The sequence below is a fragment of the Peromyscus californicus genome, unplaced genomic scaffold (assembly GCF_007827085.1).
Source record: "Peromyscus californicus insignis strain IS unplaced genomic scaffold, ASM782708v3 Scaffold_9__1_contigs__length_137607984, whole genome shotgun sequence".
Classification (NCBI taxonomy): Eukaryota; Metazoa; Chordata; class Mammalia; order Rodentia; family Cricetidae; genus Peromyscus; species Peromyscus californicus.
In genome coordinates this window covers 32,973,961-33,262,318 of record NW_026294617.1, presented here as the reverse complement: position 1 = coordinate 33,262,318, position 288,358 = coordinate 32,973,961, and the positions used below count along the sequence as shown (strand labels likewise).

General features: G+C 43.4%; 2 protein-coding genes across 2 annotated transcripts; one reads left to right on the top strand and one right to left on the bottom strand.

Annotated features, from left to right (window-relative positions):
• Positions 1 to 104,563: 104,563 nt before the first annotated feature.
• Frem2 (FRAS1 related extracellular matrix 2) lies at positions 104,564 to 248,840 on the top strand. Its single transcript, XM_052731675.1, has 24 exons — positions 104,564 to 111,079; positions 116,733 to 116,822; positions 166,056 to 166,202; positions 170,658 to 170,888; positions 181,136 to 181,261; positions 183,346 to 183,597; positions 208,953 to 209,102; positions 211,483 to 211,692; positions 214,404 to 214,601; positions 215,980 to 216,144; positions 217,144 to 217,326; positions 220,720 to 220,850; positions 223,285 to 223,443; positions 225,131 to 225,434; positions 227,300 to 227,431; positions 227,694 to 228,025; positions 237,544 to 237,736; positions 240,185 to 240,289; positions 241,622 to 241,749; positions 241,832 to 241,966; positions 242,690 to 242,816; positions 245,051 to 245,238; positions 245,442 to 245,588; positions 247,669 to 248,840. Exons 1-24 carry the CDS (start codon positions 105,946 to 105,948, stop codon positions 248,176 to 248,178), a joined length of 9,477 nt encoding a protein of 3,158 aa, XP_052587635.1. The 5' UTR covers positions 104,564 to 105,945; the 3' UTR covers positions 248,179 to 248,840.
• A 9,939-nt stretch (positions 248,841 to 258,779) lies between these two features.
• Stoml3 (stomatin like 3) lies at positions 258,780 to 277,537 on the bottom strand. Its single transcript, XM_052731827.1, has 7 exons — positions 277,498 to 277,537; positions 268,897 to 269,000; positions 268,744 to 268,816; positions 265,229 to 265,311; positions 263,669 to 263,872; positions 261,407 to 261,541; positions 258,780 to 259,783 (listed from the first exon to the last, which is right to left on the bottom strand). The coding sequence occupies exons 1-7, from the start codon at positions 277,535 to 277,537 to the stop codon at positions 259,559 to 259,561; spliced, it is 864 nt and encodes a 287-aa protein (XP_052587787.1). The 3' UTR covers positions 258,780 to 259,558.
• Between the last annotated feature and the right edge of the window lie 10,821 nt (positions 277,538 to 288,358).

Below are 288,358 nucleotides of genomic sequence, written 5' to 3'. Positions count from 1 at the left end.
ATGAATGTTTGTCTCTATATATCTATGTGCACCACATGCATGCAGTGATCAAAGAGGCCAGAAGAGGGCATCAGATCCCCCGGAACTAGAGTTACAGATGGTTGTGAGCAATAGTGGGTATTCCTAACAACTGAGCGCTCTCTCTTCCCCAAACACATTTTAAAGGCAAGGCCATTATTAAAATTCACCAAATTTAGAAAAAAAATCAACTTACTCAAGACTCTATCTTACTTTGGCATTTCAAAACAAAATGAGAGAGTTTCAAGATGCCAAACACTTGATAGCTCTCAACTGTCTTTTTAACGTGTGGTTTCTTTGTTTTTTAGTTCTTTATTCCCAGGCACTGGCAGTGTGAAGTGTCGTTCATTTCTTATCCTTTCTGCACTTGGCCTTGGCTAACCCTGGCATCCTTGCATTCAAGTCATGACACATATGTGACCTGGTCAAAATTGCCAACCCAGTTGTCCCCACTCATGTGCTCATCTGGGGATGGCCTGGTGGATGTAACCAATATCTCCTTAAGCAACTCACTTAAGCAAGCTTAATGACATCTGGGGTGGACAGCATTCCCTTCTGGGTCAGTGTCCCTTTGCACAGTGACTTGGTAGGTAGGTACAGCTGTCAAGATACAGAATGCAAGTCTCTCAGAAAACTAGAATCAAGGTTCCCACTGGCTTCATCTAACAGAATGCCAGGGAGGCAGCGTGGACACGTTTCAGCTCTTGTACTCAGCGGGCTCTGCTGGCATCCGCTCACTCTTACCAGAGGTGCACTCGGCACTGCTGTGAAGCCAAGCCCAGGCTAGCCTTCTGCAGTGAGGAAGAACGTGTGACGAGGAGCTACTGTTGCTGAACCCATCTCAGACCCGCCAAATCCAGGAAATCTACCAGCTGACTGCACAAACAAGAAAGGGCGAGCTTAGACATTAGGCCAGTCTGCCTCAGAACGGAGCAAGCCAGCAACTGAATCAGAGCCTCCCAAATATGAGCTTATGTGTTTTGATACAGAAAAAAAAAAAAACCCAACATAACATTGATCATAGCTTGTTAACTCCTCTGAGATACCTCCTTTGTTTCCTCATAGGAATGCGAACAGTCAAGGCTTTTGTAAGTGTAACTTTTCTCTCTTATTGTTGTAATATACAGGATATGTCTGTGGGCAAAGACAGAAAGATAAAACCGATCTAATAGTCTGGTATGAAAGATGGTGCTTACGCTAAAATTATTCGGTGTTTCCTAATGGTGCTATCTGTTTCGCAGACTGTGTCTCTCCTATTTACAGAATGCCACCCTGGCAAGGCCCCTTGTGTTCATATGGAGAACAGAATGAAGAGAGAGATTTGCCTACCTAGGTGTTTCATAGGATGATGGGCACCATGGCTAGGAATTTCAGTTACTTGAGTAATACCAAGGCACGGGGCCATTGGCATGGAACACAAACACTTCTCTGGAAATGAGCATAAGTTCTCGGGAAAGGGAAATAAGATTACAAACAGCTAAATGAATACTTACTTGGAAAACAGATTTAACTAGTAGAAATCAAATTTATTAATAAGATGAGGAATAAAAGGAAATGCTTTATTAAGGAGGTAACCAGTGGATAAAGAGCTTACTATATACGTGTGGGGACCCTAAATCTGTCCTCAGAACCCACATCCAAAGCCAGGCATGGAAGAGATGACCTGCAATCCAAGCACTGGGGAGATAGAGACAGGAGGATCCGGAGGCTCTGGCCATCAGTCTAGCCAATCAGTCACCTCCAGCTTCAGTGAGAGACTTTGATCCAAAAATACAGTGGAGGTGACAGAGGAAGACATCTGATATCAACCTCAACGTCTGGCCTCTGCACACACACATACACAAACACATGACCTTGAAAACCCATATATATATATGCACACATACACTGTACATACACATATCTACCACACACATAGATACAGATACAGATACAGAGTTCACACACATATGTTCACAAACACTGCCCACACATGGAGAGAGAGAGAGAGAGAGAGAGAGAGAGAGAGAGAGAGAGAGAGAGAGAGAGAGAGAGAGAGAACATCTGGGTGAGCCAGCCACAGCATTGAGCACACTCCTGCACCTCACACACACACACACACACACACAGTTCACTATGCAAGGAAATATACACTGTGGCTGAGCAGAAGGAATATCTCAGGAGCTTCTATACATCCTTGCTGAATCCAAAGAGGGCGAACGGTATTTACCTATTGTTTCTCTCTGAGAGAATAGACAATAAAAAACCTACGTGAACTAACAAGAACTATGCATCATTTACACTTAAATCCCAAAGCATCATATGCAACCACTGTGGGGTTTTGACATATGCTTTTAGATTTCCTCACCAAGAAAATGCTGTGTTTGTGTCTTTTCCTAGCTGAGTTAGTTCTGCTGAACATTCTGGGATGCTAATCTTGCTCCACATTGTCTTGACTATGCAGGGTCAGCCTCTAGCCTTTGTTCACGAACTTGCTTACAGCTCACATTGAGAGTCCCTGTCTAGGTGTGTGTCTTCTTGTTACTAGTAGCCTTGGCCACTAGTTTTAGCCATGGCATGATCTGGTTTGGCTCACTAATTAGTTGCCTGAGGTCTTTTCCCTTCTGACCAACCAGAATTCTTCAGGCTCTTCTCTTTTGATTTCTACAATCCATCAAAGTTCCATGTCCTGCAATAATGTAGAAAAAGGAACTATGAATTCCTCTTGCTGAAAAGAATAGCCTCAAAATGACAAGCATACTACTATTGTGTGATTGAATAGTAACGGATCTTGACTGTGATTTATTCGAGTTGAAAGAAATTAAGTGTTTTACAGAATCAACAGGAGGGCTGAGGAACCAGGCTTTTGTCTGTGTTGGGGAACAATGACCTAAATCATGTACAGGTGTGATCTGATGAGGAACTTACTTCCCCACCGGGCCTAAGAACTAACTGCAGCTTGTGCTGTGGGCCTCTCGGGTCTGACGACAGTTCAGGGCAAACGCTGGACTTCTTGCTCACTGGAACCAGTGGGTTCCCAGCCCCATCTCTGAGCCACTGTGGGTGGTCTGCAGAATGTCAGTGCCCAGATGGGAGTATAAATGTCTGGCATTTTCAATTTCTATAGTATGAGGTAGACTCTGCTCTGTACAAGAAACATAGGCCCCGTGATACTGTCCCAGATAGAGGCTGGGAATTAATATACTATAAATTCAAAGATGGAAAAATGTCCACTGTAGCATCTAAGGTCAAAATGGCTATCACACTGAGCAGAATCCTACGAGCAGAGATACTGCCAGACCACAAGCCTGGCAAACCTAAACATACATTCTTATTTATTCATGTTGAAAGCCTGTTGCCCATAGAAAGCACACATACATACATACACACACACACACACACACAGAGAGAGAGAGAGAGAGAGAGAGAGAGAGAGAGAGAGAGAGAGAGAGAGAGAGAGAGAGAGGCTAAAGACACTTTCCTAAACTGTAACTAAAGAGCTGACTTTTCTATTTGTGCCGAACTGTCCCATGAAAATAATCATAGGGAGTAGACATTATCTAGGAGGAATAGCTTTAGTGTGGTGTCTGTTCATCGTGTTTTTGGAACATCAGAGGCAGTTTATGTGTTATTTCAAGCCGACCAGGGAGAAATGGATCTGGCACCCCACGGCTGCTCCAGGCTGCTGTTCAATAACAGCTCACCAGCTTACTCCATTGCACATGTGAGATAGTAGATGTGGTCTCCAGAGTAACTGGATAATCTCATTGAGATTCTCTTCTTTATCTTAACAACCAGGTGTTATTCTAAAATTTACTTTGTAGAAGAAGTGAAATTGCATGATGTTCATTGAAAAACTCAGAAATCTGATACAGATGAAAAGAAAAAACCTAACCACTATAGCTGTTTTATGCATGCTTGCTACCTATGAGACAATGGAGTGTGGAACTGAGGTTTCTTATCACAGACAGACCAAACCTCAGAAGCTCCTTCTATCAACACCTTTTCCAGAGCCTCTGTCTGTACAGTGGGCCAACAACACAAATGCAATGATGACTGAGGCATGGGCCAAACACAGCACTCCAGACTCGGGGGCCTGCAAGGTTGAGAATGTGTGTCTTCTGCTTCACTGACGAGGGAGTGTGACCCAAAAAATACGACAAAATACAACCAGAAAAGCTGTTCTAAGGAGCAGCATTGGGGTTCAGACTCGAGATCCAGGGCTCTTTCTCCCGTCATGTACCCCAGGATAGCCTTGTGACAAATACACTTTGTCAGAAAGCTGGGAAGGCAGAAAATATTTCACAGCAGCGTTTGGACTTTTCAAACATTAGCAAGCAAGATAGAGGATGTTAGATTACCTGTGGATGAAGCCTGGTGACCTTCACCCTGATTCATTTGTCATCTGTGTGTGACTCGGAGCCATTAAGATGATACATTAGTAAGTGTCAGATGAGTGGTCCTATGATTAACCCTGGAGATGGTGTTCCCTGTGAAAATCATTACACTTCTCCTACCACAGCTAATCATGCATACAGCATAATTATAAGTGGATTCTCACTGCACACATCTTCAGTACTGATTCAAGAGAAACCAAAACATCTTTGAGAGAGAAGCCAGCACAGTGAGACAGAGGGAAGGGAAGAAAAGAGAGACAGAGACAGACAGAGAGAAAGAGACACAGAAAGTCAAAACTAGTGGAAACCCATGAACTATGAACCAATGGCTGAGGAGCCCCCCCCCCCCCCCATGGAACGGGACCAGGCCCTCTGGATAAGTGAGACAGTTGATTAGCTTGAACAGTTTGGGAGGCCCCCAGGCAGTGGGACCAGGACTTGTCCTTGGTGCACGAGCTGGCTTTTTGGAACCTAGGGCCTATGCTGAGACACTTTGCTCAGCCTTGGTATAGGGAGGCGGGAACTGGACCTGCCTCAACTGAATCTACCAGGCTGAGCTGACTCCCCAGGGGAGACCTTGCCTTGGAGGAGGTGGGAATCGGGGGTGGATTGGGAGGGAGGGCGGGGGGGGGGGGAGGACAGGGGAATTCATGGCTGATATGTAAAATTAAATTAATTATAAAATAAAAATATTTTTTTAAAAAAGAGATTTTAGTAATTACTGTAACAAGTCAAACAAATTCAGGAACAATATTAATAAATTCAGTCTAGTTCACGTACCTATTTATCCAGCTCTCATATTCATTTACATGCTTCAGCTCCACATCCTCCATGAGACTGCAAACATGTTGAGGGTTTGGCCTTTATTTCACAAATTAGTAACTGACATAAAACAATAGATGTACTTCGTATGGTGAAGGTCATTATTAACCTGAGGAAATCAATGGCTAAATAGATCCTTAGCTTAATAACAAATGTGTCCGTTTCAATGAGAACAAGTTGCTTTATTCTTATATCATTAAAATCAAAATGCTTATGACCTGACACAGGCAGAAAGGCAAAGTTATGCCTATTTGTATCATAGTGCATAGAAGAAATCTCAATAAATGTTTGATTTTTTAAAAACCAGTGTTACAAGGCTGGAGACGGCTTAGTAGTTAATCAGAACTCTTGCTGAGCCTGCAGAGACCCAGGTTCAGTTCCCAGTATCACATGGTGGCTCACAACCACCTGTAGCTTCAGTTCCAGGGGCTCGGACTCCCTCTTCTGGCCTCTGCAGGCATTGTACACAAGTGTGCATATAAATGCATGCAGGCAAACACTCATACACATAAAAACAGGTAAGTCTTTTAAAAAGTGTTACACTCCTTTAATTTGGCAACTAAGGAAGTACTAATAAGAGAAAAATGGAAAATGACAATCACATAACAGACATGTCATTTTTCCAGAAGATTAAGACTAACTAAATGGCAACAAAAAAATGGCACTTTTTTTGTCTTATGGTACCTTTCAACTGAATTGTTAAACTTACACTTGTATAATCATGCAGAAAATGATATTTCTTTCTTTAAATATAAAATGTGACAACATCCACTTAGGCCTTCAGTTCTTAAAAAAAGAAAACTGGTGAGCAAGCTTTGATGATGAAAAGCCTTAAGAACAAGCCCTCTTATTTACCATCACACCTACAGGCTCATTAAAAATGGTTTGTTAAAAATATCACAGAAAGTTAAGACAAAATGCAATCAAGGATTTAACGAATAAACAAAATCTACTTACTATCCACAGTACAGAGTGGCAACTGTTCAGACTAATTAGTAACTATTATTTGAAGAATCTTGAATCCAGGGGTGTTTAATGAGCCATCCTCCTTGGGGACAGCTCTTGGTAGCTCTATGGTGCCAGAACATTTCATGGGTATACCAAACTTGAGTCAGTCAATCACAAGTTCAATATGCAGAATAAAGGCCTAGCATGATTTCAACTATGGCATGCTGCAAATTATAAGCAATCTTTGTGACAATCCTTAAGGAGAAGAATATATCACACACACACACACACACAAAATGCAATTGACTGGATAACATGAAGTCAAGGAAGCAGCTATCCCGAGGATGCATCAAGAGGGGGAGCTGTGCATTAGAGATGGTCAGAAAGAGCCACTGAAGGAGGCACCATCAGCATTTGGGAACTATAACTGGTAATTGTAGGAACATAGGTGCCCATTTTATTGTAATTATATGACTTGTATGTGTGTGTTATGTGTCCTTTATTCTACACATGGCAAAGTTCACAATTTTAAAAATAAGGATTAAGATGATATTTTTAAATTTAAAAATAATTTTTAAATTAAATACCATTTTTAAATGAAATATTTTTAAATTAAATATCATTACATTTAATTTAAAATTAATTTAATTAAGTGAAATTAAAAATTATTTTTAAATTAAATATCATTTAACTTTTAAAAAATCATTCCACATATCTTTCTGTTAGCTCATCTTATGTTTGATTACTACAATGACAGATCATTTCATATTTTTCTTGGTAAAGAAAAATATAAGTGTACTCGCCTTTTAGTTCTTTTAAAATGTTTTTAAGATTTATTTTTTTTATCTCATGCTTATGAGTGTTTTGCCTAAATGTATGTGTACCATGTGCATGCAGTTCCAGAAAGGGCTAGAAGAGGGCATTGGATCCACCATGTGGGTGCTGGGAATCCAACCCTGGTCCTCTGGGAAAGCAGCCAGTGCTCTTTACTCTTGAGCCATCTCTCCAGCCCCTCCTTAATTTGTTTTAACTAAGGCTAGACACTGCTTTAAGTTAAAAAAAAAAAAAGGAAAAACGCGCACACTTACTTTATTATATTACATCAAAAATGTCTTGTAACAGAGATTATTGAACACGAATTATTGAAGTGAATTTAAATTGCTAAGTTGCAGAACAAGCATAACTATCCACAGACAGCTGAATGGATACAGAAAATGGGATGGGTATATGCAATGGGATTTTATACAACCATAAAGAAGAGCTGTTGGAGAGAGGAGGCACACTCACATGAGTGGGAAGGGGCCAACAGAGCAATGGGGAGTGGATATGAGCAGAGTGCATGACACACGTGTGTGCAAAGGTCATGATGAAACCCGCTCTTTTGCATAATGAATACAAGCTAATAATTTTTTTTTCTTACGAATGTCTTATGAGCAGGAAATCCAGGGGAAGATGTGTTAGCATTGCTGAAAAATTGTACTCAGGCTTCTTGGAGCGTTCTATACCAAAAACCCTAGGCAAAGTCCTGCTCACACTACAGGAGAGGATGCTCCAGCTCTCTTCCAGGTTCCATATGGCTGAGTCAAACAGAGCAAGAAGAAAGGGGAGGCCTGCACTGTATTTATGTGTACATCCTATTCTCCAGCTTCTATAAACACATGTTCCTGCAGGGGAGGTTGGGAAGGAAAGTTTTTCAGACAGCCACATGGCAGCAAAGCATCTTATTACTGCAGAATCGGAAGAAACATACTAAGCCTGGAGTAGTGGCACACTCCTGTAATCCTGGCGCTAATGAGACCAACGCAAGGGGACTGCCATGAGTTCAAAGCCAGCCTGGGCGCAGTTGGATGAGAAATGAGAGCACTGAGAGGGAGAAGGTCAGAAAGGTGGTTTGTGACAAGAATCTGTGATGAGACCCTGTCTCCAAAGTGAACAGAGAGACAAGGGGTAAGGTGGGGATATGGTGAATGAAAACTATTATTTTGTGTAATCAACGCATGATAATATAAAAGCTAAAAACCTCATAAAATTTTATATACATGTATGTGTGTGTATGCATATATAACGTGATTTGCACGCCAGTAAGCCCTATGCATAACTGGCAAGGCAGGAGACTGTGAATTTGAAACTAGTCTGGATTGCATACTAAATTTAAGCCCAGCCTGGGCTACTTGATAAGACCCTGTTTGGGGAGAAATTATATCAGTAAAATAGAAATTTTGACTATCAGAAATTATTGTATCTGCCTGTCAGGATCTACTACACTAATTTTTTCTTTGTCTGTGGTAATTTTAATTATCAGGTCTGAATGGTGACTTTGGGTCCGTATATAATGTTTTACTTTCCCAAGTGATAACATGCAGCTGAACTAGTCTGTTTGGCCTAATCACAGCATCTGCATCGGTGCTCAGTATCTTGTCACAAGCCACCTTTCTGACCTTCTCCCTCATCAATACTCTCCTTTCTCACCCAACCACGTGCTTCTCCCTGAACACGCCCCTTCTGTTCCCTGTCTACAAGTTCACACGAGTTGCCTTTTCTTCAGGCTGTTGTACCGTACTCTCGTATTCTTGCACCTGTTTCAATACCAGACTTGATCACTGTGTCCTTGCCGTGCTGACCATGGCCAGTGGCTCAGATCCCTAAGCTCCCCAGTCCTTCTGTCCATGTGGTCACTAGACTAGACCAGCTCTCCAATGGCAGCAGCTTTCCTCTTTCAGTCTCTCTGGTTCTGAACACACTGCCTACCTCACAGTGGGTGCCTATAATGGTTAACCTTCATGGTCAACTTGACAAAATTGTAAATCACCATGGAAGCACCACTGTGGCTGTATCTATGAAGACACTTCCAGAAGAGTTTAAATGATAAGGGAAACCCACCCTGAAATGTGGATGGCATCATTGCCTAGGCTGAGCTCCCAGATTGAGTATAAAGGAGGAGGCTGAGTGGGCTCAAGCTTCCATCTCATGATATGACAAACTGCCTCACATGCTCACCTCCATGCCTTCCTTCCCCACCATGATGGATGTACTCTCACACTGGGAGCTAAAATAAAACCCTTCCCCACTTAAGACTGTTGGGAACAGCAGCAAGAGAAGTGACTGATAGAGTACCTAAGGAATTGTTACAATGGGTGAGTAAACTCAAGCCCATGTAGTGATATGTATTGATAACTTTAGGACACGGGCTGTTCCCTGAGAATAAAATAGTAAGATGAAGCCTTACAGAAATGCAGAAGAAGAAGCAAATTCTATCCCATCTGCCTACCATGGCATGAGGAGTTTGATGTGTTCGACAGCTTTCATATACCACACAGAACTCGGAAGAACACAAAATGCACTTTGTAAATTGTGTTTCGTTTGCACTCACGCCGGTGACCATGAGAGGAGAGATACTTGATTGTGGGGTGAAGTGAAGAGGCTTACAGAAGCTTACGAGGTAGAGAAATCTCGCAAAACTGAGTTAGCATCTACAGAGATGACTTTCTCCAGGAGATGAGGCTGGGTTTTGAGAGTGAAGAAGACTGTGTTTACACCGAGCAAGGGGAAAACAGATGGTTCTCTAGAAGTGAGAAGTGGGGGCAGAGGGGAGGGAGGCTGCTGTGCTCGTGAACTGCTGAAGGCGAGCTGCTCGCACATTGGGGGGCAGTGGAAATAATGGGAGATCGGAAGGTCGAAGAGGATTAGAATGAAGCTTTTAAAGTTACTAACTGCCAAATAAGTTTAAGGGTTTTTTTTCTTATGGTAAGTGAAGCAAATGATTGATTGATGAAGTGGGGGGAAGTACAGATTCTGTTGATTAAATGTTGACCATTATAATTTTCAGGGTGACAGCTGTGCCTGAAATTGCAGTAATTCAGAATGAAAAATAGATACTGTTGTTCTAAAATAGCCTGGACCATTTGGAGCCCAGCAGCATGAGTCTGTGCTGTGTGGTTTTGCTGGGAACATGGTGGGGTGCATGTTCTTTCTCTTTCATTCCATCATAATGGCTTGTTCTATGGGTGGGGAGCTCAAACTGAGCAACAATTTCCCAGCGAGGGCTGGCGTGTGGGCTGTATGTATACGGGAGTAGAAGCACTAATCAAAGATGTGGAAACTCTTCCTGTCTACCTAGTTACAATTTTTATCTACGATATTTTAGTGGTGAAACATATTAACACTTTGTTTATCTATTAAAAGTCAATTATCGGCTTATTGGCCTCCATAGTCTGTTATTGCGTTATTTCCCTGAGAAATTAAGCCTGAAGATGGACACTGTTGCTGCCGTCATGTTTGCAGCATTAACCATGTTACACAAAAAGGTAGACATAATAAATAATAAATGTGATTTACAAGTGAACTCATGGTTACTGAGTGTTTATTTCTCTGCATAATTTCTTTCAAGATCATTGGTTTAGCCTCCATGGTTTAGTCCGATCTATATGGTTAAATCAATTGTTTCTGATAATTTTTAGTAACTCCTGTGCTAGCACCATGTTATCTCTTTTTATTTCTAATTTATTTCACCAGCTCTTATTATATCCGGAAATCTGAGGCATTACCCCGTCGTAGATGTTTAAAAATGAAGAAGAAGCTGGAACACTCTCACTCTGTTTGGGAAGGATAATACTGTTACCAGTAGGAAGCGAATTGGAAGATAAGGAAGGAGATTTGGAGGCAAAGGGACAAATTTTGAGATAGAGGGCCAGGGGTGCTGAGTCCATCTGGAGAGAGGAAACAGAACAAGAAGACATCTTTGGTGTTGATAGGAACTTGCTGTTGAGCAAGGAGAATGAACAGGCTCACAAACAGTGACCAGAAAATGGCCCCGTCTCAGCCAAGCTTAGTGAGACTGAAAATGGGCCTCTGCCTACTTTAGGAGAGGATGACACCTTTGCAAGGTAGCAGGTTTCCATAGCAACAGTATCCTACCAACTGCAAATACAGTCTATTGTCTCTGCCAGAGACGAATAGAGATTTTTCAAAAGGCCAGAAACATTAGCATTCTGGGCCAACTGGTCTTTTGTTATGGGAAAATGATCATCAAATGTGTATCATAAACAGAGTCAACACAAATTTGATATAATGATACATGCCTAGAGATTTCTAACAGTAGGAAAATGTATTAGTCAGGTTCGCTAGAGGAGCAGGGTAGAGAGAAGGAACATATAAGAAGAGGATTCTTAGACTGGCTTACAGGGTGTGGTCCAGGTAGTCCAATAATGCTGTCTCATGCCTGGAGATGCTCCGTCCACAAGGCGGGGTGTCAGCAGTCTCAAGCTGGTGCTGAAGGCCTGGAGGACTCCTGGAGAGCTATTGGTCTTCAGTCTATCTTGGCAGCCCAAAGAAGCTGGTTCTCATGTTGGCAAAAGAACGCTGAAGTAACAATATAGATAAACTTACCAGAAGGAGCGAAGGCAGGCAGGCACAAGGCAAAGTTTCCTTCTTTTGCGTCCATATTTACCTGGACTTGCCCCAGATGCTGCCCGAGTTAAGGATGGGCCTTCCCACTTCACATTATCCGATAGACAAAATCCCTCACAGGGGTGCCTGGTGGCTTGCGATCTGGTCGATTCAAGATCCAGTCAAGCTGACAAGCCAGATTAGCCATCCCGGAAAGCACAGCTGCCTAGTTCCCCATGGCTCACAGTTCTCAGCTGTAGATGGTACAATACCGTATCCTGTCTGTCCTGTAAATCTGTGATGCTCAGAAAGTACAGAGCACAGCCAGCTTTGGGGATGCCAGCCATTGTCAGCAGCAGCAGCAGCCGGGGAGCAGAATGATGCACCAGTGCAGATCATGGACTCTAATCAGAATGCCTGGACTTTTAGTACTATAACTTTTTAAAAGGCACTCTTGGTGGCCTGAGCTCAGGCAAGATATTTAATCTTTCTGTGTTTTCACTTCCTTGTGTGTAGAACATGGAGTCATGAATGACCTTAACTACTTCACAGAGCTGGCATGTGGATCAAATGAACTAGTATTTGTAAAGTACAGACACATAGTAAAGTAGTGTTAAATGAGTAAAAATGTCTTTATTAGGTTTCTCCTAGATTTATAGTCTCAAAATAGCTCCTTTTTCTTGGTAGTTTTTCAAATCCTTTTTCAAAAAGATTTACCTTTTTTTAAAAAAAATTTTTTAAGATTTACCTTTTATTTAGGTATATATTTTGTGTGTATGTGACTGAGTGTATATGTGTGTACCACAAGTATGCAAGTGACCTTGGAGGCCAGAAGAGGGTGTCAGATTCCCTGGAACTGGGATTATGTGCCGTTGTGAGTCCCCGTTGTGGGTATTGGTAGCCAGACTCAAATCCTCTACAACAGTGCATACTCCTAACCACTGAGCCATCACTCCAGCCCCTGCTTTTCAAACACGGGTTTACTTTTATACATTTTTGTGTTCAAAGAAATCAGAAGAGAAAGTTTTAAAAGCTTAAAATGTGCGTGTGGGTTTCTAGAGACAAGGAGACCCTGAGGGCTTGCTCGTCAGTCAGTCTAGACCGAATCAGAGAGCAGGAGGCCCCAGGAGAAACCCTGTCTCTAAAAACAAGATGGGGTGTGATAGAGGAAGACACTGATGTTGACCTCTGACCTCCACACAAGCACACACATTCACACCCCATATCCTCCCCCCCGACACACACACAAACTATATTGTTTTAAAAAATTAGATTTCTACTGTGTTTCGGGCCAGGCCCTGCCCTTGGTACCATCTCATGTAATCCTCACAAGAACCACACAGAGTAACTGAAAGCTGAAAAAAGAGACCCAGAAAATCAGAATGAACCATCCCATAGACAGTAAGGTTAAAGCCAGAATTGAAGTCCACATATCCTTGGTTCTGACACGAATAATTTTTAAACTATTATTACATGGTATTTCTCAGATAAATTCAAAGTAAATGATAACTATTGTCAGCTACTATCATTATTGACATGATCAACATTTCCTTCTTGTTTTATTCTCATAAAATGTTCTGGTTTGAGTAGTTACCCCCCTGGGGCATATTATCAAACAAATTATCAATCTGATACATTGCTCCAGGATGATTGCTATGTTATCTTCAAGTGACAAGCTAAATGGATTTTGGTGGGTTAACTGATTAAAGATGGATTTGGTGTAGACCTCATCCTAACCCACTGGAGCATTCATAACCTGCTGCATACTGAAACACAGTAATGTTCTATGATGACCATATGACATTCTTTTTCCAGACTACAGTAGCAGTTGGGTGTTGTGTGTGGGATGTATGTGTGATAGTGTGTGTGCATGAGTTTGAAGGTGTGTGCACCAATGTGCACAACTTCAGAGGCCAAAGAAGGCTGTTGAGTGTGTTCCTCTGTCACTCTCCACTATTCCCTCGGGACAGGGTCTTTCACTAACACACACACTCGCTGTTTAGGCTAGACTGACTATCCACCAAGCTGCCATGTTCTGTTTTCCTTCACCCTGCAACACCGAGATTATTGCCATGGGCAGCAATGCTAAGATTTTACGGGGCTTCTTGGGATTCAAACTCATGTCCTCCAGCTTGTACAATAAGCTCTTTACTCATTGGCTATTTCCCCAGGCTCCCACATGAACAATTTTTAATCTCATAAAAATATTTATAGCATTTTGTATATAATAATTTTATTGTGTCTTAAAATTGAAACAAGAGTCCTTTGTGTCCTTTAACAGAGTTGACACTTAATAAAATAGTTATAGAGAAATGAGGTATAATTCAAACCTATATATAATTTTAATTCATCACATATCAAGCTAAGAATTGGCCCCACTATGCACTGAAGAGTGACGTATTTGAGACACGCAGGCTCCATTACTGCATTTTTCCAGAATCACCAAATTTAGACTTGATAGAAATGACTTCATATGTTGTTTTCTAGATAATTTTCAGTTCAGCATTTTGTTAACTTATATTTATAGCTAGTATTCCCAACTGCGCAGCGTGGCTGTCTCCACAGCAGAGTTTAAAGAGGACAGACACGTTCTCAGATACCGAGAAGAGAGACAATCACCTCTCTTCCTCACTCCTGGAGGACTGGAGATAAAATAGAAATGATTTGAGATGCGGCTCTGAGGGTTAAATGAGGTTCTTCCCTCTCTACCGTGCACTGGTTACAAAGCAATCTCAGGGATTAGAGCAACATCCGACAGAATGTGCAGAAATGTCCTACTCTGTGGCCTCTCAAGTGAATCGTCACATCCATGACATTACTTTTACAGCATCCAACCCACATATTCTCTGCCTGAAAGTTCGTCAATGCGCAGTTAATTATTTTTATTCATTTGACTTGAGTATACCCTTAAGATGAAGGGAAAACAACCTGTGAGTTGTTTTCATCAAAACAAAGCAAACTCCCAAAAGTGACTAGCCTTTTAAACTCATCTGAACAAATGTGTCATTCCAGGTACATGTTTACATTTTACCCAGCATGCTAAAAACCAGAGCACTTCTCAGTACTCACAAAACAGCCCATGCTTCCATTCAATATATGTGCAAGCTAGTGAACAGTCTCTCAGCAAAAACAAAAGCAAGCTGGGTGGCGGTGACACACGCCTTTAATCCTAGCACTCGGGAGGCAGAGTCAAGTGGATCTCTGTGAGTTCGAGGCCAGCCTGGTCTACAGAGTGAGATCCAGGACAGCCAGGACTACACAGAGAAACCCTGTCTCGAAAAACAAACAAACAAACAAAACCAGAAAAACTTATTGATATCATGGTTAGCTGTAGTATCATTTTATACTATGAAATGTCAAGCTTTGTGGCATTTTTAATTGGGGCTAGAAAGGTGGCTCAGTAGTTGAGTGGTAAAAATAAAAGGGATTTATGTATGGTTTTGGACAAAACTGGGGAAAGAGAAATTCCTAATCTCTCTTTTCCTTGCCCACAATAGTGTTAAAATTTCTAGAAAAGATGATACAAAGTCCAGGACATGTTCACATGTACATTTTAGCTGGTTAGGACTGGGAATTGGGTCTCTCATCTAATGGGGCACAGTCCCTCCTCTGGCTCCAGGCCCTGTGGGTTGCTTCTCTGTAATCACCCTCTGCATGGTATTTCCAGGAGACATTCTAACCTCTAAGCTCTGTTAGACCATAACTTGCTTTATTTTTCACTCTGTCTCTTTCTCTCTCTGTCTCTGTCTCTCTCTCTTTCTCTCTCTCTCTCTCTCTCTCTCTCTCTCTCTCTCTCTCTCTCTCTCTCTCTCTCTCTCTGTGTGTGTGTGTGTGTGTACATGTTTGTGTGTGGGGTCCCAAGGCCAGCATCAGGTGTCTTTCAATCACTACCTTACACAGCTCTCTCACTGTACCTGGAGTTTAATGTTACAGCAAAACTAGCTGGCCAAGAAGCTCCACATCCCCAGTACGTTTCTTTCTTTCCTCCTTCCTTCCTTTCTTTCTTTCTTTTTTTCTTTTCTTTTTCTTTTTCTTTTTTTTTTTTTTTTTTTGGTTTTTCAAGACAGGGTTTCTCTGTGTAGCTTTGCGCCTTTCCTGGAACTTGCTTTGTAGACCAGACTTCCCTCGAACTCACAGACATCCTCCTGCCTCTCCCAATATGTTTCTTAAAGTAAAATAAACCTCAAGGCTGAGTTAAATTTGTTGTAAGCTGGACTATTTCAAACAGAATGAATACTGGGTGTGTATAAGATTTTCTATTTTCCCTCCATTTCCACACTCTGCTCTTTACCCCGATCCGGGCCCTGGCAGGATGAGCTTCAATTGTCCAGGCTCCCTCTGGATTACAGTTGGATTTGACCCCTCAAAATGATTATCAGGAATTTCATAAGGCGATAGAGAGGGATTCCAGCACACACCCAGGCTAACACTCACCGGGCTACAGCTCCTGAGTGTGTCTGTTACTCCACCCACTGCCACACAGGCTAGGCTCCCTCTCCTATGGCCATTTGAAAATAATAGTGGCATTTGCTTTGTTTCTCTGCCCAGTCGTCTGCATTGGTGAGAGCTTCCTGCTCTTGTTGGTTCCAAGAATCATTATCCCCTGTTGATAATGGATGTCCCAAATTCTGACATAAATTTTTTTGTCATTGTTGTTCTTGGAAGGAATTACTTCTTTTGGAAAAAGAAACCAAAGAATCATTCTTTCCTTAAGCCAACTTATAAAATGATACTAAGCTCCAAATTTTAACAAAGCAGAAAAGTAGAAATGTTTTCATAATACTAAGAGTTAAACCGAGTGGAATATTAACGAGACTGAGATGTGAATGCGATGTTTGAACATGTGTGGGCGCTTATTGATTCATTCTGCTGACATTTGTTGAACACCTCCCAGGTGCCAGGCACATGCCAGAGATAGCAGAGACAAAGGGAAGCCTCTGCAGCTGTCAGTCGGAGATGAGCTGTAGACTAGATCAAAGGCTGAGCTACCAGTGACACCAGGATTCCAGCTCAAATGTCCTTTAAACATGATCACAGCCATATTTATGAAAACCTCACACATCCTGCTGCTCTGATGCCCCCACATGGTATTCCTGATCAGAGAGAGTTGTGGTGCCAGTATCTCTTGTCCATTAATCCCATGGCCTGTTCAGTTGCTCCACCTAAACAATGGCTCCACATCCCACAGTTTCCTCAAACTCCTTCATGACATCTCCACAGATTACGTTGCCACTGCTCTTCTGTCTTGAGCCATGATAGGCCAAGGGAGTGTCCTTTTCCTTACTGACTCAGGCGGAGCAAACTTCATGGACCAGTATAGCCCCACAGCCCACAGCATCCTCTCCCAAAAGGGCCCTCGAACTCGAAGTTTAATGTACTGTAGTCACCATCATGGAATTCTTAACAGTTATTTCTGTGTCCCTGCACGCTGCCCTGCCTCCCTCGCCTTACCTCCTTGTCCCCACACTCTAATCTCTGTCCCTCTGCTCCAGGGCACTACACACATCCCATACAGGTAGAGGCCTGCATTCTCTTGCTGCCCTCTACCATATGGGCGCCTGGGCAGGGTCTGGGGAAGGGTACTAGGTTTTGCATGTTTCCTGCCGGGTGTAAAGGATGAACTCCTTCCCTGGGTGGGCAGTACCACGGCTCATTTAATGAGGACAAGTCTCTGGTCCAGTGCAGATCCAGGGGCCCAAGGTTTCTAGTTGTGAGGCTGCCATTCCTTGAAAGCGCATCCAGTCAACTGTGGGTCAGGATGATGATAGAGGGGAAATGGAGACCAGAATACAGCTTGGAACATGGCATCCGCTGCTCTAAAGGAAACTCCATGAACGGGTGGAAGCAGAGTATACCATCCATGCGGATAGAACAGTGTTTGTACACAGGCTTGACACACTAAGGGACGATGGTGATGGCTATGGGTGTATGATAGCTGGTCTTGGTTATCAACTTGACATACCTGAGAAAACGGAAACTCAGTTGAGGAACTACCTCCATCTGATTGGCCTGAGAGCATGACTGTGGGGCGGTTTTTTGATTGCTAACTGATTTAGACAGCCCCAGTCTGGGCAATACCATCCCTGCTCAGGAGGGCCTGGATCAGGGAAGAAAAGTAGCTGAGCAAGCCATGGAGAGAAAGGCAGTAAGCAGCATTCCTCTACGGCCTCTGCTTCAGCTCCGTTAGGTTTCTGTCTTGTATTCCCACCCTGGATTCCCTTGAGGATGTGCAAAGAATAAGCTGAAATTAACCCTTTGCTCTCCAAGCTGCTTTTAATCATGGTGTTTATCACGGCAAGAGAAAGAAACCTAAAACAGCAACTGTTCGTACAGTCATTGTGACAACCGATGACATTTGTACTGAGAGTTTTGTTTATTCCCAGAACATCATAATCACAACCATAGTTAATTAGTCTTTTCCGACCACCCTCTTTTACTTGGCAATGGAGGCTCCCCCATTCCTTTTCACTGTTTAATAGCTCGTGGTTTAGAACACTGAATAATGCTCCGTATCATATAATACCCATTCATTCTTTTGTTAAACGATGTCTCGATCGCTGGTGGGATTTGATGGTTAGTAATGAAGGTGCTTTAAACACAGAGATGCATGTCTTTGAGTGGGCATAAGATTTCAAGTCCACTGAGTAACATTTAAGACCATGGTCACTGGCTGGTCTGATAAGCATGAGTTTAATTTTGTATGGGACTGCCAAACAATCATCATACTCAGACCATACATGAGCAAGAGTTGCAGCAGTGTGTCCCTGCTCAGCTAGGTCAGTTCTCTGTTTCTGTTTGTTTGCTCTGTCTAATCGTAAGTGTATCCTGGTACCCAGCTGTTGCTGACATTTGCAACTCTAGCATAAATTGGTGGGCATCTTTTCAAAAGCTTGTGTGCATTCTGCGTGTCTTCTTCATGAAATGCAATCTTTTGCCTGTTTTTAAACTAGACGGTTTGTTTTCTTATTGCAGAGTTTCAGGCATTCTTTGTAAATCTGGGGTAACCATCCTTTATCAGTCGTATTTCATGGGGGTTTCATGGCTTTTGTTGTTTTTCTATTAACATTCTCTTTCACAGAGCAGGAAGTTTTAATTTTCACAAACTGTGGCGTCATTCTTTTCAAACACCTTATTTTTATTTATTTTTTTTAAATTCATGGAACTGGAGAGATGGTTCACCCGTTAAGAGCACTGGCTACTTTGCAGAGGACCTGGATTCAATTCCCACCCCCTACCACAGCTCCTCACAACTGCCTGTAGCTCCAGCTCCAGGGAATAGGACTCCCTCTTCTGGCCTCCATAGGCACAGACATACACACAGGAAAAACACTCACACACATGAAATAAATCTTTTTTTTTTTAATCCATCGAAGTACAAAGGTTATCTGTCAGAACTTTTCTAGTCTTGCATTTTGTATTTCGCTCTCTGATCCAGTTGTGAACAGTGCAAACCCCCTGGGGGCAGGGATCTAAGAAAAAAGTTCTGTTTCCTGTTTGTTCCCCTTTCTTCCTGCTGTGAGAGCCAGAGTGACAGCCTTGGAGCTCTTTATGCGTCACCCCCTTTTAGGGAACACAAACCCTGATCAGTCGGCTGCTGCCGAGCACTCCTGTGAATACCCTCTCCCCTGGCACAGTGACTGTCTGCCATTAGCGGAAAGATTGACATCATATGTTTGATTATATCAGGCACTGAGCAAAATAGCTGTAAAGCTGTCAAGCTGTACACCCCAAATGAAATTGTGATCAGACAGAAGGAAATCCAAACTGAGGTTGTTCTACAAGGAAACTAAAATACATGACATTCCCCACTCCCGTCACAGTCTGAGAGGGCTGCCCTGCCTTTCTGAAAGGGATGAGATGGAATGATACTGTGGCCAGACCAGGAAGAAAAGGAGGAAGGCTGACTTGACACAGAGTGTAGACGTAGGGTCTCCGTGCTGTTCTTCCTTATCCCTTTTTCATGAATTCTTCTTGGTTCTCCCTATGCTTTCGGCAGGGGCTCTTGCAACAAAGGAGTCCTTGGGTGTTTTAGGAACTCAGAGGATGGCTTCCTGGAGTTGCATCTCTCCTTCAACTGTGTGGGTGCTGAGGATGAAACCTGGGTCACCAGGCTTGCTGGCAAGTGCCTCTGCCCACTGAGCCACCTCATCAAATCCAGATTTCATTTGTGCATTTGTCTCCACGTGGTTTTCTGTGTGTAGTTCCTGCTCTTATGTGCTGTTTCATAGTAGATGCTCTTGAAAGCTTGACAACTCTGTGAATGAATTACTACTAAATAATAATGTTTAAGAACCACTAAGTATATACAAAAACCAATGTCGATGTACTTCTTAGAGAATCTGTCATGTTAACTGAAGCAAACTCAACTGCAAAGACAGACGGAAATCACAACATGTATGAATAATCTCGTGCATATCAAAGGGTTACTGAGGAAATCTGAAACAGGTCCTCATGTCTAGTCTCATATTCCACACCAAATAAAAGAAAGACAGAAAAAAAAAAACCTGCCCATCATACTCAGAAGTGGGATTAAAAAAATCCCTGTATAAACATATGAGCAGCCTTGCATTAAATTGCTCTCTGTCTATTATAAACAGTACCCAGCTTTCTGATGTTTTCTGTGAATAGTTTGACCCAGATTTTTATTGTTTCACTGTATTGCATATCCAAACATTCTTCTTGCTACTTTGCTGCTCTTTCTATACCACAGGACACGTGATATTGTCTTCTGTTCGTCCAATCACTGGGTCCTTTCTACGTCTTTGATAAAGTGGTTTTTTTGGACAAAGTGTTATAATTCACTTGCCCTGTTTGTTGGAAATTCGGCTGCAACATTCTTCCTTCACCAGAGAATAGAAGGTACAATGTGATTAGAGCGATTACATCTCGTGGTGAGCGTAAGCAGCTGCGTTCCTTCTGCTTGGTGGCAGAGAAGCTCTCAAGCATCCAGATTCAAAACATTTGGTTCCAAGGAGCCATGACGCTCTGCCACAGGGAACAGGATCAAATGTAAACTGCAGTTTATACCTGAAGCCTGTGCTAAGCCAGCTTGCAAGAGACTTTTCAGTGCAAGTACATTTACTTAAATGGAATTCTATTTATTTGGGGCAGGCTTTAGGGAGAAGGGTATGGGGAGAAGTCAGCATGCCAGGCAGCCTTGTTTACAGTCCCATCCAGAATTTCAGCAAGGCTGCAGGAAGTTAAACATTGCGAGCAACTCCCCCAGAAATCGACAGAGAGATGATTTCTTACAAGGCAAAGACCCAGACAATTGTTTCTGGATTCTAATTCCATCATGCAGATGCTCTGAGAGTTCTGTTACGGTGAACTGATTCTCCGTGAAAGGCCACGTACGCTGCTCTATCTTCTCATAGTGTTAACTTACACGAATCCAATGTGCAATAGAGTCTGCCTGTTTGCCTGAAATCAAAGATACACGTGGAATTTCAAATGCATACATAGGAATCCCAATTTACAGTGCTCTCTCGTATCTGACCCTGGAAGTCAAGCACTGTGGATTGGATGAGTATCCGGGAATGTGGGCATGTTAGTGAGTGTTTGATCGCTGTAACAACACACCTCAAGTGAGTAAGGTGTAAGAAGAAAGGCTTGTTTGGACTCAGGTCATGATCAATTGGTCCCATTCCTGGAGCCTATGATGAGGTGGCACACCACACAGCTGGTGAGGGCATCTGGCACAGCCAAAGTGCTCTTGTGGTCAATTCTCTTAAAGTATACCCTTCCTTGACCTCCAAGACCTCTGACCTCTCAGAGGGTTTTCACCTCCAGTCAGTAAAATGCTTTCCCCTCACAAGAATCAGTTGTAGCCCCAGAACCCATGTGAAAATGCTAGGCACAGTGGTACACACTCGTAACCCTAGCTTGGAGGAAGTAGAGACAGGAGGATTCCCTGGGTTAACAGGCTACTCTTCCAGAGGATCTGACTTAACTCCCAGCATCTGAATGGCAGCTCACAACTATCTTTAACTCCAGTTCCAGGGGATCTGATACCTTCACATAGACATATATGCAGGCAAAACACAAATGCACATAAAAATAAAGATAAATAATTTAAAAGATTGTGGGAGCCCACAGAGGCTTCCTAGAGAAAAATTACTCAGGGTCAGAGAATCTGAGTGTACTTTACCCAGCAGGGCTGCATAATGGGATGATTTGAACACAAGCGTGTTTACCAGGTGTTTGGAAGGGTCTACACTTGGCTGTGTGGTGTGCTTTGATCTTGCAAGGGGGAGGTCTTTTGCCCCGCCCCTGGCATTGTTATAAAAAGCCCTTTTCAATAAAAGACAAGGCTGTTGGGTATTGACCCAGGTCCTCCCGAAGCTATCCTGTGTTTCTTTCTTTCTTCTCGTTGGCTAGATCTCTTTCTATCTATCATTTCTTAATTTCTCTCTCCTTCTCCTAAGAACCCTTCAAAAGGCGGGGGCTGTATTCCCTCAAAAAATAAAAAAGAAAGAAAGGAAGGAAGGAAGGAAAAATGGAAGGGAGGAAGTTGACACCTTGCCATGCAGGTTCCATCATCCTCCAATCCCTCAGTCAGTCTCACACAAATCGTAAGTGAACAGTAGGCACATCCTTAACACTGACAGGAATAATGGGGAATTAACTACCCCCCAGGTCAGAGATGCATGGAGCAACAATGACTTCTCCCTCTCAGATGCGAGCAACCCTGAGTTCTGAGAGGAACCCTGACCCATCCCACTCCTCACTGCTTAATTATCACCCATTTTTCCCATGGCTTATACTTGTCTCTGTTTTCTTCTGTGACCTCTTACAATCCCTGGTACCGCTAATCAAATATATTCTTTTAAGCTCTAGTTTGCAAATTCTGGTCACATTTCTTACACCTGTGTTTCTTGGGCTTGAAGATAATCCCCAATTACAGCCTTGCTATTAACACAATTACTTGATGACTCCTACCCACCAGAGCACTGACTAATGGGCTGTGTCTGACTTTACACGTTTCTCTGCCTTCTAGAAAACTTTTTGCCCTGTAGCATATTGAGAATGGATTACAATTGTTTCTCGATGGTCTTCTTCCCCAACAAGTCCAGGAGCCTCCACAGGAGAGAGACGGATTTTCATCTCTATATTAAACCTATAGAACCAGAGTGTGGTGGTGTGTGATGGTAGTCTCAGCACATGGGAGGCAGAGGCAGGAGGGTCATTGTGACTTAAGCCTGGTCTAAACAGTGAGTTCCAGGACATCCAGAACTACACAGTAAGAGCCCATCTCGAAACACTAAAAATAAATAAAATTTAAAAGCTACAGAACAGAGTACAATCAAGACACAATGGACTTCAGAAGTCTCATAAATTACAGTTGCTTGAAAATTCCATTGCAGTTTTCGTATTTTGTATCCTGCCAGTAGCTGCCCTGCAAGACTTCATACTCTAGGATCATCTGTGCCACTGCTGAGGTCTTCCTGCTTGTGCCCTGCTGGGTCCCTGCTTGTTCTTATCCTGGCTGGCTGGATTGATACGAATAACCCATAATATCCTACATTGTCTTGTTCATGAGTCATATACACATAGGTCCCTGCATAGAAATTCAAACATTATTTTTGTATTTTTTTAAAAAACAAATATCTGTGCTAATTAGTTTTTTGTCAACTTGACACAAAATGGAGTCACCTGGGAAGAGGGACTCTTAATTGAGGAATTGCCTCCATTGGCCTGTCGTGTGTCTATGGGGTATTTTCTTCATTAACAATTGATGTGGGAGGGCCAACCCATTGTGGGTGGTGCCACCCCGGGCAGGTAGTCCTGGGCTGTGTTAGAAAGCAGGCTGAGCAGACTGTGGAGAGCAAACAAGTGAGCCTTTTCCTCCATGGCTTCTGCTTCCCTCAGTGACGGACAGTAACCTGTAACCCTTTGCTTTCCACAAGCTGCTTTTGATCAGAATATTTTTTACGGCAACAGAAACCAAACGCGAACAGCATCTAAAGAATTAGTAGTTGCCAACATTTCTGTGGATGCAGCAATACAGACCCCAGAAGAGCCTCAGGCACCTCGACGGGTTTAAAGACAACAGAGTTACTCCATAATCCGAGGACCTGAAGCGGATGCCCACAGCACAAGTTAGTCATGCACAACTGAGCCTGCTACTTGAAATATGGAAGAAGAAACGTTTCAGGAACAAAATGAGTGCTGGATTAGCACTCCCATGGGCTGGCATGACATGGTAGCAGTGGTGACAGTGGGGGAATGTGGACTTGCCCATGTTAAAGCCCGCCAAATAGAAAAGAGAACAAAAGAATAGGTCTCTTCTCCAGAAATTACCAGTGACTAAACGATGGTTTATAGCAATGCTTAAAAATGGGCTCATCTGTAGGGATTGTGTTTAATACTGTGAATTTACCCCTTTAAAGGGATGATGGAATGCTGTCTGGCTCCTATTTTGAGAGGATTTTGCACAATTATCAGATGAACAATGACAATGAGTTTTTAAAACAGACCCACAGTTGCACATTTTGCGATAGAAACAAACTGTGTCACGTCTACAAAATTCAAGACGATCTGAAATTACCGAATACGTCCACTCAGTTTCAATAAAAATTTACCATTTAGAAATACTGTTTTCTTGCCATTAGAATTTTCAGTAAGCAGTGAAAATGTTCTGAAAAGGCCTAGAGACCTTTAAATGTGTGTCAGCATCAGCCCAAGAACCAGTCTTCAGGGACTGAGTGAGAATTCGTTGTGCTTGAATGAGGGGCCCATGAGAAATCTCTTTTCCATCAATGTAGCTAATGTTTTTATACATCTATCAGTTACTTTGTTTCAGAATCACAACACTTAATTCACACTATATCTAATATCTTATAAATTCATCTAATCCAAGGTAAGCTGTATGTTTTTAATTAATTGAAGGGATAATTGCCAAGTAAGATCCCAAGAGGCTAACTTCTCTCTGCAAGTGAAAACCGTCATGCTGTCACTCACTACTGTATTCCAGTGCGGAGAGTCATGATGGCTGGCTCAGACTGGGTGCTCAAGCTTTATTAGAGACATACACACATTCACATGCACACATATACATATACATACATTTTTTCCCCTCTGTACACTGCTTTTATTATTTACATAATACAATATAGCATCAATGCTGAATAGCATGATTATGTGCAATACATAAATATGAACTATCTGTACTCATCTGCAAATCTAACTCAGAACTGAATATACATGTTTACACACACATATACACATATATACACACATACACATGCACACATATACATATACATACACACATATGCACATACACACACATATACACATACATACACATGCACACACATACACATGCACACATGCACGCACATACATACACATGCACACATACACACACATACAATGATAATTAAAGAAAAAGAGGTCATAAATTCAAAGAGAACAATGGCAGGTGTACATGGGAGGCCTTGAAGAGAGGAATGGGAAAAAAGGGATATGATGCAATTATAATCTCAAAAAATAAAAAAGTACTAAAAAATTATTATCATTTGTACATTATTGCTGTATAACAAAGAAATTCAAGAAAAATCAGCTAAAATGTGACGCAAACTCTTAAGTGAACTTGGGGAAAATGTCCAATTAGCAAATTCATACAAATTCAATAGTCTTCTAAATGCCCGTATTAATCACTCTGAAAAATCTAAGTGAGCATAGATTGCTCATAAAGTAGTAGATATCATACTTTGTAATACATTTATGAAGAAATGTGCAGAATCTAAGTAAACTATAGAAAACCTACTGACTGTCGCAGGCACAAATAAGCAGACGAGACAATGCTCTGCAATGTTAAACCCGAACACAAAAGCATCCTGTCTCTCCTATTACCGTTCAGTGATAATAAAAACACGGAAATGGCTTTTTTTAAGTACAAACAAATGAAGCTAATGGAAGTGAAAAACTAGGCTAACATGGTCCAAATAAGCCTGGGGGACTAGACTCTACTAATTATTAAAATCCATTAGAGCATTTCAATGATTAGCTAAAGTAACCCAGACAGGAAGAGATCCAAAACTCACAACAAGAAGGCAGCCCCACAGCAGGGCTGTAGTAGAATCCCCACACTTCTTACATATCCTGTGAAATAAATAAGGCAGGGGTGAGATGGGGGACAACAGGCAGTCGGTGGTGCCACCAAAAGCGAGGGTTTTAAGGCAAGTATCAGGTGTCTCCTCCATTCATAGGATGTGGGGAACAAAGGGCGGCATGGAAGCAAAGGGCTGGGAGAGATCACAGGAGCTTGTGTACAGGTGCCCGCCTGAAACCGTCTCAGTGAAATTCAGTACTTCTAGACAAGACCTGCGTCTTTCCACCCAGTGCTCTCCAGTCTGGGTTCCTCCTGCGAGCAGCACCAGCCTCAGGCTGAGATTGGGTCCAGTGTGATTGCTGGACCTGCTTCTGTGGTTCCCTTCTGTAGCTCAGAAAAAAATGAAAGACAAAGACAAACACGTGGCCCCTCTTGGACATGTAATGTCCCTTTTTTCAGTCTTCTGTGATGGTCTCTTTGATAATCTTGTCAACTTCCGATGAGTGTCAGGTAAGTTGACATATGACAGATTTTATATAGAGGAAAGAGAGATTTACACACACACACACACACACACACACACACACACACACACACACACACACAAATGGTGGTGTCAAACTGGTCAACTCTTCAGAAAAATACTGGTTTTAGTCTTTCTTAAGGTACACACAAAATTTCAAATTATTTGCTACATAAAGTTTTATGCTGGTATTGTTTTTCTGATTCCAAATAGAATGTGCCACTGAGAAAAATTTGGGAAATATGAAATATTAAATCAAGATCATTAGGACATTCTTATAGAATATCCCAATGATTAATATTTTGTGTTTTCGTATATATACAGTTATATGTTTATATAGAAGACTGTAGCAGGTATAAATTGATGTTTAACATAGATGAATGTGTATAATATATGTGCACATGTATCATGATGTGGCTATGTGTAGCACAGGCTCAATTCATAAAACAACTCAAATGTTTATATTAGGTGAATGCAGATGCAGATACTCTGAGCTCTGAGCTGCAGAAATGTGTCCTGAGAAAATCTGTGTGCTACACACTCTTATAGATGCTTAAATCATAGCTGGACCACTGATGGAATCTGTCTTTTCAAGGCTCAAAGACCTCACAGCTCATGGGGTCTCATCTTACATCTTTGATTTACAAGAACACCAGAAACACAAAGAGATGAATGTGTTTGGTTAACACGTTCGTTATAATTCTTCTAAAATTTTCCTTAGAAAGCACATCACAGCAGTATGTGTTCTGGGATCTACAGAAGCACGGGTCTCATAGTAGCAGGCAGGTAGTCAGGAAAAGTTACTGAGATTGGGAGCTAAATAGGATCTTGAGGATTTCACTGGGGTCATCAATGAAGGGCCCGAGGTCAGAGGCCAGACACAAAGGTGCTGTGTTTGGCTTATGTTCTACACAGTGTGTGCCAGGCCTTGTTGCTGAACCCTGGCTTAGCGTCTGCCATTTATATCTGTTTCTACTTCCCTTAACATCTAGTTGTGTGTCTGCTAATTGTTCCTAGTAGGACTCATTGCTATAAAATAAACTGATCATAGAGAAAGAGCAAGGGCTATGTATGTGTTAGACAATTAGTGCTGAAAAAAAAAGAGCCATGCCCACTGGCAAGATGCCATTAGCATAACTCAGAGAGGGAGAAATGGAAATTTTCGTTTATTTTAAAGATTTTTTTACTTATTATGTATACAGTGTTCTGCCTGCATATATGCCTGCAGGCTGGAAGATGGCCCCAGATCTCATTACAGATGGTTGTGAGCCACCATGTGGTTGCTGGGAATTGAACTCAGGACCTCAGGAAGAGCAGTCAGTGCTCTTAACCGCTGAACCATCTCCCCAGCCCTGGAAATTTTCAATTTTACACAATAGCTATGCACTAAATTTCAGGTGGATAATAGCTCATTTTAATTCACCCATGAAAAAATGTATTACTGATTTATTGATATTTCTTCGCTTTAAGATAATATAGGAATTTAGCAGTGCTGTAAAAAAATAACATGAGATGAATTTGAACATATAGTTAAGAGGAAACATTTACTGTCAAATATTTGATTCATATAAGATTTGTAAAGGGTTGATCTAAAAGTTTTATTAGTATATAAAAAAAGCAAACTGCAAGGTATTTCTCCAAGAAAGCTATTTACTAAAATTATATTAACACTGTTTAATATAGTCATGAGCAAGCAGGCCTGGGAAGAAGCTGACAGACAGGTCTGAGAAGAAGTCGGACTTGCCACCTAAGAGGCTGGACATCTGAGAATCACAGTAAAATGACATAGAACTTAGAAGTCCTGAGAGGCGCTGGTTTATGAGCGAACGAGCTAACGCTAAGTGAGGTATTTATAAATCTTCTCAAAGGTTTTCAGACTGTTGGCTGTGGAATACGTTGTGGAACTCAGAGCCTTCGTGACTACTCTGGAAGCATAATAAGCAGACTTGGGAAGTGCGTAGCCCACGCTGCTTACAATTCTGTGTCAGGTAAGATCATGCTAATTTCTGTGCCTGCATAAACCTGGAGCTGGAGCACAAAAGCCCATGGCCTCATGGAAGGGAAATCATCAGACTTCAGTGGACTCCGAGCTTCCTGAAATGTCCCGGGGGCCAGAGTGCTCCAGAATGTGGTTCACAAACCATTTCATCAAACCTGACTTTGCCTAGTTTGCCTGGTATCTGAGATCATGTAAATGATGCGGTGTGTAAATATACAGGAGTATGTAAATATGCATGCCATTTCCAACCTGATTCACTTACCATTCCTTTATCGCTTGCAGTTTTCAGTATGGGGAAGTGGTGACATTCTAACGCTAAGTTTTACTGACATCACTTTTCAGCTTTGGCTGTGGAAATCAATGACTTTATCACCTTTTGCTTTGAGTTTTATGCATATTTCATGAACTTTTATATAGCTGAGCCGCTGCCATTTTCAAAAAGCGATACCCATTATGTTAGCCTGGCATCGGTCTTCAAACCCATTTGTTAAGTGCAGGGGTTCAGTAGCAGGGAGAGCCAAGAAGGTTAATTTAAATATATACCTGTAGCTCCTAATATTGAAGGCAGAGTGCCATCTGGTGGGAGAAGAAAATTCAGGGGAAACCGCACTGGGAGAAAAAAACTGAGGTGGGATGCCAAGCAAAGATGAAACCATTTTCTAACCTCAAATTCCAGTTTGTGCCCGAGAACGGTGTGGGAAGAGCTGCTGTTGAACTTCTCTGAGCCCTGCTGTCGTGAAGTCACCCTGGAAAGCAAATCACTTCGTCTTCTTTATCTCTATACCTCATTTTATCCCTCCCACTCGCTTTTAATTCCCTCCCTCCTTCCTTCCTCCCTTCCTCCCTTCCTTCCCTCCTTCCTTCCTTCATTCATTTAACAACTACCTTCTGGATGCCATTCAGAGAGCTGAGATCACCAGTTTAAATATAACAGATGAAGAGGCTGGAGAGATGGCTCAGCAGTTAAGAGCATTTGCTACTCTTCTGGAAGACCCAAGTTCAGTTCCCAGAACCCAGGTTGGACGGCTCGCAGTCATCTGTAACTCTAGCTCCAGGGGATCCGATGTCATCACAGGAACCTTCTGGAATCATTGGATGTGTAATGTAAATATTTATTCCAAGCTTGTCATTTTAAGTCTTCTATTGTTGCTGTCTCTATTCCCTCTGCTCTAGCATGGTAATTCTTTTCACAAGTATCCAGTGATTCCCGAAAGTCCCGTGATGGACACAACGTCTTTCTTCAGATGGCAATCTATTTCAGAAAGCTTGCAAGAGTGCTCTTGGTTTCTCCTACCCACAAATGGCAGGGAGGAATCCAGAATTACCAATGACCCAGCGGTCCACGAATGTGATGGTAGTGACAACTGACAGAGCAAGTGCAGCTCAGACAAGGACACAGATGTCATCCACCACTAGACTGGGAGTCAAAAGTGCAACCACAAACATTGGTGCAAGTGTGACTCCAAAGACAGCCTCTGCAGATGCAAATAGCAAAGGCCAAGAAGGGGATACATCTCCGTAGTGTAAAATAAATGTTAACCTGAGAGTGCCTCAGTATGCTCAACCCTGGTTGGTGGACTTCAACCTAACTTAATGGATAAGCAACCACAACCTAACTTAGTTGGCTAGGTTTCCACCAATCAAGATCAGCTTTTGGTCAATAATTGTCACCAGTCTATCAACTCAGTTCAGGATAAGGCAAAGTCCTTGTCCCCGGAGCCCAAACAAGGCAGTCAGAGCAATGGCAATCAAACTAGCTCTCTGCTGTGCTCTGGGTCTAGGCTATAGAAACAGTGGTTCACTGGGCTGGACATGACTCTACCTCTGCCATTTGTGCTGATAGGAACTGGTGAGGATATTTAGCCTGCACCCCAGGGTGTCAATGTGTGCTGAAGTTGGTTTCCTGCCTACAGCCTTCTGTTGTGAGAAGCATGAAGCGATTGCTCTAGGGCATCCCGAGAAAGACCAGGGCTCTGAGCCTCAGATTCTGTTGTCTTGAGTTGAAAGAAATTTTATTCAGAAACAAGAAAGTTTGATTTCTTCATGTTGTCAAAGTTGAATCTAACTTCTTAAGCCACATTGACATTAACTGGAAAAAATGTACAATGGTCAAAACCCTGGAATGCAGAACAGGACTGTGTCCAGATCCTGGCTCCCTCGTTCTCTAACTGTGTGGATTTAGTCATGTTAAAATGGGTGTGTTGACCTCTGTGTGTTTCAGTGTCCTCATCTGTAAAACAGGAGCAATACCAATCCCTGTTTCTCATGGCTCTTAAGAGACTTAAGTACCTCAGACAGTACTTGGTATATAGCAAACAATATAGAAGCCAAAATTCTCATTAAAACAATTAACATGATGTCTGACTCTAGAAGTATTTTATTACAGAAATAGATGAAGGTCTTGAGTGACAAGTGTGTTACTCAACTTTCTGTCACTATAACAAAACACCAGAGATAATCAAGTTATAAAGAAAAAACACTTACTTTTCACTCAGAGTTCCGGAGGTTGTAGCTCTTGATAGATTGGCCCATTGGCTTTAGGTGTGTGGCAAAGGGGCACATTCTTACCGGAGCCTGTGGCAGAAGAAACCTGCTTTCTTCATGACCTGAAGCAAAAGGAAGACAGAGAAGAAGAGATCAGGGAGCCACTAACCTCTACAGACATTCACCCTCCTCCACAATGACCTAAAGATTCCCCACAAAGCCTCAACTCTAAACCACTTCTCAATACACCACCCTGGAGCTGAGCTTTTAACTCACAGGCTTGCTGGGAACATTCAAGATGGGAGCTGCAGCATCTGGCATCATCGCCAATGATCAACACTACCTGTTTAAATCGGCTTCCTAGAACAAGAACGCTATCGAGAGGTAGATAACTAATTTATGACGCACAAACTGTGATTTATGATTCCCTTTTATTCTTTATATTGCTGCCTTTCCTGCATCTGAAGTAGTGGAGAGGTCTTGCCTGCTTCTTTCTTCTGACATTTACAAGACAATCCCCACTATAAAGAATGTGCTAATAGATGGCCCAACTTTTAAATGTGTCATTTTTGTGGCTGATGTCTGCACTAATGATGCGCTCTAAAGATCTCATCTTACAAATCTTCTAAATAAAAAAACACAGCTCAAGAGTAATAAGAAACCAGTGAGGAAAAAAAAATCCTAATTAATCAAAATAATCCTGTGTAATTGCAGGATGCTGTCTCCTCCACAGACTTCCACTGGTAATTAAATCACACCAAGATGTCAGTCTAGCAGCCTGAGTGAGCAAGTGTGTCCTGCTGTAGGGCCCTTCTCCCAACCTGTCTTCACTGTAGCCTCGATGTTCCCTAAAGTGCAGATATTCTAGAATGTTCCTCTGCAGATCACTGCCCTCCCTTCACTGCACACCATCACACGCCTAATCCACGCAGCCGATCTCTTACACATCCTCAATGTTTTGCTTCAAATTTCATCCCAACCAAGCTGCCTTCTTTAAGACTTTATCACTTCAGAATATTTCTTTTGGGATTTAGGAGTCTGTCTTTCATGTCTCTATTTCCCCCACTAGATTATTCATTTTGCATATTATATATTTACCTCATTGTTTAAGTATAACAGATGTGTATTAAATATTTATAAAATACAAATTCCCCTGCACTCGGGAGGCAGAACTAAGTGGATCTCGGTGAGTTCGAGGCCAGACTGGTCTACAGAACGAGATCCAGGACAGGCTCCAAAACTGCACAGAGAAACCCTGTTTTGAAAAATCAAAATAAACGAAAATACAAATTCAAAAAAATATTTGTAGATGTTAGCTAGGACGCCCATTTCCCATTTCTGACTAAAGAATAATCCTTTAAAAAGATCAAGTGTAAAATCCAGAATGGAGAGGAGCTGAATCTATCAATAGTCAATCAATGTATCTATTTACATAATCTATGCAGATTCGTTTGTAAATTAACTATTCACCTCCTCATATTAGCACAGTTACATTTCCTCCCATATGCATTTTAATACTTATTTTCTAAAGACCAACTGGAGAAGTACATCAATGCTTAATTCTTTTTCCTTCCTATGAGAGTTTAATCATATACAGCTGGATTCTTTTCAAAATATAAAAGAAATATAACAATATAAAAGCATAAATGGTTTGCTGACACTTCGAAATTGGAAGTCAGGCTTTTTTGAATTTCACTCGGTGTATTGAAGCTTGCTATCATTAACTGGCACTCATTGTCACCTTCGAAGAAAGCCTCTTCTCTCCTGTCAGGAAAGAGTGCCACGAGACGACGTCAGCTCTCCAGTTATTGTGCACAGTCCTCAGACATCGTCCTCTTAGCGAGCCCCAGGTGGGGAGCGCCATCATCAAAGGACCCCGAAGCGCAGGGAGACTCGAGTGTCACTCATCAGAGAGATAATGATGCTTTGGAGACCTGGTGTCATTTGATCATTTCTTCTTCCCTAAGTGCCATTAAGTCCCTCTTTGGCCAAGCATCAGGCTTAGCAAACAATGCGTAATTCAAACTCCAACGAGATTGGGCAGGAATGCGCACTGGCTGATCAAGGTCGTGGCAGACCCAGAGAGCAGAACTCTTCGCCTGCCATTTGCCGCCCATCAGCAACACACCGTTGGGGCGGATCCTGCCAATGCTGCTTTATCTGAAAAGGCAGAGCAAGTGCTCTGGAGTTGCTAAACCCAATGTGACCATTATCAGTGGTCGCTCCTAGCAGAAAAGTGGTCGAGTTTAGCATAAATCAGGATGATGGCTTTAAGAGCAGCGTCCACCTAGTCGCCAGTGAAAGTTAAGTAGCTTCTAACAGCCTTAAGTGAACATCCCCAGACTAAAGAAACATCCCTGAGGCCCTGCAGGTGTCAGGCTCAGTGCTGGGCCCCTCATCTGACCCTTGCCTCACTTTTCACACACTTTCCATCACTTACCAAAATGTCTCTCACCAAGGAGTTTGGCTTTTATTGTTGTTGCTAAACTAATAGATTGCGGATGCTTTTTTTTTTTTTTTAATCTTCTTTCACTTTTATGAAAAATGTAATGCTTCCTCTCTGTGTGTCTTTCCCTGTGTATCTCTCTCTCCGTGTTTTCCTCTCCTCTCTCTCACTTTTGACTAAAAGAGATCTTAAAACCTCCTCGGTCTCTTTGTGGGTCTGTCCCTTGCCTTCAGGTTAATAACCAAATCCACTCCAATACAGTCCTTGATGGGCTCACCTTTGCCTGCCCTGGGCGCTTCTGGCCTCTTACTCCCCATTTCCTCTTCCCCTTTGCCTGAGGTTACCTACCCACCCACAGACACTGCTTCCTCATCCTGTCAAACACAGCTATAAACACACTGTGCTGAAATTTCCCATGTCACCACTGGGTGGCGATCTTCAGCACAAGAGCTGGACAATAAATGCCCAGGGATTTACTTTTATTCTTAAATTTACTCAGTTTATCAATTCTGGGCGTTTGTGTCTTTTCTCATTCACCTCATTTTAGCTTTCTACAGTTGTCATTCATAAGATTTTTCAAATACATGAGTTCCAAGTTTATTGTCAAGTCATTAATTTAATTGTTCCGTACACATGATATAGGAGTCTACAGTAACTGCCTGCACTGGAGTTCATCGTTGTCATAATAAATTTTAGTTTAATCTAAACATTCTCCTAAGATTAAAGAATTAGGGCATATTATACCATACCAAGTAAGCTTCCATTAAAATCATCGAAGTGTACGACAGAACAGTGGAGAAAAACAAAAATAGACACATAGACAGTTTGGGTTTTCAGTTGCTCCTAAAACAAATTTCCATAAGCCCAATGACCTAAGTCAACACAAACTGATTATTTTACAAGTCTATATCAGAAGTCCAGCAATGGCCCCACTGATTAATCAGGTCCTTACCTAAGTGACAGAATATTAAAAAGAAAAAAGAAAAACTTCAAATCCATAAATTTGACCTTGATATATAATGCTAAAGTTCAAATGACAAATTAAGAAAATACATTTGTAGTTTCCCCTAGCATGGGAAAAAAATGGCTAAATTCCATGAGGTAAAAATGACTATTAAAAATAGAAAAGAAAAATCTTAACCTAAAAACAGACAAAAATATTAATAGACAGTCCACAGAAGAATAAGAGTGAAAGGCTCTGGACATACAGAAGACAGTTCCCAGTCTCTCTCAGAGCTATCGATATCATTCAAGTCTAAAATGTTCCATAGGCCCAGGTACTAAAGTCTGGTCACCAGTCTCAATACTCGGTTGGAAAATGCTAGAACCTTTAAGAGGTGGGCTCTAGAGAGAGGAAGTTGGATCACGGAGGATGTGCCCTTGAACAGAATATTTCAAATTAATAGTGTTTGACCATGTAAATATTTATAAATAAATTATATAAGTAGTTTATATAGTTAAGAATTTTAAATTATATTGAAAGTTAACACAAATAGTTTTGCATTTTGTTTGTTTGTTTGTTTGTTTTTCTGGATCAGACTGTATAGTCCTGGCTGGCCTGGAACTCAATATATAGATCAGGAAGGCTTCAAATTCACTGAGCTCCACCTGCCCTGCATGCTAAGTTTCAGAGGGAAGTTTAAAGACTCTATCAGGGCCATTCGTTATTTTGAATTAAGAGCCTGTAGTTCTGGCTAACTGAGGCTGAAGAATAAGCTGTGATTATCAAGATACCAGAACAGCTGAAGTGAAACCCCTATGTTACTGACAATTGATGCTGATCAGCTAGAGCTAAGAAATTAGAAGTGATTAAGAAGAGAGCAGCATCACTGAGGTGAAATCTTCTGGGAAGTGTTTCCTGAGAGCACAGAGAAGCTGTGGTCCAGAGGCGGCCAAGGTTGTACCTCCTGCTGGCAACCAGACTTAGTAATGTGTGAACGTCACCTGGGTGGTACTGTTTTTTAAGGCATGAAGGGGTCATGTAGATCAGTTGAGGCTTGGCACTGTGAGAGGCCAGGAGAGGCTGATGGTGAAGGTGTAGCTTCAGTGGCATGCGAAGGCCCAGGATTGAAGGAGTCATGCAAAGAAGTTGGGGCTTGGCACCATGAAGAGAACCTATGAGAGGCTATTGGTGAAAGTGCAGCCCAGTTGCAGCAAGGGATCCCTGCATTTTGGAGATGCTAGTACTATGGGATGACCACCAAGGACAGCAGCAGCAGTGGAGTGGAGCCAGCCGGAGCCTAGAAGACAAGCTGTGTGTGCTGCAGAGGGCAGAGCTGGAGAAGTGACCCAGAAGATTGTGAGTGGATCTCAGATACTGGATGGTTAGAATTTTGTTTTGCTTTGGTTTTATTGTGACTGTGCCCTGATTCTTCCCTCTTGAAGTGAGAACATATTTTACTGGAGCCACAATTGAGAGACTTTGAATTTTGAAAGACTTTGGATTTTAAAAGCTTGGTTACTTAAATTTTAATGTGTTTGAATTTGTAAAAACTGTGGGACTTTTAAAGTTATTTATGTTCTTAATGTGAGATCTTGGGGATGAATAAGAAAGGTAGGGTTGTGACTTAACAGTGATGTGTTTGTGTGTCACGTTGACAAGGGGTCAGTTGTGCTGGCTGGTTTTGTGTCAACTGGACACAAGCTAGAGTCATCAGAGAGGGAGTAACCTCAGCTGAGGAAATGCCTCCATGAGATCCAGCTGTAAGGCACTTTCTCATTTAGTGATCATTGAGGGACAGCCCAGGCCATAGTGGGTGGTACCACCCCTGGACAAGTGGTCCTAGGTTCTATAAGAAAGTGGGCTGAGCAGATCAGGGGAAGCAAGTCAGTAAGCAGATCCCCTCCATGGCCTCTGCATCAGCTCCTGCTTCTGAGATTCTGCCCTGTTTTGAGTTCCTGGCTTGACTTCCTTCAGTAATGAACAGCAATGCTGAAGTGTAAGCCAAATAAGCCCTCTCCTCCCCAACTTGCTCTTTGGTCATGGTGTTTCATCGCAGCAACAGAAACCTTAACTAAGACAGCAGCTTTAAAGTTTTGTGCCACTTTAGAAAAGAAAAAAGACAGCATCCAGAAAAGAAAAGGGAGCATGTTCAAAGACAGGTTGTGTTTTTCAGGAGTTTTTTGTATGAATGTGAAAGGAAATGAGTATATAAGGAATCCATGGATAAGAAAAAGTAGGGGGAAAAGCTCTATAACTGGCCAGGGTGGTGCGTACCTTTAATCTCAGCACTATGGAGGCAGAGGCAGGTGGAGCTCAGTGAGTTTGAAGCCAACCTGGTCTATATATTGAGTTCCAGGCCAGTCAGGGCTACACAGTCAGATCCAGAGAAATAAAAAAAAACAAAAAAACTATTTGTGTTAACTTACAATATAATTTTAAATTCTTAACTATATAAATTATTTGCATGGTCAAACAATATTAATTTGAAATAAAACAGCCCTAAAATCAAATACAAAAATGGTAAGAAATGAACCTAGATGAATATATTGCTGAGCTCAACACAGAAAAAAAATTAATCTGATTTAAAAAATTATAACAGTATTCTATAGATCCCCAGGGAAATATATTCTGAGGATGCTAATAACTGCCAAACAACAAACAAACAAACAAAAACAAAAAACAACACAAAAAAATCCCGCCCGTACCACTGTGTGTTGAGTGGCAGTAGTGGTAATTTTAGTTGTATTACAAGATGAAGCAAATAATCTTATCAGGAGTTTTGGGTTTTCATATAAGACAACAGATATAAAGAAGTGAGAGAGAGCATGGTATATGGCACTGTTGTGTTAGACCCAAAAATAGTAAAATAAACTTCAAGTTCTAGTGATTGATTTTTATGTACATGTGTGCCTATGTGAGTTTATATGCACCACATGGCTGCAGGAGCATGCAAGGTCAGAAGAGGGCGTCAAATCTTCTAAAACAGGAAGTACAAGTGATTTCGAGCAGTCATGTGGGCACTGGATGGAACCGAGCCCAAGACCCCGACAAGCACAACTCCTGCTTTCAAGCACTGAGCCATCTTGAGCCCCAAACTCTTCCTTTTAGAAGCAGATTTCCCTACCATAGGAAGCATCTCAGGACACACTAGTAGCCTTGAGTCGCTCTCCCCTGAGGCTGTTTCTGGGGGCTATTTGCATTAGTTCACGTGTGCTAGGAAGCCCACTCCAAGGCTGGACCAGGTTGCAGAGATTTGTTAGGAGAAGGGGCTGACGTCTCAGCGAATAATCTGGGAAAGTGCCTCAGGCTAGAGCACCAGCTTCACATCTGTGGAAGGAGAAAGAGATGGAAAGACAGAGGCTCAGACCCTACACATTTCTGAGGAGGGCTTAGCCAGGCTGATTGAAAGTCCTCACACGAAAGTCCTACCAAAGCGAGACCATCCTCAATATACCTTTGTTGTGTTGATACAACTAATGTGTATCAAATGTACAGAACACGGGTTTGAACTGCGAAAGTCTATAAATTAGAAGAGCACTATGAAGCCAACTCAGGAAGAAACAAAACAGCTTCAAAGTGACATCATCTCACTCTGTGAAAATCACGTAATAGATGTGATCTCCAAATGAATGAGTCCTTTTGCCTTCAGGATTTGAACATGGTAGTTACTGGGACAGACTTCATCAGCCCACCAGATTTATAAACTAAGCATTCCTCATCCAGACAACTTCTTTCCTTGGACTAACGTTTCAGGCCAGCGGATGGGATTCAAGGCCTTTCTCAAACGCATCTTGTTAAACAGGATCCTGAGGTGTCGAGACAAAGTCAACAGCAAAAATTACCACAGAACATAAAGCTCGAACAAATCTGAGCTGTGTTTCAATTAGTCTCCTTTCGAGATCTTCTAAATAACAAACTGTTTTACACAAGGGGAAAAAAACCTACATTTTAAAGAAATGTCACAATGCAGGTTTGCTTAGAGATTTCAACAGGTCGTGTAGGCTGTTAATTCTGATTATGAAGAGCAATACTCAGCAGAGCCCGTCACTGATTGTACATATTTCAGCACACGTTAACAGTGAAGTATATAGCCGCTTGCTGAGTTAGTAAGGTCAAGCGTGAAGTACACCAAATAAATCAACCATTATTACAGCACAGCTAGGTTTGAGACACGTGTAGAGAAGCCGAAGACACGAAGCAGCCCTCGCTAAAAATCAAACTCTATCTTTCAACTGCGTTCTGGACATGTATTTATAATATTTATATGCCTATCATCATAAATCAGATGCAGACCTTGACCCCCAAGTGTTTGTGGTCGGGTAAGAGAGATAAGGCTAATTACCAGCTAGCTACTTGGCTGACATAATGAAGGCAGATGCCTGAGAAAAAAGTTCAAGTGCACTGTGGACGATTCAAGGCTGGGAACCCAGCTCGGCCTGTCCCAAACAGAACCTATCTTCCCTCCCTTCCCCATGCATTTCCTTACTGCTTTTGTCAAAGAAATAAAGCTGTGAGCACATGCCAGGGCTGGGCTGCATCGATGACAGAACAGTTAATAAAATGCAACCCTTGCATCTCCGGAACTTTCCCATCAGTCCCCCAAACCGTGGCCCCTGCAAATCAGGACACCTCTGTCTAAGACTTCCTCAGAGAGAGAACAGCAAAACTGTCTGATTCTTTCCCCTTTGCAATTGGTGGGACCCCGTGACCAGTCAGTTCTGTCTTATTTTTAGTCACATTCCAGGCTTATCTACTCGTTAGTATTTTGTTACATTAGTACCATCTCCAGACAGAATAAAAAGCCCTTGCTACTGCCAGCATCCACACTGCTGACAAGACATGGCACCCCCCTCATCTCAATGCCTCAGCTTAGAAACAGCCCTTCATTTGTTACAAAGGAGTGTCACACTCAGTAGTGTGCACCTCAAAACTCATATCAGATAATATGTCTAGTCTCACCTCTGCTTCCCTTGTTTCCCATAAACTATGACTCCATCATATCTGACTATTTTATTTTCTGGAGTATGACCTACAACTTAACGCCCATCTCTTTGCACATGGATTTCTTTTCTTCTACCCCACCCTCCTTCAAAGTTCCAATCAATCCTTTCAGGCCAACTTCTCATACTTTCCCCAGTGTCTCCCACAGTTATCATTCTTCACTTCTTTTGAATAGTCAAAGCCTGCTGATGATGCCCTTTCACTAGGATTTCTAATGCACACCATAGTTTGTTTGGTTTTTTTTCATACTGACATTATACAGTTTTCAGAGTGCCTTTAGAAAGGTCTAACCGTGTTGTGAGTGTGGGAAGCCTGGTGAGGAAACAGACTCAGAAAGACCACCAAGCCAGCTGAGAGCCTCCCCTCGGAACTTCTGCCCCAATCAGTACTGCTCTGACAGTTGTGTTTTCCACAAAGATGGGGAGCTCCAAACTGCTTCCTTCTGTCCGTGTGCCCTTAGTGAATGCATGAGGGCTTGCCTTGACTTCCTTCCCATGCCCACCTTGCTCTTTAGCTGTGTCTACTTCACCCCTTTAGATGATCTAAGGGGACAAGAGTCAACAATTAACACTAAACTAGGCTTGCTCCTCATACCCTGTGCTGCAAGAGAAGGACCCATGCATGCTTTTACTCCGTTTATGAGGTTGTCTATCAAAGGAATGACCCGGGTCTCATAACCAATCTTTCCTTTAGTAACCTGGACCAGAATCCTTTTTTTAAAAAAAGTCTTCCTGCCTTTAATCCCAGCACTCGGGAGGCAGAGGCAGGCGGATCTCTGTGAGTTCGAGGCCAGGCTGGTCTACAAAGCGAGTTCCAGGAAAGGTGCAAAGCTACACAGAGAAACCCTGTCTTGAAAAAAAAAAAAAAAGTCTTCCAACAGGCTAAAGAGACAGTTCAGTGGGTAAAAGCACTTGACACCACCCTGATGACCTCGGTTCTATCTCCAGAACCATATGGTGGAAAGAGAGAACCAGCTCTTGCAAGCTGTCCTCTGAGCTGCACACGCAGTGGCACATGCATGTCCCACCCCAACTCACACACAGAATAAATAAGTGAATGTTTAAAAACCTATTTCCCAGTTTGGGGATAGAGCGTGTTGAACTACCAAGAATGTTTTCCTTCTACCACAATAAAAGTCTGTAACCCCTGTACTAACATCTATGATCACTTATTGTATTTGGAAATTATGGTGATGAATTCAAAATATTAACTGCTATTTCTAAATACCATGTGAAACTTTGATTATAGTACATTTTCTATTAAATCCCTCAAAACAAATCACTGTTTTGTACTATGAGTTCTGAACACATATCTATAACTTACTGAGATGTGTAAGAAGAGCGGAAAGTGCCCTACCCAACCTTAATGTGACTTTCTGCGGGCATGGTGGCCTGCAGGGTCAGACATCAGGCCTAAAGCTTTTAAGCTCTTTGTTCCCATGGCATTGGCTCAGTCATTACCAGTGTTGTTTGACTCTTCACTTGAGAAGAGGTGATGTCTCAGCCTGTGCTAGAGAAGGCCATTCCACTAGAGTTCTCAATTCCCTCCTGGGAACCAGTTTCCCCACTCCCATCCTGCAGCCTATTGCGGAGTCCAGCCCTGATGTCTGAAGTCTCCCACTCTCATGATCTCTGTGGTGGTTTGAAAGAAAATGGCCCCCAAAGGGAGTTGGCACTATTAGGAGGTGTGGCTTTGTTGGAGTAGGTATGGCCTTGTTGGAGGAAGTGTGGCACTGTGGGTGTGGGCTTTGAGGTCTCAAACATCACTCAGTGTGATACTCAGACCACCTCCTGTTGCCTGCAAGATGTAGGACTCAGCTACTTCTCCAGCACCATGTCTGTCTGCATGTTGCCATGTCCCACCATGATGATAATGGACTGAACCTCTGAACAATAAGCAAGACAACCCAATTAAGTGTTTTCCTTTATAAGAGTTGCCATGGTTATGGTGTCTCTTCACAGCAATAGAAACCCTCACTAAGGCAATCTCCCTTCAGTGAGGTTAAAGAAACGCAGTTCTTTCTAACACTATTCACTTAAGGTTACCCCCTCACATTGCAGTATTTCTTCTAACATGAGAGAGTGATTGGTTCCTGTAAGCAGTGGGATTGTAAGCTGTAGATCCTTACCTCCAACTTCAGCTCAAGGCGACTGTCATATCTGCGTATTGGTTCTTTCCTGAATTATAAAGACTCTAGTATCACAAAGCCATGCCTGAAATAATGATGAAAGGGAGGTACTTACATAGCAGTGTGGTTAATCTAGATGCTAACTCACCACCCTAAGCTGTTCTGTAATGAATTACAAGTTTCCATTTGAGCACAGGAAGGACATGTTCCCTCGACTTGAAAATGTACAGAATTCATCTGAGCTATTATCTTCAATTCTAAACATGGTACTTTGGGAAGACCTGATCAAATAGGAATATAAACAGAGGAAGATAACCAGACTGCTGAAAGAGTATGAAACCATAAAATGTACAAAACAGCTCGAGAGAGTTTGCTTAGGAAAAAAAGATAGTCACAATGGGGATGACTATATTCAAATATCATTTGAAACAGAGAATTACATTTGTATCATAAAGCACCAAGATTGAATTAAACTCTGCATAGGCATTCTAGGCATAAAGCACCCAATAATAAAATTTATTTTAATATCCAAAACCAATTTTTAGATATTTCTAAAAAGTCAGAGTTGCCTCGGAAGATAATGCAGAATAAATTCTTTTCACTAATGAAGTCCTGGGAGGACAAGCAGAGACCACCTGGTGGTCATTCTGGGGAAGTTTGCATTCTCTTGTTCTGCCTATAAAGAGGGGCTCTTAGAGCATTGGGCAAAACACATCTAAATTATACACTTCAAGGACAGATATTTTAAAAGTTGTTAGTACTCCCACTATAAAGTGGCATTTGCTGGGCCTGGGAGATGGCTCAGGGGTTAAGAGTACTGGCTACTCTTGCAGAGGACAGGTTCAATTCCCTGCATCTATATGCATGGCTCCCAACCATCTGTAACTCCAATACCATGGGTCCAGTGCCCTCTTCTGGCTTCTTCAGGTACTGCACACATGTGATGTTCATACCCTGCTGCAAAACACCCATACACATAGTAAACCCCAAAACCTAAATGAATTTTTTCAAGTGGCCTTTGTCTTCCCACCCTCTTGAAAGCAGTTTCAATTGATTTCTATCTTCTTATAAGATTTAAGGAACATGTTAAGCAGACAAATTGTTTGGAATAAATTAATATTCTAGAGGTTTTTTCGTTACTATTATTATTTTTTTAGTTTACTCCCAGTTTTGTCAGTTTATTCTAAAATTAAACTTATTATTTTTGGAATGAAAATCTCATGTAATGAGATTTTATAGAACAAATGAAAAAGTATATTGACAAAGAATATGAAAATATTTGCTGAAGTACCTAGAAAGATGACCCAGTGGTTAAAAGCACTGGCTGTTCTTTTTTTTTTTTTTTTTTTTTTTTTTTTTTTTTGGTTTTTCGAGACAGGGTTTCTCTGTGTAGCTTTGCGCTTTTCCTGGAACTCGCTTTGGAGACCAGGCTGGCCTCGAACTCACAAAGATCCGCCCGGCTCTGCCTCCCGAGTGCTGGGATTAAAGGCGTGCGCCACCACCGCCCGGCGCACTGGCTGTTCTTACAGAAGCCCTGAGTTAAGTTTCCAGCACCCACATGATGGCTCACAACTGGTCATAACTCCAAGGATATGACTCTCTCTCTTCTGACTTCCATGGACACAGCACACACACATATATATATGCAAAACAGTGATATTCATAAAATAAGAATAATTAAATATTAAATTATATATTTAATATTTATATTATAAATAAATAATTTGTACATTTATTATATATGTTTGATTAAAATAGAAAATAAAAGAGAAGCCAAGCCCATGCTAGACCCCTAGATAATGAATAGTCTTGAAGAAGTTAGCAATTTTAACTTTTTCACTCATTCCTAATACTTGAAATTTGATCCAATAACTCTATACTACTTTGAAAAGTTACATTAAAAGTAATTCTTAAAAAAACAAGTTAACAGAGGGCTAACACTTCTCCAGTATTCAATAAATATGAATGAGTCTCACTCATATAGAAGTGCTCAGAATATATCCTTATCTGTTTGAGGAGCGCTCTGCCTAACTTATGAGTTAATTTGGATTGCACTCCGCATAAAATGTCTACTAAATTTAAATGTTCACAAAGAAACTAGAAAAGTGCTTTGGCCAACGCTGTGTCCATCTCCACGAAGTTTATAATAAAGACAAAGAGTGGGTGGTTTTGAAATGAGGGAGGGGAATAGTCTCCACGCAGATGTGAGCTCACTGGACAAAGAGCTCATGCCAGCCACCTGAGTACCCAAGAATCCTAAATGAAGGCAGGGTTAAAGCTAGGTAGGGTTGTGGAAATACTTTCTAGGTGAGGTAGGGATATGATGCAAGTCTAACAGAAGATGCCGGTCCACGAATCAAGTGAAATTTCTCATAATTGTATAATTGCACGGCTCCTTTTATCATTCTTCCAATTTTTAAATCCTTCCATGGGTATTTAAAAAGGAAAACACTCTTTCTGTCTTTGTTTCCAGGTCATTTGGCTTCCATTTGCTACATAACCATTAAGTCTGAGCTCCCTGTTATTTAGACTTACACACCCAGATAATGGGTGGATTTAGGGTTCTCCTTGGGAACACTGTGTTTAGAACATTCTATCAAAATAGCTTTGCTCAGACTTGCATTTGAAACAAGAAGCCACAAAGGACAGCTTGTATTGGCTTACCCTACTATGTTATCCCCACTCTCATCTGTTGAAATAACTTGTTAGTCACCTGATTGGCTGGCACACTAATACCAACTTATAATTTTCATTGTCTTTTTTCTGCTTTTTAATTAAAGATGACATTGGGCTTAATTTTCTTGCAAATATCCTTAGCTAGTTTAAGATTCTTGTTGTTCACATATGTGAAGCCTAAGATGGAAGCATTCACTAAATTATGTCCATGTAGACTTCATGATCACGTAATTGTCTAAAAGTCTATTTAACGGCCTGTATGTTGCTTTAAAAGTAACTGCAGTGAGGACTGTGCATATCTACCCATATCTACTGATGCTCTCCTCATTCACCCATAGAGACTTCCTCTTCTACCCATAGACCCTCTTCTTCATAAACTTCTGTACTCTGGTGTTCTAGGCTTGGTTTTCAAAATTAAAAACTACAAGTCAACTCCCCCCACCCATCACTGCCTAAGGCAGGTGGAAGAGCTGGACCTGTGGTCGGAAGAGTGGGAGAGTTGTCCCTGACCCCCTCTCTAGCTGCAATGCTCGGGAGAGCAGGCCCTGCACCTCACCAGAGTGGTAAAATAGAGCCAACCCTATTAGCAGAGGTGTGGGTGAGTCAGTTCCAAAATCATGAGCATGGGATAACTGTCCCCATTATCCATCTGTCTTGTAGTAGCATGGGCACAGAAGAGTTGCCCACCCATCACTGCCTGAGGCAGATGGGAGAGCTGGCCCTGTGGTCATAAGAGTGGGAGAGCCATCCCTGACCCCCACCAGCTGCAACACTCTCGAGAGCAGGCCCTGTACCTCACCAGGACAGCACAAAAGAGCCAACACTTTTAGCACAGGTATAGGTGAGCCAGTCCCAAAATTGTGACCATGGGAGAGTTGTCCCCATTTCCCATCTGGTGGACTAACCCTACAGCTGCCCACGCCCCAAACCAGGGTTATGACTTGGCCTGACATCCACCCCGTCTATGATCTGCTCAAGTATGTGAAGGAACCTGACTTGCAGACTCCAAGCTGCAGGATCTCCACAAAGCAGGGTGGCAGCAGGATGTCCAGGAAGAGTCCTAGTGGGGGCCCAGCATCAAACATGTAGTGGAGACCAAGGGCCTCGAACCAGATCAATGATTCTTTGCAATGAACACTTGCAAATAAAGATACATGGACAAAGTGGTATGTGGCATGACTTGCTGGGTCACCCTGCAGCTTCCATGACAAGATTTTTTAATTCCTTCTTTTTTTATTTTTCTCATTTTATTTTCTTCCTTTTTTATCTTGATTTTTGTTTTATTTGGGGAGAGGGGGTACAGGGTCAGAGGGCAATTGCAAAGGAACAGGAAATGAATGGGATCAAGATACATGATGTGAAAAAACATAGAATATTTTTTTAATTTTAAAAATCAAATCAAATTAAAAAAAACAAGTCAAGAATACACTTTCGCTAAGAACTCAGTATGCAGTACTTACTTTAAAACTTGAAGCAATTTCTCCTCTATCTAGGGTTTTCTGAAATGATAATGGTCATATTTTCTATGAGAAAATAGCTAGAATTAAAGTTATTAGTTGAATTTTCCCAAAAATTTTACCCAGATATCTTACATTTTTTTACTCACTTTCAAATGTACACTTTAAAATGTATAAAGTAAAATTCAAATTGACGAGAGATCATTTTCATGTTTTACTTGGTTTGGTTTAAAGAGTCAGGGGAAGTACAAAGTTACTGAAATAGCACCCATGATCCCATCTCGTGACCCCTGAGACGACATCTAGAAGAGATGAGCAGACACAACAGGGTTCAGGACCCTGAAGCCACCGTCAGCTGGAAAACACTTCAAACTAGGTCATCTGTAGCTTCGGGTGTCTCCTTCCTTCCTCACAATCTTTATTATTTAGAAACATCTATTAAACCCTAAATTGAAATTTTTAAGCCTCTAGCAACAATTACACAAACACATAATTTATTATGGCATGTTTTAGCTATATATTAGATTGTAGAACTATTAGAGTCCATATTTCAGTTGTTTTAAAAATCTGTTTTAAAGCTTTTACATAGCTCTAAAACTGAGCAGTGGTGGTTGTACATAGTCATGAATATACTGAAGTCTATTTAAGAACAGACTTTAATGGATGGATTATATGGCATTTGAATCACATACCTTGAGAAAGCTGTTTTTAAAAGATGTAGTGTGTCTGTCACTGTACCGAATATTAGGTTGTAAATTAATTTTTTTTAAGTCTAAAAGAAGTCTACTCTCCAAGATTTTAATTATAAGCTCTGGAATACTTTACACCAACTCTCTTTCCTGATACCACTTTGTGAATATTTGCCACATAACAGGCACTATTTAACTCAACTATTTATGGACATCCTCCATGTAAGTTTGAATGTGACTAGACCAGATAAAAATTCTTGACTAAATGGAAATTCTAATGTAGCAAAGAGTCATAATAAAGATTTAAACCAACAGTGGCAGATTAACCAGGAAATGAGGCTTCTGGCCATTGCATCATTAGACCTGAGCAACCGGGTGTGGCCTCCCAGGTCTAGAAGCACGGGTTCTGTCCATTCTCTGGGTCCACAACTCCTCTCTGAGAGTAGGTCCCGGGGAAGGTAGGTGTCTGTAGGAGTCCTGACGGCTGGGGTATGCGTCTGTCTGTTACTGAGGAGAGGGTCTGATGGGGTGAGGAAGGGCTGCCATCTCCCTCTGTTCTCTAGACATGGTTAAGGAGGCACATGCTTCTGCTGTCCAGGTACACTGTAGCTCTGTTATGGGTAGAAATTAGCTTATAGAAGCACAGAAGAGAAAATAGTTATCTCCTATTCCAATGCAAATGAGCTTTTGTCTGGTTTTTAATATTTATTTTTAATTAAAATAAAATTACATCATTTTCCCCTTCCCTTTTGTCCCTCCCATACCCCTTCCCACAATCCTCTGCCTGCCCACTTCTCTCAAATCCATGGCCTTTTTTTCTTTATTATTGTCATACAGCAATAATTGATACGCTTTTTATCTTTTACCCCTGTAGAAGGCACAAGCTCAGTAATTTTCCCTATAGAATATTTACGATTTTGCATTTATTGCTGACATTATCTCAGTACTTCTAACTGTACTGTGTGTATTATACATCTGCTAGCACCTTTCAGATCCTCTTTTTTTTTTTTTTTTTTTTTTTGAGGGAAGGGGATTTCAAGACAGGGTTTCCCTGTGTCTCCCTGGCTGTCCTGGAACTGAAAGGCATGCGCCACCACTGCTGGATTTTCAGATTCTCTTTTGATGTGAATTCCCTATTGCTTCCTAAGGCCATGGATTGCCTTCCCACGATCATTTAAATGTGATCGTTTTCAATAGAATGGTCAAGAAGACCTGGGTGATAAGTGGTGGAGATGACAGACAAGGACTGCCAACTTGAGATATTAATGTTCCAGGCAGAAAGAAAAGACAAAGATGGTAAGGGAAATCATACTAGATAAGAGAGGGGGTTGGGGATTTAGCTCAGTGGTAGAGCACTTGCCTAGCAAGCGCAAGGCCCTGGGTTCGGTCCTCAGCTTTTTTTTTTTCTTTTCTGGGGGAAAAGAAAAGAGAGAGAGGAGGGAGGGAGGGAGGGAGGGAGGAAGGAAGGAAGGAAGGAAGGAAGGAAGGAAGGAAGGAAGGAAGAAAGAAAGAAAGAAAGAAAGAAAGAAAGAAAGAAAGAGCAAGAAAGAAGAAAAGAAAGTTGATTCCCTTCCAGCTCTCACTACCAAAAACAGTCATCTCGAAAAAATAAAAACAAACAAACAAACAAAAAGAAACAAAAAACGCCAGGCACACCTTTAATCCCAGCACTGGGGAGGCAGAGCCAGGTGGATCTCTGTGAGTTCGAGGCCAGCCTGGTCTACAGAGTGAGATCCAGGATAGGCACCAAAACTACACAGAGAAACCCTGTCTCGGGAAAAAACAAAAAACAAAAAACAGTCAGTATACATTTTGGAATTCTGAAGGTGGGTTTGTAGGCAAACATGGTGTCGACCAATGACCTTCTTTATAGAACCAGATGGAATCTGAGGCAGTTGATTTTGGAGACCTTGAGTGTTGGAGGCTAGGGAGACAGGAGGGCTGCAGGGAGAAAGAACAGAGGATGAGGGCTCTGGGGCACAGCAGGAGGAACGGGGGCTGCTGTGCTGGTGATGGTGTGACTACAAACAGCAGCAATGTGCTATGTAGGAGGGTTTTCATTTTTTTAAGCCCAAACGAGTCTCAGATAATTCTGCCATAAAGAAGTTATAGTTGATGAGAAATACGCTTAGCCCCCCCACTTGAACAGGTACATGTACCAGACTATCACATGGTACTGCCCAAGTCTATTCAGTGTTGTGTGTATGTTAAAAATTGAGTTGAATGTATGCATTAAAGGGGGAGAGATCTTTTTAAGCCATGGGGACACTGCACAGGGCATAAAGGACCTTGCAGGAAGAAGCAAAAGGCTTCTCCAATGAGATAGCAGTGTCCTCGGGGTAAAGCTGGCAAGCAAGCTGCAGTTTGATCACGCCATGCTTTGGGTGTTCCTGCATGGTCACTTGAAATAAAAAGTAAGTATAATTTTCTTTTTTTAACAACAATACTAAAACAAGGAATCAGTGTCAACACGAGCCACCCACAGTGAAAGAGACACTATAGTTTTCTGCCTAATACAGCTTTGTGTTTAATTTCCTATTAAAATGATCTTGCATTGTAATTATAGAGATGACTCAAAACTGAGATAGCAATTTTACTCCCTAAATCACTGAAATTAGAATAGTTAGTTAAAGTGAATATGTTTTAAATCGCACAGAGACAGTTATAGATAAAGTTTGTGAATGAAAAACAGTGTCAAGGTTTTCCACACCAATATTAATTAATTAAAGTTGAAAAGTTACTACCTTGTTCTATAGCCTGCCACAGAGGTGAACATCGTTCAGAAAGAAAACTTTGATGGGCAGTATCAGGAAGGTGGTTTTTATTTCACATCGTTGTGGCAATATTTAAGAGCCTTGATAGGACACCAGACCACATGGAGGGAGACATTTTACCTACAAACAGAAAGCCATCTCACACACCTTTGAACTCATGAGGCAGGTTGTCTGACCAGTTCTCTCTCTCTCTCTTTTTCTTTCTTTCTTTTTTTTTCTTTTTTTTGGTTTTTTCGAGGCAGGGTTTCTCTGTGTAGTTTTGGTGCCTGTTCTGATCTCACTCTGTAGACCAGTCTGGCCTCGAACTCACAGAGATCCGCCTGGCTCTGCCTCCCAAGTGCCGGTATTAAAGGCGTGCACCGCCACCACCCGGCGCATCTGGCTAGTTCTTAGTCTTGTTTTCTGTTTCATATAAGAGATACTATTTAAAACACTAGCCTGTAGAATCAACATGTTTATGATTCACAGCTCTCACTTTGTCCATAGTTTGTTTCCCAATTTCTCACTTTTTTTTTTTTGTTTTTGTTTTTGTTTTTCAAGACAGGGTTTCTCTGTGTAGCTTTGCGCATTTCCTGGAACTCACTTGGTAGTCCAGGCCGGCCTCGAACTCACAGAGATCTGCCTGGCTCGGCCTCCCGAGTGCTGGGATTAAAGGTGTGTGCCACCAACCGCCCGGCCCAATTTCTCACTTTTAACAGTATTTTATTTTTTCTTCATCCACATTATTTTTATTTTTGCAATTTTTAAATACTAAAATATAATTACATTATTTCCTCCTCCCTTCAATCCCTTGTTCCCTCTCAAATTCATGGTTTCTTTTTCTCTAATTTTGTGGAGGCCCACAGAGGTTTCCTAGTGAGATCTGAGCTTGCTTTACCCAGCAGGGCTACATTAGAGGATGGCTTGACCGTGTGCATGGTTACCAGGTAACTGGAAGGGTCTGCACTTGGCTGAGCTAGGAAAAGGTCTTTTGCTCCACCCCTTGTCATTCCTATAAAAAGCCCTTTGAAGAGAGAAGGGGCCAGTGAATATTGATACAGGCCCTCCCAAGGCTATCCTGTGTTTTTGTTTCTCTCCCCTGTATCTTTCTATCTAAATACTTCTCACCCCTCCCTCCTTAAGAATATCCTGGGGAAAAAGTGGGAGTGGGCCTCCCACAGACAAATGGGTGGGTCCCCCACATAATATATATATTGCTGGTAGCTCTTGGTCTAGCCCTTGGTTGTCCTGTGAAATTTCCCTCTTCCACATTAACATACCTGTTGGTGTTGTCCTTACTCTGGTCTTATTTAGGCAGCCATTTTGCTGAGGTATCCTGGGTATACCTTCTAGCATGTATTTGTCACAGGCCATATAGTTAATTAACTAAACTAAGGGTTGCAAGACCATCTATTTCTCCTTTACAAGCAGAATCAGCGCAAGACCCCTCAGTCATTTTTCCTGATCAGCTCCCCACCTCCACTTTACAAAACAAGAAGGCCCCACCCTCTTCTAGCACACAGCACAGTTAGATACGCAAGGAACAGCCTGGTCTCCCAAGATGCTTTGGCATATTGCTTCAAATATTTTCATCACTATGACAGTAATAATTTGCACATACCCTTGCTTTAGCAGCACAGACATGAGAACAGGCCAGGAAGAGGCAGAAGATAACAAGCAGAAATGAGGAGGCAAAGGATCCTGAGGGCCCCACACATGGCTGCCTCTCTCTACTGTCATGAGTGCATCTTAGCAGCACTGAGAGCTGGAAGGCAGGATGCAGGAAAAGGCCACCAAATGGTACTCTGGGGGATCAAAGGCAGCGGCCAAGAGAAATAGGGTGAGAGGAAGCTCTGGGGCTTGAGAGATGGCTCGGCGGTTAAGGGCATTGGGTGCTCTTCCAAAGGACCCACAGGCAGTTCACAACTGTTTGCAACTCCAGTTCTAGGGGATCTGGCATTCACCCGCAGTCATACATGCAGCAAAACCCCAATGTACATTAAATTAAAAAAAAAATGGGACGCTCCAAGCCCTTTGCTCCCTTTAACTTGTGATGGGGTCTACAAGTGTGGATGCTGTTCGGAATGTAGACAAGAAACTAGCTAATCAACACTGCAGGGGCTGACTGGGGTGGGGGGAGGTCACTTTATATCAATCAACCAGTGAGAGTGGCCTCTACTATGAGGGATCCATGAAACGTGTCACTAGGCTTTAAAAGTTAAACCAAGGAGAAAAACTAAGGACACAATATGGCTGCCTAGCTTGCTGTAGTTAAACTTATTAACTAGCCCTGTGAAATTCCATGTATGGAAGTGTTCTTTTAAAACACCAAGAAGCAATGTCTATGATGTCAGGACTGTATAGGAATGTTCCCTGGGTTAGTATTCATTTCTCTGAATTATTTCAGTTTACACTGGCTGTCCCTAGAAGTGTTCCCCCCAAAGGTTTTTCACTCTGCAGAGCTGGGGGCCAAATTCAATACTTTTGTCTATTATAGGCAAGTGCTCTACCAATGAACCACACCCCAAACAAAATATATGTGTATTTTATTTCAATTATACTTATGTTTTGAAGAATGTTTTTAAGCAAGCAACTTTAAATTTTTATAATTCAATAATAAAGAAGAGAGAAGCAAATTGTATTATCATGTGACCATCAAAAATAACAACTATTTAAAAGAGGATTTGTAATTGGCTTAATCTTTCCCATCTACTGTACGTGATAAACTAAATACTCAAAGACATAGGTTGTAATTCAAACTGTTAGTAAGGAATTTACCCATTGCCACAAGGCCAAATACATTCCTGAATGAGGTAGATATTAAAATACACAAAGCTAAGCATCAGAATGCTGTTTTCTGACATTTTGCTGTAAACGAGTGTGGATTATAAGCTTTGCATATAAGTCAGTATAAAGCATATTTTACTTGTAAGAGGTAGTATAATCCATATGTCCCATGCTTCACACACTAAATTGTGCCTCACATCTACGCTTACAGTGGGAGGACATGATAACACTGGAAAGTAAGGGGAAATAAAACATTTTCTTTTCTAAAGCTTATAATTACCCAAATGTTTTTATGAAGATATATGGGCTTTGGAAACAATGGCTTGAAATGAAAAAAAAAAAAAAGAAGTTTACAATTAACTCCTTTTTCAAAACATTTAAGAGGCAGCTAACTCTGGGGAAAAACAGCACAGCTCACTGCCAGTTGGAGAATTAGTGCTTTATTTTCCCCAGGAAACACCTCACACCTGTTTCTAATATTTCTTCCTTTGGACTGAATCCATTCACTTGGCTCCCTGATTTTTCTTTTTCCTTTTTAGTCCTGCCCACGGTAGGAGCTGAGCATAACTACTGAGCCCAGGTGGTCTAGAAACTGTCATCCTTGTTGAGCTGTGGTAGACCTGGGCTGAGCTGCTGGTGGCGGCAGCGGATGTGTTGTTAACAGAAGATGCCACCCACCACCTTCTTTAAAGACGCAGACCACACAGTCCCACTTTTCCCATTCATGTAGCTGCCTAATGAGACGCACAAATGGAATCTAGCCTCTTCAAAGAAACTAATGTAGCAACTTTCAACATAAACATGAACCGTGAGGCTCCAAGAAAAGCAGGTGGTGGGACACAAACAGGTGGCAGGACATCTCTTCTTCCGCTTCTGGAACCCAGCTAAGGACCACCTGGCAGGGGACGGGCTAGACGCTTGAACGGACTCATTCCTACAGTGCTGCATAGCCTTTTCTATTTCCATTCTGTAATTCATTTTATACCATTGGATTGAAAACTACAGACGTGGTGGTAAACTGGGTCATTCGTGCATGTAGTCAAAAAACATTCACCCAGGCTTTATTCTGAGGTCAAAACTGTCCTTATGAAAGTCACAGCAGAGTGAGAAAGGCAGACAAACTGTCAGTGACACGTTAGAGTTAGAGTTTCCAGAGACCGGCTGTTACTGACTCTCACAGAGAAGACCTAGATTAGAACTTGGGAGAGGAAATGCTGTTAGAGACCCTGTTTCAGGCATTAGCTTCTTAGCTAAGCCTGGGGCCAGCAGACGTGAGTCAAGCAGAGCACTTACTCCATGGAAGATAAAAGCCAGGTCGGGGATTTCCATCCCTTCTAACAACCTGGTACGTGAGAGACATTCAGGGTGGGTGGCTGTGGTGGTGGTGGCCGGGTGACAGTAGGTGGGTAGGCAGGCACTGAATCTTAAGGTCATCATAACCATGTGTTTAGAGATGAGGCTATAGCAATGGAGAGTGTGTGGTCGATAACTAACAAGAAACTGGAGATCCCAGAGAGTTAGGAGTCACAGAAGGGTGGGAGCTGGTACCTGAAGAAAAGCAAGGAAGAACAGGGTCTCACCTCCCATTCTGGACTGTGAGCGAGCCAGGAGGAAGCCATTACCCGCTTAAAGTTTTTATTACTATTATATATATTGAGCACTTCCAAAAAGAAAATATAATAATAATAATAATGGTTTCAAAATAAAAACCCTAGATTCAATAAATATCCTTTACCTAAAAATGAATCAGTAATGTATATAGACATTAAGTTATCTAATGGATAAAATTCATAAAAATGTTAACCCTAAAATGATGCATAGATGGATGGAGAGATGGAGAGAGAGACAGGTTATAGATGATAGATAGATAGATAGATAGATAGATAGATAGATAGATAGATAGATAGATAGATGATAGATCAACCCAGTGCAAGAATTAAATTATACTTTGCTAACAACTTATAATTATGATTTTTGTTGACTAAAAAATTTCAGCTTAATACAAAAAATTCATAAAGACATCAGCCCTTTATCTGAACCTTTCAATACATCTACTAATGTGCACAAAACTGTAAGTAGGGCAAGAAAGAAAAATGTTTCCCTTCCCGCTGGAGATACATGACATAAGAAGTAGACAGATGAGCTAGGATTTCTTTCGGATCTAAGAGATCAAGAGATGACCCGGTCGGTGCATTAGCCATTAATCAGTCTTAGAGCTTTGCCGGTGTTTCAAATACAAGACAATCAAGCTTATGTCAGGTATCTCAGTGGCTGTGTACTTCTGTAGCATCCCAGGGTTCCACCACTTCTTACAGCTCAGCCAGCACAGAAAGCTGGCCCCTCATGTCTCTGTGTTTTCCCAGCAGTATTCGGAATCAGAGTCTGAGAGCAGGCCTTCTCGAACACTTCAGCTTCAAAACTCCTTCCTTCCCTTAAAAATCAGCTCTGTCGTTGCAACTTAATACACATTGCCTTGGAGTCTTAGCCACCTTGTTTCACAGTAACATCCAACCTAATGTAACAGAGAACAAGTGAAAATCTTCACCTTCCTGCCAACATCTGGACTCCCCCACCCTCATCCATGGCCACACAAGCTGTGTTCCAACTCTGATGTTTTCACGTAAGGTCTACATGATCACTGCTGTTTCCACAGGCCAGTCTGTAAGAGTGTCATCACCTCTGAGCTGGAGTCACAGAGGCACTGTGACAGACACTGAGTCTGGACACAGAGAGGATTGCCTGTAATCTGGCCAGGGCCAGCCATGAGCTGATTCTGGCTTACTGCCCATTCTGCAACTTGAAGCTCTGGTCACTCATCAATCCTACCTCCTTTCTCTTTGCTGAACAAATGCTTGGACCTGGCCCTCTCCTCTTTTCTTCTCCTTTTCCCTTTTCGCTTGGTTCAGTAGCTGTCTCTTATACAGCATCTGAGTCTTCAGTTTGGCATGAAATAAATTTGGGAGGTAGTAATTAAAGATAAATAGACAGATTTTTCTGTTTTCAATTCACAGTACTATTGTACCATGAAAGATCTCTTTTTTCCTTGCATTCGTATTATATTTGCTAATGAGATAGTTGAACAAATTACCCACAATACAGTGCTTTTACAGTATGCGTTTTGGTTTCAAACTCATGTAAATCGCTTCACTGTTATAAATTTCCATTTATGAATTTTTATGTTTTTTTTTCACCCTGATACAGAGACTAGGAGAAGAAAACACATTTTCTAAAATACCCTGGACTGCCTTTGCAATCCATTCGCACCTGACTTGCGACATTTGAAGCACTGCTCTCCCAAATGCATCCAGACATTTGATACTTGTGTGTGTTCCACGCATCTGTCAGTGCTCTGACCAGCTGCAGCTGACACTGACTGACAAGGACAGAGAAAAATGTTTGCTGTGTCTTAACGTGTGCCTGGTGGGGAAAACCTCTGCCCCATTCACTCATTAACGAATTCAGCAGACATTCATTGGGTACCCTTAATGCACACAACGCATTACCCTAAGCGCCATTGATAGAAATGTAGACAACAGAATAACTAGCCTTGGGATCTATCTATCCAAACAGAACTCACTCTGAGTTCAAATATACACATTAAATAAACATAAGGTTAAAACATTTCAGACACACACACTCTGCTCCAGTAACTATCAAACGGCTTGGTAACTCCTCCCGAACTTCCTCCTGAATAATTGTGATTCTCCTTATAAGAATCCATACAACTGGGATTTCTCATATTGCGTTTCAGCATCCAGAGGACTTTTTGTAAACTGCAGCGTAATGTCTACTGAATGTCAGGCCAAACAGCACAAAAGCAAAACAGTTCTGCAGCCCAGGCCCGAGCCCCAGTCAATATGAGACCTACAGAAGGGCAGATCCCAGCCTCGAGAGTGAAAGTGAACGGACTGGGAATGACAAGGAGTGGGGGTAAGTCCTGAGTCCCAGTCCTGGGATGAGAGGCTGACAGACACATCAAGATCTGCAGGCCCTGCCTAGGAGATGAGGACGCAGACCAGGCCTTCTTCCCGGCAGAGATGCTAAGAAGTGGCTGTTAAGTGGGTTCTGCCTCCCCCAAATGTCATCACAATAGTCTCTGTCCAAAAAAAGAAAGTATTCTTCTAGATAAAAAAAAGAAAACTAGTGTTCACAAAATAATACACAAATGTCACTAAAATACTTTTCATAATAACCAGAAAATAGAGGCTTGGTGAAATGAAAGGACATCCTGCTGGAGTCTGTGCTCACCTCCACCATGTGCACATCCAGCTGGAGTCTGTGCTTACCTCCACCATGTGGACATCCTGCTGGAGTCTGTGCTCACCTCCACCATGTGGATTCCAGGGATCAAACTCAGGTCTGCAGGCTTAGAAGCAAGCATCTTTACCCACTGAGCCTTCTCACGGGTCCAAGAGATAAAATCTTTAAAAGGTGGCTGGAGCTGGCTATGATGGTGCCACTTCCATAATCTCAGCATTTGGAGCTGAGACAGGAGGATCAGGAGTTCAAGACTAGCCTGAGCCACAGGAAACACCAATGTAAACTTTTGAATTGTTCCAGTGGAATAAATTTCTACTGCTGGGAACCAGATAATAAAGTAAATGCAGGATTAACATATTTAAAATTTTTTAAATAGTTTTTTTTTCCCAAGTACAGGAAATCCTGAGTCTTACACTTGCTAGGCAACTGCTCATCTACTAAGTTATGTCTCTGTCTCTTAAAATTAAAATTTGAGCTGAGAATATTATGGTCCTTGGAGTCTATTATTTCTGTGTCACACTCACGATGCCAATGGATTCTGAAAGCAGCAGCTTTATCTATGAAGACAGTCTTAAGTTTTTAAATTGGGCTAATTTGATTTTTCTTCATTGATTCCCTCTATAAACAAAAAGGGGCAAGCCAATGGTAATGACAAACTCCTATAATCCCAGCATTCAGGAGCTAAGGCAGGAGGATGACAAATTTGAGGCCAGACTGGAACATACAGCAACATCTTCTCTAAAAAAGAAATAAAAGAGCCTATTGTCATAGCTTAGTGGTTAAGAGCATTGGCTGCTCTTCCAGAGGACCCAAGTTCTATTCCCAGCACCCACATGGTTGCTCACATCCATCCATAATTCCAGTTCCAGGGGCTCTGATACTCTTTTCTGACTTCAATGGGTACTTCACCCACGTGGTATACAGACAGATGTAAGAAAACAAAACACTCATATACATAAATATAAAGAAAAAAGAAATAAATTTTTCTCTCTTGAGCTAATTATGTCTATGTCTTACAAAACTTAAAAAGCTAAAAGACTCCAAGGACCATAATATTCTCAGCTCAAATTTTAATTTTAAGAGACAGAGATATAACTTAGTAGATGAGCAGTTGCCTAGCAAGTGTAAGACTCAGGATTTCCTGTACTTGGGGAAAAAAAAAACTATTTAAAAAATTTTAAATATGTTAATCCTGCATTCACTTTTCACAATTTTATGTTCAGTCTGTGCAAATATAGTCAGAAAACTTAAATGACTTAAATTAAACAAGACATCAGAAGTTTTTAAGATGCTTTGAAAGGGGGTCAAATAAGGTTTCCTGATAGTGGTTTCCCAGAACTACCCCAAAATATCTAGAGATGCAGAAACAGGGGGCTATTTCTTTGAAAGGTGGCTTGAAGCAATGTGACTTGAAACAGAAGCACTGACCCCGTGGGTGTGTCAGAAAGAGGGTGTGTGTCTGTGTGCATTTTCACGCTTATGATACAAGGATAACATATGCATTTTGGAATGTTCTTGAAAGGCCTTTGTTCTCAGATGTGAGTAGAGACTACATGATCCTCATTGCTGACATATGAGTCCTAATTACAGAGACTTAGTGTCTCGGGGGGGATTTTTTCTTTAGACACTCCCATGGAAAAGAAAGACAGTTGCTCAAGTAAATGTTTAATTAGACTTGAAATCATCTACTAAAACATAAGGACAGAAAGGGGTGGTGTGGGGAGGCCTTGCCTCCAAATTCTTTCTTTTTATTGCAATGACTCCCTGTTGGTAGACCTTCAGGGCAATGTTTAAGAATGCTTTTTGTCTCAATTTCTAAGAATTAACACAAAAAATGCAACTTAATTGTCTACAAAACATTTTCTTCTATTCATTTGACTAATAGTGGTTTTTTTTTCAGTTAATTTTCTCATTTCTAAGACTACACTGGATAAGTACCTTTTTACAGGATGCCTCTGAGAGTCAGAGATTTCCACGTATTCTGGAATAAAGTCACGACTGTGCAAAACAAATATGTGGCCATTGTTCCTTTGTGACCCTGTTCCAAAATGAAGACTGATCACTACCTGACAGCCATGTGTTTAAGTCAAAATGACTCTTGAGTCATAGCAACATCAAAACAATATTTCTGAATGATCCTTAGTGTGGTTAACGCTGATTAATTTGGCTATTTCGACAATGGTTAATCGAGGAACAACTCATCCTTATTTATTAAGTGCAAGTCTGAATTATGCTTAGAATATGACCTAGCACTGCACAGCAGCCACCGAAACACTCACTTAGCATAACACAGCAGCAATCACGTGGCCAAACTGGACCGGGTCAACTGTGTGACACTTTGAAGATCAGCCTTGACTATATACAGTCAGAAGGCACAAAATTAAATCAAAGAAAGCTTGGACATGGTGCAAGATACACTTCCAACCTTTAGTTATTAAACAGAAGCTGAAGATCTATGCTTCTGACAGAAAACCAAAACAAGAGGGGGTTTGCTTCCAGTAGGTGCCACCCTAACTAACTGAAAAATGTTCTAAGAATACAAATTCACTTAGCACAAATATAATTTGCTCTGTGGGATATTTACTATTTGTGAAGTGTTGTCAATGTGCGTGGCTCTCTTCAAAGCTCACAGGGGAGTACCTTCAGGGTGACACATAGTTTTCCATCCCCACCCATGATAACCAACTCCTATTGGGTTTTTTTTCCTCTCAGTAGGTTTTCCCCCCATTTCGTCCCCAAGATCCATCCATATTATCTCACGATGGCACATTAAAACCTGTAAACACACATACTATGTTGTGTGACACTATTCATGGAGAGATGTGACCAAATGTCTACTTGTCCCAGATAGGAAACCAATGGTAGACCAGAGTAAGGATACAACAGAAGTCCAGTTTGGTGAAAGGATGAGTTCTGTTGAGGTTACTTACAGGAACATGGCTGAGGGGTTACTTAAAGGAGCAGAAATGACTCAAAGATGGCTACATCGCCAGAGCCCACTCCAGCACGGGTAATGGCTCACTGAAGCTGGACAGCAAAAATGAGCTACACAACTTCAGGCAGCTTACAGGTTGGAAGATATCCTTTCCAGGCAGGGCAGCTTGTCTGAGTGTCTCTCAGCAGTTCTTATAACTTATATGAGCTTGGGAGAGGAGGAACCTAGTGAGTCTGGTCAGTTTCAGATACTTCCTGATACCTTTGAATTGTTTTCTCCCAGAGCTTAGAAAGTTTCCCTGTGGGATGCAGTATTTAACCTCGTCTTAGAACATCCTGTGTCTTAAGCCAGCTTTCCTCTCAATATTCCTCTATCTTGGAGGAAACTGTCACATATCACTCCTTGACATACACTCAACCTCAACAGTACTTGATTTTGTTCTTTTAAAGTGCCTAAACCTAAAGGCTGAAGACAATAGACAACTGTGTTGACTAGTTTTTGTCAATTTGATACAAACTAGAGTCATTGGAGAACAGGGAGCCTCTATTAAGAAAATGCCTTCCTAAGATTGGGCTATAGCACTTTGGAAATCAGTATGGCGGTTTCTCAGAAAATTGGGAATCAATCTACCTCAAAACCCAATGATACCACTCGTGGGCACATATCCAAGGGATGCTTAATCATACCACAAGGACACATGCTCAACTATGCTCACAGCATTATTCATAATAGCCTGAACCTGGAAACAACCTAGATGCCCCTCAACCAAAGAATGGGTAAAGAAAATGTGGCACATATATACAATAGAATACTACTCAGCAGTAAAAAACAATGACATCATGAAATTTGCAGGCAATTGAGTAAAAGTAGAAAATATCATCCTGAGTGAGGTAACCCAGACACAGGAAGATAAACATGGTATGTACTCACTCATAAGTGGATACTAGATGTAAAGCAAAGGATAACTAGACTACAACCCACAGCTCCAGAGAAGCTAGCTAACAAGGAGGACCCTAAGAGGGACACATGGATCACCCTGGGAAGGGGAAATAGATGAGATCTCCTGAGCAAACTGGGTGGGTGGGGGGCAATAGAGGATAAGGGATGGAGGATGAGAACATAAGGGAACGGGATGGTCTAGCTAGAACAGGGATGGAGTGGGAGAGCAATGAAAGCAATGTCTTGATAGAGGGAGACATCATGGGGATAGGGAGAAACCTGGTGCTAGGGAAGTCCCCAGGAATCCACAAGGATGACTCCAGCTTAGACTACTAGCAAGAGTGGAGAAAGTGCCTGAGCTGGCTTACCCCAGCAATCAGATTGATGAATACCCTAATTGTCATCATAGAGCCTTCATCCAGTAACTGATGGAAACAGATGCAGAGATCCACAGCCAAGTACCAGGCCAACTTCCAGGAGTCAAGTCAAAGAGAGGGAAGAGGGATTCTATGAGCAAGGGGGGTCAAGATCGTGATGGGGAAAATCTACAGAGACAACCAAACCAAGCTAGTGGGAACTCATGAACTTTAGACCAACAGCTGTGGAGCCTCCATGGGACTGAACTAGGTCCTCTGTATAAGCGACACAATTGTGTAACTTGGTCTGTTTAAGGGGCCCCTGGCAGTGAGATCAGGATCTATCCCTGGTACATGAGCTGGCTTTTTGGAGCCCATTACCTGTGGTGGGACACTTTGCCCAGCCTTGGGCAGGGGCTTGAATGTACCAGGCTTTGCTGACTTCCCGATGGGAGGCCTTCCTTGCCTTTGGAGGAGGGGATGGGGGGTAGGCTGGGGGGTGTGGAAGGAGAGATGAGAGGGCGATCTGTGGTTGGTATGTAAAATGAATAAAAAATTTCTTAATAAAGAAAAAAATAAATGTAAATACAAAAGATCGGGCTATAGGCAAACCTATAGGGCATTTTCTTAATTAGTGATTGGTCTGGGAGAGTTCAGTTCACTATGGGTGGGGCCATCCTTGACCTAGTGGTCCTGGGTTCTAAAAGAAAGCAGGCTGAGTAATCTAGAGGAAGCAAGCCAGTAAGCAGTACCCCTCCATGCCCTCTCCATCAGCTCCTCCCTCCAGGTTCCTGCCCTGTGTGAGTTCCCGTCCTAACTTCCTTCGACGATAATAGCAATATGCAAGTGTAAGCCAAATAACCCCTTTCCTCCCCAAATCGTTTTTGGTCATGGTGTTTATCAAAGCAATAGAAATCCTAAGATAACTACTATGTGTAAGAAGGGAGTTTCAAAGACACCCACAAAGGAGGGAGCATGCTTGGGTGGACATTGTCATGTTCCTATCTATAATAAATTTTGCTCCTGAAGTAGATAGGGACAAATAGAGACCTACAACTGGACAATGTGTAGAAAAGTGAGAGACCTTGGAACATTCAGTCTAAAAGGGGTACCTCCATCAACACCACGCCCACCCCCAGCTCAGGGCTCAGGGAATTCTGTGGAAGAGGGGGTAGAGAAGACTGTAAGAGCCAGAGAGGATGAAGACAACAAGAAAATACTGCCTTCTAGACATAAGACTGACACATATGACAGAGACGGTGGCAGCATGCACAGGCCTAAACCAGATGGGGGTCCTAGTGCTGAGAGGCGGAATGGACACAAACACCCATACTTAGTCCGTAAGCTAACTCCAAAGGAAAAATTAGTTTTCTCCAACCGAGTCTCACTGGGTATCAAACCACACTTAAGGACAGGTCCAAACACAAAACACAAAACAAACCCAGTGGCATTTTTGGAGACTTTTGTTTTTGTTTTTGATCTCATAATGCTTTGTCTGAGTTTTTTTGTTTTTAAAGGTTTTTCCCTTACAGATCTTCTGCTTATATATTACGATTTCCAGTGTTGTTTTTATGGAATTTCTGTGTGTGTGACTGTGTGCGTCCCTGTGTCTATATGTTTTCTGCACTTTCTTTCTTTGGATCTTTCTCTGTTTGTTTGTTTTGTCCTATTCTGGTTTGTCTGATTTTATTTTTATTTTATCTTTTGTTTTGTTTTTGTTTTTCAAGATAGGGTTTCTCTGTGTACCCCTGGCTGTCTTGGGACTCTTTCTAGAGACCAGGCTGTCCTTAAACTCAGAGATCCATCTGCATCTACCTCCTGGGTGCTAGGATTAAAGGCATGTGCCACCACTGCCTGGTTTAAATTTTTATTTTTAGTTTTTCTAATGGTAAGAGAGCAAGAAAGGGTACAGGTTAGGGTGAGTGGGGATGTGGGAAGGACCTCAGTGGAGTTGGGGGAAGGGAATCTATAATCAGAATATATTTTATTTAAAAAGAGATTTCTTTTCAATTAAAAAAAAAATGTTGCTTAGCTCATTTTCTTTCTAATTCAGACTGTGATCCCAGCACACAGGATGGCGATGCTCACGGAGTGGATCCTCCCACCCCAAGTAACCCCTCTAACTCCTTCCCCGCCCACTCCAGGAGCTCCTTCCCAAACCACTCCAGGAGCCCCTTCCCCGCCCACTCCAGGAACCCCTTCCCCGCCCACTCCAGGAGCTCCTTCCCAAACCACTCCAGGAGCTCCTGCCCCGCCCACTCCAGGAGCTCCTTCCCCGCCCACCCCAGGAGCTCCTTCCCCGCCCACTCCAGGAACCCCTTCCCTGCCCACTCCAGGAGCCCCTTCACAGCCACACTCGGAGGTCTGTCGTCTAGATTGACTTGAGCTCCTGTCAAGTACACAATCAACACTAGCCACCACAGACTCTGTCTTCATCCCTTAGTCATCAGATGCCCCCAATCCTCCACCATGGCTAAAAGAACCCCACCTCACCCCCACCCTGCCAAAGCCATGGCCCTGAAAGCCAGCTCTCTGAGGATTGCTGAAGAAGCTGCTGCTGCCAGCCCCAGGCACACAGCGGCCTCAGGAGACAAGAGACCCTGCAGCCTCAAAACGCAGCTTGTCTTGGCACAGCAGCTAACTTCCTCTTCCGTTCCCTAATGAGCTCCCCTTCCCCCTGCTCTATCCTGAGCTACAGAAGCCCTAGCCTAACTAACGCCCATAGCCTGTGCTCTGCCCAAGTCTGTTCATCAAGTGGCTGGGTCCTGTCCCTGATTGGGACTAGAGATGTCACGTCTCTGACATTAAATGAATCTGCCTCAGCTCTTTGAGGTCATCCGAATTATCTTTTATTTCTTCCTACAAACCTAATTCTTACTTATCCTCACAGTGGTATGGATATCTACATTATAAGCCATTACCAAAATTCCTCCTGTCTTTAGGAGTAGACACTGTGGTAAATGCTGTGTGGAGCTTAGCTGAGCAAATGGAAAAAGTGTCTGTCCCAACATCCCTCTCATGTTTCCCCGTCGCTCACCATGGCTTATTTTTTTTTTCTTTTCTTCTTACTTTGGAGTCTCCTTTCCTGCAGAATGCATTTTGGATCAGATATAGCACTTAACTTATTTCACTTAATAGCATAAATCTCATTGGAACTTAATACCCACAGATGCCATGACTACAGGAAAGACTCAGGCTTGAAACTGTATCAAACGTGCTCTCAGCCGCGGGTGATTTTTTTTTTTTTTTAATTCATTATAATCATCTTTTTGTCTTTGATTTCAGGCAATGTTTGAACTCTTCCTTGCCAATGGATTTCATCTGAGAAGCTAACCTCTAGCAATGCTGCGTTGGGGGAAGGAAGATAGGAATGATGGGTGGAACTCAGATTTTAGGCAAAGTTCCCAAGCAGGCTGAGATAGCAACATTCTTGAAGACTTAGAACTTCATTCCTTTTTTTTTTTTTTTTTTTTTTTTTTTGTGAATGTTGACTTAACAGCCCAGGATTAAAGACTGTGCACATCTTATATTTTCTTTGAAAGTAATTTTTAAAATTGGGACAGGCCAAGCCACTAAAATAACTCTTCATTAGTAACATGTACTTACTAATCACGGGTTATGGACAGATGTTATGCTGATCAGTGATGGACCATGGTAGAAAAGAGTCAACTTCTATGCTTGAAGTCTTATTATCTATAATCAGAAGAAAATCAGAACCAATCACTTGACCCAGAAAAGAAAAGCCCATACTTTGTAGTTTGACCCACATAGAATTAGGAAGTTGCTAGCATTTAATTTCCATCTCTGCGTACCAATGGAAGTCATTTTACTTATTTAGGCATCCATAAGGCGGGGCTAGTTAGCAGCTCCCGGCTTGGACGGGATCCTATGCAGACAAAGTGAGATGGCCCGTGTTCCTGACACTGTTCCAGATAACAGTAAGACTGGAGAGATGCCATTACCTCATCATTTTAATTTTAGGGATGTTATTACCCTAATAACAATATTTGTCATTATTGCTAGGATGTGGTCCAGTTTTTACTGTTTAACTGGTTTTCTGTTTGGCTCAGCTCAATCCCCAAACTCATCACATTAATCTGTATCATCATACAAATATAATTAAAGGGGGTCTTAGCTCAGTTTCAGCTACGACAAAACTATCCTTTCTACTTGTAAGAAGTTTGATTTTGTTGTTGCTGCTGCTGTTTTTGAGACAGGGCCTTGCTACATAGCCCAGCTGACCCCAAACTCATGTTTATCTCCCTCCAACCTCTGAGTTGCTAGGATTATGGGCATGTGCCACCAGGCTGGGTTACCATGTTTAATGTTTGTAAGTATTTAGAATGTAGTCTAGTCTCTTTCCCCTGAGGACCTCACTATTAGAAGCTATTCTTGAGGTTTATGACATTGATTCTAATAAACATTTGCTCTTTAATACTGTAATTGCTTAATTTCAATTAAAAAAATACATATCATTAGTGATGGGCCTCTTAAATGAACTACAGGAAGATGCTTTTGACCATCTGAGTTTCTGTTCCTTTGTAGTGAGACTTATTGAAATAACTATACCTCAGATCTCCACCTCATCATTTGTCCTTTGTTCCTCAAATGGACTGGTTTGGCCTCCTACCCCACCACTCCAGTGAAGTGCTCTGTCTGAGAAGCAAGACCTCTATTACTAAAATATTGACAAATACTTGTCTCCCACTTTGTGTTTAGCCATTCAGCACCACCTGATTCAAGTGACCACGGGTTCCTTTTGAAAAGCTCTGATGGTGTTTTGAAGTCCTCAGGTGAAACAGTCTCAGTGGTGTGCTCACCAATATTTAACTGACTGCCCTGTGGATCCAGGTGAAAGTCTGCACCCTGTGGATCCAGGGGAAAGCCTGCACCCTGTGGATCCAGGAGAAAGGCTGCACCCTGTAGTGCTGATCAATTTTGATATCTCTGCTGTAACGAATCTCAGGTTCCATATAACATTGCTGAGCAGAGCACATACAAACATGAGCTTTCCAGCATTGTAAACTGTTCTTTAAGTACCTTTTATTTTGTGGACTTCTAATAAGATGTAATTAGATATTCCTCAGAGGAAAGTTGAAAACAAGTCACGGTGATTGGGGGACATGGCTCAGTTGGTAAAGTGCTTGAGTGGTGGTTTAGTTATTTTCTCACGACTGTGATAACACACCCCGACAAAAGCAACACAAGGGAGAAAGAGTTCTTTTGGCTTACAGTTCCAGCGATACAGTCCATCACAGGGGAAGAAGTGGGAAGCGTGGCAGCTGGCAGGAAGAGTACGGTAGCTGAAGCAGGAGGCTAGCTGGTCACCTTTTATCTATACCCAGGAAGCAGAGGACAGACAGGAAGTGGAGCTGGGTTATAAAACCTCAAGCCCCACCCCCAGTGGTACATTCCTATCAATGAGGCTCCACCTTCTGGAGGTTCATGAGTCCCCAAACAATGCCACAAGATGAGGACCAACTTTTCACATACAAAGCACGACACCCTGCATGCATGAAGCCCTGGTTTTGATCTCCAGGCCTCCAGAGGTAGAGAGAGGAGGATCAAAAGTTCAAGGTCATTCCACAGCTACCTAGCAAGTTCAAAACCAACCTTATTCTTTTCCAGATACTGATAATTATATATGATGCTACAGATATTAACACAAATCATTTTAATAGCATAATAGTTTGGACAGATATTACAAAGCAAAATGATGTTGAAGAGACTGTTTTCCAAAGCCATGAAGACACCTTGAATAAAGTAAGAATATTTAAGACTAAATGGAAGAGTCAGTTAGAGAAGAAGTGAATTGGAGAGTGGGAATGCAGTGGCTTTGGACAGCTTTTCCTGGGAGGCCAGAAAGCCAGCCTTGGGCTGAGAACAGATTGGTGAGTACAATACACCTATTTTTCTTTATCGTACATTCTATTTGCTTTGCACCTCCCACCCCAAAAATGTTACCCTCAGCCTCCAGTCTTACAGCTGCCTCATCTTGGCTGGTGTTTTAAGCTGTTAGTTTGTGCAGGGGAAAATCAGCATGTCCCAATAGAGCACTTTCATGGTTCATTCTCCCATCTAAAGTCCAACCACTCTACCACAGTGGGATGAAATGAGAGGATGTGGCTGACGGATAAGAAAGGGCCAGATGCACAGCAAAGGCCATGAACTCCATAAATACCACTGAGCTTAAATCAAGCATCCGCCACTGGGATGGATATTTTCCTTGCTCATAATACTATCTGGACTCTTCAAGGGGGTCAGTGGCCGCTGCAGATGGCAGCAAGTTATTTTAGTAACAATATTCAAGAGATTACTAACCCTCCTTTTATTTTTACTTTAGATGAAGTCACCACTTCGAATCTATTTAAGAATTTTCTTTTCATGTCACATTGAGGATCTGTATCAGAAACACTTTTTCTATTTGGTTTTCCAGGAAGATACTGTCCTTCATCGGTGCATCAGAGGCAAGTTCCTGGTGACCCAGAACCAGATCAGAGCTTACAGTAATCACCACTGATTTATTCCATGCATAGCCAAATCTAGCCCACTAGATGAAGTCTCATCACCAAAGGCACCAGGTTACTGAAACACCAACTCTCCCCAGCACCCCATACAGCTTTCAGTGAGCATTTCTTGTTCAAAATGATTTTAGAGTAAGTTCTCCTTTTCTCCCTTACAAAGACCATCCAGTACCATTTCTATGCTCTCAATCTTGTCATTTTTAAAGACTGAGTAGACAGAAAGGGGTGACAGTAGCATGATGGAGACCTAAGGGTCACCATTCTTCACCGTTTCCAGATAGATGGTCAATCGCACAGTGATGAAATGGCTTGAAGAAGTTGAAAGTGATTCTATTTTGGACAGTAAAGAGTATTGAACGCCACAAGATGGGCCTGAATTTTGAAAGATTAATAACAGAATAGAGGTGTCAAGGCCTCTTTAGTTCTACTGTTTTAAGAACTTAAGTGATTCAGAAGCCATCGATCTTGTTCAGACTGCTCTCCAAAGCAAGCTACAGTTTTCATCAGTGAGGACATGAAGACATGTGTTTCAAGTTAAGTCTCAGACTTTGTATTGTGGCAGCTTCTCTAAGGACAATTAACACCCCTGGGAAGGGATTAGGGATTTTATCCTCATGGAGACCTGAGCTACGAAATGATCGCTTCCTGCTGGGAGAGCTCCAGTCTTCAGTCCCTCTTTGTTCCTGTGGGACCTGCACTTGGGGTTATGGACAATGAACTTTATTTTAGCTCAACACAAATATAGAAAGTTAAATGGAGCCCGCAAACCATCCAATTCCCACATTTAATATGGGTTTCATGGCATGGTCTAGGGCAGTGTCTGGCACACAGCAGACACCCAAGTAATATTTGCTGAATAAAAAACTTCACAGAGTCAGGTGGCAGTGGCGCACGCCTTTAATCCCAGCATTTGAGAGACAGAGCCAGGCAGATCTCTGTGAGTTTGAGGCCAGCCTGGTCTACAGAGTGAGATCCAGGACAGGCACCAAAACTACACAGAGAAACCCTGTCTCAAAAAACAAAACAAAACAAACAAACAAACCAACAAACAAAAACTGCACAGAAGTATCACTTCTGGCTTTCATCCTTTCTCTATACACTCACATTCACTGTTAGTCACACAGCAGATTGAAAATTCAAAACCTGTGCACCCTGCTCATGATCAAGGAGATAGCAGCATGAATATAAAAATACATTTGTGAAAGTCCACTAAGGACTTAGAGAAGGCCCTCTACACATACTCCTCAAACAGGAAATCAGGCCCAGCCAAAAGCCAACTAGTGCACAGTAAACTTACCACTCTTCAATGCAGTTGTCAGAGATCTATGGGGAATTTGGGATGAATAATGTAAGTGGAATTGAGATAGGATGATTCCAAGACACTCGGACAAGAAAGCATAGTATCACCTTGGGAGCGATGTTTTAGAAAACACAGAAGAGGTATATATGCACCCTGGGTACACTGACAAGAAGTTCCTGCCTTCCTCAGAACACACAATGCAAGTCTTGAGTCCCCTGAAGGTTATTACATGTCTCCTGTAACAACCTCTGGTGGATTCCAGAGACTACACTTCATAAGTCACAGGACCTTCCCACCCCTGGACTTCAACATCAACCTGAGAAGGCTTGGACACCTGTGGTGGAGAACTTAGAAATACTAAGCAAATGGTTCTTTATTGGTTCCTCTGGAAATACACCAAAAACAAATGTCTGTAGCCGAGGTTAATCATAAGTAACTAAGGTGGGGCTCAAGTTGGCAGAGACTAGCATCTATGAGGCTTGGTATTAGGGGAAGCACCCTAAAGACTCCTGGGCTTTCCATACCCCATTACTCAATCAGCTCCAAGCAGTGATTTATTAGAGTGAGGCATGTCATAAGAGTAAATCAAGCATGCCTTGCCTTTTCCTCTGCCAGCAAATCTACAAGCAAGATATAAAGCATGATACACCCCGTAGTTGAGGGTAGACTTAATCCTTCTTGATCCCCATCTCTTCTTGTGGAGAACCTTGGAGAGGAAGCAGCCTTTTCTCGGTTTCCTTTGGAGACCACCACCACTTGCCACACCATGGGGATCTGTGCGTCTATTTGTTTTGTTCATTTGTTGATGTGCCCATGGTCAGACACGAAGCAAATCTCAGCATTATCATGGAATCGTTGTGGGGAGTATGGTGGTTCGAGTGAGAATGGCCCCACGGGCTCATATTGGAGTATTTGTTCCCCAGACAGGGGAACTAACTGGGAACAATTAGGTGGTGTGGCCTTGTTGGAGGTGTGATGGGAGGCCACTTGAGCTAGCAAGAGATGTCATTTTGAACTACTTCTGTGTCCTGCTTGCAATCTGAGACGTGAGATCTCAGCTGCTCCTGCCACCATGCCTTCCCTCCAACCATCATGATATCATGGACCAAGCATCTAGTCCTCATGGTCCCAATCCTTGGGAACGCTAAGTCCAATCAAAGGCTTTCTTCCATGAACTGCCTTGGTCATGGTGTTTTACCACCACAATAGAAAACTAACCCATACAAGGAGCAAGCTTGGATTTAAGTGTCTAGGAAATTAAAATTATATGTATGCCGTGAATTATTTTTTAGAATTGCAAATGTGATACTGTGTAAAAACTGTTAATAAGAATAGTCATCAGTAGCTCTTTCTTTAGACACTTTCAATGAATTCACTCAGTATTAGTTTATGGCAAACAAGGACCAAGATATTTAAACTCTTTGGGCAGGGGTGCGTGCTGGCGGGGGGGGGGGGGGGGGGGGGGGGGGGGACACATGTGTGTTGTAATAGATCTTTCCATTTTGGTTGTCTTGCTGTCACTATTTTCTCAAGATTCATTGTCAGGATTTTTCCTCTTGACAAGGCTGCTAATAGTCACACACAATTTTTCTGTCGTCTATAATTGCTCAAATAAAACTCTCAAAAATCCCATAAAATCTAAAAGTCCATAGTCAGGCATGATCCTACACCTGGGAGGCTGAGACAGGAGGATTACTGTGAGTTCCAGGCCAGTCTAGCTACTGCCCCCGTACCCAAAAAACTTAAAAAGAAAAAAGAAAAGAAAAAGGGAAGAAAGAAATACATTAAAAATAAGGAAAATATGTGGATTATTTTATGAGTGTGAAAATTATGATAAACTTAAACTTCACAGGTGTCAACATATAATTTAATAGGTCGATTTAGAAGGTCTCTGAATGGTGTCCTCAAAAGCAAGGTGACTAAACACTAGGAACAGGAGAATACCCTGGCACTCTGGGAGAATAGTGGAGTCTGGCTGGCCCGACCCTTCTGAACTGCATAGCACTAAGAACAGGTTGAACAGGTCAGTCCACTCTCCATCCTGGGCTTATCAACAAGGCCTGATTAAACTTTAACTCCACATTCTAAGACTGCTCAGATGGCTGGGACTGAGCACGTTAAGGGCATGCGCCACACAGGAAATGCTTTTTCAGAAGAGTTGCTTCAGGTATTCGGTAAATAATGTTCCTGTCTATTGTAGCAAGACTGGATGTGATACAGTTGATGTTTTAGAAAAATTTGGAGCATAGTTTCTTATGGAGGAAAGTCCTCAAACTATTAAGAAAAAGCTGCTTTTCTTAAAATACACATTGCTATTCTGAAATTACTAGAAATTATTATAAAAATGACTTGAGTAAATCAGGCTTGAAGGTAGAAACATCTTTAAATCATGATGTTATTAAATTATCCTCACAACTACAGGAAACTCTCTTTTATATGAGTTTATCAAATTCAAAATATACAATATATTATAAAATATATAAATTCAACTGTATTTCATTCAGTTAATATCTTTTTAATATTCATTTTAAATCTTTTTGTAGTACAGGCATTTCACCTCCATGTATTTATTTATATGTGTGCAGTGGCAGCGGAGGCCAGGAGAGGGCACCAGATCCCCTGGAACTGGAGTTACAGATGTTTGTGAGCTATTATGCGGGTGCTGGGAATTGAACCTGTGTCCCCTGAAAGAGCAAGTGCTTCCCACCAGTGTGCCATATCTCCAGCCCCAAATTAATATCTTTTCATGCAAACAACCACTAATAAGTGGGTTTTGTTTCTATCCCACACAGAAAAATTATCAGTGGAAATTATATGCCCTGATTTCTGCAAAGCTAAGTAAGCTGATTAATTACATGATCTAGATTTGGCCATCTGTGTGGTAGACAACGTAAACGGAAGGATGACGGAAGCTCTTCTATTGCACGTGAGCACTGATACCATGTGCCGTAGACAATGGCGTGGAAAGTACGGCTATGGCCACCATCTTTGTGTTCCCCCAGGACGTTGAGACACATGTCCTCAATATTGGTTATTTTACGACAATTAGCCAAAGAAGGTGAGGGAGACGGATTCATGCAGCTTGAGCTGATTAGGTAGAATTTTGTTATCTAAATTACCGGGAGCCCCTGGAGACACCCTAAAAGGAGCAGCGTATTCCATAGAACACCCAAGAAAGCCCCGTGTAAAAGAAAAAACAGATGGTGTGTGATTGTAGACAGAGCTGAGAGTTTATTGACAGAAATCCAGATTTACTGAGGCTAGAGCCCAGATAGGAGTCCTGGTGAGATAAAGACGGGGTAAGAAAATGACTATGGAAAATACGGGAGAGAAACACGGTAGGGTGAACCAGTGTGTTTTCTCCTGAAACTGTACTAACTCGGTGGGAAAGGGAGTTTTCAAAGCACAAATGGCAAAGACCAAGGAGAAGAGAAGAGGTGTCAGCTATCAAATTTTGGAAGCTGGAGACTGGATGAGGGAGGGATGCCTGGGCAGGCTGGAAGAAGGCAACATCAGGGCTGGAGCAGACAAAGCCAGCGGCAAGGTCATCCTCCGAGTGGCAGAGTCTCTAAAAGGCACAGAACTGGAAGGACTCTGCACCTTGAAGGGCGAGGCCACACTCAGGAGGGAGCTGTGGGTGAAATCAGGCCACCCAAGTATCAAACGCTCCCAAGTCCTGCCTCTTACCCCACTCAGCTGGACAGCTGTCCCTCTCCCACATGGCAAAAGACTCACATTTTCTGCTCGAGATCTTACGCCTGGAGTCTGCAGCCAGCACAGCACCTTTGGCTGGCAGCTGGGTTAGGTTGCTGAAATCCAGAGAAGCTGTGCAAAGCTTTTATGAAGAAAAGGGAAGCCAACACCTTTCCCCACCAGCTCTGAGGACACACTAGCCCTCTCATTCTCCGTTCCTTTTTGTGCAGAACAAAGGATCCCCTTTGGGGGACACCAACCAGACCAAGTGAGAGAGAATGCACAGTTGCAGAATGTTGAGGTGTTCTACAACAAAGTCATCCAGTCAGGTCATACCACCATGACACCTGCCCCTGAGAAATTCCTGCAGTTAGTACACACACACTCATGGGGACTGTTTCCAATAGCCAAAGCAATCCAAGAAAGAGCAGAGAATATGCCAGAAACAGAACATTATTCCAAACTCTAAATGGCATTTCAAAGAGAGAAACAAAAACATCATGTCCTTCATCTGAAAATGGGATGACATTTTCTTTGAAGTTTGGACAAATTTCCTGAAACACTCTGGGTGTTAGCAAAGGAAGCATTACATTGCCCTTGAATCTTGATACTACTTTGATTATACTTTCCTCAAAAATGATAAATATGCATTTAATAACTTTGGCAAAAAAAATATCATTTACTATGTTTAGTAGAGACTAATAAGATGTGTCTTTGAACATCAAAAGCTTGAGTTGTTAAATTCCACCACAGCCAGCCTGATAATCTAGAACAGCAGTGAGTGGTGAAGGAAGGCCATCAGTGGAGAGCTGGTCATTGAGAAAGTCAAAGAAGATGGAGGACAGCCTGAGGGAGGTGGCTGCAGCCAGCCTGAGGGAGGTGGCTGCAGGGGCTTCTGGGCTGGTCTGACAGGAGGCCTGGGCTGATCCTGTGAGCACATCCCAGAGACTAAGGGCAACAGAGAAGAGTTGGCAGGCCCTGAGGCAGATGGATGGCGCCATTAACTCCTCCTTTGGTCTGCCCCATATTCTGTGGCATTAGGAGGCTCCTGAAGCCACCCTGCCAGCTGCACGGTGGATATTCTTCCTGAGGGACTCCAAGGAGGTAGATAAGGGACCCCCAGAAGCTCCCTTCATTGTAGCAGGTGACGTGAGAGTGGGAAGTCAGATCAAGCTGGGACTGGGCATGTGAGTCTATTGGTTGCTTGTCTACAAAATTGTGTGTCTTCACCTCAGAAACTGGCTGCACACTGCTTGTGTCTCCTCTTGAGGGCCCTTCTGATAAAATAAAAGAATCCAAAGAATTTGACAAGATTGTAGCAAGGGCAGGAAACTTAAAAAAAAAAATGAAAAACAAAGCTGAAGAAATTTCTTAGAAAGTAGAAGCAAAATTAAAAAGCAAGTACAAATTACGGGAAAAGTCAAGGGCCAATACCTACACAACATGGAGGACAGGGAATCCCTGGACCTGGCTCTGAATTTCTAGATCCCCAAGAACAGACTTTTATGAAAACACAGCACAGGGAAAATTCCAGGACTCTGTGCTAAAGAGGTAATTACAAAACATATTCAGAGTTAAAAAACAAAATCAAAATCAAAGGAACCAAGGATCAAAGAACCATCAGTTTTTGGAGCAACTCAGAGCTAGAGGACAATGGAGTGATATCTTTAAGAGGCAAAGAGAAATCATTTTCAATCATTAAAATGATCTCATCAGTAGGGAAGGATGATAAAGGTCTTTGTAGATAAGAATGGTTTAAAAATAAATATCTGAAACTAAAAACTCAAAACTATCAGAGGCAACATGACATTTGGATACACAGAGGTGAGTAGAAGGAAAGCATCAAGAAAGGGGAGAGTCTTCTGCAGTAAAAATCAGGAACAGGGGAGGAGAGGCCACTTTCAGTGATATGCCTTACACAACACATTGAATTTTAAGGCTATGCTTACATTTTGCTTAAAATGAAAATTAATTCCAACTAGCTTGTTTTAATTTTAATTTCTTTAGGCAATTGGTTTTATTTGTTTGTTTTAAGGGCTGGAGGCCTTGGCAACAAGAAAAGAATGTATCTAGAAGCCAGAAAACAAAATGCATACATACATTTGAAAGCAAGGAATGAGCTACCTGTGGGCCTTTGCCATTCTTAATCACAACAGATAAAGAGGGTAACATCTTAATTTGAAAATATCCCAGCTAACAAGAATGAAGGATTCAAGGGTGAGATTTAATGAACAAATGGATAAAGAGAATAAAGAGAAATGATAGCTGAAGTGTTCCCATTCAACCATTTTTATATTAGAAAAAGATCCTGCACCATTGCAAGTGTCAGGAGGCAGGGGATGTTACTACTACTGCTCTGCTACCTTGTGCTCTCTGCTTGCTTAGATTCTCCTATCTCAAGAGCCTATGAGGGAGGCACTACCACCACCCCCTTTTACAAATTAAGGAAATGGGGTTGTTTGCCAAGGTTGGGTAAAAGTTTTAATTAGGGGCTGCCAAGGACCCATAAGGACCAACCTGTGCTACCTGATCCTGATCTAACCTGTGTTCCCAAAGTTTTCCTTAACACACGTGCTCCTGTGGACACCATAACAGAGAACTAGAGGCAGGATATCACAAAAGGTGTCCAAGCACCATGAGATAATAAAGGGATATGCACACCACAGCCTCAGAGAAGACTAGCGAGCATTTACAAAAAGAGATAAATCCAAGCTTAACAAGTAGAAAACTGTTTCCTAAGTAGACAAGAGAAAAATGGAAGACTTCTGAACTCAGCATTAGTTAAAACCAGAATGGCAGGGAGGCAAGATGATGTATTTTTAAGAGGTTATATTTACACTATGAGAAATGAAAGTGCTGGAACAGAGTTATCAATCAGTAGCTCTCTTTTCATCTGAGCCAAGAGGCAAATATCCACTCCTTCCATTTATATAAAGCTAGATCACAAAAATCTATCATTTTTAGAGATGCAATTTCAGTCAGAGCTGGCCGAAGAAAAATATATTAAAACCATTTTATATGTTATCTTCTACTCAATTATTCATTTATTCAACAAATATTTAAAATCATACATTCTGTGTTAAGCATAATGGACAATCTGACCTATAGCAATACCAAGAGGTTAATGGAATGCATCCACCTTGGGAATATGCTGTCTCACTGGGGTGGTAAAGGTGACAGAGATAATTATAATCATAAATTGACAGATGCTCTGCTATGGGCAGGAGCCAACTAGATGTGGTCACATCAAGGAAAATCCAGAGTATTTACAGGAAAAGTAGAATTTTATGTCTCAAGGAACTGCAGCTCTTCCAGAAAGCTTTGTAGACTGCAGACAGGGCCTGCTGACTGTGTTCCTGGCAGACACTGGTCTGCCTTAGCTTCGCAAATCAACGCCAACAGCTTCGAACTTTAGAATGTTCATTTTTCTTTCTTTTTTTTTTTTTTTTTTTTTGGTTTTTAGAGACAGGGTTTCTCTGTAGTTTTGCACCTTTCCTGGAACTCACTTTGTAGACCAGGCTGGCCTCGAACTCACAGAGATCCTCCTGCCTCTGCCTCCCAAGTGCTGGGATTAAAGGCGTGCGCCACCACCGCCCGGCAGAATGTTCATTTTTCAAAGGTGCTTGTTAATTATGTTGTCTGCTTTCTACCAGATTTTACACTCTGTCAACTAGCTAGCTCACACTTCACTCCAAATAAGTATTTTTTAATATATATTACATATATATTCTTCATTTATTTACTTTACACGTGACCACTGTTTCACCTCCTTCCTCTCCTCCCAGTCCCTCTCCCTCACCCCCAATCCACTCCTCTGTTTCTATTTAGAGGAGGCCAGACCTGCCATGGGTATCAATGAGATAGAGCATATCAAGTTGAAGGCTGCACAAGGCAACCCAGTATGAGGAAAAGGGTCCCAAAAGCTGGCAAAAAAGTCAGAAACAGACTCTGCTCCCACTGTTAGGAGTCCCAGAAGAAGACCAACCTATACAACTGTAGCATATATGCAGAGAGGGTCCTTAATCTCCTCTTAGTAATGGTTTGACATTTATAGATTATTTATGCACCATGAGCATTCTTCATTCCATATGAGCTGAAGCATCTGTTTCTGAACTTGAAATGGAATCCCAGTGTATCAGTGTACTCAAGGACCTCCCACTCGGAACTTCTTTTTTACATCAACAAACAACTCTGTCCAATTCAAACATTTGTTTAAGCCACTTTTAACATTTGTTGAAAGAGTGTAAATACATCATGACTATGTCTTATTTACTTACTAAACTCTCAAATATGAGATGAGTATCAGCATTCAAATGCACACACTATTGAAAATGCTAGATCATGAGAAAGATTTTAGGAGAAAGAACTTTTGTTCCATTGACTTTCAAATGTAACTACTATTTTCCCAAACTTAAAACATGTCTTTCTCAGGGCTGGAGAAACAGCTTGGTGGCTAAGAGTATTGATTGCTCTTCTAGATGACCAGGTTTGGTTCCCATCACGTATGTGGCTGCTCATAACCCTCTGTGATTCCAATTCCAGAGATCTGATGCCCTCTGCCCATCATTGCAGGCACTGTGCCCACATGGTACACAGACTCAGGCAAACACTCATACAAATACAACAAAAATAAATAAATCTTAAAACATGTATTTCCCATTCTTCACTTAGACGAAAAAATAATTAAGCTACATTCATAGTGCTTTTTTAAAAACCAAAACTAGTGACTATCAAATATTTTCTTTATACATAGATTTTAGAAGAGAAAGAAGCTCTTAGCTATCAGGTAAGGTAGAGACCTACAGATGGTGAAGTCACAGAACTACAAATCAATGCACAGGAAGGGAAATAAACAAGCAAACGAAAGACATAGGAAACAAAAACAAGGAAAACCAAGTAGATGGAACATGGATTAAACTATGGAAGGAAAAGTAAGGGGTAGAGTTCAAATAAAAAGAATTAAAATCCATGCTGTGTAGAATAACCAATCAACAATAACCTTAGAAACTCTAAATAAATTATGTAATTTAAATCTCATTTTTCTACTAACTAGTTAATAGGATGTTCAATTAAAGTGTCATTGAACATAGGCAAGGTTGCTAATTCTCAAGATGAAATATAATTTTTAAACAACAATTTTACTAATTCTTTGAGAATTCCATACAGTTTATTGTGGTCACATTCACCCTTTTCCCAACTTCTTCCATAACCACCCTCTCTACCCTCCAATCCATTCCCACCCAGCCTTAAGAACTTGGTCCTTTTAATCCCAGCACTCGGGAGGCAGAGGCAGGTGGATCTCTGTGAGTTCGAGGCCAGCCTGGTCTCCAAAGCGAGTACCAGGAAAGGCGCAAAGCTACACAGAGAAACCCTGTCTTGAAAAAACAAATAAATAAATAAAAATAAATAAAATAAAAAAAGAACTTGGTCCTTGGTTGCTCCCACATAATACTGGACAAAGTAATTCTTGAATGTTTTGACCTTGTGGCCCCTTTGGGCTCTGGAAAAACAGTATTCTAAGAATCTCAAAGGTTCTTTATTTGTATGGGGTTTATTTTTTTAATATTTACCATATTTGAAATTGAACATTTTAAAAGATGTATTTTTTAACTTGTATAAAATAATCTCACCCAATACCTATTTTTACAAATTTAGGGAGAAAGTTGATACAGTTTTATATTTTTGGCAAATCTTCTCATTTCTAACACAAAAGAAGGCAAAAGAACGTCATGTTTGCTTCTGTATTTGGTCTGTAGTAATGCTTCCTTTGGTTGAAATACATAAAGACAACCTGGCCTCACACAGACACAAACTGGAAAGGGTTGGAATATTGTAATAGCCTTTCCCAATAATTGTGGACAACCTTTTTAATATGACACCAAATCTTACTGGTGTTCAGCCTCACAGAGATTAGTTCTAAGGAGAAGTACTACGGTATTAGGAAAAGGGTTTACGCACTGTTGTGGTACAATCCTTTCCCTATCTTAAAGAAATGTTTTTTTTTAATTCATAAATGATTTTGTAATATCATTCATTGATCATTAGTAAAATGGGGGTTCCCTGAATCATCCAAATGTCGACACATTTCATTATCTATTATCAAACTATGATATATGTTAGTGACATGTTTTTCCAAATTCTAATTTATTGTCAAGGGCTAGAGAGATTGCTCAGTGATTAAGAGCACTGGCTGTTTTTTGCCAAGAACCTGAGTTCAGTTCCTAGCATCCACATTGTAGTTCACAACCAACCGTAACTCTAGCTCCAGGGAATCCAACCCCCTCTTCTGACCTCCCCAGGTATCAGACACACACTTGGTGCACATACAATACGGCAAAACACACATCCAGATAAAGCACATCAACCTAATTTGTTTTGTAAATAGTGTCTCATAAGGGGAGAGAGTGGCTCATCCAGGCTGTAGCTGCAACAATTGCATGCACATATACTTCCCCTCAAGACACCAACACATTTTGCTATGGAGCAGAAGTGTCTGTACATGCTTCCCGTTGTCCAAGAATGCAAGGATTGAAAATTTAATAAGTGGAGATTTTCTCATGCTTCACCAGTGGTATTCTTAGCGGGGAGTCTGGCAGTGATAAACGTTACAGTGACTCATCATTATAGTTTGATGAACTGGGGTAATATATGCTAAGAAACCAAGAGCTTTGCCCATGACTACTTTCATGAGCTCAGTATAAATGACCACATGTTACAATACAAGAGGCAAATGGCATCTTAGTATTATATCCTGAGAGTCTAGACTTTCAGATTTCATAGAAGGGGTAAAAAAGGTTTGATAGAGTTCAGATTGAGAACCAGAAGAAAGAATATTTTTAATTCGTCCCGAGTTATCAATGGGCCTCCCCAAACTCACTGAAGTGGCTGCCCTGCACTGATACAGTTCATTAGAAGAAACCCAGTTAAAGTATCACTTCAAACAAACAAATCCAAAGAATCCCTAAATGTAATATTTTTTGTTAAATGTCTACCAGTAGATAAATTTAAAAGGCAGTAGAAAAATTATTTCACTTTAATCTAACAAAAAAAAGTTGCTGGACTGAAAAGAAAATGGACCCCTTGATCTGCTGCCATGGAGTCAGGTTCCCTTGTTGGGCATCAGCTAGCTTCTTGTAGCCAAGAAATATGTTTCACTTTCTAGAACAATTGTGAAGCCTAAGTAATGACCTCAGGTGCTTAAAAAAATTAACATAGCTGTATTTTTATTTGGTCTGGGGGAAGTTAATCCCTCCATAATAAAAAAGAAAAAAGAAAGAGAATAAAATGAAGCTCTGTCGGTGGGATTTGTTTGATGTACACTGAAAACATGGTCTGGCGAGCAATTTTATGATGCTAGATCTCCTCTTTGATATATACTACATAAAACTCTGAAAGATACTGATGTTCCACTACAGAGCCTGATGAGTGACTTCATGATCTAAACAGCCCAGCCTGAGATTGAGGATAAGACTGTAACTGTTTATCGGCTCTTCTCCAGCGGCAATAACCCCTTAACTGGGTACCAAACTTTAAGCAACACTTTGTTCAAGCAATATGGTTACAAGATGCTGTGTACTTAGCCACGTACATCCTGGAGAAACAAACCATCTTGCAGGAATCACATGGGGGCATAAAACTAAGTTTTCTACCTGTCCTTCGTCGGAGGCATCCATCAACACAAGTCAAATAAAATATGACTTGATTCAGAATGTTTGTGATAACAGTCACCAATGGAAAGTATAATTGTACATCCCTCAAAGATCTTCTAGAAACTTCCTTAGGACTTGTGATTTGTTCTTGGCTTTGCCAACCCCCAGATGGAGACAAGGATCAGGGTTAAATTTATTATTCTGGGCCAGGTTTAATTTTTGCCCATCCAAACTTTCATCTGAAGTAACTTCACAGGCTTTATTTAGGGTTGCCCTTCTGCTGTAACATGTACTTAAAGAAGCATCTCCCTCTGGTGACTGATTGTGTGACTGGGAGTTTCTCATTTTAGTGCTGCTATGATGGCACTGACTGGGATGCTTAAGGTCTCAACCTTCCACGTGGGTTTGCAGGGTCAAAGCTAGGAGCCATGTACCTCTGCACCCCAGCTCTGCACAGGGCTGCCATGCAAGAAGAGCAATAGGGGGCCCCACTATATCCCAGGACACACATTGCATGTGTGGAACAGCAGCTGGCAACCAGTAGAGTCTGTTCCCTGCAGCCCAGTTTTGATTAGCGATCCACATATTATCCACCACAAATGCACACAGCAAGATCTAAGAACTATTATCTGTTAACTTTTTAAATCACATATTTCATTGTCAAGATATGTACATTGTTTTTTGTTTGTTTGTTTTTGATACAAGGTTTCACTGTGTAACAGCCCTGGCTGTCCTGGTACTCACTTTATAGACCAAGCTGGCCTCAAAATCATAGAGATCTGCTTGCCTCTGCCTCCCCAGGGCTGGGATTAAAGGCGTGCACCACCACTGCCCAGCACGTACATTATTTTTTGAGATAGGATCTTGTGGGCTGGAGAGATAGTCCAGCTGTTAAAGGATAGGCTCACAATCAAAATATTAAGAGAGGGTTTCATGGATCCTAGGCTGGTTTCAAACTCCATATATAGCCAAGGACAACCTACAATTCATGATCCTCCTGTTTTTTTACATCTCACTTAGTGGGATAGCAGACGTGCTCTGCCATGCCTGGTTTATGAGGTCTGAGGAATGACCATGCTATCAGCTGAGCTACATCTCCAGCCCACAACACGGACTTATGACTCCTGTGCATGTTAATGTGTATTAACAAGCTCTCAGGAGGCCCTAAGGTGCTAAAAGTTTCCATGTGCCAGGCAAGACGATGCTATCCAAACTTAAACTCAGTGTTCACTTCTCCCTTCATCACAGTAGGCTTTAATGAAATCAGAATTAGATGTGCAGTAGAATACGACAATATGAAGGAAGTCTAGTTGATGGCCCCACTCCATTCTTCAGAGTGTGATGAACTCTGACATAGTGATACTGATGCAGGTTTTCTAACAGTAACATCTCAAAGTGATAGCAACTCAACACATACAATTGTATATAAAAATATATGCATATGTACATATATAAACACATGTGTGTGGATATATATATATATATATATATATAATATATTATATAACTAAAACATTAACTATGGAACCAAACATGAGAATGTTTCATGAAAAGATGTATAAAATAAACTGAAGTTAACAGAATCACTTACTGAGTCATATAATTGCTATAGATGGTACTGAGCTAAGGTCCCTGATTAGCTGAACAAAAACAGACCAAGAATAATCTTCTGCCAGTTAGTTTTCATTGTCAGTTTGACACAACCTAGAATCAACCTGGAAGAGCATCTAAAGGGGAACTGTCCAGATCAGGGTGGCGTTAGAGCATGTCTACTGGAGATGATCTTAGAGGTTAACTGATACAGGAACATGCATTCCACCTTGGGCAGCACAAATGCCCTAGGCAAGGAGGTCTTGAACTGTGTAGAAGTGTAGAGAAAGCAAGCAGGCAAGGACCCATGCGTTTGTTCTCGCGCTGTTCTTGACGGTGGATGTGATGTTTTAACTTCCTGCCTTGACTTCCCCACAATAGTGGACTGGGACCTGGAACTGTGAGCCAAATAAGCTTTCTTCCCTAAGTTGCTGTTTGTCAAGGTATTTTCCCCACAGCCCCAGAAGTGAAACTAGAACAGATCTCCTTCCAGGTGGCAGACACATCTGCCAGCTCCTGTCAGTTTATCCCCACACCTCATACACCACCCTGGCAGTGCCCTGCCATGCAAAAACACCACCAGAGGCCCCAACCCGGAGGTGAGTGCTTCAGGTTGGCAGCTGAACCAGGGACAGGAATTCACAAGAACACAATCAACACCAAGATGGCAAACATGACTCTCATTCTTAATTGCAGATGAAAACACCTTTAAAACAGTTCCACTTATATTCTGCGTGCCCTAAGGTAAAGGGTGAGTGCTAGGGAGAAGTAGGAACTTGCACAAAACCAAGCCTTTCACCTTCGGAGAAGGAAGTCAGGGAAGACAATGGAATTTACAATTAGTCAAGTGTGAACTAATTGCTGTTCCTTTCTCACAAAGAAAGTTACCTAGACAAAACCAGAACAAGGATGAACTAGTTTTTAACTGTCAATTTGACACAACCTATAATTACCTCAGAAGAGTCTTAATTACGGGATATTGTGTTAATGCTTAACTGAAAGAGGAAGACACATCCCACCATGGGCAACACCAATTCCCTAGGCAGGGGATACTGAACTGTATAAAAGTTTATACAACCACAACCAATCCACATACTCCTGTTTTCCAAACATTCTTGCTTCTCTATTCCACTCTTGAACTGGTCTCTTCAAAGACCATGAAGCATCTTATCATTGAGTCCACTGAGTGGTATCCACTAGGCTTCCTGTGTGGGTCTACTGAATTAGTCTGTTTCATCTTCTGTTTCAGACTACCCATACCACATGCTGCTCACTTTAAAGATACATCATTCAACTTATTGTTTTCTTATGCTCTCCTCCCTTCCTCAAAAATCCTATTATTCTGACCTCTACCGGCTTCTTCCTGTAAGGTGAACTTTCACCCTTACTTTGTCATCCTTGGCTTTGACCTGAGTATGGTGATATTGTGTTCCCCAAAATATTGTGCACCCTAATAAACTTATCTGGAGTCAGAGAACAGAACAGCCATTAGATATAGAGACCAGAAAATGGTGGCACACACACCTTTAATCCTAGCATTCCAAAGGCAGAGATCTGTCTGGATCTCTGTGAGTTCAAAGCCACACTGGAAACATCCAGGCATGGTGACTCACGCCTTTAATCCCAGGAAGTGATGGTAGGAAGCAGAAAGGTATTTAAGGCGTGAGGACCAGTAACTAGGCTGGTTAAGCTTTTAGGCTTTCAAGCAACAGTTCAGCTGAGTTTCATTCCATCTGAGGACTCAGAGGCTTCCAGTCTGAGAATTAATGCTACACCTGTGCTCCCATTATACATTTTCATCCACCAGTGGACATTTCCACTCACGCTTCTAATATAATGTACTTAGAAGTTTTTAAGTTAAAGGGCTTTTAAGTTAACTTCAAATGATGACACTTGACAATACTTTTTCTAATTTCTAGATGTGACAGCATCATTTTACAAGTCAGCTATCTATCTACCTGTCTACCTGTCTGCCTGACTATCTATCTATCTATCATCATCTATCTCTATCCGTACGTATATCTAGTTCCACTATAAAACATTGCTGATGTCTGCGACAGACGAGGGAGCGAACTCTCCCCCTTACCACCAGCAGCACTCAGGAAAGCGGGCCCCGCTCTCCCCTGGGTAGCACAGTAGAGCTGATCCTGATGGTGTAAGTGTGAGAGAGCTGACCCTGAGGACATGAGAATGGGATAGCTGACCACACAACCCTCATCTGCCATGTGGTGGTGAGGGAGAGGGAAAGATGCCCCCTCTTGCCCCAGCCACTTGTGATAGGCAAGGGTGCTGACCCTCCCACTTACCCACTGCAGTACCAGGGAAAGCAGGCCCTGCACCTTGCCTGGGCAGCACAGCAGAGTTGATCCTATTGACAGGGTACAGATGAACCATCCCCAAGAACGTGAGTGTGGGAGAACTGGCCCCGCACCTCATCTGCCATAGGATGATGTAGGTGGAGAGAGATGCCTCCCCGCAACCCTTTATCTGTAGCAGGTAGGAGAGCTGGCCTTGGTCATCACCATTTGCACCAGGGTAGCCCCTGCACCTCACCTGGACAACACAGTAGAGCTGGCCCTGATGGTGTAGGTGTGGGAGAGTGGACCCTGAGCAGGAGGGTTAAAGCAGAACTGACTCCGCCCTTTGCTTATGGTTGCAAGCGGTGAACTAGCCAGGTGGCAATGCTGGAGAACTCACCCTGGTGGTGAGGTTAGGGGAGACCTCACCGGTTGACCAACCCTGCGACTACCCTCGCCCAGAACCAGGGTTATGAGTTGGTCCACCCCAACATCCACCCTATCCATGATCTGCGGGAGCTGTTCCTGCAGACCCAAAGCTGCAGGATCTCCACAACACAGGGTAACAGAATATCCAAGAGGAGACCCTGTGAAGGCCCAGCGTAGATCTTTTTTCCTTTTCTTTTTCTTCTTTTTCTCTTAAATTTTAACTTTGTGAGGGAGGGGATTGCAAGGGCAAAGGATGGATATGAAGGGATGGGAGATGAATGGGATTGAGAAGCATGATGTGAAAGACAAAAAGAATAAATACAAAGAAAGTTAAAACAAAGAATAAATATAAAGAAAGTTAAAAAACATTGCTGACTGTTCAAATATAAAATATTGCTGTTTCTTTGTGTTACTAGATGGAAGCATATGAAAAGTCTCTCTATAGGTTAAAGTTGGTCAAATACCTGCAGTTAATGTGATTCTCTTCATAGACATTAGTCTAATAGGCTCCTTTACACCGTGCAGCCATTTCTATGGTTCACTTTGATAATCGCCCCTTATTAATCCCTCTGAAAACCTCTGCAGTGAAAAGACTAAAGTCCTTCAAGTTCCTCACATCCACCTGATATAAATGAACCCCAAATCTGCCTTTGCAATTTCCTGTTTCATCGCCGTCAGAGTCTCTTGCTGCAAATCACCCGGGCTTAGCAGCGTCTCTGTCCTCTCCCTGAGAGCACAGACTTAATGAAGTATCACCTAATCACGGGCCACTTCCTGGAACTCAAATCTTAGTCACATCCCACTGTACTTTACTTTTAATTACTTCTCCCATGAATAGCCTTCCGTGTTTAAATACCTCTGAATGCTTTTTACAATATCTTGTTTTTCATTAAGGAAAGTATAGAGACTTCTTTATCACAAATGGTCAAAAGATAACTGCTGCTACTTTCTCCAGATTTTTTAGTGTTCTTAATCCTGACTCTGATAGCATCATTTAATCCACCATCCTGTAACTAGCTCTCCTGCACAGATGTGGGACATCCTTTCAGACTCCCTTTTCAGTCAATACCACTTTAGCACCACTGCCCAGGCTACCATGCACGGTGGCCCCATCTACGACATCCTGAGATGACTCAATTTCATCAGAATAGAAACTGATGAAAGACACAGAGACTTTCCAAAGATGTTTTAATTCCTGGACTAGACTTGAATTTCTTTACATCTCTAGCAATGACATCTTGGAGATGTGTATCAACATATCTCGTATCCACCAACCCCCAACAGCTTATTGGCTACACTTAAACTGGGAAGCTTTGATACGTGAATTCTGTGCTCACGGGACAGCACAATCTAAACATCTGGGCAAGAAAACGCCTCTTGTCCTTGGGTCACAATCAATGCTCTTGCAGCTGGCTGGATTTGCTTTAAAATGCCCCTGAACTTTTGTCTTCTGTGGATAGAAATAAAATCATTCTTGAAAGCTCACTGGCCCCCAAATGTCCTCTATCCATGTCACATCTGCTTTGCTAACCTATTGCTAAGAGTCAATCCAAGACGTTTTACAAATAAACCACCTTTCAGATAATGCCCTCTGTGCCTTAGTGCCTTTAGGAAATGCCCTCAAAAGCATCCTAAAAACGTCAAGTTTTTGTATTTGTTGATAGATTTCTAGCACACTGGATTTTCTTCTATTATATAATGAAATAAAAGCAAAGAACATGTTGTTCTTAAACTTAAAAGATCCTGTTATTCATATGCAGGGGCAAAGATGGAAGACAAAGGCCATACTCCTGTCTGGCCCTTTGAAGACTATTTACAAAAGAAAGTGGCTAGACTTTTAAAAATGGTTTATGCAACTAAAATCTAGTGAGGGAAAAAAATCATAGTTCAGAGAACAACAAATAAAATATTGTGGGTGAGGGATAAAATGAGTTAAATCTGCCTATTCATCTTCAAGCAGGACACACTTAAGCTTTCTAAGTATGTGATATGAAGTCATTTGGTTTAAATTCATGATTTAAAAACCTAAGATGACATTGATTTATATGTACCAAAGCCAATAATGATTGAAACACATGACTGAAATTCTTACTTTACCTTTGCTTAAAGATTAAGTCTGGGGGTCTTAGACCTCTCTTAGTCTTGTTACACTGTAGTTTAAAAGATTGTACTGAATTTTAATTCCTCTGTCAAATTAGAAAGGAAGAACACTTTTATTTCATTAAGCAGGAAAAAATTCTCTTTATCTTGACTGGAAAAGAAAACGATGAAAGAAAGGAGTCTAAGTTTTTCTTAATATTTTATTTTGTTTCTGCTTAGGGTTTGTTTCTCTTCCCTTTATCTTGAGACAGGTGACAAGGACTTCTTACTAAACATTGATTTTCCTAACTTGTATTCCCTGTGATATTACCCAAAGGAACTACTCAACCTGTAGGAACTCAAGTCCATCAGTTCTTTCTTAAATACTAACATCTGTAAGTTTTAATAGAATTATGACCATTTTTAACTACATGTCATTTCTCCAAATGAAAAATATATACAGTTTAATTTGCTGCTATTTCACTATAGGACAGAATGCTTACTGGTGAGAAATATGGGTGGACTGTATGCCAGTATGAAGTGTCACAGATACCTCTGCAGTGGCTCCAGCTGAGCCTGGCCTCTATTCATTTCTACCCGGGGTAATCTACTCCTACAATGTAGTGGAACTGCTCTCTGTAAAAACAGAGACTAATATTTTGTAATAAGCCCCTGGGAGGATTTCTGCTGGGACAAAGTGGTACAAGCAACCTGCCACCATTACTTAAAAGCAAACCTGGGCCTCAGTTGCCCTCCAGTTTTACCGAGGATCGAGGGAAGATGCAGCATTGCAGGAGCTAGCAGGAGCAAGCCCAGCATGGGACACCCATTAGTGGGTACATGTACTCACTGACAGCATCCCCAGCAGAGCCTTGGCTTGAGCTAAGGGATGTTTTATATACTGAGAACGTTTATGTCATTTGGCTTTCCAGGATCATATATGACGTACAAAGGGCTGAGGTATTTAATCCCCACAGTTTCATTCATCTTCATCTGTTTTGCTATTGAAGTACAGTCTCTGTGACACACGGTTGGTTCAGACTCTCACAAATGACAATGCCTAGAGATGACACTAGAATGTGGAAGGAGGCCATGCTTTTCAATCCTAGACTACCTTACCATGTGGTCCAGCTATACTGCTCCTTAATATTGACCCCAAAGACTCCATGTCAACATGCCAAAGAGACATTTACACATCAGTGTTTACTGCAGCACTATTTACAACAACTAAATTATGGAACCAAACTAGGTGTTCCAGACATAGGCATGGATAAAGGAAATACGGTTTATATACACAATGGAATTTTCTCAACTATTAAGAATGAAGTAAGCTGGGGGTGGTGGGGGTGGTACTCACCTTTAATACCAGCAATCAGGAGGCAGAGGCAGGCAGACCTCGGTGAGTTCAAGGCCAGCCTGGTCTACAGAGTGAGTTTCAGGATGGCCAAGGCTGTTACAAAGTGAAACCCTATCTTGAAAAACCAAAAACAAACGAACAAACAAAAAGAATGAAGTTATGTGGTCTGAAGGCAAAAGGACATAACTAGAGATAATTGTATTAAGTAAATTAAATTTCAGAAATATAAATCACATGCTTTCCCACATGTTGGGGACCTTAACATTATGGATACTATAAAGTCACATGTTTATCAAGGACAAGAGGAGCACCCTGACAAAAGATGCACACAGATATGCTGTTAGGGCGGTGTGTCTTGAGGACATAGATGCTTTTCTAGATCTTGATCTATATGGCATAACAGACATTAACCACCTTCTTTATTTCTTATTTGTCCATAATTTCCTAATCTTCAAACACAGTGCAATAGCCCAAGCTCTGCTTTTAATCAACATACACATGAGGTAAGTAATTCTTTTGCTCAATAGTAAAGTAGGGGATTGAGATCTCGTAGAGAGATCTCAAGTTCCGTTCCCAGCACCCACATGAATGCTCACTGCTGTCTGCAACTCTAGTTCCAGAGGATCCAGCGCCCTCTTGTGGCTTCCACAGGCACCAGGCAAACATGTGGTACACATATATGCCTACAAGCAAACATTCATACACCTAAAATAAAACAAATGTGTCTTTATAAAATAACAAATGGGTGAGGGGCTGGAGAGATGAGTCTGAGGTTAAGAATGTTGGTTGTTCTTCCAGTTTCTGAGTTTGGTTCTTAGCATCCAGGTCAGGCAGCTCACCGTAGCCTGTAACTTCAGCCCTCTTTTGGTCCCCTCAGCCACACACATGGCAGACACACACACACACACACACACACACACACACACACACACACACACACAAGCAACAACAGCAACAACAAAAATAAAACAGTCTCTAGTGTTCTGACCTCTTTTGTAAGGGACTTTTAAAAACAGGCATGTGATTTTTTTTTTTTCTGTTCTCCCTGGAAGAGCTATCAGGGGGCAGAAGTTTCCATCATCTTTTTTTTTCTAAATGCTCTATTTTATCTGCCGACTGCGCATACTGAAGAAAGGAGGCAGATTACAGAGTCAGCTGGGAGACCCCTAGGTGGGACCTCAGCTACTTAGAAGCAGCCACTCCCACAGTGAGATAAAAAGAAAGCTAACACGGAAAGGTCCAGACAGAAGCAAGTTTAACTGCTTCCTCTCCAGAGGTGGTTATTAAACCAGTTTTGTCTTCGTGTTGAAGTTGGTCAGGAATTGTTGATTTGCTTTTTCCAAAGGAAACACATAGAAAATCCTTTTTAAAAATTATTGTGGACATAATATGAGGTTTAAAATTCTAATGTATACCAGTGTGGTGGTTTTTTGGTTTTTTGTTTTTTGATTTTTTGGTGTTTTGTTTTGTGTGTGTGTGTGTGTGTGTGTGTGTGTGTGTGTGTGTGTGTGTGTGTGTGTGTGTGTGTGTGTGTTTGCCCTCTCAGCTTATCTAGCTGGCCAGGGAGTTCCCAGGATCCTTCCCTCTCTCCCTGCCAATTCTGGGATTGCAGAGCCGAGTAGCTATGCCCAGCTTTTTTATGTGGGTGCTAGAGATTTGAACTCGGGTCCTCATGCTCGCAGAGCCCACTAGCCATCTCTCCAGTCTTGCATTTGGAGGGCTGCATTTCCAGCACATGATATAGGTGGCCCGAGTCTTTAGCCACAGATTTCAGCCAATTATAGATCAAAAATATTTGGGTTTAAAGTGTTTTAGTTTTAAAGTGTCTATACTGAATTTATAATGGGATTTTTCTGTAAATAGTATTTATACTGTTTTATGTAAAGTAGAAAAGCGCAGTGTCCAAGGGCAGAGAATACCATGAGATGGAGAAGCCAAGGAAAGCTTCCTCCGTCCTACCACACCTGAACAAAGGGCAATAGTTTCTCAGAAAATTGCTCTCCTTAAGGGATTGGAATAGGTTGGCAATTCTTTTTTTTTTTTTTTTTAACGAGGCAGGGTTTCTCTGTTTAGCTTTGCACCTTTCCTAGAACTCGCTCTGTAGCCCAGGCTGGCCTCAAACTCACAGAGATCTGCCTGCCTCTGCCTCCCGAGTGCTGGGATTAAAGGTGTGTTCCATAACCGCCTGGTGGTTGGCAATCTTTTAAGAGCTAGGAGCCCAGCTACCTCACCTAACCCCTGCAATGACTCTCCACACACCTGTTCCCAACACTGCGAAGGCAGAGAAGGGGACCCAAGGGAATCAGTGCAGACACCCCAGTTGAATCGTCAAACTCCGCATTCAGTGACACACTGTTTTGAAATAGCAAGGTGGAAAGTGGTTGAAGAAGACACGTGATGGCAGTCTCTGGCCTCAACACTCATATGCATGTGAGTATATGTGTACCCCACACATGTGAACATGCTCGTACACACGTACACACACACACACACGCACACACACTCATACAGAGACCCAGATCCGGACACGGGCCCACACACAAGGACAGCTGTTATTCCACACTCTGAAGTTCATGTCAGCCATTCATTAGTTCATTTAATATTTTGCAACCATGGAAAAAAAATCAACACCATGAAGAAACTGGAAATCAAACAGACTGCAAAGATGTGATGGAATAGCACACACCTTAACACCTCCTTTGCAGACTCAGGCCTTAAAATGAGCGAATTGGCCTTTGACATACATACATCTATAGTAGCAAAGGGAACATTGAATGAAAAATAAGCAGTCCTGAACAGCTGTGGACACCTCCCTTTCCACCACCCTCTCTTCAAGCCCCTATCTTCCCACAAGTACTGCATTATCCCCAAAGCCCAGAGTGAGAAATTCAAAGCAATCACAGACTTTTCTCGGGGGGGTTAAAGCAACACCATGGTTTAGTTGCCCAGTTTCTCTCAAATTGTTTCCATCGCGTTGCTTTTATTTGACTCCTTCAGTTTCTCGGCTGAAGTATTGAAGTGTCTAGCCTGCTCCAACTGCGGCTGCTCCCTGTCCTGGCCGCTGATACAGGAATCACTTTGCTCTGACTATGGGGTCTCCACTGTCTCCATAACTTTCATCTCCCAGATATTGTTGTCTTTATGGACCACATGAAGAAATCTAAGTGAAAAAACCCATTTCGTGGTTATGTTTACATTATAGAACATGTCCTTAAATTGCCACATGCCGTTACGTTTCTTCACTGTAGGGGACGGGAGGTTTATTGACATTTTTTAATTGTGAACAGAGGCTACTGAAGGCATCTTGATTGTCTTTAGTAACACTGCTCAAAGTCACTGTCTGCTTGACTAGCATTTGTCCTGGCCTGGATTTCAAGGCCTCCAAAGATAGACATCATTTGCTAGGTTCGGTGTGGTTGACTTGAATGTGGTTTGCTTTTATTCTGATGAATCAATATAAACTCAAAGCTGAGCACACGAGAGGGAATGAGTGGCACACGCCATGAATGACTGATGCCTGCCACCGAGGACCAGATTGAACTCAGAGCCAGCTGGCTGCAAACCCACCGTTGGTCCCCAGGAAATTTCTGTGATCTACACAGTGTGTGGCACCTCTGTTCTGAGTCTACTCCTAGAAACACGTATCTGAGTTTTCAAACTGTCAGCGCACTTTCCAAAGACTAAGATGAACAGAGGCATGCAGCACGGATCAACGATAATGCCCCATGCATGTTCAAACTTGACAGTGTGTCGTATCAGTGCTCACATAAGAAAAGCTGCCGGAGTGAATTACGGCACGAGTATACGAATGGTATTTTGCCTGCAGTTATACCAGAAAGGGCCTGGGCCTCCAAATCCTTGAGAACCAGAGACAGTCTCACAAAGTCATCCAGCAAGTGACACAAAGGAAGGTACTGACATCTGGGGAGAAAGGCAACAGACGTGAGGCGCAGTGTTGTGTCCAATCCCTGAAGTAAGATGCAAACATCAACTAATACAGCAGAGCAAATGAGAGGCAATTCCTGTACCAAAGCCTGTATCACTGACACATGTGTTCTGTACCTTTAGTTCCCATTTAATCCCCACCCTCTGCAGTGAAGCTGAGTGGCAGGGCAAATGAATATGCTTGTATACCTGAAGGCTTCAGAACAATGTTACGGGGTTGATCAGCCCTGGTTAAAGATCTTTCAAATCCAGAATCCAGGAGGGCAAAGAAGAGGGCCAGAGAACACTGAGACAAAGCAAGGTAGGTTCTGTGCTTTGGCAGAAGAACCAGTTCTGAAAGACCCACCTCTTCTTGCCTTCTCTCTGCCTCCAGACCTCATTCCATTTGAATTTCTGTATTGAAAGCTAAGCCTTTGGCATCTGCTTTTGCTCACATAGTGTGTAAAGAGCCAGTGTTCTGACTCTCAGCTCTGAGCTCCTGGCTGGCTCCCTGCGACAGATGCAAAGTTCATAGACATGAACCCCTGAAAAAAATTCCTGTGGAAGAACCAAAATCCTAATAAAATTGTCAATGGAGCTAAGAACACAGAAAATCAAGTTCATTATTGCTGGCCTAAAATAAATCACCAGGCCTTCATGTCTTAGTCAGTGTTCTACAGCGGTGAAGAGACACCATGACCACAGCAACTCTTATAAAGGAAAACACTGGGGCTGGCTTACAGTTCAGAGGCTTATTCCATTATCGTCACGGTGGGAAGCATGGCAGCAAGCAGGCAGATATGGTGCTGGGGAGGTAGCTGAGAGTTCTACATCCAGATTTGAAGGCAGCAGGAAGAGACTTGGAGCCAATAGGCCTGGCTTGAGCTTCTGAGACCTCAAAGCCTGCCCACTAGTGACATGCCTACTCCAACAAGGCCACACACACTAATAGTGCCACTCCCTATGACCAAGCATTCAAACATGAGTCTGTAGGAGCCCTTTCTACTCAAACCACCATACTTCACAATACGGCTTATTAGATTTTTTATAAGTATTTTTTTGTTGTTGTTTAGAAATACAATGAAAGCATTAGCTTAAAAAGCTTTGGTTTGTATGGAGCCAAAAACACAGAACTGTGAACAGTGATGGTGCCAGGCTAACCCTTGAAAGTCAAGCACAATTATTGTAATGCCTGCTTCTCCCGAAGTCCCACCTCCACTTTTTTCTAGAACCTTACTTTGACAACACCCCTGCTTGCCGCACTCAGTGAGGTCCTCCCAATTGATGGGGCCACCAACTCTTTTAATCATGTCTTGGTGGTACCTCATTACGGATTGGTGACAGCCTCCAGTAGCCTTCCTCCACCCCTAAATCTGATGAGCTCTGGATTTGAGTAGGATTTGTTCCGCCGATCCGAAAGTGACAGAAAGAGAAGCCCTGCCGCCATCAGCACCATGAAGGATGCAGACAAACAGGCAAGGGTTGGGTGTGTGGACAATGTAGTTGTGTATCCCTCTAGCCACAATCACAAAGGGCATGACAGCTTAGGTCTTCTGAGGGACGGATGTACAGACAGCGTAGATAACCAGAGACACACCAAAGCATGAGAGGGGTCAAGGGACTGGGAAGAAGAGGGTGTTTCAGACCTAGCTGTAGGCCCACCAGATGTGAAAGGGGACAGAGAAAGGTCAGGTAGGATGAACTTCAGATCGAGGAGCAGTTTGGGGAACGTTTTAGCCAGGACAAAATTACCTGTGGAACCTACTGCTTTGCTCAACCTTGACACTCGTCCCTAGTTATAGTAGAAGAGGCTGTCCTTCCCAGAAAGAGATGGACACATTTCCTTAAGAATGGTCATTCTGCCAGGTGGTGGTGGTGCATACCTTTAATCCCAGCACTCGGGAGGCAGAGCCAGGCGGACTCTGTGAGTTCGAGGCCAGCCTGGTCTACAGAGCGAGATCCAGGACAGGCACCAAAACTATACAGAGAAATTCTGTCTCAAAAAACAAAACAACAACAACAACAAAAAGAATGAGTCATTCCTCTATGCATCTGTGATGGACTCCAGTAACCCTGTTCCCTCCCAGGGAAAGCTGCTCCCTGGTAGGTTCAGTCAGGTCAAGTCCTCATGTTCTAAGCTCTGCTCCTGTAGGCTAGCCCAAGGAAGGCCACCAACACATCTCTGAATCCCCACACCTCGCTGATCAGCATTAAACATGTGTTGTAGAACCTATGTGTTACTTACACGAAATATATTTTTAAAAAATAGAGTTCTGCTGGATTGTTTAATCTTATTGGTAGTTAATAGAATTTATGAAACCATCCCACCATGCCTGGTAACATGGTTGAAAACAGTATCCTTTTGATATTAGTAAAAAACCAGTGTATCATTTCAGTACCATTGAAGGAGGAAATGCTTGTGTTATGCTGGGGTCAAAGGAGTTCTAATAGAGTCTAATAGTGGCTTTTCTTTATTCGTGTCCCAGTACAAGAAATATGCAGCAGATTCTAAGAAAGAAGCCATATTTAGAACACTCTGTCATTGGTTCTTTTAATAACCTGATTTTCCCCTATCTGATATCACCTAGAATGCTTATGAAATAAGTTGATGTTTATTTATAGTTGTGGCAAGCCAACTATTTTCACCCACGTGAATTCAGAGATGAAATCAGAATAATACTACATTAAAATAAGAAATGTTTTATGAGCTGTTTGATTGTTGCTATTACCTATGATAGATACCCAGCTATTATATGTATTCATTATTCATATATATTCATTATTCATATATGTAGTTACTTCTTTAATAGCTTTCCTACAGGAGCCAGCATAGCACACCTTGTATCCAAGGCATCGTTCTGTTGTGCATATAGAAGCACATCTGGGGGCGTGGCACCATGCAAGGTTGATATCCTGAGAAACAGACTTCCCGTCACAAAAGTCAAATAGTCCACCACAGCTGAAGGGGAAAAGGTATACTTTCTCTACTATCATAGCCTATATTAACAAAAAAGCAGTGTGCTTCCAAATTAAAAACAGAGAAGCCCTGAATATATTCTTCCTAAGACTAATCTTACTTAATTGTGTCTTTGTACAAATGCCAACTGCCCACACTGGAAAGCTGTTCTCAAAACCAGAGCCAGACAGACACCAACATGCATGAATCTTGAGGAATTTGGAAGAATATGTACAAATGTGACCAAAAAATATTTGTTGGACTACATAATTGAAAGAAAAAAAAGCTACTAACTTCTAGAATGTGAGAGGCAAAGTAGTTGCATTACTCCAAAGTCAAAAACAATACTACAAAGACCTGGAGGAAAAGTTGCCCCTGAAGTTTGAGACATTTTGACTACTCTCTGTAACCCCAGTAGAAACATCTTTGTACTTCATAGTTTCATATTAAGAATAAATCAAAGAAAACTTAACAGTCTTGTGTCTAATCAAATTACAGTTTTCTTTCCTTTGATCCAGCATGTTAGACATGGGTGTGGATGCACTTACATTAGCACAAGCTCTTTGGGAAAATTTGGGGGAAGTCTCTGGCTTGCATCACCTTGAGTTTTGTTCTCTGGACCATGGCTGGCACATCTTAGAGACTGGCATTCCACTTCTGGTGCAGATGAGTTTTCCACTGTTTTTCCTAGATGCTAGAAAGCTGCTTTTGAGTCTCTCTTGGCTCACTGAGCTGCTGCCTATTCTTACATAGTCCTTTGCAGGTGGTAAGAATTCAACAATCAATTATTCAACTGACTTGCTTTGGATTCATTTCTACCTCCAAACACCCTAGCCTCCCCTAGTCTCCTTGCTTCTGTAGCCCGCCCCCATCCACCCAGTGATCCTACCCATTCCATCACAATGGCTTCCTAGGCATCATGTTTACCCTGTTGTTCTAGCTGCCCTAGCAGTCCTCCTGAAACATTCCTATTACTTTAAAAACCTCTATTGACCACTGGTTTTGTTTTCAACTCTTTAAATGTTTTTTTAACAAGACTCTGAACATATCAGTCTACTTATCAATATTTTCCTTTATACCACAAAATCCCCTCTTCTTACATGGCCGGTGCTAACCCCCAGATTTAACCACAGCTCTGAGGTGGCTCTCACATGCTCCTTCAGCCTTTAAGCTCTCCTGTTTTTCTTCAGTTCTCCAAATTAATCTTTCTATTTCAAGACTTCCATTTCCTCATTCTTCCTTCCTCCTTCAATTATCTTCTCCTTCGCGATCATTTCTGAAAACTCACAGCTTTCACCTAGCAACATCTATTACTTAATTACAGGCTGTTCTTACTTCTCTCTCACTATTCAGCATAATGTCTTGTTGGGATGATATATCCAATTTTATAGGTAAATCCTCCAGTACAGGGGTAAAGTTTTAATCATCACGTCGAAGGCTAAAATCATGAATCATGGGCGTGGAGGAAATAATCACCAGTCTTATCAATGCTACACATTGACCTTCATCTGCCCAGGCAGAAAACAATGAAAGGGGAATAAAAAGTGATATTTTCCTTCTTAAAAAAAAAAAATCAATGTAAATGATTGACATCTTGTAAATCTTACAGAAAATGGTGATTTTTGTCAACTCCAAACTCACACAAATTTGAACGTTTTAAGGAATTGTTAAAAGGGCGTGCTTCCGTGTGATTTACTCTTGTTGTTAGTCACCAAGCAGTCCAGTGAGTCTTTGTAAGTTTTACAGGAAAGAAGGCGAGAAACTTAAATGTTCTCATAAATACTGTGAAGTAAGGGGCTGGAGAGACGGCTCAGCCAGGGGTTAAGAGCACTTGCTGGAAGGACCGGGGTTCAGTCCCCAGCAGCCACATGGCAGTTTATGACCATCTGTAACACCAGTTCCTGGGCATCCAATGCCCTCTTCTAGCCTCCATGGGCACTGTACACATTGTGCACATACATACATACATACATACATACATACATACATACATACAATCACACACACATATGCATAAAACAAAAATGACTAACTCAAACAATTAAAAAATATTGTAAAATAAAATGATTATATTTAATAGAAGAATAAACCAATAATTGGGAAAAATTAAGACTTACAGTAAATTATGTTTTCTATTTATTTTTGAAAAATATTTAAAACAATTTTTAAATTTAAATATATTATAGGGAAGTACTCTGCTCGCTCTCAAAAGAGAAACATAAACACCAATCCAGCCACAATCCCTTTATCTAGAATGGTGTATTACCTATAAGATATGCTAGTGTATGGTGGCACAAAACTTGTGCAAGTAACCAATGTCTGATTTGACTTAAAGACCATTCCATGAGTGGTCTCCATCCAACACTGCTTGGACTGACCAAGAACCTAAACAGGGACCTGGGGCAAAATCAAATAATATTTGTCTAAAAGCAGAAAAAAGTAGTAATAAAATGACTCCTGATGGTATTCTGCTATAGTCATCGATCAGTGCCCTGTTCAACCAAAATCAGGGAAGCTTCCTCCTGCAGCAGACGGTAACAAATGCAGAGACCCACAGCCAGACATCATGCAGAGAGTGAGACACCTCAGAACACTCAGCCCTAAATGGGATGTTTCCATCAAATCCCTCCCCTCAGAGCTCAGGGAACCCCATGGAAGAGGAGGCAGAAAGAGTGTCAAAGTCAGAGGGGATAGAGGACACCAAGAAAACAAGGCCCTTTAAATCAACTGAGCAAAGCTGATATGAACTCACAGACTGAAGCAGCATGCACAGGACCTGCTCCGGGCTGCACCAGGTCCTCTGCACTTACGGCTTCCAATTTAGTGTTTTTATGGGATTCCCAAACAATGGAACAAGGGGGTCTCTGACTCTGGTGCCCTCTCTTGGGCTCTTTTCCTTCTGATGGTCTGTCTTGTCTGACTTCAAAAGTGATAGTTTTTGCTTTATCTTATCATATATTACTTTGTTATCTTTAAAATGAATGAAAGAAGGAAAGAATGAATGTAAACCTAGCTACTAGGGTAAAGGTTAACAGCAGAACTGTCATTTACACCTGCTGGGAGAGGAAAAAAATCAGTTTTCTCCAATGGAATGACACTAGGCTATCAACCACTCCATGTTCAGGAATAATGGTTATTTTCTTAAGCACTTTATTTAGAAGTATGATGAGACATCTAGTCATTTAAAGTCAAGTGAACACATTTTACTTATTTATTTATTTATTTACTTTTAACGTATTTTTAAATTATAAAATTGATATTTTCACCGGACGGTGGGGCACACGCCTTTAATTCCAGCACTTGGGAGGCAGAGTCCGGTGAAACTCTGTGAGTTCAAGGCCAGCCTGGTCTACAGAGCGAGATCCAGGGCAGGCACCAAAGCTACACAGAGAAACCCTGTCTCGAAAAACAAAACAAAAACATTTTTTTGATATTTTCATTTAAGAAAGCACAAGGAAGTTCCATGAGGAAGGGACGGATATGTGGTCCCCACTCTTGGTGCGCTGCTTTCTCTCAGACAGCGAAGTCATTCTCCCGGGTAGTTGTCTAGAACTGGTTGATAAGGGAAGGGGAGGCTCTGGTTTGGCTTACAGACGACAGTTCAGTGTGTGTTGTGCAAGCTCCACATCTCCTTCACAGCCCCTCGCCCTCTCTGTACACTGTGCTTTTGTCAAAACCAGCACCTGGGGACTTTGGAGGATCTTGGCCCTTATCATGGCAGTCTATATTGCTTCCAGTCAAACAACTCACTCTGTAGAAAAAGACTGTGTCAACAGGCCTAGACTCATAGGATTGACTGGTCTTGCCACATTCCCTATTCATTTCAAGCAGATGACAGAAGAATAGACGGGCCTTTATTTACATATTAAATATACTCATTAAGCAAATAAACATGCAAATTGGCATTATTTTAAGAGCAAATGCCTGACATGTTGTTAACACCTCAGTGATGCTAATTTACTCTTGTAATGATGCAAAGGCTCACAGATGTAGCGCACGCACACCTGATCACTCCATAGAAACACGAAAATGGGTCGGCTTCTACTTAAACAGTTTGAATTACTGTGCACATTCAACTCAAACATGGGCCTCAGTTCATCCTTCAAATTATTTTGATAATGTTTTTGAGGCAAATCTAAATCAACCTCACAATTTTAAAAGGTTTTTAATATAAATTAAAAGTAGGGGCGGCAACTGCAGAGGTGGAAGTACCTCTTCTCTTGTTCTGAATGGGTCCCCCAAAGTCTGTGTGTCTCACTTGATCTTCAGCCTGTTGAGCCATGGTGGGGGTACTCGGGAGTGGGGCCTTGCTTGGTGGGCTACTCAGGTGCAGGGCCTTGTGTCTGTTTGCTGCTCCCTGAGGCTGTGCTCCTGAAGGAATATTGGGGATGAATTTCATCCCTTCTTCAATTCCACTTCCCAGTCATAATGTGACAGGCTTGGTTCCACAGAACATCCATACCATGACACTCTTCATTACCACAGACAGACTCAAAAGCAACGTAGCCAATCTGTTTTGGACTGATACTTTCCTGAGCAAAAATAAATATCATTCTCCAGTTATTTCATCTATTTAACACCAAGAATGGGTAGTTAAATTCAGAAACATATCAATATACTCCAATAATAATTATTCTTTTTGCACAGTCCTCAACTTTCTGTTTGTTTGTTGGTTGGTTTGGTTTTGGTTCTTTTCGAGACAGGGTTTCTTTGTGCAGCCCTGGCTGCCCTAGAACTAGCTTTATAGATCAGGCTGGCATTGACCCACAGAGATCTGCCGGCCTCTGCCTCTCAAGTGTGGGATTAAAGGTGTGCACCACCACTGCCTGATGCCCTCCACTTCTTACCCATGTGTTTATCTTTCACATTGCAATCACCATTCACATACTAAATAGAAATTTTCTGTACTGCTTCTTGAGATATTTATCATCTTATGTATACACCAATGAGTCCATATAATTGAATTTCATGTATTTCCATTATTCAGACAAATTTTCTTTGTGCTTTTTTCTTTCATCCATAATACTGTCATAAAATCATTATTTATATAGCAGTTGTTGTAACTTGCATTAGTTACTAGGATAGAATTTTGAAATTGAAACAGTTATTTCAAAAGAAGAAAAATATTCTCTCCCAGGGCACCTAACCAAAAGGCTTATAATAATCTATCACGTATTCAACCAATCTGGTAATAGTTTGTGCTGTCCATAGTTTAGACTCTTTTTGCTTTAAAAAAACTGGTGGCTGTTCTGTTGGCCACTAATAATTTAAGAGGGGAGTGTGGAGACGGCACTCTTTCTGCCATCAACTCCCTTCTGCCACTCTGAGTACGTTAACCAGAAACTGGAAGTTGTTTCCCCTGATTTGTCTTTGAACCACAAAGGATGGAGGCGTGGTGAGGAAGGGAACAAGTACCTTGTGGAGAAGAACCCCGTCATTGTGCATATACCACCCTGTTTCAAATACTCGTGGACTCTCAAGATAGAGAACGCAGCGGCAAGGGTTCCAACATGGGTCTTAGGGGCACTTGGGAGAAGCAGCAATATTTAGTCCGGAGGAAAGGTAACAGGATAGGGAAGTGACTGCTGACAGAAATACCTGACAGGCTGTCATGTGGAAGAGGGAGTGGAGAGAATCTGTTTCAGGCTAGAGATGGAAATCGCAAGGAGGTAGAAGGGGCTTTCCAGAAGCATGGGAATTGTCACCATTTGAAAAACCAAAGGAGAATATTTTGGAGAAAGTGTTAACTGACCTGCCAATGAAATCATTCTCAAAGCTGATTCATTTGAACAATGACTTCTAAGATTAAATCTGCATTTGTAACCTATGCTGTGGTTTCATAGCTCAGTTTTGAAACTATTAAGTTTTTCCCTCAATAGAAATAAAGCTATTTTACTCTCATATTCAGATTATGTTTTAACAGACTTCCCTCAATCCCTTAGATCATTTTTATAGAACCAAATTATTTTTAAGAGAAGAAAAAACACAGAGAGACCTTTGCTAAATATTTGTTTCTCCCATGGGCACTGTGGATATTTCTATGGACACCTATAACAAACATCAGAAAATAAAATTACAGTAAGAAGTATGCAAAAGTATTCATGTGCAGTATTTTTAAAAGTTTTCAATAACAATCCCCATAAGAGAAGAGCTTTGCCCCATTTTTTTTTGTTGTTTTTTTTTTTCCTTTCCTGGCTCAGCCCTCTGATGATCTCTTGTTTAAATTGTTTGAATTCTACTTCAATCTGAGCTTTATTTGAAAACCTGCAGGTGGAGCATCTGTGACTTTTAAAGCCCTGGGATCACTGGTTTCCAGGAGACCTTAACAAATACCAGTTGCTGGGGGATGTCAAACTACGGAAAAGATGCCCAAAGAAAGGCTTGGTGTTGACTGCCAGGCCACACTGAGTGTTCACTGCTGCCTCAGATCCGCCCAGCATTCAGAATCCACAGCAGCCTGGACTCACTACATCTCCTCCATCACCACAAGAAAGGTGTCTCACTGTGTGGACGCAGTAGCCTGCCAACGGGTATGAATCCTGTAATCCCCACGATCAAAGCCTGCCAGCAGATAGGCCACCTAGGGTCTTTTTCTTCCATTCTGCACAGCTTCCTCCCTCATCCCCATTCTGGGTAAGAAAGAAGGTAGAGGTTTGGACAAATGCATCTAGAAGTAGAAAATGAGAAGGCATGCTTGAGATAAAAGACAGACCATACCAGAGGTAAAGTTCTGAACATCCCTTGCTTAAAGCCTTCAAGTATAAAATGCTCCAAAAATACCAATATTTTTAAGCTCCTGAAGAATGGCACAGGTAGAAATTCCACACTTGACCTCTTGTGACAGGTCACTATCAAAGTGCTGGTACATTAAAATTACTTCCAGTTTATGTGAATAAGATGTATACTACAGTGCATAAATGAATTTTATATGTGTACCTCATCCCCAACACACTTCATTGTATGGTTTTGCAACTGTATATAAACAAAATAGTCCACAATCTGAAAAAAAAAAATGGTCCAAATTCTAAAACTAGTTCCAGGCATTTCAGGTAAGGAAACTCAAGTGTAATTAGAGATTTCAGTGCTAATTATTTTATTTACTTCTATAATTTATTTAATTTTAATTTTGACAATAATTATGCAAACTTGAAAAAAAAACCACCATATCCCAGGCCAGTTTTCTCAGACATAAATTATGAAGCCATGTAGTTAATATCATGCTGTTATAATGAGCGTGGGGGGGGGTCCTATTTGGCTCCCCTGAATGACAACCTTTTCCCACTACTTAAGAAATCCCTATTGGGGGGATTTGTGGGAGGGCAGTGCTGGAGAGATGGTTCAGCATTTAAGAGCACTGGCTGCTCTTCCAGAGGTCCTGAGTTCAATTCCCAGCACCCACATGACGGTTTACAACCATCTATAATGGTGTCTGACGCTCTCTTCTAGCGTGCAGGCACACATGCAGACAGAGCAGTCATACTCACAGCATCCATCCATCAATCAGTCCCTACGGTAAGACTGTGTGGTACAGGAAGTCATTCAGCATCAGGAAGCCAAAGAGGCTAGAGGTTCATTTCTCTACTCCTACGTGGCTTAGGACTTAAGCTTGGACAATCCAGTCATGACTGGACCCTTGAATCTGTGGTGACAGGAACAAGGCAACCAGTTTGCTTAGTGGGAATATCCTAAGACCGCAGACAGAGGGTGCCGCAGCTTCAAAGCGGTGGATTCACATCGAAGCTAGACATTGTCACCCGCAAGGACCAGTGTTCAGCAGTGGTCACTGTGTTAGCCTGGGAAGCATCTTGCTGCTGGTTTTCTTGGTTTTTGGTTCTGTGTCTTCCCAGAATTATGGGAAAAAACCAACATCCAAAAATCCCTTCCTAATTCTGCCTTCCTAATTCTGCCTAATTCTGTTGATCGCTGCTAAGAAAACTAAAAAAATTGAGTTGGCTACCTTACAAAGATGTTGTGAACTATGTCTGGGTTATTTTATTTTTAAATACTTGGTAAAGAATGAAGTATAGGCATTATTTCCTGAGTATTTGGGAAGGAACATATCTTAATGTAAATAAAGGATGAGCAAGATAAAAAACTGTGTTAAGACCCTTTCACGACAGTGACGTGATTCCAAACACTCACATGGAGGCTCACAACCATCTTTAACTCCACTTCCATGGAATCTGACCACCTTGGGCACCGGGCACATATGTGCTGCATAGACATCCGTGCAAACAAAACACTCATGCACAGAAAACAAAATAAAATTAAAAAATAAAGAGTGCGTGCAAAATATCAGGGCACCTATAAACCCGAAGAAAAGGAATAGAAACAGAATTTAACTTTAAAGGTAGAGCTCTTTGTTTTACATCTGAGACCTAGGTAGGGAAACAGAAGGCCATCTGCTCTAACTCCCTTAGCTAAGGAAGGAGCCCCCTCCAGATTAATCAGTCCGATTCTGTTTGCTCTCCCATCCTGCTTCTCTGAAACCAGTCAGTTCCGTGTTTGTAGGAAAGCCATGTTTTTGAAGCTGCTCAATAAATAAATAAATAAATAAATAAATAAATAAATAAATAAATAAATAAATAAATAAATAAAACTGTTGAGAAGCAGGAAGTGCCCAGCTCATAACTGTGTCCGTTGGTCTCAGGTGCAGCTGGCCCTCTGTAGCCAGGGCTTCCATATCCATCCATTCAATAAACCACTCACTGACTGAAGATATTCAGAAAACCACTGTGTCTGGGCTGAGCATGTACAGCTGGTTCTCCTTATATGTTTGCCCTCTGAACACAACAGCACATTTATCTACATATTTGTATCATCTTTGGTACCATGAATAAACTAGAGGTGACTTAAAAATATGAGAGAGTGTGCAAAGATTATATACACACGCTACCCCCCTTTTACATAAGGGACACACACACTCACAGATTGGGGCTTTGGAGGGAGGAGCCTGAAGTCAGTCAACCATGGATGTTTACGGAGGGCTGAACATGTTTTTAAAGTGCTTCTGAGACTGTTAGAGTCTCAAGATCTGACAGAAGACTATGGGAAGAGAAGCAAACTCTGTAATGAAAACTGTAGTATTCAAATTTAACCACCCACTCCCTTAGTGCCAGCCTGGCTTCGGATTTCCACACCTGCTGGTGCATTTCCAGCTGACTATCTTGCCTTCATCTTAAATACCTCCTGTACTTTAGGAAATCAGTTCTTTGATACTTAACCCGAGGCCGGAAATCTTTCAGGGTTTCAGCAATCATTAAATTGAAGTTTGTTGTTTTGAAGAGAGTCTTTGTGTGAATTTTCTAAGAAATGAAAAAAAAATTAAGAATTTATCGTAAGGAATATTTTGCCTGGGTTATCTTCAAGAAATGACACAAGGCTTAAGAAATAAGAGCTAAAGAACTAAGCTGAGATTTTTTTAAAAAAATAAACATACATTTGTTAGTTTATTTCGTCACCTTTAAGATCAAGCACATTTTCCTTAAAATGATACTTCCCTGTTAACTTCAACTGATCTCTTTTAATGTTGGTCTGCTACTCAAAACATCACTAATCATTTCTCTTAGATGAAAATGTACTATTTTACTGTTTTTAGCAATGACCATCAACATAATACATATTTAAGCAATCTGCATTGCTAGCTATGTGATTAAAAAAATAAACTAAGATTTTATTTAAACATATTTAATAAAAAATGTTTCCAAAGAATCACTTCATCACTTTGGTTAAGAAAGGCTAAAATTAAAAGTCACAAAGAAGTCCAGTTTATTGATTTCCTTAGGCCACTTAAAAATAAACTTGAGCCTGTGTTCTTAGCATGAAACAAAATATTGAACACTACCCTTCAGGCATCTGACCATACTTCAAATACTGATCTTATCACTGCTGGCAAATCAAACATTGTTGGACTTTAAAAGGAAGAAAAGAAAAAGCGTGGAGGCACTGGGAACCATCAGGGGTTGGGTTGTGGCTCTCAGTCAGGCCAGAACACACACACACACACACACACACACACACACACACACACACACACACACACACCCCTGAGTAAGGACGACGCTTGGCTTCCATTCAACTTTTTTTCCCCAATAACTAGGATTTAGAACATGATATAGAAAGACCCTTATTCCAAAATTGACTTTCTACCCCTCTTGACATCTCCCTACGCATCTGCAAACAGAAAACAGGATATTCTCATGTCTTGGCCATTTGAGTTCCAAATGAAACCATAAATCAGCATGATAAATCATAAAATAATTAAATCAAGAGAATTGGAAATTGGCCAGGAGTCAGATGGGAATTTTCTCATGTGTCCTTTCTATTTTTATAACAAACTGTGGCAGGGAAGTAGGAGTTGAAAGTTCCCCAACAGTACAAAGCACACAGAGCAAGGCTAAGTAAGGTTTGACTAAATTTCCTGTTTTTTCTGCATAACTGTTTTGTCTCTTTTTAAAAAGACTTTCAGAACCTTCCGCTTTTGATTCATAGAGACCAATGGCCAGTAGGCTTCTTGGAACAGAATCTGACATTTGCCTGCAAAATCTATCAATGAAGTTAGTGTTGTGTGAATACATCAGGCAGAAGTCAAACTCCTGTGATGGAGGCACTCAAGCTGACCCCAGGAAGGGTTCGGATTATTGGCATTGCTTCCTAAAACTCGCCACGCTTAAATCGCGCATCTTTCATTTGTACTGAAATTTTAAAGGGTTCTTCACATACCCATCTTTTCCAAGTTCGGCATTTTATTGAAGATAAATGGAATTATTCCATTATTCCAATTACTTTTGTATTATTGGGAAAAATGTTTTGACATGATAAGCAAGACTGCCCAGAAATCCACTGAAAGCAGCTCAGAATTTTGATTGTGAGGGGCTTTGGGTGCTGGGAAGGAAGAAGAAAACCTTTTAAGGGGAATCTGCACACCGATGAAACCTGACCGACCAACGCAAGGGGGCAGGAAGCGCTCAGACTAGAGCTTCCAACTCGGCCGGCTGAAAAGAGATCTATCTGAATTCTTCTTCGTCCTCCGGGTGTTTATCACTTCTCTCAGCGTGCAAAGAATTGCGACGCTGACAAGTGGGTTTAGCTTGTACTTCGTCTAATTACTGCGAAGGGAACAGAGAGCTTCTGCAGTGACAGCTATCCGCCAGCGGTGTCTTGAGGACAGCCTGGGGCTACATTCTCTGGAACTTCTCTGGTGAAAGACTAGCGATTCTGATCAGACTGCATTTCTCACACACTCCAAATGCCTTTTCCCCCTTTAACTCTGTGAACTTTGGTTGCAAAGGAGAGTCTTGTTAAAAACCCACCTATCCGCGGACTACATCCATTGTAAAGTATGGGGAAATCAGTGAAGGCCTGGGGTGAGGGTTGCAACCTGCTCTAGCTAGCTGGGTCTGGTTTTTAATCTCCTGTCCTTTTGAAAATCCCCAGTATCTTCCCAAACTGCTCTGGGTTCCTATTCAAAGTCAGACGATGAGGTGTTTAACTTTGCTCCCACAGCTTTGAAAGTTTCAGCGAGAAGTGGCCGTGCTGGGCGGGATTTCGATAACCAGGGAACGGTACTGAAATGGATTAATCTTGGCCCCAGTCCTGTAAACCTGAGTCCGGAGTGGCGCGCGGGGTGCTGGCTGAGCCGCAGCCCCAGGTCCAGGGGTATCTACCCTCCCGCAAGCAGATCCAGGCACCCGCTCGGTTCCGACCAACCTGTTGCACTTCTCTGGTTTCAGCTCCGTGCAGTTTCCCCGCCTGGGAGCTGATTGACAGCAATCACTACCCAACCCTGGACTCAGGGCCTCCTCCAGGGACCAGCGATTGGCCCCCTGGGAGAATTGGAGTTAGGGGGTGCAAGGGGAGGGATTTCCCTCAAAGGCTAAGGTCCGGGGACCTGGGAAGTAGGGACTGTCCTGTGGGCCAAACGCCCGGGACGCGCTGGAAGTGTTTAGCATCTTGGGTTGCCGCTCCAGGTCGGGACTGCGCGGCGCACTGGGCCATCCTCCCGGTCCTGCCCTGCCTCTTGGAGGACCCCGAAGGCGCCGCACCGAGTTTTCGGCCCTTCCCAGCGGTTTCTCTGGAAACCCGCACCCGAACTAGCTTTGCATGCTCGCGGGGTAAACTGTCGAAACTCTAACGTCGGGACCCTGCACACCACAAGGACTCCGGGATGGCCACCCGAGTGCGCAGGACAGCCAAGTCCTCCTGCTTCCAGACCATACCCACACAGTCGCGCAGGCTGTTGCTGCTGTTCCTGTCACTGGTAAGCTGCGTCTCCACACAGCCTGCTGTCCCGGGTGCAACACTTCTGTCCCCGGGTCTCTCCGGGGCTTCAGGGGTCCCTGCAGAGGAAGCTATAGTGGTGGCGAACCGCGGGCTCCGGGTGCCCTTCGGTCGCGAAGTCTGGCTGGATCCGTTGCGTGACTTGGTGCTGCAGGTGCAGCCGGGGGACCGCTGCACAGTAACCGTGCTAGACAACGACGCCCTGGCCCAGCGGCCTGGCCGCTTGAGTCCCAAGCGCTTCGCATGCGACTATGGCCCGGGAGAGGTGCGCTACTCGCACCTGGGTGCTCGCAGCCCTTCGCGCGACCGCGTCCGGCTGCAGCTGCGCTACGATGCCCCAGGAGGGGCGATAGTCCTGCCGTTGGCTCTGGAGGTGGAAGTGGTCTTCACCCAGCTGGAAGTTGTGACTCGGAACTTACCTCTGGTCGTGGAAGAGCTGCTAGGGACCAGCAATGCCTTGGACGCTCGGAGCTTAGAGTTCGCCTACCAGCCTGAGACCGAGGAGTGCCGCGTGGGCATCTTGTCAGGTTTGAGCGCTTTGCCTCGTTATGGAGAGCTCCTTCACTACCCTCGGGTCCGGGAAGGGGCCAGAAAGGGAGGGACCTCGGAGACCCTTTTGATGGACTGCAAAGCATTCCAGGAGCTAGGAGTGCGCTACCGCCACACAGCCCCTAGTCGCTCACCTAACAGGGACTGGCTGCCTATGGTGGTGGAGCTACGTTCTCGAGGGGCTCCTGAGGGCAGCCCCCCTTTAAAACGTGAGCACTTCCAGGTGCTTGTGAGGATCCGGGGAGGAGCGGAGAACACTGCACCCAAGCCCAGTTTCGTGGCCATGATGATGATGGAGGTGGACCAGTTTGTGCTGACCGCTTTGACGCCAGACATGCTGGCGGCGGAGGATGCCGAATCCGACCCAGACCTTTTGATTTTCAACCTCACCTCTGCCTTCCAGCCCGGGCAGGGCTACTTGGTGAGCACTGACGACCGAAGCCTGCCTCTCTCCTCCTTTACACAACGGGATTTGCGCCTGCTGAAGATTGCCTACCAGCCTCCCTCTGAAGACTCTAACCACGAGCGACTCTTTGAACTGGAGCTGGAGGTAGTGGACCCTGAAGGAGCAGCCTCAGACCCTTTCGCCTTCATGGTGGTGGTGAAGCCCATGAATACATTGGCCCCAGTGGTCACGCGAAACACTGGCCTTATTCTCTATGAGGGTCAATATCGGCCGCTCACGGGTCCTGTAGGCAGTGGACCCCAGAACTTGGTCATCAGTGATGAAGATGACCTAGAAGCTGTGAGACTGGAGGTGGTGGCCGGGCTCCGGCATGGCCACCTTGTTGTTCTGGGTTCTCCCGGTAGTGACTCTGCTCCCAAGACTTTCACAGTGGCTGAGCTGGCAGCTGGCCAGGTTGTCTACCAGCATGATGACAGAGACGGTTCGCTGAGTGACAACCTGGTGCTGCGCATGTCAGATGGAGAAGGCAGGCACCAGGTCCAGTTCCTGTTCCCCATCACTTTAGTGCCTGTGGATGACCAGCCACCTGTCCTGAACGCCAACACTGGGCTGACACTGGCCGAGGGTGAGACTGTGCCTATCCCACCCATGACTCTGAGCGCCACTGATATGGATTCAGATGACTCTCAGCTGCGTTTTGTGCTGGAAGCACCCTTCCCAACCACAGGGCACCTGCTCCTCCGCCAAACTCATCCTCCCCAGGAAGAGCAGGGGCTGTGGCAGAAACAGGGGCTATTTTATGAGCGAACGGTGACTGAATGGCGGCAACAGGATATCACAGAAGGGAAGCTCTTCTACAGGCACTCAGGGCCCCACAGCCCTGGGCCAGTGATGGACCAGCTCATATTCAGAGTCCAAGACAACCACGACCCCCCTAATCGATCTGGGATCCAAAAGTTTGTGATACGCATTCATCCCGTAGACCGTCTCCCTCCAGAACTGGGCCGTGGGTGTCCCCTTCGGATGGTGGTCCAGGAATCCCAGCTCACACCACTGAGGAAAAAGTGGCTGCACTACACTGACCTGGACACGGATGACAGAGAGCTACACTACACGGTGACCCGGCCCCCCGTGGACACAGATGAAAACCACTCACCAGCTCCACTAGGCACTTTGGTCTTCACTGACAATCCCTCAGTGGTGGTGACCCGTTTTACCCAAGCCCAGGTCAACCATCACAAAATTGCTTACAGGCCCCCGGGTCAGGAGCTAGGAGTAGCAGCTCGAGTGGCACAGTTCCAGTTCCAAGTAGAGGACCGAGCTGGGAATGTGGCTCCGGGCACCTTCACCCTTTACCTGCAGCCTGTGGATAACCAGCCTCCTGAGATTGTCAACACCGGCTTCACTATTGAGGAAAAGGGCCACCATATCCTGCGGGAGACTGAGCTGCACGTGAATGATGTTGACACTGATGTGGCCCACATCTCTTTCACTCTCACACAGGCCCCCAAGCATGGCCACATGCAAATATCTGGCCAGACCTTGCATGTCGGAGGACGCTTCCATTTAGAGGACATAAAGCATGGCAGAATTTCCTATTCAAATAATGGGGATGAATCTTTGACTGACAGCTGCTCCCTGGAGGTCAGTGACAGACACCATGTGGTGCCAATCACTCTCAGAGTGAATGTTCGGCCAGTGGACCGTGAAGGTCCCATGTCAATCCTTCCAGCTGGCACTCTGGAGTCCTATCTAGATGTCTTAGAAAATGGAGCTACTGAAGTCACTGCCAATATCATTAAGGGGACCCATCAGGATACCGATGACTTAATGTTGACTTTCCTGTTGGAAGATCCACCCTTATATGGGGAAATTCTGGTCAATGGAGCTCCAGCTGAGCAGTTCACCCAGAGGGACATCCTGGAGGGCTCTGTTGTCTATGCCCACACCAGTGGTGAGATTGGTCTGTTGCCCAAAGCAGACTCTTTTAATCTAAGTCTGTCCGATATGTCTCAAGAATGGAGAATTGGCAACAGTATTATTCAAGGTGTTACTGTGTGGGTGACCATTCTCCCTGTGGACAGCCAATCCCCAGAAATTTCTGTTGGTGAGCAGTTTGTAGTGCTGGAAGGTGACAAGGGTATGATAACCCTAAGCCATCTAAGTGCTGAGGACATCGACTCCCTGAATGATGACCTCTTGTGTACCATAGTCATTCAACCAACCTCAGGCTATGTAGAGAACATTTCTCCAGCACCAGGCTCAGAGAAGTCCAGAGCTGGGATTGCCATAAGTGCCTTCACGATGAAGGATCTCAGGCAAGGGCACATCAACTATGTCCAGAGTATCCACAGAGGGGTAGAGCCTGTGGAAGACCGTTTTATAGTCCGTTGTTCTGATGGCATTAACTTTTCTGAGAGACAGATTTTCCCCATTGTAATCATTCCTACCAATGATGAACAGCCAGAAATGTTCATGAGGGAATTCATGGTGATGGAAGGCATGAGTCTGGTGGTGGACACGCCCATCCTCAATGCTGCAGATGCTGACATTCCCCGGGATGATTTAACTTTCACCATTACGCAGTTTCCGACTCATGGTCACATCATGAACCAGCTGATCAATGGCACAGTGTTGGTCGAGAGCTTCACGCTGGACCAGATTATAGAGAGTTCCAGCATTATTTATGAACATGATGACTCTGAGACGCAAGAAGACAGTTTTGTGATTAAACTGACAGATGGCAAGCACTCTGTGGAGAAGATGGCCCTCATTGTGGTCATCCCTGTTGATGACGAGACCCCCAGGATGGCCATCAATAATGGGCTAGAAGTAGAAATTGGGGAGACCAAAGTTATCAACAACAAAATACTAATGGCAACCGATTTAGACTCTGATGACAAGTCATTGGTTTATATTATTCGTTATGGTCCAGGACATGGCTTGTTACAGAGGCGAAAACCTACAGGTATCTTTGAAAACATCACTCTAGGCATGAATTTTACCCAGGATGAAGTGGACAGAAATTTAATTCAATATGTCCATTTTGGGCAGGAGGGCATTCGAGACCTAATTAAATTCGATGTGACAGACGGAACAAATGCCCTTATAGATCGCTACTTTTATGTGTCTATTGGAAGTGTGGACATTGTTTTCCCTGATGTGATAAGTAAGGGTGTGTCCTTGAAAGAAGGTGGCAAAGTCACTCTTACCACAGACCTACTGAGCACAAGTGACTTGAACAGTCCTGATGAGAACTTGGTTTTCACCATTACCAGGGCTCCTATGAGAGGTCACTTGGAGTGCACAGATCAAAGAGGAACGTCCATCACTTCTTTCACTCAGCTCCAGCTGGCTGGTAACAAGATCTACTACATCCATACAGCTGAGGACGAGGTCAAAATGGACAGCTTTGAGTTTCAAGTCACCGATGGACGGAACCCCGTCTTCCGAACTTTTCGGATCTCCATCAGTGATGTAGACAACAAAAAGCCAGTGGTCACCATCCACAACTTGGTGGTCAGGGAAAGTGAAAGCAAGCTGATCACTCCCTTTGAACTCACTGTGGAAGACAGAGACACCCCTGACAGGCTCCTGAAGTTCACCATCACCCAGGTTCCTGTTCACGGTCACCTCCTATTCAACAATGCTAGACCTGTCATGGTTTTTACCAAGCAAGACCTGAATGAAAACCTAATCAGCTACAGACATGACGGTACAGAGTCCACGGAAGACAGCTTCTCCTTCACGGTGACTGACGGCACCCACTCTGACTTCTATGTGTTTCCTGATACAGTGTTTGAAACTAGGAGGCCCCAAGTGATGAAAATCCAGGTGCTGCCTGTTGACAACAGTGTCCCCCAAATTGTGGTGAACAAAGGAGCTTCTACACTTCGTACTCTGGCCACTGGCCATTTGGGGTTCATGATCACAAGCAAAATACTGAGAGTGGAGGACAGAGACAGCCTACACTTTTCTCTGAGGTTCATTGTGACAGAAGCCCCCCAACACGGCTACCTGCTTCACCTGGGCCAAGGGAACCACAGCATCACACAGTTTACCCAAGGTATGTTCTGCTTCTCTCTCTCTCCTGACGACCAAAGCCCGTGCTAGGCTTTATTTCTTGAGAATGAGCCTGTCACTAAGCCTCATAAGTAGAGCATCGAGATGGAGTTAAAGGGAAGAGGAAGAGAGAGACAGGGGAGGAGGGCACACAGCACCCGCACCCCTGGGAAAGCACCCACTTTGCTGCGTGTTACGTTGTAGAGACCTTTGTCAGAGGGACTGTGACTGTGGCAAGATATGCTGCTGAGGCAAGAGCGAGAATGTGGGGGTTTTGACAGGCTGCCTTTGCGATGCTCTTTCATTTTACCAATTTACTTGCCATCCTCCGTTTTGTACACGGCACGTGGTACTCAAAACATTTTAGTGCCATGAAAAGAGATAGGTGATATAAATGACCTGGTTGCCATTATCAATATACACTCAAACACAGTTCCCACAAACGCATATTAGTTTGATTTTGTTTGTTTGTTGATACTTGCTGAGACTATTGGGTATTTTGTAGCTAAAAGACAATATTCATTTATATTTATTGGAGAGTTTTCTATTGATTCATGACTCTGAAAAAAACAGCTGTTCAAAGACAAGAGATAAATAAACCTGTCTAGAGTTATTAAAATTATATCTCATGTAACAGGGCACAGCACTGTGGTAGGTATGCTCAAAAAGGGAGCACACGATTAACGATATACAAGAAAACTATGTCTTCATTCATTGGCTAACTAATGATCTATCTCATTAAACTCAGCAAATATGAAAAAAGGATTAATAGTCAAAGGAATTATTTTCATTATTATTATTTTTCATTATTCTACTGCTTTTATTATTTTTACTGTTATTTATTATTTTTCCTTAATTATATTAAGGAAATAATTTTTCCTTAATTATTTACAGTTATGTTATTTTTATTATTGTTGTCATGACTTACTTCATTGCTATTTTCCATTCATTGTTTTTAATTCATTATTTCCTCAAAGCCTTTTCTGCCCAGTCCCGAGCCAAGTGTCAGACACCCTTTGCCTGAAGCACCTGCGTTTCTGAGGCCCCTGAGGCCACAGGCTCTGACGAGGTCAGAGATGGGAGGGCGGGTGACCTCTGCTGAGTGGCTCCCAGAGGGAAGGGAGAAGCCATTCAGCCGCTAGCTGGGAGGTTAAGGCCCTGTTCTCAGACCCTGCCACTTTCATTACAAAGGGATTTGTGTTGGCTTTCAGGAAACTCTCTCAGCACCCGAATGGAAACTCGATCTCCCCGTGTGGGCTCTGGGGTGGAAATGGCGTGTAACCCCAGGACATCCCAGCGGGGGTGTTCTTTTCCTGCTACAGCGTTCTGCTCTTCGACAACAAACACTTTAATAGACAGGGATGTTGTGTCGGAGTGATCTCCTTTTCTGTTTGATGCTGGCAAACAGCTTCACACTCCAGCCTCCGACTCTTGGCTGAGCGCCTGCATAGATCTCGGGCCTGCAGGGACAGGAAAACCCCAGAGTGTGAGTGTCATGCCAGCCCTGCAGTGTTAGCCTGGCGTGTTTTCATGGAAAGGACGGAGGAACTATTGGAGAGCAGAAAGCCTTATTTCTCACCCCACACCCCCCCTCCACTCCCCCAGCCTCCCCACCCTACCACCCACCTCTCCCCCCCCCCCCAACCAAAGTGTTTTCACAGGGTTTTTGTTGTTTAAAAAAATGCAAGAAGATAAGCTAATGATTTCTTTTAAATTCTACAGACCGAATTCAACAGCTCAAAAATACCTCCCGATTATTCCTCATATATTGAGCCCTAAAAGTATGCTGTTTCATTGTAGGCATTTTGTTCAGTTTTGTTTTCACAGAGCGACATGATTAAATTTTATTATCCTTGTAATTGTGGAGAAGTTATATTTGGTTGTAAAAACTATAGTTTTAAAAATTACGTTTTAAAGGGACTTACCCCATCCTAATACAAATTCAGACTCGAAGGAGGAGCACTTCTGATACTTCATCACACGGCACTCATTTGAACAAGTTGGGACTGGAGTCTGGTTCTGGCAGCTATTTATGGAGATTAGATAAGTAGTTAAAGATGCAGAGGGCTGCTCCTTCACAGCTGGCTGCTCCTCCTGGAGGGAGCGAGAGCAGTGCAGGGCAGGACGGCCTTACATGTAGTCAGTCTGGTTTTGGTTTTGCTTTATCTTGAAAAGATAAGTGAAACAATTTTGATGGAGTTAAACCCTTCTAGCAAAGGTGGCCAGAGAGGTTATTCCTAAATTGATTAACTCAATGGCCCTTGGGGGACATTTTAAATTGATTTCAAAGCCTTAGGAAAATGCATTGTCAGCAAAGGTTCACAATGCAGTTAGTCTAAGGTTAGAGAGCTGGGTCTACAGATTGCTCCCAGGTCTAAAACACTCCACTCAAGTGCCTAGACTTCCCTTTTTATCTACCATGAGTACACAATGGGGCTGCAGAGATGGCTAAGCAGTTAAGAGCACGGGCTACTCTTACAGAGGACCCAGGTTCGGTTCCTAGCACCCACATTGCAGCTCACAACCTGGAACTCCAGTTTCAGGAGATCTGATGCCCTCTTCTGGCCTCTTTGGGTACCAGGCAAGCATGCAGTGTTCCCTGGTGCATGCAAGCAAAGCACTCATCTACATAAAATAAAAACAATAAATAGTGAACACATGCTGATGTTTTTGTTGGATAATTTGTTAATCACTTTCAGAATGGCAGAAATCCCCCCTCCATTTGTGCCAGCTATGATTAGAAAGTATATTTGTTTAAAATAGATAACTTAAGTTCCTGATAGAGATTGGACTGGCTAAGGAGGACCAGCTGAAGGTCCATGGGTTTTAAGTGCTTGTGACTCTCTGAAGCTTAAGTGAGGATTTCCTTGCAATGAGTAGAATTTCCCTTCTGTCCCTTGTCACGAGTTTAAAAACCTCACAGCTTGTATAATGTAATCATTTGGGGTCTGCTTTTAACTTGGACTAGTATAACTCCTTCATGCAATAAACTGAAAAGAGCCATAAAAAAATAGATATCTTAAAATGGTTGTGCAGATCAATAAAATAAATATATCAAATATAGCAATTAGAAGAAAATCTAATTCTTAGGTTATTGTTATAACATTTCAGTTATCTTAATTATTATGTCCTCTTTGTATTTAAGGAAGGTACTGTTTATGTACATTTACAATTTATGTTTTTTTGATGTACCTGTAGAATAGCAGCACTGTCATCAAGAGTCTCCCAAAGTTATAGGGAAAGTGATAAGCTTTGAAGTGGTTATTTATTTCAATGAAATTCTCTCTTAATGTATTTAAAAAACCAAAAAACTTTGACACATGTTGTATAATAGAGGTTTTTTTTTTTTTTACTTCTACCTTTATTTTATTTTTATTGCATGAATGTTTTGCCTGCATGTATGTCTGTTTGCTGCCTGTGTGCCATAAACACACAGGAGACAGGTAAATACTGCAGACCTGTGTGGAGATCAGAAAAGGTCATCAACTCTCCTGGAACAGGGGTTACCAGAGGCTGTGAGTCACTCTGTGGGTGCTGGGAATCATTCCGGGGTCCTCTACAAGAGCAGCCAGTGCTCTTAACTGCTGAGCCATCTCTCCAGCCTGTGAGCTTTATTTGTAATGAATTGAAGACTTTTGTTTAGACTGACTGTGTGTATGTGTTTTGCCTGCATGCATGTCACCCACATGCGTGCAGCGCCCAAGGGGACCGGAAGTGGGCAGTAGATCATCTGTAACTGGAATTAAAATGGTTGCAGGTGCTGAGAACTGAACAACAGTCTTTAACAAGAGCAGCTGAGCCATCTCTCCAGCCCCCTATCATGATCATGATTATCATCATTGATAGTAGTAGTAGTAGTAGTAGTAGTAGTAGTAGTATTACCAAGTAGTGCCTCTAGATTTTCATACAAAATTTAAGAGCAGGTGAGAAGGTTAGAAAAGAGTTTTCCTCATGGCTACAGGTCATGGCGGGCACAATAGGGACGTGTAGCCAGCAGGTTTCTTATCACTCCTTACTGAGAAGCAAGTGAAGAGGTCAAGCAAGGGCTGTTCAAGGGCTACGGAGGGGCTGTGCAGGGGCTGTGCAGGGTGGTGCAGGGGCTGTGTAGGGTGGTGCAGGGGCTGTGCAGGGGCTGTGCAGGGTGGTGCAGGGGCTGTGCAGGGTGGTGCAGGGGCTGTGCAGGGTGGTGCAGGGGCTGTGCGTGGGCTGTGCAGGGTGGTGCAGGGGCTGTGCGTGGGCTGTGCAGGGTGGTGCAGGGACTATCCAGGGGCTGTGCAGGAGCTGTTCAGGTGTGTTGCAGGGTGGTGCAGGGGTGTTGCAGGGGCTGTGCAGGGTGGTGCAGGGGCTGTGCGGGGGCTGTGCCTCTTAGCCTCAGAGAGACTAGCTCCAGGTTAAGGTGGAGACGCAGGTGAGTGGGTGAGGCCACTCAGCTCTTTCATTTCAAGTTAAGACTCATGAGAGCATTCGCTGACTTTAAGACCTTCAACAGAGGACTGTGGCATGTAAAAATGGTGGGGAAAAAAACTTCAGAAGTTTTTAATTTTCTAGGAAAGCAGCCTGTGCAGATTGATATAAAAAGTATGGGACACTGTGGCGGAGCAAAAGTCCTGCAGGGGTGCAGGACACTTGGACTTGGTCCTATGAACTAGAAAGCAGACTTCCCCGTTGCCAGGAATGTTGGTTTATATGTGTACCTTCTTTCAGAGCTGTGAGGCATGTCATACCTCCTAAGGAAAGGTTCAGAGTCTATGGCAGAGCGTGCTGACTCCAGGTGCTCTGCTCACTCAAGACAATTTCCTCATGTTGTTATTTTGTTTATCACCCGTGTGAACTCCATAGCACAAACCTAATAGTGCTTTTAGAAATTAGAAAAACCATAAACACACAGGAGACAGGTAAATACTGCAGACCTGATTGATGGTCTTCCTAGCTACATTCTGACTTTGCGTGACCTTAGAAACTCACTGACTGGCCCAGACAAATATATGTTAAGTATCACAGGACAGAATGATATTTGTTTCATTAAATCATGTGTGTGGCATTATTATTGAAGAGAGGAGCTGCTAAAATGGATGAATTTTTTATATTGTATATTAGTAATGTCAAAAGATCTATCTATGCACATGAGTTCGGTAGACTTAGAAGCAGTGAAAAAGGCCATTCTGAGGAGCTAAAGCCTCGACAATGCATTAAAGCTTTAAAGCCATCTACTGTACCATAACAGCTGAGAAAAATCACTACCCCGGGGAAGAAAGCCTCTGCACCTTCCTTTGGCTCCCTGCAGGACTCACTCTGCAAGGGAGGCAAAGCATGTGACTTCAAGAGGCCCAGGAAATCTGCCATGCCTCAAAATATCTTCCTTTTCCACCTGTCATGGAGCCTGCCATATTTAGTCAGCCACTCCTTTGGCGGGAAGGGACACCACCTTGCTATTATTATAATCTAAGTCTGGCCCTCTATTTTTCTATGTGCAGGATCAGATTTCTAGGGGACAGCTGGTATCAAGGGTGTAGAGATAGAGAATTGAGCATCAGTTCCCCCTGAAAGGGGATCTAAACATGTTTTCAGAAACATAATAGCCAATAGGATTTATTGTAAGTACAAGCCATCGGTTTTGATACAGTAATTAATCACCTTGCCTTTCGGTTGCTTTTTAGCTGACATTGATGACTTGAAAATATGCTATGTCTTAAGAGAGAGAGCTAACGCCACAAGTGATATGTTCCATTTCATAGTAGAAGACGATGGTAAGTATTCCACTCTCTGGGTGGTGAAACATTGGGAGGCCTTTTAATTTTATTTATTTGTTTGTTTGTTTTGGTTGCCCTTTGACTACATTGCTACAAGGAATCTTCATCAGGTGTTACTTTGTGCTCATTTGCTTTTACACAGAGTGAATTTTGTGTTTGCTATAAAGGGTTTAGTCATTTCAATCTGACAGAATTCTGTCCTTCCATGGATGTTATGTTGTTTCTGTCTTGTTGACAGTGACAGAAAGAGAGGAGGAGGAGGAGGAGAGAGAGAGAGAGAGAGAGAGAGAGAGAGAGAGAGAGAGAGAGAGAGAGAGAGAGAGAGAGAGAGATCTGTATGAACGGGGTACCTCTGCCCAGTTGTTCAGACTACACAGGCAGCAAGAAGATGCTGGAATCCAGCCAGGCTGTCGTCACAGCCTGTGCCTGCCCTGGTGGGTCTTTCCCTAACAGGGTCCCCTTCTCTAATTTGTGCTTGGGGGCTGCCTCTACTCAATCAGAACTCTGAGATAAATAAACATGGCCTTGTTTTCCCAACGTCAGGGTGTATACTGATCTTAGCTTGGGGGATTTTTGTGAGTTAGCCTAGCTTAAAGCTTTCTTTGGCCAAATTTGAAGAACTCTGTAGAAACTGGGGTGTGCCTTTCTGTCTAAGTCTCCTAGACAAGAAACTTTATTGCCACCAGCCACCCACAGATCTGCTCAGGCACTCCTGCTCCCAATGGCTCTTCCTTCTCGCCCTGCAAACACAGACCTTGAAACATCTAGCCACTTCCAGATTGAGAATAATCATGTTTTGGTTGTTGGGTGTCCTCATGGAAAGCCACAGAGTCTCATCAAGTATTTATCTTGTAAAATCAGGACACAGGAGGTCCCAAGAAGTAAACCAGCATGCTAGCGAGACCGTAGAGGAGTTATTCAGACTAGGTCTGAGGCTGTTCCCTGGTGACACTTTTAAAATACGGCATACTGTTAGGTCGTCTACCTCAAAGAGAGATGCTTCTTACCCTCCGTATCCACTGAAGCTTAAGATGCCCTTGCTTAAAATTCCACTGGAAACAACATGACCAGGTGTCTGAAAGTGATGTCTATTTCGCGCATGCCAGAGAGGTAAAAGAAGGTTTCCCAACTTGGGCAGAGTTATTTGATTCCTACTTCAAATCCCAGGCTTAATATAGCTAATGCCTGTGTTTGAAAGGAAGCAATTCGTAGTTTAGTATTTGACATACTGGCAAAGGAATCTCGGTAAGGAGCAAAGTCCTAGGAAAGGAAAACCAACTGACAAGCTAAAAACAACATACTTAACTGAAACCTGTTGCTCAAAGGCAAAATTCTGCCAAAAGAAGTTGTAAAATTAGATCTGAAGTAATCAAATATCGATTTCAGGTTAAAAGGTTTATCTTTGGGATGAGTGAACAAGACTCAATAACAAAATATTCTTTCTTAAAATTACAAAAACAAAAACATTAAAAACCCCGTGGCATACCCGGTAGTGGTGGCGCATGCCTTTAATCCCTGCACTCCGGAGGCAGAGGCAGACAGATCTCTGTGAGTTCGAGGCCAGCCTGGGCTACAGAGTGAGTTCCAGGAAAAGCACAAAGCTACACAGAGACACCCTATCTCAAAAAACAAACAAACACACAAACAAACACGCACAAAACAAGCCATGGGCTACACAGAGACACCCTATCTCAAAAAACAAACAAACACACACACAAACACACACAAAAACAACCCGTGGCTTGCAGCTAGAGAGATGACTCAGTGGTTAAGAACACTGGCTGCTCTCTCGCGCAGAGGACTCGGGTTGGGTTTCCAGTACCCACAGGACAGCTCACAACCGTCTGTCACTCCAGTGCTAGGGGATCCAAGGAGTTGGGTCCTTCTGGCCTACTTGGGCACTGCACACATGTGATACACATAAGTGTGTGCAAGCAAAACATTCATGCACATGAAATAAAGATAAATCCTTAAAATACCACAGCCTTTATTTTAAGATGTTTTGTTTCTCCACATTTATTTATATACACACCCATAATTATTCTACTATTCCACACATTTTTGGCTAGGTGGGATGGAAAAATTAAATTAAAACTGTACTCGAACTTTGGGAAGCATTGTATTGTCTATCGTATCTCAAAATGGTAAGTAAGGATGGCTGGTTAAAGAGGTCAGGTTTATGTTTAGGTGTCTGAAGACGTGGTGGGGCTTCTGGAGATGATCTCTATGGTTGTGAAAGTGGGAATGAAATCACTCCAGGAGTTCCTTTTGAGCTTCAGTTTCACATGGGCAGAATATTTTAGAGATATCCACCTCTGCCTCCCTCTCTACAGGCGTAGCATTACCTGTGGGGCTCAGGTAGATCCTGACAAAGAGTTATGAAACAGAATGTACCTGAACCTCCCTGATGTAAGAAAAATTCCTTTTGACAGAATAAACAGGAATCTACAACACCGAAAAATAGAAAGCCGTATGTGTATCCTAGAATTAATTCCACCCAATTTTTAAGGAGGGATTTATGTTATCTTGCAAAGGGTCTAACATTTGGATGAGGCATTTAGTTCTGCTGAGATGTATAAAATATTAGCCATAGTGATCCTCTATATTACACAGAGAGGCACCTTCAAGTCATCTGCGAAGTGGAAGTGTGTGAACAGCTTCCAGTATTTCACATCTGGGCAGCTGTCAGTGACCGTTGCGTAAGATTAAGAACTTTCAGTGTCCAAGCCTCTTTCCAACCCATTGAAGTCACCTTCTGCAAACCCACGGGACTGTTTTTAGAATGGTGACTAGCTAAGTAAATTCCCAGGACAAACATAATCCTTGAATCTTTCTAAAAATAAAATATTACAGCTGGGCAATGGTTGTGCATGCCTTTATTCCCAATACTTGGGAGGCAGAGGCAGGTGGATCTCATGAGTGCAAGGCTAGCCTTGTCTACAGAGTGAGTTCCAGGACAGCCAGGGCTACACAGAGAGACCCTGTTTAGAAATGAAATGAAATAAAATATTACTTCCTGTCAGGGATCAAGAATGGGAGAAGAAATGGTTGACAGCAGAACCTGGCAGGTCACAGGATTCTCCTGTTACGAAGTGGTCACGAATGGGTGACCATTTGCCATTCAGGGGACGGTTCTTGGGACACCCTCTTTGTACTTTGGGGTTTGGAGCACTTTGATGCTAACTATCAAGTGATGGGAGGAAAGATTAGTGGATAATGTTGGGTTTTACCTCAGGAGGCTCCTACTGAACACAGTAACCAGTGCAGAGTTGTTATTACTATTCTTAAAGGAGCATTTTCAAAAAGAAAAAAAAAAGCAGTAATCAGAATATTATATAAACAATTCCGCAAGTTAAAATTTGAAGAGAAATAAGCGTTTTCTACGCAATGTAGAACACACAAGCACAGGAAGTCCTTAGGTCTCAGAGATCTCACAGCTAGGCTTTAAACTGTATGACTTAATGTCACCCGTACAGTTTTGCTCTCACCACATCCCTCTGAGCTTAGTACAACAACAACAACAACAGCAAACATATCATTCCTATTTGGAAGATAAGTCAACAAATAGAGGCTGAACTGAAGCCCAGGTTCCCCCGACCCCCAGCAGTGAAAACCCGTGGCTTCGACACTGTTCCCAATATGCCAAAGAAAGCCAAGACTCCCTGGCCTCAGTTCTGCACAGTGAGCTTTCAGAGAGGGCTGTGGTGGTGTATGCTTTTAGTCCCAGCACCCAGGAGTCAGAGGCAGGCAGATCTCTGTGAGTTCAAGGCCAGCCTGGTCTACAGAGCAAGTTCCAGGAAAGCCAGGGCTGCATAGAGAAGCCTGGTCTCAACAAAACAAACAAATGGAGTCAGAACACTGTCTGCTTACAGAGTGTCTTCTAGACTGTTGATTTTTGTTCTAAAAGACTTCAGATGTCCCATCGTTCTTAACTTTGTGGTCCTTTCCCGTTACTGTGGTTTAATTGTTAATACTACAAGGTATTCACACGTAAAAGTGGTTTAGGGACCTTTGTAATTTTCGCTCCGAGGAACTACTCTAGCTGGGTATTGTGATGTGAAAGCCAGTTTCAAGTAACTATTTCAGGTATGTCCCACCCTCAGCCCTAATGACTGTTAATCTGCCTTCAGCACCAGCTCAAATGTCATTTCCTTTCCAGATCTGTTCCCTGTACCATGATTAGGAAGTTAGCCATGCCCTTCTTGGTGCTTTATATCCCTAACGTGACTTACAGCAGGAATGTCCCACTGTGACAATTAGCTCTTGAGGTTGGACTCCATCAATGCAGAAAGAACACCTTCATCTCGAGACAGAACCTTTATCCCAGGACCTACGCAGAGATGAACATGTGGCATGCATAGGACAGATGTTAAAAATGAATGAGGAGGCAAAGGAAGGTAGAGCCCTTCGTTACGCAAGGATCCATGAAACTGGACCCCAGGGGAAGTCTCTGCAGCAGTTCCAGGTGGAACCTTGGCATGCCGTAAGAACACTCTCTCAGCCTAGCTTTAACTTAAATCCCTATGGTACCGACAAGGAGTGGTAGTTAAGCCTTCATGCTTAGCAGCATCCAAAACCAACTACTGTGGAGAGTGCCTTGAAATCTTCAGCGAAATGTACTTCAGATCCGAAAGAGCCCCAATTTAGAGTTCTTGTTACTATTCTTAAAGAAGCATTTTTGGGGTGGCGGGCAGTTTTGGGTATAGTATGTAAACAATCCCACAACTTAAAATTTAAAGAGAAATAAGCATTTTCTACATTACTGAATTTTTAAAGTCAGACCATAATTTTTGGCAAGTTCTTTTCTGCTCTGGTCACCCCAGTTTTGATTTTAAGGGGCTATGAGATAATAGCTAGAGAAATAGAAAGCTGTCTTCATGCAGCGTCTGCTCAGGACTCATTAGAAAGGTGTTATATCATTTTTTAACTTATTTTAACTTATTTTGTTGTTGTTGTTGTTGTTCTTTGTTTTAAGTCTTAAAGATCTCAGCCACTGATCTGAGATGGTCTTGGAGGAAAATGGGGATTCTGAGGGCTGGGTCAGACTCATGACCTCTCAAATGCTTGGCAAGTGCTCTACCACTGAGCTACATCCCCCTCAGATGTTTCTCGATGAGCCTAACATTAGGCTGTATGATCACCTGGCTTGATAAACAATGTGAGAAGGATCTCACTTTTATTCTTTATGAAACTGGTTTGAGTTTATCACTTCCTCTTCTGAGTTCGCCTATGTCCCAGACATGCAGTCTAACTCGGCTCCGCCTGCCATTCCAGCCACTGGAACTGGACAGCAGACATAATCTTAATCTGTGTTGGCTATTACAGTGTGTCTGGTCCATAGCCAGATCATTTTCTGTTGTTGTTGCTGTCTTTGACTTTATGGTGGCCAAATTCCTGTCCACCCAGATCTTTAATTCATGAGCCACCAGAAGATATAAATGGTGCCTTGAGATATAAGGAAGTTACAGTCATTTATGTCTGTGAAATGTCAGTTAAGGCCAAGGCTTTCAAGCTTTTATTCAGCATTTTATTCAGCATTCAAATACAAAAGGGTCATGGGAACCTCTTCATTCTCAACAGAAGGAACATTGAGTTTTGACTTGAAACTGGCTGTCACTTCAAGATTGGAGGCAAGTAGTTACTGATGATTAGCTTGAATTTAGAGAAAGGGCTGAAAAAAAAGCAAGTAAGTGCAAAACTTATATTGTGGGAAAATGAGGATTGTGAGGACAAGCATCGAAAAACCATCTTGACATCGAGCTAACGGGGAAAGAAAGCTTTGCAGTCGTCAATGGCTGAGGACAGGAGAAGCAGGGGAGGTGGGGGGACCAGAGCCCTAACTACAACATGGTGAGGTGATGCCAAGCTTGAAATGAGGACACATACAAGCTCCACTGGATACAGATGTTGGAAGGACATTGGCCACTGTGGCTAATGTTGTAAGCCCTGCCTTATTCTTTGAGCAATTAGGATAGTTCAAGTCATTAAAAGTCAGTCTCTGGGGAGTTGTTGCCTTCAAGGCATGGCCAACACCTGAGTTGGCGAAAGAAGTTACTCTTCTGGTACAAAAGTGCAATTCAGATTCTATCAGCTATCTTTACCTTCATCCCTAAAGTCCATATCATATTAGCACACACTTGGCTTTATTCCAGATGTTATTGTCCTTAAATCATGAAACTGTTGGCAGAGATTGAATTCCTACAGAGAGACTTAACATGAATCCATATTTACACCCAAAAGAAATAATAGTCCCCTTTCAAAGCTAAGCAAATCTTTCACAGTGATCAAAATACCATAATGTCAAACCAAATATTTATTTGTGGTACCTGTTCTAAAACTCAGTGCTATTTTATTCTGTATCTTATAAGTTTGTTCTGTGTGGCTGAGACAAAGGGAAGGCTGTTTTCCATAGTCAAGTTTATGGTTGTAATCAATATTATTCTGTATTTTGTAGAGCCAAAGAAATGTAACCAAGAAACCAAGTGTAATATAGGAGAAAGACCTGCCCCTGAGCCAAGCATCTCCAACTTTCCCAGTCTCAGTTGCAGTTGTAAGGGGGAATGGAATAGTCAGCAGCTAATGGGGTTCTTTTGAAGACTGAATAAGAAAATGCATGGAAAAATGGCCATTTGTACACCTCAGTGCCCTGGGAGGGAGTGTGTGGGGAGGTGCTCTGTCCCTTCTGGCTCCTCCCCTTCCCCTCTTTTCCTCACCCCCCCCCCCCCCATTATAGCTGGAGTTTTCTCTCCGGGTCCCACCAAGTCCCGGCAGTCTGACAGCTCACTTATAAAATAAACACACAGACGCTTATATTATTTACAAACTGTATGGCTGTGGCAGGCTTCTTGCTAACTGTTCTTATATCTTAAATTAACCCATTTCTATAAATCTATACCTTGCCACATGGCTCGTGGCTTACCGGCATCTTCACATGCTGCTTGTCATGGCGGCAGGCAGTGACTCCCTCTGCCTTCCTGTTCTCTCAATTCTCCTCTCTGTTAGTCCCGCCTATACTTCCTGCCTGGCCACTGGCCAATCAGTGTTTTATTTATTGACCAATCAGAGCAACACATTTGACATACAGACCATCCCACAGTTTATTTATTGACCAATCAGAGCAACACATTTGACATACAGATCATCCCACAGCACCCCATTCTGTTTCATTTGTTGAGGCAAAGTGTCATTATGTAGCCCACACTGGACATAAACTCATGGTCGTCCTGCCTCAGCCTCCCTGGTGCTGGAGTTTACAGGAGCATGTCACCACTCATGGTCCTCCCAACTCAGCCTCCCTGGTGCTGGGGTTTACAAGAGCATGCCCGTACCCAGAATGTCTCCATTTCCTTTGTCAGCTTCTTCAAGTGTCTCTTTGCTTCTGCACTTTTCTTGTTTCCTTCTCCTTTTTCTTCTCTTCTGCCTTTCCCATGGCAACTGTCTGTACAGTTTGACTGGCAGCTTTTGACTGACAGGTGAGGGATCTACAGATGTGAAAATTGGGATGGTGATGAGCTTTTCTTCAATGCACAGGGTAGAACCTCCAAACGCTTCCGGCTCCCTTTGCAGGCTGTCAGTGGCTTAACTAAGATTGTCGTGAAGAATTTTCCCTATGTTTAGACAACAGGGGTATACAATTCATATCTCTTACGCTCTGTTAGCTTGTTTGTTTTCTCCTTTCCCACAGCTGGGAATATACATTTTATATGCTTCAAAGTTAAAGACAGTAACTTAATTTAAAAAAAAAAAACTAGAACTCTTTAAACACCTATATTTAGCAAATGTCCAGTCAAAGGGTAGTTTTATATGGAAATTTCTGGTACACAGGCTGAAGATACTGATAACATTCTATATTTATTCAGGTCTTCTAATCACCTAATTATGTTTCATGTGTATACATGCATATGCACACACACACTCACACACACACACATATTGCTATAGCCACTGTAGTGACAGATATTAGTGAATATTGTAAAGAAAAGGCCACTTAAATGAATGTACAATTGATAATATTCATAAATGTAAACAGTGAGAAGAACATAGTCCATGAAATTTTTTCCTATGGTTATTGAAAAGTGAGTGCCATGTACATTTGTACATCCTGAGCACATCCCTTCCAAAGCCAGTGTTGCCTCTGGAATGATTTATTATAAGGTGCCCTTTGGCGCCTTGTACTGAACACTGAAGTAATTCTTTTCTTGAGATTAGAGGAAAACTTACTAGGATTTAAAATATTGTGATCTTAAGGTTTTTGTGAGTAAAGACTGGGTAATGAATGAATTTTATTTATCAGCTACAATGATAAAGTTTTTACCTTCTAAATGTGAAAGTTGTGTGTTTCTGAAATCCGGATGAGGTCAAAGATACAAAGTGACATACTCAATCCTCAGTGCAAATAAGGAAAAATAAGTTGTGTTGAGCTTGAACTTGGTAAAAATATTATGAATGCCGGGCGGTGGTGGCGCACGCCTTTAATCCCAGCACTTGGGAGGCAGAGCCAGGCGGATCTCTGTGAGTTCGAGGCCAGCCTGGGCTACCAAGTGAGTCCCAGGAAAGGCGCAAAGCTACACAGAGAAACCCTGTCTCGAAAAAACCAAAAAAAAAAAAAAAAAAAAAAAATTATGAATGAGTAAAACACACACATAAAGCGTTGATGATTTTGTCCTTTCTGCTCACGCAGAGATTGAGTTCTTAATGTGCATTTCCTTAGGGCTAAAATATTTATGTAAAGGAGAAAGAAATTTTTATCATCAGCGTTCAGTTTTGGAACAGATAATATAAATTTACTAAAACTATTAATTTACTAATTGTCTCTGACTTGGATAATTAAAAAAATCAACAACAACACTTGCCAAGTGGCTATATATTAGCAATCTTTTAATGTTAAGAAAGCAGTGTACCTTCAGTTGACTTACATTTAGAATCTTAACAATGTTGCCAGGGGAACTTTCCAGAATGAATTATTCAGTTATGGCTAATTACCATTTAATATAAAAAATGGTATACTAGTTTTAGCATCATTTGAACAAAGAAACTAAAAAAAGGTTGAGAGATAATTACACAGCTTTTTTTTTTTTTAAGTAGTTCTTTGTTCTTCACGTGAAGTTAGATTTAAGCTTGGAAAATAACACCCTTTATGCTACCTGGGATGAAGGAACCCTGGTCGCCATTCTCTTTGTCCCACTCTGGCAACATTTCTTCAGACGGGGCGGGGAGTGGGGCACCTGCTCTTTACTTCTGTGCTGGATTCTGAGCAGAGAACGTCATTCTACCCTGGTCATGCCGCCTGCTCCCTCTGACTCCACTTAGGCAGCTGCGAGTTGGTGAGCACACTGAAAAGATTATTTCACGTAGTGTTCAGGAAAGCCACTTCAGAAACTGAAGAGGAAGCCGTGAAACTGGTCAGAGGACTTTAGAAATCCAGGAGGCAGGAGAGAGCCATTGCGTGTTCCCATAATTCTCTTCTTTTTGCAGAAATGGCTGAAAACTGAGGCCATCTCATCGTGGCCATAAAACATGGAAAGCTGCGTTTAAGCAATTGTTTTCTCAAACTTTTTCTTATTGTCTGGACCTCAAAGTCATTTTGGTACCCAATCCATAATCACCGAGTCCCTAAATCCAGCCGGTTCTACCTAACTTTTGATTTCTGATGAGCTCCATTCCCATTTAATTCCCTGGTACTGTTTCCATTATGAACATACTGACTTAGTAACCCAGCAGACGCAAACTACTTAAAATAATGGCTGGTAAAAAAGTAGGTGTAGCTGGCACTTTCTTTGGACCACCAACCAGCCCCCAAGTAAAGACACGGAGACTTATTATTAGTTATGAAAGCTTGACCTTAGCTTAGACTTGTCCTACTAGCTCTTTTAACTTAATTTAACCTGTTTCTGTTGATTTACTTTTTGCCTTGGGGCTTTTTACCTTTCTTTCATTCTGTGTGTCCTATTTCCTGCTTCCTCTGTGTCTGGCTGGCCGGCCCCTGGCATCTCCCTGGCATCTCTTTTTCCCCCTTCCCCCAAGACTAAATTCCTCCTCTTACTTACTCTCCCTGCTCAGAAGTCCTGCCCATACCTCCTCCCTTGCTATTGGCCATTCAGCTTTTTATTAGAACAATCAGGTGCCTTAGGCGGTCGAGGTAAAACAGTAATGTCAATGTTCTGTTTTATCATGGTGCTAGGTCCATTCTCAACTCTCCTAAGGTGATTACATCCAAACTGGTTTTTGGTTTTTTTTTTTTTCCTTTTTCCAAGACAGGGTTTCTCTGTGTAGCCTTGGCTGTCCTGGATCTCGCTCTATAGACCAGGCTAGCCTTGAACTCATAGACATCTGCCTGCCTCTGCCTCCCAAATGCTGGGATTAAAGGCATGCATTACTACCATCCAATTCCAAATTGTTTTTTAACTTCACAAAGTGGGAGAGATTTTCATACAGTCAGTATCTGTATTTATAGATAAAAATCAAGATGCAACTCACTATTCAGAGCCAATTAACTGGAAATACAGTGGTTGTAAACCACCATGTGGGTGCTGGGGATTGAACCCAGGTCATCCGGAAGAGTGCTCTTTACTGCCCAGCCACCGCCCCAGTCCCACCTTTGCATGGCCTTTGATGCTGTGTCAAACTGTCTCACTTTTTATGAAATGGAACTACTCCTCTTACTTGTGTATGTCTGCGTCCATTTATGGGAGGAAAGAATTTGCTTCTCAACGTCTCAGCAGTGATTCAGGCCTCAGCTTCTTTAAGCTGGCTGCTATAATACACATATATGTTTGTTCCATGCACCACTGATAATAGAGAGAGTTTATACCCTCATCTTAATGGATGGATTCTATCCCCCTTTCCCTGCATCACTTGGTCCAAACTGAGGCGGTCAGCAGCTGTTGCCTGCCCCTTCTCTATGTCTACCTCAGACCGCTCTGCACCTGGTAAGAATAAACATCTAGAGAAAAATCAGAATGCCGGTTGAGTGGTACAGGGTGTCTGGTCATGTAGCATGGGAACCAAAACCATACTGGCAGAAAGAAAGTGGGCCAGCAAAGCATTTTGTAGCTGAGAACTGCCTAAGTAAACAAGGCCCCTAAATAATAGGATATAAAGTGGAAGTATCTGAGAATAAACTCCTTTTAGACGCTGTCCACTTTTGTGAGTCTCTGTTGATCTTAGATTGATTACACAGTAACTGTATTAATAGATGTTGTATGAGAAAGGTTTTGGAATTATAGATTGCTCGACCAGGTTCTCCCATATCTAGTGCTTCCTCAGGGGCCATGTGGTCACCTTGACTCTAACATTTTATCCCTTTAAGCTCTGTTGACTACAGCTAGTGAGCTCACCTCTGGCTATTTCTCTGTGGTACAAGTTGTATAGCATTGCTACTGTTTTCAGTTAAAGAGTAGTATTCAAGCAGCATTTGATCAGCCTGCACCTCCACGTCTCCATCCCCCACACTCTTAGGGAATGGCATTGTCCTTCTGTACACTGGCATTGTACACTTTCCACACAGGCCCTCTGTGTCTTCCTACCCATCCTTCCCACACACCCACTCCGTTGGTACAGAAATCCTATCTGCTGTCTGTTGTTTCCTGTCTTCCTAACACACCTGCGTACACAGTTACACACTTGTGCACAGGACGGAACTACCATTGTCAAGGACATTAAAGCTGATCCCTAGATGGTATGCAAGAAGGGAGGGACTAGGCGGTGACTGAATTTTCATGACCCCAGAGTCATTGACAAAACCTTTCAGATTAAAAACAGCTTAGTCCTCATCTTGATAACTATGAATGTTTTCCTTGAAAAGTGTCCCATTTTCTCATCTGAAAGATTATTACAGTGAATTTTATCAATGGGATTCACTAGAAGTATTCATTTTACACAAATATACATATTTGTTATAGGAAGACAGCAAATACAAAACTAAAATTAAAAATGTACATTAACTTATTCATAATAACCAGGCAAAAATCGCAATTACTTTTAGTATGATTTTTTCCCAGATCATGCATTTTGCCCCAAAAGGCACCGTTTAATATATTCTGTTCTAACGCCAGACTTTTGAATTTCTTGGTACCTTTTGGACATTATTCTAGATCAATGAATATAGATCCAGAGGGTTTTGTGTGTGTGTGTGTGCGTGTGTGTGTGTGTGTAGTGTGTCAGTGAGGCATGCTTGTGAGTGTGTGGGTGCCTGTATCTCTGCACACACATGCAAAGGCCAGAAAAGGATGTCTTCTTTCTACCTTATTCCCCTGAGAGAGGAACCACCACTGAACTGGAAGCTGTCACTCTGGTGATATTCCTTAGCTGGTGAGCTCTGGGGATCAGCCTGCCTGTGCCGCCCCACCCCCAATGCTGGGTTAACAGGCATGCAAAGCCTTGCTTTCCATCTGAGTTCTGGGGAATCAAACTCAGGTCTTCATGCTTTCACAGCAAGCATTTTACCAATGAGCCATTTCTCCAGCCCGCCCCTCCCCCAGATGGTTTTAATGGTGTTTGTGATTTACTATGTGGTTATATTATACAAGTTATTTAAACAACTGCAGGCATTTTTAAAGAAATCTGCATTTACATAAGAGTGCTTAAATACCTTCATCTGATCAGTGTGACTAATTACGGCACCCCTGCTCTGCAGGTGAACGATAGTTTGAAACCGCTCAAGTCCGGTCTGTCTTCTGTTGTTAACAAGTAGAATCTTGCTGCATTCTTGTTTTTATCAGCGTTGATAAGAACAAGATCCCGTCTGCCATGCCTTCTCCTTATTATTAATAGAAAGAAAGTATAGTTTAGAATGGCTTTTTGACCTTGGAATTCCTGGCATGCCTATTCAGAGCATCTACCAGCTCTGAAGTCATTTTATATCCATGTGTGATAAGTCCTGTGTAAACAGTGTGTCTTTAGTATGTGCTAATGGCTCCTATTCCACTGGTTTCGATTTCTTTTGCTGTAAAAAAAAAAAAAATGGCATTGAAAATATTTCTTTTAAGAGATAATTCTAAGACAGGATTAGTGAGGCCTGCATGTAATCCCCGCCCCTGGGAGGCAGGAGCAGGAGGATCAGGAGTTCATGGTCATCCTCAGATATTTACAGAGTTCAAGGGCTACATAAGATTCTGCTTCAAAAAGAAAAAGAAAAGAAAAGAAAAACTCAGGAGGGAGTAGGGAGAAAGGGGAGAGGGAAGGAGAGAATTCTATAACACGTAGTAGTGACATGTCCCTAGTGTTGTGGGGAGGTATGCATGGCCCTTGCACAGCTCCAAGGTGGGTAGGGTGGAGAGAGGCAGGTGATGCACATTCAACATTTCCAACATGGCTAGCACATCACCCTAACAATTTAGCTGACCCAGTTTTTAGAGTGCCAGCCAACAGATTCCCATCTTCTACATTTAACATAGGAGGAAATTAAAACTCAAAGAATTAAAACACATTTCTCAGAGGGAGAGGAGGAACCCAGTAAAGCAGGTGCCTGCCATATGCAAAGATTTGGGTCCAATCTCTAGGCCCTCCCAAACAATCAGACAAATCCCTCAGAGTTTCTCTTATTGTTATAACACATTGTCACAGATGTGGTGACTTAGAACAGCATGAAGGTTAGAAGTCCAAAAGGGTTCTAACCTATACCAAAGTCAAAAGTATAGGCAGGTGTGTCTCCTCTAGGAGAATCTGTATAAAGAAAGCAAGCCAAGGCTGGAGAAGTGGCTCATTGGTTAAGAGCACTCACTGTTCTTGAAGAGGACCCAGGTTTGGTTCCCATCCCTGACATCAGGTAACTTACAACCATCTCTGACTCCAATTCCAAGGGACCTGATGCCTTCTGTAACTTAGCCAGAGCTATCTCAGTGGTGGGGTCTCCTGTAATGCAAGCATGGGAACAGGAACGAACAGAACCGTGACACTGAGTCAGTATCCTTGTTTGCCCCTGTGATGTTCAGACTTGATGCTCTAAAGAAAATCACTGGTCCCCTGCCAACTCTGTTTGGATTTGTGGGCAGAGATGGACAGGGGGAGGGGCCAATCCAAGTGGACACCTTTTCATTGACTACCTGGTACACACAGCACACTGATGGAAGGTACAGAGCACATCTGCATTCTGGAAGATTTTCATTGTGTCCCTCATTTAGTAGATCCTGACACAAGAGAGCAAATACATATTTTTAGCCCACAGCTGGAGGAGCAAAAGGCTAAAGCCCACAATTCCTCACTAGGGTGAGGAAGGAGACATCAACATGCCTAGAGGGTTGGGGTCTAAAAGAAAAAGTTCTCTTTATGAAGACACATTCATTATAACCTTGATCTAGGTCCTATACTACTAGAATCAAAAGTGGAGGAGTATTGGAGATGTCCAGTTAGGGATAGAGGCACACACACACACACACACACACACACACACACACACACACACACACAAACACACACACATTTTTTTTTTTTACAAGTTGAAAGAGACAAAAACGTTTCTATGCGTGGTTTTTGAAGCAAGCTCCAGTGTCCCTAGAACTTGGAGAGCAAGGCCATGCAAAGGAGCAGGCTTGGGTGAGTCAGGAAGCCTCAATGCCAGGGCAGTGGCCTACTGGGGGCGGGGCTGTGAAGCAATCCAGCCCAATAGCCCCACAGTCACAGTGCACTTGCTGTGTGTGACAATCCCATCCTAACGGCAGAGTGGGCCTGTAACTTGTATCAGAACAGTGCTAATCTAGAAGTCAGGGGTGTGTGTGTGTGTGTGTGTGTGTGTGTGTGTGTGTGTGTGTGTGTGTGTATGTATGTATGTGTAGGTGTCTGACTATATAGCCCAAGGTGGCCTGGAACTCAGACCCTCCTGCCTCTGCCTCCCAAAAGCCATGTCTATAGGTGTGCGCCTCATGCCTGGCTCAGAAGGCAGTTAAACAGTAAGTTTTATGACAAAATGTGCTTGGCCAGGCTAATACCTACTCCAGCCATAAAACAAGTTGTGAGGCTGTAGGGCAAAAGATGTCACCTATTTCATGCTCCAGTTCCTAGGAGTGGTCTCCCTCTCGGAAAATATTTTAGTTCTGATGAATCCAGTCATCTTGATGAAACTTGCCAAATTTCATTTTGATAACCATAAATTAAGTAGCATTTACTCTCATGTATTAACAGAATAAATGCAAGCTTGTTATCTCACCGTGGTACCAAGATTAGTCCCGCCACACAGAACTGCAGGATAGACAATGAGTTATTATTCTACTCGGGTGGAACTGCTGCTTAGGGAGAGGATGCACTCCACTCTGCAGGGCTTAGAGTCCCCTGGAGAGGTTTACATTTGCATATCACAAGACAGTTCCAAGTGCCATTGTTCGGATTTTTTTTTTTTTTCTGAGTCAGGGTATCTCTGTGTAATCTTGGCTGTCCTGGAACTCACTCTGTAGACCAGGCTGGCCTCGAACTCACAGAGATCCACCTGCCTCTGTCTCCCCGAGTGCTGGGATTAAAGGCGTGTGCCTCCGCCACCCAGCAGGACTTTCGTGTGTGTGTGTGTGTGTGTGTGTGTGTGTGTGTGTGTGTGTGTGTGTGTGTGAGAGAGAGAGAGAGAGAGAGAGAGAGAGAGAGAGAGAGAGAGAGAGAGAGAGAGAGAGAAACATTTTATTTTATTTTTATTTTGGTAAACGTCTAGAACTTTGATATCTATGTTCCAGTATTAAGTGCAGTATCATTTCACAAGAAAGTTATAGCATGTTTTTACTGGATTGCATCATCTTACTTTCTCTGCAAGTATCACAAGAGAGTTCCCTCTGCCCTTCATCTTTGCCAATACTTGATACCATCAATGCTTGAAATTTTACCATCTTGATTAACTGACGAATTATCATTTCTCTAAGAACTAGTGATACCAATCATCTTTTTCAAGTACTTATTGGTCAGTCATGTTTTCCTTTGTCAAATATCTGTTCAGCCGGGCAGTGGTGGTGCACACCTTTAATCCCAGCACTTGGGAGGCAGAGGCAGGAGGATCTCTGTGAGTTCGAGGCCAACCTGGTCTACAGAGTGAGCTCCAGGAAAAGGCGCAAAACTACACAGAGAAACCCTGTCTCGAAAAACAAAACAAAACAAAACAAAAAAATCTGTTCTGTTCATCTCTGCTCACTTCCTAGTTGTAACATTGTAAGAGGTTTTTGTACATACATATACAAAGCCTTTGATAGAATTATATAACGTAACATTTTCTTTATTTTTATCATTTTTTTAATTAAGAGACTTTCTACTCATTCCACACACCAACCACAGATTCCCCCATCCTCCCTCCTCCCACCCCCCAGCCCTCTCCCCCCAACCTACCCCCCACTCCCACCTCCTCCAAGGCAAGGTCTCCCATGGCGGGAGTCAGCAGAGCCCGGCACACTCAGCCAAGGAAGGCCAAGGCTTGGACTTTTGAGTGATACCGAATAATTAGGACTGCGTGATTTGGGGAGATGGGATGGATGCATTTTGCATTGTGAAATGGTCATGAGTATTTGTGGGCCAGAGGAAGAACACCTTAATATGTATCTTAAATTCTCCAAAGGCTCATTCGGTAAAGATTCATTCTCCACTGAGGTGCTATTGGGAAGTGGTAGACACATTAAAAGGTGAGGAATGGCAGGATTATATTCTAGTCATTGGGAATGTGACCCTAAAGACTGGCTGAGACCCCAGTCTTCCTCTTTTCTCATCCTGGCTGGGAGGTTTAATGGGCTTCCTCTATTTCATGCTTTTACTGTGTTGTATATACCGTCTCCAGTTCCAGGGGAATCAGGCACCAGGCAAGCACATGGTGCACATACATACATGTGGGCAGAACACTCATACACATGAAATTTAAAAATGAAAACATCTGGGGCTGGAGGGACCGCTCATTGGTCAAGAGCGCTCCCTGCTCTTGCAGAGGACCTAGGATCAGTTCTCAGTACCTGCTTGGGATCTCACAACCACCTGTAACTCCAGTCCCAGATTACCCACTGCCCTCTTCTGACCTCCACAGACTCCTGCACAGAACGTGGTGTATATACTTGCACACCTGCATACACAGATACACAGAGAACAGATGAACAATTAAAGATGTCTGTTCTTCAGTTGCTGGCGCCCTACTGTGAAGGGTCTCACAGTGACACTTCAGGGTAGTCAGGATCAAGGAGACATGGGCATGTACCTTTGTCGTGGTGTCTTTGGGCAAAGCAAGGCAGAGAGAGCAGGCTGAGGCCTGGCTACTTTGAATAGTTTCTGCCGGCTTCCAGTGCAGGGCCTGGCTCTTTGGTTGCTAGCCTTGAGGTGACTTGGGCAGAGAAGCTGATTCTAAAATGGAGATCTGCTTGTGAGAAGCGTGCTGTCAAGAGGACCGTTTGCTATCTCTAGGAACTAGCCAGTCTCAGCCAGGGCAGTTTCTCCTGAGTTGGCAAGGCTCCAAACGCCTGGGCATCAGGAATACAGAAAATAGAACCGATACTAGGGCAGAGGTAAGATTTGAAATGAAACCTCTCGTGGGGGGAGATGGGTGGAGAAGGTTGAGAGGTTGGAAAAGAACTTTTTGTATTGTTGTTTTGTTTCCTCGAGAATGAAAGACTGGCTGGGGGGAAGCGTCAACAAAGAAATAGCAGCTGCCTTTTCCGGATCCATCCTGTTGCCCAAACCATCCCAATGTATTGTTTTACTTCAGACAGACGACTGTGGGTGGGGAAAATAAAAATATTTACCCACTACCAGCATAATGAAATGACAGCTGTGGCTACACCTTAATTTGGGATCTCATGGGTGTTTCCAAAGTTAAGTGGTGGTTCCGTTAATCAGTAGAATGCTGCTAAGCTGCCAGGTATTTTAATTAAAACGGTTGAACTGAAAGGTGGTGATTGTCGGTACTGATGGGGAAAGATTCTTTATTGACTTTAATTAACGTGCAGAAAAAGTATTGTTTTAATTCTCCAAAGCTTATTGGGCATGGTTGTTATGCCTTCAATACGATTTCAGCTGCACTTAACCAAATATTTTCATCTATTGCGAAAAATCTCTGAATCACAAGCATGTGGGTTTTAGATTTGAAGTGAAGATACACAACTCTTTGCTACTTTGTTTATGTAAGTAATTCTGAAATGTTACTGTCTTGTTCATTTTAAACACTGTAGAAATGCAGATCAGCTTTCTGTATTTGAGTGTGTTCCTTATATAGATAAAAGACAGCATCGGTTGTGCAAGGGTAGGGGCTGTGTTCCACCATTTTCCCTTAGGATAGACCTTGACACAGGAAGCTCTCCCTGAGCATCCAGTGAATACATGAGCAAATGCACACGTCATCCATCCATCGAGGTGGCAGCTGACAGAGCTTCAGCCACCAATATATCGCACAGCACAGCCTCGGGAGAGGTCTGTTCCTTTAGCTTTCTTTCTCTTTTGCTTCTGACAATAGTATTTTGTCATTTCGTTGTGTAATGTTAGTGACGACAAAGGTAGATCACATTAGAGCTAGCAGGCTAATTTCATTCCCTTCTGATTATGATGACAAATTAGCCTGAGCTTGTCTTCTGAGTGGGGTTGAAACGGCAGCTGGTTATGACGTCACAGCGTCTCTCAAACTTCCAGGCAGGCTTGTTTAACCACAGGAGTGCCTATCAAATAAGAGCAGGTATGTAAGGAGTCCTTTTCTGCCCCATCAGCCAGCTCCCAAATACGGAGACTTCTTATTAATTATGGAAGCTCAGCTTATAGTTTAGGCTTCTTCCTAACTAGCTCTTATAACTAAAATTAATCTATTTATGTCAATCTACATTCTATCATATGGAATTACCTCTCTTCCATCTTGCACCTCCTGTTTCCTCTCCATGTCTCCTGGTGTCTCCTGCGCACCTCGATTCCTCCTCTTCTTCCTTGCTCTCCCAGGAAATTCCTGCCTATACCTCCTGCCTAACTATTGGCGTTCAGTTTTTTATTACACCAATCACAGAAATACATCTGTACACAGTGTACAAATATCTCACAATACAGGTAGAGGTGTAAGGCATGTTTAAGCATCTTTTAAAAAGAACTCTGTGTGTGTGTGTGTGTGTGTGTGTATGTATGTATGTATGTGTGTGTGTGTGTATGAATGTATATCTATGTGTGCCCAGAGGTCCACAATGACCTGAGTTTGATCCCTAGAACCCATAATTATACATGTGTGTAATTAAAACACTAGAGATAGAGATAGGCTGATCCCTGGGACCCACTCATCACCCACCCAATCTAGTCTACTTGATGAGTACCAAGCCAGTAAGAAATTGTGTCTGAAAACCAGGTGACCCGCTCCTGTGAAATGACATGAAACGTTGTCCTTTGGCCTCCACAAGCATGCATACACATGTGCACCCACATGCCCATAAATACACACACACACACACACACACACACACACACACACACATGAATGTGGCTCAGAGACATAGCATAAAAATATGAATACTATAAGAAAGACATGACAGTGCACACCATAATCCCAAGACTCCGGAAGCTTAGGCGAAGGCCTGACGTGAGTTTGAAGCTAGCCTGGGATAAAGTAAGTTTAAAGCCAGCCGATCTACAAAATGAGAACCTGTCTTAAATTTTTTTTCTTGTGGCTGGAGAGAGATGGCTCAGTGGTTAAGACCTCTTACAGAGGCACCGGGTTTAATTCCCAGCACCCAGCTCACAACTGTCTGTAATGCCTTCCAGGAAATCCAACCTGGCCTCTGTGGGCACCAGGCATATGAGTGATACACAGACATACACAGGCAAAACACTCACACACATAAAATCAAAGTCTTTTCTGGGTATGTGCATATGCTATCGATGTTTTCGTGAATTACATATGAGATAACATCAAGATAAGAATATGTATGATATTCCTGAGATGTGGGGCCTGGATCACTGTCTAGAAACGATGAGATTTATACTTACTGCAAGGTGTGTTCCCATTTGATTTTTTTTATTGCAGCATCATCAGAGTGTGGCCTTATTTAATTTTAATAATTTTAACTAAATTATTGACTTAACCAGGAACTTAGGCAAGTTTCATATCTAGTATCTTAAGCTTTACTAAAAGGCTTCGATTTTAAGTCTCACTTAACTTTCTTTACCAATTAATAATCCTGAAAAGGCCTGATGACTCTGACACGTACACCTCATAAAATTCTGCCACTTCCACAACAGGTATAGTGTCAGAAGGAACCTGATTTCATGAAGACAGTTCTGTGATATTCCATTCTACTCCACCACCCAGGCTAGAGTTCTCAAGAAGCATTCAGTTCCAGGGGATGCCTTCTTTCCTGAAATTGGGTTTCATACCTGGTGTCAAATTGCCAGATTTAAAGGGCACTTTAAAAGTAACGATTCTCAGGCTGTTGAGATGGCTCAGCGGGTAAGGTGACACTTGGTGGGAGCCTGACAACTGAGTTTAGTCCCCAGACTCCACATGGTGGAGATAAAAAAAAAAAAAAAAAAAGACTCCAGTCTCTTTGGGGTCAAGAAATATTTTCACACAAATGTATTGCATCAGGTGGAAGGAGAGAGCTGACTCCCACAAGTTGTCCCCTGACCTCCTCACGTGTACTGTTGCATACGTACACTCATACACACACACACACACACACACACACGCACACGCACACGCACACACACACACACACACACACAAATGTCACTAAAAAGCCCGATTTTCAGACACTGGTTGCATCTGTACTGGCGTTTTCTTATGACTTTGCTGGAGTCTGACTGTGGTCTATTCCATAGGCCAGTTCAACCTTTGTCGCCAAACTGTGATAAATGTTCTTTTTAGAGATGTGTTGAGCATCTAAATTCATATTTCATGTAAGTCCATGACACTAGAGGAATGGATGGATGGTCATACTGAGGTTGGGCAGTAAGCATAGGCTGTCTTTATATTGCCTAACTATAGTTCTATCCAGATGTGGATAAATAAAAAGCAGCTCTTCAACTGAGGAACAGTCTAATCCTTGATTAGATTATTAGGAGGTGTTAAGGGGGAGTGAACCCAGAAGCTGTTAAACAGACCAAGATTTTGCTGTCCTACATCTCCCCTGGCCACCGTGGCTGCAGTGTGAAGCAGTCGTTGCTGTAACTAGATTTTTCCAGTTCTCTATTGGACTGCCACAGTTTGCATACATAAGACACATTTGTTTAAACGGTGGGGAGAGATGGATTTGTTAAGACGTGTACTCTTTTTATAAATGATACTTCTTTTTCTGTTTATAAAGTGATTCTGTCTGCTAACCATCATTCAATGGTGAAAACTCAAATGGAATCCAAGAATTTCACGTAAGGAATACACAGGGAACATGAACAGGGCATCTGGGCCGTTCTTAAAGGCACTCACAGGCTCAACAGAGGGATTTCTTGCGTTTTTTTTGCTGTTCTGCTGGTGTGAATCCGTACCCACTTCTGGGAGGAAGGAATGTTGGATTGCTGGAGTATCTCATTAAAGCTTGGCACTTTTTTGGAAAGACTTGCAAGAAGCATGAGAAAGAATTACACTTGACCTGTTCTTTAGGCAGCCTACTCTCCCCTGCCATCCTCCTCCAAAACTCTTATTTGCACCTCATGTTTGGAGATGTGTTTATAACTTCGCTGGTATAAAATGAAAATGCTTTTATCGAACTGCGATTTGTCATGTGGACAAGGCTCACTCTGTATGTGCAGATAAGAAAGAGTCAGGAATATCATCGCATATTACAGAAGAGAAGGGTCAAGCTCTTGACGTTTTTAAGCTGTAAAGACCTGTCACACGAACATGGTTATAAAAAACGCTCTTGGGGCTAGGGAGGTGGCCCAGTGGTAAAGTGTGCAAGATGAGGACCTGAGTCTCCAGAATACACATAAAAGTCAACATGGTGACAGTCACCTATAATCTCAGATCCTACAGCAAGCTGGGAGGCAGAGACAGACAATCCCCAGAGGCTCATGGGCCAGCTAGCCTGGCATACATCCACAGCAGTGAATGACAAAGAGGGAACCCTCCCTCAAACAAGGTGAAAGGTGAGGGCTGACACCTGAGCTGTCCTTTGACCACCACATGTGCTGATGCATACACTGGAGCGTGCACACACACACACACACACACACACGCACACGCACGCACGCACACATGCACACACACACATGCACACGCATGCACGCACACACACACATGCACACACACACGCACACGCACCACATTCTTACGTAGCTTAGTTTCCCTTCCCATTTCTCAGGTATGTCTTTCCTCAGAGCTATTCACATATGTGTGTGTCGGAAAATAATTGGATGGTGCCTGGAGAATCCATAGTTTTCTCTGTTGCCTTTAAATTCAAAGTCAAAACGTCATAATGCTCAACTCCAGTCTTTTTTATAACAATAGTCCAAAATTCTCATAAAAGTCTCAAGAAAAGCATGTAAGGAAGTCTTTGAAAAGTTTGTGGAAATGTCTATCAAGTGTGCCTGGTGACACAGAGGAAAAAATATATATGCTTAACTGACGTTCCTTAGGAGCTGTTATACACGTTAAATCAAAAAAATTATAATGATTAAAGGTGATGTTTTTAAGAGGTAAATGATTAAAGACTGTTCTCAGATAAATTAGCTTTTTAAAAGCACATTGTTGGAAGATCCTTGATAATCCAAATGTCCATAGAGAGAGCCAAGAAGCTAGGCATTTGATGAATGGGCTAGCTTGACAAAGGGCCTTTTATTTCATTACAGGAAAGAATTGGGTGGAAATATAATTTATTGTCAAGCCAGGCTATTTTGAGAGAGAGAGAAAGACACTGACCATATTGTACAGAAAGTCAACCATGTAAACTGGGACAGTCCTGAACTAGTAGTGAACCTAGTGATGACAGATGTTCCACCAAGCCTGCCCACCTCAACTTATTCACATTAACAATTACAAGATTAAATTTATTAACACAAAGAAGTGGTCTCAGTCAACTCCATAAACAAATAAGAAAAATTAACATACTTCTCAACCTACAGCAAAAGCTAAGAAATTAATTGGAACCTAAAACAATGTCACTACTGAAAATTGATCCAATGAACTCTAAGTTTAATGCCTTCTAGAAAGTAGAGGACTCTGAAGCCGCGCGGTGGTGGCGCACGCCTTTAATCCCAGCACTCAGGAGGCAGAGCTAGGTGGATCTCTGTGAGTTCGAGGCCAACCTGGTCTACAGAGTGAGATCCAGGACAGGCACCAAAACTACACAGAGAAACCCTGTCTCAGGAAAGAAAAAAAAGAAAGAAAGAAAGTAGAGGACTCTGAACCTTCGTTAACTGATGAGTTATGCATAGCTTTGAGGTCCTATGCCATCCGCCACTTCCTATTCAGTTAATCTGGTGACCATAAGAAAGAGCAGTGTGGAGTTCACATGTTTCCTCTGCATTCTCAAATAGGCAAGGAATCCAGGCTTCCTCAAAACCCTCTTAAGCAAATGGAACCCAGTTCAGGTCTTCAGTGTCTCCTAAAGTTCAACTGAGTGTCATGCACTCTTGAAGGTTTAAACAAAACTGAATATACAGACAGATCAGAGCTTGTTAATTCTGGTTCCACATCTTGTCAGATTACTAATTGGACTTTGTTTCTCCATGGATCCTGCTAATCAAACAGAAATTATGGCCCAAAGTGAAGCAATTATGAAAACCTGTGCCTCATTTTACCTTTTAAACCTCTCTCGTTATAACTCACAATGTTTTCCAAGTGTGTTACATGGGCAATTAATAAGGATCTGTTAAAATTTATGGGAGGCTTTACATTAGGCTCTGTGTGGTCATTCTTGATCAGCAATATGGCACCCCTGTCAGGAAGGGTGTAGGCGGGAGGGCGCTTAGATACACAGCCCCTCGAAATGTCACCATTGCTCACTGTAGGAAGTGGTGAAGAGCCTCACCTAGAGTGCACTGGTGGGTAGAAAACACAACACTGCCACACAGGGACCTGCGAACTGCAGGCCTTGGGGGTGTCACGCTGGCTTGGGAGTGTCATGCTGGCTTGGGGGTGTCACGCTGGCTTGGGGGTGTCACGCTGGCTTGTGGATGTCTTGCTGGCTTGTGCATGTCCTGCTGGTTTGTGGATGTCTTGCTGGCCTGGGGCTGTCACACTGGCTTGGAGGTGTCATGCTGGCTTGGGGGTGTCATGCTGGCTTGGGGGTGTCATGCTGGCTTGGGGGTGTCATGCTAGCTTGGAAATAGTGAGACAGGTTATTGTGCTGCTGGGAAATTGTTCCAGTAACTAACAAAGATTTAACAACTGTTGGAGGGTGAGGGGGACAAAGCCAGAGAGGAGCTTTGATGAGGACAATACGGTAGGAGCTTTGATGGGAACAATACAGTGGGAGTTTCTTCAGCGTCCATTGTTGCTCCTTGAAGTTTCTCCACTTGATTGACCCTGCTGTTGTTACACAGAGGGTGTCAGCAGGTGACAGGGAGAGCGAGCTGCGAGCCGATAAAGAGGGTGATGTCTTGAAGGTCTAGACTCAAACGTGACATCGAAGGAGACAGAGTGTTCCAACACTGGCTTGGGGAGGTGACCGAGTCAGGAAAGTTGTTTTGCCGTGCAAACTGACATGGCTGCAGATGTCTATGACCCCAGGATGGTGGAAAGAGTCCCAGGGCTCACTGGCCAGCCAGTCTAGCTGAACCAGGAAGCTCCAGCAAAAACTATGTCAATGCCCAGAACTTCAGCTGTGGGGAGCAACCCGTCCCAGAGGCCTTTGGGCCGATGTTTCTTCAGGTGATGGGAAGCTTCAGTGATGGTGCACTACAAGGCTCAGCACATATGTTTTTACTTTCAGTGGGAAAACCACAGTGAAAAGGCACAGGAATTTTCCTGAAACCCTTAACCTTGGCTCTCTGCAATACCTTGGTATTTCCTTATTGCTTTTGTCAAAATATCTGTTGTGATTTACCTGCTGAAATGAATTCCCTATCCACTAATGGAAGGTGTTGGGAAAACAATAAAGTAAAAAGTTGTTTGTTAAGAATCAATTTATTCATATTTCATATGTCCACAGCAAGTGGTACTGAAACAGAGGTGTAGTTATATATATACACAAATACATATATATAGATAGATAGGTCAAATTCCTTTGTTCTACTGTTTTAAAATTTTATTCTTAAACTGTTGGTGATGTCTGGTGAAATGGCTTCCTGAGTAAAAGCTCCTGCTGCCAAGCCTGACGACCCGAGTTTGATCCCCAGGACCCACCTAGTGGAGGATCAAATTCTGACTCCCACTTTCAAATCAACTCCCGCAAGTTGGGCTGTAGCTACTGATGTATGCCTTTATCTGAATGGTAAAGTTATTCCAATATTAATTTAGTAATCCTTTAAATATAACAGTGGACTTATATTAAACAATACCTTTATTTACAGTCATTAAAAGTCTCAGGGGGGCCGGGCGGTGGTGGCGCACGCCTTTAATCCCAGCACTCGGGAGGCAGAGCCAGGCGGATCTCTGTGAGTTCGAGGCCAGCCTGGGCTACCAAGTGAGTCCCAGGAAAGGCGCAAAGCTACACAGAGAAACCCTGTCTCGAAAAAACCAAAAAAAAAAAAAAAAAAAAAAAAAAAGTCTCAGGGGGAAGAGGAGCACATGTTTAAAAATAGCTACACCACCACGCTTCCTTGGAGACGCTGGCCTCAGATCTGGCTCTGTTTCATCTGGTCATTCATCACTTGGGGGGACACACTTTGAGAAAGGCACCCTCACTACTTTCTCTCCCATGAAGAAGTCTATCCTCACACTGTACTTAACTACTAAAAAGTGGGAGTCGCCTTCAGGCACAAGATGTTAAAGTCATCCCAGTTTGCAACAAAACTCGCATTATAAATGTCCCCCTTACTCCAGAAGTCACGTAGCTGGATTTAGATGAACAGAGGCGCAGAGCAACACCCAACACCGTACCCACCCAGTGGTTTTTCTGGTTGCAAGTGAAGTTCCCGAAAGGGAGGAAATACGTGTGCCCTTTGATGCTTCCCTCTGATTATATCTGTAAAAGGGATAACCACTCCTTTGTCATTTCATTTCAGCTTTATTCTTACTAGAAAAAAAAATCATTTATCAAAACAGTAATTACTCGCCATCCTCACAGCAGGAAATTGCAGCAAGATCTCTTTAAAATACTCACTCGGGGAATGACTTAGGAGCACTTAAATGCCTGTGGCCGTAAAGCTTTGTGTGGAATAATGAAGAGTCCACCATGAAGGGGTTAGGCAGAGGCGGAGCAGATCTGAGGGAGCCTCTGAGAGAACTTCTGGGGCTCTGTTACCTGACGGCTGCTCCTGGGTAAGCCTGACGGGGCGTTGAGCACCCCACCTCCTTTCTGAGAACCCACCTGCACCCATGGCTCCAAGTGACTAGAGCAGTGGCAGTCAGTCCACCTGGCTTCTTAGAGCCGGAGAGGAACTGTCGTGTGAAAGCCATTCCCCATGGTTCCGGGACCAGACAGCAGCGGTCAGTAGTGGTATGATTGTGAAGGATTCAGGATGCAGGTGCCTGTGAACGTCACACCACGCAGTGTCCTGTCCTGACCACCCCCAGCCACCTGTCCATACCAGTCCTGATTGCACTGTTTACTCACTCAAGCTTGTCTCTGCGCCGATGTCCGCTTAATGATAGAAGCTGCCTCAAACCTTGAAAGATAATCTTTAACTATAAAGTAACCTATTTAGAAGAAGGGGTTTTCGGCAAGTGGTTCTAACTAGCACATTTTCTGCCCCTGGGAAGCTACAGAATTGTTACAGAAGAAAAGTAAATAACTTAAAAATTGGATGCCTGAAAATTGGAGTACAGAGACTGATCTGTGTAGAGAACTAATTTAGAAAGAAAATGATTTTATTAACTGGTCTTTCTTCAGGACTTCTCTGAAATCAGGTAGTGGTTTTTTTTTTTTCTTTTTTGAAAAGCTAGAGATAGTATGTTTTATTATAAGATTTTATGTTATTTCAGCATGTGGAATGTTTTTGAGGGTTTTCCATCAGCATTTTCAGTACTTGTGTGCATATTCTCACACACACATGCACACAGGGGGAGGCTGGGAAGCCAGGAAAAGAGAGAGGGGGGGGGGGAGATGGAGAGAAAGGACAGAGAGAGGCTTCTGTGGCCAGGTGTTTATTTAAGACATGGTTCTGTCTATCCATTGTTGGAGGTGCTACCGAGCATTATATGGCAAGGCTACTTTTGAGCATGAGGCTTATGGAAGAAGACAAACCACAGGTTTGTGGTTAAGTCTCCCCTGTTAGGAAAATAAAACAAGAATCGTTGACTAATCCTAGTTAAAATAAATCAGGTAAATCATCAGGGAAACATTCATATGGATGACAACAAATACTCACTTACTTTAGGAAAAACTCCGCTTACAGTAAGGACCATAGGGTTGCGCATCCTGTAGCTCACTGATAAGCTGTCTGTTCTCAGTTTCGCTTCCTCCATTCTCCTTTTACTTCTATTTTCTCCCTCCCCACTTATTTTAGTGGTGTCTGCACATCATCTCCCTGGCTCGAATGCCTTTCCTGCTTTCTCTCCCTAGACTTCATTTGCTTTGCTTTAAAGACTCAACTTCAACACACTTTCCTGCTGGAGTGTTTGCCAACTGCCACGGAGGGCTCCGTGTGCGCTCTCCTCCTGCCGGAGGGAGTTCTGATTGAGCTACACAGGTTTGGGTCCATCAGTCTCTTCATTCTTACTTCTTCCATCCCAACACAGCTCCTTGAGCATTGCATATGTTCAGGTGGCAATATAAACGAAGAAAACAATTAATGAACTTCACTTTTGAACAATCAGGGACTCAAGAAACTCTCCAAATGTTTGAAAGCTGGAAGTGTAGAATACATGTGGGTATGTGTTCAATATTTTAATCCATGTGATTAAAACCCTTCACCAAAGACACGTAAAAGAGATTGCAGAACCGTATTTTAGATATTTCTATCCAACATCTAGGGCAAAGTACAGGTTGCTGGAAATGATCTAGTTTGTAATCTTTGTTTGGATGTGTGGTATGCAATCTGGTTCTGGACTCTTAATTTGAAAGTTGGAACCAATAGTAAATTTAAAGTAAATTTAAAGAAAACAGGACAGAGAAATGAAGGACACAACTCAATCAGTGTTTGGTGAGCACTAGACATTTGCTAAATATTGATTCCTGCTGAAAGGATGCGGAGAGGCCTCATCATGTTGCTAGAGCAGGATATTTGGTGTGGTTTACATGGAGGTTATCTGAGAAGCAAGAGTGGGAAGGTTAGGGGAGGTTTGTGCATCTTCTGTGGTTTTAAACATTCTTCTCCCATCAGTGGGGAGTCAGAAAAGGGGTTGCAAATGAGTCATATGGTTAGCTGGCATGTGGGGAAACATAGTCAGGGCATGTGGAAGATGGACAAGGGAGAAGAATGAAGTAGGAGGCAGGCAAACCAGGTAGAGAGATCACGTGGCAGAAAGAACAAGTTGCTATGGCAAAAGAAAAAAGGAGAAGGAATTCCAGAGATGTTTAGGTCTCAATAGCTGATTAGATAATAGGGCCGAGTGGATTTGGGAGAAGCCAGCATAAGGCCCAGTAGCTAAAGAGAAAAGCAGCACTATTGGTATTCTCTATCATAGGAAACACAGAGGGGGTAGCTACACAAAGAAATAGTGCAGGTCCAGCTTTGGGATGTGTGTGAGATTCAAGTACCCCGGAGACAGTGGGGCCGACACGCTGGCCATGGGAATGGATGATCCAGCTCCAGCTCCGGCGGAGAAGATGAGTGGACATGTTGCAGTCTCTGCAGAAAAGGGAGTCGGGACTGTGAGATGAGCTCGGCTTTAGATGGTCGCAGAGTGTGAGACGAGCTGAGCACAGAGCTCCAGAGACTGGGAGGTAGTGTGCAGGAGAGTGCACACACAGGTGGAAACTGAAATGGGATTTCCAGGGAGCGCACAAGAAATCCAAAGGAGAGTGATGGCCTGCGTTATGACCTCAGGTTCTCAGGCAAGGCAGTCTGCAGTCCCAAAATTAGCTGGCTGCACCACGCTAACCGGGGGGACCTGGTTGAGCCCAGTGTCCTGACTGGAAAACAGGCACAATGACTCGATCTACCTCGGGGTGTTCACATGCGGATCTGGGAGTGCCGCATGGCAACACTTGGCCATGTCTAGTCCACACTGAGCAGAGGAGAATTGCTCCTGCAGAGAAGTCTTGGTAGTGAGAGACTAGGTGGAATGTAGCAGCAATGATGAGGGTCATCATTACTTTTATTATTATAAGAAGATTTCTGAAATATTTGAATATTGTGCTGGCTGGTTTTATGTCAACTGGAAAAGTGTATTAAAGTCATCGGAGAGGAGGAATCTCAATTAAGAAAATGCCTCCTTAAGATCTGACTGTAGGGGACTGGAGAGATGGCTCAGAGGTTAAGAGCACTGGCTGCTCTTCCAGAGGTCCTGAGTTCAATTCCCAGCAACCACATGGTGGCTCACAACCATCTGTAATGAGATCTGGTGCCCTCTTCTGGCCTGCAGGCATCCATGCAAGCATAACACTGTATACATAATAAATAAATAAATCTTTAAGAAAAACAGATCTGACTGTAGAGCATTTTAATTAGTGATTGATGGGGAGGTCTACAGAGAAAGTTCCAGGACAGCCAGGACTATGCAGAGAAACCTTGTCTTGAAAAACAAAACAGAAAGAAAAGTTTTTTTAAAATTATTTTTTAATTATACAATTAAAAATACTTGTGTGTCTGTGTGGGGGTACGTGCATGTGGGTACAGGTGTCCACAGAGGCCGGAAGAGGGCCCTGGATCCTTTGGTGTCGTTGAATTCTCTTTGGACCACCAGCTCCCAAATAATGGCATGGAGACTTCTTATTAATTATGAAAGCTTGGCCTTAGCTTAGGCTTGTTCTCAACTAGCTCTTATAACTTAAGTTAACCCATTTGTATTAATCTACATTCTGCCACATTGCTCCTTACCTCTCCTCAGTACCATGTGTTCCATTTTCTCTGTGTCTGGTTGGCAAATTCCACCTCTCTTCCTCCCACAGTTCTTATCTCTTCCTGGGAAGCCCTGCCTATCAGCTCTTTAGTAAACCAATCAGAAGGTGCCTTGGCAAAGACATATCTTCACAGTGTACAAAAAAGTTTATCCCACAACACTTTGGAGCTGGAGTTATAGGCAGTTGTGAATTGTTCAACATGGATGATGGGAACCAAAGTTGGATCCTCTGCAAGAGCAGTAGATGCTCTTAACTGAGCCATTAGCCCCTGAGTAAGACTTTATTTTTTTTTTAATGGACAAATTTTGGGATAAGATAAAAGTATGATACAAACATTACAAAATGCCCAGTGGGCGTGACAACCTAAATTGGATAAACGGACTTTGGGGGTCAAGAAACCCTACTGCTCTGAGGATGAAGTTCACAGAAGGCGAAGAAGGGCCAGGGGTTGTGGATGTTGAGTTCTCTCTTGACTTGTACAGGAAGGAGAATTAGACCACTCTGAGCTGTGGTGCTCCCAGATTGGTTCCCACGAATGCATGAGCATGGCCTTTCCCCACATCGAATTCTTCCTGTGGTTGTCTGGTGGGTGTATGGGGTTTCCCTTCATAGGCGGTGGAAGCCAATGGTGCTCCCTTCCCAGCTTCTCCAGAAAACTCATCTCTGCTCCCTCGTTCACTGGCTCTTCTGTGTGAATCCCAGTACATAGTCTCTACACTAGTCTCACAGCCAAATGCTGCTCATGTTTTACCGACAGATACTCTATGAAACTCTATGTTACCTCCAAGAGCAGAGACATCTTTTCTGGTCTTAGCTGATATGTGATACATAACTGAACCTTGCTTATTGACACTTATGAAGTAATTGGAATGCACTACAACGTCAAGTTACTATTTGTGCTACTTTAGAAAAAAAGAAGACTGATGTTGATGTCAGAATCTCAAGTTTATGTTCACAGTTAGGCCTGAGAGGGTTCAGAGAAGAAGAGCGGCAGTCTGTGAGAGCAGCATTTTTCCCATTCAGATTTCTGTGAAGGTTTGACTCTAAAGGTCATGAATGGTGCTAGCAGGAGATGATGCTCCTCACAAGGTGGGGTATAGTTGGAAGACGTAGATTTATAAAGGTAGATGGTAAAGGCCCTTTCCTTTCTCTTTCTTTTTCTTCTGCTTCTCGACTGCTGAGAGCTGAGAAGCCTTGTTTCCCAGCATGCTCCCTGCCATGATATTCACAAACTCCAAGCACTAAGGGTGAGGGGCCATGGTCTGAACCCTCTAAAATCATGAGCCAAAATAAAATCCTCCCTCTTGTCAGCTGATTCATTATTTTCTCACAGCAACAGAAAATGAGCACAAAAGCTCAGGTTGAAGTTTAAGGCTGCGTGTCACCCCTCTTCCTTCTAGTAAATATGCAAGTCTGCTGGGTAGCCCCAGGCCAAAAGAGCCATAACCTTATCACAACAGAGTCATATTATGTAAACACTAAGGGGGCTCTCAGCCTGAGCTGGAATCACCCATTCTAGCATCTTTGCCAATGCTTTTATATAAGCAAGTCCAGTTATAATGGTACGAATAAGTTTGCTCAAATATTTAATCTATAAAAAATATGTAAAAGGACATTTAATTATAGATCTAATTTTCCTAGTCTGGAACTATGTTACCTCATCTCATAAACATTAAAGATTTATGAGCGAAGGATAAAATGAGACGAAGGGATTTCAAGCATTTGTATTTCACAGTGGGGTTTTAACAGTGTGAGCATTCAGGAGCAGTCAGTTACTCCTGAGTAAACCTGAAGCTGAACTGTTTATTGAGGTAATTAACAGAAGCCAACAGACAAACCCCAATGATCATGCATTCTGTCCTACTCAAGAACAAAACAGACAGAGGCAATCGTCCCTTCCCGTTTCCAATCGCTCTTCCTCAAACAGAAACAAATGGATCATTCTATATTCTGTTCATTTATGTCTCTGGCCTCATTGCAACACCCGCCCTGATGAAAGAACACAGTAGGCTGTTATTGACCCTCTGGGCACCAATAACTACTGCAGATAATTAAAATGTTAATTGCAAAGAACCTCCATTGTATGCTATCACTTTTTAAAATAATTGTGCTTTTGTATGCTGTGCCAAAGTTTTAGGAAAGTTTTATTCATAGCATCGTTCAGAAGCTTGCCCCTTGATTGCTAGTTCCTCTTGGAGGATGGGGAATGGGAGAACGCTGGCGACAGTCATTAGTGAGGAACGATGCTATAGACAGTGTCTCTGGTAAGGGAAAAGTTGGAAGGCGGCGCTAAGCTGGTTTCGAACAGCCTGATCCCTCCGCCTATTCCTTAGGAAACCTCTGTCCTCACCGCAGGGCAGAGGTACTGGTTGAACTTGCAAGCATGAGTTTTTGTGGGTCTTTATGGTTATACTTACTCCTCCGTCCTGAATTACACCTCTTGTCTGAAGTAGGAACGCTAAACCCAGCCTCAGTAACTCTGATTCCTTTGTAACAATGTCCCAGCTTTATTTAACTCTTTGGTAAGGCTGAGAGTGGCTTGTTAAGTAGAGAGATCTGTACACCGCCAAGCTTCTGCGTGGCTTCAGTCTATTACCAGGGACAGTTTGGCAAAGCTGTCCGGGAATGTCCGTCAGAAAGCATAATAAAGTTCTGATTAAGACTTTTTTCTAATGTGTAAAAATCCCCACATTCCTTCTGCAGCATCAAGGTCACTTTTCTAGGTGAACGTCTTCATCTAGCAGTGACATGGGTGAGGGATGGAGTGTTCAGGAGGTCAGAACTGGAAGATGATGTTAACCAACCATGATTTCATGAACTAATATCTGGAAAATTAATGAAAAGCCATGGCATTGTACAGATGAAAATTATTTAAATACTCATGCTTATAAATTCCCCCCTTCTATTAGACCATTTGATGTTGAGACTGGAGAGATGGCCCTGTGGTTAAGAGCACTGGCTGCTCTTCCAGAGGACCTGGGTTCAATTCCAGCACCTGCATGTTGGTTCACAACCATCTGTAACCTCAGTTCCAGGACCCAATGCCCTCTTGTGGACACCCTCTTCTGACCTCTGTGGGTATCAAGCACACATGTGGTACACAGACATATACGCATGCAAAACACCCATGTACGGAAAACAAAAACTGTAAAAATAAAATGAAACATTTGCTATTATAAAGCCCTCATTCCTAGGCAAACTTGAAAAGAAAAGCCCGTGTGTAGTGTAGGCTGGATAATGAACTGGGCAGCTCTGCACCTGACAAACAGCACTGAAGTAAAGCGTTTACAGCAGAAGGTAGAAAACACCTGAAATCACTGAGGTGGACGGTCGGCATGAATGGAATGAAGCTTCTAAATGCCCAAAGGGCTTTGAGTCCTAGAACAAATGAAACCCTGCGAAGGGGGAGAGTTTACCTAGACAGCAGTGCACAGATGCCCTCCCTCCTGGCTGGAAGCATTTCCAAACACTGGCCCTGCAGCCTCTAGACCAGGCCAAGTATCTTAACTCAGCCCTTGTATGAGAGTGAGGGCCGGTCAACCTAGCGTCCTTTGACCAGAGCTTCTCAGTCCACTAAAGCCCTGGGTCCCATCTGCCCCTCACCCTGTGCCCCATCCTGAGAAAAGGGATACAGGATTACAGCCATTCTCTTTGCCAGCAATAAAGTAGGAAAAATACCGTGAAGATGTTCTGTGAATCTCGAAATTCCTAAAGCATCGTTTCTCTACTGTTCTTTTAAGGGTACTGATGACTTTCTGAGTGTTTGTTGTCTCAGATAACTATTAGTTTCAGTTTCTTGGGGGCACAAAGTTGGACATTATACATATATGTGTGGGTACATATTATACTATATGTATGTATTATATATTTATCTATTGCCCTGTACATGTATTTTATGTGTGCGTGTGTGTGTACGCGCACGCATGTGTGTGTGTGTGTGTGTGTGTGTGTGTTGCCCTAAAGTTCTACACACGTGAATTTTTGTACACAGCTGCCATACAAGAGTGGGACTAATTCATGATTTTAATTTGAAACATACTTGATTCTTCTGAAACCACAGACATTTCCCAGGAGAATGTGTCAACATCATTACAAAATCCGATTGAGATGTGAACCAAAATCTCATTTCTATTTCCTCTAAAATTGGTGGGTACCAGGGGCTGGAGAAATGGCTCAGTGGTTAGAGCACTAGTGCTCCTGCAGAGGATCTGGGTTCAGTTCCCAGCACCTACAGGTGGCTCACTGCCATATAACTCCAGCCCCAGGGGATCTGACGCCCTCTGGTGGCCTCTGTGGGAATCACATGCGTGTGGCACACATCAGCACGCAGGCACTCTCTCTCTCACACACATATAAAATAGAAATAAATAAATCTCTCTGAAAAGATGCTAGGCTCAGAGGCGTTCGTTGCAGTTCCTGCGAGGTGGTGGCGGATCAGTGAGAAGTAAGTACAGACTCGTGGACAGTGAGCTTTCAGAGTCCGTGTCTGCTAATCAGCGTTTTAACCTTTCCACGGCCCAGCTTAGCCCATGCCCTCCGAGCTGGAGGTTTCCTTGCTGCGAAGCATTCTTCTCAGAAAGCCTGAAAACGCTTTATCCGAGTTGGACAAGCGTAGGGTTCAAGTGTCCACAGGGAGTAAGTTTAAGCCCCAACTGAAAGCCAGTGCTGACGTCGCTCTGCATTGTTCCCAGCCTTGGCTGGATTTTTGTTTTGTTTTCTTTTTAAGCTGAATGGAGAAAATCCTGATCTTTGTCTCCATTGGGATCTGATCCCACATTTGATTAATTAAAAAAAAATGGAGCACTCTATTGTTAATTCACAAAAATCAGAGTATATAAGTGTATGTTTCTAATGCTCAATGTGGCCTTTATGGGACAAGTACAGCAGGAGCAGCTGTATTGATTGGAGCTCACTTTTCTTGGCGTCCTCCAGATGAGTCTGTTTGCTCTGCCGTCTGGATTGGAAGTTAGAAGGACCCAGCTTTAGCTGCTTTTCCCACGGCTGTGCTGAAATACCAACAGGAAACAACTCACAGAGGAGGGTCCCATGGCATCCACAGTCAGGAAGCCGCTGGGAGATGGATGCTGATGCTCAGCTCCCTTTCACCTTCTTATTCAGTGCAGGACCTCACCCCACTGCATGGTGCCCTCAGTTAAGGTGGCTCTTCCCACCCCATGGAAAGGTGCCCCCCACAGTTAAGGTGGCTCTTCCCACCCCATGGAATGGTGCTGCCCTCAGTTAAGGTGGCTCTTCCCACCCCATGGAAAGGTGCCTCCTACAGTTAAGGTGGCTCTTCCCACCCCATGGAAAGGTGCCCCCCACAGTTAAGGTGGCTCTTCCCATCCCATGGAATGGTGCTGCCCTCAGTTAAGGTGGCTCTTCCCACCCCATGGAATGGTGCCTCCTACAGTTAAGGTGGCTCTTCCCACCCCATGGAATGGTGCCTCCCACAGTTAAGGTGGCTCTTCCCACCCCATGGAATGGTGCTGCCCACAGTTAAGGTGGCTCTTCCCACCCCATGGAATGGTGCTGCCCACAGTTAAGGTGGCTCTTCCCACCCCATGGAATGGTGCTGCCCACAGTTAAGGTGCCTCTTCCCACCCCAGTTATCCTAATCTAGATAATCCCTCATAGATGTGCCAAGAAGTCTGTCGCCTGCATAATTCTAAATCCTATCAAGTTGACAGATTAGCTATCACACAACTGGAACAAGAATTTGTATCTCTGATGGGAAAAAAAAATTATTGATTGCGCTGGATTTTGTTCCCGAAAATTATGAAATCCCATCCTACCTTTTGGTGTCAAATGTAGCAAGTGAAAATGATATGACAGATATACAGGACCCTCTGCCCTGGTCTTGGTGCATACTGGAAGCCAACTTGTGCCAAGGTGTACTTAGTAGAACCCTTAGTTAGAGATCACTTAACAAATGGGACCCCTTCTTTGTGGGCCTTCAGGGCACAGTAATGACTCAGAGCCCCTGGGTATTTCTTCAGTAGAATCCATTTGTACAGCTCAATGCTGCATAGATCCTTCCTAGTCAATGCAGAATCGGGGAGGGGGTGAAAAAAAAACCCCACACACAGTGCAGGCCAATGGTCAGAAAATATGGATTCTAAAAGAAATGCCCCCTGCACACTGGTGGAAATACATGTAAAGGGCACTGTATGTTCTAGGCTTTTGATGTTTGTTTTGATGTGAATGGGTGTTTCGCCTGTATGTATGTGTACCACGTGAGTACTTGGTGCCCTTGGAAGTTAGAAGAGGGCATCAGATCCACTAGAACTGGAGTTACAGATAGTTGTTAGGCACCATGTGGGTGCTAGAAACCAAACCTGGATCCTCTGCAAGAACAGACAGTACTATTAACCGCTGAGCCATCTCTCCAGCTCCAATATGGCATGTATTTTTGGAAACTGTTTCATTGTCTGTAAAAGGAAAAGTGAGAATGTGCATGTATGTGAATATGTATGCATATATGCATTATCGTGAGCATGTATGTGTGCATAGGAACATGTGTGTATGGGTGTGCATGCACGTGTGTGTGTGTGTGTGTGTGTGTGTGTGTGTGTGTGTGTGTGTGTGTGTGTTTGCGTTCAAGTGCATGCATGCATTGAATATGCAGTATTTCTCCTTTGGGCTACAAAAAGTCCTAGAAAATGGAAAACTGAATAGCATGTGTCCTGTGCTCAGCTGTGTTTATTTATAGTGATATCAGGAGAACTTTTCTGCCTTCGCGCTTTCAAACTCTCAGGTGAAACCTCATCTGCTGGAAGATCTAGAACAGAGCGGGACCCCTCTAGTACTTGATTCTTATTAAAACTAAACCAGGTGTAGAGTTTCACTTGGACTCAGTGAATTTCTGAAGGTCCTTCTTCACCCAAATGTCCCTGGGATCAGTTGTAAATTTTAACTGATTGGAAAACTACCAGCTCAACTATTTCCTGCAGCAAGTCAACACTTTTGCTGCAAACTTAACTGCACTGGTCGGGGAAGTTCTGAGCACTTACACGAGATCAGCATATGAAGAAACAGGCTTACCCAGGACAGTGTGGCTGCTGGACTCACATTAGGTGCACTTGGACCAAGGCTTCTCTGCATTAGCCATGTTGACGTTTGGTGCCAGATGATTCTCTTTTTAAGACATAATTTTATTATTTTAAAGTCTGTGTAGGTTTGTGTGAGTTCAGGTGCCATGCCAGAGGCATCTGATCCCCAAGAGTTACAGATGGTTGTGAGTCACCGGATATGGGTACTGGGAACTGATCTCAGGTCCTCTGGGAAAGCAGCCAGTGCTCTTAACCTCTGAGCCCTGGGGAGATAGTTCTAAGTTTTTGTGTACAGATGTAGATCGGAATCTGTCTGTCCTGAGTATTGTTAAGACCTCTGGACTCCCCCAAGGTGCCAGTCCCCCTATCTCCCCTTCCCTCTGCTCTCCAGTTATGACAACCAAGAGCACCTTGTCTAAGGGGCTGGAGAGAGCTCAGTCAGTAAATGCCCGTGGCGCAGACATGAAGACCTGAGTTTGGATCCCCCAAACCCGCATACAATCAGGTTTGGTCATTCCTTTCTGTAATTCCAGCTTTGGCATATGGGTGTGGGTTCAAGACAGGGCAGTCTCGGGAACTCATTGGCCAGTCAGCTAACTGGTGAGCTCCAGGCTCAGTGAGAGAACTAAGGTGGATAGTGAGTGATGAAGGAAAACACACAATGCTCACTTCTGGCTTCTATGTGCGTACAGACACAGGTACAGATATACACGTACATTCACATGCATGTGTGCATGTGTCTAAGGGCGTGAACATGCAAAAGCCTATAGACTTTGTCAAAATGTTCCCCAGTAGCAAAAGTCATCACCCACTCCCAGAGAGCACTGGGTTCGATTATATTAGAGACAAGGTGTTTGCTTTTGAAGTACGCCTTTTAAAAAGTGCCTGCATGGAACATGTATGAATTCTGTGCTGTGACTGTTGTCTCAAACCATCAACAGATTCACCATGTGCCGCCTGCACCGCACATTAACCAAGGAGGGGAAAATGTGGCTTACTTTCTTCTAGGAGACCCTTTTGTCAACTGACCTTCATTTTCTGCCAAGTGGACACCAAAGCCCAAAGTTCCCCAGGAAGCCTGGGCGGGGGTTCGTTTGATTGCTCAGAACAAAGGGATGCTGGGGTTACCTGCCTTAGGGGCTGAAAGTGAAACCAGACACCCTGGGCATTATGAACATGACTTAGCAAAGCCCAGACACCGTAGACTACCCAACGTTAGGACCAGCAAGAATAGCTCAGCCTGCCGCCACTTTGTTATAATACTCAAGAAAATTAGTCTCACAATTCGTTGGCAATGTCTCATATAAATTTTTATCCCAAAATGCCATTGAAGATTTATAGGGATGCCTTATCATGGCTAACCTGATGCTACTTCTTATTGCTAATAATTTATTTTTCCTTCTCTAAGACCACAGTTGCTTAACAAACAAGAGCAGTAAAAAGACACACACAACCTTTTTCTAACTGAAAAAAAAAAATACTTTCAGCTTGAAAGCAATTGGTTCCAAGCTTGAAATTATTTTTCAAACACAATGCTTAGTCTTGGTGTTTTAAAAAGATAGCGGTGTCCTTTTAAAAACATACTGGTTATATTTTTGGTTGTGAGCCTAGCCTGTAACGGCTGAGCCATCTCTCCAGTCAGTTGGCCAGGCGGTGGTGGCGCACGCCTTTAATCCCAGTACTCGGGGAGGCAGAGCCAGGCGGATCTCTGAGTTCACGGTCAGCCTGGTCTACAAAAAAAAAAAAAAAAAAAAAACATGCTTGTTAAAGAAGTGTAGACAGTGGACATTTGCTAATTTCGTAGAGGATAAATGGGTTGCTTCAATTCTTCTCCCACTTCTTTTCCTCTCTCCTCTTTCCTTCTCCTCCTCCTTCCTTCCAGCCTCTTCCCCCCTCGCCCTTCCTCCACTTCTCAGCTGACTTTGTAAACAAATGGCTCTTACATCATTGTGCAATAGAGACATACATCACCAAGAGAATGCCATTGTCTTGCTTGCCTAACTTGGAAGGGATCAGACCAGTTACCGAAGGGTTTGACTAATTAAATACTCCCGCGGGTTAAGCGGCAAGGCTCCCTTTGCAAAGCTAATCTGAAATAAATGAGAAGGAACAATGAGCCGACCTGTGACACGGAGGCTGCCCGAGGTCTCTGTCTCTCTCCCATCTCTTCACGGCTTTCCCTCCTTCCTTCTCTTCTTCGCTGGCAAGGTCCTGTTGATTCCCACAGGTGCAATGGCTGGATAACCAGGCACAATTCCACAAATTGTTATTTTTTTTTTAATTGTCGAAACTTAAAGTTTACAACTTAAAAACAAAACAAAACGGAAAGATGGACCATTAGGGAGAAGGGAGCCAGGGCGTGAGCGTGTGAGCATGGAGAGGACGGCAAGAGGGCACTGAGGATGTGTGGGGGTCGGTGTGGGTGAGCCATGCATGCAAGTGTGGACTGTCTCAGTGAAACCCATGCATTTGTGCAGTTCATAGGACTGAGTCCTTAGAACTTCAACAGGAAATTCCAAATTTCAGAATCTTAATTTTGTTGCCAAAAACAGAGCTGAGAATGTGTGAACAATCCAGATTTCAAACTGCCCAGCCAACCAATTAAACAAAAATTAGCTCCAGGAAGGGTCCTCTTGGTTCCGGCCCTCCACTCTCTGAGTTAAGATTCAGTCGCAGTGTTCTGATCATGGAATTGCTTTTCTGCTCCCATCTCAACCAAACCTGCCATCCTCGCCATCAAATTTAAAAGCTGACGATAATGGATCAAGTGAAGGTAAAGGGTTTGGTGGTTGTGGTTTCCTTTTTAACCATCCGATTAAAAAACATAATTTTTTTCCACTTTTATAATCTTGTCTGTTCTTGGATATTATAACACAGCAGCAAAACAGAGCTGGGCAACAATGCCCGCGGGCTGCATGGCCCCACCTCACTGTGCTGTGTGGGGTTCTCTCACACTGGTGGTAATTAGAAGCCTCACCTCACTGGAGAATCAGCCGGGACACACTAAACCGGTTACTCCTGGAGGGGGTGGGCCACTCCCCCTCCCTCACCTCCCCTCTTCTTGGGATGGTGGGGGGAGCTGTCTGGCCCTGGCGCCACAAAAGGAATTAGGCTTTGGTTTGAACAGAGACCCGGAGGCCATTAAGTTTATTTTAAGAACATGTTGCCAGAGATCTAATAAATTTATTTGTAGCTTCAGGCATGGCGTGCGTGAAATCTTGCTGCACCAGGTGTTTGCTTTGGTATTTTTTTTTTCCTCTCCCCAGAGGGTGATGAGGGTGTGGATCTTCCTACCTCTGCTGTCTGTAAAAGCAGTCAGGGCTTCTATGAAAATGTTTGTTTGCTTACATTTTTATTTCTATTGGAAGATGATAGCAAATTAGTTCTAGGTTGCTTTAAAAAGAGACAAAAAAAGTAAGACCTCCCTAAAGTTAAAAATACACACATGCATATATTAATGCTTTTATATTTAATGTTTGAGATGCTATGCTTAAATATATAAGCCTATAAAAGGACCACAAGAGCAGCCTCAAACCTCCAGGTAATGTATTCATCTTTCACAATAAAACAATTGCTTTCTACTCCATTGAAACCACACTTTCCTGGAGCTTGGTAAAATAGCAAGTGAGGAGAAGTTGCCTGTCATTCATCCCTACTAAAAATGCCTGTTGTCTGTATTTGTACTGCTCATCATCATAATTATTTCTTTAATGTATTGCCTAACTGGCAAAATTAAGTGAAAGAAAGAATCCTTAGTCGCTTGCAGGACAAGAATTAAAACAACTGTTAGCTTCCAGGCTGCAAACGCTCCTGAAATAGTGGGTGAGAGTTCAGCTTGCAATTACCTGTGTTTACTTTGTCCTTTGACCTCTTCAGGTGCACATTCAGGTAGATGTGCACCGGAATTCCTCATCCTGGGTGTGCATACCAGCAGCAAAGACCTTAGTTCCACTGGGGTGAAGGCTCACTCAGGATGTGACATGTGAAGCGACCAGTCAGGCTTGTTGTAGCAAAGACGCTCAAACCCTAGGTCAGAAGACGGCAATCGTGGTTCTTCCGCTTTTGTGGTTGCAAGGATGAAAATAAGCACATTCCTTTTTATTTTGATTCCTTGTTTGCTGGCGTGGGGGAGGGGGGCTGAGGCTTGGGAGGAGGGGTGCTTAGATAATGGAAGGACCCCTGAAGGCTCAGGCTTGCAGCTCCTACCCAGCTGGGGGCTGGTGGTTCCCTCATCCGAAGCAATTACCTCCCAGCCTCCTCAGCTCAGCGTTGAGGAGCCTCCAAATCCCTTCCTGAAATTAGAGACTCTGAACTCTTAACTTGTGGTCATTTTTCTGCCCGTCCTCTGCTTTTCCATCGAATTCTTACTCTCCAGCGGCCTCATTATCAGTTAGCACCAGGTCTTTGCCAACAGTGGAGGGACATTCACTCAGAGCGTGTTGCTTCTATCCCATGGCATCAGTTGATGAATTCATTAACTTGAGACGATGACCTGAAATTCAACATTGACCTGAATGAACTCATCAGATGACCAGGAGGAAGCAGAGAAAAGAACACTGGAAGTCAGTGTTAAATCAGCCCCAACACAGTCTATACAGGGATGTAACCCCACTCCAGCCGACCTGGTTCACAGAATGCAGAAATCCCTGACTTGTGGGCCTACTGTGTGCTGAATGGGGATAATGAGTGTTTTATTCAAATTATGCCAACTATGGCCTCCAACCTGTTCACGTTCCTCACCACATCCCTGCAGGGTCCCCAAGTCTGAGCTGAGTTCAGCCAGTTTACCCCCGTTTGTGTGTTCCTTTTGCAAAGTGTTAACCCTGGCAGAACCAACCTTGTGCTTCTGGTTATTAAAAATCACTTTCACAGCCCTTCTGGCAAAGGGTAGGCAGTCTCTGCAATCAGCTCTAACCTGTAGTATCAGCACAGTCTACTTGTAATCTTGGTCGTTATGTCTAGCTTCCCTACAGCAGGGAATGCGTGCCCCTAGGTACCCCCAGGGTTGGCCCGAGAGCTGTGTGGTAATTTTTTCTGTTACTCTGTATTTGAAGGAAAAGGACTTCCAAAACAGGGACATGAAAAAGATTCAAATATCCACTGACTCTTTTCTCTTTCCCTAAAGAGATCTTGGACAGGAGTCAAAGTTGTGGCCCACCTGGGTTTTCTGCTTCATACTTAGTAAAATTTTCTGCACCGTCTACTAGTGTGCCTGACGTCACTTCCGTTATGGTGAGCGCTTTCTCTCACCCAAGAGCATCAGCATCCTTGCAGCTGGTCACTTAGTTCCCGCATAAGTGTCATAGGCCTGGCCCCCAGAATGGCTTCAGCACTCTCTGTCAGGATTAGGGGTGCACCTGCACAAAACTTCATTCGGTGCCTGTTGTTAAATCTATGTTCATCACAATGCCGTGGGTTCTGTTTGTCTACCTTCAGCTTGAGATAGGCAGCGGCGCGGGAGACAGAGTGCCCTTCGATATGTGAGCCACAGTGATGTCTGTATCCCAGTTTTCTGACGGTCAGGAAGGCAGGTGTTTCCAATCCGTGAATACAGCAGGGTTCCTGCCGGTCCACACTCCTGAGCAGAAGCCACGGAGAGGACTGGTTCTGTGATGAATTTTGTTGTGTCTCAGAAGAGTTAACTTGTGATTTGTACCAAATGAACACAGTGATTTTCAATACTCACTATATTAGGCTCTATAAGATCACCGTGAATTCTAATCGGTAAAAACAGAATGGTTGTCCCTACAGAAAATACAGGGACAGGTTTCCTAAATTCACTTTATCAGCCAGGGGGTGATGGCCCATGCCTTTAATCCCAGCACTCAGGAGGCAGAGGCAGGCAGATGGAGCTCTGTAAGTTGGAGGCCAGCCTGGTCTACAGAGTGAGTACCAGGACAGCCAGGGCTACGCAGAGAAATCCTGTCTCAAAAAAAAAAAATTCATTTCATCAGCCTATAGCTTTGTTTTAATTGTTATACTTCTGTCCAACAATGCCTTATTTAAGAGAGTTGGAAACCAACATTTCGCACACACTCAAACGACCAAGACTGAGACTTGAGCAAAACTTAGCCGACACCTGTACATTCTTTATAGGGTGCATTATAGCTTTCTTGGGTTTATGAATATTAGACAGCATTGTAGCACCTTGATCTGGGAACATTTTAAATAATGAAGTCACCAGCAAAGATGTGTCACTAAATTGATTATGAACTGGAAACATTCATAGAGTGAGAGTTGTGAGAAGGAGGCAGAGTATCAGGTGATTTAAAACTTTTTAAATTTAAGACGGGCCACTGAAATGCCTTGTATTGATGTTAGGGATTGTGGATCAGTTGTTAAGGGTAGATGAATTTGCAAATACAGAATGGAAGATTCATGTGGATGGGGTATTATATATCAACCTTTGGTGCAGTCGGTGAATGTGAATTTAACCCTTTGGAGCCTTGAGTCCCAGTACACATCATGTGCCCCCTTCTAGAGCAGTTGTGGAATTATATATATGATGAAGCACACCCCAAAGGGACAGACTAGGAGGCACACTGTGGACTGTGGTACCCCTGGCTTCTAAGGGGGAGAGGGGATGTTTGTCAGTCTCCATCACATCAGCTGACAACTGCTCATCTGTAGAGTCCACCCAAGAACAAAGAGTAAGGTGGGTGAGATGGCTCAGCAGGTACACACATCGCCAAGCCTGATGACTTCAGTTCAATGCCCAGAACCCACTCAGCAGCAGAAGAGTACTGACTCCCAACTCCTACAAGCCGTCCTCTGCCCTCCACACCCAGACTGTTTCAAGCGTGGGTCCACACAGTACACACACAAAATAAATAATATATGTATTATATAAATATACAAATAAATAATATATTATATATTATATAAAGGATAATAAAGTGTGGACTAAGCCACACTTAGGCTACCCCCTGCGATGTTCATGAGGCAGCTCTGAAGATGTCTCCATCAGTCTCTTTGCTGTGAAGGGTACATTTCTTTATGTGGCTCCTAAAGATAGCTGTGTGTGTGTGTGTGTGTGTGTGTGTGTGTGTGTGTGTGTGTGTGTGTGTGTGTGTGCGCCCACGCATGCATGGAATAAGAAGCACCTGTGCCCTGTGCCCTTCCACTTCTCTCCCTACACATTTTCTCCAAGTTCTTTCACTGCTCAGTGGCTCTGACCCCTTGTTCTGTGCGGCCTCTTCCATGCAGCATCTAAGTCAGTGGAAGCAGGGGTGGGGGGGTGGGGCTGGGGGTGGGGGGTGGGGTGGGGTTACACAGAATGAAAGGGGGAAAACGATTCATTCATGACCAACTGTTGCACGTGTCGATAATTTTAATGCCTCTAACTGAAATACACTAATTAACTAAGCTAAAATAAGCATTCGATGTATTAAGTAGTCTGGAAAACGATAAAAAGTAGGGCAATTCTTGGTCCGCCTCCCATCGGTCACAGTGGCTTCAGAGTCTAAGATGTTCATATCTGTGTGTCCTTGTCACCTGAGCATGTACCAACCCCTCCCGCCTTCAAGTCAAACTTGGGGTGAACCTCATCTGCAGCATCAACTTCCTGTCTCTAATTTCCAATGGCTTAAATAACAAAACGAGTAAAAATTAGTATGTAGCAAATTCCCCGAGCTCCTGGGACACTGAATTCTTTGAAGTTCTCTTGTTCTTGGATTTCTCATCCAGAAGCCCCTTTCTCTCCACCATCCTGAATGTCCAAATGCCGTCCTGACTTAAGGCCCATTTAAACACGGTCTCTTCCATGTGTCGTCTCTGATTCCCTCTGGGTAAAGCAATCCCTTCTCCTCATGCAGCCCCTCAGTTGCAGGGCAGCACCTCGGAGTCCTCGACAGTCTCCAGCTTGTGGACTTTGTGCCCGCACATGCGCCCTGCCCCATAGCTGAAGGCCAACTCCCAGGATCCAAAGACCCAGCTAGCTTATGGTTTGTGCCAGGCAGTATTCAGGAAGCGGTGAAATCAGCCTGACTTTAAGGTCAGGGGGCTGGTTCTACAAGCTGACAGTTTCTCCTGTGAAGAGCCCAAGGCCAGTGCAAAGTCAGAGATGCCTCTTGTCACAGACATACGGTGAAATGGACCCTTTACATGAGTTGGGAATCACCAACTCCCATAAGCATAGCCGAAATCTCACCAACTCTGGTCCTGATGGCAATTGAACCTGGCATGCTTCTCAAGAACAAAACTTCCTAAAATTTGCTTAAAAATGAAATGACACAATTTTCCCTAGAGATCAGATAAATCTTTTCCAATATAAGCACCCATTTCTAGGTGAGCACTCTCCCATTGACCTATATCCCCAGCCCTTAAGTATCTGTCTGTAGCTTTGGGTTTAAAAGGTTAAATCCAGATTAGCTTTTGTTTCATTATGGATGCATATTTAACTCCTAGGGAAGTCTCCAGATTGAACTTTATTCTTGGCAAGTGGAACTTACCATAAAAGAACATTTTTCTGCTACCTAACTTTTGTCGAAGGACAGACGCCTTATTAAAGCTAAATGTTGGGCATCCTCCCTCAACAGCACAAGTCAGGGTTGCTGTGGTTATTAAGTGTCCTTTGTCTTAAGGGAAATCAGGAAAGCCAGTGTTTCTAGGGAGCAATCATTGAAGATCTGCGATTCTTTGTTATTCTAAAGTAACTACTGAGTTTGAACTGACAGAGGAAATTGCAGACTCCCAAGGACCAGCTGGAAAAGTTCAAAGGGGACCTTCTCATCAAAACCTCGCTGGCTTTGGTGTCAGGGCTTGGGGACAAAGCATTTGGGAGTGTGGTTATCAGCTGTCAGGCACCTGTTGTGTAGATTTATGGCACAGGCCACGGGCCTTAATTTGTTTCCAGCCCCTCAGGCATCTGAGGCACCGGCGGCATCTACTTTAGAAAGGCAGCCAATCACACGTAAATAAAATGTGTCTGATTTTTAAGCTGGTTAATTTCATATAAATTTTCACATTCGGTCATGTAGCCTTGGTTACAGCATTAACATGTATTATTTCCATCTACTGAGGTTAGAGGCGTTTACATGGTATATAATAAACAAAGGTAATTTCCACTGTTTAGGTTAAAACACAGTTCAATTCTCCAGAATGGATCATGCTCTTAACACATGGAGTAAAAGTCAGAAAAGCTTAGTCCCAGCACCTTCCTACACAAGTAACCGCTGAGATGTTGCAAGTTCTAAACCTAAGGAGGGCTCACGTGCTCAGAGGTGTCAGGTGGCATTGAATTGTTTTGAATTTGGACTTTAACAGGTGGGACTTGGTGCTCTCTAGTTAAATATCCATTGGAAAATCCCAGCTTTATAATAAATTCTGAATTACTGTGATAATTAACCTCGGCTCCTGGTAATGTTTCTGGTTTTCTTCTAATGAAATCTCAAAGTGCTGTGGACCCATGAAAATATTTGTTCAGCCATATGTGATTTAGAACTGTGGACAAGCCAGTAATTTGGTACCCATTCCAAAATGAAGGGCAATTTAGATGTATCCTTAAAAACAGTATTTTTAAATTAAAGGATTCAGTACTGAACTCAATAGGTTACACTTATGTAGAAATTCATATGACCCAGTAAATGAGGCATTTCCTTTAACCAAAGCAGTAGAATTCTCCTCCATTCAGTAATTATTTTTTCTAACAATAACCAAAATGAACTGCCTGTCCTCTAGACCAGGGGTTAGAGTCAGAAGAGGTAGAAATGATCAGACAGAAAATAACTGTATTTAGGAAATGAGGCTGTGAAAAGTATTGCATAGTAAAACTAATTCAACAAAGGGGCCAGTGAGTGCTAAGGTTAGCTGGGGTGTCTTGATTCATTCAGGCGGGGAACAAAGCTTTCCACCGCTAAATATTCTTCAATGTGTAGTATTTAGAAGGGATCACTATTTCTCGGGCTATTTCAGGAAAGAGAATCAAATTGTAAAACTGGCTAAATTTTGTCACATTTGGAAAATCGACCTAGCCAAAGGGAGCAGAAGAGTAAAGGGTGGTGGTCAGAAGACAGTGCAGCATGCAAACCCAGCCGCCGAGTTCATACACAAAACGATGAAGGGCTGGCTGTGGCCGGATCTCTTCCTGTACAAGGGATGGCACAGTGTGATATTCCCGTCTGTGTGCACAATGTGTACCACTTACACCAGGTAGTTAAGTACTTCATCTCTTTCTCCTTTCTTCGTATCAGAGCCTTCAAACTCTCTTCTAGCTGTTCATAAACTATGTAATCAGTTAGATCAGGTTTTCTCTGCTGTAAAAGACGTGCCTGAGATAACCATCATGATAAGAACACAGGTCTACTTTGGTTTATGTGAACAATTGGCCCTCATTCCTTGGGCCTATGGCATGGCAACAGATCATGGTCGTGTTCTTAACACCCCACATGGTGGCTCACAACCACCTGTAACTCCACGTCCAGGGGATCTGATATCCTTTTCTGGCCTCCACAGGCACCAGGCGGGCACGTGATGCACACACATACATGCAGGCAAAGACACTTATACACATGAAATATTAAAATAAATACTAAAAAAGGATTAATTTAAAAAGTGATTGTAAGCCAGGCAGCGGTGGCACACACCTTTCATCCCAGCACTTGGGAGGCAGAGGCAGGCGGATCTCTGAGAGTTCAAGGCCAGCCTGGTCTACAGAGCGAGATCCAGGACAGGTACCAAAACTACACAGAGAAACCCTGTCTCAAAAAAACAAAACAAACACAAACAAGGAAAGTAATTGTAGAGGGTGTGGATTCATGAGACTGAGGTAAGAGTATTGGAAGCTGCAAGTCTGCTGCTTTGAATTATGTAGTAAGACTCTGTCTCACAATCCAAACCAGCAAACAGACAAATAACAGACAAACCAAAAGTTAACCGAAAAACTGAGTTGTCCAGCACCTCAGCAACTTCAGGCGTAAAATAACCCTGTGTGCACAGTGCATTTTATGTGGCTGCATCCATCACACATGCTCTCGTTTCTGCATTTCAATTGTAAGTGCTTCGACAAGAACTTCGTATTTATTGATTTCTGTGGTGGTGTAACCATTTGGCAGTACTGGGGATTGAACCCGGGACATGGCGTACACCGGACAGAAGTGCTATCTGGCCCTGGATCTGCCGCGCAGTGACCGAAAAGTTTGGCAGCGGTCTCGGCGGCATGAGGCACTGCTGTTGGTCTTCAGGAGTGAGAGTCGATAACTCAGAGTCCCTGTGCTTCTTCCTTATAAAAATTTCAGAGAAAACAGACGGCGTGTTTCCCCCACGATGGCTTCTCCTTGTGTAGATTTTCACCCAGTCAACGGGCGTCTTGACATTTCTCCATCTCATTTTTCTCTACCGTAGCTCTCTTTGTGTGGACTCAAAAAAGAAGAAACTAGGATACAAATTGTGCCGTTAGCCGTGTTTGTTATTTAGGCTCTGTCCCCCTAACTCTTTTCCAGAAAGACTTCCAAGGAATTAGTGATGCCTTTGTTTATAAACCTCATAGATCAAAGGAAGCTGAGGGATAGGTGTGGAGTGATCAGCTGATAACCATTCTTTCATTTACCCAACAGAGTAGCTCTCACGTTAGAGATCACACACAAGGTCCATTTTCTCCGGGAGGCAGCCAGCTCCACTCTGGTGGGAAGGTGGGAGGAGTGGGGGAGCCCATGAAAAAGGCTGTCTGTTTGCTCTTGGGAACGGAGTGGAGTCTAGTGGAAGGGGGGTGGAGAAGGAATATTTGTTTTTCTTTAAGTGGTTATAATTAAAGCCTTCCACCCAATTGCTCTGTGAACCAGAAAAAGGTATTTGTGAAGGTTTTTGTGTGTGTAGGAACCTTGCAGCCCTCTATAGACAGGAGCTTGCTCTCCAGCGGCACCTTGTGGTGAATGATTTTAAAAAATAAATATATTTGTATTAAATGTCAGTACGTACAAAGTATTTTGAGTGTATTCATCCCCCTGCTCTTCCCAGACCCACCCCTCCCTGTTTTATGACTTTCTTGGCTTCAGAATACTACGTGCTCCTTTCTTCTTCCCAAGCTCTCATCCTGAAAGAAGGAGGAATTTCTGAAAGAGCGTACCGTCTGTGAATGTCTGACAGTCGCGGAGAGGTTGGCTCCACCTCCACACACATGTTCCGGAGCTGTGCAGTAAATCCAGCAGTATTCTTTTCAGCGTTGCGTAGTTTGTGGGTTGTTAAGGCCATTCATTCAAGAAAGCAGGGATGTGAAGTTTTACATTCTTATTTTCCAGGTGGAAACAAGTTAACCAACCAGCATTTTCGACTGAATTGGGCATGGATCTCCTTTGAAAAGGAATACTACCTGGTCAACGAAGATGCCAAATTTCTGGATATTGTTCTTAAACGCAGAGGCTACCTGGGAGAAACTTCATTCATAAGTAAGTTTAGTTTGCACTTCATATGTGTTTAAAATTTTTCTCTCGTCATTAAACTAGAGCACTAATTTAGGTCACTGATCCGTGTTAAAATCTTAGTGAGATGTTGATATTTGATTTTTAGCTAGTAGGAGATCTTATCAACAGATTTGTCTCAGGGTGTGACCTTTCTCTGGTGTAAAATAAGTTCACAAAATTGGAAGTAATCACAGAGGAATTCAAAAATAAAATCAAATGTCACTAGGTTAGAATAAACTAATGTGAATCTAATTTATCCCCAGGGTACAAGTCAGCTAGAACAGCAGTGTAAAATACATATGACAGCTACTTTAATAAATAAGCAAAATGTATTCAGGGGGTTGTTAGGCATCAAAGTGTTAACTCAGCGTGGGCTGAGTGTGTGGCTCACCAAAGTTCCTTCTTGACCAGTACATTAACGTACTGATCAGTATATGTTAAAATGTTACATGGTAAACCTTAGTCATTTTCTTCTGCCTTGCTGAATAAAACCAAGAGTCAACAGCAAATGAAGAAAACCTTTCTTCAACTCCCATTCAAGGCCACATTTCATCTCATATAATCAGAAAATAGGGAAATGGACGAAGCAGAGAACTGGGTACATTAATGTAAAGTGGCAGTGTGCCCCAAGCAATGATACCATTTTTTAGAACCACACATTTCATAGATTGGATACATGCAGAGGAGCTTTGGATTGAGAACCACACATTTCATAGAATGGATACATGCAGAGGAGCCTTGGAGAGGGTAATTATTAATCACGATAGGAAACTTGGAAAGGATTGGCAAAATAAAAGGGTTGTCTCTGAAATTATTACTTTGAAATTGCACTGGCCTGTCACCCTTTAAACATTAGATCCCTATCAACAGAGACGTCCCCCCATAAACAGTGTTCCCACCTGCCACGTTTGGACTCTGGATATTAATTATTCTTTACTTTAAAAACAGGGTTTTTATTTGTATTATTTTTAACTTTTGAGAAGAGGTCTGTCCACCGTCAGCCGGGGCAGCACCTCCTAGCCCTTTATTTGCTGTGCGTCCACAAGACCGCTCTTCCCAGTCTATTTGACTCCTGGAGCGCAGCAGATGTTCATACCGCTCTCCTTTCTGCAAGTGTTCCCCTGTCTGCACATCCCCGTGTTTACTGTCAGCTAGAGGTCAGCTTCAACGGTGCTTTGTGCTTTGTGCCTGAAACCACCGGGAATAAACTGCGCTGAAATCGGGGGGAGCAGAGCACCTCGGCACTGATCAACCATACTTCTATCTCTTTGCATTCCCTCCCCACTCTTGGCAAGTTTATGTGATTTGAGTTCACAATTATCCCACAGATAACGCTAAGAAAGTTAACCATGGAAAAGTATTTGAAAGACTTTCAAGTCTGAAATTTTTTCTTAATTATTCTTCTTCAGTGGAATACTAATATATTTTCCTAAGTTCTTTGTTTGGCCCAACTCTGGTTTCCTGTGACTGTGACTACCAGCTCCATAGCTCTCCTGGGTTTACCTCACACAGCTGCTTAGTAAACTGGGGTGGAAGAATATTAGAAAGACCCTGTATGTCCACGTCTCTCTGTATGTCCACGTCTGCCATTGTTAAAGTTGGCCCTGAAATTATGCCAAGACCTGGATCAGGGGTCAAGTGAAATGCAAAGCAGACTTATAGAAATCTACAGTGAAGATGTTGGTCCCATAAAATTTCCACTTCCACTTATAGACTTAAGATTGAACTGTAGCTGCAGATAGAATATCACTGGAGTACAATTAGTAAATCAAAAATTATGTAAGACTTGTAAATACATGTTCCCGGAGCTGACTCTTCATCTTGTAACCCTGTGTTAAGTCCTGTTTGCATTTGCTGCGACAGAACCCCCCACCAAAGCAACTTGAGGGAAGGAAGAATCACCCACCAGTGGCAGTGAGTGCAGGGGCAGGAGTGTCTCCAACTGTGTCGGCAGGAGCAGGAAAGGGCACTGTTCACATCTCGGTTGACCAGAAAACGGAAAGTGCTAGCCCAGCCCCAGGGACAGATATAAGGCCTGACCCTAGTGACCTGCTGCAGCTACCCAGGCCATACAACCTTTAAAATAAAGCCAGCAGATTCGGCCCTCACATACAAAGCATTAGCTGAGGAGGACACTTCATGTTTAAACCATAACAAGCTTCTTATAATTGTCTTAAGGTTGACGTGTAAAGTAATGGGTTTTACTATGGCACTTCTTTCTTTCTTTCTTTCTTTCTTCCTTCCTTCCTTCCTTCCTTCCTTCCTTTCTTTCTTTCTTTTTTCTTTCTCTCTTTTTAACTTTCTTTTTTCTTTTTTTTTTTTTCAAGACAGAGTCTCTCTGTATAGTTTTGGTGCCTGTCCTGGATCCTCGCTCTGTAGACCAGGCTGGCCTCAAACACACAGAGATCCACTTAGGCTCTGCCTCCTGAGTGCTGGGATTAAAGGCGTGCGCCACCACTTCCCGGCTACTATGGCATTTTCATATATTCATATCATGCTTTGTTTTTGCTCATCTTCTTCTGCTACTGCCCTCTTCCGACCCTCCTTTCTGCGCTTTCTGCTTTCATGTGGCGTGAATTCTGTCACCCTCACTTCCTCTACTCTTTCCTCCTCTCATCCTCTCCTTTATACTTTCACAGCTTACACGTGCATGTGCGCGCATGCGCGCGCACACACACACACACACCCCTACCTAGATTTCACATTAAAGAAAACCCATGTGTTTGCCTTTTTGCTTCTTGCGTATTTCACTTACCGTAATGATTTTCAGCTCTGTCCATTACATTATCCTGGAACTGTCATGATTCCTTTTTCCTGTGTGGCCGAATGAAATTCCATTGTGTCTGTGAACCACGATTTCTTTATATGTCATCCTTCTCATGATCATCTCAGCTGCCTCCATTTCTCAGCAGTAATTGGACACGCTGATATCTCTGTGGTAGCTAACAAATTCTGACAATCCACTAATGAACTAAATGTGCCTTTGTATTTGATGATAGTCTTTGCCTTTCAAGGCTCTCGCTGCTACTAGTTATTAAACATCTGGTAATGGCAAGAGACATCCTTAAGCCTACTGAGTGCATTATCAATCTCTGTTTCGCCTCATAACCCTTCATTCACTATCTCCCCCAAGACCTTGAGTCCTGACTATGGCGCTGCATTAATCAATGGGCCTACAACATGAAAATAGTTGTTAATGTATGCTGAGTCTTTATCTGTACACGCCAAGACTAGTCCCCAGTACCCTACAGATCTTAACCCCACAAGAAAAATACCTTTATATTGTCCACTTCACAGGTGAGCAAAGAGAGAAAATGTGATAGTCCCAGCTATTCCAAGTCCCAGGGCCCACACTGATAACCACTTTACCAGAGTGTCTCATAAACTGAGGGTGGATAGCAGAATTGGTTTGCAGTCTGTTGCTGTGTGGCTGAGAGGATGAAGGTTCATTTTCTCAGCCCAAGAGCACCTTGGTTCAGCCCCACACTATCAAGAGCACCTTGCTTTAGCCCTGCACTATTTTTCCATGTGAGAGAAGACACAAAAGGAGCTTCATTTGCTAACTGAAGTGAACCGTTGTGGGTGTTTTCAGTAGCAGCAGCAGGGATTTGGTATTGCATCCCGTGCATGTTTCATCAGGTGAAGGACTTTGCTGTCCTCTAATAAATGTACCTGAAACTGGAGGCTGTGCCCTGTATTAGATGAATTCCTTCTTAGCTTTAACTGTCCTTCGAATCTTCTGGAAAGAGTCCATTGCTAATGAAAGGAAATTCAGCCAGGCAGGCAGCAGCTGCCAGAGGCCATCTACAGGGTTCCGCTGGTCCTGCTGTGGTGACTGTGTGCACTGGGAACAAGGCACTAATGGAAGAGCTGCAGAACTCAACCTGCCACAGACCTTTGCTCCTGTTTGGGGCCCTTTAGCCTTTGACATCAAATAAGCCATGCTGTATCCGCTGGTGCATATGTGAGATATTTACCTGTCTGATGTTTTTCTGAGGAATACAAGACAAATGCTTTTCACAAAACCTTTATTCCATCTTCATTTTAAGATTAACAGCCTGTGGTGTATTCAGATATATTCAAAGTAATCTTTCTTTTCTTTTCTTTCTTTCTTTCTTTTTTTTTTTTTTTTTGGATTTTGGTTTTGGTTTTTCGAGACAGGGTTTCTCTGTGTACCCTGAAACTAGCTCTGTAGACCAAGCTGGCCTCGAACTCACAGAGATCCCCCTGCCTCTGCCTCTGCCTTCCAAGTGCTGGGATTAAAGGCGTTCACCACCACCATGGAGACAAAGTAATCTTATGTAAGCACGCTAAGGCAATTTTGTTTTGTTTTAGTCTCTGGTAGAGATTCAGCAATGAAGGCAGAGCCCAGCAATGTAACAAAGAAAGAGGGGATGGTCCCGTGTATTCTAAAAGGAATGAATTCCGTTGTCTCTGCAGGCATCACCACAAGGGATGGCACTGCAGAAAGGGACAGGGACTTCAAGGGCAAGGCCCAGAAACAAGTGCAGTTCAACCCGGGCCAGACCAGGGCCTCGTGGAGAGTGCGGATCTTGAGCGATGGGGAGCATGAGCATTCAGAGACCTTCCAGGTGGTTCTCTCTGAGCCTGTGCTGGCGGTCCTGGAGTTCCCAGCAGTGACGACTGTGGAGATCATCGACCCAGGCGATGGTGAGTGTGATCAGCATCTCCCTTATGTCCTTGTTGTTGGGCTTTTAGGACAAAGTGCTTTTCTTACAGAGGAGTTTAAAGTCACTATTTGGACCTTCTATACAGAGAATTTTCTAGATTCTTTAGAATTCTCGGGTATATTGATGGAAAGAGGGAAATGCAACAGTAGTGAAGGGACGCTATGTGCTATGTCTCAGGTAAATTAACTGCAGTAGCACTAATCCTTTCCATGAGTATCACTCCAGTCTTCGAGCCAGTGTGGTTGGTTCCTCCCGTTTTTTTGTGGCATCGACTCATTAGCTTTGAAGTCTTTCAGGTGTCTTAGAATACCTTTTAAGCGAATGGTCTGAGAGACCGTTCTGGGCTTAATTAGTTCCTGTATTACATTGTACTCTTTCCACCTGTGAGGTATAGTACTCCCCCTGATGTTGCTGACCTCCCTCCTTTCTGTGGGGAGCTGTCCTGAGTCACTGCTCTGAATTTCTCTTCAGTGACTTTCCTTGTCAATGTGTGCGCTTGGCTGATGTCGTGAAAATGAACATCAGTGTTCTTGTAAGTTGACCTTTTCCTGCCCCTTGCATACAATCCTGGTTTGTCTTGATGTGTATTTGAGTTGGGGGTTGTGGGGGATGGGAGGTGGGGGGTGAGGGGAATGGCTTTTTTAAGGCCTGGCATTTACACAAACCTCGTCGAGACTTCTAAAGTTGAAGCGCTGTCAGAAGCCAGACATGACTTTCTTTCTTTTAAACTGCCAGCCTGCTTTATTTTGTCAGTCAGGACATTCTTAAATGCTCTACAAAGATGCAATCTGCTGAGTTCATAAAATGGAGACTCACAGGCAAATCCCTGTGTTAAAAGACTTGGCATAATTAAAGAGGCCGGACCAGAACCAGGGGCTTCTGGCATCCTGAGCCAAACACAAAGTTCCCTTACGTTTATAATTTTCATTAAAGAATATTTACCACTAATTGCATCTGCTTTATCTGTGAATAAATGATTAATTTTTCTTCTAGTCTGCAGCTTTGGGGAGATACTTCGATAATAATGTTTTTCTCTTCTAAACAATCCCATGACAAGTTTAATACATTTGAGCTGCTCCATTAGCTTAAGCTGGAAGCTAGCTTTTGAGATTTTATTTGCTATTTAATAAAATTGCTATCATTTACCCTAAGGGATAAGACTTAAACTGATTTCTGCATTCTTAACCATAAGGTAAGCTATTTCTCTCTACCAGTGACATGTCTGAGCAATGGTATTTTAAAACAACGGAAACACACCACTTGGAAACATATACACATACATATACCCTACACCTCACATATTCATAATTATGCTATTTTATTGTCTATATTCATTTATAGCTTTTAATTGAATAGTTGTGATTTAAGGAAGGATTTAAACTACTGTGTACTGTACTCCATACATTAGCATCTATATTCACTTGTAAACACACACCCTTTATTGCTTGTTTATTTAATGGGAAGCCGTACTCAGTGTAGCATGGATAATGTCTAATTCCTCCCCTGCCTGCCTGTGTCTGCGGGCCGGTGCAGCACTGTCACCATTTCTGACCCTCCACTTCCACCTCAAGACTAGGTCCAGTCCTCAGGTGCCTGTGGCATCCATGCTGTAGCAGCCTTGAGTGGCAGATACCAGTGAGGATGTTCCAGGACTCCCCTGAGAATTTGGGGATGGCCGTGAACACAGTAAGAGTACATCTCCAAGCCGTACTGACAGCTGGATCCTGCCCTGTCCCTGGGGAAGAGACTCTTTAGAGGCAATTTAACCATCCGAAGGACCTACTGGTCTAGAGTAAACGTATTTTGTTGCATGGAAATGTAGGATAGAAAGGGAACTTTAGTGTTACCCAGTAAGCTGCAGGAGAGGGTGGAAAAGGACTAGAACATTCTGCTGTGCATGGAGAGTGGCAACCCCCTAGACTAATAGATTCACATGCTTATTGAACATACCAATAAATTCAGTTTCCTTGTAACTCAAAGCCTGTAATTCAAAGAGGAAAACTGGAATAAAGAAGGGCATACTCCTCAACAGCTACAGTAATCTCTCTGTCAAATTCACCATGTTGCCAGATGTTCATGGTCCATGGGGTACCACACATGAGGAGGCAGCCATCTGAGTACATGACTTCAGTCTCACTCATTGTTTCTACTCTTCTGCTGACCTTTTCTGTCTGAGTTTATTCCACAGCATTATTCTGTTTTACATGGAAAGTTCTAGCAGGGAGGGGATTTAACACACTGAACTTCTTTTCTGGACGAGAAGATTGACAAAAAGTCATCCCTCAGTCCCCTCAGAAGGTAGCCATGTGGGGCTCTTTTAGTTTTTTTCCCCCTCTGGCATTGACAGAGATGGTGGGATGCTCTTTGGATGAAGGAGAGGCCTCTATGTAATTATGTCCAGTGTGAGCAACTGTCTTCCATTGAGAGAACCGTCATCTCTGGGCTGGACTGTGAGCACAAATCATCCCTGTCAGTTTCCAGGAGTCAGGGAACCTGAAGGGGGAATTTGAAGTCACTGCTGTTCTCCTTTATCTCATTCCCATCCCCACCCCACAGGAATCCAAATGAAGTATTCTACAGCAGGGCAAAACGGCAGCCACGCCACCAACCTGCCCTTCTGTTGGGTGCCTTCTCTGAGCCCCGCAAGGCATCAAGAGCTTGGCAACTTTATCTTGTTCCCAACCTGAGACTCTAATTCTGTGGTTTTTGGAGCAGTTTGTCAGTGAGCTCTCTGGGGCTCAAGGAATTTACTTCCACACAGTCTCCAAGGCAATGTGTATTCGAGGCAATGTTTAAAAAAGAAAAGTACTAAAACGGATGTGTGGATGTGTTTCATGTGTTTTCTCCTTCTTAACTCCCTCTCTCTCCCTTGAGCTATCAGCTTTCATCATTTCACGCCACCAGAAATGAAGGGACATTTCCAATGGCAGTCAGTGTGCTTTGCACATGCAGCAGTGGTACAGTTGTCCAAGCAGGTCACAACGCCACAGTAATTCCTAGCTGCTTACTGTTTCCACTTTCTGTATAAAACCTGGGATGGATTAGCACCCAAGAATAAACCCAAATGTTCTAAAAAACAAAAACAAACAAGAAAACAAGAGCACTTTAGTCCTTGTATTCCACGCCTGCGTAGTCAAAGGTTTACATGCAGCACCTCAGTATGCCAGGAATTCTGCTAAGTACTGGAGATGCAGGTGAGGCAATTCGGGTGCCCAGGGAGTGCTAGGATCTTGTGACCACATTCCATCAGCTAATAGTATAGAGATCTGTGTGCTATGACAAATAACATGAGCCATAGAAGGAATAGCTAGCCCATTTTAATTTTTTTTAGAGATTTATTTACGTACTTTATATGTATGTTTGGCCTGCATGCATGTGTGTGCATCACATCCACGAAGTGCCCATGGAAGCCAGAAAGAGGACATTAGATGCCCTGGAACTGGGGTTATACATGGTTGTGAGTCACCATGCAGATGCTGGGAATTGAACCCAGGTTCTCTGGAAGAGCAGCCAGTGCTCTTAATAGCATTGAGCCCTTGCTCCGGACATCACCCAGTTTTGGGAGGTTTTCAGGATAATAATTCTTAGGGTTCTGTCTTTTAAACTCTATATCTCAAATAATACCACTGTTTCTTAATCTTAGAACCATACAGATATTGACTGGTAGGTAGTAAACCCTTTGTTTCTGTTAAAGGAAAATACATAAGAGCTAAACTTAAAAAAAAATAGATCCTATTTCTCTTTTTATTTCTTAATCTCTACTCAGAATACAATAAGTTTTTATAAATATTTACTGGGAGACCACAACCTCAAATATTCAAGTACAAATACATAAAGAAAAATATAGAAAGCCCATTATATAGGAGTACTTTGCTTATTGCACCTGAAAGACTTGTAAACTTGTGTTGATCAAGTCATTTCGATATTTCCCTCATTCTATATAATCATGAGTAAGTAGATCAATTATTCCATTTCTATAAATGTTTTTAGTAGAATCAAATTGAGTTACTGCCTAATATTATAAAAATAAGCATGGCTGGAGAGATGGCTCAGCAGTTAATAGTACTTACTGCTCTTGCACAGTACTTGGGCTCGACTCCCAGCACCTACATGGTGGCTCACAACCACCTGTAACTCCAGCTCCAGGGGATCTGATGCCAACTTCTGGCCCCCATGGGCTCCTGCATGCATGTAGTACACATATGTACATGCAGGCAAAACATTCATGCACATTTTAAAACGTAAAGATTGTCAGGTCATTGTAAGCAGTAAGTTTGAAAGGATAATTTTTGGATCTTCTCCTGTCCTGACGTGAACTTGTATCACATCATATGTGAGTTAGGCTCACTGATTTCATCTCCTTCTTTGCCAAGCGCCTGTTAAAAAATGGTCTGCATTGAGTTGGTCCACTTTAGAAGAAAATAAACAAATAATGAAGTGTACAAGAAATGTCAAAGTTCAAACGTCAATGACACTATTCAGACACTTCTGCACTGAGGACATTTGTTGGCCCGTCTAAAGGCCCCGCAGTGGCCTGAAGATGTAGCATAATGCCTTCTGAGCTGTTTTCAAACATGCCAGATTCCTTCAAGGGGGGACACTCACTGCTTTCATTCACACCCCAAGTTCTCTTCCTCTTCGTCTATTATGACAGATTTTTAGAAGATAATTTGTTCTGTCATGTTTCTAGTATTATTTTTTTATCTGTATAGTGCCATGGAGAGAGAGGACAGGAAGAACATTATCTCTCAATTGTGGCTACAGTTTTACTTCTGAGAATTGAAGTCATTTTTCTTGTTGTTTTTTTCCAAGTTGCAGCATAGTCAAAATTAAAAATAAAACCCACAGTTACAAAGCAGAATTCTCGTGATGGTGTAGTCATATTGATGGATAAAGGATGCATTCACTCTATTCAGGTTTCTCTTTCAAAATAAAAGATATTCACATTTGCCTGAAAGTGGGAAAACAACTCACATTTATTGTCAGAAAGATAATTCAATAAGAGTGGCAAAGAGGAGAGGTGTGAGGGACCAAAGGGACCCCAGACTTCCTGCCTTTTCTCTGCAAACCTGAAACTGGCAAGAAGTAAAGGATGTTCATTTTTCAGTCGTTTCTAGCCCTCCCACACGGAGGGAGCCATTGCTAGCGTTTGAGAACACGACTCCACAGTTCCTTTTCTCCTACTGGCTTCCATTTGCCTCTTGAGAACTTGCTAATCCCATGACTTAGCCCTCACTTCTTCCTTTCCAGACACTGTAATAGTTCCAGTCTGTCGTGTGAATGGGGTTTCACACGGGTACTTTTATGATATATGTCTGTGTATGCTCTCTGTCTATTCTAATGTATGCTGCTCATGTTATTTCCTTTCAGCATTTTGTATGTATGCAATGATGTACATTAACAGAAAATGTGTAGGAAGTTCTCAACTCTTTAAAGGAACCGTCTAGGTACTTACATCTAGCTTCCTTTTAGCCTTCCTCCCCTCTCCCTGCCTTTTCTTACCTTAACCAGGCTGTATACCTCTTGATAGCAGGTTAGTGTTTCCTTTTCCTCATGTGTTATCGGTGCCTCTCTCACCCTGCATGGCTTCCTTTGGGGAGAACACTGGGCAACCATGGTGGTTATGAACAAGGACTCTAAGGTGGCTTGTCTGAGTTCAAAGGCAGTGTCAGTACCTCCCCATCTGACCTTCAGCAGGTAATTTGATGTGTGTGTGTGTGTGTGTGTGTGTGTGTGTGTGTGTTACATCCTCAGAGCTAAAATGCAGATCACAAAAGTTCTTACCTCAAAGGTTATTGCAAAATAAAGCCAGTCAATACATGTGAAGTGTTTAGAAGAGGACTTGGCAAATAATAAGACTCTGTTGGTGTTAGCTAACTGCATTGAAAGACAGATGCAAGAACGGTGTTCTTCACCCCTTCCCTCATAAAGCGTTGTGTTTACTTGAGGCAGCCTGTCTGTGTATACACTTCTACTGTATATGTGAAGCAAAGTTGGAAAATCATGTTAACCTAAATGGCAACTGGAGAAATCATTCGATTGTCTTTCTGATATGCTTTCATAGTTTCTCCCACAGGTTACATATTTATGTGAAAAATTAGGTCAACAGATGATCTAAATGTGATATGGGCATATTTACGCTCTGTCAGATCAGCTGTAGGAGGGAATTCCAGGTCTGAGGCCCTCGTGCAGACACACACAGCTTTCTTGTCTCTTCACAGTTCAAGCCCATAGGCACTGGAGAGAAGTCCTGACTTCTGTAATCCAGTGTACCTGGGTCATGGGCTGCAGAAGGAACCACACCTTAAGTCCACCATGTTTAAATCCTATTGGGGCTGGTTAATTAAAACCCTGCGTGTACAGCTTCCCTCAGAAAATACTTGAAAACAAAACGGGCCAGGACAAATTTGCAGTGTAGAGTGGATGTTGCCTGATTAACCTTGGTTTAATCAGCTCTGGCATCTGTAACAAAATATCATGGATTGGGTGACTTTAATATAACAGATAACAACATGTATCTGTTCCTCACAGTTGTGAGGGATTAAGAATCTGAGGTCAAGGTGCAGGGCTAGGAGTAGAGGGCTGGCTTAGCATGATTAAGACCCTGACTCCAGCTCCAGCAATGCTAAAACAAGACAAACAGATCAAGCTTGGGCTAGTATTCTCAGTTCCTGGTGAGGGTCCTTCAGGCTTCCAGACATTCACCTCCTGGGTGTGTCCTCAGTGTATCGCTCAGCATTCTTTGCCTGCTGATTGAGAGAGAGAGAGAGAGAGAGAGAGAGAGAGAGAGCGAGCTCTGCATTGCTTTTATAAGAACATTAATCCCTTATGGGGCCTCCACACTCATGACCTTGAGTCTACATACCTCTTAAGGCCCATCTCCTCCATTGTCACATTCAACCTAGGAATTTAGAGGCACACAAACACAGCACATAGTAAGCTTTGGGTAATGTTCATAGAAAGGCCACAGAGAATGCGGCCTGAAGACTTAGTCAGTGACCCCCAAGTGAATTCCCGTGAGTCCATGGAAAAGGGTTCCTGAGATTCACTGGATAGTTTAAAGTTGCTTAGCACTTCATGTGGCTTTGCACGAAAATCAAGATAATGTTTTTGCTAAAATATTGTATTTGGAAAATCTTATATTTGGAAAATTTAATAATTATAGCTGTAATTCTTTTTTATTTTTATTTTATTGATATTTTGCCTGTATATATGTCTGTGTGAGGGTGTTGAATCCTGGGGTTACAGACAGTTGTGAGCTGCCATGTGGGTGCTGGAAACTGAACTCGGGTCCTCTGGAAGAGCAGTCAGTGCTCTTAAACACTGAACCAGCTCTCCAGCCCCTATAAGCTGTAAGTTTTACCCCTGTGAATACTTGTCTTAAAAATAAACCGGTGAAGACGCTTCTCAGGTTGCCCCTTGGCTCCCCTCTAGAGCAGGGCTGCTTAGGGCAATGCCCTCTTCCCCATGAGGTGCTCCTTCAGGCTGCTGCCCTGTATCCCGTACAAAGTGCTGGTGAAGATAACCAAATTCTAGTGTCTTCCCATGGAGTCTGATCTCAGTTCTCTGCTTCCTAGATTCCCCAGCAGTGTTTGGAACAGCCGTCCCCTCCCTTCTCAGCCTCTGGTTTCCAGGCTTTTTATCTCTGGCCCACGGTCTTCATCTTCAGTCCCTCCAGATGTGGCTGTGCTCTGACTGGTGGCTGCATATGTCACACACCTGTATTTTTCCAGTCTGACCCCTCCACTGAAACCCAAGATCATATGCCCAAAAGGCCACTTCGACTTTACCACTTGGTTACTGAAAGGGCATCTTAGTTTTAGCCTGCCCAAAATGTAGCTCCAGGTTCCCAAATCTGACCTCCATCTAGTGTTCCCCACTTTTACAAACAGCAGCTTCGTCTGTAAAAGACTGACTAAGGCTACACTCTGAGTCATCCTGGGTCCCTCAGGTTCTTTCCCATACCTGAGAAAATGTCATCTGAAAACTCTTGTGAGTTTTTGTCAACTCAACACGAGCCAGAGTCGTTTGGGAAGAGGGAACCTCATCTGAGAAAATGTCTCCATCAGATTAGCCTGTGGGCAAGCCTGTGGTACATTTTTTTTTTTTATTTATGTGGGAGAGCCTACTTCATTGTGGGTGGTGCCCACATAACCCCAGTCAGGTAATCCTGAGTTGTACGACAAAGCAGATTGGGCAAACCATGGCCTCTGCTTCACTTCCTGCCTCCAGGTTGCCATCTTGAGTTTCTGCCTTGACTTCCCCCAGAGATGGAGTGTGACCTGAGGAGTTTCTGAGATCTGCACACCCACCCCATTGCCGCCTCTCCAGCTTCACGTCTGCCCTTCTCCTTGCCTGCTTGCTTCAACACCTGACCCTCTGCTTGCTCCCTTGCCCTCTCTCAGCACACCCTGCTCTTGGGTTCTTTTCACAAGTAATCCTTTTGTGTGGAATTCTCTGTTCTTCACTTAGACATTGTGACAACCCTCCCATCTCAGCTCAACTGTACCAGAAACACTTTCTGTGACTTTCCTAAGTAATGTAGACCACCCAGCATGCTCATCCCCAGACACTCGGCCTTCTTTCTGTCAGATCATCCCCAATATCATACATATCTTCTTATGTATTTGATTATTTTCTTCCTACTTCCAATCCCTCGGCAGAAAGAAAATCCAATGAGGGCACAGGTTTCATGTACTTCTGCACCATGGTGCCCAGCAAGTTGAAATTAGTCTTTAATAAATGAATGGTTCGTTCTAAGATGGGGGCATTCTAAAAGTGAATGTACCAGTGAGAGTCTTGGATGAGAACAAATGACACTGGAAAAATTAGTCACTTCAAAAGCACTTCATCTCATGATTGCTTTACAAAGGTTGGGGCAGGATCTACAACTCAGGCATGTAAAGGGCCCCTAGGGCAGTGAGGGCCAGTGTCAGTACCACCTCTAGGTCTGGAGAGGGTTGCATATGCCTCTGGATATCTGAGAGTTTCTGGGAAATGAACTCCAGAACTCATTGGCTCTTAAATTGTTTCTAAGTTTTCTTGTAGGTGTATCTATATCTTTGCATATGTGCATGCATATGTGTGTGATGTTCAAGGAGGCAAGGTGTCAGATCCCCTGGAGCTAGAGTTACAGGATGCTATCTATATAAGTGTTAGGAACTGAACCTTGGTCCCTCTGCAAGAGCAGCAACCACAGAACCATTGCTGGATTTTGTCCTGCAAGGCCCTTCCTGCAGGCCCTTCCCCTTTGGCTGACCTGCCAGAATCCTCAGCATCAGGGCGCTCTCATCCCTCACACCCTCAGCCACAGGGCAGGGTGGACTGTGCATCTGAATTGTGGAGGCTATTCTAGAGTCTTTCATAGTCTCCAGAAGAATTGTGCTTACTGTTCTAAAGATAATCAGGAAATGTGTTCTGTGTGGCTGTTAAGGCTTTCAGGCTTACAGAGAAATACCACAATCTGTTTTGGGTTTATAATGTCAAACTATTGAACTAAATCATCGTGAAAGTTTTACACAATAGATCTATTTTTAACAATTTAATTATGCTACTTGTACTACTTAATGTACCTTTCATCTATGTTAAAAATGAATCACTGAGACTTATAATGTTATATAAACATAGTTTTTATGTCACAAGTAATTGCTATCCTGCTAGGAAGAAAAAGCACTAGAGAGGTGTTCTTATTGCTTATGATAAAGACACTTGGGAACTCTAAAGGAACTGCTGTTTGAAAACAGTTGAACAAATATACCGTTACATTTTTAATCTGTATTGTTACATTCTTAATCACAAATCACCTAAAAGGAAGCCTTTTGGATAAGAATAAAAATAGAGTAGACATCACTGGATCTGAGTTCCAAACCTGACGAATGAGCATACTTGGGAGCCAAGTTCAACTGTATGAACCCGGGATCCTGCAAAGTAGGACATTCCCACCTTTTGGGTTACACCAGGGGAAGACATCAGCTGTAACAGGAAGAAAGAAGTAGACCGACAAGAACTGTGCAGAGGTATTTATTGAGAAGAAAGAGGTGACTGAAGAGAGAAGCCATGCTGAGTTCTGTATAGGTGTTCAATCCCCTCCTCCACCCTTCCTCTGGCTCTGTAATTCTAAAAAAGAAAAGAAAAAACTAGAGAAATTTTAAGTTTCTGAGAAAGGAAACCCAGACCAAAAGAGGGGGGAGAAATGTTATAGTGACTGTAATTGTGTTTTCTCTTTAGAATCAACCGTATTCATTCCCCAGTCGGAATACTCCGTTGAAGAAGATGTGGGCGAGCTGTTCATTCCCATCAGGAGAAGCGGAGATGTCAGCCAGGAGCTGATGGTGATCTGCTACACAGAGCAAGGTAACACCATTGCTGAGCAACGTGAGCTAGCCTGCAGTGTGCCCATCAGCCGCTTCAGCTGGTGGAGCCCTGAAGGGTGGACTTTGTTGCAGGGTTTTTCATAGACATTGAAGAACCGCACATTAAGACATTAAGAACTGTGCTTCAGTATTGGATTTTTAGGGGCTTCTTTGTACCAGTCTGACAGGAAACTGCTGCTTCTTCCCTTGGGTATTGGTCACTTAGTTCAATTTAAGATGTCAGGGAACCGAGGCCCACCCAAAACCTTCCAAGTCAAAGAGGGTTGTTTAGAGGTGGGGTCTGGTCTGTGATGCAGCCTTGCAATTCTAGCATTCTAAGACAGCCTGATGCAGATGAACGTTTCAGTCCTGCCAGGTCCCACAGCTGTTCAGTCCCAAATAAACACACAGAGGCTTATATTAATTATAAACTGTTTGGACTATTGCTCAGGCTTATAACTAACTAGCTCTTATGCTTAAATTAACCCATAATTCTTGTCTATGTTTAGTCATATAGCTTGCTACATTTTCTAAGTCCAGCACTCTCCTCTTCCTCTGTGTCTGGCTGGTGACTCCTCTGCCTTTCCTCTTCACAACCTTCTCCTAGTCTGGTTGCCCCATCTGTACTTCCTGCCAGGCTACTGGCCAATCAGCGTTTTATTAAACCAATAGGAGTGACAAGTCTTTACAGTGTACAGCAGCCTGGACTGTCTTAGCATACCAGAGCCTTCAAACAAAGCTCAGTGACTTCTCTACAATGCCAAAGGCTGTGAGTTTGATCCTCAGCACAAGAAAAAGGAGAAAGAGAGGGCCAAATTGATGCATATTTGAGGAGGCTGCACTAATTTAAATCTGATTTGACTGATAACATCCGAGTCTTAATGGTTTACCTCTGTTAAATGTCAAGGTCCATGAGATCATAAACAGAAAAAAAAAGTATAGTTGAATCAAAAACCAAAACTGATACTTTTGTGCCTTTTATATGTGATTGTAGAATTTTATTAAACTGAAGACCATTTAGGGAAGGAGTTATAGACAAATCACTATCAACTGGAAATAGATCAATGAATTATAGACAGATCATTATCAGTTGGAAATGGATCTAAAATTTCTCTGAATTTTTCTTGAAGATACCTTCTTAGAGTATATAAGAAAGTATATGTTGATGGTTAAGTAACCATGTGAGGGATATATGCAAATTTCCATTTGAAGTCAATGGATTTCCCGAAACATACAATTTTTGACATAATTAGTGATGAAATGACCAGGATAACTAGTCTAACATGTTCATGTTTGATAAACTCTGAAGAGACTCATGGATTTAGAGCACTGATTGAAAGCCATATGTATCTTCTTGAAGTGCTTCAAGGCTTCCATAAGCATTAAACTCAATTTTAAAAATGCTCTCAACTTTAAAGAATAATAAATGAGTATTAACAAATTTTAAACTAGTAAATAATCATTGCAAAGAAATTTCAAAGTACTGTTTTGCTTCTATGGAAGCATCTCATGAAAGGTGAATTTGCATAATGCAAATTTAAGATTAACATTCCAAAGTCATCAACATGCCAAACAGTTTTCTAGAAAGAAACAATGGAAAAGAAAAAGTTACATACACTGTTGTTGTCAAGTCAGGCTTTCACAGAAATTTCTATTAATATATGTGTGATCTGAAGAGCAGTCTTGGGACTCAGGTGCCAGAACTAGTGTGTTGACTGAATGCCTCACTTCCCCAAAGCCTAAAACCCAGGAGACCAATGGACGGATAGACGGACTAGGCAAGCACAGAAAGCCTATGGCCTCAGCCTGGACATGGGAAACATTTGAAGAGTGGGAGGTATTATCTTCCCTGCTGTGTTGATTTGAAAGCTTGTTGGAAGAAAGGCAGGAGAAAACACTGGAAAACCAGTATTTGCCATGTGTGAGGTCATTCTGAAGGAGATCTGTGATACTAGAACACTGTAGTTACCAGTGCAGTTCTGGGATGATGCAATATACAGTTGCAAATGTTAAATACTGAAAATGAAAACGTGTTTGGAAACTGTGGTCCAATGCTGAAGTCCTTTGGGTTCTCTTGGCCCCTAGGGACAGCAACCAGCACTGTGCGGACCTCGGTGCTGTCTTACTCCGACTACATCTCCAGACCTGAGGACCACAGCAGTGTGGTCCGCTTTGACAAAGATGAGCGTGAGAAAATGTGCCGTGTGGTAATAATTGATGACTCCTTGTACGAGGAGGAGGAGACGTTCCAGGTCCTTTTGAGCATGCCCATGGGCGGGAGGATCGGTGACAAGTTTCCAGGAGCCAAGGTGACCATCCTCACAGACAAGGATGATGGTGAGTTTTGACTGATCCTACCCATGGTAGCAATACCAGACATGACTTTCTATAGAGAAAAAAATAGACATCAAATAGAATTATGGGGTGCACGTTGATTCTCCGCTGAGTTTTATAGTGACTAAGGTTCATCCATCTTTGGCTACATCAATAATCCTTCTTTCCTGATGTAATGTTTCCATGTCCGGTTTCCTCTCCAGGTTCTCTTACAGAGCAACTTACCAGTAGGTAGTTACAGTCAACTTCCATGGTGAAGAATCAGTGTCATTTTAATAAGCTTCATTGATTGATTGCCTTCTTTTTCCTAACTTTAATCCAAGTGTTCAGATCTAGTTTTCAAAGAAACTCATAAGAAGGGCTATCAAATGAATCACTGGGTGGGTAACAAATATGTGGAAAGTCAAGTCCCAAGACAAGAGGAGTTGATATACTAGACCATCGTTCCCCAGGGAAACCAAGTTCCTGTGAAGCGACACCCTCTGAAAAAACATTTGCAATTTCCCGTGAGGAGAGAGAGAGCAGGGATAGAATGCAATGATCTTGTGATCCATGCAAAGGGCAGAAGCAGATGGCACTGTCCTCCCCTCCCACGGACAGTTTTCCGTCTCCTTCCCATGTTCCCCACGGCAGATCAAAGAGGATGCGCCTTGCTGTTGGAAGGAAGCTGCAGGCGCATCAAAGGCCCAAATAATCTCAAAACTCAGGAAACTGAAAACAACCTGCTAAGAAAGGTCGTGGGTAACTAAGGTGAAGAAGAAAGCGTGAGACAAAGCTGGTCAGATGTCCCCCATCCCCCAACCTGTGCCCTGTACAGTCTTTGTTTTCTCCTTTAACAGTCCTCTGAATTATAGAATGACACCCTTGCGCAATTGGAAAGGTTCAAAAACAGTGATCATAAATTCAGGAGTGACTTTTGACAAGAAGGCACAGAAGAAAAACTCTCCTAAGTTGAGATAACACCTTTCATTTTTAAAAATGTTCCTCTAGTGCTTCATTTAGTAAAGTATCCTGTATTCATTTATTTTTAATTTTTTTTTAATTATATGTATGAAGGTGTGCCTCAGTGCAGGTCCTTAAGGAAGCCAGAAAGTGGTGGTCGGGTTCCCCTGGAGCTGTAGTCACAGTGGATGTAAGAGGATATGAGCAGCTCTTCTAAGTGCTGTGAACTGAACTTGGAGCCTCTGCAAAAGCAAAATGCATCATAACCACTGAGCCATCTACTCAGCCATGTTCTATGTTTAAATGAAGCATAGAAATTTTTATTTCAAATTGAATCATTCTTAGAGAGCGAGTATTTTAGATGTCCAAAATAAATCTAAGAATTTGCGTCAAATTCCCATGCATCATCTGGCAAGCTCTTTTTCTTGCTCTGTCTGTAATGGTTTAGATAGAGCAGGATTTAATTTAAAAATAGAAAGTCTAACTGATGCCTACTTTAATTCAAATTTTTTGTTGCTGTTGTTTTCAAAAGTCTTTTGGTATGAACTTATATGGCATGCACATGGGAAAAAAAATGTATGGGGGGAAAGTTCACATATGTGTCACTAAATCTTAACAGGAACCAAGAGTGGTATTCTTCCCCGGTTCCGTGGGTAAGATAAAAGTTTAGATGTGTGAGGTAACTGGCTTGTGTTTACACAGTAAGTACACACACACAGGGAAGTGGCATTGGACTCCACCTGTATGCACCTTCTGTTAAGATGATAAGCAGTGCTGGTTACCTTCCAGAAAGGTCGCGAGCCACAGCAAAGCCCAGTATCAGAGTTTTATTACGAGGGGGAGGGGGAGGAGCAGAAGAACCAGGCCTAGGGAGAAAAACATGTAGAGAGCAGAGAGAGGGAAAGAGAGACAGTGTGGGGGGGGGGGGGCGGAGAGAACAGAGAAGGGAGAAGAGGGGGTTCTGTGTCCGGCTTTTTAAGGAGCAGGTGGGCTTATGGAGCTATGCCAGGCATGCGCTGAATGCGTGACCATGCCCCGTGCACATAGTCACCAGCACACATTAATGAGCTAAGACGCAGGACCCTTTGCTTAGCTCCTGAACTGTGCCTGTGTGGTCATGCAGCTGGAGTGAGGGCAGAATTCTAACACCTTCCATGCACTGTTTTCTGGAAACTACCTTCTGTGGTGAGGTCAAGAACCATTGCCAGAGTACTACTGTTTAGTATTTTGCAGAATATTTATTCTGTGAACCTTGGCACTGAAGGGTTAAGGTTTGAGGCTCTGGGGTCACAGACGAACGTTGTGCCTCCTCCTCAACAGCTCTGAAACCACCATCAGATCTGTCTGCAGCCCGTTTTCTCCACCTGTCTCTCCCTTCCACTCCTGCATTGCCCCCCTAAATCAGACAGGCCGTTTTCTTTCTTTGTAAGTCTTAGAAACGCCTTCATTAAAACAAGCCCTGTTTCTAGTTGAGTGCTTTACTTTCAATCTTGAGAAACTTATGAAATTCCTTCGACCTACAAGGAAGGGATGATCCCTGGCTCCTGTAAGCCAGTAGATAGAACAAGGTACCCTAGAATTCGTTTTCTCACCCCAGGGTTCAAGTTCAGATGTCCGCATGGTATTCAGCTCAGCAAGAACTCACTTCAGCATAGGTAAAATAATATACTTGATAACTTCATCTTTCAATTCTTTGGGGAAGCTTTCAGAAATACTCAAACGATGATGTCCAGTAGCAAGCACTCCACCAAACGGTACTCAAAAGATCTGATGTTTCAACACTGTGCCATGACTCATTCATCAGATGTCGGCCCTTCTTAAGACTGATAGCACTGACCTTCAGCCACTGAGACCTGCACTTAGGGCCCCTGTCAATTAGTTTTCATTCACTCACGGAAGTTTGCCTTTTCTCTAGACTGTTCTTGATAGCATGTTGTCTGTACCTTCTGCCATATAGGACCTTAGTGTGGTGCTGAACGGAAACACAAAAACATGTACCTGTATCTATCCCTATCTATGTCTCTATCTCTGTATCTCTGTGTCTGTGTATCTATGTATCTAACTATGTATGTATGTATGTATGTATGTATGTATGTATCTATCTATCTATCTATCTATCGTGTGTGTGTGTGTGTGTGTGTGTGTGTGTGTGTGTGTGTGTGTGTGTGTGTGTGTGTAGTTTGGTTTGAAGGAAAATACTTGAAATAGTTCAATGTGGGGTCCATGATTCTATACCTGCAAAAGAAGAAAAAGATGTGAGGAGTTACAGGCAGATGGATATTCTTTATGTACTCTGTGCCAGATTTTGAAAACATCCAGACAAGCCAACAGCAAGAGTAAAATGCCACAGTAGCCATGCCTGTGTCTGTGGAAATGGGCACAACAGATGAGGCATAAGTAGCTGATTTTGATTTTTTGAGACAGGGTTTCTCTGTGTATTCCTGGCTGTCCTGGAACTCATTCTGTAGATCAGGCTGGCCTCGAACTCAGAGATCTGCCTGCCTCTGCCTCCCAAGTGCTGGGATTTAAGGCGTATGCCACCAACCTCTGACTGGCTGACTGTTTCTTAATGAGGAAATAAAGTTCAGTTCTTGTAATTTTGTAACTCAGGGAACTCTGAATGTTCTGAAGCAAAATTGTCCCTCTGTGACATTATAAGTCGGAATTTTTGTGTCCACTGAGTGGAAGATGGAGATGGGGATGGTGGGGACTTCGGGACAAAACCCTGAAAATCTCCACTAGGGCCAGCACTCTCCGTGCTGGTGATGTTTAGCTATAGGGTTGTAGGATGGGGGCCACAGGGTACAGAAACACATCTGTCTAAATCTGCACTGCATCACCAAGAAGCAGCTAAACCTGTTATTTGAAAGAGCTGACACGTTACAAATCGGTGATGTGTCTGAGGTTAGGAATATGCAGGCCTCCTATGCATCCATCAGCGTCCTCAGTGTTCTGTCAAGTTACGATTAATACCGAGATATTGGTTCCTTACAAAAAGCATTAATTCAACACTAACAACGACTTTGCTGTCGGTCTTTGGATACATGAAGGAATCTTGAAGCTGAATTCACGGCCTTTGTGTGACAGCCGTCATGGGGCTCCACAAAAGTGGCTGTCTTGCTTGATGACCCTGGAAAAGTTACTGTGCCAGAGAGAAAGTAGGGGCTTGTAAAGGGCTACAGAATGAGCCCTGTGGTAAATGAAACTCAGTTCAGGGCTGCTCAACAGCTTAGGACATTAGACTCAAAAGCGGAAACATGCTGTAGAAGAAAATGTTTTATGCTGGAAAAATGCATCATGTGGGTAAACTGGTTTGCATTTGGGCAAAGCTGAAAGACCTGCTTGCCTCCCTTGTTCCCTTCTCTTCCTTAATCTTAAATACAATTATTTACATTAGTGTAAGATCCAATTAAGGGATGCCAGCCAGTTCATGTAAGAAAAGGCCAGATTCAATTAAAGTAATAACTTGACAAACATACTCTGCATTAGTGTGCCTAAGCTAAAAACACTATTTAAAATAAAGAAACGGGTGTGGGGGTGGGAGCAAGCTCGTAGTTGCTCAGAATATCATGGAGCTGTTTCCATTACTGCCGTCACACTGGCACCACAGGTCAGTGGAAGCCAAAGCGGGCGGGCACAGCACTAGTGACTGAATGACAGAACTAGAGAGGTTTCCTCCTCTGTGGACAAGACGCTGCATACAGCACCCTTGACACCAAAGCGAAATAAAATAAAGAGAATAAATGAGACGCCTGTGCCTTCAGAAGAGTCTAGGCATGCGGTGGGGACTTGTTATGAAGCTCGTATCACTTGTGATGGACACAGAGGCATTTGACACAGGCCAGAAACTCCCAAGATGGAAAATTTGTTTCTGCAAGGTAGGGATGAACATACAAAAGGTTCGATGAGAATAATTTATAATGGTATTTGAAACAGTAGACAGGGAGAACAAGAAAGCAGGTCGTGATTAAACACACAGTTACTTTGTGAGTCAGAACTCACGAGACCTTGAAAGATGAAAGGATTTAGATGAGCAGAGAACAAGGCTAATTATGATTTGACTCCACGGCTAAATCACAGGGAGTGATGGGTTGTGGAACACTGAGGAACACAGCTGACCAGGCTGCAATGCTCTAAGAAAGCTCTTGGGGAAAGCTGCAGGCAGTGATGGCTGTGGAGAGGGAGACTCGGTCTTCTCCAGGGAGGAGCCTCCTGACAGGTGATTCCATCCCAAGCAGTTAGCGACAGACACATCTGCAGACTAGTAACACTAAATGGACCCAGCTATATGTATGTATTTATATATGCATATGTGCCCAGCTATATGTATGTATTTATATATGCATATGTGCCCAGCTATATATGTGTGTGTGTGTGTGTGTGTGTGTGTGTATTTACATATGCATATGTGCCCAGCTATATATGTATGTATTTATATATGCATATGTGTTATACATCTCTAGATAACAATAATAAAGACAAGGTGATGGACTTGAGAGATAGATATAGGAAGAGGTGGGAGGGAAAAGAGGGGTCAAAATGATTCAAATACAGTACTCAGGTATAAAATTCCCCAAGATAAAAATTAAGTTTAAGAAAGGTTTTCCGCCCAGGCCCACAGCCGGTGTCCTGGGCTCTGCGTACACGTTGCTCATGCCTGGCCGATGGTTCTTGGCCTTCTGAGCAAGCCCCTCCTTGCTCTCCAGCTTGCTCTCCTCAGGGGAAGCATGACATCCCTGGGCTGTCTCAGCTTATAGCATCTTGTGGAAAGTAGGTAACATGATCCGTAGGAGAGTACTTTAAAAACTGACTCAACAGAAGAAGGTGAGCCTCGTGGGTAGTGAGTCTGGGAAGATGGGCTTGATGCACCTGCAGAGGCCTCGAATCAACATATGGTCTGAATCACTGGGTAGAGAGCGCGGGAAGTTTTTGAATAATATTGTGAAAATATCAGAGTGGGGTCTGCCGGTTACCAATGGGAGGACAGTGGGGATTAACGGAAATCAGAACCAAGCCAGGAGTTGGGAGCTAGGGAAAGGGGATGAAGTCGAAAACAACAACGAAAGCCTACCAGAGAAGACTGGGTCTCCGTGTAAGGAGGGAGGAGGGGAATTAAACATGTTCCATCCAGAAAGTTTGTGGCCAGGTCATGGTCTTATGATAGGAATTTAGGAGAACCGATGTGGGAAAGGAGGTTGGAAGAAGGTGAGGTGAGAAAGTCTCTCTCTCTTTTTTATTTAATTTTATTTTTATTATGTGTATGGGTATTTTGCCTGCATGTATGTCTGTGTCCCGTGTATGTGCCTGGCTGAAGAGGGTGTCAGATCCCCTGGAACTTGAGTTACAGCTGTGAGCCACTATTTGGTGCCTTTGGAAGAGCGGCTGGTGCTCATAACCACTGACCTGTCTCTCCAGCTCTGAGAAATTCCCTTTAAACATACCACATTTGAGCTTCCTGTAGGACATGCAGGAAGAACTGGAGATAGGCCAGGATAAATACAACACTCAAGTCAGATGCAGAGGCTGAGTGATGTCTAAAGTCAGGTATCCAAAGGCAATGGTTCAAATCAGGAGGGTAGGTGGAAGCCGCAGGGAAGAGGAGAGGGTGCAGGGTAAGTCCTATACACTTGAATGTCACAGATAAAAAGTCGCATGTGTGGAGTACATAAGACAGACTACCAGAAAGTATTTCTACCGACTGTAATTCACAGGCTCATCTCTGCAAATGTTGCAAGTAAGAAGTACTGCTTGTTACAGACTAAAACTTGCCTGAATACACAGTTGAAGAACATTATTGAATAGTACATTGTCTAATAAGGCCTTTGTGCCTTTATCTGTCTACTTACTTATTTTAAACTTTATTATTAAAAAGATTGCAAGTTTAAAAAAAAAAAAGAAAAATCACACACCAAAATAACCCAGACTCAAAGACTGCACAACTCAACAGATTTTTACAGGAGAGAGAACAGCCATTCAGAACTGAATCTGTGGAGCACCTCATTGGATTTTACACTTTCACTGTTGAATATACTTTTATGAACTTATCCATGACCAAAAATGAAAATTCCATGACAGGGTTAGAAGTAGGGAAACAGCTTATCTCCTCTTTCATAACTCTTGTCCATCAATCACTGCATTCCTCTCTTCCTCGTCCCATAATACTTTGCTTTATTTCTTTTTTTTAAACTCTCTTTTTATTTATTCTTTGTGTCTTTCACATCATGCATCCTGATCCTATTCATTCCCCTGTCCCTTTGTATCCAACCTCTGACCTGGCAACCCGCCCCCCCCCCCCACAAAAAAAATGAAATAAAATGTAAGAGAAAAAAGAAAAATCTTGTCACAGAAGCTGCAGTGTGACACAGTGACTCACACAGTGAACCCTTTTGTCTATATATCTTTACTTGCAAGTGTTCACTGCAAAGAGTCATTGGTCTGGTTCGAGGCCTCTGGTTTCTGCTACACTATCAATGCTGGGCTCTCACTGGGACTCCCCTTGGCTATCCTGTTGCTGCCCTGTGTCGAGGAAATCCTGCAGTTTTGGGCCTGCAGGACCGGCCCCTTCACATGCTCCCATAGATCATAGATAGAGTGGATGTTGGGGTGGTTCTGGGCCTGGGTAGTTGTAGGATTAGTCAGCCCACCAGCTCTCCCCTCTCCTCACCACCAGGGTGAGCTCTCCTGCACTGCCCTGGGGAGTTCACCCCTTGCAGCCATGAGCAAGGGGCGGGGCCAGTTCTCCAGCTTTCAGATCCTCAGGGTCGGCTCTCCCACACCGTCTACACTATTGGGGCCAGCTCTACTGTGTTGCCCAGACGAGGTGCAGGGCCATTCTTCTGAGTGCTGCAGCTGGGGAGGGGCAGGGTCAGCTCTCCTGCTCTTATGACCTCAGGGCCAGCTTTCCCACCTGCCACAGGCTTCGAAGGGGCATCATCTCTCCCCTACCCACACCACCATATGGCTCATGAGGGGTGGGGCCAGATCTTCCACATTCATGTTCTCAGGTGGTTCGCCTGCAATACTTTTTCTTTCTTGTTCTCTTTCCTATATATACTGTACCCACACATGCATCAATTTACATATATACATATATTGTTAGCTCGATTCTTCATATGAGGGAGAACATGTGTTTTTTTTTCTCTATGAGATTGTGTGATCCAAACTGATTTTGAATGTTTCGGCTTTCGAAATAACTGAAAATATATGCTTTTGCTGCATCTTTTTGCAAATCAAGTTAAATTTAAACTGCTTTCTGATGAAGACTCATGTTGTATCTTTGTTTAATTATGATTTCGGGACAGGAATTTCAGAATTACAGCATGCACTCATTTGTTACAAACACATGAGTGGGAGAAGATGGGAAGAAAGAGCCCCAGTGGGTGTGAGTGAGCAAACCACCAAAGAGGAGGAGGAGGAGGGAGAGGAGGAAGAGGTTGGAGGAGGAAGAGGAGGAGGGAGAGGAGGAAGAGGTTGGAGGAGGAAGAGGAGGAGGGAGAGGAGGAAGAGGTGGAGGAGGAAGAGGAGGAGGGAGAGGAGGAAGAGGTTGGAGGAGGAAGAGGAGGAGGGAGAGGAGGAAGAGGTTGGAGGAGGGAGAGGAGGAAGAGGTGGAGAAGGAAGAGGAGGAGGGGGAGGAGGAAAAGGTTGGAGGGGGAAGAGGAGGAGGGAGAGGAGGAAGAGGTTGGAGGAGGAAGAGGAGGAGGGAGAGGAGGAAGAGGTGGAGGAGGAAGAGGAGGAGGGAGAGGACGAAGAGGTGGAGAAGGAGGAAAAAGAAGAGGTAGAGGGAAGAGGGTCTAGAGAAGTAGGCTTCTCCAGGTTTGGCCATTGGAGGATCTGTGCTCCTGGGTCCCCAAATCCTAGCCCTCTCTCTGTAATTCTGGACGTCACTCAAGAAATCCACAGACCATCTGTAAAGGGGGAAGTTCCCAAGAAAGGAGGGACACCAGCTAAAGTAAGGGAAATCTGTCAGGGTCAGAGCCTGTGGGAGTAGGGTCTGTATCAGCTGGAGTACCTTTGATTCAGTCCCCCAAAGACCTGGCTGCTTGGGAGGTCCCTGGTCTTTCTGAATCTGTAGGTACAATTCACTACTCACTGCAAGAGAAGCACTAAATTTCTTTTTCCATTGTACACCCGAAAGCTTGGCAAGCAGCCACTTGGATCCCTTCTGCAAGCTGCTGAAAATATTATACCAGGATTACCAGAAAAGGAAAAGAGTGCCGAGCTTTTTATGAGAAGGGCTAAGTGTTTTGTATAATTTACGTGGAACAGTGACCTTGCTGCCCACAAAGAAAGTAAGCCCAGGGAGCCGTGCATGGACACAGAACCAGTTTACCCAGGGAGCTCTGGCTTCAGAGAGCCTGTGCGCGCAGGTATGGGCTGGAGAGGTTCGGAGCGGAGCTGTTGCCTGGGAGCTGTATGCAGTATTAACTCCTTTCTTCATTCTTCAGGGTTTTAAGCGAAGGGTGTGGTTCAGCAGTAGAGCGGTTGCCTAATTTGTGAAAGGATTTGATTCCAGCACCACAGTCGTACCACTTGACTTTCCAATGTTGCATATAGAACTCATAGCAAGTGCTAATGCAAGCACCTGCCTGGGTCCTTGAATTTTTTCACTTAACGCACATGCCTTTGGCGTGTCTTTTGAGTGTGCTTAGATAACCCCCCTAAGGGGAAGAGCCGTTGAGCTTCGAGTCAGTACAACACCACCACGCATGCCATTAACCGGTACAACCCACTTCGGATCCTTCTGGCCATGTGTATTTAGCAAACACAGTTGCCTTCTGAGTCTACTGTAAGATTAAAGGGTTTTGGGTGCTCTAGTAGTGAACTTGTCAGATGAAGTTATCTGCTCTTTTGTATGTCTCCAGCCTTTGACTATCCTAGAATAATTGAAATGCTGTAGGTGTTCACATAAGTCACAGATGAGCCATCCTGGCTCCCTCTCTGCCGATGGTAACCCCTCCAGGGTCCTTAGGAGATCATGTCAGTGCCATCTGTTGCCTCGAGACGAGGACCGGCACTGCCTTTGGCGCGGCGTTTGAGAAAGCAGCCAACGGAGGCTGTTCGCGCTGCAGTGTTGGGCTTCAGCTCTCTTGTCAGAGTCTCTTGGACAAATAATGGCTTGTGTTTGTTTTGTGTTTTTCATAGTAACTGTCTGCCTGATACCCATCTCTTCCACACACACAAGAGCGCTTTCTGGCTACACGGATCCTGCAGATGTCAAAAGCGTAAACATCCATGCTTATGATCACTAAAACCCTGGAAGCGGATCACTGAACATTTATCCTTACGATCTCAGACAGCGATGAGCTCTATTTCAGTGCTAAAAAAAAAAAAAAAAAAAAAAAAAAAACATATAAATCCCAGTAGTCACTTTTCAAACACCAGACTTTAAAATTTGTAAACTTAGAACTGTTGAGGAAAAGTTTTATTTTCTTTTTATAAAATTTGTTATTGTTATTTATTTATGTGTACGTGTGTATGTCCATATAACTGCATGTACCTGAGGTTAGGGCCATCCCATGGAGCTGGAGAAGCAGTTATAAACTGACTGATGTGGGTGCTGGGAGTTGAACTCGGGTCCTCTGCAACAATAGTACATGTTCTTTACCACTGAGCCATCTCTCCAGCCCCAAGTTTTATTCCTAATTAATTTTTTTAAATTTTACTTTATATGTGCCTGTGTTTTGCCTACATGTGTGTCTGTGTACCATGTGCCTGGTGCCCACAGAGGCCAGAAGAGGGCATCATGACCCCTGAAACTGTAGTTATAGACGGCTGTAAAACATCCTGTGAGCTTGTGGAAATTTCAAAATAAAAAGCCATCAGAGGCTGGACAGATGTCTCAGTGGTTAAGAGTACGTGCTGCTCTCGAAAAGGACTCACATTGGGCAGGTTACGAATACCTATAACCACAGTTCCTGGGAGTCTGAGCCTTCTCTGGCCTCCATCGGCACTATAATTGTGTGCACAACCTTCACCCACCCCCTGGACATACAAATTGTACATACAAATAATTTTTTAAAGCTATAAGATGCAAAAAGTTGGAAAGTTGTAATATATTACTATCTTACCCCCCTTGGTATTGGTGAAATTATTAAGGCCACACTATGTAGTTAAAAGGGAGGTTATTTTGTGGGGTAACTTACAAGTGAAGGGATAGTTTACAGGGTCTGGGAAAGGTGCAGTGCAGTCCGGCGGTGTTCTCTGAAGAACTCTGCTTGGTCTACCTCCAACGTCCAGGGTCCAGGAACCAAGAGAGCCAGTGCATCCAGATCTCGGGTCTTCAGGGCCCTCTCTCAGGCCCGCCTTGTAGGCATGACCATTACCGAAGCCTCAATGGGGGTTGGAACTTCCAGGTCAAGGTTGGAATGGCTACCCACTGCACGTTGGCTTACTCAGCTACCTTTCTTATACAACCCAGGCCTGTCTGCCTAGGGATAGTCCTGCCTACAGCGGGCTAGACACCCCTCCGTCAATTTGCAGTCATCAAAGTGCCCCACAGATATGTCTACCATCCAATCCAATGAAGTCAGTTCTGCAGCTGAACTCCCTTCCTCTGAGGTACATTGAATTGACCACTATTATTACTCATCCCACAGTAAATATACAGGTTTGTCATTTGATAAAAATAGCTACACCATGCTACAAATAACTATAATAATAATAATAATAATAATAATAATAATCTACATAGAGATTATGAAATTTGCTGAAACTAAATATGCCTTCTTCCTTAGGACATTACTGACAATTCAAAGCATTTACAATCATGGATAAAACTTTCCCGTCACACTTCTACAGAATTTTTTTTAAGTTATATTTTCTCTAAGAAACAGGTCTTCATTCTGTGTCCCTGGAACAATAATTGTAATAAAATACAATCAGACCTCCAGATCCTTGGGTTCCACACAATAAAATTACCATATACAGACTAACTTGAGAGTAGATGCCTCTGTGCTGAGCACATGCAGAGTGGTTCTTGTTGTCTCTGGTCTTTTTTTTTTTTTTTTTTTGGTTTTTCGAGACAGGGTTTCTCTGTGTAGCTTTTGCACCTTTCCTGGAACTCGCTTTGGAGACCAGGCTGGCCTCGAACTCACAGAGATCTGCCTGGCTCTGCCTCCCGAGTGCTGGGATTAAAGGTGTGCGCCACCACAGCCCAGCTTGGTCTTTTTTTTTTTTTTAAAGAGTTCTATTTCATGTATATGAGTGTTTTGCCTCTCTCTCTCTCTCTCTCTCTCTCTCTCTCTCTCTCTCTCTCTCTCTCTCTCTGTGTGTGTGTGTGTGTGTGTGTGTGTATACAATGACCTCAGAAGAGGGACTTGAATACCCTGAGACTGAAGTTACAGACAGTTGTGAGATGCCATGTGGGTGCTGTGACCAAACCTGGGTCCTTGGCAGGAGCAGCCATCATTTAACTAATGGACATCTCTCCAGCTCCAGTCATTAGTCTTTAAACAACGCAATGTCTCAACTACTGACAAAATGCCTGTGTGGACTCAGTACTTTAATAATCTGTGAATGATTTCAAGTATATGGAAAGATGTGTGGGTTATACGCCAATGCTACTGACTGTCTGAGGATTTGACCAGCTGTGGACTTCGGTATTGTGGGTGAAAGACACAGTGCTTTATCCAGAGGAAAGGAGAGCTTATTCTGAGACTAGTGTGAGTAGTCATGGTCCTGAAACATAGGTTAGGTCCAGGTTTCCCTGACTGACAGGTTCTATCATCAGTCAGGTTGCCTGAACTTTTTTGTTTGTTTGTTTTTTGAGACAGGGTTTCTCTGTGTAGCTTTGCACCTGTCCTGGAACTCACTCTGGAGCCCAGGCTGGCCTCGAACTCACAGAGATCCGCCTGGCTCTGCCTCCCGAGTGCTGGGATTAAAGGTGTGCACCACCACTGCCCAGCTGCCTGAACTTTTATTTGTCACGGAATGAAAGGAAATCGTAAGTCAGTGTATTTACCAAAACACATCCATCAGGAAGGACAGTGGGTAGATGGGTGAGAGGCTTGCAGGAAAACCTCTTCTCTCTTCTTCTTAGCTTTGGGGGAGGTAGACACTAATGTCTACTAAGTGAATATATTCCAAAGGTTTGTCTAATAATCAAAAGGATATTAAGTCAGAGACAAAAGTTGGTGATAATTGAAAATTAAGGGGACTAAAGATACCCCAAGATAATTTTAGCTTTCCATCTGCAACATCCCAACTCTCTGCAATCATGAAGCCCTCGTCAGTGAATCAGTCTGCAGAATTTTCAACATAGGCATGACTTTTCTGGGAAACTTGACTGCAGAGTGTCCTGCAGTGACCCACAGATGCCAAGCGGTGACTGAACACCCATACCTTTTTGTTTCCTTAGATGTTTGCTAAATACTTGTGTTGTGCCAAGATGACAGAGACTAAGCATTTGCTCTGCCTCACCTCACATGTCTCCTGGGCCCCTAATAAGTGTTGGGCAGGCTCCAGGGTGCTGAAAAGACAATGGTGAATAGAGAGCAGTCCTTTCTAGGAGAATTTGAACAAGGAGCTAAACACACCCGTGCAATATTGCACATGATAAGGGCAGGCTTACCATTGGGAGCTTTCTGAAGGTCCTGAAACTTGGCCTTGACCTTCAGGAAGAGCCTCCCCACCCCTTCCTCTGTACAGAAAAAAACTTGAATGGAGTCACTCAAACTGGCAGCTAGGAAATTAATGGGCATTGCCATGTGTCCCCTGGGCTATGACAGTCTTCTCTTTTGTGAAGACAAATGCACTATTGGGGATAGCACTGTCTTAGCAGGCCAGAGGTCCCTGAATGCTGCCCTTGAAAAGAAACAAAATGGCTGGTAGCTTTTTATGAGAATGCTTTTTAAGAAGTGAAATCACAGGCCTGGAGGGGCAGGAAGTCCCCTTTCTCCCTTATAGGGCTGAAGCAGATCTCAGCTTCCGTCTCCCTGAGGGTGTCTCACAAACATTTGGTTTCACTGTCCCCAGAAATGTGCTACAAAGTGAAGATGTTGGGTCAGAGTGCCAACACGGAGTTCCTTCTGGGTTTCCCTTCACTTTTGTAAGAATCATCCTCATTCTGAAGGGTGGTTTTTCAGGATTGTTCACTGCCATGAAATATTCAAAAACAAGTAAATAAACAGGAAAACCACCGAGTTCCCACAGCCTGTGTTGTAAGATGACCCTGGAGATGACAGCTGACGTGGAAAGAAATGCCAAGGTGTGCCCTGTACCTGTTTGTGTGGTCTCCATCTTGGCCAGGGCAGGGGGCTATCCAGACTCTCCAACATGGTCACAAAGATGGGATGCCACTTTCCAGGGATCACTGTGCCCCTGACAAATGTAACGTGTGTTCTTGCTGAACTTGAACTCACAGATGTTTGCAAGTTATTTTCCGTGTTGGTAGATGTACCTGGTTATGTGCCCTGGATCTGGTTCAACAGTCAGCCATTAGCAGAGAGCCCTTGATTAATTCTCTGGGGACACGTAATTGTTACCTTGATCAAAACATTTTCTCCCTTGGCTTTTCTAGAAAAGAAACTAGAAAACTCTTCTGTTGTAGTTATGGGAGACCTAGGAATTTAGCGGTGGGTGAAAACCATTTTTTTTCTTTTCTTTTTAAAGAGCGAAAGGACCGCCACACAGCACCAGACAGGTTTCAGGCCACTGGCTTTAGAGGCCAAGAGCAAGCTAAGCAGGCAAAAGGCCTCAGAAGCCATAGCCGCTGACCCTCCCCCGGCTTCCCTCCTGCAGTTTTAAAAATTATAATGAATGACTTTATTTCACATGTACGGGTGCTGTGCCTCCATGTACGTCTGAGCACCACTGTGTGCCTGGTGACCGCAGAGGGCAGAGAGGGTGTCAGATCCCCTGGAACTGGAGCTCCAAGTGGTTGAGCACTGCCATGTGGGTGTTGGGAACTGAACGTGGATCCTCTGTAAGAGCAACCAGTGCTCTTACCTGCTGAGCCGTCTCTCCAGTCCCCTCCCTCCTGCATTCTTCGCCATAGTGAAAGCACCTAGCAGTACCAGCCTCCTTCCTCTCACGGTCCGCCCCAGATCCTGACTCATTTTCTACCTCTTTGGTTTCTCCTTATACCATCATTCTTCATTCGAGCAGCTGACGCAACACCCAAGCTGACTTCACGTGGCTCCTGGATGCCTGTCCTTGCTGTCTGTGGTCTGTCCATCCACCCTCCATACCCCAAAATGCACGTCTCACCAGGTTCCTGCCTTTCTTAAGGCTGAGCACACCTTTTTAGCAGATATCTGCCAGGGCAAGGTTCCAGTCACAGGGGCCTGCACGGCCCGGCTGTGGTCACCTATTTTCTTTGTTTACTTTGTCTCCTTTCCCCAAGGATTATACCACACTATGCCAAATGGTACCATCCCTAAGCATGCAAGGCCATGAACTCATGCACACCACTGCTTCTGCCCGCCATCCTCCCACTTCACCACGTCCTTGGCCTTCTCTACACTGACTCCCGTTAGTGCCCCCAAATCCGGCTTCTATAGCAGTATGGCGCAGCATCTTGCTTCTCCTATGAAAAAAAGCCACAGTATTGACACTGTATTTATCTGAACACTGATAGCTCGATTAAAGTGGCTTTTAGGTTTATGGACCTTTCCAATCCCATTATTCTCTTTGCACTACCTCTCAACTCTGTAGCCTGCAAGGCTCTGCCAGGGCTGTCCCTTGGGCTGCTGTCTTCAGTCTAGGAGGTTTTATTGCTTTGGGTTTTTGTTGTTGTTGTTGTTGTTGTTATTCTCTGTAGGTTACGTTAATTAATAAAGAAAATAGTTAAAAATCAAATGCTTTAAATGATCAAAGTATTAGCTTTAGAGGCAGGTAGGTTTGAGCATATGTTATCTGATGCTATGAGATATCAAAGCTATAATCCCTACATTTGTATTGGTACATGGCTTCTGCAGGTTACCAAGTTATGAGGCAAGAATAGCTTTCCAACTCTCACTTGAGAGAGATTTTTCTTCCTATTTGCCTTCTGACAAGGAATACAGAACATAAACATGAACGGGTTGCATGAGTATAAATGAGAAAAAAATGGCTGTAACTGGAACAAACACAAAAAGCTCCAATCCCCAGAGAGGGCAAAGGAGTGTGATAGACTAATACATCAGGCTGTCTGACATCACATGGTCCAATGGATTGTCCTTGTGTCATAGAGCAGAACCCAGAGAAGTGACTCCCTCAGGGTCCGGCTTTTCACAGTGACCAGGAGGTCCTGCACTCAGAGCTTGGAGGAGGGGGCTCTTTGCATTGCTACACTGGCTAGCAAGCCACCAGCAGAGCTGATAGCCACCCTGTCCAGCACTCATGAGGATTCTGACAAGGGAAGAGCACATTCCTTTGAGCCTGGAACAGAGCGAGTGGCTTGGGCTGTTTATTCTGGACCTCCGCTGGCTGCCAGCAGACACGTTTCAAGTGTCATTTCTTAAGCGGTCTGTGGTCAACGTTATTTATTTTTCCAGTTTCAGCTACACACTCTTATCCCCGAGACCTCACACAGATTATATTTAACACTTTATTAGTCTTGGTCTTTCTTCCTTCAGCTGCTGAGATTCCCAAATAAATCAGCCTCATGTCAGAGTCTTTATTGATTTGAAATCTTACAAATTTACCATTAGTTAGCAGGCATGAAAGTGTTCCTGTCTAACTTCTGCGAGGAGATTTCTGAAGTAGGTACAGGAGCTATAAGCACCATCTTGCCTCTGTCCCTGGTCCTCCCCTTTATTTTTTGAGTGAGCATTGCATTTCCACGACTTAACACAAGTGCACACATAACATATTCTTGTTCTCCCTTGCCAAAAAAGTTTTTTTTCCTTTTCCTTCACACAGTCGTTTCTCATTATGCATCTTTAAAAAGAATATTCTAGAAATCTGAACATCTAAGTATGTTTATTTCTCCATTGGTTTCAACATTTTCCGAGAAGTTGCTCCTTAAATGGAAAATAATTCACATTTTACTGGATTGGTCTGTCATGTTTGAACCCTGCTTGTTCTAGGCGCCATGTGGCAAGCTCTTTAACCCCTCCAAGGCTCAACTTGATTTATGTCAACAGTAGGTAAAGATCGTTACCCTGGGAGACTGACTGGTCTTGTAAAGCCCTGGGGACTAGGTAACGAAGGGAGGAGAGATTCGATGTGACCTGAAGAGGAGGGTGACCCAGTGCAGCTGGCGCCTCACACTGTGCTGTCGCTATGGCAGGAACCTGGTGTGGACTGGTGTGTTCGCTCCCACACAGAACGAACTTACAGCCAAAGCTGTTCCTTTCCAGCCAGTAGTTGGAAGTCTCAGCTTATGATCCCAACTGTTTTTCCTTTCTCTCTCTCTCTCTCTCTCTCTCTCTCTCTCTCTCTCTCTCTCTCTCTCTCTCTCTGACAGAATCTTACACAGCCCTTACTGGCTTAGAACTTACAATGTAAATCAGGCTGGCCCTAAACTTACATAGATCCATCTGCTTGCTACTGCCTCCCCATTGCTGGATTAAGGCCTGGCAAAAGGATTTTTATCTTTATTTTTTTAATATATGTGTATGTGTGTCTGCCTGGATATATACATATGTACCACATGCCTGAAGAGGTTGAAAAAAATGTGTTGGATTCCCTGAGGTTGTGAGCCACATTGAAGTTATAGGCTATTGTGAGCTGCCCAGCGTGCATGTTAGGAATGGACCCTGGGTCCTCTGCTAGGAAGTATTCCTCACCTCTGAGCCATCTCTCTTAACCTTGTTTCTTTATTTCATTTCATTTTATTTTATTTTATTTTATTTTATTTTATTTTATTTTATTGGAAATAGAGTCTCTCTATGTAGCCCTGGCTGTCCTGGAACTTGCTGTATAGACCAGGCTGGCCTCAAACCTACAGAAATACACCTGCCTCTGCTTCCTGGATGCTGGGATTGTATGTCATCATACCCAGCAAAGGGAAGCTTTGACACAGGCACTGAGAACTGAACTCTTAAAGTTTGGGTGGTGAGCTCTAGCCCTTAACAGCTGAGCTATGTCTCCAGCCCTCCTTTGATTCTTTGATTAAACACATTATGTCAGTGCAGTCTGGAAACTGAAAGATGCACAGGTTTGGAAAGAAGCTCACTTTGCCCACATCAAAAACTTGGTTGATTTCCACCTGTGATTGGCTTTTGATGTCTGCCTCTCTGCAACCCTTGCCTTGTAAAATAGATGTAATGTTGACTAGAGGCTTTTCAACTGCTCTTCCTGAATAATTACGCTCATGACTGTAAATTGAGTTACATTATCTCTTCAAAACTCTCAGTGATGTTCCCTCTGTACTCTTAACCATTCAGAAAAATTGCTCATTTTCCTGTGGCCTACAAGGCACCCACAGGTGTGAGCAGAACACGTTAACAGGCAGGTAGTCTTATTCCAGTCACTTAAAGAAATCCACCAAGCAAGAGTCTTGGGAAAGCTAGGGAAGGAAAGGAAGGAGAGTGGGGGCTGGAGAAGTCCGGGGGCCTTGGCTGAGAGATGATGCCGTCAGCATGCCACCCAGCTGAAGTCCTTGCTAACCCAGTCCACTCGTAGGCTCTTGCTTGTGAACAGGTCTCCAGCTCTCAGGCTAGCCCCTTCCACAGTATTCTTAGCGTTTTCTTTTTTGCCGAGTTCTGATCCTGTCCTGTCAAGGTTACAAACTTCTATTTCTACCTTGTAAATGGATTTTTCTTTGGGCCGAGAGCTTGTAAAAAACAAAACTGAAACTTATTATTGATTATAAAAGCTTGGCCTAAGCATAGGCTTGTTCCTAACTAGTTCTTGTAACTTAATTAACCCATATTTTTTAATCGATGTTCTTTTACATGGCTTGAATACCTTTACTCTGTACTGCCCACCCCGCTTCCTCTCCCTCTGGCTGGTGACTCCTTCTTTCTTCTTCCCAGAGCTTTCTGTCCCCAGAAGTCCCATCCAACCTCTTCCTGCCTAGCTAATGGCCATTCAGCTCTTTTTTTTTATTATTTTTTTGTTTGTTTTTTTTGTTTTTGTTTTTTGAGGCAGGGTTTCTCTGTGTAGTTTTTGGTCCCTGTCCTGGATCTCGCTCTGTAGACCAGGCTGGCCTCGAACTCACAGAGATCCACCTGGCTCTGCCTCCTGAGTGCTAGAATTAAAGGTGTGAGCCACTGCTGCCTGGCCATTCAGCTCTTTATTAAACTAATCATCTTCACAAGGAATATTCCATAACACCACCTCTACACTTTTCCACTCTCAGCCACACCCACACCTTCCCTTCCCTTTCCCTGAGAAAACTCTGTCCATTTTTTGCTGTTCAATCCAGCTCAGTCTACAAGGCAGCTCCCTGGATCTCTATTGAGCAACAGGCCAACCTCTCAGAACTTCTCCACTGTGGGATCTGTCACCTGGTTTGGTGCTGTGTTCCTGTACCCTGACCCTGAGTCTTATACACATAATTCACCTGAGACCCTTCAAAATGTTTGGTGTTCTGCTGGTTTTGATTGAAGGGGGATGTTGGGAGTGAGCCCTGCAGTGCAGATCTGTGATCAGCTTTGAAAAATGTTGCTGTAATAAAAACTGCGTAGTAAATCCTAAATTTCACCCATTCATTTGAATTTGCAATTAGTGAGCTAGTGACAAGCTTTCCAACCCTTCCTTTTTTTATAGATTAAAGAAATACTATGCGATAAAATGTTCATTAATTTATTAATTAAATGTTGGGTTGGCAGGATGCCTCAGCCAGTAAAAGCACTTGTCATGTAAGCCTAATAATCTGAGTTTGATCCTGGATCCACAGTGGAGAGAGGACTGACTCCTAAAAGATGTCCTCGGGTCTCTAAATGCATGCCATGGTAAATATACCACACACACACACACCCCACACACACACCATATACACATATAATACAACACAACACACACACATGCCCTTCCACACTACACATATACAACATATACACACACCATATACACACACAACACAACACACACACATCCCCCACCACCACACCATACATACACAACATACACACACACTATACATTTACACAACACAACACATACTCACACACACACCTCCATACACACACACCATACCATACACACACACACACACACACACACACACACACACACACACAGAGTCTTAATTCATGTAAATGCATAGTGAAAATTTTTCATGATTGTGATACTGAAATTTCATTTAAATTGTATGTTGACCTGCAGAAATGTCAGGTCTGTTTTGGGGTAAAACTACCGTTTTGGCAGTAGACTGGTAACATTATCTTTCTGGAGAAGGGCTCACCTTTCCCTATGCTTAACTAAAACCTTAGGAAGGTTCCATTGTTATCGGCATCCGAAGTACATACTGATTTGTCTTGATCTTTCTGAGAAAGCTATTATTGAGAAAAAGAAATGTCAGAATGTGCTTTTAAAATGAGGTAGACCTTTAAACTTCCTTTTAAATATACATTCGAGCTTTAGTTTTTCAACAAGAATTTTGAAAACTGTTTTCAAAGACTAGATAAGGAGGTCATTTTTAGGATGTATGTTTGTGTTTTTAAAGTATTTCTGAAAAGAAAAGTAGGACCTAGTCAAAATAACTTAGGATTGTATTTATTCCAGATCAGAAGGGCCTACAAAGTCATTCTCTGTCACAAACAACCACACACTCCCTCTGGGGTACACACTGCCCACACACTCTCTCTGGGGTGCACACTGCCCACTGCCTGGCACCGAGTACTCTTGTACTTCCACTACAGAGGCACATATATGTATTCAGTTGCTGTGGACAATAAATGATCCTTACATTGTTGCTAATTCATTCAACAGATACTTACTGTGCACCCATTGCCAGACACAGATAAAGCTAAGTGCCAAGAAAGTATACATGAATAAAGGAAGCTTAGTTCTGGCCCTACAGGCTGAGACAAGAGGGAAGGCAGAATGGTTCCCAAAGAAGCATCTTCCTAAGGGAAGACTGGATGAGACAGCCAGAGGCTGGCAGCAGCACATACAAGATCTCCCAGATGCTGTTACTGAGCAGAAAGTGACCAAGACGTGGTCGAAAAGGCAGAGGGAGACCATCAGTTTCAATGCCTTGTAGACCATAGTGAGAAGTTTGGAGACAATCCCAAGGTCAGTGAGGTACACTGGCCGCTTTCCAGTAAGTGTGGTGTCACTGGCTTTGGGGCTGTCTGTTTCAGTCGAGAGCCTCTTTAAATGGTTCTTGGGAAAATTCAAGCATCGGGTGATGCTAGCTGCATCTAGCAATAAAGTGGAGAGAAGCCAGGGCCTGGGAGTTATAGTGTGGACTGTCCCCGACAGCTCCTGTGTGAAAACACTTAGTCCCCATCTGTTGGCGTTGTTTTGAAAGGTATAGAGCCTTTAGTGGGTGGAGGCTCACTGGAGGAATTGTGAGGTGGGCCTTGAGGTTTGATAGACTGGCCCCATTTCCTGTCCATTCTCTGATAACGAATGTGGAGGCAGCATGTCTAGCCACTGCACGTTCCTGCCACCCACCTTCCCTGCCGTGATGTGTCCCTCAAAATGCAAGCCAAATTAAACCCATCTTCCCTAAAGCTGCTTCGTGAGTATTTTATCACAACAAAGAGAAAAGTAAAGGATACAAGGGTTGAACTAACCCTCTCCACCCTGAGAAAAAAATGACCTTGACATGCCTGCAGGAAGTGGGTTGTGAGTACTCAGTAAGCCATAAGGGCCTGTTAATTAGTGCTGGTTAGTTCTTGTCAAATTTACACAAACATAGACATATCCTGCAAGAGGAAATCTCAGTTGAGGAACTGCCTCCATCAAGCTGACCCATGGCTTTGTCTGTGGGACCTTCCCATGATTGCTGAGTGACATGGGAGGGTCCAGCAGTCCCATCTGGACAGATAGGTCTGGGATATATAAGAAAAGTAGCTGAGCAAGCTGGGGGAAGCAAGCCAGAAAGTCGTCTTCCTCTACCTATGGTTCCTGCCTCTTCTCCTGCATGAGTTCTTGCCCTGACTTCCCTCAAAGGTCAACTACAGGCAGGACCTGTAAGCCAAATAAACCCTTTCCTCTCCATGTCACTTTTGGTCATGGTGCTTATTTATTACAGCCATAGAAAGCAAACCAGGGCAGCGTTGAAACCTCCAAACAGATTTATAGGTTAGAGTCAGTTCCCTTGTATTATTTCCAACACTAAACCCAAAGACAGCATTGATGCTTTGCCCAGAGACAGCCTACAGACGTCTATCCCATTCAGTTTCAACCAAACACGTCAGCGCTACAGAGCTTACCCACTGATAGCCCCATGTGCACGCATGCGTCAATAAGACTTGGCTCCAGACAGCAATTACTGCCGGCACCTCCTTCTTTCATCTCAGGAGACACAATGAAATCGTAAACACCAGTCCAGACACCGAATAAATAAATAAATAACGAAGAGCTCACTCTCTGCCCCCTGGGAACAGAACTTGAATTATTCACCTTAGTCTGTGTTGCAGGCGTGTGACCTGTGTGGCCCTGCCGAGCCTTTCCCCTCACTTCCACATTAGCAGAGGTGAAGGGAAAGTGTCCACAGCCTCGCAAGTCTGACTCCTGCTTAATGAGCTAGAATAAGTCTCCTAGCATGAGCGCCTTTGCCCCTGCCCTTGAGTTTAAAGGGCACCGCGAAGAATGAAGAGAGATCCTGGCTTCCTTTGGGAATTTCACACATTCTCACTGTGCCATCTGAAACCCTCCTTGGCAGTGAGGTTTGCCTGTGCTTTAGATGTGACTTACCTGTCCTGTGCAGAGAAGCTAAACATGTCCTCTGAACTGTCGTCTGAGAAGGAAAAGCAGCCAGTGCTCTTAACCACTGAGCATCTCTCTAGCCTTGTGCTTGGGACATTTTAAAGGATACTACAGGATCAAAAGGAGGGAATGGATGAATGGGTGAAGTCCACCAGAAGGCAAAGAACCATGACAGCTGATTATCTGACCCGTCTTCCTGCCACCTGCAGCAAATGGAACTCAGACAGCTAACCTAAGTCTGCTGACCACAGAAAGCTTCATTTTAGAGAATTCATCTGTTACCTTTCCAAATTCCTACTAGCTACTGTACTAGAATGGGAGAATTCATAATTAAAGCCTGTCTTAGCCCTCCTCCTCCTTTTGACTGAAGGCCCGATGTTCCATGTAATTGGCTGTATGCTGCTGCTGTCTGAAGCTTTTTTGCTGCTGCTGTCTGAAGCTTTTTTGCAGTTTCTCTCTTTCTCTGTTTTCATCCGTGAACTGTATGTTAAGCTATAAAGTGAAGGGCTTGCTCTATGGGTAACAGGATGGGTGTGAATGCACATGCAAACACAGTTCTACCCATCCTTATCCCCTGTCCCCCACCCCCTACCCCACCCCTGCATGCTGCGCCCGTGGTGTTCTATGGCTGCCCTCACATGATTTTATTCAGTTCCATTTCTAATATGCATCTGTGAGGACTAGGAAGATGAGAGGTAACACCACTGCATTAATACAGCGTTTGCTTAGACACCTAATTCTTGCGATGATACCAGAAATGTTGAGAGACTTAGAGAGAGCACTTGTGGGAGGCACGTGACCAAGCCTCCATGGTAATCATGAAAGCCTTTTGAAGAGAAGCCGCTGTCCCTGGCTCAGCTGTCTGCTTAGAATAATCATTTTCTGGCTTCTCTGCTTTCACCTTTGCCCCTCCTCAGATGTGGAAAATGTAAGGAATGTATTGGTTTGTCAGTCAGGTCTGCTTGCCTGGGGTTATAAGATAACAACTCCATCTGTACACTGGCCTGCTCGTCCAAGTTGAAAGGATAGCAGGGAGGCGAACTATGCCGTAGGCAGATTTATCACCTCCGAACCAAAACAGGCAAACATTTCCAAGATTGATTTCATATTATCTAAGAGGCCAGGGGAGCTAAATGCTTTTAAATACGCTTACCAGTTGGAGGAAGAAAAGAAACAAGCGTTTGCATTATGTCTTCTAGTAAAGGTAATTAATTTGCAAATAGAGGAGTGGCGGAAGCTTGCCTTGGGCTTTTCCTGTGGCTTTGTTTTATTACATGTGCTGGGGATGGGATCCAGGGTTGTGTACACCCTAGGCCTGTGCTCTCACTGAGCTCACCCCACCACACTCACACCCAGCCACACCCTGTGGCTTTCTGAGGATTCACTTCACTTTGTGCATTTGGGGAGTTCAGTCTAGTCTATCAAACAGAACAGCACCCCTTTAATGATGCTAAAAGTCCTGGTGTGAGCTGCGTGTTTTTAGATAAACTCCTTTTGAATCTTGTAAAACTAAGGACAAATAAGACTATTTTGCACATGCTCTCTTGATTATTTTACCTTTGCTAATGGCTGTTTATAGGATAAACTCTCAATGGGGAACTACTGGCAGTTTCCTGTGAGGCTATCTATATTTCAAAATTAGGTATTTTTAAAAGTATTCCCATAATTCATTTTAGTTTTCCCTAGACATCTACTGTCCTTCAGACCTCTGGCTATATCAAGAGTCATGGGTTAATCATAAAGAATCAGATAGGAGATGACCTCCGCATCCATTGAAATTCATCACCAACACAGGAGAAAACTATGATCTGGAGGCAGGAACTATAGAACCCAAGCAGCATCATTCACATTCCTGAGGACAGATGCTAACCTCTTAGCATGAGATAATTTAGTTAGGGAAACCTCAGTTTGTACAGAGGATACAAAAGCCCTACAAATAACTGGCACCCAGGCCTGGTCGTTCTAAAGTCATAGGAACTCACATTTTTTTATACTAATCTAGTTTGTAGAGTCTAATCCTGATAGTTAAAAATAGACTCAGACATCACGAGTTAAATCTAAATTCAATGGACCAGAAGATAGCATAAGGCAGATGCCATCTCTCTGTCCCACAGTAGTTAAGTGAGGAATGATAAAATGAATGCTCAGGCAAAACTTAAAAAAACCTTTAAAAAAAAGAGTACTCGGAAGGCAGAGGCAGGAGAATCTCTATGAGTTTGAGGCTAGTCTGGACTACAGAGTGAGCTCTAGGATAAACCAAGTTTACACAGAGAAACCTTGTCTCAGAAAAACAAAACAAAACAAAACAAACAAAGGTGTTATGTATTGGGTTTCATTTGATTGTATTTTTCCAGCTAAGCTTTTAAGGGCGCCTAGAAACCATTTATCACCTACATATGGGTTTATGGTTGTGTCTCAGTGGTACAGCGCTTTCTTGGGCATGCATGAGGCCCTGGGTTCAATCCCCAGCACCCCAAAACATAACAATAAAGGTATTTACGTAAATGAAAAGCAAGCCAAGTCGTGTGCCTTAAGATGAGATATCAGCTCACTCAAGGGAAACGTGACGGCGTCAGTACAGGGAAGCAGACTTTTGGATGTCATCTCAGGGGCAGCTGCTGTAAAGAGAGAAGTAACAGCAGTGTTTTCTATATCCTTGTGAACAGAGCCCGTCTTCTACTTTGGGGATGTCCAGTACTCGGTGGATGAGAGTGCCGGCTATGTGGAGGTGCAGATATGGAGGACGGGTACGGACCTCTCCAGGCCTTCGAGCGTCACTGTGAGGTCCCGGAAAACAGAACCACCCTCCGCAGATGGTGAGCGTTCTGCTACATCAGCCTTCTGTGTTTTTCTGCCGCTTCCAGCTCCCAAACACTTCACCTAACTAAAACATTCTTTTGTTGTTGTTGTTTGTTTTTTCGAGACAGGGTTTCTCTCTGTAGCTCTGGTGCCTGTCCTGGATCTCGCTCTGTAGACCAGGCTGGCCTTGAACTCACAGAGATCCACCTGCCTCTGCCTCCCGAGTGCTGGGATTACAGCCGTCTGCCACCACCGCCCGGCAACTGAAGCATTCTTAATGGACTACTTTCTCCTGAAATTATTACAATAGAGTATGTAAATTTAAACGTTCCCATTGTAAAGAAAGAGATTTTGAGAGGATGAGCCTGAGTCTAGGTCATAATGTATGGTTCAAAGGCTACATTGCAATGTCCGCATTTGCACGGCTTGGTTCTCTACTTGGCAAATCTACTTGGTTAGCTGTTCTGACACGTCCAGGGGAGCAGCCATACCAGTCACCCTCACAGAATCTGCAGACATTTAAGTCTCTCCCAGGTGTACCTCTTCCCTGGCTACCTCCTCATTTTAACCAAGTGTCCCTGTAAATACTTGAGATTCAGTGGGCGTCCCTCTACACATCGTCATATAAATTGTCCTAGCCAGCACAGTGTTGTTTCTTACCCCAAGCTCTAAAACACTGCTGACGAACTTTAGGGCAAACATGGGGCCTTAAATCTCCTTTCCTTTTTTCAGCTGACCGACAATACCATTTTTCTCATTTATACCCACCCATCCATCCTATGTGACTAGTGTGTGACATGAACAAATACACACAGATCTCCTCATACATGCTACTTCTCATCAGTCATCCTGCAGAGCAGCAGGCAGGAGCGGCTCCATTTTAAAAGTTACCCATACAGTGAACCAGCTCTGCACCTTGCAGACTGCAACTGTCTGTTAACATATGTTTAGCCAAATGGTTCTTTTTCCTTTTTTCTTTCTTTCTTTGTTTCATTTTTATTTTTTAATTTTCACACAGAGTTTCACTGTGCAGCCCTGGCTGGCATGGAGCTTGCTATCTAGACTTGGCTAATCTTGAACTTTCTACATGGACCAGGCTGGCCTTGAACTCACAAAGATCTGCCTGTATTTGTCTCCTGAGTGCTGGAATTAAAGGCATATGCTACCATACCCAGCCCCCAAATTATTCTTTTTTTTTTAGAGGCAGAGTCTTTCTATGTAGCCCTGGCTGTCCTGGAACTTGCTATGTAGACCATACTGGCCTCAAACTCATGGAGATCTGCATGTCTCTGTTTCCTTAGTGCTGGGATTAAAGGTGTGCATCACTACACCAGGCAAATTATTCACTTTTAAGAACGAAATTCAAATGAGAGTTGAATGTATACATAAAGAAAAATAAGAATAAAGAGAACTAAAATACAAAGGAAACATAAGAAAACGTGTGTGTGTGTGTGTGTGTGTGTGTGTGTGTGTGTGTGTGTGTGTGTGCGCGCGCGCGCGCGCGCATTTGTTTTTTGTTTGGGGTTTGGATGCTAAAGATTGAATTCACAACTTTGCAAGTACCCAGTACATACTCTTCCACTGAGTCACACCTGCAACCATAAGGGATAGAGATTTTCTTTTAATCAATCAGAGACAGACACACTCACAATTGCACATTCAGAGATAAAATAGGCACAAAATGAGAGTTAGAATTGCAAGACTATTAAGAAAAGAGAGAGAAAAGCATACAGAACTACTGTCCCCCACTCTCAAGTCTTCTTGGACATGGTGGCTGAAGATTAAAAGACAATTGTATTTTTAACTACTTCATGTGTAAGTGGAGGTATCAACACTACGTATGTATGACGTGGTCTGAAAAATACTAAATTAAATATCAAATGTGTTTTTGGAGTTGAAGTTTGCTTCATTGCCTAGAGTGAGTATGGGGGCAGAGGAACTTAACACTGAAATGTGTGGAGTTCTAACCAAGAGGCCACCATATGCCTAAGTAAAATAGTCACCCTAGAAACAGAAATAAGATAGATATTTAATTGATATGAACAAAATTTACATGTATCCATTGTATATACAATGTTACCACGTATTTGATTGATATGCTGATTGTTGTAGAACTGATTATCAAAGGACTTTAATAAAGATGGGAAAAGAGATAAAATGGAATGCTAAAATATATAATTCAAATCCAGCCATTGGAGATAAGGTTTAGAACTCCATCTTAGATTCGCGACGTCAATGACAACATAGATCCAATTTTTCCATCTGTTAATTAAACGTATTTCTCTGTAGTATTTTGTATGTGTGTTGTAGTATAAAACATTAACTATAACTTCATCTGTATAATTGTTTTTTTTTAATTTCGTTCCAATGTAAATAATCCATTTCTTATGATTTTAGCTGGAACAGATTATGTGGGAATCAGCCGCAATTTGGATTTTGCGCCTGGTGTCAACATGCAGACTGCCCGTGTTGTCATTCTGGATGACCTGGGAAGACCCGTGCTGGAGGGAATTGAAAAGTTTGAACTGGTGCTCCGCATGCCGGTGAACGCTGCCCTTGGCGAGCCCAGCAAGGCCACGGTGTCCATAAATGACTCGGCCTCCGACTGTGAGTGACTTTCACTTTTACAATGCTAAGGGCATTGTATGTAAATGGCAGGTAGGGTGATAAGCTGTATACAACTGTATGCATTTGCTAGGGCTGACATCGTCAAGGGCCACAGACCAGGTGGCTTGAACAACAGCAGCCCCTGCACTCTTAGGGAGATGCCTAAATGAAAGTCAGCAGGGTGGTTCCATCTGAGGCCACAAGGGAGAGATGTCTCAGGTCTCTCTCACTGACTTGTTGGTGGCCATCTTGTCCCTGTGCCTCTCCACATCATCATCCCTCTTCAGACATCTGTATGGCCTGGTCTCTCTTTGACACGAGAATACTTGGCATATTTGGCCAACATCAGTCCTAATGACTTTTAATTTGATTACCTGTCTACTACTACTATCAAGGTACTCAGGATATGATTTCAACATGGTAGACGTTGGCATGGGAGACACCATTCACCCTTTACAAATACCCCACATCTTTTCTCCTCCTGCTCATTTTGATGGAATTAGACAGTCTTTAAAGAAAATCACTAGTCTTCTTCTATTTTAAAGGACAATGTGATATTATCATTGGTGTTTTGAATGATTCAAAAATTTCCTCACCACATGCATGGAGCTGAGTACCCATGGTCTTTTCCCACTTAACACTATACAATTTCTGTCACCCAGCCACACCTCAGATTTCTCTAATCAAATGTCAAATACACTGTTGTTGTATGACACTACTCCTAAGGAGACCAAAGTCTACCAAAGGATAGCACCAGAATCCAACTGGTTGGACCTGTAAGTTCTATTGGGGTTCTTAAAGGAACAGACATGACTCAAAGACTGCTGCATCACCAAAGCCCACCCCAGCACTGATGACAGTCCACAAATGATGGACACCTGGAATGCACTGCACAGCATACAGGCAGCTCAACGAATTGGAGGCTATCTCTTCTAGACAGTAGGGCTGGTCTCTGCCTCTTCCAGGCAGCTCAGCTTATCTGACAGTGTCTTTCAAACATCTCTACTGCTTATTATATATGATTGGGAAGGGGAGGGGGAGCTAGTGAATCTGGTCAGTTTCAGGGACTTCCTGGAGTCTTTGTCTACTCCCTGAACTTAAGAAGCTTCTCTGCAGGATAGAGTGTTTCTCCTCTTCCCAGAACACCCTGTTGCTCCATCACCCTTTTAATATCACTCTTCCATCCAAGGTAGACATTTGTCTTGGAAGAAATGGCAACACAAAAAATTTCACAGCAAGCCTCTCTAACCATCATCACTCACTACAGAAACCTGGGTGCTGTGGGATGTTCTGTATGGCAAATGTGTTGCTGATTAGTCAATAAATAAAACACTGATTGGCCATTGGCTAGGCAGGAAGTGTAGGCGGGACAAGGAGGAGAATAAAGCTGGGAAGTGGAAGGCTGAGTCAGAGAGACACTGCCAGCCACCAAGATGAGAAACAGCATGTGAAGATGCCGGTAAACCACGAGCCATGTGGCAAGGTATAGATTAATGGAAATGGATTAATTTAAGCTGTAAGAACAGTTAGCAAGAAGCCTGCCACGGCCATACAGTTTGTAACCAATATAAGTCTCTGTGTTTACTTGGTTGGGTCTGAGCAGCTGTGGGACTGGCGGGTGACAAAGATTTGTCCTGACTGTGGGCCAGGCAGGACAACTCTAGCTACACCTGGGCACTTTCCTACCATGATGATTCCAGTGGTTCTTGGAAGAAAGGAACCTGTTATCAATGAGACCTGTGTATGACTGACCTGGCTTAGATGTCACCTAAAACTAGCACATGCACACATCTGTCAGCTTTCCCTACCATTCCTGCATAAAATGTACTCGTAATTGAAAGGAAAAGTATTGGTTCAGAACCCCAAGACCAAGCTCTCAGCACAAAGGAGATTATTTGCCCCAGAGGGACAGAGGGCAGGGATAAGAGATAAAGACAGGAGACAGAGGACCAGGGAGAAGGGGAAGGGACAGGGGAAGGGACCAGGGGATATTTGCCCTGGAAGGGCAAAGGACCGCCTCTGGATAGAGAAGAGACAGATGTGGCCCATAGGCAAATGGCAGTTTATAAAGGTAAAGGGGAAACCCTGTGTTCGGATGAGTGTTTAATTTTAATTCGACGTGTTAACTAGGTAAGCCGAAGGGGGCTTTGTGTTACTGGACTTCAGTACTTTGATTAAATATTGGTAGTCAGCCTCTGTAGGAGGAAGTGGCCGAATAAGGGAATAGACCTTGCCGGCTAGCTTTAGGAATGCAATCTAGTGTTTTTAGCAAGGAAGAGGGAACGGTGGAGAAAAAGGGCAAGGCGTGCCAGAGTCCTGTTTGCCAGGCCCTAGCTGGCTAGAGTCCCTTCAGTAATTATGTGCACAATGTTTAATGTTCTTCACATCAAGAAAATTTGAAAGCGTGTGACCACACAGCAGTTTTGATACAAATATCTGAAGGTCTCTGGTTTTGCCTACTTCTTAAGCGTTCACTGCACGTGCTTACTTCACAAAAGAGGCCAATAAAAATGACAAGGACAAGGAGATGAAAACTTTCACAGTGATTTTCTCAAAGCCAAAATGTTGGCCAGGAACTGAGTAGAGACCGAGACACTTTTCTCGTGTTTCTGTCTTATTATCAACATCAAACTGTAGCACCTGAAATGTCATTTTTCCATAAGGACATGTCTACTCATTTTGACCCATGAGTCTGGTTTTTTTTTCCCCAGTGCCTAAAATGCAATTCAAAGAGAGAGTGTACACTTGCAGTGAAGATGATGCCCGTGTCGCGGCAATGATCTACAGGAGCGGTGATGTCCAGCACAGGTCCTCTGTGAGATGCTACACAAGGCAGGGGTCCGCACAGGTGATGATGGACTTCGAAGAACGCCCAAATACTGATGTCTCCATTGTCACATTCCTCCCTGGTATGTATGAGCTTGAAAATGATTTAAATCTCATACTGTATTTATTCACTTTGTGTGTATGTGCATGGGGGGAGGGGCGCGTGCATGTCACAGCTGACATGAAGTCAGAAGGCAAGTTTTAGGAGTTGGGAGTTCACTCCCTCCCACCTTGTGGATCTGGAGGATTAAACTCAGGTCATCAAGGTTATGGAGACAGTGCCTTAAGCCCTTGAAGTTTCTATATGTAATTTAAGAATACCACATGTGGATTGAGAAATTGGTAATCAGGAAAATACAGTGAAATCAAATTTCCCAATTTTCCAACAAGCTTGCACCATAAGTTTATGTGTACTAAGTGACAAGGCATATGCATTGCCACAGACATCTTGGGGTCTCTTCATTAACCTTTTGATTCCTAATGATGTATTTTATTGTTAGTTCTCAGCAATCAAGAACCTATCAAATATGCAAATTTCACAAGGCTAGAAATTGAAGTTAATGTTGAAATGTTATTAGGCAAAATATATCTCATACTTTTACGGGGTTTTTAACTTATTTATTTTTATTTTATGTGCATTGATGCTTTGCCATGGCTATTGGGTCCCCTAGAACTGGAATGACAGACAGTTGTGAGCTGCCATGTGGATGCTGGAAATCCAGGTCATTTGGAAGAGCAGCCAGTGCTCTTAACCACTGAGCCATCTCTCCAGCCCTGTATCTCACACTTTTAATGTATATCAGTGCCTTCAAATATTCCACTACTTTAACCTAGTAGTTTAATTTTGTGGAATATATTCTATCGAAAAGAAGCGGAAAGTTGTGCTCATATTGATGGAGTATTGATAACAACTTAAGTGGTCAACAGTAAGGCTTGTTTGAGTAACCATATGCTTGTACGTCAAATGGCCATTAATATGTTCTAAAGAATTTTTAATGAGATCGGAGAAAGTCGGGACTATAATATTGGTCCCAGTTATTAGAGGCAAGAATTCAATTGTTTTGGGTCAGTGATTTGTTCAACAAGACAAAAGTTAGTAACATGAAAAAACCAGGGGAGTCAGATTAACCAGGGCCATCAGCAGTGGTCTGTTGACTCACTTCCCCACCACAGTTCTAGGAACTCACACAGAAAACTGGCATTTCCTTTGCTTTCTAAGATGCATACTAGACTGTGAAGGGAGAAATTACAGACATCTTTATGAAAGTATGGGCCTGTGTACAAGGAGTCATGTATTCAGCAAACACTTATTCCAGGCTTATTCCAAACAGCAGCCTTTGCACTGGCAGAGAGGGGCAGATGGGGGTGTGTGGAGGGTCGTGGGGGGCAACACCCTGCTCTTCTGCTTCATTCTAGTTGCTGGCGCATCCTTCTAGAGCCTGTCACTGTCTTTTGCTCCAGGTGAGACCGAGAAGCCCTGTGTCCTTGAGCTGATGGATGACGATATATATGAGGCCGTGGAGGAGCTGCGGCTGGTACTTGGCACACCACAGAGCAGCTCTGCCTTCGGGGCTGCAGTGGGCGAGCAGAATGAAACTCTGATCAAGATCCAGGACGATGCTGACAGTAAGAAGTTACTGCCTTTGCGAACCAGTGAATCTGGAACTGACGTCTTCCCCCCCCCATCCCCCCACCCCCACCCCCGAGTTCCTAGGTGGCTCAGAAAAGTACCCCCTCTTTCTCAGGAGGTCCTGCAAACAACGGAGACATAAGAAAACGAGTGAGAAACAAAACAGAGCCCCAAAACTGATAAATTTAGGGGGCTGATAAGATGCTCAGTAGATACAGCACTTGCCAGACAAGCATGAGGATGAGAGTGTAGGTCCCCAGCACCCACATAAGAGCTGGGCAGGTGTGGAAGCCTGATAATAATCCCCTACTTCATTCAGGAGGCCGAGACAGGATCACTGGGGCAAGCTGGCTAGCTAGACTAGCCAAACTGGCAAGCTCTAGGTTCAGAGAAAGACCCTGCCTCAGAAAATAAAGTGGGGAGTTATGGAGGAAGACAACCAGCATCAAGTTCAAACCCCAACATGCACACGCTGCACACGTAAGGAAAACTGATAACCCAAAAAGCTTTGGATATAGTTCAATGGTCACGTACTTACCTAACATGTACATGACCCGGAGTTCAATGCCAGCGCTCTAGAATTTAAAAACTGACAAAGCTCATTGGGGAGGCTATGGCTCATGCCTGCATACTGAAGCCCAAGCCTTCAAACCTGCCCTCTCCCCTACCTATGTCTTTATGTCTATCCAGTCCTGGGCCAGTGGTTCCCCCTTCCATGCCCCTTCTCAATGGCCTGCTCTTGTAAGATCTATGGAACAAAGAGACAACCCCGAGCACATGCCTTCTGTGGGCTCACTGTTTCCCAGGAAGGATCTAGGCTGCACTTAGCAGCTTCTCCTTCTGCACTCATACTAATATTGAGGCAACAGAGAAAAGCCAAGAGTATAGCAATAATAAAAGTCCCCCATGGGGAAAGAAATAGAAAGGGTGAAAACTGTCCACCCCCACCACCCTTTGCCAGCAACTTAATTTGTCTGTGTTTTCCGCACTCTTAGAAGCTGTTATCAAATTTGGAGAAACCAAATTCAGTGTCACTGAGCCCAGCAAACCAGGAGAGTCCGTGGTCATCAAAATTCCAGTGGTCCGCCAAGGAGACACTTCAAAGGTTTCCATTGTGAGAGTCCACACCAAAGATGGCTCGGCCACCTCCGGAGAGGATTACCACCCCATGTCAGAAGGTATGGGTCTTCCAGGGTCTGTCACCAGCTGAATTGTGCTGCACTGTTGGAGCTGGGACTTTGAGAAAAGGGGGGAAAAGTGAATATAAATGAACTTTTAAACTACCCTTAGAAGTACAAAGAGCAGAATCCCCAGAATTTTCTCTGAGGGAAATTTTGAGAATTTCTGTGTGTTTTGAGTCCACTGACTATGAGTTTTACTTCCGTCCAGTGGTCAGACATTATAGCATTTGTGTGCTGTGAATGGGAAAGTGTGTGCTAACCATGCTGAACAGCTTCATTCATACATTAAAGTTAGAAAATTTTATGCTAACAGGGAAGAGTGAGAAGATAATGGAATACCAGCCACAGCAGCCCTGTGGGGTGTAGGAGCCTCTCTGGACACCTGTTATTTCTTCCATGTGCAAGTTTGGGGACCATTCCATCATTTACTTTCAAGAGCTAGTAAAATAAATAGATGCTCCTTTCTCTCTCTCTCTCTCTCTCTCTCTCTCTCTCTCTCTCTCTCTCTCTCTCCCTCCCTCCCTCCATTATTTGCTAACAGCATAATCATAAACATAAATTATGCTTACCAACAACTTTTCCTGCTTTCCTACCTCTTACCCTCAGTGGCCATTAGTTCTTTAATCACAATGTTCTGGGTATTCACCTTGATTTTCTGACTCACTAACAAAATGTAAAAAGTGACTGGTGGGTGTTATCAAATCAGTAACAAAATTCATAGGTAATAGAAACATAATGCCTTCTAAATGGGGCTTAACTTCCCTTGCATGAACAGTCAGTGTTATTCCCAGACTTGGAAGCACATCATGTGTAATTCAAAAGCCATGAAAATAAAGCAGGGTTTTCTATCAAATTACAAAATCTCAAGTCAGTCTTCCTGGAATGAACAGATTTGACATGAAAGAAAAACTGTCTAAATATCACTGTATGACCTTTTAACAGAAATTGTTTATCTTAGAAATAAGGTTCTTCTTTTAGTGACCAGAGCAAAATTATAAATATGTAGTGAGCTAACAAACAGAGCTGAATAAAGTTAAACAGCGCTAAATCCACGTGAGTGTAGAGTAATCCCTAAGCACCGACTTACTGTTTATAATAAAACTTGATAGTTTTTTTCTAAAACATGTTTTAATTATTCATTTTATAATCTAAATTGGGGTCGAGATCAATCAAATAGGAAAAGCATTGTCATAAAAGTTGAGCTCCTGTTCTGTGAGATGAAATGACAGAGTAGGGCAAATGTGAGGAGAGACTAAATCTCATCAGGAAAATGCACAGCAAGAAACAACCATTGGGATGTTTACAGTAAATTATTTTTAAACGTCTTAGACATTTGCTTTGTATAACTCGGAGGGAGAGGGTGGCTGTAAAAACTTGAATGCTTACAGAGTGAAGTCTGGGGACAGGAACGAGTGAAACCAGGGAAAATGGAGAAGCTGGAATGTTGGCCAACCCAAAATTCCATAGTGGAGAAGAGCCCACAGGAGTCTTTAGTTGACAGTTACCTTGAAGAAAGACACAAAACAACTCAAGCATCCATGTTTTCCTATGAAATTCCCCAACATTTTTAGTGTTAAAAAAGTAATTTTTTAAAAGTCACACCAAACAGACCAACCTAATTTATTTTATAAAATAACATTGCATTGCATACAGCAGATATACACACCAAAATTTGCTTTTAAAAATGTAAGAACCACCGGGCGGTGGTGGCGCACGCCTTTAATCCCAGCACTCGGGAGGCAGAGCCAGGCGGATCTCTGTGAGTTCGAGGCCAGCCTGGTCTCCAAAGCGAGTTCCAGGAAAGGCGCAAAGCTACACAGAGAAACCCTGTCTCGAAAAACCAAAAAAAAAAAAAAAAAATGTAAGAACCAAGAGGCAGGCGGATCTCTGTGAGTTCGAGGCCAGCCTGGTCTCCAAAGCGAGTTCCAGGAAAGGCGCAAAGCTACACAGAGAAACCCTGTCTCGAAAAAACAAAAAACAAAAAACAACAACAAAAAAAAATGTAAGAACCAATTGGGAGGCTAGAAATAATTAGTTATTCTCATCTTCCTGTGTTTCTCATGGGGGCTAAAAAATCCAAGACTGTTGAACTCCAAATGCATACTAAGGCTAAATGATGGTGGGGGAGGGGAATTATATCCAGAATTGGAATGAAAATTTTAATTGCATTGATTAGTAGCTGATTTTTTAAAAATTTTTCTTTGTAATTGGTAATAAAAATTTTGACGTACAAAAGTGGGTGGGAAGTACGTCAGAAATGCGGTTTCCTGCCGTGAAGAATTGATAACTGAGTGACTGCAAGTACGGCAGGAAATAGCGCTGTCTCTGCTAACTGGAAGGATGGTGTTTGTCTTCCTTCCTATTTTCTCATTGGAAGCCAAAGGACACCCACAAATCAGCTCCTCCACCTTCTGCAGTAAGGCCTGCTACTCAGGCTTCCATAAAACCCATCATGGTAATGCTTTAAGTTTTGAAAAATAACTGATAGCAAAGTACCCTCCCTCGTGGTTGGATTGCCTTCTCACGACAGCAAAGCAGTCCTTGCTGAGTGGGACAGGTGAGGGAGAAAACATTGCCATTTACGTTTCTAGAAACAGCAAAAATAAGTGCCTTTGAAATATAATTTAGTAATGCACTTAAAACAATTCCAATCCAGCCTCATATGTATCTTCCTTAAACCTACTAACATTCAGTCATTCCTATCCACGGTCCTGTTTACAGTCACTGGGTTTCATTGGCTTAGGAAATCTGTGGGCTGAAAGGGGAGTTTTTTATAGCCCAATATAAAAACTATTCACTGTCTCATCACTCAGCAGTTTCCAAACTGTGGGTCAACAGATCTGTTTACTAAGGCATGATTGGAATTTTCCTTTGGATAGAATAGAGAAGAATAGAACAGTAGAAAATATCAGAGTGGAGACAGATGCCTCAGCAGGTAAGAGGGCTTACTATTCAATCATGAGATCTCAGTTGAAATCCTAGGACCTCTCCTGGCTCCCCATGCCTGGAACCCTCCTGGGTGGGAGAATCGATGGGACTTGTTGGACACCAGCCAAGGTGTCTAGGTCTAGTGGGAGATTCTGTCTCAAGGTAATAAGGTAAAAAGTGATAGAACAAAGCACTTTATATCCTTCCCTGGCCTCCACACGTGCACAGGTACACACACCACACACACACACACACACACACACACACACACACACACACACACACTACAGTATAGTACAAATAGTACCAATAAATTAGTAGTTTGATTCCCTTTGAGTAAGCACACACATGCATACACCCATGTACTGGACCGCAATGTAAAATGTCCTTGTTATATACCACAGTCCAAGAAGATCTCAGGTTCATATGCAAAAGACTAAATCAGTGACTTTGTATTTGTAGAAATTGAGTTTAAGGAAGGGGAAACCCAGCACATCGTTGAAATTGAAGTCGTCTTCGACGGGGTAAGAGAGATGAGGGAGGCCTTCACTGTTCACCTAAAACCAGATGAAAATATGGTGGCAGAGACGCAGGTAAGTGAGACAATGTGTTTGTAAGTCTGCAGCAAACCTTTTCTTAGAATAAATGCATGTGAGACATCACAGTGAAGAAGACTCAGGACTAGAGAGATAGCTCAGCAGTAAAAAGCACTTGCTGCTCTTGGGGAGGACCTGGGTGTGGTTCCCAGCACCAACACACACGGTGTCTCACAACCATCTGTAACTGTAGTTCCAGGGTCTCCCAGGCCTTTTCTGGTCTCTGTGCACTGCCGCGCACGCGCACACACACACACACACACACACACACACACACACACACACAGTACACATGCATACATGGAGGCAAACACTCATACACGTAATATAAAAATAAATCAATCTTTTTAAACAATAATGATGAATGGGTGGTGATGGTGGCCGCGGCAGCGGTGGCGGCGCGCGGCGGCGGCGGCGCATGCCTTTAATCCCAGCACTTGGGAGGCAGAAGCAGGCGGATCTTTGTGAGTTCAAGTCCAGCCTAGTCTACAGAGTGAATTCCAGGAAAGGCACCAAAACTACTCAGAGAAACCCTGCCTCGAAAAACCATGATGATAATGATGATGATGATGATGTACATGAAAGGGGATGCATATGGTCCCTTTCAACCACCCAAATTAATTTCTGTTCTGATTAGATCAGAACCTGGACATTTCTCTCTGTCTTTGGAAAATTGTGTTGGTGGAAACTCAAAGTTATAGTCCCCGGGCCCCACATCAGCTCTCTTAGCCTTCCCATGTCATGACTGACATTGGAATTGACTGCCACAAAGATGGAACATTTATTCAACACTAATTGAAACAGACATCTGTACCCACCAAGCACTTTCCTGGCCCTCCAGGGCCTCACTAGTTCCTCCTAATTTGGTTAGAATTTGATGTTGAGAACTTCATGGGCAAAATTTTATAGTCATAAAATATGTTTTCTACATCATATCACCTACCATATTTTCTTCAAGATAGATGTAATCTCCATAGAATTTGTTTTTGACAGTGGAAAAAAAATTTAAATGACATACCACTCATAGGAAAAGGCCAATTTAAGCAACACTATGTGTAAGTGTGCCATACTGCTTTTATTGTTTCATTCTTTGTCAATGAGAAATCAAATGGAAGAATATGTTTTCTTAAGTATTTTTGTTATTCAGTAAAAATGGTAATTCTGTGACATTGCTGTCCTTCAAGAATTTTTTAACTTTAATATATATATATATATATATATATATATATATATACATATATACATATACTTTTTTATATTCATGGTGTGGGTTGTGTGCACACACCTGAAGGTCAGAGGCAGCCTAGGAATCAGTTTTCTCCTTCCACAGTCTAAATTCTGGAGATCAAACTAAGGATGCTGGGCTTAGCAGCAAGTGCCTTACCTTCTCGGCCATCTCTCCAGCCCCATTGTTATCCTTCTTAAGTCATATTTATAACTCAAGATCTGTGTGTAGGAAGTCTTGATGAATGAGATTTTTGTGAGTCTTTCCCTGTTTTTATGGACTAGCATGTGACATTCTTTTGAGTAAAGGAACAAAGAGTCCCAAAAAAATCACTTTCAGTGTCAGAGACTCTTAAAAATATAGAAATTTTTATTTCTGTAAAATTATGTGTAAAAACATAATTTGAATTTACTTTTATCTTTGTTCCACAACCATGAGCTGCAATCCTACAGTGCTGTGTTTCTGATCCATGATGTTCACAGGGTTAGGAAGATTAAACATACTCTTGATTTAGTCTTTTCAACTTGGGATGTGTCCATTGCATATGACACTATTGAAAGTATTAGGGCAATGCTTGAGGACTGTCCTATCAGTCATCAGAGGTAGGAAAGCTGTTCAAGAGCCAGAGACATGGACAGAGGTGGTTTTCCTCCTTGACTAGACAATATCCAGAGTCTCCTTCTGTCTCGTGCTCATCTTCTCTCTCCCTAGTCCCAGGCAGTCCAAGCCTTTGTCCATCTAAGGCTTAGCTTCTCCTTGGCCTCTCTGCGTCACCACAGCCCACACAATCCCATGACCTTGAAAGTCTCATTTCTCTCAAGGTGTCTGTCAGTTTTTTCTCCCACTGTCAACTAATGGATTTTGTTGTTGTTGTTGATGTAACTTAATGTCACAAACCCACAACTGATTTATCTACCATCATCACAACTGAAGAGAAAACTTTAGAACCCAAGTATCTCATGGGCTAGTGGCAAGCCTTTGGATGAGCCACCCAAGGCTGAGGTTCCTCCCCTGTAAACATTCAAGATGAGCAAAGCATCAGGGTCACATGAAATAAGCTGTGTGTGGGCTGTCACTCTGCGTGGCGTCTGGGCAGGACAACTTCCTCACAGAGATTCCAGGCATTTTCCAGTCATTGTTCTGAATGAGAGAAGTTCCAAGACCCTGAATATTAGATAATCAACGATCACTCTCCTTTCCTCCTAGGCAACCAAGGCCATTGTATATATAGAGGAAGTCAACAGCATGGCGGATGTCACCTTTCCCTCTGTCCCTCACATTGTGTCCTTGCTGATATATGATGACACTTCCAAAGCCAAGGAGAATGATGGGCCTGTGTCTGGCTATCCCGTTGTCTGCATTACGGTGAGGAGGAAGGAGATCAATTTAGGGGAAATTTGAAGATAACTGATTTTTTAAAGATCTGTTTATTTTTTGTTTCACGTGTATGAGTGTTTGCCTGCATGCTTGTATGTGCCCCACATGAGCTCCTGATGCACAGGGCAGAAGAGAGTGTCTGATCCCCTGGAACTGGAGTTACAGATGGTGGTGAGCTGCCATGTAGGTGCTGGGAACCAAACTCAGGTCCTCTGTAAGAACAGCAACTGCGGCCGGGCGGTGGTGGCGCACGCCTTTAATCCCAGCACTCGGGAGGCAGAGCCAGGCGGATCTCTGTGAGTTCGAGGCCAGCCTGGGCTACCAAGTGAGTTCCAGGAGAGGCGCAAAGCTACACAGAGAAACCCTGTCTCGAAAAACCAAAAAAAAAAAAAAAAAAAAAAAAAAAAAAGAACAGCAACTGCTCTTAACCCTCTCACCCCAGAAGATAACGATTTAAAATAATTATAAACTTCAGTATTGTCTTGGGAAAGTTAAGGTTTAAGCTTTGAGCTGTGAAAAGCAGAAAATAACAATCATTAAATGGAGCTCCCATTTTCCTCCTCCCAAAACACAAACAAACAAAACAAAAGCCTATTAACTGAGGACACAGTGTGTGGTTTAAGAATCCATCACTGTCAGGAAAGCCAGTAAAGCATGAACTCTGCACAGAAGGGATTAAAAAATAAGGACAAGTGGAAAAAAATAAGGAGCTGTAGCTCTGATATGAGGCAGAGTGTAAGAGCCAGAGCTGAAGGACTGGTGTGGAGGATCAGGTAGACCTTTGACAGTTTTAGATTCAGGTGAGGGGAGATCATTCTGGAAAGGGTGGTTGCCAAGGAGAATGGAAGGGATTTGTTACAGGTTTCGCTTGCCTTCTTGTAACTGAATCTTAAGTTCCCCGTGAACAAAAACTATGACGTATATTTTTAGGTCACAGCAGCCCTAGTGAAACACTCCACATACAACAGGCACACAATGAGTGTTCATTGGTTTAACAATGTGTGGATAATCTGATGTTCATTTATAAAGGGTTCTAAATGCCACGTTAGGCAACTTGGAATTCGTTTGTTGGGTAGCGGGATGCGTTCTCATGCACAAGAACTGCGTGAGTAGAGGGTCATGTTGGAATGTTAGTGGGGCAGGAGTGTAGAGTTGGAAAAGGAGGACTTGAGTTAGATGGGAAGGAGCCGTGTGAATGGTGAAGAAGGGATCGACTTAAGGAGTGTTACAAAGCAGAGTGATCAAGGTCACCCACCTGCTGGACATGAAGAAGGAAAGAGAGGATTGGGCTCGCCATGGATGTCTGGTTGGCACTCCTGGTGGCCCTGATGGTGTGACCAGCCTCACGAGAGAGGTAGACTCCAATACCTTTTGTAGGGCAGAGGGAGAGGGGACAGAAGCATGAGAGAAAGAGTAAGAATGACTCTGGGGATTCCAGAGATGATGACGTGATTGACACTTCTGAGTGTGGTGATGTCCAGTGAGCTATCGGAAGTTGAAAGGTCAAAAAAGTATGGCAGCTGGGAATAAGAAGTCAGAAGTTGCATAACCAAACACAGCATGGAGGGCAGCAGAAGCATTGGGACTGAAGGAGCTTGAGAAGCATCAAGTCCAAGTCCACATTACTCTCTACTGTGGTCCTAACACAGCTCTGTTTTACTTACTTTTCCCATAGGCTTGCAACCCCAAATATCCAGACTATGACAAAACAGGCTCTATTTGTGCCAGCGAGAACATCAATGACACTTTGACCCGATACCGGTGGCTGATCAGCGCTCCTGCTGGCCCGGATGGTGTGACCAGCCCTTTGAGAGAGGTGGACTTCGACACCTTTTTCACATCATCCAAAACGATCACGTTAGACTCCATATACTTTCAGCCTGGTTCCCGGGTACAGTGTGCGGCTCGTGCAGTGAATGCCAATGGGAATGAAGGCCTGGAACTGATGAGCCCCATCGTCACCATCGACAGAGAGGAAGGTGAGAGATGTTTCCCTGGGAAGGTCACTGAAACACTACTGCAGTATTTGCAAATACCTCATTTCTGTGTATAAATTCCTCCAAATACCCCTGTATACCATAGAACTCTACTTAAAGACGAGCATCCATTTTTGCAGCAGTCTTCATTAGAAAACAGTTATTCGCACCTTTCATGAACACCTGGGATGTGCTAGGTAAAGAACCTTGTACTCGTAATGATGAAAAGGGGGGACTCCCGTGCTCCAGGAGTCCATAGAAAAATTGGAGGCACAGGTAATCTGAGTCTGGTCCCGCATAGAGGAGCTGCTGAGATGCATCTTGAAAATGTGAGAAGTGACTCTAAGAAGCATGAAGGAACATGAACTCTCTAGGAGTGACAAGCCCCAATATGGGGGAACTTGTGAGGAAATAAGGGTTTGGTCTGGACGAGGAGGGGTTACCATACCAGGTAAAGAGCCCAGCTGGCTGGTGCATGCATGGGAATCTGCTGGGGACACAGGCGAAGGATGGTGTAGGTGGAGAGCCGTGTGCACATAGTCTTACCTCATCACCAAAGGGAGGCTGGGTCTAAAGCTGGAGCCTGGGACACATGGTTGGAAGTGCATAATAGAATATGGCCAGACCCAACACTAACAGGAAACCCACTTTATAGAAAGTAATCTTCACTCCAAGTAAAGTTGGTTATGTATGTTTTTTGTTGGTGGTTTGGTTTGGATTTGGTGGGTTGGATTTTTTTTAAGTTTTATTTATTTTTATTTTAAGTGCATGTGTGTGTGCTTGGATGTATCTATGTGTGTATATGTATCTACCGTGTGTATGCAGTGCTCACTCAGGTCAAAAGTAAACATCAGATGCCCTGGGATTAGACTTACCGATGGCTGTGAGCGACTGTGTGGGTTCTGGGAGTTGAACCCAGGTCCTCCACAGGAGCGGCCAGTGCTCTTGACCCCTGAGCGGTCTCTCCAGCCCCGTGGGTTTGCTGTTGGCAGTGCTGAGAATGGAACCCAGGGTCTTACACATGGCAGACAAGTACTCCACCTCTGACTTAGACTCCTATTCCTAAGTTAAATGGGCTTTTTAAAATGTACATGCACATTTCTATTTAAAATTTCTCAGATTAAAGAATATTTTTAAGTAGCTGGGTTGATGACTGGTTAAGAGCATGTACCAAAGGACCCAAGTTCAGTTCCAAACACCCATGTCAGGTGGCTCCCACCTGTAGGTCCGGCTCCAGGGAATGTGATGGCTCTGGCCTCTATAGGCACCTTCTCTCTCTCTCTCTCTCTCTCTCTCTCTCTCTCTCTCTCTCTCTCTCTCTCTCTCTCTCTCTCTCTCACTCACTCACACACACACACACAAAATCCTTTTTTTCTTAAAGTATATTTAGGACTTGAAATTATAATACAGTAAAGCTCTGGGATCAGTTCCAGCACTGTTAAAACACATACTCACTTTGAGTTTTATTCACCAATAAGTAATATTTATTATAGCTAATATATAATACATATTTCATGATTCATCATATTGTTCTAGGGTAACACTCAGATTCACTTCACTTAACTAGACTATTGTAATGTATTTCAACCATTTGCATTTTATCTGTTCACATTATATAATAATTTTGTGAATATGTTTCTGGGACAAATGGTCATCATATATTAAGTCAGTCTGACCAAGAACTGTCGAGAGACCCCTGAACTGCATGCTATGGTCACCTCTCACACATTATTCTGCTTCCTATGATACGCATTCTCAGTCAGGTGTTAGATCACAGGGAATATTAAAATACAGAAAAGCAATAGCACCTACATTAAAATATTTATGTGCTGTCATCTTTTAGCATAAATGCGCTCGTTTTCTTCAAGGTCTCTGTCAGCCCCGTGTGCCTGGGGTCGTGGGGGCGGAGCCGTTCTCAGCCAAATTGCGCTACACTGGTCCCGAGGACCCAGACTTTGCAAATCTCATCAAGCTCACCGTCACGATGCCACATATAGATGGTAAGTACCCTGGGTAAAGCAAGACTCTGGACACACGGACAGTAGATATCCTGGTAAAGTAAGACCTTGGGAGTTGGGGTACTTGGAACCTGGTTTATTTCACTTCCTTCGTCTTCAGTTTGCAAATTGACTTTCAAGTCCGTCTGCTTCTTTCAACTCTTTCTATCCAGTTTTGAAAGTCTGTCAACTTAAAAAGCATTCTTTAGAAGTGAAATAAAAATGCAAGTGAGAGCAGACGGTGCCTCCCTGTGCTTCCCTGCAGGGATGCTGCCCATCATCTCCACGAGAGAGCTGTCCAACTTTGAGCTGACCCTCAGCCCTGATGGCACCAGAGTTGGGAACCACAAATGCTCCAACCTGCTGGACTACAATGAAGTGAAGACCCACCATGGCTTCCTGACTAATGCCACGAAGAACCCAGAGGTCATTGGAGAGACCTATCCTTACCAGTACAGTGTGCCGGTCAGGGGCTCCAGTACCTTACGATTCTACCGAAACTTGAATCTGGAAGCCTGCCTATGGGAGTTCGTCAGCTACTATGACATGTCGGAGCTCCTGGCAGACTGTGGAGGCACCATCGGGACAGATGGCCAGGTACACATTCCAACATCTGAGCCTTGCTCCTTGGATAAACCAGCTGTTTGGGTCTGTCAGTAGTTTTCTAATCTCAACTATTACCTCAGTATTGTTAGCCATTAGTCACAGAGGGACGGCTGATGGCTGGTATCAAAATCTGTCATACTACATATTAATATACAAGAGATACACAAAATCCTCCTCCCAGACCATCCAAAGAACACCTCTAAAATAATAAGTAACTGAGTCCCCACTTAGGTTATAATTTTTAAAACTCTAAAATTTGTGTTAAAAATCATGTCGAGTACTTGAACTAAAATCCTGAATTAACAAAAAGTTATGAGAGAGGCCTATATGTTAAAGTAGCAAATGACATGCAGAATGTGCCATATCTTTCAATATTTAGCCAAGGGGAGTCTTAATAGATGTGGCAGTCCCCGAAGGTGGATTTCTAAAGGCTATATTCCTGCTGGGTTGAAAGTAAAATAAAGGGGAAAGTCTGTGGTAACAGACCATCAGTTTACTCCCACAGCAGAGCTGTGGAACTCGGCTCATCTCCGCTACAGTTGGTGTTAAATGGGTAGCCTCTCATGGTGCCGGGAAGCTAGTGGGTGACAGATGTTAAGACTTGCTATGCTCAAAAAGCAGACGAGTCAGTAAATAGTGTGAATTAGTGAAAATCCGTATTAAAGCATCAACGTAAAGACAGTGTGACGCGATGGGAAGAGCCTGATACTGTAATCAAGCAAACGCACACTTGACATTTGGTTCTGAGGCATTCTAGCTGTGTGTCTCCAGAGACACGTTATATAAAGCCTTCATGGGTGGTAGTTTGTTGGGTACATCTTTCTCAGTCTGTCTTCGCCATCTGAAAAGGAAAGAGAAAAGAAAAAAAAAATCAAACAAACACTAGCTCCGCTGTAGCTAGAGTTTTCCTGCCTGGCCCACAGTCAGGATAAATCTCTGCCACCCGCCAGTCCCACAACCGCTTAGACCCGACCAAGTAAACACAGAGACTTATATTGGTTACAAACTGTATGGCCATGGCAGGCTTCTTGCTAACTGTTCTTACAGCTTAAATTAATCCATTTCCATTAATCTATACCTTGCCACATGGCTCATGGCTTACCGGCATCTTTACATGTTGTTTCTCATCATGGTGGCTGGCAGTGTCTCTCTAACTCAGCCTTCCACTTCCCAGCTCTATTCTCCTCCTTGTCCCGCCTATACTTCCTGCCTGGCCACGGGCCAATCAGTGATTTATTCATTGACCAATCAGCAACACATTTGACATACAGACCATCCCACAGCACTTCCCCTTTTCTTTTCTTAAAAAGGAAGGTTTTAACCTTTACACATCTCCAAAGTCAGCTTGGTATATTTGGGAATTTGGGCGTAGCTTCTCTTACTACTTCCTGCTGGAGGTGGGCACTGTATCTTCTGGGGAAACAAAGAAAATTTTAGGATCATGGAGTAGTCCGTGAGGCTGTATCGTCTGAGCCAGTTGTCTTGAAACCATTCTGGATGTTGGATCATCTGGGCCATGGTGTCATAGGAGACCTTTCAGGGGGTCTTGGCTGGTCAAACCTGATGTATCTTAATCTGGAACAAATCCATAGCCTCTGGCTTTCTGTGGGAACAAAAGCAGAATCTCCTTTCCAAAGCAACATATCCTTATATCCAAATTTTGAAGTCAAGGTACCTTTAAAATATACATTTTGGCATAACTCAACATCTTTTGTAATCAAATGTTTTTCTTCAGTTACGAATATCAAAGAGAACATAATCCAGATTCTTTGTGTGGTAGCCATCGGCCTGCCACGGTCATACAGTTTGAAACCAATATAAGTCTCTGTGTTTACTTGGTCAGGTCTGAAAGGCTGTGGGACTGGTGGGTGAGAGAGATTTGCCCTGACTGTGGGCCAGGCAGGAAAACTCAAGCAACACTCCGCCTCCTCCTCACAGATCGCACACCTTTGTCTGTTCCTCCTGGAGCTTGTGCAGACGTTATCAAATCACTGTCTCCTTTCTGATGGCTCCAGACACAGGATCAGTGGGCATAAATGAAGGAGGACACAGCCACAGGGCTGCACTGTCGTCAGTTGGGTCTCTGCTGGCTTGCTTCTCCGTGCTTCAGAGTGTCTCTGTGGACCGCTCTGTAGTCTGTTTTCACCCACAGGAACATCTTCTGTCCTCCCCACAGAGCGGAAAAACGTCTCTGTCTGTCACTTGGACAGCTGGTTGTCTCAGGGCATCCCTGCCTTCACCCTGCTAAGCTGACGCTGCCTTTGCCGGCCAACTGTAACGCAGCAAGCATGTTTTGAAGGCAAGGCTTGCCTCGGAGGTGTTTAACTCTTCAGACTAAATCTGTCTGCTGAATGTTAAATGTTCTTTTAAACGGATTCTACTTTGTTAGTTTTTTGTTTTGTTTCGTTTTGTTTTTCATGGCCGTTATTGCTGTTTTATGCTCATCATTCTGTTGAATCATTTGGGTCCAGAGATGTTTTGTATCCAGTGACCTCAAGTAATTGAAGCCAGGGTTGTGTCTCTAATTGAACTGTGGGTGGTTCTGTTGTTCGGCAGGAGCTGCCAGCTGCCGGTTTCAGCCAGGTTTGTCTTGCATGAAAGGCTTGTAGAACACACTGGGAATGAGAGAGAGCACATCCTACGGTCAGTCAGCCAATATTTATTTGTTTGTTTGTTTATTCGTATGTATGGACATTTTGCCTGGTACACACAGAGACCAGAAAAAGGCACCAGGTCCACTGAGGTTGAAGTTACAGATGGCTGTAAACTACCATGGGGGTGATAGGATTTGAACCCAGATCCTCTGGAAGAGCAGCCAGTGCTCTTAACTGCCGAACCATCTCTCCGGTCTGCAGAGCATCTGGTTCCTAACCATTTCATGTAAGCTTTTTCAGTAGATGGCCAACATATCAGAATCCCTTCTGAGAAGTTTTTCTGCTTTGGTATTATTGAAAATCAGTCCAATGGTGGAACCACGATGATCAGCGCCGCTGAGAAGAACAGATTCAGTGGGAGTCACTGAGGTTTCGGGTTTTATTATGAAGTTCTAAAACCTTCACCATAATCTACATGGTAACAAGCCAGTGAAACACATTGCATGCGGTCTAAAAGGAAAGCTTAAAGACGGACAATCCCACTCACCCCTATATTCTTCCTCGGCTTAAACTTCAATTTCTCTACAGACTATCGACTTACTTTCTCCCCGGAGCACACTGCTGAACCATGGGTAGAGGAGAAAAAACAACCTAAATTAATATAAAAGTAAGCTAGCCCTCCAAGACATCCCTTTTCTGTTCTTCCATTCACTGATGCGTCTAAGACTGGAGACCAATAGTCAATGGTAGTTCAAACGATTAAGATAATGGCAGTGGGGATGGGGAGAGAGCTCAGTTGGCTGGGTGTTTGCCTAATGTACATGAAACCCTAAGTTTGGCCAGCACCACACAGACCGAGTGTAGCACTGTTCACCTTATAGTTCCAGTACTCAGAACTAAGGACAGAAAGATGAGAAGTTCAAGGCCAGCCTGGGCTACATAAGACCCTGTCTCAACCCAAAATAATAACAATGATGGTGATAGTCGGAATAATAATAACTAGTAAATTTATTGTTAAATGTGTGCCTTCCACTTTTCTAAACATATATATCCATTCTTCCTAACCTCACAACTCCATACAAATAAATACCACGCCCTGCCCCACCCACTCCCCTTTACAGATCAGGAAAGAGGAACAAAGAAAACTCAGATAACTTGCCCAAATTCATGTAGCTTGTGTGTCTGTGCTGGTAATTCACTGTGTGCTTATCTTGTGTGCCGGTGCGGATAACCCATCATGTGCTTATCCTAACATGGAATTGACTGTGAAAATGGATGTGGTCATAGACACTCTTATAAGAAAGCCAACTGAGCTTCCCTCTGTCCCTCATAGAAGAATGCTGCACAGCAGCCATTATGGAAACCATGTGCCAACGTACATCCTCAGCTGGGGTGGTGAAATGTTGCTAATCCAGGCCCCGGGGCTGGAGGTGTGCAGGCCCCGGGGCTGGAGGTGTGTAGACCTTGGGGCTGGAGGTGTGCAGCATCAGCTGCACACAGGCAGTGCAATCTGAAACAGAAGCACACTTGCTGAGGTCGTGCTCAAAGTTACCACATCATAGAACAACTAGATTCTGATTTGGAATTTCTTCAGTCTTCCGAGTGTTCCGTTTCTGACTTTATAATTGGCTAAGCTGGTGAAATACAGGTGAACGAACCATCAGCATGAGTGGGCGGGGTTAGGGTTTAGGAGTGGCTTTGTGGGTAGCCGAACACTCCATCAGCCGCATCAGCTGCACACACCTCTGTCTATATTATAAAGCCCTGGCCAAGGGCCAAGCAGACACTACCCCGCCCTCCAACACCTGTCCTAGACTTGGCACTTTAGCCCAAGTTAACACTGTGCAAACAACTTTTGTTAACCTGTGCTCACTACAGCTACAGCTACCTTTGTGAGATATTGCTAAGTTGCTACCGTGCATGTGTGTGTGTGTGTTTGTGTGTGTGTGTGTGTGTGTGTGTGTGTTTAAAGTTCTATTTCTGACACGCAGAATATTCTGCCTCCAGACTCCCTATTCAGACTACTTAACCCACGAGAAAGAGTTGCCAAAGTGAAGGGCAGGTTGGAAAACTCCAGGGTTTTTATGTGCTGACAGCAGTGAAGTTTGTTGACTTCTGTGCAGTGTGACTACAGCGCTCTTCAGCTGATATCAAGACCTCCTTATTCAGTTGTACATTCACAAAACAGTCGCTTGACATCTAGTCTGTACCAGGAAACATCCCGGGGGCCCAGTGAGGACCCCATATGCACCAGCAAAGGAGACTTATATAGGTCAAGTCGATACTCACTAAGAGGCTAAGAATTTCGCCTGTTCAGAAAGAGGATTTTAAAGTTCTTTAATTTTATTCAGTTCTAAAATAATCTCTAGCTATTAACCTTAAAAAATGCAAAGGCAGATAACAAAAAAATACATATTTAATCAATAATTCTGCTCTCTCTCTATGCGTGTCTCATTTTCTGTTTTTCCTTGTTTGTTTGTTTGTTTTAATTAAGGTTGAGCACGCAATGAGAAACACGGGACAGAAGTTAAACTTCAGTTTTTTAAACAATTGGAAGTTTGGGTGACTTTTTTTAAACAAGTTCTTTGAAAAATAAAAGACATTCTTCTGAGCTTTACTGGCTCTTGTTCAAGTTAAAATCTTCACTCTCTCGACTTCTTAGGTCCACAGCAGCTGGTCACGTTGTTCAGCAGCCAGGCCTACGCTGCAGAAATGCAGCCCAATTAACAGTTTGCTCTTATGGCATGAAATTGCAATCCGCTCCTGGAAAGACATTCTGTGGTCTGGAGAAGTAAACAAGTATTGTTCTCAGTTGATTTGTTTGAGGAAGAATTTTTGCCTCCTTTTTTACAGGTGTGTTTGATTTACAAATATGAACACAGAGGCTGGAATATATATATCAGAAGTCACGACTTTTCATCTTATTATTTTACACTTCCTATAATCCTATACTGATTCTCTTATAAGAGAATTCTCTTATATCTCTTATAAGTAAGCCATGCTACATCAGTCAAGAACAACCCAATTCACATAGTGTTCATGACATATGTTGCTGCCTATGTTATCAGATTTAGCAGTTAATTTTTGCAATAATTTTTGTAATCAAAATAACATCGTTTCTGAACTCGGGAGAACAGATGAAAGTCAGGCAAAATCCCACCCACTATCCCACCATGATTACACAAGACATATTAACATATTAACAAACATACATAGTTTAATGGTGGTGGCTTAATTTTTCTGACTTTATTTTGTATGTTACTTTTTAATTTAACATGAGCATGTGCCATGACAAGGTAAGTTTTTCAGAGTTATTTTTTTTCCTTTGAGACAGTCTTAGAATGTAGCCTGGCTGGCTTGGCATTCACTGTATAAACAAGGCTTGCCATGGATTCATAGAGATTCCCTGCCTCTGCCTTCCGAGTGCTAGGATTAAAGGTGTGAGCCACCATACCTGCCAGACTTATAACTTGATAGCTACATGTTGTTTCCATTTTGAACATTATATCATAATATACCATATTTCTATGGTTGTTCATTAGATTAGGTATAATTCTATATAGCAAATCTCCCTTAAAGTTGTCCTGCATTGTACAAAATTTGGCTCAATACTGATGCCTACCCAGGCTTCCTCTCTGATTCACCGACCTACAGAAGAACTGTAATTGGGCAGAAGCCAAGGTCTCCTTGCTCCTAAGCACTCTTAGATGAATATTACTCAGAGAATTTGGCTAAGAATTTGAAACAGTCCCCTCAACTGAGCAGTTAACTGCACACTGTGAGATCTGAAGCTTTGTATTTTGATGTGTGATGCTTTATATAGTCACTAATACCCCCATTTTGATTGATATTTGAGGCGATAAAAGACACAAGAAAAACACATTGCAATGGGGGCCATTCCCCACCAGTGATATTCCTGAACAAGAATTTTTACAAATTCTGTGTTCAATCTTTTGGGTAAATACAAAACACATATTCTGCATTATAGGGCCATATGTATGTGCAGGCAAACAACTTTTCAATGGTTTTTGTTTCTAATACATGTGGCCTAATTAAAAGACCTTGAATATGGGAATCTCTGTCTGTGCTGTCTGGTGTGATCACCAGCAGCTGTGTGTGGCTACTGAGTATGGGAATCTAGAACTGTGCTCTCCAGCATGGTAGCCAGCAGCTGTGTGTGGCTACTGAGCCTTCTAAATGGAGACAGAGTGGCAAGTCTTTGTGTATGGATATTGCTATAATGGCATTCATCCCCGCCTCTACCCATCTCCCACAAAAAGTAACCCCCTGTCTCAGGCCCTTAGGCAAACAATATCCTCTCCACATATATGCTTGGCACTTGGTAGCATAATATAAATTTGACAATGTGTTACTTTCTCCAAGATATTTGCTCCCTTTAAATATAATCTTAAAATTGTTGTTTGCCTTTGTTAATTAACTTTAAATGTCACTAAGGGCATGTCAGTTCAGTAATTGGGTCTCAGATGATGATTTATACCTTTAAAGGTCCTGAGGTAAAGGTTAAAAGAAATGGAATGCTCTGGAAAGTGGCATCGGAAATTACAGTTGCATTGCAGTTTTCGGTTGAAGAAACAGGCAGGTGACTGGATGATTGAAGTAGGTTCCATTTCAGCTCTGTTCCCTCCAGGCAGAGATCCTAAATAGCCAGGAAAACCTGGCCTTAAATATGAAAAAAAATGTACAAGATTTGGGTAGGTCCTATGTTCAAAAATCACCACATTGAGAATTAAACAAAATAAAGTCAGGTGTGGAGACTCACACCTGTTATCACAACACTCAGGAGGCTGAGGCAGGAGGATTGCCAGTAGGCTACATATTAAGTTCAACAAAATCAAATGAGAACCATTCAGAAACATTCCAATTATCTTATTGAGAGTAAATGCTAAAAATTCCCTTCTGAACAGCACTTCATGTAACATTTGATGGCGAATATGTCAATATTGGCAAACATAAAGCTACATTTTTTAAATTGAAAGTCCATGCCTAAAGCCTAGCGTTTTAGCTGATGGATTATTGAAGTCACAGAATGAAATACGAATCTTAATCACCAGTGCCATATTGGTTGAACAAGTCACTTTCCCAGGTAGCCAGAGTGTTAACTGCCCTTCGGAACTCATTGTTCAGTGGTAGTAATTATGGCTGCTCTTGGGAAATGTGTCTCAAAGCATTCAAGTTACAAGGTACTGACTTATCAGGGAGCAGGGCATGTCTGCTCCCCACAGGTGAGAACCAAACAAGCTGCTCATCTTGTAGGTGGGTCTTTCTTGTTACATGTGTTTTTGTTATTGATCTGGATTGTCGTGTGTGTGACTTGAAGACTTCGCTCTTAACCCCATGATAGTGTGACATATCATTGCACAGTTCTCATGAGTGAAATACATGTCTAGTCCCTATGTCAATTCTTTGTAGGAGATCAGTTCCAAAAGCCTGCTTGGAACTTCCAAGAAGAGTCAGCTTACCATTTCCTCTTGCACAGAGAGGCAATGTGATTGCTCTACTGGTCCTTAGAGCATTTGGAGATTAAAATGCAGTTAAGTTAGGTGGTCTTAGGATTGCTCTGCATTGTATAGAATCTCATAAAGTGTGGGAGAGATGAACAGGGGCTTAGAATCTAGATTCCAATTTCCACAGGCCACTCAGGTTCAGAGACTTCTGATGAGGGGGGGGATGGAAAGATGGCTCAGTGGTTAAGAGCACTGGCTGCTCCTGCAGGCTTTAGTTCACAGCACCCACACGGTGGCTCACAACTGTCTGTAGCTCAAGTTCCAGGGTATTTGATGCTTTCTTCTGACATCAGTGTGCACCAGGCACGTACCATGTGGTATACATACATACATGCAGGCAAAACACTTATGCATATAAAATAAGAATAAGTTTTCAAAAATTCTGGTGAACTTGCCTAATTTCTCTGAGTCTTCAATTTTCTACCTCTTTGCTTTCTAGCCATTATCCATCCATCCATCAAACCACCTTGCATACATACAATTATGAGAATGAAAATGCTAAATAGCTTTCATTAGTAACCAACACATTGTCTGAAATTTGGTAGATTCTTTTTTTTTTTTTTTTTTTTTTTTTTTGGTTTTTTTTCGAGACAGGGTTTCTCTGTGTAGCTTTGCGCCTTTCCTGGGACTCACTTGGTAGCCCAGGCTGGCCTCGAACTCACAGAGATCCGCCTGGCTCTGCCTCCCGAGTGCTGGGATTAAAGGCGTGCGCCACCACCGCCCGGCTTGAAATTTGGTAGATTCTTGATACGTATTAATTTATTCTCTTGACCTCCCTTACCCCACTGTTGAATACCAGAAGAAAGAAAATATAAAATTCAAAGATAGTTTATTTGTTTTGAAATATCATAACTGCACCATGCCATTGCTAAACATGTGTATTTTTACATCTTTATGTTCATCCTAACTTCCACTATATGATTAAAAAATAGTTCAGAGATGCATTTTGCATAATAGTTCCAAATTCACACCATTCCTCTGAGGATCAATAAAAAAGAATATATCTATATATTAGGCTGTTATCCCTTAAAAGAAGGCAGTAACGCATCGAAAGAAGAGCAACTGACAAGATCCATTTCTACGTGTTCAGAGGAGGCAAATACAGGGCATGGATTAGCAGTCACCCACACCATGAGGAGCGTGACTTCTCCTGGGTGCTAGATTCCTGTGGAGCTCTTCCTAAAGTTGATTGTGGTGGTGTTTGCATGGTCCCTTGGATACATCAAAAAACTATTGACTTGCCCACTTAAGTGGGTGAATTATGTGCATGAGACCGGTGCCGATGACAGTGGTGACCTTGTGTGTGAAGTGAGGAAAGCACAGTGCTGTGAAGTTCTGCAGACTTGGCCTGGTTTGGTTAACACTGACGGGGATGATTTCGTTGTCTTAGGTCCTAAACCTCGTGCAGTCCTACGTGACCCTTCGAGTTCCTCTGTACGTTTCCTACGTGTTCCATTCCCCCGTGGGGGTGGGAGGCTGGCAGCATTTCGACTTGAAGTCAGAACTCCGGCTCACATTTGTGTACGACACTGCCATCTTGTGGAACCATGGGATCGGCAGCCCGCCAGAAGCTGAACTCCAAGGTGGGTTGCTGTGACTCCTAAAGCAAGGAAGATAATTTTGTTTTTATTGCAGGTAGAAATAATGGGAGCACCTTTTAATACATTTTATATTTATAATCACTAATAATGCGACTTTTTTAACCTTTGTCATAGAAAACTCTTGTTTAACAAAACCATATTAATGCCTCAAACTTTGTATGATGTGTGACTATGAAATTCAACTTCTTTATTTCAGGTATATTCCACTCTGTCTATTTTAAGTGACTAATTGCTTATATTTTATATAAAACAATCCATATAGCTTCCTGGCCTTTACCAGATAAAGAGATTCCAGTTGAAAATTGGGAATAAAATCAAGGGGTAAAGTTGCACATTTTGCTTCTGAAATGAGAGGATCCTTTAAAGTCTGATGATAAACCCTGTCCTGGATTCTAATGCTGACACTACAATTAATTGATTGTAACCTGTGTCATCTCAAGCACATTGCTTAAACGTGGCGCGGGGGGGGGGGGGGTTAATTTCCTGTGAGGGTACACACGACTTCCATTGCCTTCTGATGATTTGAAACTCTATCATTCTGTGATACCTTAGGCAAATGTCTTACATCACCAGTGAGGAGAGCTCCTGATGGTAGACCCCCCCACCCCCCACCCCACCCCACCCCTTCCCCCACCCTACCCCACCCCATCCAGAAACTTATCTGGGCACATGGCTTGTATTTATAATCCCAGCACCTCAGAGGATGAAGCAGGAGGGCTGCTGTGGGTCTGAGGACAGCCTGAGCCATGTAATATGACTGGCTCTCAAAATAATAATAATAATAATAATAATAATAATAATAATAATAATAATGATAGGCCATAAGCAAAAGCAAGCAAAACCCAACAGTGTCAAGCTGACCCACGACAAAACTTATGAGTTGTAGCTAGAGAGTTTTCTCTCCAGGTCCCACCAAGCCGCGGCAGTCCAACAGCCCACTTATAAAATAAATACACAGATGCTTATATTATTTAAACTGTTCGGCCTAATGGCTCAGGCTTTTTGTTAACTGTTCATATATATATATATATGAACATATATATAATCTTAAATTAACCCATTTCTATTCATCTATACTTTGCCACGTGGCTCGTGGCTTACCGGTATCTTACATCTTCCTTGTCATGGTGGTGGCAGGCAGTGTCTCCTCTCTCTGCCTTCCTGTTCTCTCAATTCTCCTCTCTGTTAGTCCCGCCTATACTTCCTGCCTGGCTACTGGCCAATCAGTATTTTATTTATTAACCAATCAGAGCAACACATTTGACATACAGAACATCCCACAGCAGTGAGTTGTTTTTTTGTTTATTTGTTTGTTTTTTTTCAGACTCACTTTACTCTGCTGAGTCTATGAACAGCTACATCACACCAACATGACATTTTCCCAGCCAGGGGGACAGTAGAAGTCAATAACACATCTGAAGTGTAATTCCATCATACAGGACAGATTAAAATTCCCTTCATGCTGTGAGGAAAAGTGCAGTGACCCCCTAGATAACCAATCAAGATTGTGTCAAGAGTTTTAACTCCACATCTCATCTTAGAAGATACATTTAAAATTAGTGCCTCCCCAGCTCTCTCTTTTAGGTGGAGGCGGGGGGTTGGGAGGATCTTACTGGGCTGACCTGGAATTCACTGTGTAGCCCAAGCTGGCCTCAAATTCTCTCTCCTACCTCTAGCTCTTCAGTGTTGGAGAAGTATTTGAAATCCTGAGCTGATTTTTGTCAGCTTATTAATTTGGCAAGGGTGGTGGTGGTGGTGGTGGTGGTGGTGGTGGAGAATCATCAGAGTTTTCTTTAAACACATAAATTTTGCAGTTGTTCTGGGGAACTCAAACCAGTTTCCTCTTACCTGGTTTTTTTTTTTTTTTTTTTTTTTTAAGATTTATTTATTTATTATGAATACAGCATGTATGACTGCCCGCCAGAAGAGGGCACCAGATCTCATTACAGATGGTTGTGAGCCACCATGTGGTTGCTGGGAATTGAACTCAGGACCTCTGGAAGAGCAGTCAGTGCTCTTAACCTCTGAGCCATCTCTCCAGCCCCCCTCTTACCTGTTTTAATCTCTACAATGTCAACAAGGTCATTTGTTTGTCATTTCTCTCAAATTACAGCTTTGTTTTTGTAAACTAAAACTGAAAAAAAAGGCATTATAGCCATCTGTGTATTTTATTGTGATCTGACTCACAGTATTTAATTCATTTTGCCCCCCATTATCCTTATAAAAGAAACTTGTACCACTTATTATCATTGTTATTGTTATTATTATTACTATTATTATTATCTAGAATTCAACTGATATTATCTGCTCATAGAAAGTTTAAAGACTTTTTCTTAAGAATCTGTACATTAGGCCCAGCGGGTCAGAAAAGAATCTATACCTTAGGGTCTCTGGCCACCCATATTTTCACCCTCATGTACTTCTGTACAGGCTCTCTGTATCCGACCAGCATGCGCATTGGTGAGGAGGGACGCCTGGCTGTGAACTTCAAGACAGAGGCTCAGTTCCACGGCCTGTTTGTGCTGTCCCACCCTGGTAAGCCCTGTTGTCTGTGAGCAGCCGCCTCCCACAGAACTACACGCACATCTTCATGGGCGCACACGTCTCAACATGCTTCCGGGCTCTTCATTTCACATGAGTTCGATATGTGTAATGATGTCCTTTGTGTTCAGTCATCTTTCACCTGTATCTTACCCTATTGGAAAACGATCACTATGCAAACTTTCAGAGAAAATGTAACATCCCTGAATATGTATAAAAGGAAGTCTCACTGGGAATATTTTAATGAGAATTTTCCTTCGATAAAACACACAGAGTAACTGTCCTTTTCTGTGCTTTGTGTCTGTGACACAAAAACCTCGTTTCAGTCACCTCATTCTGCCGGCACTTTTCTGCTCATGGTTTGACACCACCAGTTTTTTTTCTAGGTGTGTGAGAAACTTATGAACGGAGGCAGAAGAGGCATTTTGCTTCATACTCAAGCTTCAGACTCGTTAACCGCAGTTGGTAGGGCCTGGCTAAGCAATAACTGGCTGTGCTTTGAATATTGATAAGACATCTGTCAATAAGCTCATATTTGCTTGCTTTTCAAAGGCTGTCTCATTCGAAATCACTCATTTTTTCCGTGACTTTCCACATTGCCCGGTTGGTTTCCCGGGTCACTGCAATGCCACTTCTGTCGTGTTGAAAGAGGAAGCATTCCCTGGCTGTCTTCACAGCCGTCCTTTTTCTGGGCACCAGCTCTAAGGAAGGAGAAAACAGCTGTATGTTCAAAAAGAAAAGAGAGCCCGTTGTAATTTTTTTAAGCAGATTAAGCTGTAAGAAACATAGAACCAAAAGGGATCCTATGGCCCCATTGTGAGGATGAGTTCTGGAGAGCGAGGATTTCCTGGGTGTTGTTGTCTCTTCCAAGTGCCCACTCTAATGAACTGGATCTGTGATTAGCTCCAGTGCAGGCAATCTAATTAGAACTGGAGTTCATTCATCAGATGGCTTTGCTAATGGAATGTCTTAAGTTCAGCTCATGGCTTTGGTGTGCTATTCCAGCATTCACTCAGCCCGGGTTGCCCTGCACAGACTCCCTGGAGAAGCCCTGAGCACCTACCTTTTGGCCAAACTGTATAGATCAGAAAGACAGCAAATGAGGAGCCCAAAGTCTCACAACCTATCTGGGTGACCTTTGGAGAGCCCCATAGTCACTCTCTGCCCAGGATTTTTTTTTTCTCATTTTGAAATGCAAATAAACATACCAACCTTGAAGACTTATAAGATAGAATTCAACACCAGGTGACATGTTACTTTGAAAACTACCAATTGTGGACTTTTCAACTTAGCCTCTAAACCATGTCTCTCTTGGTATTTTTCCAGCCTCCTTTACCAGCTCCGTGGTCGCGTCTGCTGACCACCCAGGCCTCACTTTTTCCCTCCGCCTCATACGGAGTGACCCAACCTATAATCAGCCGGTCCAGCAATGGAGCTTTGTGTCAGACCTTGCCGTAAGTGGAACCAAGACCTTTCTCTGCTGCCTTGATGACGCTACGCATTTCAAAGTGAAAATCCCTTCTCTCCCCCTCAAAGGTCCGGGACTACTCAGGCACTTACACGGTAAAGTTGGTGCCCTGCACTACCCCACCCAACCTGGAGTACCGTCTGCCTGTCACCTGCAACCCCAGAGAGCCTGTCATCTTCGACCTTGACATTCGATTCCAACAGGTGTGTATCACAGAGCTACCCCAATGGGATCCACTTTGTTCAAAGTCAGGATTTTCTTTATTCAGTACACGTGTTTCCACAAGTGGGTGACCTTTAATTCTTGAATGCTGAGAGAAAAGGAAGTTGAACAGAAAAGAGCCGGAAGAGCAAAGGAGAACGGAATTCTCTTTTGTCTGTTGTTATTTCCAACACAAAGACCATTGTCTCGGTTCATGGAAGAGCTACTTAGCTGTTATCTGATCTTACTTCTCTTTTCCTGCAATGTGCTGTCTTGGAGGTGTGACGATTTTCTGTACGATTCTATACTTCATCTTGTTCTCAGTCTTCAAGGAAAAAGAGAATCTGCCGCTTGATACATACCTGGCCTTAGGTATTTGTAAAAATGGAATATCAGCCTTGGTCCAAGAACTTATACTGTTAGTCTCCTGCTGACCGCGATACTTACAAATACTTTACATAAGTGCCCTGATCAACCTGGAGATACATGTGCAAGTGACGCCACTTTCTCTCACTCAAAGGGAAGAGATGGTTTAACACCACCAGCTTTGTTTCTCAATAGCAACATCAGAGTGATAGCTCCTTAAGCTACTTTGAATGAACAACAGCATTTCCAGGACGGGTTCTGCATGGCAGTGTGTGATGATAGTGTGCCTTTGAGCAGTGGGTGTGTGCTTGTAGACATCAGAGCTGCTGATACATATAAGATTTCCTCTCTGGCTTTAGGTCAGTGACCCAGTGGCGGCCGAGTTTAGTCTGAACACTCACATGTACTTGCTGTCTAAGAAGAGCCTCTGGTTGTCTGATGGATCCATGGGATTTGGGCAAGAGAGTGACGTTGCGTTTGCAGAAGGTAACACTTGCCAGATGAGATGATGGTTCTGTTGTCCTGTGTCTGTGATGTCCTGTGTGTCTGTGATGTCCTGTGTCCGTGATGTCCTGTGTCTGTGATATCCTGTGTCTGTGATGTCCTGTGTGTCTGTGATGTCCTGTGTGTCTGTGATGTCCTGATGTCCTGTGTGTCTGTGATGTCCTGTGTGTCTGTGATGTCCTGATGTCCTGTGTGTCTGTGATGTCCTGTGTGTCTGTGATGTCCTGATGTCCTGTGTGTCTGTGATGTCCTGTGTCTGTGATGTCCTGTGTCTGTGATGTCCTGTGTCTGTGATGTCCTGTGTGTCTGTGATGTCCTGATGTCCTGTGTGTCTGTGATGTCCTGTGTGTCTGTGATGTCCTGTGTGTCTGTGATGTCCTGTGTGTCTGTGTGTCTGTGATGTCCTGTGTGTCTGTGATGTCCTGATGTCCTGTGTCTGTGATGTCCTGTGTCTGTGACGTCCTGATGTCCTGTGTGTCTGTGATGTCCTGTGTGTCTGTGATGTCCTGTGTGTCTGTGATGTCCTGTGTGTCTGTGATGTCCTGTGTGTCTGTGATGTCCTGATGTCCTGTGTGTCTGTGATGTCCTGTGTGTCTGTGATGTCCTGTGTGTCTGTGATGTCCTGTGTGTCTGTGATGTCCTGTGTGTCTGTGTGTCTGTGATGTCCTGTGTGTCTATGATGTCCTGTTGTCCTGTGTCTGTGATGTCCTGTGTGTCTGTGATGTCCTGTGTGTCTGTGATGTCCTGTGTGTCTGTGATGTCCTGTGTGTCTGTGATGTCCTGTGTGTCTGTGATGTCCTGTTGTCCTGTGTGTCTGTGGTGTCCTGTGTGTCTGTGATGTCCTGTTGTCCTGTGTGTCTGTGGTGTCCTGTGTGTCTGTGATGTCCTGTTGTCCTGTGTCTGTGATGTCCTGTGTGTCTGTGATGTCCTGTGTGTCTGTGATGTCCTGTGTGTCTGTGATGTCCTGATGTCCTGTGTGTCTGTGATGTCCTGTGTGTCTGTGATGTCCTGTGTGTCTGTGATGTCCTGATGTCCTGTGTGTCTGTGATGTCCTGTGTGTCTGTGATGTCCTGTTGTCCTGTGTCTGTGATGTCCTGTGTGTCTGTGACGTCCTGATGTCCTGTATCTGTGATGTCCTGTGTGTCTGTGATGTCCTCTTGTCCTGTATCTGTGATGTCCTGTGTGTCTGTGATGTCCTGTGTGTCTGTGATGTCCTGATGTCCTGTGTGTCTGTGATGTCCTGATGTCCTGTGTGTCTGTGATGTCCTGTGTGTCTGTGATGCCCTGTTGTCCTGTGTGTCTGTGATGTCCTGTGTGTCTGTGTGTCTGTGATGTCCTGTGTGTCTGTGATGTCCTGTTGTCCTGTGTCTGTGATGTCCTGTGTGTCTGTGATGTTCTGCATGTCCTGTGTGTCTGTGGTACTTTGATTTATTAAAATTTCCAGGGGGAAGCCTATAGCCTCTTTGACATAATAGATATGAGTCTTTCTCATTTTTACTTACTCGAAGAATGACTGAATTTGGTATATGATGCTGAATGGTTTTTACATTCCAGGAAATATTCCTCCATTTTCATTTCCCAAGTGACTTTTGGGGCAGTCTGGGTTTTGTGTTAATTTGTTTTTCAAAATTCTTTTTGAATTTTCTTAAGTTGAGCTCTCTGGACTGTGGGAGTAATACCTCATAGGTAAAGACTGTGCCTCCCTTGTTTGATGCTATGTGCTCAGTTCCTAGCAAAGTATGTAGTGTATGTACCCAGGGGCTGCAGCAGCAGCCATTGAGATGTAGATGCAATGTCAGGGGCTTTGGTAAATCCACCTTCAAAAGCAAATGAACTGAATTAGGCTTCTTATTGATACTTTCTTTCTTAGTGTTCTTTTGTGTTGTATTAGTCCACATATCACCAACTAATTAACTCATGTAAACTGGAATTTGACCACAAAGGGGTGTTACAATATCAAGTTATAGTTCAGACCTTCCGATTACTGCCACACAGGTTTGAGAATCAGGGGCTCCACATACCTTGCTTTTCTGTGCTCAGTCTACAGGTGCTCTAATCTGAGTTTCGGGGAATAGACGGGATCCTGGGGCTAACACAGAGAGAGCTTTCGTGTCCAGTGACGGTTTAGGGAGCAAAGGAAATAATCTGTCATTGTTATCATTATAGATGGTAGTGTCACTACATACAGCAGAATTCCATTTCCATCTCTGTTTCAGGGGACATGATTTATGGTCGTGTCATGGTGGATCCTGTCCAGAACCTTGGTGACTCCTTTTACTGCAGCATTGAAAAGGTGTTCTTATGCACAGGGGATGATGGCTATGTGCCAAAGTACAGCCCAGAGAATTCAGAATACGGCTGCCTGGCTGATTCTCCCTCACTCTTACACAGATTTAAAATCGTGGTAAGTGCTTTGACCAAATGAACTTATCAGGTGTCAAGGATAAGCCTTCTTACCTTGTATTTTAAAACAATATCATCATTTTATTTAAATTACATAGTGACATTTTATGGTGATTTGTACTTGCCCAAAGTTACAGGAGAACTTTCTGTCCCTGCAAACTTGGCATTGGCTACAGAAATAATCCTCTTCCTTCTTGCTTCAAGGATAAGGCTCAGCCTGAGACACAAGCTACCAGCTTCGGAGATGTCTTGTTTAATGCCAAGTTGGCAGCGGATGACCCTGAAGCCGTTCTCTTAGTGAATCAGCCTGGATCAGATGGGTTTAGAGTTGACTCAACCCCACTCTTTCAGGTAGGTCCAGACACAGTTACAGCAGCCATGTAACTGGTAAGTTCTTAACACTCTGTCTCAGGCGTATCATGGAGAAATGAGAATAAGAGCAGTCGTGCATATAGTGTGGGGAGAATGGGAGTGATTAATACATTCTAATTCTACCTATTATTATCTTATTGATGTATTAATATAATTATTATTGGTGGCTGGAGAGAGGGCTCAGTGGTTAAGAGCATTGGCCACTCTTGCGGAGGACCTGGGTTCAGTTCCCAGCACTCATACATCGGCTCACAACCATCTCTAACTCCAGCTCTGGAGAATCCAACGCCCTCTTCTGTCCTCTTCGTGCATGTAAAAACATGTACAAAAACATTCATGCAGGCAAAATGCCCATCCACATAAAATAAACAAATCTTTTTTTTTCCAAAAGCATGTATAATGAAGACTCTTATTCAGCTTATCACATGTGTCTGTCAGTTGGGCAATTTACTTTAGTAAATTTAGTCAAAGCTTCCTTCCTGTGTTTTTATGATCCATCTCTTTGGAGTATGGTCTTAGATAAGTTGATAGGCTCAGAAAAGCAATCATGAATGGGAAGTAAAATCTGCACTCTTGAAGATTCCATAAACCAAGACCAAAATTCCTGACCCAGAGACGGAAGGTGCAGAGAGATGCAGGTCGTCATGACGATGTTGGCAGACATGGGTGTGACAGCTAGAATGTGCCTGTGCCATGGGCCAGTGTATTCTTTAGGATATTTACCAGGGAATTACACAAACAGGATTATCTACACACAGGGGAGATGTGTTCCTCTTTCTCACCCTGGGGAAAGAGTGTGTGTGTGAGTGTGTGCGTTGGGGGTGCTAGAGGGAGGGAGAAAGAGAGAGCACACGCACATGTGCCCACATTACAGGTGTGTGCATGTGCACACATGTACAAATGAATGTGGGGGTCGGAGAACACTTTAGGTTCTCAGGAACTGTCCACATTGTTTTTGAGGCAAGTCTCTCACTGCGCTGGAGCTCACCAACAAGGCCAGGCTGGCTAGCAAGCAATCCCTGAGTCCAGTAGTTTCCATCTTCCTAGTGTGGGGACCACAAGTGTGGGTCACCATGCCCTGCTGTTTTACTTAGGTGCTGGGGCTCAAACTCAGATCCTCGTGTTTGCAAGGCAACACTTGACCAACTGAGCCATCTCCAAGGAAGGACCTTAAGAAAGCCTGTTCTTCCTCTGAATCTTTTCAAACAAGTATTCTACCATTTTCGTTCTGAACTCTCAAAACAGTTCACTTCATGAAATCTTGGATGCCCCAAAGCATTATCATAAAAACATGCCTTTTCCAGGCACTTAAAAAAAAAAAAAAAAGCTTAAAAACTGATTTTCCAGCAGGTCGTGGTGGCACACACCTTTTATCCCAGCACTCAGGAAGCAGAGGCTGGGATCAGGTCCATTAGTTCCATCAGTTTCAGGCCAGCCTGGTCTACACAGTGAACACTTCTAGGCCCCCCAGGGCTAAACAGTCAGACTCTGTCCCATAAAAGAAACTAAGAAAAACCCGATTTCCCAACCCCCATGATTTTGCATGCAAATAAGTAACTGCGGGAAGGCTGGGGCTCAGCAGGTTCCAGCTAGAGTTCTGCCTTTAGCACCAACTGCTGAAAGAGACAGAGCAGCAAAACGCTCAACTGTGTACGTTCTTGTTAACCTGCTTTTTAAATTAGTAAGACAGACTGAGAGATCAAGAGAAAATTTACAGTGTTTACTGTGGCTGCAAATACAGTACACGATCACCCAAGAGTGGTACAGGATGGTCTGAGGGCATAAGGCAATATACATTAGATACAGCGCTTGTCTAGCATATATAAGGGCCTGAGATTGAGCCCCCAAACTGCAAAATAAAGAGGAGTGAGAGTTACACTGAGTGTGTTATGGAGTGGGGGTGGTTGGTACAAAGCCTGTCACTGAAGAGCATGGTGTAGATTAGTTCACAGACAATTATTATTTATCATAACCTCTGTCATTGATTTCTCTTGTGGATAGTCCTGAGTTGGGTCTACGTAGAACTGAGTTTCCTAACACCTAGGGTTGTGTTTTCTAGGTTGCTTTGGGCCGAGAATGGTACATACACACCATCTACACCGTCAAGTCAAAGGACAACAGCCATCGAGGGATTGGCAAGAGGAGCCTGGAGTACCAGTACCACTCTGTGGTGCAGCAGGGGCAGCCCCTGGCAGCTACCAAGAGCTGGAAGAAGAGAGCAATCAGGAGCGCACCCTCACTGGCACAGGAAATAGGTGCTGAGAACAATCGGGGAACAAATCTCCAGCATATCTCCCTGGACCGCCGTGACAGGAGGCAGGTCTCCCCTGGAAGAATCCCTCCTGATGGCATCCTGCCCTGGGAGCTCAATAGTCCCGGCTCTGAAGTCAGCCTCGTCACTGTCTTGGGAGGCATCGCTGTGGGACTGCTCACCGTCTGCCTGGCTGTGGCTGCAGCCGTCCTGTGCCGGAAGAAGAACATCAAGAGTAAGGAGGCTCCCCAGGGCTCTGGAAGCAGCAAGCCCATGATGCCCCCACAGAAGCACTACAGTGACAGCTCGGAGGTGTGATAGCTTCCTCTTCATATGCCTCAGAAAAGACCGTGGAAGAACCCCAGTTGTTTGGGACCAGCAACAGAGAACTGGGGACTTCCTGTGACAAAGGTGCTCAGAGACCCTGACTGTGTTCAAAGATTTTGATTTAAACTCCACTGTATCATACACGCATCAAAAGACAAATCAGGCCGCATCTTTCCCACTGCCCAGAAGGCATCCAGGATGTTTTAGAGCCTTGGATGGCTGTCAGGAGAGGTGCTTCTTGTTTTGGGCATCAGTGGAGATGAGCCAACTCAAAGGTGCTAAAGGACTCTGGGAAGCCTGAGAAAGGTTGGCTACTACTCTCTTGTTACATTAGTGTGGACTAGGAAGATGCAGTTATCACATTGCTTATTCACTGTATAGCTGAAAGGTTTTCATTGGTAGTCCGGAAGGGTGATGGACACGCTGTTATGACAAGTTTTCTAATCCATGAAGACAGCATGAAGTCATGACCAGGGCTAGCTCAATCCACAAATCACTTCTTCCTGTTGGAAAAACATAGAAGGAATGAGTAAAAAAAAAAGGAAAACTCCTCATTTGGATCTGAATTGCTTCTCATTCTCCTCAGACCTCCTTTGTCTTGCTTGCTTATTTAACATTAAGTTAAACCAAAGAATATATTAATTCTGGAGATGATTTTTTTTTTTTTTTTTTTTTTTTTTTTTTTTTTTTTTTTTGGTTTTTCGAGACAGGGTTTCTCTGTGTAGCTTTGCGCCTTTCCTGGAATTCGCTTTGGAGACCAGGCTGGCCTCGAACTCACAGAGATCCGCCTGGCTCTGCCTCCCGAGTGCTGGGATTAAAGGCGTGCGCCACCACCGCCCGGCTTCTGGAGATGATTTTTAAGAGACTGATATGTTTGGTATATAGTAGCAGCCACGCTCTTGCTAATCAGCCTCACTGGTGCCCAGCCTTAGTGAGGAGTGAGAGAGCCGTAGACTTAACAAAGAGATGCCGTAGGGTTAGAGTCACCATAGGACAATGTTCTTAAGAACTGAGCCTAGATGTTTGCAGTACGTATTGAACCCATAAATAACGAGAAACGTCTTTACCAATGGTGAAGGGTTAAAGCAGTACTGATTAACATGCTATGTGCAACCAGAATGCCTCTGAGGCACGCTATCTAGAACAGCGACAGCAAACGATGTTAGCACTCAGATTAACACCCACACGACAACAGCCAGTGCTTGTATCAGCCCTAGAAAGTCGTATTAGGTTTACATCTGTTTAAATAATGGGAATCTCTATGCATGTCACTCTGGAAATTGTCTTGGAGGTAGCGGGTGCTGTCAATCATACTCTTCGTTGATCCAGGAAGAGAACATATCTGTATAGTCTCTCCAGTTCAGAGAGCCGGTGCTATGAGATCCCCCTCTGGGACTTTTATCTGGTGTGTCACTTTGCTTATTCACTGTGCGAAAGCTTCCTTGGCACTGCCTATCTCTTCAGAAATGTGTTTTTACCCTACGTCAGAAATTCTCTTTAGAAGGGAGGCATTTCAGCAGAGTAATGGCCACCTCCCTAAAACCCAGTAAATAGAGTTCATACAAAAATGAAGTGCCTTCGTTTTTAAACCTAACCCTCCAGGGCTGCATGGAGTCCCTTGCACTTCAGCCACACCCTGGCCAAGCTGGGCATCCTGGTAGAACGGAGATATTTGGAAGGCAAACTTCATCTCTGTTATTCCTGTATGTCTGTGGGTGTCTGTGAGTACCAGGCATCTCTCCATTGAGAAAGGGGAGCTACACTGTCCTGGAGGAGAGGAAGTAAGTGTTTGATGCCTGCTTCCCTTCCCATCCAGTGTCTTCCGAGGGATGAGGTAGACTCCAGTGTCCTTCTATTGTGGAACTTACCAAGTTCTCTCTACAACTCAAAGGTTCCCCCAGAGAGCTCACAGGAACAGAAAGTACCATCCGTCCCAGGGGTCAGATCATGTGCTTTGTTACCAACCTTTCTTTGTTGTACTTCCAGCAGATGCTCAGCCCCATGCTTGGCTACCTCACCATTTGGGAATTAACGAGATGCCAACAGCATAGGAATTTTGACTACTTAGCTTTGGGTTCAACTTCTGAAGACTGCTAGAGCGAGTGTTCTCGGGTGGCTGTCTGTCACCAGTAGTTGAGAGCTTCCGAGTCTGACTGCCCTGTGGTCCTCAGGTCAGGAAGTGAATATAGTAATTTATGACGCATCATTATAACACATGTTTTAGACAGGCAGCTTCTATGCCAAGTTTCAATCAACCTTCTGTTGTTCTAATGCAGCTATTGTCTATAAATTAGATGGTATAGTAAATACAAAATAAGTCTATCCTCCCCCAATAGGAAATGTCAGTATTCTTTCTCTCTCCCCCATCCCTTCCCTGTCTTCTTTCATTTGTACTTTTTCATAATTTTAAAAATATCTATTTACTAAATATACTGCTTAAAACACAGTCATTGTTTTAAAAATCTTTTCAATAGGAAAAAATGTTTTTCTAAATAAAATCCTTGTTTCCAGTATTTTTTTTAAATATTCTGATACTTTGAGAACAAATACACAAAGTAAACTTCCCACAGAGAATGGGAAGTCAGCAGTTATAGCTCTTGGTTTCCTCCAGACCTCCTGATACAGACCAACATCTGGTTGATACTGCACACTAAAAGGTGTAAAAATAAATGTGACTATGAGCGGCTCTCGTAAGCACATGAACAAGAAAACATTAAAATCCAAGAGTAATGGGGCTGGAGGTATGGCTCGGAGGGGAAGTATGCACAAAATAATAATATACAGTCAGTCCTGGGGGTCGTACTAGGACTCACTAGGTGGCACTACCTCTGACCTACAGCGCTCAACCCTTTCCTAACGTTTTGATTTGAGGCAGTCTAAAAGGTTGCCCTGACTAGCTGTGAACTTGCTCTTTAGCTCAGGCTGGCCTTGAACTTCCAATCCTCCTGCCTCAGTCTCCCATGTAGGGAGGATCACAGGCCTGCAACAGTACTGCCCTGTCATCTAAGATTGCTCATCCATTCTGAGCGATGGCTGGACATCAGGCTACTCACCTTGTCTCTGGGCAGCTGGTAATCAGGTAAGGCTTTGTCTTTGGAGGAATGAGTCAAGATGGAACAGAATTCCTTCTAGATGTGAAAACAGAGGCGTGTACGTCTGTGACCCACAATGAAAACCTCTTAGAACATCAGCATTCGATTCCACCTTTTTTTTTTGTTTTTTTTTTGTTTTTGTTTTTGTTTTTGTTTTTCGAGACAGGGTTTCTCTGTGTAGCTTTGCGCCGTTCTTGGATCTCACTCTGTAGACCAGGCTGGCCTCGAACTCACAAAGATCCGCCTGCCTCTGCCTCCCGAGTGCTGGGATTAAAGGCGTGCGCCACCACCGCCCGGCTCGATTCCACTTTTTTAACCTTATAGATAATAGCAAACCCCGTATGAGCACTGTGAGTGAAGACCCGTACACAGCCTGGCGTTTGTAAAGACTCCATGTATACTCAAAGCCAAGGGAGCCCCTATGAGCAGCAAGAAGGTTCTATGAAGTCACCTCACTGTGAGTTCTTTCCCAGGGTAAAAATTTCCAAGTCAATATTTAAACGTGTAAAGGTGGCGGATCATAACTTTAATCTCAGCACTCAGGAGGCAGAGGCAGGTGGATCTTAATGAGTCAGAGGCCAGTCTGATCTATATAGTGAGGTCCAGGACAGCCAGGGCTATGTAGAGAGACCATGTCAAAAAAAAATTAGAAAATAATTAATGTAAAAATGGCTGGGTATGGTGGTACATGACTTTAATGCCACCCCTGGGGAAGGAGAGGCAGGTGGATCTCCATAGTGAGTTCCAGGTCAACCAGAGCAACATAGGGAGACCCTGTCTCAAAACCAAACCAAACCAAGTGTGTGGAGATTACAGAGAGCCTTTTCTTACGCATCAGTGCTGAGGGCTAGACTGTCTCCAGAAGGAGACGTGAAGTAGCGACCTCAGAACTCAATGCAGAACCATGGGGTTTACGAGTTGGAGAGTTCATTTGGGGAAAACTGTGTTTAATGTTGACAAGGAAACGTTCAGTTCTCTGATAGAAAGAAAAGAGAGAGAATATTTGTGATGATGCAAATACTTGACAAATCGGAAATTCTCAGAATTGTATGACCTTGAAAGCAACCACATGACGATCCTTTTGCATTCTTCCCTCTTGATAGCAACCATGAGACAAAGAATACAAGACTTTTCATGGACTTAATACACAAATTAGTGGGTTGCAAATGCCTAGTTGCTTACCAGTGCTCGGCTGTGTATAACTAGGAAGAAAACTGTAACTACCACTATTACAGTGCCCACAGACACATGCGCACAAGTAAAAAGCATCTCAATTCTAGTACAAGGTGCTAAATGCATCGCTCTCGTTGAAATAACATGGGCGATTTCAAGGTCAACACGTAGGTCATGTGTAAAAACCTATTGTGGGGCCTTCTGATATTCGTTCAAAGGCTAATATATTTCCTTAAATGTTTTCCTAGAATTGAAGGACAGACATTTCAGGACAGATGCATCTGGCCACAGCCACACCACTGTGTCTCTGTTTCTGTCAGAGAAGGGAAGGTTTGCAGGGTTCAGTGGCTACTTCCACTTTGATCAGAAATTAGAAGCAGGACATGTTTTTCTTCCTTTTCCACCAGAAAGACCACATTGAAGTCAGAAAGAGAGGAAGAACCCATTCCCTAACAAAAGTGGATAAAATAAAACATGCTAACTTGATTCCTTTGGTTGTTAAAGGGCTGTGTTTTCTGTTTTTCCTGTCCTAGGAGTGCACTCAATTTCTTCTCATTCACATGTTCTCTCAGTGTTTGCTTTGTTAAACACTAACAAGAAACTATCCCTGTGCTGGCACACCTCTCCCCAGCCTCCCTCCCTTTTTCTCCCTTCCCGCTTTCTTTAAGAAAATGGACTAGATTTTCCTGTAGGGTTTCTTTTCCATCTCTCTAGTAGCACCCTCCGTTTCCTGGTGAAAGCTTTACCATTTCAGTGGGTAGTGAGCATTCTCACCCATGCTTCTGCTGCACAGCAGGGCTGCTGTGACCTTCCTGTATAAGATACTGAAGATTCAGAGTGGGAGGGGTCGGGGGAAGGACCCTTCCTGCCGAAGAAAAGCATCATACTGAATGATACGATGGCCCTGCACACCTGGATTCTCTTGTCTCAAGATAAATTAAACTTGGACAATAAGATACAAAAAAGCCCCTTAAGGGTTTCATTATGAATAAAAGCCAGAATCACCCATATAAAATTCATTAGAGTAACTGAATATTTTGCAATGAGACCAGCAGCCGAGAACGTCAATAGCACTGAGTTTTTTAGAATTATAATTGTTAAATGCCCAGTGTTGTTCTGTTATTAGACAGACGGTGGGTGCCTTCTCTGACTACATGAGTGCTTCACAACCCAGGTGAAGTCAACAAGGCAACAAGGGTTTATTTTTTCCAGGGCTTGGACACTCCCCCACAGTGTCCGCATTGTGAGAGAGAGAGAGAGAGAGAGAGAGAGAGAGAGAGAGAGAGAGAGAAAGAGAGAGAGAGGAGAGAGAGAGAGAGAATATGTAAATTTTAACTAGCAAAAAATAAAGAACATATAATAGAAATGACTTACACTATAAAAAGTTGGTCTTGGATTAGAATAAAACATAAGGTCTATAAGGTAGAACCCAGTACCACACAGTGCACAGCAGTCTTTTCCTGCAATGGGACTTTAAGTTTATGACAAGGATTTTATTTTTTTGTTGTTGTTCTGTTTTGTTTTATTTTTGTTTTTGCCCATTTATGTATAAAAGGAAGCTTTATCCTGGACATGGACTGTGTTTTATAATTGTATTCAGGACTTCCTCCCTTCCTGGGTTCCTTCCATACATTAATTAGCAAGCACATTTTTATCTACCACTGAGAGGCACATCTGTATCATGGAATTATTTGCAGCCTTTCCTGTTTCCCATGGGAATGCTTCAGAAACTGATAGGGTCTCGTTGTTTCTGTATTTGCTAAGTTACTGCCTATTTGCTGGACATTAAAGTTTATTCCTGGAAATCTAACTATGCAAATAGTTTGGAACCATTTGCTCTTAAATCCATGGCTTAAATAACTCCTTCTGTCATTTGTACTATAACTACTCCTGTTTTGCATCGAATTATATCATGTGCTTAATATAAATAAAAGTCCTTATCATGTGTGTTCAGATGACCGGTTTATTGTGTTGTATTTCTGTAGCTTTTGTTTCTACTAAAGGGACAAAACCCCTGCAGGCTGCTAAGAATAGTATTCTGGTTCTGGATCGGAGCTCACACATGCCCCTTGGTGGGCATATTACTTCCACTGCCTTTCTGAAAAGAGTAGTAAACATATTCTGCCTCTTAGATAAACTCACAGGTCCTGGTGCTTGGTCACCAGCCGTAGCAAGATACAGTCAATGGCCCCCTGGCAATGTATGTTTCAATGAAACAAGTTCACTAGTCCTTTGTTGCGGGGTAGTTAGCCCCTGCTGTGATTAGGAAACCTGGCCTAGCTTCACTGATGAGGATGAATCCACCCTTCTGCTCTTTACTACCAATGTAGACTGGTCACCCTTACCCGGACTTCACATCAGCCAATGATAATTCTGTTAGTGTAGATAAAGCTTCTGGCCAAGAGAAGAGAATCTCTGGCCTGGGTATAACATTCCAGTTGGGAAGGGTCAACCCCGGCTAAAGGATCAGTTCTGGGGAGTTCTGCTCACCCTAAGCATTGCTAAAGAGATGGGTGGAATAATACATCTTTTAATGTGATACTACTCTCCTTCCCAGAGTCCCCATCCCGGTGCAGAAGCTTAGGGGCCACAGCCAGGTAAGTGTCCCAAGTCCATCCACTTTAGTTACATATTAGGCAATTGCAGCTTACTTCCTTCTGACTCTCTCCTGAGAATGTTTTTCTTATTTTCAGCTTTCCCCCCAACATTCCTGGCTTCCTACTTTCTAAATGAAGGGACTCTAGCCTGCCGAAGCATGGCAGACATGGCTCTGGCAGACTTTGTCCATCTCCTCCATACCCTCTGCCTTGCTAAGAAAAAAAAGTTCGATTACATTCCTAAGCTACCCACCAAGGTCTAGTCCCTTATTTAGACACTTCTTCCTCCTGAGGCTGACTACCCAGGTCCAGCTGTCAGAGTATTGAAGTCCAGCCATCAAAAGCCCCCTTTGGCTCACCTAATTAACATTCCCAATTAAAATTAAACACCTCATCCTAACACAGAGTTTCCCGCTTTACCTTCATAAACTGCCAGTTGCCCATGTGCCACATCTGTCTCCTCTCTATCCAGAGGCGGTCCTCCGTCTACCTCACCCCACCCCCGGGACAAATACCCTTTTGCCTCTCTCTTGTTCCCTTCTCTTCTCCCTCGTTCTCTATCTCCTGTTTTTGTCTCTTATCCCTGCCCTCTGTCCCTCTGGGGTAAATAAATCTCCTGTGTACTGAGAGCTTGGTCTTGGAGTGTCTTGAGTCAAGGCCAAGGTTCCCTGCACTAAGCCCTCCCTCCCTGCCTTGTGACTGCCCGCCTACGATGTGTCTAACTCCCTTACCAACTTAAATGGTCTGGTCTTTTTACTTCTTTTTTCCATCCCTCCTTCTCTGGGCAGCAACTGAAGTTTACAGTTTGCCTGCTCTGGGATTTTTTCTTGTAAATTCTAATAAAATTATCATTGTGCTTCCCTAAACTCCATTTTTAAATTATTTTATTAATAAAACTGAGAACCAATATATTTCCTCTATATCAATTAGCTTAGATTTTGAACTTGAAGCCACCACTATTTAATAATAATAATGATAATAAGCCTGCAAGCATGTCCTATTTCAGATACCATAGTTCAAGTCTAAGAAGAGGACCATGGTAAAGAAGATGAAATAGAAGAAAAGGAACTCATTGTGTTGTCAAAGCACTTTCAACATCTCAAAGATGAGGGACAAAAGTGACCGTGAGCCCTTGAAAGGCTGTGACCAGCCACAGAAATGCTCAGGTCAATCAGGCTTCTAGAAAGAAAGAGTGACAGCCAGTCTTTGCGTGGAAGATTCCCACACTGCTGAGGGGAAGCCTGGCCTTCCAGAAGTCAAGGGAAGAGGACCAGAGAGAGGCAGGAATTCAGAGCCACCAGTACACGGAGATGGAAATGTGATCTCCCTGCAGTGAACTCACAGTCACTCCAAAGACTCCCAAGTTTAAGAAACACCCTAAGCCAAGCCAAGGGACACATGTCTAGAGAAGAAATAATGGGAAGGGGGTAGAAAGGTGAGATACATGTGTGCCAGCTCCTCGTCATTTCAACCAAGCCAGAATACGGCCCCATCAGAAGCTTGTTGGTAATCTTTAACACGACCCCCCAGCCGCCCCAACAACCCAAAGTGTACTTCAGTATAAGGTGCCACCCACAATGTAAATGTGACCAGCTGCAAAGCAGCAAAAGGGTAATTAAACAGAGGAGGATTAAACTTCTAGGAAGTTAGCAGGACAGAGATGTATCCAGGGTCATTACCAGGGGAAGACTCTTTTAAGGGTCATGTGCAAAAAGAAGAGGTCAAAGTATTTCTCCAGGCCCAGCCTTCCTTAGACCTTGGGATGATTAATCTTTACCATCAACTTAACTGGATTTAGAAACACCTAGGCCAAACAACTCTGAGCATGTCCACGAGGGCGTTTCCAGAGACATTTGATTGACAGCCAGAGACCTGCCCTGAATGTAGGCAGCACCCCATGGACTAGGGTCTCAGTCTGCCAGCTGAGCCCGGGCATTTCTCTCTCTGCTCCCTAACTGCAGGCTCTTGTTCCCACTGCCGAGACTTTAGAGCCACATTAAACCCCTTCTTTCTTCCTTATGTGCCCTTCATCAGGTATTTGGAAATAGCCACGGGAACCATACTGACTTTAGAGTCGAACTTGTTGCACATCATTGTCTGGCTTCTGCTTTTCTTGCCTCCTGCAGACACAGCTGCCTTAATGGTTGTGCCCACTCTAGAAACTGTGAGCACCTGGTGAACATCTGGCTTGGGGGAACTGTGCTGTTCAGCCCAGATGCTGCAAGCAGGGTACACCCAGGAAAGGTGCAACTCAAATTCACACATACACACACACACACAAAATGATTCCATGTTTAACCACACAGAACATTCCTGAATGATCATCCAAGGTGCCCCTGGGAGTCAGAAAAACTCAGATTTCACACAACACATTGGCTTTTTGTGAATCTTGTGCACTTGTTCATTTCTTACCTTGTAACCCGACCTACTGTGGCTCAGCTATTGACTATCCCCCTAGAATGAAGAGGGGCTACCCACCACCCCCATATTTTCCCAGAGTGCTCTTGAGTAGGAGCAGCAGGAAATATTAGATAGAAGGATTTAGATTGTGGAGATAAACAGATAGAAAATACAGGATAGCCTCGAGAGGGCCTGGAACCTATTTCATCGGCCCAGACTGTCTCTGCCCTAGGGTATTTATAGAAATGCCAAGGGATGGAGCCAAAGACACCCCCCCCCCAAGCACAGCCAAGTGCAGATCATCTCAGACACCTGCACTCAGGCCCATAGTACAATCATCCTCTGTATGCAGACCTGCTGGGTAAAGCCCCTAGGAAACTTGAAAATGGGCTCCCACGAATGAGAAATGCACACACACTCTCTCATTTGATTTTTGGTTTGTTTTTGAGGGGTTCCCCCCCACACACACACACACACACTACTAGTGACTAAACCTAGGGCCACGCACATGCTAGGCAAATGCTCTACCACCAAGAAGATTATTTTCTCAATAATCTGGCCCACTTCTGAGGCATCTGTGGGCCTCTGTTCAATTCTTTGGGGGCACAAAAACCCGGAACCCCTGTGGGACGCCTAAGGAACTTAAATATCAAATAATAGTTGGTAAGACAAAGGGCGCACCTGACAAGGGTTCTTTACCCTCTTAAACACTGACGCAATGCCATCCCAGGGGAGAGGTTATTTGCCATTTCCCTTCCTCTCCCCCAGGGAAAGGACCGTACCCTAGTCTCAGTGGATGGGGGAGGGGTGTGTTTTGAATGTCATCCTGGCAGTCTACATTTCATGATGCTCCTATAGCCTCTCTATCACCAAGGGAATTTATCTTCAGAGGGTCTTTGTTTAGTCAGCCTTTAGTGAAAGCATAAGTTATAAAAATCACTAAAGAAATAATTGACCTTAATGTTATAAAGACTGAGTCACGTGTTATAAGAGATGGAGTCACTTGAATCTGCAGGGGGTTGCTTTGTTTAGTTCTATTTTAAGATAGGATCTCACTATGTAGCTCTGGCTGGCCTGGAACTGTCTATGTAGACCAGACCAACCTCCAACTCACAGAGATCCTCCTGTCTTTGCCTCTGGGAGTGCTGGACTTAAAGGCCTAGTCTATGTAGCAAGTTCTAAGCCTACCAGGATAACATAGGGAGTACCAAAGACAAATAAATAGGGAAGTAAAATAAAGGAAAACAGACCTCATTTCTCAAAACTAATCCCCAAAGAAAATCATGTCTTGGCAATGAAATAAACTCCACTAAAACAAGTTTTAAAACTCTTAACTTTCTATGACTTTCTTTTATTTGCAACAAGTTGTTCAGGTTGGGGAGAGATTACAAACAGCTCTTAATCACTACGGCTCTTGGGACTTGCAGAGTGAAAACATGCAATTCACAGAACGACCTCCCCAGTGGTTACAGATGTTCTGACTAGCAAGCAAATTGCTCTGTGCTTTTCTGCCTTGCTGTTCCTCTGCCCGTGATAAATGTGCACGAGGCTAAGAATGGCCAACACCTGAACAGGACATGCAGAGTGTCCAGAGAGCAGGACTTCAGCTGACACCTTTGCCCTGTGCTCTTGCTTCTAGGTTGCAGCTCCACATCCAAACTGATCCTAATTTTCAGTCTTGAGGGGTTTCCTTATGCCTACTTGAGCCATAGCAAGTGAGAGCAGTAAATCAAATACATACCAAAAAGGCAGGCTCTGCTTTCCTTTACAAAGGACCTAAGGTCCTTCTTCAACACAGCTTCAATCTGTAGTTCTCGTCAAAGTCACCCACAGTCTCTCCCCCTTCTGAGAGAAAGTCCCCGCTGATCATCAGGGACAACTACTAACTAGTTACTAAGAATATTGAGTATTGGTTATGCCTCAAAAATAAATGCACTGTGCAGCTCTCAGTTTTGTGTGTGTTTGTGTGGCTGCTGTGCCTCCCCCTGGGAATTCTGCTAGATGTGGAGTTACTGTAGCTGCAGGGTGCTGACCCCCCTCTTTTCTAAGGGCTGACTTCTCCCGGTACAGAAAGGCCTTTCTAAGCAGTAGGAGGTCACTGGGAAGACCTCAGGCTTTAGCCATGACCTTCTTATTGTTGTCATAGCTGATGCCACCAATGCCCTCCAGGATGTTCATAGGCAGGGGAAACACGATGGTGGAATTCTTCTCAGTGGCCACGGTGGTCAAGGTCTGGAGGTAACGCAGCTGGAGGGCGACGGGGGACTCCGACAGCACCATGGAAGCCGACTTCAGGGACTTGGAGGCATTCATTTCTCCCTCGGCTGCAAGGACCTAAAATGAGAGGAATGAAAGTTGACAACGGCATGGTGTCCGGGCCTTCTTTTTGTGGGGTTGTGTCCCCATTTTGCCGCATGTGTTTTCTCTGCTCACTTTCTTATCAAAGATTTTCACGTTCTAGAGAACTTGAGAAAATTCAGGAAGTTGCACAGAGTGAATGTTCTGGTTGGTTGTGGGTTTTGTTTTGTTTCAGTTGGGTTGTTTGGCTATTTGACTCAAAGTACTCATCTGGGAAGAAGGAACCTTATCTAAGGGATTGCCTCCAATAAATAGCCTGTGGGTAACTCTATGGGGACATTTTCTTGATTAATGACTCATATGGGAGGGCCCAGCCCACTGTGGGCAGTGCCATCACTGGGCAGATGGTCCTGGGGTGTATAAGAAAGCAACTTGAGCAAGCTATGAGGAACAAGCCAGTGAGCAGCCTTCCTCCATGGCCTCTGCATCGGCTCCTGCCATGACTGAAATAAACCCTTTTCTCCTCAAGCTAATTTTGGTTGTGGTGTTTACCACAGCAACAGAGGTATAGACTAGGACACTGGGGATAAATATTTTACAAATTATGAGCCTGTAAATTCTGTTTTCAAGCAGATAAAAGCAGTGTCATTTAAGCAAATGAAAACTTGACCATCTAACCTGAGAACATGTGTGTGGAGGGCTGAGAACAACATTCAGGAGCCAGCTCTGCCCTTTTGTGGGTTGTAGGGATCCATCTCAGGAAGTCGGGCTTGTATGACAAGTGCTGTTACCTCCTGAGGGGCATCTCTGACTCTTATTTTATTCTGTTGCCAAATTCGTCTCGTTCTCACAATGCCAGAATTGTTTCTATTCACTCAGCCTTTGATCATAGCGGTGATGATCCCCAGCCCCGTAACCCTCGTTGGGACTCTCTCTACTGGCTGTTCTAAATCCGAAGATTACCCTGGCCAGGGCTCAACTGACCCGTCTGTGGGCACTTGCTTTCCATGTGCCAGAGGAGTCCTACTTAGGAGCTGCCGATACTCCATAGACAAAGCAAGTGTGACTAAGGAATGAGGGTAGGGAAAAACCTCCCTTAGCCACAGTGTGGTTTCCAGAGAGTCATACCTGAAGATTTCCAATCTCTCACACCAGTAAATCTGTCCACGCAGAACAAAGGTGACAGCAGATTCTAGGACACTCGGGGCCAGGCTGAGTTTCACACGTTCCAATTCTAACCTGGCTTGGATTCAGTCACTTTTATAAATCCAGTAACATCTATCATACTCCAGTGGCAATGCTTGAAACATAAGCACTAAGCTGGTCACTTCTGAAATGTCAGCTTTAGAATGATGGTGGTTCCTGGATGACTCCAGGCTCTGCTTCACGGGATCTGAAATGCTTTGTTTAGTCACATTCTGCTGAAGACCTAACATGGGGCCAATGTTGCTCCCTCATTGCTGACGACCTCACATGCAGCAAGCAGAAAGACTTAGTACCAAGCGTCCTCAAGCTATGGTAAGCTGCCCACTGTCTTTTAGGGAACTTCTCGGGAAAGATAAGTCTGTGGAAAGAATCTCTTGCGGAACAATGATTGGGACTCTATTCTCCCTTCAGCTCCATCCTTGTCCACCACCATGCTAATCCAGTGTTTCTTACCTTGGCTCTGGCTTCCCGGGTGGCCTCAGCCTCAGCTGCCATGGACCTCTGCAGCTGCACAGGAATCCGGACATCTTTGATCTCCACCCTGGCCACTCGGATTCCCCATAGCTCAGTGGCATCATCAAGCAACGTCTGTTTCCAGAAGAAACGGCATTGATCAGAAGACATGTGACCTGCCCCAAGTATCTGGTGTGTTTGGGGAGGCTGTCTTTTCTAAACTCATTAATGGTGTTGGGAATGGAAGTGAATCCCCTGAAGGTTTCATGGACCAATCTTGAGTTGGGGGTATAGCTCTGTTGGTCGAGAACTTGCCTAGCAGCGAGTCAAAAGCAGAAAGCCCTGCGTTTGATTCCCAGAGCGACATAAAACTAGGCATGGTGGTGTATGCCTGTAATCTCAGCACTCGAGGTAGAGGCAGGAGAATCACAAGTTCAAGGTCATCCCCAGTTATATAGGGAATTCAAGGCCAATGTGGGATACATGAGGCTGGATCTCTCTCTCTAACACACAAAATCTTGATACATCACCTGTTGGCTGACTAAAAGAATCCACCCTCTAACCTCCTAAGAAATTATATGATGTCCTTGCAGATTTGAGCAAGTGTTCCAGACATCAGTGCACGGGCTTCTCAGACAGTCCAGGATTTTGTCCTGGCCATACAATTAGCAGCTGTGAATGACTACATCAGCTTGCTAACAGGAGTCTCAGTTTCTGTCGTCCAGGACAGGCTTCCTATCAGCTTTGTTACTCGGATTGGAGCTAGTCCACATATCAACCAGTGGCCCAAAATGACCCCAGAGGTCATTATTGTTTTGTTTTGATTTCTTCCAAAATACTTATCTTGCCTTCATCAGCCTCTGCTCTGTGGTCATTTTAAACAAGCAGTAAGGTATATAGTTTTGAAAGCAGGAGATTGTAGAAGATATTTTTAGCACATTTGAAGAATAGCCTGTCCCTTGTGCAGACTTTAAATCATGGAAGATATGCTGTAGGTCACCCCAGAGAAACAAGGGTGACTGAACAGCAAGACCCAAAAAGGGGGGAGGGGCAGAGAACTCTGCCACCAAGCAGCCAGTGACCCCTGCTGGCTGTGACTGGGGGTGGGTGGGGAAAGAGTTGGTGAGTCCAGCTAGGATGCTTGAGATCTGGCTTTGGTTTGTTGTCAATTTTCGGAGTTCTCGCTGATGCTGTGGGGACTCCTGAGGCAGAACTGATTGGGGTACTTGTCCTAACTTCCAGACTGCAGGGAAGCCATGAGGGATTCAGGCTGAATTTCCTTCTAACTTACAGAGAGGAGGTTCAGAATCACAGTGTCGTGGACGTAAGAAAATACAGAAAATGCCATTTATAAACTAGAATGTGGCAGTGGTGAGGCCAGATTTGTTATACCTTCAAGGGTTATTATTATGGATGATTATTGATACTGGTTATAGTATGAGGTATAAATTGTCCACGTATTGCTCAGTTTCCTTGTCTCAAATGAACTTCCCTATTTTATACCACAGAGATGTAAGCATCCAAGGGCTACCTGATAAGGGTTGTACTTTTTTTTTTTTTCTGGTTTTTCGAGACAGGGTTTCACAGTGTGGCTTTAGTTCCTGTCCTGGATCTTGCTCTGTAGACCAGGCTGGCCTCAAACTCACAGAGATCTGCCTGGCTCTGCCTCCAGAGTGCTGGGATTAAAGGCATGCGCCACCACTGCCCGGCAGGTTGTACTTCTTTCAAAGTAGTTTAAACTGAAAATAAATATGGCTTATAACTTCTTTTTAAAAAAGTTAAGTGTGCAATGTTTGTTCATAATTTCAAATTTAAAGAGAAAAAAGATAAGAGGAACAATTTCCAAAGCTTCCTTCTCCCATGCAAACATTTAATGTTTTAAAATTATTTAATTTTATATGTATAGGTGTTTTGCCTACATGTATATCTATGCATTGTGTGTGCCTGGTACCAGAGGAGACCAGAAGAGGGCATTGGATCTCCTGGAACTGGAGTTGTGAGCTGGCATGTGGGAACCAGGAATCAAACCAAGGTCCTCTGCAAGAGAAGGAGGCTTAACCACAGAGCCATCTCTCAAGCTCCCATGCAAATCTTTAAATCTATACCTTGTGATGACAGGAAGATGGTATTACCAGAGTTAAGGAAACCCATCTTGAGAGGGCAGCTGTCTCTGAGTCGGAGAGACTCTATTCTGAACTATTGATGTTGGTAGTCACTGACCACTAAAATGAGGGAATTCATCATAGTACTTTGTATCTTCACCTGGATGCTGTGGGCAATCTCTTCTCGCCCAGATAAGATCTGGGACAAGGTCTGTGTCCCTAAGACATTTCTCAGAGTGGTCTGAGCCAGCAGGAATGTGGCTTGGTGAACATCGTTCACATTGGCCACCGCTGAGATGGCGCTGTAGATTCTGTAGTAGACGACTCCATCCACTTGGGTGGTCACAGAGTCTCTTGTGAGGATCTGCAGAGCATAGACAGAGTGAAACCACAAGTGTGCTGTTTTACAATTGGCAAAGAGGCAGCCAACCCCAGAGTCCTCCCTCATCAAAGGAACTCGTTGATGGCAGCTCATGCTGGCAATTGCCAAACATCTGTCTTGGCTTCAGAATAACAATATCTCACAGCTAAATGACTGCACAAGTTTGGTCCCTACCTAACCTTCTAACTTTAACTTAGGGAATTCTTAACATCTCAATAGCCCCGCCTTCTTCTCCTTACAAACAGACAGAATTTGCATCCTGTTGTCTACATGGTGTGCGGTTCTCATTGGGCTAAAGGAAGAAGCAATGCCTCTTAGGAACCATAGATGGCGCCAGAGACCGTGTTCTATATTCAAGCAAAGCAACTGTGTTAGGTTTAGAGACTCAGCACCATGTATTCTGAACAGTGTGAATGGAGTCTCCCTCTCTCTCTGTATCTGTCTCTCGGTCTCTCTGCCTCCCTCCTCCCTCCCCCTCTCCCTCTCTCCCCTCCCTCCTCCCCCTTCCTCTCTTCCAGTGTTATTTCTGGGAGGACCTTGGGACCAGAACCTGAAAACTGTCCACTACAGAGCCACAAAAGCCATTGGAAACTTTCCAGTAGCGTCTACGGTGGCTCACCTCTGAAGTGGTTCCTCCCTGGCTCCTGACAGCCATGGTCGGTACCTGGGCCTTTGCTTGCTTATGGCTTTGGCCATCCCCCATCTTTCCTGCATTCCCTTTTCTTTCTAGATGCCTTGGGTTATAAGAGGGCAGCCTGCTTGTCAGAATCATTTCTTCTCTAGTACTCAGTTACTGCTTTGGATCATTAATTCATACTTTTTCAAGATTTATTTGAAGTTCAAATTCTTGCCGGCCCTATGTAGCCTCTGTACTGTCCCTATACTTGTTCCGTCCCAACACATACAAATAGACACCAAAAATAAACAGCAAAAGTAGAGGTAAGCCGTGCCGCTGATTCTAAAAGACCCTCAGAGAAGGCTGTGGAGAGGGCAGCCTGACCCTCCCCTCTCCCCACACACCCCACCCTCACACCAGCCCCTCCTGCCCGCTCAGCTCTCCCTGCCCCGGCCTCCTGTCTCCTCTAAGCAGCTGCCGTCCCCCTCCCCCGGCTGCCCTGCCAGGGCTGGCCGACCTCCACCTGGCTATTCCGTGTCTTTCATCAGCCCCTCCCTTCCGCTTCATTCTCATTTGGCTGAAGGTAGCCACCTGAAGCCTTTCGAGCAGGCCCTGGGGTGGGGGTGGGAATGAAGGCACCCTCCCCCTGGAAGGTTGAAATTATGCCCGCGTCCTGGGGAGCTCGGGGCTTTATTTTCAGTCACCCTTGTTTACTCCTGTACCTCTTGTGGAGGAATGTTGCAGGTAACGGTTCGGAGATCGACCTTGACAAACACGTCAATGCAGGGCAGGACCAGGATCAAACCTTTGAAGAAAGAAAACTGACTTAAAACCTGACCTGTTCAAGAGAATGACAAAGAGGGTCTTCCGGATATATTGAACATCATTTTTTTTGTAGTGCTGTATGTGTGTCTTGGATCTTCAATGTGAACACGTTCAGCTTTAGTGAAGGTGACTAATCCTGGTCGGTCAATAATGAAAGGAAACTAACTACTTAGGAATTAAGGACCTTTGGCAAAACGCTAAGGTCCCTGGCGCACATTTTTAAATTTGTATTCTTAGGGAATCTACTTCTATTTAAGCATTTATTTTGAGGTTAATTTAAGGAGGGAAATTGGTTTTCTAACTATAAAGGGTGAAGTTAGGTTGTGCTTATCAGCTACGGGCAACAGCCTCCACATCATCAATAGTGCTGAAGGAATTCTGCATTAAAATCTTCCACCCAGTCTCGGGTACTCAGGAGGGAGGCTGAAGTAGGTGGGTTACAAGTTCAAGCCCTGCCTGGGCTACATGAAGAATCCAAATCCAGCTTGAACAACTTAGAATTTGTATCAGAAACTATATATAATAATAATTATACACTATATAATAATATATACTACAATATATTGTGTTTATATATTGATTTGCTTATTATTTATTATATTATATTATTATATATTAGTGCTCGGCCCTTGGCTAGCACAGTCTTCCAGGGACTCAGACTCCCTGCACACAGCACAGTGCAGAACTGAGAACTGACGTGTCTCAAGTTTAGCTGCGTTCACGTGCAATGGCGGCCCCCAGGTGCACTCACTTCTGTTGCCCAGTGAGCAGTAAGTACTGGGTTTGGAGCAGGTCAGGGAAGGGCAATGTAAGAAAACCCGTCTGAGAACACCGTGGGTCCTCAGCTTCACCTCAAGGCTTTCGTTCTTTATAAGCATCACAGCCACGAGGCGTGACAAGATGAGGACATGGAGCCATTTCCATCCATCAGGAAATCTTTATGTTACTGTGTTGGTTTTCAAGGCAGAAATCAGCTTTTCCTCTGAGTGAGGAGCCAGCAACATGGGCTGAGAACACTGTGGTTTCGGTCATTGATTCATAGTATTTCAAGCTTTATTTTGTTCTCTAAATTTTCCCGAGTCCTGTGGTAAGAATCCCCTCCCGACTTCCCCTCTCCCACCGCCGTGTGTGTGTGTGTGTGTGTGTGTGTGTGTGTGTGTGTGTGTGTATGTGTGTGTGGTGTGTGTGTGTGTGGTGTGTAGTGTGTGTGTATGTGTGGTGTGTGTGTGTGTGTGTGTGTGTGTGGTGTGTGTGGTGTGTGTGGTGTGTGTGTGGTGTGTGTGTATGTGTGGTGTGTATGTCTGTGTGTGTGGTATGTGTGGTGTGTGTGTGTCTGTGTGTGTGGTGTGTGGTGTGTGTGTGTATGTGTGTGGTATGTATGTGTGTGTGTGTGGTGTGTGTGTATGTGTGTGGTGTGTGTGTATGTGTGGTGTGTATGTCTGTGTGTGTGGTATGTGTGGTGTGTGTGTGGTGTGTGTATGGTGTGTGTGGTGTGTGTGTGTCTGTGTGTGTGGTGTGTGTGTGGTGTGTAGTGTGTGTGTATGTATGTGGTGTGTGTGTATGTGTGGTGTGTATGTGTGTGTGGTATGTGTGGTGTGTGTGTGTCTGTGTGTGTGGTGTGTGGTGTGTGTGTGTGGTGTGTAGTGTGTGTGTGTGTGTGTGTGTGTGTGTGTGTGTGTGTGTGTGTGGTCTCTGGTTAATCCCAAGTTCCTGAGAACTACTTTGGGTTCAGTGTCAGCCACCCCCACGTCTGGGACCATTCGCCCATCTTTCCTGAGCTTCCATTACCAGCGTACAAGATGTAGTGGAGATGAAGCATGGGTCAGCATGATAACAAAGTACTGAGCACGACGTCAGGCATCCGTGAAGTGCCGGATCTGGCTGCCCTTCTCACTAATACTTTTATTACTAGAGGATAATTTGCCATTTACAAAAGTGTTAGCAGTTTGGTTTGTTTCCCTCTGGTGTTCATGATGTTCTGAGGCAAACCATTAGCCCCAGAGACATGCATGACGGGGGTTATTATCCTGGGACTCTTAGCAGAGAAGTCTTTCAGGAGAATTCATTAAGAAGAACACATTGTCCTCTGGAGCTCTTCAAGAGGTGCCTATTCCGCCTCTCTCCCTGCTCTCGTGGTATTCTAACATCGTCTTGGGCCTGTCGACTGGGGAGCAGGACTGAAGGGAATGAGCTTGGTTACTCTTTACTGGTAGAGTCTAGCACTGATGTTTTGATAAATGCATAGAAGCAGCTGTCAGAAGTGATCCTTGCCTCGTTCTCTTAGGTTGGTTATGAAATTTGACAAATTTATACCACCTGAAATGGTCAGGGCTCATTCACAAAAGTATCCTGGGAAGTCTCTCACAGTTTTGTTTTGTTTTTAAATATAACATGTAATACCACGCAGTGTTGTTGGTTCATGGTCAAGTACAGAGTCTTGCTATACTGGCTGTACCGTGCATAGAAGGCTTCTGCTCCCCCACCCCAGGTCGTCCAGTGTGGTTGGAGACACAGCGATTTTACTCAAAGTGCAGGAGCAGGGCCAGAAAGCAAATGTTGTCAGAGAACTATAACTAATGGATACTGTTTTGTGACAGCCCTTCTGATCCATAATATTAAAGCCGATCATATGAAATTGTCATTGCTGTAAGTCAAAGCAAATACAAGCAACGCGCGGTTTAAGCGGAGCTGTGAATCAAGACCTCAGGTCTAAGTCTCTTCGCCATCCAACACCTCCCATCCCCTCCCCAACCAAAAAGGCATTCTATAATTTGAAGAGTTTATAACAAGTTTTACTTCCCAGAGTTGCCGAGAGCATGGGAAGAAACAGCGCGCCTGGAATTGGATGCTGGGACGCCCCTCTTTACTGCCAGCCATTGGGACACTCCCTGACACATCATTAAATCTATACGGGTCTCAACGTCTTCACTTTCAAAACTAGAAGCCTCCACCCAGGGAGTCACACCTGACTTCCAACTCCTCTCATTATTCATCGGCTCGCTGCAAGAGGAAGCCTTATATACCGTGTGTGTGTGTGTGTGTGTGTGTGTGTGTGTAGTCTGTTAGCCCTTTCAAAAGATAATAAAATCCAGCTCCTTGAAAAGTCCTTGTGAGTAATTGAATGGTCCCCATGGGCCATTTACTTCCTTCCTTCATTCTCCAGACCTGGCTCTTCACAGCCCTGGGAATAAATGACATCCAGTCAATGTCACCCATTTATGGGACTACTCAGGGGGTGAGTTATGAAGTAGGTTCAGATTTCATAATGCTCAGCGTTCCATGTTAGGGGTCTCTCCCACTGGAGCTCTTTCCCTGATGGAGCGACAGCTGTCCACTGCCTGAAACACAAAGTCTCCGGCTTTCTATGCTAGATGCCACAAGGGGTGGTAACAGATGTCCACAGTCTCCATACCTGGTCCCTTGGCTTTATCAGTCTGGATGCGTCCCAGTCGGAAGACAACAGCACGTTCATACTCCTTAATGATCTGAGAGATTAAGGGAAAACCTTTAGTCTTAGTGTCCGTCGGTTCCCAGGGAGATACCCACTCATTTCCCAGGGCATTACCTTCAAGCACATCCATATGGAGATGGGGAAGGTAAGGAGCATCAACAGCAAGGAAAGGAAAAACAGGATCCAGCCACACACGCCAAGCCGGCTTTTGTTGATGCCTGGGAAGTGAGAAAGAGGCGAGCTTGTAATCTAAGTGATACTTAGCAAAGCTTTCAGGCAGGTGAGGACGGAATATGTCACTGCCCAAGACTGACAGGATGGAGTAGCAAACCTAACTCCATTCACACTGTGAGTATAGTTACAAACAGCTGTACACACACACACACACACACACACACACACACACACACACACACACACATACACGTGTTTTGTGTAGGGGGGTGCTTAGAAATTAAAATTGATCTGTCCCTTTCAAGAAGCTGCTCAGCGCCGGGTGGTGGTAGTGCACACCTTTAAACCCAGTACTCGAGAGGCAGAGCCAGGCGGATCTCTGTGAGTTCGAGGCCAGCCTGGTCTACAGAACGAGACCCAGGACAGGCACCAAAACTACACTGAGAAGCCCTGTCTCGAAAACCAGAAAAAAAAAAAAAAAAGAAGAAGAAGAAGAAAGAAGAAGAGGAAGCCTCTGGGCAATTGACAGTGATAATCATTATGTTTTTGTAAGGCCAGCATGATGTCTTGGAATGTGACCATGAACCACTCATTTCAGGACCATCAGATTCTTGAGCCCCTTGAAGTCTCCATATGAAATTCAAAACAAGCCCTGGGATAGGTAGGGAGGGGCTGGTATGTAGGGAGGGGCTGGTGTTAGGTAGGGAGGGGCTGTTATCCCTAGAAAGAAGAGGGATGTGCGTGCAGGAAAACATCTTAGAACCCCTGGATGTGCGTTTCTATGCAAGGTCTCTCCCGTGCCAACTCCAGAGCTTTACACAATCATTCCTAAAGAGATTCTCCAAGTCTCTTCTTCATCAGTAAGATGGGGATAGGAGTGGCCTACTTTGGAAGATCTGATAAAGAATAAATGATACATTTTTACATAGATCCCGATCAATGCATTAATGCAGGTGTGTGCCTATGTCTCTGTGTGCCTGTGTCTATCTGTGTTTGTGTCTACGTCTGTGTGTCTGTGTGTCTCTCTGTGTATATGTGTATCTGTGTATGTATATCTCTGTATGTATGTGTGTGTGTATCTCTGTGTGTATGTGTGTGTGTACGTGTGTGTGTGTGTGTGTATCTCTGTGTGTATGTGTGTGTGTACGTGTGTGTATCTCTGTGTGTATGTGTGTGTGTACGTGTGTGTATCTCTGTGTGTATGTGTGTGTGTATCTCTGTGTGTATGTGTGTGTGTACGTGTGTGTGTGTGTGTGTGTGTGTATCTCTGTGTGTGTGTGTGTGTGTACGGGTGTGTATGTGTGTGTGTATCTCTGTGTGTGTGTGTGTGTGTACGGGTGTGTATGTGTGTGTGTATCTCTGTGTGTATGTATGTGTGTACGTGTGTGTATCTCTGTGTGTATGTGTGTGTGTGTGTGTGTATCTCTGTGTGTATGTGTGTGTGTACGTGTGTGTATCTCTGTGTGTATATGTGTGTATGTGTGTGTGTGTGTGTATCTCTGTGTGTGTGTGTATGTGTGTGTGTATCTCTGTGTGTATCTCTGTGTGTATGTGTGTGTGTACGTGTGTGTACATGTGTGTATATGTGTGTGTACGGGTGTGTATCCTATTATTCCCACTTTACAAATGGATAGAAAATTCAGGGACTTATCAAACTGCTTTGTAAAAAGAGGAAACTTATTTTAAGTCCTACATCAATAACTTCACATCTTGAAGCTTCAGTCACATCAATCGTAACTTCTTATTCATGAAGTGTGCATATCTGGCCAAACTTTTCATGTTAGAAGTCTTTATAGTCATCCTTTCACCTCCTTGTAGTCCTCTGTCTGTTCTCTTTTCCTCCATTCTCATCTCCCAATCCCTTCTGATTGAGTCACATTTTCCACCCAAAAATTAGAATTGTCTTTGCTAGATGCACCACCATGCAATCCCAGCCATTCCCCTGCCCAGGTTAGAGACTCAGGCCATCGTTGCCTACTTATCCATCTGCTAAAGTCACTTTGGAACTTGCACCAATATGTTGGGACCTGCCGTATATATATGCACTTAAGAAGGTCCTGGGTTTTTGCTTTTATGAAGAGTGAAGCGGTGAAAGTTTTTAAGCATCTATTTTGTGCATGTGTATGGAATAAATTCCTGGTATTGTATGTGTCAGGTTACAGTCTTACTCAATGGTCAATGCCCTTTAAGGAGTCTGAACCCACCCCCTCCTCTCTGATGGTGCATGTACCTCCTTCTGCATGGTCCGAGCTCATGAGATTGTTTCAGACTTCTCAACTGTGTATCTTGATGGGTGAGATTATCTTCATTTTAGAGACATATTTAGTATTAACACTTTGTAAGTGTTTTTTTCAGGCTCTAAATGTCCATAAGGACTACATTAAGAACAGTAATGGCTTGCCTGCCTACTCTAAAAGTTCCTGAAACATCAACCTCTGAAGTCATGGAACTATCCTGAGGTGAATCTGATGTCGCTGTGCAGGATAAAAAGACACTTTGGACTGGTGAGATGGCTCGGGGGATAGGGTACTTACCACCAAGCCCAGAGACCTGAGTCTGATTCTCAGGACACACATGATGGAAAGAAAGAATCAGCTCTTACAAGTTGTCCTCTGACCTCCGTGTCTATGATGTGGCATGTGAATGCACCCACACACATAAATAAATGGAATCAAAGTGTTAAATAAAATAGAAGGCATTGGGTGTTTGTATGCTCACAGAATCATTACTGCATCCTATTTGCCAGTGATTTTTTAGTATTAATACAGCTTGTACATGTGTTCTCACTGAAAAAAAAATCGAAGTTTAAGACTTAAGCTCCCTTTAACTACCCCCACTCAGTTCCACATTTATATAGAGAAGGAAAATAATTATCATGCATGTATGTCTGTCTTTACAGGCCAATTCCCAGGCATTTACATACACGTATTTGTCTCTAGGGATGGCAATCTGGTCTCCTACAGGTCTTAGCGTAGGCAGCTTCCTGTGGTGTGTATTGCAAATAACGTTTGGTTTCCTGTGCTGTTTGCCTCAGAGCTCACAGGATTCTTACTTTATATATGGCCTGCGCATTGTCCCTTCCAAGCTAAACACTTAAGTCTTATGTCCATTGTTGTTTTATACCTTGTTTTAATTTTTTAACTGGATAAAGACTAGAGATCCAAATAAAGATCTAAGATCCAACCAGTTCTGAAATGGAAAATTCAAGGCTTACCCTACTGACTCAGAAAGAAAAGCATAGAAAGCCATTAGCAGAACCAGCCCATGGGCAGACAGGACGTGAGCAGCCCTGAAAAGACAGACCTTGGGTCAGGTGGCCACATGTTCTAATCAAGACGACTGTACACCAAAGCCAGAGACACCAAGGTAATCACATGATCTGCTCCCACATAAGCATCCTCCTCTGCTACATGATCACAACAGCTGGTTGGGAGGAGCTGCTAAAGCAATGTATGTAAAGGAATTATGAGCTCCACAGGTGAGGTGGTGAAACCTTGACAATTGTCCAGGTTTTTTTGGTGTTTTTGTGAATGTGTGTGTGTGTGTGTGTGTGTGTGTGTGTGTGTGTGTGCGCCTACATGTGCATGTGAATGTACATGCGTATACATGCATGTGTGGAGGCCAGAGGTTGATGTTTGGTGCCTTCCTCTATTACTCTCTCCTTATTTTTTGAGGCAGGGTCTCTCATTGAATCCAGAGCTAGCCTTTTCAGTAACATCTCTGCTCCCCAGGGATCTTCCAGTCTTTGCCTCCTTCCCATCAGCACAGGGGTTAGGATAATACACATATACAGTATTATCAACAGGCTTTTATTTGGGTTCTGGACTTCCCAACGCATGCCCTCATGATCGCACAGCGAGAATTTAACCTAATGAACCTTCTTCCCAGCTTCTAGAAACTTTTAGAAGCTGGGGACTTTCAGAGTTCCCACTTTTAGAACTGAAACCCAACTTTTAGAAAATTAAAGAGAGGAAGAAAGAGATAGACAGAAACAAACACAGAGAGAGAGGGGGGGAGGGAGGAAGAAGACGAGGAAGAGGAGAAGGAGGAGAAGTTTATAACTGTCCAATTAAAATTATGCAAAGTCATTCATACTGATAATCCCAGCATGTGTGCAGCTGAGCCCGGACAGGGAGTTGAAGACCATCCTAGGCTACATAGCAACACCCATCTCAACAATAACAGCAAAAGAACCTTCTAAATCAGAGTTGGTTGGTGATAAACACCATGATTGCCCCTCCTCATGCATCCCTCCCTCCAGAGGCCTGGCTCCACAGTTCTTGAAAAAGACCCAGTTCGGCAGCAGCACCCAAGCCTGGGACTCAGGAGGCCAGGCTTGCCATGCAAACTCTTGAACATCAGGAGTTTAATTTTCAGTTGCTGAGCTGCTGATGGTCTACACTACAATTTTAGTGACCCAGCCATGGGTCCAGGAAAAGCCCTCCACAGGTCTGCCCCTTTGCACAGATCGTTGTCCCTCACGCCCACTTGCATCCCACATATTCCTCTACCTCAGTTGCCCTACCTGCTTCTTCTTATAACCCACACCACTGCCAACCCTGGGTACTCTAGGGTCCATTGTGAGTTTTAGCTGCTTCCTGCGTCTTCCCTGTAAATATTTGATGCTTTGAAGGGGTGTTCTGTTCCTGGATCCCTCCTGGTTCACTGTAGAAGCCAGTGGGTGAGTGGAGAGTCCACTCTAACCCACTTTGAAGTCTCAGAATGATGCTGCACCACAAGTTAGATTTATGGGTCTATTTGGAAGTTCTTGTCAGAAATAATGATCCATCAGAAGAGACTCCCTCTCACGAGACTTAATTAACCCAAGAACCATAGCCATTGCATTCTCTCCTTCATGTTTCCGCCTTCCTGTACACTCACCCCCACATCATTATGAGAAAGTAAAGAGAAGATGTGGCCTTGCATCATTCTCCTCTGTCCCCACACCCCCGTGCTTCTAGGTCTCTCTGTCTCTGAAATGACAGCATTGCCCACAGGCACAGGTGTTTTGTCCTTAAGAGTTCTCTTCAGTTGGTCTCACAACAGTTTCATGTCTACCATCGGTAAGTAGCAAACACCCTGACAGACACACAATATTGTATTTTTGCATACATTTTATTAATTAATTGTGGACAGGGCCACATGTAGCCCAGACTGGCTTCAAACTTATGTGTAACTGAAGATGGCTCCTTCAGTCTACCTCCCCAGTACTGGCTTTCTGGTGTGTAACCTCGTACACACTGAGGATTGAATCCAGCTTTTTGTGCATGCTAGGCAGAAAAAAAATGGTATGGCATAAAACCATTTGGCTAATGGGATCCCAATTAGTACAAATACATGCATAAAAAAGAATTCTGGGAGAAAATTAAAGCAAATGTTTCTGAGTGATGGAAACATAATGGTTCTGAGTTCTTTTTAAAATGTTTTTTATGAAGAGATTTGATTTATTTTTGTTTTATGTGTGTGTTTGCCTTCATGTATATATGTGCATCATGTGCACACAGTGCATGAGGAGGCCAGAAGATGCCCAGGAACTGGAGTTACAGACACTTGTGACATTCACCTATGGGTGCTGGGAACTGAACCGAGGTTCTCTGCAAGAGCAGTAAGTGTTCTTAACAGCTGCTCCATCTCTCCAGCCCCTATTTCTGCTTCCTTAACTTTTCATATATTTATGCTTTTATAAAGAAAATTTTAAAGAAAAAAATAATGTCTGGCAAATGTTCTCCTTCCTTCCCTCCCTCCATCACTCCCTTTCTCCTCCACCTCCTACCCTGTTAAGACACAGTGGATAGAATAGCGCTCCAGCAGCTTCTAGGATCTCTCTGTAGAGAGTCACGGCCTGCAGCATCAAATATGAAGCCTAGGAGCAAACAGTGTTTTTCAGTACCTATAATTCATCTTTCCTGCCTGTCTGTTCCTCTAAAACAGACCAATAGCTTTCACCGAAGAACCATTTTAAGCAAACATTTGCCAAAAGGAACACAAACACAAAATATGGTTTCAACCTGGTGACGTCTCCACCCCTGGGAACTGATTTGGATGCAACTTCTCAGGCCCTGACATCCCGAAGTACCAGGATCTCATGGACATAGGTGGTGATAGACAGAAGCCTGCACTTCTTACAAAGGGCCCCAAGAAGGTGCCAATGTTAATTCTGAGAGGAACTCCCACAGTGTAGACATCTGAGTCCAGTTAACTCTGACACTTCAGTGAAAGGGAGGGTAGAAAGTCAACAACTGGTAAGCAGTGGTGTGTTAACAAGGGTTGGCCATGGGGTTTCTGGGGGTGGGGCCCTGATTTGTGCATTGTCACAGTGTGACTGTCATCCCATCACCAGGGGACTCTGACTCTACCCTTGTGAATCATGAACTTAGAGTTACAGAGGTACATACATAGCTTCCAAAAGCCAGACGGCCAAAAAGCAGCTATTCAATTCCCTCACCATTTGCCAGTGAGTGCACATCTCTATTGCTGGGAGGACTACTCACTATACACTCTGTATTGCTGGGAGGACTATCCACTATCCACTCTATTGCTGGAGGACTATATACTAGATCCTGACTGTATTGGAGGTGGAGCAGAAGAAGGGTAAACTCAGTCTCTAAGTCTCAGAAGATCCATGTTGTGTTTCTCATGCATTTTCAACAGCACAGGAAACACAAGCCCCGATTCTGTTTGTTCTGCAAGAGTACACGTTTATCGTTTGATTAAAATGTCCAAACTCCAAATCCTATGACTACCCTAAGATGCCTCACTGAGGGGATAGCGACAATCATGCCCTCTCCTCAGGTGCTGTCTTACCCTGTAAAAGTGGAAATCAAAATTCTCACAGAACCACTTGTTTAAAAAGGCGAGGCCTGGCATGGCACACACCTGTAATATGAACACTACAGAGGCGGAAGCAGGAAAATGGCCAACCTGAGCTATATAGTGTGAAGTGAAGTCCCCACCTCCCACCCCCAAAAAGCCACATTAGGCTGATCAATTGATTATTTCTTAATTGAGGAGTTTCTAAGTCCGGAATTTGTAAGTGCAGAGCAAAATTAACAGGATCTCTCTTCTTCTCCCTTAAAACCCATTCAGAGTCCAACTCTGTGTCTGTCCCAACATCAGTGTGAACATCAGGCCAAATCTTCTGGAAGGAGTCCCCTTAAGAGACTGGCAGGTCCCACCTCCACCCCACTGTAACCTGCCTGCCCGATGTCCCCACCAACGTACTTAGGAAATGTCTTGATTCAGGAATTTCTTTTTCTCTCTAACTATAAAAACTCCACAAAACATTTGCATAGTGGGGCATACTACTTGGGACAGCTCCATTCCATGTTCCCAGGCCACTGTAACTCATATCTGGCTCAAAAATAAACTATCTTTTATTCTTCTTGAGATAAGAGTTGTGTTTTTTTTATTGGCCATATGAGAACTTGTCTCTTAAAAGAAAGAAAAGAGCATAGTGTTTGCATGCCTGCAACCCCCACACTTGGGAGGTGAAGGCGCCCTCCGCTGCCAGACAAGTTTGAGACCGACAACCTGGATGACATGAGAACTAGTCTTGAATTTTCAAATGATGTGAAATGCTTCAGGCTATCAGTATTGCTATGCCTACGTCAAGAAAAAAGACTGTTTTCCAATCTGATTAATGTCTATCTTTCTTCTCTGAGTTAGTAATGCTAACTGCTTTCTCAGCTTTCACCTTGAAATGGTTTTGACGACTGAAGTTTACAGAGCGTAGTTTAACTCCCGAGCACAGACACACTCCTCAACTCCACACCACCACCATCACTTTTTAATCAGGTTCTAAACTCTCCAAGACCCGGCTCTTCCTCTGTAAAACCATAGTGAAGATGATAGCAAAGACTTCCCCCATAAGCGTGAGGTCTGAGAAGGTAATCAGAATCAAATACTTCCCAATTCATCCCTGCCATTAGTACTAAGCATAGTACTTGGTACTTATGGCTAAGTCTTACTCTTTGAACTTCTTTCCATTTATCTGAAATTATGCAAGTTTAAGCTAACTTTTTTCTTAATCACAGTTTCATCAGACACATTTGGATATGGAGGAAATTCAGCTTCCACCATTTCTTTGCCATGTAAGGTGAAGAAAACAGTGTGAAGATAAATGCCTGTTTGATCACAAAGGGAGTAAAGGAGGGCAAGTTACAGACCACCATTCAAAAACCAAATAAAACCAAAGTAAATAGCAAATACCAAGCAAGGGGTTCTAGATGGAACTGGAGTGCCCCCTGCCCCCGCCCCCGCCGCCATTGAGACAGGGTCTTGCTATATAGCTAAGGCCAGCCTTGAACTCACAGAATAGCCTAGGCCAGCCTTGAACTCACAGCAATGCTCCTGCCTCAGCCTCCAGTGTGCTGGGATGACAGGCATGCCCAGTTGAAGTCAATGGCAGTAGGTCTGTCTCCCTGTGACCACCTCACACCTCTGCAGTGCTCCTCTCCATCTCTGACTAACGTGTGTGTGTGTGTGTGTGTGTGTGTGTGTGTGTGTGTGTGTGAGACATTCCGAGAGGAGCAAGGAACTTACCCACTAAGCTGCTCTTATCCACTTTCTCGGGTGAATCCATCTCATTCTTGAGATGCTTTCCAAATCTAGCAGATGGTCCTGGGTCTGGATCCACGCGTGGCTGCAGGCATCAGCTGAGTGGTGTGTGGAGAGGAAGCCAGAGCAAGGGAGGCTCCCTCCCCTTGGCACACACCCTGAGGAGTAGTAACCCTGGTGCAAGAAGCCTGGAAATGTAAACAAAACACCTTCCCTGACTTCACACTATCTCTGTTCAAAGAGAGAAGGTAAAAAAATAAATAAAGATAGCCTTCTGTCAGGGCTGCTTCCAATAACATATGTCATGTGATCCTGTATCATTTACTTACTATAAAACATTGCTAGATCCCTGTGTAACTCGTCATCTGACTTACAAATATACCTGTCCTCATGTATTGTAATGCAATAATGCAACCTAATTCATCCAGCACACTGCAGTAAGAACACTTTCAAATGCAAATCTAACCATATCGAATCCTTCAGATAGTGCTAACTGATGGACAGTTGAGGCTAATGTCATGGATGCCTCAGGCAGTTTGAAACTGCTGACTGTCTTTCCCTTCCCTGACACCCCCTCTCCCTCTGCATCAATCCCTTTCAGGCTTTTAGGTGTTTGTTTTCAGATCAGATTTCATTCTAACTCAGGCTGGCTTTGAACTCCCAGGAATTCTCCTGCCTCAGTCCCTCTCTCCCACTGCCCTGAGTGCCAGGATTGCAGGCATGAGCCACCACCCAGCTTTCTTCGAAGCTTTGTGCAGCCTCTTGCTTCAGGGCCTTTGCACTTACAACTATACAAACAATGCTCGACTTGTGTTTTCTTTTTCTCCTAGACCAGCCGGGTTTAGCCTGCCACCTGTTCACCATAAGTAAACTTCTATTGTACACAGCCATGTCCATTCCTTCCTGCAGCACCTCTGGCCACTTTTGTACTACACCAGTGGTGAGTGACTGTGACAGAGCCTACATGGGCTGTAGAACTTTCAATATTATATGCTCTTTCAAAGGAAAGGCCTGCTGGCCCACGCCTGACACTACATTTCTATGTGGAGAGTAAATAGGTCATTCCCTATCACATCTGGAGTGTTTGGAGCACCCCGGACAAGAGCTGATGGTCAACAGATGTTTGTCCAGTGAATAAATAAGTAATGTGATGATGATACCAGTTCCTAGGAGGCAAAGCTCTTTCTGAGATGCAGAACATCAGCTTCTTGGCTGTGCTGGTCAGTGATTCATTTGTTTGTTGATTTTTGTCAATGTTTCCTTGATTGATGTGGGAGGGTCCAGCCCACTGCAAGCAGCTACTCCAGGGCAGGTGGGTCTGGGATGTATAAGAGAGCAGGTTGAGTAAGCCATGTAGAGAAAGCCAGGAAGCAATCAATGTTCCTCTGTGGTCCTAGCTTCAGTTCTGTTGTGAGTTTCTGCCCTGGCTTCCCTCAGGTACAGGCTGTGAGCTGTAAGATGAAATCAGTCCTTTCCTTCCCAGTTGCTTACAAAGTCATAGAAACCTAACTAAGGACATGGCCCAGGAGTTCCTCCTGTACCACACTCCTAGAACCAAGTGCCACGGTAAATTTATTCTAATACCAAAAAACCCCTCTCACATCAATATCCTAAATATTTACTTCCGTCTGTGTAAAAGTACAAAGCAGAACAAAACCAACAGCTCTTGGTTCATCTGGTATTTTCTCAGTCTTCTTCCACCTAGCTAGTTGTTTTCACGATGGCAGGAACATCTTTCAACATTTCCTGCAGCACGGTTAGTAGATTTACCAAGTACTCAGCTGTCTTCTCTGCAAACTCAAGCACGGCTCTTATGTGAATACATGTGGAATTTTAGAAGTTCAGAGAAGGCAGCTTGGTCCAGAAAACCAGATCCCAGCAGAAACGTGAGCAAGCCCACATGAGGTGGGGGATCCATCCAGTCTACAACCCCTCCATCCTGGTGCTCTGTGTGGAAGCCATGGCAGGGGCCCAGGGACTGAGAAAGCCGCTCGGAGCCCACACTGCCAGCATGGCAAGAAACTCCTGCTTTGCTGTGTATTAGCCGTGTCACCGTGGGTCAGATCTTTATATGTGGAATGGAAATAAGAGAGTTTACCAACAAGGTATCCAAGTGAAAGTCATTCAAATGCTGCATTTAAATGGAGTGCTGTTTGGAGCTGTTAAGGGGTAGGAGTGGGAGCTGAGCCCCGTACTTGTGACTCAATTATCTTCTAAGTGGGGAATAGTGCGTTAATTCAGTGTCTCCCTTTTCTTTTATTTTCAAGTGAGACCAAGATAGACTTGTTACATGAATACTTTGATCAGGCCTCTTTTCTTTCTCATCTAGCATGACCCTAATTTTCTGTAAGTTTGAAAACTTAAGAGCTGGGCAGGATGGTACAAACATGGAATCCCAGCATTCAGGAGGCAGTGGCAGATGGATTGCCACAAATTTGGGGTCAGCTTGCTCTACATAGAAAGTTCCACATCAGCCGAGGACACATGTTGAAAACCCCATGAAAAACAAAACAAACAAAAGAACAGGAAAGAAAAACCCTCAAGTTCGAGGCCCACCCCTGGCCCTGTGGTGCTGAGGCATGGATTCCGTTTCTCCTTAGCCTTTGCTCTACCATCTTGCCATCATCCTTTGTAATGAACATACGATGTAAATAGCAATAGGAAAGCTTCCTGTTTGTATCATTTCTCACACCTAAGCCATATCCAATTTGTATCCAGAATGAGACCACCCTCCTCCCTTTGAGTCAGATCCCCCTTTCTGGTCATGTAGCCGTTTAGCTTATTTCTCATTTAGCTTATTTCTAAAGACATTTCCCCAATCTTGGCCAAATGCCATTTATATCATAGCTGCCACTCAAGGAAGCACAAGATTCACAACAAAAACAGTAATTGTTCCCAGAGGCCGCTAGAAAGAGTCTCAGGAGAACTCAGTGTGTGTCCCCTTGGAAGATGACTAAAGCTGTTTTTCTTCTTCTTGCAAAATATTCCAAATGTCTCCACCTCGAAAGCAATGGTAGCTTCAAGTAATAAACACCCTGAGTCCCTACCGAGGGGTCTGGGAAACAGGATGAGAGTCCATTTCTCTGTGTGTAGAGTAACCCCAGGTAGGCTTCAGGCCATGAACCCTCTGATAGCATTTTCTCCCTTCATCATGGAGCAGTGTTGGGGATGGGGGGGACTTTGCTGTTTGGATACTTTTACTCTATCAGGTCCTGCACTCACTGAAGTTCTACCTGGAGGATATCTGGCCTCGCCCTTGAGGTTAAAGGGGTCCAACTTGCACAACTGAATTTAGGTTCCAGTTCTCTGAGAAGGGCAAACAGGTGTCTTTTCCAATGAAGGGCCATTGATCTACGAGGCCTTTTCATTCAGGGTTGAGAGAGAACAAACACAGAGGACCGAAGTCAGCCCCACAGTATCTCAAGGACAAACCCAGCAGCCCCCTTCTGAGTCACATCCCAGCTTGTGCAAATGTGTCCAAAAACAATAAGACTAAACCTCAGCCAATTAAAAATATACTAACCAACTAGGTAACTACCTTGAAACTCCCCTTAGTTATACTTAAAAGAAGCCTGAACGCTCATCTCAGGATTGTAGCCATTATGTACAGATGAGCAACCCCACATGGTTGTGGTATAATAAACACTCTCTGTTCTTACATACTATTTGAGTCTGGGATCTTCCTTCAGTGTTTCCTCAGACCCTACAAGGTATATAACAAACACACCCATCCTTTATGCCTTCTTTTTCCCTAGTGATGACCTTTGGAAGAACTAAGCCTCTGACTTGAGACAGTCCATTCAAGCCTCTCAGCTTCCTGTTTCCGGAACACTCTATCATTTCTTGTTCAGAGGGACACTGTGTTCAGGGACATTTGCCATTCCCTAAGGATTGTTTCCTTTAAAGAAGTCACTGTATCCACTCTACATGTTACTCATACTCATGAACACCCACATCTTTAAAAAAAATTTTGCTCACTAAGTGTATGAGGATACTTGTAGAGAGAACTTTCTACATTGAAGTGGTGGCCTAGATCTCTCCTCTAAGTGGCACTTTCAACTCTCAGCCAATTAACCCTCTTTACCTTGACATACCTGATTCAATATACTATACCTGCTACATAGAGATATTTCATGATAGAAATTTTGTTGATACATGTGAAATAACATATGCAAAGCATGCATAGATTCTGTAGACATATATTTCAATCAAATAAGCAACTGTGAACACTGTCCCATGCCACAACTGGAGTATTACCCAAACCCCTGGCACCACGTGAGCATGCCTCCCCACCACAGCTCTAATCTTCATAACCAGAAGCAGGAATTTTGTTTTTTTGCTTTTCAAATAGATTTTTCTCATATTTATCATTTAGTCTTACTTGCTTTTGACCTAAATAAAAATCCCCTTGTGGATTTCTCGGATTACTTGTACCACGTTTCAAGGTTAATTCACACTCTTGTAAGAAAACAGTGTTTTTAAGGGCTGGAGAGATGGCTTAGTAGTTAAGAGCACTGGCTACTCTTGCAGAGAACCTGGGTTCAGTTCCCAGCACCCACATGGCAGTTCACAACTGTCTGTAACTTGTCCCATGGGATCTGATGCCCTCTTCTGGCCTCTGTGTACATGCAAGTGGTACACAGGAGGCAAACACTCACACACATAAAAATAAGAAGAAAAAATTTTTAAAGAAAACAATTCTTGTTGATATCCAGAACTTCTTTATAGATAGTGATCAGGCCACAGTTCATTGACTTGAGGTAATTTTAAGTTTTTGTTATTACACAATGTCACCACGGATATTTTTGTATGGGTGTCATTCTGCTCTGAAACCAAGGTGTAAACATCCAGAAATAGAATTGGTAGCGTTTATGTCCTACTTTACAAGTCTATTATCATCAGCTTTGCAAAATTCCAAAGTGGTTTGTGTGTGTGTGTGTGTGTGTGTGTGTGTGTGTGTGTGTGTGAGTTTATGTGCACCATGTGCATGCAGTACCCATAGATGCCAGAAGAGGGCTTTGGATCACCTGAAATTGGAGTTATGGATTATTGTGAGCGATTGTATGGTGTTAAGAACTGAACATCATCAAGAGTAGGGGGTACCCTTAACTGGTGAATCATCTTCCCAGCCTCTCAACACCCTTTCTTAACAATTATGAGTTATAAATAGCAAATACTTTTAGCTGTAACCATAACTTTAAGTACCTCTAACAGAAGTACTTTTGAAAATGAGTGTCATTATACCCTATCTGAAGACAAGGACCTGGGGCACCCTTTGATTATCCTTCCCAACTTAGTTGCTAAGGTTCAAAGTTTAATCTTTTGACTGATCAGTGAGATACAACTCACCATTGCTGTGGGATGGTCTGTATGTCAAATGTGTTGCTGATTGGTCAATGAATAAATCACTGATTGGTCAGTGGCCAGGCAGGAAGTATAGGCGGGACTAACAGAGAGGAGAATTGAGAGAACAGGAAGCTGGGTGAGAGAGACACTGCCAGCCGCCATCAGGACAAGGAAGATGTAAAGTACCGGTAAGCCACAAGCCACGTGGCAAGGTATAGATTAATAGAAATGGATTAATTTAAGCTGTAAGAACAGTTAGCAAGAAGCCTGCCACGGCCATACAGTTTGTAACTAATATAAGTCTCTGTGTTTATTTGGTTGGGTCTGAATGGCTATGGGACTGGCGGGTGTCAGAGATTTGTCCTGACTGTGGGCCAGGCAGGAAAACTCTAGCTACACACCATCTTCTTACCTATCTCCTAAATAAGTCTCCTTCAATGAGTTAGAATAAAAAATTTACTAAAATTCTGACTGTAAGCCCCTCAAGCCACACAGTCACCAGAACCCTGCCCTGCTGACCTCCAAATGCCAGGTTCCACCCACAGAACATTCTAACTGTCCTAATGGCTGGACCCTGACCCTGCCCTACAGAGTAAAAAGCCCAAGCTCCGGACTTGAAATTCCACCAATCCCCACCCTGGAAAGCTTTGCCCTGAAAAGTTCCACACCCACCTCCCCAAGAAACTCTATATAAAGCCTAACTTCTGTGTAGTCCCTGTTGTTTCTTGCCTGAGCAGAGGCAGCTACCCTCCATCGCTCCTGTGTCTTTTCCAACAAATCTCTTGTGTAAGGTTTGTTATGCAGTGTGACTTTGTGGTATTCCTTGGCTTCCGACTGCCAGGATACCCTGCCATCTGAACTATAATGCTTACATTTGGTGCCAAAACCCAGGATAGGCTCTCCTAGTGCCTGTGTTTCCTTTTGTGGTCTGAGCTGCACTGGGAACCTGTCCATCTCCAGTCCACCTGTTATGAATTATGCACACGTGGGGAAGCCCCAGCTGGCCAGACCAGGGTATCCCATGAGTGAGGGAGAACTTGCTGGCATGCTGGGAAGATGCAGTGGTTGGCTGGGTAGATGCAAGTCATGTGGGCATGGCGGCTGTGGTGGCCAGTAATTCACAACCTACATGCTGCATCTGCAAGCAAAGAGTTTATTAGAAAGATAGACAGAAAGGAGAGAGAGGAAAAGAGGGGGGGGGTCAAGGTGTGCACATCTCATGGGAGAAACAGCGGAAGAGAGAGAAGGCGAGAAGTTTCCCTTAAAATAAGGCTATTATGTCAGGACAGTGGGTAGTGCCAACAGGTGGGTCAGAATATTAACACCACCCACAACAAGCTCACCTTCCAGTTCACCGATTTCTCAGCACACCATCTACCAGCAGCAATTAAGTAAGTTTCCACATTGGTCTGTGAAAACGTTTCCCTGTGTCCAAGGAAGTGACTGTTAGGTGTCCAGCACCCCTCTTGTACTCTTAAGGCAGAGGTACCCCCATCCATAATTTTTAAGGCTGCAGTTTCTTTAGGCCTAACTGGCTTTGATGTTCCTTTCTGCTCTCATCTCCCATCTTCCCTTCAGAACTGTCTGTCACCCCACAGCTCCTCTAGGCCCTCGTGGCTTTTGTGACTCCATTCTCCAATCCTTTCCTGTGGATAAGACCCCTCCTCTTAGAGCTTGATTTGTGTCCTTGCCTTCTGACCTCTATGAAAGCCCTGGTACCAGGCATTGCGTCTCTCCTTTGGTTTAGCCAGGCTAAGCCTTGAACCCCCAATGAGTGTGGTGATGACACCCTGAATGGCTTGGTCCTAATTCGGTCCTCCATGAGTCCCGGGGATGCCCACAACTGCAGGCTTCAGTGACATTTTCCTTCTCTCTCATACATGCGATCATGTCTTCCATACACCCTCATTCCCCACTGGGATGCCTCTAAGAAAACCTCCAGCCTCGACACCTGACACCTGACCAGAAGGGTTCTAAATTTATACATTTTTGCAATCAAACTTGGCTTCAGTGCCCTTTAGATAATACAAAAGGCCACCTAATGGTACCCTAGATCCTAATATTATTTGGGACCTTTACAAATACTGCAAAGCGATCTGGGAATGGCAAGAGATTCCCCATTCTCTATTTCTCTTTTCTCCACTCCAAGTCCTGTTTGTTTTTGACTAGTCACCCCCACACACACACACACACACACATACTCTGTGTAAATGTCCTGTCTTTTAGGTTACCAGCATCTCTCAACTCCCTCCTACAGGGCCCTCTGCCTATCACCAGGACTCAAAATCTTCCCATCTCTAAGCCTTCTTTGTTCTCAGCTTACTAGATTCACGTTTATAGGGGCTCAGGTGTCTTTTAGGTGTGATGGCATTAGATTGCTGTCTTCTGCTGTCTCACTTCAATTAAAAGCTGACTCTGGAGTTGGGGTATGGTTTCTCCTCCGCCAACCCCAAGCATGTTTGTTTAAAGATTTCTTCCAAAGTATCTGTCCCATATCAGGCGACCCACCTGACTATGTGCCCGGAAAGGAGAGCAAAACAAAAGAAAGAGACAGACTATTCTCAGTGAGGATGAGTGCTGCTCATCTCATACTCTTTTGGTTTTGGTTTAACTCTCTAAAACTTTTGCTAAGGTATAAATCTTACCTCAAGATTGGTAAAATCATTGTGTAAACTTTCTGTGCCTCAAGATTTGTAAGCATATTGGGTCTGATTAAAACCCTGTGAAATCTGTAACAAAGGGGTTAATTTAAAACTCAAAACACCAAGGTTACTAGCTAAAAATCTACACATAGGTAATCTTAAAGGAAACATGTGGCTTGCTGCTATGTTAGCTGCTGTCCCCCCATCAGGATGGAGGCAGCCACGTGGCTGATGGCCGTCTTTCCTAGGGTTGGAAAGGATGGATTTTGCCATGTGACCTCACTCCCATCTTCATTAAAAGTGACCACATGGCTGAAGCCACCAAAGGAAAAATCAGCTCCTCCAAGTTGTGAGGCCCAAATCAGATGATTCTTCCACTATTTCAATCACACTAATGAGCCTTATCTGCCTCAACCCACAGTCCCTTCTCTTCCTCTCCAGCCTCTCTGGTTTCTCTTTCTCCCTTCTCAGTGACAGGCTGTCCACCTACACAGAGCTGAGGCAGTCCCCAGCCAGGACCCTGAAAGGAATTATAATACCCCATGGAATTGTATTTGTAACTTGCCTCCTGGCTGGTCTTCACAAAGCCCACCCTTAGAGCAGTAAACTATGAGAAAATCCAAGAGGTCATCCAGGATAAACATGATGACCCATCTTTATTCCTAGACCGCCTTACCAAGGTTCTCTTACAATATATCAATCTGGATCCTGAGACTTCAAAAGGAAAAAGAAATCCTTATGACCTACTTCTTCTCCCAGAGTTTCCCTGATATTAGGACCAAACCTAAACACCTAGAGAAAAGACCCCTGACACCACAGGCAGAAGTCTTAGCAGTGGCCTTTAAGGTGTACCATGGGAAAGATGAAAAAGCCTGAAAACAAAAAATAGCTGATGCCAGGAAAGGCCTTTTAATTGGCCATAGCAACAGTCCAGGCTCCCTGAACTCCCAAAGCCCAAGAGTCTTTGGGTCTCTGCTTCAAATGCAGTCTGGAGGGTCACTGGGCCTGGGCCTGTCCAAACCCATGTTCAAGGTGCCATCAAGAAGGGCATTGGGATATCGACTGGCCCCACTTGCAGTGTTAGGACATCAAGCCCAGATCTGGCCATGGAAGACAGAAGGGGCCTGGGCTCCCTTGGCCCAACCACTGCCATCTCTGACTGGGAGCCCCAGGGAGACATCACAGTGTCAGGGTGATCCATCTCTCTCCCCTCGACACTGGAGCTGCCTATTTAGTCCTGATGGAGTTTTAGGGACCTACATCTTCTTGTTCCATTATTGTCAGGGTAGGGGGATAGCCTTACCAGCCTCACCAAAACCCAACAAATATATCACCCAGGTTCCATACCCACACTCTCTCTACAGCCTCAAGGTACTTAAGCCTCTTATTTCTGACATTTAAGAAAGAATCTTCTTCACTCCACTTCTTCCCCCATTAACACCCCCATACTTGATTGGGGAATGTCTTTCTGTATGCTGTGAAAATATGTTGCTGTAGTTGGTTGATAAATAAAGCCATTTGGCCTATGGCAAGGTAGCTTAGAGGCAGGCAGAAAATCCAAATGGATAGAGAGGAAGGAGAAAGACAGAACAGAGGAGACGCTGCCAGCCGCCGCCATGAGAAGCAAGATGTAAAATTACTGGTAAGCCACAAGCCACATGGCAAAGTATAGATTTATAGAAATGGGTTAATTTAAGATATAAGAACAAGATAACAAGAAGCCTGCCATGGCCATAGTTTAAAAATAATATTAGCCTGTGTGTGTTTATTTGGGTCCAAGTGGCTGCAGGACTGGCAGGTGAGAGAGATTTGTCCCAACTGCAGGCCAGATGGGACACAGGAAAACTTTCAGCCACATATACTCTCAGTTAAAATAGCCAATGGATCCTACCCTTTGGTTCAGGGTATCAACTCAGCAGTAGTTCCCCTTCACCCCATAGTACCCAACCTATACACTCCTGTCCACCATCCCCACAGAAACCTCCCATTTCTCTGTTCTAGACCTCAAGGATGCCTTCTTTTCCATACCTCTTGATCCCAGCCACAAAATATCTTTGCCTTTACTTGGACTGACTGTGATACTCCTCTTTCTACCCAACTCTTCTGGACTGTTCTACCCTAGAGGTTCTGGGATATCCCACATCTATTTGGCTAGGCTTTGGCTTTTGTCTTACTCTCTCTGTCTCTTTCTAAATCCAAGCTTACACAATACATAGCTGATCTTCTCCTTTGTAGTCCATCCCTGAAAATCATTCAGGTCAACACCTCTACCTTACTAAACTTTCTGTCCAGCCTGGGGTATAAGTCTCACCCTCTAAGGTCCAGCTGTCCACTCCTCAGTTTACTTCTCTGGGATTAGCTATCACTCCAACTCACAAGGCAATTACCCTAGATAGAAAACACTTAGTCACCCAACCATCCCTACTACTGGCAGGTGCCATGACAGAGGAGCTGCAGGTGGCAACTGAGCTTCAGGAGTTCAGCTCATCAGGAAGCAGGGATCTCAAATGGGCAAGGCCCAAGGGCTTCAGCTCCAGAATGCCTCTTGCCACTGCTGTGCCTTTACATGGTTGCTGCTGCCATTTTGCTCTGATATCTGGCATAGTGTGAATGGGGGTGATGGGGGGAATCCCCATTGCCTTTAATGTAGTATGATTATCTCATGGAAATATCACATTCTACTGGACAGTTTTATCTGTGGGTTATTATGAAGATGATTTCCTCTTGAGCTGTACTGTTTAACTAAAGTAATGATTTTATACAATAATAGTGTTAGTTTAAATAGGATTTTGATGATTAAGGGTTTTTAACCAATGTAGTAAGGGGTTATGATAGAGATTAGTTTAGTGAGAAAATTA

Coding starts and splice junctions, on each gene's coding strand:
- Frem2 (XM_052731675.1), top strand. CDS start 105,946: ATGGCCACCCGAGTGCGCAGGACAGCCAAGTCCTCCTGCTTCCAGACC. Junction 211,693..214,403: donor AAATGACTCGGCCTCCGACT/GTGAGTGACTTT, acceptor TTTTTTCCCCAG/TGCCTAAAATGCAATTCAAA. Junction 214,602..215,979: donor CATTGTCACATTCCTCCCTG/GTATGTATGAGC, acceptor CTTTTGCTCCAG/GTGAGACCGAGAAGCCCTGT.
- Stoml3 (XM_052731827.1), bottom strand. CDS start 277,537: ATGGATTCACCCGAGAAAGTGGATAAGAGCAGCTTAGTGG. Junction 269,001..277,497: donor GGATAAGAGCAGCTTAGTGG/GTAAGTTCCTTG, acceptor CTCACTTCCCAG/GCATCAACAAAAGCCGGCTT. Junction 263,873..265,228: donor GCAACATTCCTCCACAAGAG/GTACAGGAGTAA, acceptor TATGCTCTGCAG/ATCCTCACAAGAGACTCTGT.